The sequence below is a fragment of the Leucoraja erinacea genome, chromosome 45 (genome assembly GCF_028641065.1).
Source record: "Leucoraja erinacea ecotype New England chromosome 45, Leri_hhj_1, whole genome shotgun sequence".
In the NCBI taxonomy this organism is placed as follows: domain Eukaryota; kingdom Metazoa; phylum Chordata; class Chondrichthyes; order Rajiformes; family Rajidae; genus Leucoraja; species Leucoraja erinaceus.
In genome coordinates, this window is record NC_073421.1 from 1,066,657 (window position 1) to 1,321,564 (window position 254,908).

A 254,908-nucleotide genomic window follows, 5' to 3' on the forward strand; every position below is an offset into this window, starting at 1 on the left:
CGCTGGATTTTCAACATGTTGAACATTTTCGGCCACCTGTAGCAACTATGACGGGTGCCGACAGTCGCCGAAAAAGTTGCGTAAGTGGGACAGGCCCTTAAGGTGCAGAACAAGATTTCTACGTCTACAAGGATGAGCCATGATCGGGCACTTCCCAGCTGTAGTCAGACAAGTGAGACATCCCACCAGCTGCTAGAGAGCGGTCCTGAGCTACTATCCACATACCTCATTGAAGACGATCGACTACAGGGCCTGTCCCACTTGGGCGGCATTTGCGCGTCATTTACGTGACATAATTTACGCGTCACGATGCACAACTCGCGCATGGTCCGTGGTGACATCGACAGTGACACACGGTCGTGCGCAGCGCCCCAGGATTTTGTGATGTACAAAATCTTCACACGCCATCTGCGTGACACGCAAATGACTCCCAAGTGGGACAGGCCCTTACCTTTCATCGCACCTTACTGGAATTTACCTTGCACTAAACGTCATTTCCTTTTGTTTTGCTGCCCGTTTTAAGGCAGGTGCACTCTAATTACTGTAAATTAAAGCTTCTTTTAAAAATAAAATAAAAAGCCTTGAAATAATTTCTCCACTGCTGAAGCGACTGCTCTTTCCAGACATCCTGAAACCAAGCAGAGATTTCCCCGAGCTTCCCCCCTCCTCTCATTAAACTCTTAATGAGAGAACAGAATTGTTAATTAAAAGTCAGGCAGAAGTATTCAGTTCAAAAATAGAAAGTATAAGAGTTAATCTTACTAGGAGCAAACCTTATTGGACAGACATGCTGTACAGTTAATATGGGGGCTGTGACCCGCAGAGTAATGGTCACAATATCCTGTGATGATACTTCCACAAAAGAAGGGTGGTCACGGTGGCACAGCGGTAGAGTTGCTGCCTTACAGCCAATGCAGCGCCGGGGACCCGGGTTCGATCCCGACTACGGGTGCTGTCTGTACAGAGTTTGCACGTTCTCCCTGTGACCTGTGTGGGTTTTTCTCCGAGATCTTCGGTTTCCTCCCACACTCCAAAGACGTACAGATTTGTAGGTTAATTGGCTTGGTATAAATGTAAAAATGGGTGTAGGATAGTGTTAGTGTGCGGGGATTGCTGGCTGGTGCGGACCCGGTGGGCCGAAGGGCCTGTTTCCGTGCTGTATCTCTAAACTAAACCAGGGTTTAGCGTCTAGGGTTTAGAGCTTAGTTTAGCACAGTAACAGGCCCTTCGGCCCACCGAGTCCGTGCCGACCAGCGATCCCCGCACACTAACACTATCCTACACCCACTAGGGACAATTTACATTTACACCAAACCAATTAACCTACAAACCTGTACGTCTTTGGAGTGTGGGAGGAAACCAGAGCACCCGGAGAAAACCCACGCAGGTCACGGGAAGAACATGCAAACTCCGCACAGACAGCACCCGTGGTCAGGATCGATCCTGGGTCTCTGGTGCTGTAAGGCAGCAACTCTACTGCTGCGCCACCGTGCCGCCCTGAACTGAGACAGTGCCTTCAACACAGTTTTATGGGCATCTGTCACAATCCTGCAGGCAGTGAGGTGCAGACCAACATGTCTTAGCCTCTACAAGGACAATCAGGCACTAATTCCCATTTTAATTCCCAACTGAACCTTCCAACCAACAACTAGAGAGCAGTCCTGATCTCCCAGCTACCTCATTGAAGAACCTTGGACTATCTTTAATCAGACTTGCACTAAACATTATTCCCTTTATCCTGTACACTGTGGACGGCTCGATTGTCATCATGTGTTGTCTTCCCACTGACTGGATAGCACGCAACAAAAAGCTTTTCACCGCATCTCAGTACCTGTGTCAATAAACTAAACTATTGAGGTGAGGCAGAGGTTCACCTGCATCTCCCCAAACTCATCTATTGCATCCGCTGCTCTAGATGTCAGCTGCTCTACATCGGTGAGACCAAGCGCAGGCTCGGCGATCGTTTCGCCCAACACCTTCGCTCGGTCCGCAATAACCAACTGGATCTCCCGGTGGCTCAGCACTTCAACTCCCCCTCCCATTCCGAACCTGACCTTTCTGTCCTGGGCCTCCTCCATGGCCAGAGTGAGTCCCACCGCAAATGGTTAACATTTTCCTCTTTGTTTTAACGACCAATACCAATGTCAGAACAAGCCGAACAGAAACACAAGCGACATATAAAATCATGGGAGGAATAGTTTGGGTCGATGCACAGAGTCTCTTGCCCAGAGTCGGGCAGCAATAGACAATAGGTGCAGGAGTAGGCCATTCGGCCCTTCGAGCCAGCACCGCCATTCAATGTGATCATGGGTGATCATCCCCAATCAGTACCCCGTTCCTGCCTTCTCCCCATATCCCCTGACTCCACTATCTTTAAGAGCCCTATCTAGCTCTCTCTTGAAAGCATCCAGAGAACCTGCCTCCACCGCCCTCTGAGGCAGAGAATTCCACAGACTCACAACTTTGTGTGCGAATAAGTGTTTCCTCGTCTCCGTTCTAAATGGCTTACCCCTTATTCTTAAACTGTGGCCCCTGGTTCTGGACTCCCCCAACATCGGGAACATGTTTCCTGCCTCTAAACCCTTAATAATATTATATGTTTCAATAGGATTCCCTCTCATCCTTCTAAATTGGGCCAGAACAAGGGGTCACAGTTTAAGGATAAGGGGGAAATCTTTTAGGACCGAGATGAGGAAAACATTCTTCACACAGAGAGTGGTGAATCTGTGGAATTCTCTGCCACATAAGGTAGTTGAGGCAGTTCATTGGCTATATTTAAGAGAGCTTGTGGCTAAAGGGATCGGGGGTATGGAGAGAAGGCAGGTACAGGATACTGAGTTGGATGATCAGCCATGATCATATTGAATGGCGGTGCAGGCTCGAAGGGCCGAATGGCCTCTACTCCTGCACCTATTTTCTATGTTTCTATATGGGCCAAACGTGGGACCAGTGGGACCTGTTTTCATAACTGTTTTACTCCAGATGACTCAGTCACTTCAACCTGCCAGGGTAGTTGCCAAAGCAACAGGCAGTAGACGGCAACACTTCGAGCAGTGACTCACTCAGTACTTCCTCAAGAGGATTTAGGGCTGGGCTATCAATGATTGCCAGAGTCCCAGATCAAGTCTGCAAAAACTCCACTCTGTAAGTTGTCTGCAAGCAACAGCCACAGGGTGCAGGAATTGCCACACACTCGTTACACCTTGTCTGATCAGATTTGGAAACAGGCGACAGTTCACAGTCCACCGAGAGGAGTTTAACGACAAGGTGTAACATAGTGGCCTCGTGCTTCATGCAGTTAGGGCAGCAACTTAGTACCAGAACAAAAAGAGTTTCAGTGGTTGAAACATAGAAAATAGGTGCAGGAGTAGGCCATTCGGCCCAGCACCGCCATTCAATGTGATCAAGGCTGATCATCTAAAATCAGTACCCTTGCTTTCTCCTCATATCCCTTGATTCCGTTAGCCCCAAGAGCTATATGTAACATATATCTAATAGAGTCATAGTGATATAGTGTTGATACAGGCCCTTATACTGGCCAATGTATCCCAGCTACACTAGTCAAACCTGCCTGCGCTTGGCCCATATCCCTCCAAACCTGTCCTATCCATGTAACTGTCTCTTAAACGTTGGGATAGTCCCAGCCTCAACTACCTCTTCTGGCAGCTTGTTCCATACACCCACCACCCTTTGATGTTAAAGTTACCCCTCAGATTCCTATTCAATCTTTCCCCTTCACCTTGGAACTGTGTCCTCTGGTCCTCGATTCCCCTAGTGTGAGTGAGAGTGTGAGTGAGAGTGAGCGAGTGAGAGTGTGAATGTGAGTGTGAGAGTGTGTGTCTATGTGTGCGTGTGTGGGTCTGCGTGTGTGTGTCTGTGTGTGTCTGTCTGTCTGTGTGTGTGTGTGTCTGTGTGTGTGTGTGTGTGTGTGTGTGTCTGTGTGTATGTCTGTGTGTGTGTCTGTGTCTGTGTGTGTGTGTGTGTCTGTGTGTGTGTCTGTGTCTCTGTGTGTCTGTGTGTGTGTGTGTGTGTGTGTGTGTGTGTGTGTGTGTGTGTGTGTCTGTGTGTGTCTGTGTGTCTGTCTGTGTGTCTGTGTGTGTCTGTGTGTGTGTCTGTGTGTGTGTGTGTGTGTGTGTGTGTGTGTGTGTGTGTCTGTGTGTGTGTGTGTGTGTGTATCTGAGAGCTTCAAGTTCCCAGATGTTAATATTATCAATGACCTGTCGGGGACAAACCACATTGTGACAACCAAGAAGTCTCTACTTCTTTAGAAGGTTTAGGAGGTTGAGCATGTCCCCTTTGTCCTGAAGAGAAAATCCATACAAATGTACTTGCTTCTGCAAGTAAGAATCTCATAGCTCCATTTCAGTACATATGATAATAAAACACTGTTGATGCATCTCCACTCACTCTTAGAAACCTCCACAGATGCATCGTAGAGAGCACACTGCCACGTTGCATCGTAGCTGGGTTTGGGAACAGCTCTGCCCGAGACTGCAAGACATTGCAGAGGGTTGTGGATGCAATCTAGTCCATCACACACACCACACTCCCCACCATTGACTCCATCTACACTTCACGCTGCCTCAGACGAGCAGCCACCAACTTATTCAGACTTGTCCCACCACTGAATAAGTTGGTGGCTGCTCGTCTGAGGCAGCGTGAAGTGTAGATGGAGTCAATGGTGGGGAGTGTGGTGTGTGATGGACTGGGCTACATCTACAATGGTGGGGAGTGTGGTGTGTGTGATTCAGACTTGTCCCACCACCATGGCGGTAAATATTAAAAATATGATTCACCTGCTGGACAACTCTGCCCAGCAGGTGGACTGGATTATAATGGAGAGAGAGGACTGCGCTCCTGGTAATACAGGCGCGACTCTCCTCTCACCAACGAATTTGAATAACAAATATTATAATAAAAATCCAATGATACATAGTACAATCAGAACTTGGAAACAAATAAAACAGAACTTAAAATTAAGAAATCTATCTCTGCTAATGCCAATAGCCAATAATCCTTCGTTTAAACCCTCAATTATAGATAAATCATTTACACAATGGGAAAGAACGGGAATCAAAACGCTCGGAGACTTGTATGAATTAGGGAAATTATTACCATTTCAACAATTACAACTGAAATATAACTTGAAAAATAATCAATATTTTAAATATCTTCAAATCCGTGATTATCTGAAAAAATATACAAAAGACCATTATAATATGCCCCCAGACTTATTAGATGAAGCCATGAAGATAAAGGCTGAATCAGCAAATCTAATATCATACTTATATAATATTATATTGAATATAGAAATACCTACAACAGATAATATTAGAAGAGACTGGGAACAAGAACTAGCTATAAAAATTTCAAAAGAGAGCTGGGATAAACACTTATTATATGTGCATAAATGCTCGATCAACGTACGACATACTCTAATCCAATATAAAACATTACATAGACTATATTATTCAAAAACTAAAATAAATAAACTCTTCCCCAATGTCTCACCCATTTGTGATAAATGTCAGGTACAAGAAGCTAACATAGCGCACTCTTTTGTTTTCTGTACAAAAATTCAAAAATTCTGGAACGAAATATTTGAAATCTTTACAAAATTATTTAAAACAAAACTTCTACCTAGAGTAGAATGGATCATTTTTGGAATATCGGAAGCTAACCCAGAATTAAATATGTTTCAAAAGAACTTACTTAATTACGGGCTAATAATCGGAAAAAAGCTTATACTTAAATTTTGGAAAAATGCTCCAATACCAACAACAAAAATGTGGATTTCAAACATGTTCGAAACATTACACTTGGAAGAGATGAGACTCCTCCTAGCAGGCAAAGCAGATCACTTCCAAAAGACGTGGTCTGCATTTATGGAACTATTACAAGCTAAGGTGCAATAATGTCAAAATGTAAAGGCTACCAGGACCGGGTAATGGGGGGTATAAAATATATTTTTAATATAAACACGGTTGGTAGATCCTTTTTTGCGGAGTTTTGTGTTACAATAGAGCGACTGATTTTCCTTTTTTCCTTTTTTTTCCTTTCTTTCTAGGGTCTTAATTATTTTCTTTACTTCCTTCTCTAATTCCTTCTCTAAGGGGTTCTTTTCTTCCAACACTTTCCTGCACCTTCACGATTCTTGCTTACTTTTCTTACTTCTTTTATTTCTTTCTCTTTTAAAGCTCAAAAAATGAAGTGGTACAACATAATGTAATAAGATATATGCGATGTATTAATGTGATTTACTGTACTGCTAATAAAAATAAAATTTATAAAAAAATAAAAAAAGACTTGTCCCACCACAGTTATTCCTTCTTCTCCCCACTCCCATCTGGCAGAATTTGTGGAATTCCCTGCCACAGAGGGCAGTGGAGGCCAAATCACTGGATGGATTTAAGAGAGAGTTAGATAGAGCTCTAGAGGCTAGTGGAGTCAAGGGATATGGGGAGAAGGCAGGGACGGGGTACTGATTGGGGACGATCAGCCATGATCACAATGAATGGCGGTGCTGGCTCGAAGGGCCGAATGGCCTCCTCCTGCACCTATTGTCTATGTTTCTATGTTAGAAGGTACAGAAGCTTGAAAGCGTGCACCACCAGACTCAGGAACAGTTTCTTTCCCTCCGTTATCAGGCTTGTGAACGATCCTTCCATAAGCTAGGGTAGTGTCCGATTCACCTCCACCCCATTGTGGACATTGGACTGTGTCTGTGGAACTGATGAGCTACAATGCTGAGAACTATATTCTGCACTCTGTACCTTCCTCTTTGCTCCACCTGTTGGACTTGAGTTGGATGATTGATTTATGGCAAGAAAGTGTACTAATGCCTCTACATCCTTGTAGGCTGAGGAAGTTCATCATGTCCCCAACAACTCTCACCAACTTGTACAGATGCGTGCAGAAAGCATTTCATTGGGATCACCGCCTTGGTCATATTGAATGGCGGTGCTGGCTCGAAGGGCCAAATGGCCTCCTCCTGCACCTATTTTCTATGTTTCTACCATTTAAACCCTTCTCATTCCCAAACTGGTTCCTAAACCAAGTTCACGGCTCGGTTTGGAAACGGCTCCATCCAAGACCTCAAGAAAATGCAGCGAATTGTGGACGCAGCCCAGACCATCGCACAAACCAACCTCCCTTCCATTGACTCCATCTATACCTCACGCTGCCTCAGCAAGGCCCAGACCATCACACAACCCAACCTCCCTTCCATTGATGTGTTCAAGAAGGAACTGCAGATGCTGGAAGATCGAAGGTACACAAAAATGCTGTGAAAACTCAGCGGGTGCAGCAGCATCTATGGAGCGAAGAAAATAGGCGACGTTTCGGGCCGAAACCCTTCTTCAGACTGATTGGGGGGGGGGGGGGGGGGATGGGGGGGGGGGAGGAGGGGAGAAGAAAGAAAAAAGGGGAGGAGGAGGAGCCAGAGGGCGGGGGGGGGATGGGAGGAGACAGCTCGAGGGTTAAGGAAGGGCAAGAGACAGCAACCTCCCTTCCATCGACTCCATCTACACCTCACGCTGCCTCGACAAGGCCAGCAGCATCATCAAGGACCAGTCTCACCCCGGCCACTGCTTCTTTTCCCCCTCCCCCATCAGGCAAGAGATACAGAAGTGTGAAAACGCACACCTCCAGATTACAATCGAGCCCATCACAGTGTACAGATACAGGACAAAGGGAATAACGTTTAGTGCAAGATAAAGTCCAGTGAAGCCCGATTAAAGATAGTCCGAGGGTCTCCATTGAGGTGGACAGTAAGTTAGGATCACTCTCTAGTTGGTGATAGGATGATTCAGTTGCCTGATAACAGCCGGGAAGAAACTGCCCCTGAATCTGGAGGTGTGCGTTTTCACACTTCTGTACCTCTTGGCTGATGGGAGAGGGGAGAAGAGGGAGTGGCCGGGGTGCGACTGGTCCTTGATGATGCTGCTGGCCTTGCCGAGGCAGCGTGAGGCAAAGATCCTACAGCGAGCAAGATAGATCACTCGACGATAAAGACTTAGTACTGTCATGGGCAGATTCATGGGTCATCTTCGGCCCCATTTCCGTAACCAGCTTCCAAAGATCCCGTAGCGGAGCAAAGATACTAGTGCGGAGACGGAAGCCGGTTACGGAAACATCCTCGTAAAAATAAAAGTTATTTGGTAAAAATCTTCTCCTCATTTTCAGAATTATAATTTATTAACACAAACTGTTCCCCCGCAACGTTGATTACACTGCGGGTCGGGCCGGGTCCGGTTACTGAAATGGATGAAAAAAAGGTCCACGTTCCGCTCCGTTGTGTACTACACTTCAGCCATTGCATTTAGCAGGAGTGGTCTATCTTGCTCCGCTAGAGGATCTTTGGCGCGAGGTGTGGGTGGAATTATCATCTTCCACTCTGGTTCCAACTCATGGAGCAACTAATGGCGTATAGACACATAAAAGCTGGAGTAACTCAGCGGGACATACAGGCAGCATCTCTGCAGAGAAGGAATGGGCGACGTTTCTGGTCGAGACCCTTCTTCAGACTGAAAGTCCGGGGAAAGGGAAACTAGAGTTAGGAAGAGGTTCAAAGAACAAATGCATGAAAGGTATGCAAAAGGACAAATCAAAGCCGGCATTGATGATCAAGGAAAGGTGGAGCCCACAATGGTCCATTGTTGGTTGTGGGGAAGGTGATAATGAATGTGTACAAACAAACAGTGAAACTAAGCGGTGAAGACAGTGAAACTAGGTGACGTTTCTGGTCGAGGCCCTTCTTCAGACTGAGAGAATCAGTAGACAATAGACAATAGGTGCAGGAGTAGGCCATTCGGCCCTTCGAGCCAGCACCGCCATTCAATGTGATCATGGCTGATCATTCCCAATCAGTACCCAACTCTCTGTGAGAAAAAGTGTTTCCTCGTCTCCGTTCTAAATGGCTTATTCCTTATTCTTAAAATGGGGTGGGGGAATATTATTGTCTCAGTCTTAGATGTGGAGAGAAAACCAGGAAATTACAGACCTTAGACGCAGGAACTGTGCGGGACTGAGAAGCGGATTAAGTGGCTATTACACAGTGTGTTTGGCTCATCCAGTAATCAGTGCCTTGGAAAAATAAAAGCTCTCCAGTCAATGGCTGTGTTTTCCTGTCTGAAGTGGAGTAAGATTGTGGTGGAGTACTCTGCTGCATAGGCAGGGTCACTAATTACCACAGATGCATTAACTGATGCCCTCTTCCCTTCAATTGAATTTCTTGTTTCAGTTTAAGAGATGCAGCGTGAAAACAGTCCCTTTGTCACTCTCAGTCTGTAGAAGGGCCTCGACCCTGTAACGTCATCCATTCCTTCTCTCCAGAGATGCTGCCCGCCTGTCCCGGAGTTACTCCGGCATATTGTGTCTATCGCTTGATGTAAACCAGCATCTGCAGTTCCTACCTACGCCTTTGTTCCACTGAGTTTGCACCGGCCAGTGATCATTCACCCCATAGATTCAGGGATTCAGGGACAGTTTCTTCCCAGCTGTTATCAGGCAACTGAACCATCCTAGCACAACCAGAGAGCAGTCCTGAACTACTATCTACCTCATTGGTGACCCTCAGACTATCTTTGATCAGAGTTTACCTTGCACTAAACGTTACACCCTTAATCCTGTATCTGTAATCATGTATTGTCTCCCGCTGACTGACAACACACAACAAAAACTTCACGGCAGGTAGATAAAAGTGCTGGAGAAACCTGCACGTCTTTGGAGTGTGGGAGGAAACCGAAGCACCCGGAGAAAACGCACGCAGGTCACGGGGAGAACGTGCAAACTCCGTACAGACAGCACCGGTCGTCAGGATTGATCCCGGGTCTTTGGCGCTGTGAGGCAGCAACTCTACCGCTGCGCCAACATGCCGCCTATTATTATTTATTTAAAAAGCCAGTTCCTGCCCGACCAACTCTGAGGATGGGGTGTTAATACACAATAGGTGCAGGAGTAGGCCATTCGGCCCTTCGAGCCAGCACTGCCATTCAATGTGATCATGGCTGATCATCCCCAATCAGTACCCCGTTCCTGCCTTCTCCCCATATCCCCTGACTCCGTTATCGTTAAGAGCCCTATCTAGCTCTCTTGAAAGTATCCTGTGCCTGCCTGTTTACTTTCAGTGACTGATGAACAAGATCTCGTTGTACTTCCCCTTTTCCCAACTTGACACCATTCACATAATAATCTGCCTTGCTGTTTTTGCTACCAAAGTGGATAACCTCACATTTATCCGCATTAAACTTCATCTACCATGCATCTGCCCACTCCCCCAACCTGTCCAAGTCACCCTGCATTCTCATAGCACCCTCCTCACAGTTCACACTGCCACCCAGCTTTGTGTCATCTGCAAATTTGCTCATGTTACTTTGAATCCCTTCATCCAAATCATTGATGTACATTGCCTTGTGGTCCCAGCACCGAGCCTTGCGGTACTCCACTAGTCACTGCTGGTCCCAGCACCGAGCCTTGCGGTACCCCACTAGTCACTGCTGGTCCCAGCACCGAGCCTTGTGGTACCCCACTGGGCCACCGATATAGGTGTAAATTCAGCACGGGACAATATCAATGAGATGCCAAGCCTGGAACATCAGCAGCAGTTGCAACAGGTGTTAGCTCAGGGGATCTCATTGCTCTCAGGAAGAGGAGGACCTGCAGGAATGAGGGAAAACGGGCAGGTTTTGGGGAGCTGGAGAATGGTTGAAACCGTCTGCAACAGCAGCAGCTCAACGAGTACAGGCTGGAATAGAGATGAGGAAAGCTGGAGTAACTCAAAAAGCTGGAGTAACTCAGCGGGACGGGCAGCAACGCTGGACAGAAGGAATGGGTGATGTTTCGGGTCAAGTCCCTTCTTCCAGACAGGTCCAGGAATTTCTTTAGCCAGAGGGCAGTGAATCTGTGGAATTCATTGCCACGGAAGGCTGTGGAGGCCAAGTCAATGGGTATTTTTAAGGCGGAGATTGACAGATTCTTGAAATAGTTTGCGTGTCAGGGGTTATGGGGCAAAGGCAGGAGAATGGGGTTGAGAAGGAAAAGATGGATCAGCTATGATTGAATGGCAGAGTAGACTTGATGGGCCGAATGGCCTAATGCTGCTCCCTGAACTTACGAACATAAACTATGTATAGCCAGTGGGGAGAGAGGGAGTAGGGGGCAAAGATACTCCGTGGAGAGTGAATAGAGGGCTGATGTACCCCCAGGTTCCTATCAAACCTTTCCCCTTGAACTTATGCCCACTGGTCCTCGATTCCCCAACTCTGGGTACACGACCCTGTCCAACACTCCTGTCTATTCCATTCATGGTTTTATCCACGGAATCTATTGCTTAGGTCCTAGAACTTATGAATTTATGAGATACATAGATACATAGACAATAGGTGCAGGAGGAGGCCATTCGGCCCTTCGAGCCAGCACCCCCATTCAATGGGATCATGGCTGATCAGCACCATCTCCCCATATCCCTTGATTCCGTTAGCCCTAAGAGCTCTATCTAACTCTAATTTGAAAACATCCAGTGAATTGGCCTCCACTGCCCTCTGAGGCGGAGAATTCCACAAATTCACAACTCTGGGAGAAAATGTTTTTCCTCATCTCAATTATAGATGGCCTACCCCTTATTCTTAAACTGTGGCTCCTGGTTCTGGACTCCCCCAACATCGGGAGGGAACATGTTTCCTGCATGTCTCAATCTGCGGTGCGATTCAAAACACACACAGATCTTCATCCAATCCTCTAATCCACAGATCATCAGGGGTTATGGGGAGAAGGCAGGAGAATGGGGTTAGGAAGGAGAGATAGATCAGCCATGATTGAATGGTGGAGTAAACTTAATAGAAAATAGGCGCAGGAGGAGGCCATTCGGCCCTTTGAGCCAGCACCGCTTGATGGGCCGAACAGTAGTTATGGCACAACAGTTGATTTCCAGGGTCTGAGCTCCCCAGAGGAGCGTGGATGGGTGAAGCTCAACAGACTTGGTACTGGAGTTGGGCGTTTCAACGCCAGCGTGTGGAGATGGGGGCTCCCTCCCTCCACCAGAGCCCAGCCTGTGAATGTGGAGCAGAACAACACACAGCCAACCCTGTCATCTCTGGGTGCCCGCTCTACCACCCACCACATGGAGCTGTGTCAGGGCCTGGCAGACATTGACGCCAACACAGACAACAACCCGGCTGCTCAACACCCGCCCGGCACGAGATCCAACTATTCCTTTGGTTTATTAATGTTTCATTCACAACAAGAGGAGTGGCACCAAAGTACTTAGCCATTAATTTAATGACAAGTGTGTAAATACAGAGCAAGGGAAAATAAAACCGAAATGAAACATTATTGTTGATACATATGCAAGATTAAAATGAGTCAGAGTGATACAGTGTGGAGACAGGCCCTTCAGCCCAACTTGCCCACACCGGCCAATATGTCCCAGCGACACTAGTCCCACCTGCCCACATTTGACCCATATCCCTCCAAACCTGTCCTATCCATGTATCCATACATACGTTTCTTAAACGTTGCGATAGTCCCTGCCTCAACTACCTCCACCGGAAGCTCTTTCCATACACCCACTTCATGCCTACAATATTGTGTTGTGCTGAAGCAAAGCAAGAATGTCATTGTCCTATCTGGGACACATGGTAATAAACTCTGACGTGACTTGACTGTGGGAAAAAGTTACCCCTCAGGTTCCTATTAAATCTTTTCCTCCTCACCTTGAACCCATGTCCTCTGGTCCTCGATTCCCCTGCTCTGGGTAAAAAGACTCTGTGCATCTAACCGATCTATTCCTCTCATGATTGTGTACCTCATCCCCTCATCCTCCTGCACTGCAAGGAACAGAGTCCTAGCCTGCTCAACCCCTCCGTGTAGCTCAGGCCCTGGCAACATCCTCGTAAACCTTCTCTGTACCCTCTCCAGCTTAACAACTGTTTTCCTAAAGCAGGGTGATCAAAACCGAACATAATATGCCAAACGTGTCCTCACCAACATTGTGGACAACTGAGACATAACAGCATAGATGCTGCCTCACCCACTGAGTTCCTCCAGCATTTTGTGTCTGTCTTCCATTTTACCAGCATCTTAAACATTCTACACTCAATACCCCTGACTGATGAAGGCCAATATGCTGAAAACCTTCACAACCAACCAATCTACCAGTGATAGAAGGCTGAAGGGTCTCGACCCGAAACATCGCCCATTCCTTCTCTCCAGAGATGCTGCTGGTCCTGCTGAGTTACTCCAGTTTGTTTTGTGTTTCCTTAGACAAAACCTTTGGTTCTGCCCAAAGGAAGTGAAAACCACAGCATATACAACATTGATCATACCCTTAAAGCCCTGTCCCACGGTGCGAGTTCATTCCAAGAGCTCTCCCGAGTTTAAAAAATAAACCAAACTCGTGGTAAGCACGGAGAATGAATGTAGCGGGTATGTCGGAGCTCGGGGACGTCCCTTAGCGGCTCGTAACGCTCACGGCAGGTACTCGGGAAGAGTCGCTAACGGCATGTAAACACGGGAAGACTCGTGAAGATTTTTCAACGTTGAAAAATGTCCACGAGAGCCCCGAGTACCGACGAGTGGCCATTACCGTAAATCTCCGAGTTCGAATCAGGGCAAACTCGGGAGAACTCTTGGAATGAACTCGCACCGTGGGACAGGGGTATTAGTGGAATACGCTTCATGCGCTTGGGATCCAGACAAAACTGGTCATATCAACAAACTAGAAGGGGTACAGAGGAAAGCAGCGCATTGCATTGGGAACTACAGTAGAGGTAGCTGTGCCACCCAGATGCTGCCCCACCTGGAGTGGGAAACAAGAAGGGCAAGGAACAGACTAGCCATGTTGTACAAGATTCAACAGGGGATGGTGGGCATAACATAACATACTCAACAACAGACAATAGGTGCAGGAGGAGGCCATTCCGCCCTTCGAGCCAGCACCGCCATTCAATGTGATCATGGCTGATCATCCCCAATCAGTACCCCGTTCCTGCCTTCTCCCCATATCTCCGCTATCTTTAAGAGCCCTATCTAGCTCTCTCTTGAAAGTGTCCAGAGAACAGAAAGGAGAACAAGAAATAGTTATGATATGCAAACAGAAACCACATTCGCCAGGGCAGATATTTTTAAGATTTTAATTCTTAATGGAATGGAATAAACCAGACAACAATATAGTCGAATCACCTTCAGTAGACAGTTTTAAGGGGCCACTAACTGCACAACACATCCAAGTTGGCGATATGCAGAGTACTGCCCTGCCCTGCCCACTACAAATTCAGAAGATTCACGAGTGATATACATTGGAGTAACTCAGTGGGGCAGGCGGCATCTCTGCACAATAAGGAATAGGTGACGTTTCGGGTCGGGGGGAGACTCTTCTTCAGACTTCAGTTTAAAAAAAAAAGTTAAAAGTTAAACGTTTATCCCTGACATCCAGGGACATTTACAAGCGGTCTCCGCCCTGTATATACCCTGAAATACGACTTCCTCCTTCCTTAAACGTGCCCACACGCTGCACATAGACAACACTAAATAACAATTGTCTCAGCCGCCCATTCCTTGCAGTCGCGACCCCTCCACACAAACACAAACACAAACTCCACCACGCTGGGGGAAATACTCCTCAAACCATCGCGTCCAAAGAGGTGAAAACAGATTTAAAATGTAACAAAATCAAAACAGAATAACAAGACTTTGATACTTTGTTGTATCGATTGTTGTCGCCGCCCGCATCTCATCAACAGCAAAGTAGCAACATTGTATCCGAATTGTATCTATAAACATCTCACATTGTATCGCCTTCGGTCCCATCTGCGGGAGCTAAAAGGAAGAATAAATCTCACCTCTGGGGCACAGGGTGCTGCTCTTAAACACATGCACACACACACAGCGAGTCGGCTTCAAGCTGCAGCCTTGCACAGCCCGGGCTCGGAGACAACTGGTCGCTTTCTGCTGCTTCGTTTCACCCGCTGACACTTTTTCCCTCCTCCCCTCTCCTCCCTCCCCTCCTAATCTATGTGGGAGGAGCGACGCTCATGTCTGCCGTGTGTGTGTGTGTGTGTGTACATACAGATAACTAAAAGCAAACACGTTGGATGCAGGCTGGGAAGTGTAGTTCTCTCTTGGCGGCGAGAGATCCCTGAATGGGGTGGAGCGGTGGAGAAAGATCCGAGAGTCAAAAAAGATGTGGAAACAAAAGAACTGCAGACGCTGGTTTCTGCCAAATGTTTCTGCCAAGAGTCAAGAGTTTTATTGTCACATGTCCCGAAACGGAACAATGATATTCTTTGAGATAAGACTTTGCCTTCCATCACAGTGAGGAGGAGATTGGCTGTGATGGATGTTTGTGTACATTGTGTGTCTTGGTTCTTCTACTTGTTGTATGACTGCAGGAACCAAATTTCGTTTGAACTTCAATGAGGTTCAGATGACAACAAATAAATTGTATTGTAAACGGAACAATAATATTCTAAAAATGTTCCCAATGTTGGGCAAGTCCAGAACCAGGGGCCACAGCCTTAGAATAAAGGGGAGGTCATCTAAGACTGAGGTGAGAAAAAACGTTTTCACCCAGAGAGTTGTGAATTTGTGGAATTCCCTGCCATAGACGGCAGTGGAGGCCAAGTCACTGGATGGATTTAAGAGAGAGATAGATAGAGCTCTAGGGGCTAGTGGAGTCAAGGGATATGGGGAGAAGGCAGGCACGGGTTATTGATAGGGGACGATCAGTCATGATCATATTGAATGGCGGTGGTGGCTTGAAGGGCCGAATGGCCTCCTCCTGCACCTATTTCTATGTTTCTATGTAGGTTTCTGCCAAATGTTTATGCCAAGAGTCAAGAGTGTTTTATTGTCATATGTCCCAAAACAGAACAACGATATTCTAAAGGGTTTAAGAAGGAACTGCAGATGCTGGAAAATCGAAGGTAGACAAAAATGCTGGAGAAACTCAGCGGGTGCAGCGGCATCTATGGAGCGAAGGAAATAGGCAACGTTTCGGGCCAAAATCCTTCTTCAGACTATTCTAAAGTGGCTTGTCCCACTTTCACCACCTAATTCACGACCGCTGCCGAGTTTGCCCTTGACTCATACTCACAGCATGGACAAAATTGCTGGAGAAACTCAGTGGGTGCCTACCTTCGATTCTCCAGCATCTGCAGTTCCTTCTTGAACATACACGCAGCATGGTGTCACGAGGTCGTAGGTAGGTCGTAGCAGGCCGTGATGCTCGTCGTAGGTGCTCGTGGCATCAAGTAGGTCGGGGCGTTTTTCTAGCCTGATGAAAAATGTCCACGAGTAAAAAAGGTTGTGAATTAGGTCCTTGCAGCAGCACAACTGATATGTAAATATAGTGTCTGTAAACCCCACATTAAACAACAAAAATTCAGTTTGGCGGGCGCTCAGTTTGTTATCACGTGTACCGAGGTCCAGTGAAAAGCTGTATACAGTGATAAACTATATATATATATATATATCTGATGAAAGGTCTCAACCCAAAACGTCACCAATTTCCTTCGCTCCATAGATGCTGCCTCACCCGCTGAGTTTCTCCAGCATTTTTGTCTACCTTTGATTTTTCCAGCATCTGCAGCTCCTTCTTAAACATATATAAGTATATATCTTACACTAAATGTTAGTCCCATTATCCTGTATCTGTACAGAGTGGATGTCTCGATATAAATCAGGATAAAGGGACTAACATTTAGTGCAAGGTAAAGTCCAGTAAAGTCCGATTAATGATAGTTCGAGGGTCTCCAATGAGGCAGATAGTATCTTAGGACTGCTCTCTATTTGTTGATGATTATATATACTATATTGTGGTGGTGCAGCGGTAGAGTTTCTGCCTCACAGCGAATGCAGCACCGGAGACCCGGGTTTGGTCCCGACTACGGGTGCTGTCTGTACGGAGTTTGTACGTTCTCCCCATGACCTGTGTGGGTTTTCTACGAGATCTTCGGTTTCCTCCCACACTCCAAAGACGGACAGGTTTGTAGGTTAATTGGCTTGGTAAATGTAAAAATTGTTCCCAGTGTGTGTAGGATAGTGTTAATGTGTGGGGATCGCTGGTCAGCACGGACCCGGTGGGCCGAAGGGCCTGTTTCCGCGTTGTATCTCAAAACTAAACTAAAACTATATAAACACACACACACACAGACTATCTTTAATCAGACTTTGGACTTTATCTTGCAGTAGACATTATTCCCTTTATCCTGTATCTGTACACTGTGGACAACCCGATTGTAATCGTGTATAGTCTGGTTATCACGCAACAAAGCAGCTTTTCATTGTACCCCGTTATTGTGGCTTACATGTCAATAAACTAAACTAAAATAGTTTGGAGTTGATTAGGAGGTGGTCGTGTTTAATAGATTAATGGTTGCAGGGAAGAAACTGCTCCTCAACCTGGACGTTACAGTATTCAGGCTCCTGTCCTGAACCTTCTTCTCTCTATACGGATACATGACAATAAACTCATCTGAATCTGCATCTCTGTGTGTATATTGTTGCCAAACCCAGCTGAGCTTCTCTGCATTTAGTTTCCCACATAACTTGTTACAAGAGCAAGCACTGGCTGTGGGCAGCTGAGCCGTTCTGCCACAGTGTAGCCTGAGGGGAAGGCAGTACTGGAATTACTTAGCAGGTTACAATGTTTTTAGTTGAGTTTACAGATACAGATGGGGAAACAGGCCCTTCGGCCCACTGAGTCCCTACCGGCCCACGATCGCCACGAGTTAACACTATCCCACACACACCAGGGATCATTTTACATTTATACCATGCCAATTAATCTACAAACCCGAGATAGAAATAAAAAGCAGGAGTAACTCAGTGGGACAGGCAGCGTCTCTGGAGAGAAGGAATGGGTGACATTTCCGGTCGAGTTTGAAAAAGGGTCTCGACCCAAAATGTCACCCATTCATGTTGGGTCAAGTCAAGAGAGTTTTATTGTCGTGTGTCCCAGATAGGCCAATTAAATTCTTGCTTGAGGCAACACAACAGAGTATTATAGGCATGACTACAGAGCAGATCAGTGTGTCCATACACCATAGCATATATATACACACACATAAATAAACAGATAAAGTGCAATAGGCTGTTACATTCCCTCTCTCCAGAGACGCTGCCTGTCCCACTGAGTTACTCCAGCATTTGTGTCTACCATCGATTTAAACCAGCATCTGCAGTTCTTTCCTGTACACATTATCTGAATGGTGTCAGATTAGGATATGGGGAGATTCAACAAGACCTGGGTGTCCTTGTACATCCATCACTGAAAGTAAGCATGCAGGTACAGCAGGAGGTGAAGAAAGCGAATGGCATGTTGGCCTTCATTGCAAGAGGATTTGAGCTTTGCTACGTGTGGTGAATCTGTGGAATTATTTGCCACAGAAGGCTGTGGAGGCCAGGTCAGTGGATATTTTAAAGGCAGAGATAGATAGATTCTTGATTAGTACAGGGATCAGAGGTTCCCACTATATTGATCAGTTGGAACGAATAATGAAAGGCTTGGATGGAGTGGACGTGGAGAAGATGTTCCCACTAGCGGGAGAGTCTAGGACCAGAGGTCACACTCAGAATTAAATGGCATTCCTTAAGGAAGGAGACAAAGAGAAATGTCTTTAGTCAGAGGCTGGTGAATATGAGGAACTCTTTGCCACAGAAGGCTGTGTAGGGCAAGTCAGTGGATATTTTTAAGGCAGAGATAGATAGATTCTTGATTAGTACAGGTGTCAGAGGTTATGGGGAGAAGGCAGGAGAATGGGGTTAGGAGGGAGAGATAGATCAGCCATGATTAAATGGCGGAGTAGACTTGATGGGCCGAATGGCCTAATTCTGCCCCTATGTGACCTTATGTGGGGCGGGAGATTGCAACCTTCACGTGGTCCGCCCTGTTTCGACAAATGCAATCAACCTGGCGTGCACAATCGAACAAGATCAAATAGAACGAGTTGTCATCCAACTTTAGGCTGTGCATGCCATACACAAGAAGCAGAAGTGACCTTATGTGACAATAATAACTAAACTGCAAGAATGGAGGATGTTTCAGCTCGAGACGTCGGGGCTGCTCGGCATTTCTATTTTCATATCAGATAAAGAGCAATTTCCTCTTTTATCACTGAGTAAGAGGTCTTTGATTGTAGGGCAGCAATGAAAGGCAGCGGTGATTACAGGGGAGAGAGGACCTTTGCATATTAGAGGGAGGCAGGGAGGAGAGAGAGGGAGAGAGAGAGAGAGAGAGAGCTTGGCCCACTCAGCTTTACCCAGTATTATCAGCGATCACTCGAGGTCACGTGTGCTTGTGCTCCTGGTGGGTCCATTACGTGGGCCTTTAGACTTCAGGGAGACAGCGCTGAAACAGGCCCTTTGGCCCACCGAGTCCGCACTGACCAGTGATCCCCGCACACTGACACTAGCCTGACGACTCTGTTCAAACAGCACCCCTAGTCAGCATCAAACCCGGGTCCTGAGCATTAGGGTCTGTTTCCGTGCTGTTTGACTATGAGGCTGAGTGACTCCAGCATTATTGTGTATATCTCCGTAGGCATTCTCCGTGGATTGTCACCTTGTCGTGGTGGAGAAGCTTGTGTGGACCTGAGATCCTGAGAGCGATGCCGTCTGGAGCTGTGCTCCTGGTAGGGCCACCCATGGCGGTAAGGTCGAGGGGAAGGTCTCTGACAAAGAGCAATCCAACCAAGACCTCAACGGTGGAACAGGCGGAGGACGATGGCTGACCTTAGTGGAGCTAACGTCACAACGGCTGGGAAGGCGGATGAAGGCTGCGGCAGAAAAGGGTCTCCGGTCGTCTTGGACTCCATGCCACTGGATCCTGACCCAGATCTGTCAAGGACCGTGGGGTGGCTGTCTGTGCACCAGTCTCCCCACGTTAAACAAAGTCACGTACAGGCAGGCGTCCTCCAACCCTGGAGACACCCATGGTCAGGTCAGCCATGACCACAGGGGCCTAAGAAGAAGATGCAGTCGGGATCTTTCTTCACTTGAAGTATAAGAACCTTTGATGCTCGAAGCAGATCAAACAAAGAACCTTTTTGTACTTATTTTCTGCAATTTCGAAAGGCTTGAGTCTCTAATTTTTGGCAAGCGTTTGAAGTGGATGTCTTCATTGATTAAACGGGCTGCATTCACATGAAGGAGGAAATGTCCAGGCAATTTACACTGTCTGCATCCAGCAAATACATCTCAGCCTTTAGACACAGACCACTTGGTCATTGTGTGTTAATTACTGAAACCAAACCCTTGGAACTTGAAATCAAAAGCCACATCCTTCCCCTAATTAGAAATCTCCACATTTGGAATGGTCCGGTCCGTTTGAACGGATTGCCCTGAGGTTTTTTATAACTATAAACTGCAAGAAAATGGTAGACACAAAATGCTGGAGTAACTCAGTGGGACGGGAAGCATCTCTGGAGAGAAGGAATGGGTGACGTTTCGGGTCGAGACCCTTCTTCAGACATCTTCAGTGAAGGGTTTCAAAACCTACTGGTTGGCCACTGGTCCTTGATTCCCCTACTCTGGACAAGAGACTCTGTGCAGCTACCTGATCTATTCCTCTCATGATTTTGTACACCTCTATAAGATCTCCCCCTCATCCTCCTGTGCTCCAAGGAATACAGACCCAGCCTACTGGGTCAACCTCTCCCTGTAGCCCACACCCTTGAGACGTGAAACGCCACCTATCCACGATCTCCACGGGCGCTGAGGCCGAGCCATACTTCATCGATCCAGTGTCACCGGGGTGGTGAATCTGTGGATTTCATCACCACAAACGGCTGTGGAGGCCAGGTCAATGGATGTTGTTAGGGCAGAGAAAGGTAGATTCTCGAATGGGACAGGTGTCAATAGACACTAGACAATAGGTCCAGGAGTAGGCCATTCGGCCCTTCCAGCCAGCACCGCCATTCAATGTGATCATGGCTGATCATCCCCAATCTGTACCCCGTTCTTGCCTTCTCCCCATATCCCCTGACTCCGCTATTTTTAAGAGCCCTATCTAGCTCTCTCTCGAAAGCATCCAGAGAACCTGCCTCCACCGCCCTCTGAGGCAGAGAATTCCACAGACTCACCACTCTCTCTGTGAAAAAGTGTTTCCTCGTCTCCGTTCTAAATGGCTTACTCCTTATTCTTAAACTGTGGCCCCTGGTTCTGGACTCCCCCAACATCAGGAACATGTTTCCTGCCTCAAGCGTGTCCAAGCCCTTAACAATCCTTTTAAACTGTAGTGTACAAGCCCAGCCGCTCCATTCTCTCAGCATGTGACAGTCCCGCCATCCCGGGAATTAACCTTGTAAACCTACGCTGCACTCCCTCAATAGCAAGAATGTCCTTCCTCAAATTAGGGGACCAAAACTGCACACAATACACCAGGTGTGGACTCACTAGGGCACTGTACAACTGCAGAAGGACCTCTTTGCTCCTATATTCGATTCCCCTTATAAAGGCCAACATGCCATTCGCTTTCTTCACTGCCTGCTGTACCTGCATGCTTACTTTCATAGACTGATGTACAAGGACCCCCAGATCCCGTTGTACTTCCTCTTTTCCCAACTTGACACCATTTAGATAGTAATCTGCCTTCCTGTTTTTGCTACCAAAGTGGATAACCTCACATTTATCTGCATTAAACTTCATCTGCCATGCATCTGCCCACTCCCCCAACCTGTCCAAGTCACCTTGCATTCTCATAGCATCCTCCTCACAGTTCACACTGCCACCCAGCTTTGTGTCATCTGCAAATTTGTTACTTTGAATCCCTTCATCCAAATCATTGATGTATATTGTAAATAGCTGCGGTCCACAGCATGGAGTCTTGCGGTACCCCACTAGTCACTGCTGGTTCCAGCACCAAGCCTTGCGGTCCCCATTGGTCACTGCTGGTCCCAGCACCGAGCCTTGCGGTACCCCACTAGTCACTGCCTGCCATTCTGAAAGGGACCCGTTAATCCCTACTCTTTGTTTCCTGTCTGCCAACCACTTCTCTATCCATGTCAGCACTCTACCCCCAATACCATGTGCTTTAATTTTGCCCATTAGTCTCCTATGTGGGATCTTATCAAATGCTTTCTGAAAGTCCAGGTACACGACATCCACTGGCTCTCCCTTGTCCATTTTCCCAGTTACATCTTCAAAAAATTCCATAAGATTAGTGAAGCATGATTTCCCCTTCGTAAATCCATGCTGACTCGGACCGACCCTGTTACTGCTATCCAAATGTGCGGCTCTCATCTTCTATAATTGACTCCAGCATCTTCCCCACCACCGATGTCAGGCTAACTGGTCTACAATTCCCTGTTTTCTCTCTCCTGCCTTTCTTAAAAAGTGGGATAACATTAGCTGCCCTCCAATCCACAGGAACTGATCCTGTGTCTATAGAACATTGGAAAATTATCACCAATGCATCCACGATTTCTAGAGCCACTTCCTTAAGTACCCTGGGTTGCAGACCATCAGGCCCTGGGGATTTATCAGCCTTCAGTCCCATCAGTCTATCCAACACCATTTCCTGCCTAATGTGGATTTCCTTCAGTTCCTCTGTCACCCCAGATCCTCTGGCCACTAGTACATCAGGAAGATTGTTTGTGTCCGCCTTAGTGTCAGAGGTTATGGGGAGAAGGCAGGGGAATGGGGTTAGGAGGGAGATCAGCCAAGATTGAATGGCAGAGTAGACTTGATGGGACGAATGGCCTAATTCTGCTCCTATCACTTATGAGCTTATTAACATAGTGAGGAAATAAGAAATCACAGATCTTTAGACTTTAGATGTACAGCACAGGAACAGGCCCTTCGGCCCATCGGGCTCACACTGACCAGCCATCACCCCGTACACTAGCATCATCCTACACAATTGGGCCAATTTAAAATGTAACCATAGCCAATTAGCCTGCAAACCTGCACATCTTTGGAGTGTGGGAGGAAACCTGGAGCACCCGGAGAAAATCCACGTGGGTCACGGGGAGAACGTTCAAACTCCAGACAGTCAGCACCTGTGGTCAGGGTTTAACCCGGGTCCTTGGCGCTGTGAGGCAGCAACTTTACAGCTGCGCCACCGTGCCACCCTGGGGCCAAGACCAGACCTCATCTCACCTAATTTGAGGAAGGACATTCTTGCTATTGAGGGAGCCCAGCGTAGGTTCACCAGGTTAATTCCCAGGATGGCGGGACTGTCATATGCTGAGAAAATGGAGCGGCTGGGCTTGTATACTCTGGAGTTTAGAAGGATGAGAGGAAATCTTATTGAAACATATAAGATTATTAAGGGTTTGGACACGCTAGAGGCAGGAAACATGTTCCCGATGTTGGGGGAGTCCAGAACCAGGGGCCACAGTTTAAGAATAAGGGGTAAGCCATTTTGGAACAGAGACGAGGAAACACTTTTTCTCACAGAGAGTGGTGAGTCTGTGGAATTCTCTGCCTCAGAGGGTGGTGGAGGCCGGTTCTCTGGATACATTCAAGAGAGAGCTAGATAGGGCTCTTAAAGATAGCGGAGTCAGGGGATATGGGGAGAAGGCAGGAACGGGGTACTGATTGGGGATGATCAGCCATGATCACATTGAATGGCGGTGCTGGCTCGAAGGGCTGAATGGCCTACTCCTGCACCTATTGTCTATTGTCTATTGTCTATTGTCATTGAACTGTGAGTTGCAAGATGGCATTGTAATGTGGTGACTCTCTGCGTACTGTACCGGAACAGGACCTGTATCGACTCCGACTCCTTTCCCACTACTTTCAGTCTGGAGAAGGGTCTCAACCCTTCCTTCCCTTCAGAGATGCTGCCTGACCCGCTGAGTTACTCCAGCTTTTGGTCTCTATCTTCGGTTTAAACCAGCACCTGCAGTTCCTTTCCAGCATAAACGTAGCCGTTTTAAACGCTGTACTTACTGATCCAGCATGGCCAGTAGAGATCAACAGAAGCTGCTGCAGCAACAATGGGAGCTCGGCTACAAGGAAAACCCGGAGATAAAAATGGGGTAAACTGGGGGGGGAGAGAGGCTGGGAGCCCAAGCCTTTCGTCCCCCTCTGCCCAGCATTCTCTGGCGAACGTCCAGTCCTTGGATCCTTGTGTAGGGGGCGCTGCTCTGGCAGCGGCAATGTCAGCAGCACGCTAGTTTTTTTCAACCTTTTTTTATTTTTTAGTATGTTTTAAAGTATGTGCTTAATGTTCCTTTGTGTGTTTTGTGTGTGGGGGGGTGTGTGGTGGGTGTGTGTGTGTTTTGTGTGGGGGGGGGGGGGGTGAGGGGGAAACCGCTTTGGTCGCCTCCTCCACGGAGAGGCAACTTTTTCCAGGTCGCCTCCCCCGTGGCCTAACAGCAAGGATCGGCGTGGCCTTTCCCGGAGACGCGCCCGGGACTTCAGCGACGGGCGCAGCGTGGACTCTCGGCATGGAGCGGGTGAGCCCTCACTGGGGCTCGCTGGAGGGGAGCGCTCCGTTTCGCTGGCCCGGGGCAGCCGGCAGCCTGAAGCCGCGGTCTGCAGAGTTCCAGCTGGTGCGGCGTCTACAGCCCGGGATCCCTTGTGGGGGACCCGGGGGAAGAAGAAGCCATCACTGCCGGCCCGTGGCCAACTTCTACCGCGGGCCCGGCATGGACTTACCTTCACCCCTGGAGGGGAGCTTCGACCGCCGGCCCTGCGGTCTGCGGCGCTTCTGGCTGCGGCGGAGACTTTAAATCTCAACCGCCGGCCTGCGGCCTACAATAATCTAAAGCCGCGGTCTCCGGTGAGGAAGAGCCGATCCTGGACTGACTCTGGACTCTGGTCCTGTCCACGGGGGGGAAATGGAGGAGGACTGGCCAAATTTTGTACCTTCCACCACAGTGATGAATGTTGTGGTGGATGTTTGTGTTACAGTTTTATTGTGGTTGTGTGTTCTTTATTATTGTACTGCTGCTGACAACCCAAATACCACCGACCCTGGTTGTGTGGCAATAAATTATATCTAATTATATCTAACAAGCTGGATGACCTCAGGGCGAGGATCAGATTCCAGCGGGACATAAGGGACTGCAACATCCTCTGCCTGACCGAGACATGGCTGACCTCACTGATTCCGGATCAGGTAATCTGCCCAACCGAATCCTTCACTGTCCACCGTGCTGACAGAACAGAAGCATCTGGGAAATCCAAGGGTGGAGGAGTCTGCTTCATGACCAATAACAACTGGTGCAACCCTGGAAATATCAAGATGCTTTCCCGTTCCTGCTCGCCGGACCTGGAGCACCTGACAATCTCATGCCGCCCATTCTACCTTCCCCGGGAGTTCGGCTCAGTGATCGTCACAGCCGTCTACATTCCACCGCAGGCGGACACCGACTTGGCACTATCGGCCCTACACGATGTGCTATGTCAACATCAAAACATGTACCCGGATGCGGTATGGTGGTGGCTGGAGATTTTAATAAATCAAATCTCAAGAAGGTCATGCCAACACATCACGTGTGCCACCAGGGGGGAGAGAACATTGGATCACATGTATCCATCCAAATATATTTTAAATATTGTACAAAGCGAGGCAGCTGGAAGATCTCAGCGGGTCAGACAGCATCTGCGGAGGGTCAATAGGGAGATGATATTTCAGATCGGGACCTTTCTTACAACTAATACAAGTTTAGTTTATTGCCGCATGTACCAAGGTCCAGTGAAAAGCTTTTTGTTGCGTGCTAACCAGTCAGTGGAAATATAACCAGTCAGCTATACATGATCACAATCGAGCCGCCCACAGTGTACAAACACATGATAAAGGGAATAACGTTTAGATTGATTCCTGGGATGTCAGGACTTTCATATGAAGAAAGACTGGATAGACTCGGCTTGTACTCACTAGAATTTAGAAGATTGAGGGGGGATCTTATAGAAACTTACAAAATTCTTAAGGGGTTGGACAGGCTAGATGCAGGAAGATTGTTCCCGATGTTGGGGAAGTCCAGAACAAGGGGTCACAGTTTAAGGATAAGGGGGAAACGTCTTTTAGGACCGAGATGAGAAAAACATTTTTCACACAGAGAGTGGTGAATCTGTGGAAATTCTCTGCCACAGAAGGCAGTTGAGGCCACACAGTTCATTGGCTATATTAAAGAGGGTGTTAGATGTGGCCCTTGTGGCTAAAGGGATCAGGGGGTATGGAGAGAAGGCAGGTACAGGATACTGAGTTGGATGATCAGCCATGTTCATATTGAATGGCGGTGCAGGATCGAAGGGCCGAATGGCCTCTACTCCTGCACCTATTGTCTATGTTTCTATGTTTACACGTACAAAGCCAATCAACCTACAAACCTGCACGTCTTTGAAGTTGTGGAGGAAACCGGAGCTCCCGGAGTTAACCCAGGCAGTCACCGGGAGAATGTACAAACTCCGTACAGGCAGCACCCGTGGTCAGGATTGAACCCGGGTCTCTGGCGCTGCAAGCTCTGTAAAGGCCCTGTCCCACTTTCACGACCTTTTTTTCACGTGGATATTTTCCATCAGGCTAGAAAACGCCCCGACCTACTTGATGCCACGAGTACCTACAACTAGCATCACGACCTGCTACGACCTCGTGACGACCATGCTGCGAGAATGAGTCAAGGCAAACTCGGCAGAGGTCGTGTATTAGGTTGTGAAAGTGGGACAGGCCCCTATGGCAGCAACTCTATCGCTGCGCCACTGTGCTGCTCTCTAGTGGTGGTAGGATGATTCAGTTGCCTGATAACAGCCGGGAAGAAACTGTCCCTGAATCTGGAGGTGTGTGTGCGTTCATTTTCACACTTCTGTGCCTCTTGCCCGATGGGAGAGGGGAGAAGAGGGAGTGGCCACGGGTGAGACTGGTCCTTGATGATGCTGCTGGCCTTGCCGAGGCAGCGGGAGGTGTAGATGGAGGCGATGGAAGGGAGCATAGTCTCCACCTGCCCAGCCTCTCATTGTAACCCAGATCCTTCAGTCCCAGTAACATCCACCCAAATAGTTCAGGGGAATTTGGACAAGATCGCCCTCCACAGGTTATATCACAGGATAGGAGCAGTATTGAGCTCAACCGCACCCTCCAGTGTATGGAAGGGAGACGATAGTTAAGAGACTTATATCTATATCTATATATGTGCAGGAAAGAACTGTAGATGCCGGCTTAAACCGAAGGTAGACACAAAATGCTGGAGTAACTCAGCGGGACAGGCAGCATCTCTGGAGAGAAGGAATGGGCGACGTTTCGGGTCGAGATGCTCCTTCAGACTGATGTCAGGGGAGTGGGCGGGATAGAGATAGAATGTAGTCGGAGACAGTAGGACTGGTGGGAGAACTGGGAAGGGGAGGGGATGGAGAGGGAGAGAAAGCAAGATCTATCTGAAGTTAGAGAAGTCAATGTTCATACCGCTGGGGTGTAAACTACCCAAGTGAAATATGAGGTGCTGTTCCTCCAATTTGCACTGGGCCTCACTCTGACAATGGATATACAGTGCCCTCCATAATGTTTGGGACAAAGACCCATCATTTATTTATTTGCCTCTGTACTCCACAATTTGAGATTTGTAATAGAAAAAAAAATCACATGCGGTTAAAGTGCACATTGTCAGATTTTAATAAAGGCCATTTTTATACATTTTGATTTCACCATGTAGAAATTACAGCTGTTTATACATAGTCCCCCCCATTTCAGGGCACCATAATGTTTGGGACACATGGCTTCACAGGTGTTTGTAATTAGAAACATAGAAAATAGGTGCAGGAGTAGGCCATTCAGCCCTTCGAGCCTGCACCGCCATTCAATATGATCATGGCTGATCATCCAACTCAGTATCCCGTACCTGCCTTCTCTCCATACCCCCTGATCCTATTAGCCACAAGGGCCACATCTAACTCCCTCTTAAATATAGCCAATGAACTGGCCTCAACTACCTTCTGTGGCTGAGAATTCCACAGATTCACCACTCTCTGTGTAAAAAATGATTTTCTCATCTCGGTCCTAAAAGATTTCCCTCCTATCCTTAAACTGTGACCCCTAGTTCTGGACTTTCCCAACATCGGAAATAATTTTCCTGCATCTAGCCTGTCCAACCCCTTAAGAATTTTGTAAGTTTCTATAAGATCCCCCCTCAATCTTCTAAATTCTAGCGAGTACAAGCCGAGTCTATCCAGTCTTTCTTCATATGGAAGTCCTGACATCCCAGGAATCAGTCTGGTGAACCTTCTCTGTGCTCCCTCTATGGCAAGAATATCTTTCCTCAGATTAGGAGATCAAAACTGTACGCAATACTCCAGGTGTGGTCTCACCAAGACCCAGTACAACTGCAGTAGAACCTCCCTGCTCCTATACTCAAATCCTTTTGCTATGAATGCTAACATACCATTCGCTTTCTTCACTGCCTGCTGCACCTGCATGCCTACCTTCAATGACTTGTGTACCATGACACCCAGGTTTTGTTGCATCTCCCCTTTTCCTAATCGGCCACCATTCAGATAATAGTCTACTTTCCTGTTTTTGCCAGCAAAGTGGATAACCTCACATTTATCCACATTATACTGCATCTGCCATGCATTTGCCCACTCATCCAACCTATCCAAGTCACCTTGCAGCCTCCTAGCATCCTCCTCACAGCTAACACTGCCCCCCAGCTTCGTGCCATCTGCAAATTTGGAGATGTTGCATTCAATTCCCTCATCCAGATCATTAATATATATTGTAAATAGCTGGGGTCCCAGTACTGAGCCTTGCGGTACCCCACTAGTCACTGCCTGCCATTGTGAAAAGGACCCGTTTACTCCTACTCTTTGCTTCCTGTCTGCCAGCCAGTTCTATATCCACATCAATACTGAACCCCCAATGCCGTGTGCTTTAAGTTTGTATACTAATCTCTTATGTGGGACCTTGTCGAAAGCCTTCTGGAAGTCCAGATACACCACATCCACTGGTTCTCCCTTATCCACTCTACTAGTTACATCCTCGAAAAATTCTATAAGATTCGTCAAACATGATTTACCTTTCGTAAATCCATGCTGACTTTGTCCAATGATTTCACCACTTTGCAAATGTGCTGCTATCCCATCTTTAATAACTGACTCTAGCAATTTCCCCACTACCGATGTTAGACTAACTGGTCTGTAATTCCCCGTTTTCTCTCTCCCTCCCTTTTTAAAAAGTGGGGTTACATTAGCTACCCTCCAGTCCTCAGGAACTACCCTGGAATCTAAAGAGTTTTGAAAAATGATCACTAATGCATCCACTATTTCTGGAGCTATTTCCTTAAGTACTCTTGGATGCAGCCTATCTGGCCCTGGGGATTTATCGACCTTTAATCAATTCAATTTACCTAACACCACTTCCCGGCTAACCTGGATTTCACTCAGTTCCTCCATCTCATTTGACCCCCGATCCCCTGCTATTTCCAGCAGATTATTTATGTCTTCCTTAGTGAAGACAGAACCAAAGTAGTTATTCATTGGTCTGCCATGTCCTTGTTCCCTTTGATCAATTTGCCTGTTTCTGACTGCAAGGGACCTACATTTGTTTTAACTAATCTTTTCCTCTTCACATATCTATAAAAACTTTTGCAGTCAGTATTTATGTTCCCTGCCAGTTTTCTTTCATAATCTATTTTCCCTTTCGTAATTAAGCCTTTTGTCCTCTTCTGCTGGTCTCTAAATTTCTCCCAGTCCTCTGGCAATTGCTCAGGTGTGTTTAATTGCCTGCTTAATGCAGGTATAAGAGAGCTCTCAGCACCAAGTCTTTCCTCCAGTCTTTCCATTACCTTTGGAAACTTTTATTGCTGTTTATCAACATGAGGACAAATGTTGTGCAAATGAAAGTCAAAGAAGCCATTATGAGATTGAGAAGCAAGAATAGAACTGTTAGAGATATCAGCCAAAGAAGTACTTAAAAGAAAAACCACAGTTCTGTTAAAAGGTCTTGTGGACAGATGATTATATCAGAGTGATGGCAAGAGCAAAGTATGGAGCGGAGATGGAACTGCCCAAGATCCAAAGCATACCACCTCATCTGTGAAACACAGTGGTGGGGGTGTTATGGCCTGGGCATGTATGGCTGCTGAAGGTACTGGCTCACTTATCTTCATTGATGATACAACTGCTGATGGTAGTAGCATAATTAAATCTGAAGTGTATAGACACATCCCTTCTGCTCAAGTTCAAACAAATGCCTCAAAACTCATTGGCCAGCAGTTCATTCTACAGCAAGACAATGGTCCCAAACATACTGCTAACGCAACAAAGGATTTTTTTAAAGCTAAAAAATGCTCAATTCTTGAATGGCCAAGTCAATCACCCGATCTGAACCCAATTGAGCATGCCTTTTATATGCTGAAGAGAAAACTGAAGGGGACTAGCCCCCAAAACAAGGATAAGCTAAAGATGGCTGCAATACAGGCCTGGCAGAGCATCACCAGAGAAGACACCCAGCAACTGGTGATGTCCGTGAATCGCAGACTTGAAACAGTCATTGCATGCAAAGGACTTGCAACAAAATACTAAACATGAGTACTTTGATTTACATGACATTGGTGTGTCCCAAACATTACGGTGCCTTGAAATTGGGGGACTATGTATAAACACTGCTGTAATTTCTACATGGTGAAACCAAAATGTCTAAACATGTCCTTTAATATAATCTGACAATGTGCACTTTAACCACATGTGATATTTTTTCTATTACAAATCTCAAATTGTGGAGTAGAGGGGCAAATAAATAAATGATGGGTCTTTGTCCCAAACAGAGGGCGTAGCTATAAGGTGAGAGGGGGAAAAGTTTAATGGAGATGTGGGGGCAATTTATTTACACAGAGGGTGGTGGTTGCCTGGAACGCATTGCTGGGGGTGATGGTGGGGTAGGTATGATCAGACTTTACTTGGCTTTATCTTGCAACGTTATTCCCTTGATCATGTATCTGTACACTGTGGACGGCTCGATTGTAATCATGTATTGTCTTTCCAGCTGACTGGTTAGCACGCAACAAAAGCTTTTCGCTGTACCTCGGTACACGGGACAATAAACTAAATTCAAGGTTTCTCCCAAACATGGTGGGCTGAAGGGCCTGTTCCTGTGCTGGCCACAGAAGCAGGTCTACAAACGCTATGGGCGGCACGGTGGCGCAGCGGTAGAGTTGCATGTGACAATAAACTAAACTGTAACTGATGCTAGACACTAAATGCTGGAGTAACTCAGCGGGACATACAGGCAGCATCTGTGGAGAGAAGGAATGGGTGACGTTTCGGGTCGAGACCATTCTTCAGACTGTGTGTTCTATGTTTGAAGCAAGAATAATGAACTTGGGAGCAACTTGATAACTTGAGTGAAGGTTTCAAGGTGAAGACCTTGGTATATGCGGTTACGCTGACGAGCCATGGAGGGGCCGGGTCCCCCGCGGGTCGGAGCCCGCAGCCGCGAGATGACGAGTGTCCGGAGAGGTCACGGCGGCGTTAGAGGAGAGGTCAGCGCGGAGGTCAATGATGGCGCTGACCGACGGGCGAGTACGGACCACGTGGAAGCGAGGACGCTCCCGCCGGGGGAGGGGGGAAGGGACAACGGAGGAACCAGCGTCGGGGGGGGTGGGTCGTGTGTCCACGGGGGAGGGGGAGGGGGAGAACAAAGGGGTACCTGGCCTGGATACTGTGTATACCCTGTAACTTTACAACGCCCTTTATGTGGTGACTATGGGTACACAAGCAAAGAATTCTGCTGTGACTTGTCACAGGTGACAAAGTATTCTTGTTTAAGAAGGATCTGCAGATGCTGGATAATCGAAGGTAGACAAAAGTGCTGGAGAAACTCAGCGTGTGAGGCAGCATCTATGGAGCGAAGGAAATAGGCAACGTTTCGGGTCGAGACTCTTCTTCAAGCAGAGGCCTGTCCGAAGAAACGTAGAAACATAGAAATTAGGTGCAGGAGTAGAGGCCATTCGGCCCTTCGAGCCTGCACCGCCATTCAAAATGATCATGGCTGATCATCCAACTCAGTATCCTGTACCTGCCTTCTCTCCATACCCCCTGATCCCTTTAGCCACAAGGGTCACATCTAACTCCCTCTTAAATATAGCCAATGAACTGGCCTCAACTACCCTCTATGGCAGAGAATTCCAGAGATTCACCACTCTGTGTGTGAAAAATGTTCTTCTCATCTCGGTTTTAAAGGATTTCCCCCTTATCCTTAAGCTGTGACCCCTTGTCCTGGACTTCCCCAACATCGGGAGCAATCTTCCTGCATCTAGCCTGTCCAACCCCTTAAGAATTTTGTAATAGGTCTTCTTGTGTGGGAAGAAGGATCTTGACTCAAAACGTCACCTATTTCCTTCGCTCCATAGATGCTGCCTTACCCGCTGAGTTTCTCCAGCATTTTTGTCGACCATTCATTCATTCATGTTGACCTCCACAAGCTCTCTTGGTGAAATACTTGGTATCACCACAGGATGGAACCCTTGTTCCAGGGTTTTATAACGAGTCTCATCCACAGACTGTAGATGTTGGAATCCCAAACAAACAAAGAGACTGCTGGAGGTCTCAATGGGCAGGCGGTGTCAGTTGAGGCAAAGTCATAGTCAGCATTTAATGTTGAGGCATTGTAATTTGAGAAGGAGAAAGTTAAGTCGGAAGTGGCAGTGATGCAGTTGAACAAAGGGGACTATGAAGGCATGAGGGAGGAGCTGGCCAAGGTAGACTGGAAAGGGATCCTAGCAGGAATGACGGTGGAACAGCAATGGCAGGAATTTCTGGGCATAATCCGGAAAACGCAGGATCATTTCATTCCAAAAAGGAAGAAAGATTCTAATGGGAGGCAAACGTGGCTGACAAGAGAAGTTAAGGATCGAATAAAACTAAAAGAAAAGATGTATAACACAGCAAAGAGTAGCCAGAAGCCAGAGGATTGGGAAACTTTCATAGGACAACAGAAGGAAACAAAACGGGCAAAACGGGCTGAAAAGATGAAGTACGAGGGGAAGCTGGCCAGGAATATAAAGAAGGACAGTAAAAGCTTCTTCGGATATGTTAAGGGAAAAAGAGTAGCAAAGTCAAATGTGGGTCCCTTGAAGGCAGACACGGGTGAAATTATTATGGGGAACAAGGAAATGGCAGAAGAGTTAAACAGGTACTATTGATCTGTCTTCATTAAGGAAGACACAAACAATCTCCCAGATGTACTGGAGGACAGAGGATCTAAGGGGGTAGAGGAACTGAAAGAAATTTTCATTAGGCGAGAAATAGTATTGGGTAAGATAATGGGACTGAAGGATGATAAATCCCCTGGACCTGATGGTCTGCATCCCAGGGTCCTCAGGGAGGTGGCTCTAGAAATAGTGGATGCATTGATGATCATTTTCCAATGTTCAATAGATTCAGGATCAGTTCCTGTGGATAGGAGGATAGCTAAAGTTATCCCACTTTTCAAGAAAGGAGCGAGAGAGAAAACGGGGAATTATAGACCAGTTAGCCTGACTTCGGTGGTGGGAAAGATGCTGGAGTCAATTATTAAAGAGGTAATAATGGGGCATTTGGATAGGAGTAAAAGGATTAGTCCAAGTCACCATGGATCTATAAAAGGGAAATCATGCTTGACTAATCTTCAGGATTTTTTTGAGGATGTGACAAGTAAAATGGATGAAGGGGAGCCAGTGGATGTAGTGTATCTAAACTTTCAGTAAGCATTTGATAAGGTCCCGCACGGGAGACTGGCGACTAAAATTAGAGCTCATGGTATTTGGGGGTAGGGTGTTGACATGGATAGAAAATTGGTTGGCAGACAGGAAGCAAAGAGTAGGAGTGAACGGGTCCTTTTCAGAATGGCAGGCAGTGGCGAGTGGAGTGCCGCAAGGCTCGGTGTTGGGGCCGCAACTGTTTACCATATATATTAATGATTTGGAAGAGGGAATTAGGAGCAACACTAGCAAGTTTGCGGATGACACAAAGCTGGGTGGCAGTGTGAACTGTGAAGAGGATGTTAGGAGGTTGCAGGGTGACCTGGACAGGTTGAGTGAGTGGGCAGATGCGTGGCAGATGCAGTATAATATAGATAAATGTGAGGTTATCCACTTTGGTGGCAAAAACAAGGGGGCAGATTATTATCTCAATGGGGTTAGATTAGGTAAAGGGGAGGTGCAGCGAGACCTGGGTGTCCTTGTACACCAGTCACTGAAAGTTGGCGTGCAGGTACAGCAGGCAGTGAAGAAAGCTAATGGAATGTTGGCCTTCACAACAAGAGGATTTCAGTATAGGAGTAAAGAGGTTCTTCTGCAGTTGTATAGGGCTCTGGTGAGACCACATCTGGAGTATTGTGTACAGTTTTGGTCTCCTAATTTGAGGAAGGACATCCTTGTGATTGAAGCAGTGCAGCGTAGGTTCACGAGATTGATCCCTGGGATGGCGGGACTGTCATATGAGGAAAGATTGAAAAGACTAGGCTTGTATTCACGAGTTTAGAAGGATGAGGGGAGTTCTTATAGAAACATATAAAATTATAAAAGGACTGGACAAGCTAGATGTAGGAAAAATGTTCCCAATGTTGGGCGAGTCCAGAACCAGGGGGCCACAGTCTTAGAATAAAGGGGAGGTCATTTAAGACTGAGGTGAGAAAAAACGTTTTCACTCAGAAAGTTGTGAATTTATGGAATTCCCTGCCACAGAGGGCAGTGGAGGCCAAGTCACTGGATGGATTTAAGAGTGAGTTAGATAGAGATCTAGGGGCTAGTGGAGTCAAGGGATATGGGGAGAAGGCAGGCACGGGTTATTGATTGGGGACGTTCAGCCATGATCACAATGAATTGCGGTGCTGGCTCAAAGGGCCAAATGGCCTCCTCCTGCGCCTATTTTCTATGTTTCTTTGAGACCATTCATCGCGTTCCGTCTTCATTTGAGATTTTCATTATCAGTCGATTTTGCTTTGTGTATTTTTAAAGAGGAAAAAAGTCAGCGACGGTGGCTGAAGCGGTAGAGTTGCTGCCTCACAGCGCCAGAGACCCGTACGGGTTCCTCTCGTGGTTTTATATGTCGCTCTTGCTTCTGTTCGGTTTGTTCTGACATCGGTATTGGTCGTCAAAACTAAGAGGAAATGTTAACCATGTATAAAAATCACAAGAGGACTAGATTAGGTAGATCCACAGTCTCTTGCCCAGAGTAGGTGAATCGAGGACCAGAGGACATACAGTAAGTTCAAGGTGAAGGGGAAAATATTTAATAGGAATCTGAGGGGTAACCTTTTCACACAAAGGTGGTGGGTGTATGGAGCAAGCTGCCAGAGGAGGTAGTTGAGGCTGGGACTGTCCCATCGTTTAAGAAACAGTTAGACAGGTTAGATGGGTTTGAGAACATGCCCCACTACACTAGTCCCACTACACTAGTCCCACTACACTAGTCCCACTACACTAGTCCCACTACACTAGTCCCACTACACTAGTCCCACTACACTAGTCCCACTACACTAGTCCCACTACACTAGTCCCACTACACTAGTCCCATTACACTAGTCCCACTACACTAGTCCCACTACACTAGTCCCACTACCCAACATGTCCCACTACACTAGTCCCACTACACTAGTCCCACTACACTAGTCCCACTCTACACTAGAAGGCACTACACTAGTCCCACTACACTAGTCCCATTACACTAGTCCCACTAGTCCCACTACACTAGTCCCACTACACTAGTCCCACTACCCAACATGTCCCACTACACTAGTCCCACTGCACTAGTCCCACTACACTAGTCCCACTACACTAGTCCCACTACACTAGTCCCACTACACTAGTCCCCACTACACTAGTCCCACTACACTACACACTAGTCCCACTACACTAGTCCCACTACACTAGTCCCACTACACTAGTCCCACTACACTAGTCCCAGTCCTACACTAGTCCCATCTACACTAGTCCCCCACTACACTAGTCCCACTACACTAGCTAGTCCCACTACACTAGCCCCGTCTACACTAGTCCCACTACACTAGTCCCACTACCCAACATGCCCCACTACACTAGCCCCACTACACTACTCCCACTACACTAGTACCACTACACTAGTCCCACTACACTAGTCCCCACTACCACTACACTAGTCCCACTACACTAGTCCCACTACACTAGTCCCACTACACCAGTCCCCACTACACTACCAGTCCCACTAGCCCCACTACACTAGTCCCACTACACTAGTCCCACTACACTACACTAGTCCCACTACACTAGTCCCACTACACTAGTCCCACTACACTAGTCCCACTACACTAGTCCCACTACACTAGTCCCACTACACTAGTCCCACTACACTAGTCCCACTACACTAGTCCCACTACACTAGTCCCCACTACACTAGTCCCACTACACTAGTCCCACTACACTAGTCCCACTACACTAGTCCCACTACACTAGTCCCACTACACTAGTCCTACTACACTAGTCCCACTACACTACACTAGTCCCACTACACTAGTCCCACTACACTAGTCCCACTACACTAGTCCTACTACACTAGTCCCACTACACTAGTCCCACTACACTAGTCCTACTACACTAGTCCCACTACACTAGTCCCACTACACTAGTCCCCTACACTAGTCCCACTACACTAGTCACTACACTAGTCCCACTACACTAGTCCCACTACACTAGTCCCACTACACTAGTCCCACTACACTAGTCCCACTACCCTAGTCCCACTACACTAGTCCCACTACACTAGTCCCACTACACTAGTCCCACTACACTAGTCCCACTACACTAGTCCCACTACACTAGTCCCACTACACTAGTCCCACTACACTAGTCCTACTACACTACACTAGTCCCACTACACTAGTCCCACTACACTAGTCCCACTACACTAGTCCCACTACACTAGTCCCACTACACTAGTCCCACCTGCCTGCGGACCATCACCAGCTCTGCCCTCCCCACCATCGATGGGATCTATCGTAGGCGCTGCTTCAAAAACGCTGCCAACATCATCAGAGACCCACACCATCCTGGCCACACTCCTCTCACCCCTGCCATCGCGAAGAAGGTACAGGAGCCTGAAAACTGTAAAGTTCAGGAACAGCTGCTTCCCCACAGCCATTAGGCTATTAAACTCGACATCAAATAAACTCTGAACAATAACAGCCTATTATTATTATTGCACTATCTGTTTATTTATTGTGTATATATATGGTCTATAGACACACTGAACTTTTATCTCCTGTTCTGTATTATGTTTACATATTGTGTTGTGCTGCAGCAAGCAGGAATGTCATTGTCCTATCTGGGACACATGGCAATAACACTCTCATGACACTAGACGAGTGTGGTGGGACATACTGGCCGGCCGGTGTGGGCAAGTTGGGTGGAAGAGCCTGCTTGCCATGCTGCTTCATTCTGTGACTCTATGAGGGCCAGGCAGGAGAGTGAACAATGCCTGCAAGGTCGGCTGCAGGAGGTGTCCGTGAGACAGAGGTGGTCGGCACACGAGAGGGGAGATGTTGGGCTTACCTGGATCGGAGGCGCTCCTGGACTTTGCAGTTTGGACTGTTTCAGTTCTGTTCAGTTGAGTTTATTGTCATGTGTACCGAGCTACAGTGAGAAGCTTTTGTCGCGCGCTAACCAGTCAGCGGTAAGACAATACATGATGACAATTGAGCCGTCCACAGTGTACAGATACAGGATAAGGGGAATGTTTAAGAAAGAACTGGAGATGTTGTAAAAATCGAAGTTAGACAGAAATGCTGGAGAAACTCAGCGGGTGAGGCAGCATCTATGGAGCAAAGGAAATAGGTGACGTTTCGGGTCGAGACCCCATCAGTCTGAAGAAGGGTCTCGAACAAAAACGTCGCCTATTCCTTCGCTCCATCGATGCTTCCTCACAGCGCCAGAGACCAGAGTTCAATCCTGGCCACGGGTGCTGTCTTTATGGAGTTTGTACGTTCTCCCCTTGACCTGTGTGGGTTTGATCCGGGTGCTCCGGTTTCCTCCCACACTCCAAAGACGTGCAGATGGCAAATGGGACTAGGTTGGATGGGGTATCTTGGTCAGCATGGACATTGGGCTGAATGGCCTGTTTCTGTGCCGTTGACTCTCTGACAGAGGAGCAGATGTTAGACCCCTTGCCCTACAAGACTATCCCGCTAGTCAACATGATTGGTCTGCTCTGACCCATGTATAGACCCCTCCTTGGATAGTGTAAAGTGCTTCACCCAGAGTAGGGGAATCAAAAACCAGAGGACATGTGGTTAAAGTGAGGGGGGAAAGATTTAATAGGAACCTGAGAGGCAACGTTTTCGTACAGAGGGTGGTGGATGTATGGATTGAGATGCCACAGGAGGTAGTTGAGGCTGGTAATTCTCTTTCAAGAGAGAGTTAGATAGGGCTCTTAAAGATAGCGGAGTCAGGGGATATGGGGAGAAGGCAGGAACGGGGTACTGATTGTGTATGATCATCCATGATCATATTGAATGGCGGTGCTGGCTCGAAGGGCCGAATGGCCTACTCCTGCACCTATTGTCTACTAGATAAGGGAATAATGTTTAGTGCAAGGTAAAGCCAGCAAAGCCCGATCAAGGATAGTATGAGGGTCTCCAATGAGGTAGATAGTAGTTCAGGACTGCTCTCTGGTTGTGGTAGGATGATTCAGGTCAGGCGGAGTTCCCCCCGCCACGGGTACCATGTAATCCCGTGCTACCCGCTCCATGGTCGGATAGTCGGTGACTAAACCTGGTTTGCCAGGTGAGGAGGGGGCTGTGGACCCCCAGCAGGACCAAAAACAAGACCTGTCAAAGGGCGGATGAGCTCCTAGCGAGCCAACGGCCATCCACACTTCAGTAGAAGTTGCGATCACTGCACGGCATTGTAAGGCAGCGCGCCCTGTGGTGTTTTCAACAATGATGATGATGAATCAGTTGCCTGAAAAGAACTGGGAAGAAAATGCTCCTGAATTTCACGGTGTGCGTTTTCACGCATCTGTACCTTTCGCCCGATGGGAGAGGAGAGAAGAGGGAGTGGCCGGGGTGTGACCCGTCCTTGATTATGCTGCTGGCCTTGCCGAGTCTGTGGAATTCTCTGCCGAGGGCGGTGGAGGCCGGTTCTCTGGATACTTTCAAGAGAGAGCTAGATAGGGCTCTTAAAGATAGCAGTCAGGGGATATGGGGAGAAGGCAGGAACGGGGTACTGATTGTGGATGATCAGCCATGATCATATTGAATGGCGGTGCTGGCTCGAAGGGCTGAATGGACTCCTCCTGCACCTGTTGTCTATTGTCAGGGTGACGTATAAATGTACTCAATGGTTTGTATGATGGTCTGGGCTGTGTCCACAATTCACATGTCTGTGTTTTCTGTTTTTTTCTTTTCTTTTTTTAAAAACGGCACCAAAATGGTGTTGACTGAGCACTTGATGGTTGTGCAAAAGAACTTCACTGTGCTGTGCATACGTGGCAACAAAGATTGATTCAAGATTCTGACAACTGTGGTGAAGATGGTATACATTAGCTGCATAACATTGTGGTCATGAAGACAAAGCCGGAGGCAACTGCCACACAGATAGAAGGTAGACACAGAATGCTGGAGTAACTCAGTGGGACGGGCAGCATCTCTGGAGAGAGGAATGGGTGACGTTTCAGGTTGAGACCCCTCTTTAGGCTGCATACCGCTGGGTTGTAAGCTGCCCGAGCAAAATGTGAGGTGCTGTTCCTCCAATTTATGGTGATGAAGCTGGAGCCACATAGTTTAGAGTTTGGAAGATTGCAGTGAGTGTTCTAGTTGGGCAGAACTCTCCCTTCTTCTTCTTTGATGAATGTCACTTGGACAGGCCAGTGTTATGTTCCTGCAGTAGGACTTGTCTTGCCAAACATAGTTTACTCTCAACATTATCCCAAAATGAAATGGTAGTGAGCCCAGCGACTACTAAAATTGCCAAGGCCAAGAGTGGTCGACTTGGTCTTCACTGGAAATCTAAAGAGGGACATGGGAACAAAGTATATCGAAGGGGCAGGTTATTCCACACAGAGGGGGGTCGGTATATGGAACCAGTTGCCAAAGGAGGTAGATCAGGCTGTTCATAGATGATACAAGCAGTATGAGGCCATCAAGTCTACCCTGCCGATCAATCATGGCTGATCTATCTCTCTCTCTCCCTCCTAACCCCCGTTCTCCTGCCTTCTCCCCGTAACCTCTGACACCCGTCATCATTAGCGGTTGTGAGGAAAGACAAGTTACACCAGGAGTCCAAAGAATGGTCCTGACCTGAAATGTTGCCTTTCTATTCACTCCACAGACGCCACCTAATCCACTGAGTTACTCCAGCATTTTGTGTTTTACTCAACATTCCAGCATCTGCAGTTCCTTGTGTCTACACGACATGTTGTTGACTATGCAAGATATCTCTCCTCCTAACCCCATTCTCCTGCCTTCTCCCCATAACCCCTGACACCCGTACTAATCAAGAATCTATCTGTGTAGTAAGAAAGAACTGCAGATGCTGGTAAAATTGAAGGTAGACACAAAAAAGCTGGTGTAACTCAGCGGGTCAGGCAGCATCTCTGGAGGGAAGGAATGGGTGACGTTTCGGGACGAGACCATTCTTCAGTCTGAGGAAGGGTCTCGATCCGAAACGTCACCCATTCCTTCTCTACAAAGAATCTATCTATCTATCTCTGACTTAGAAATATCCATTGACTTGGCCTCCACAGCCTTCTGGTACTATAACAAGATTTATTTATTTATTTATTTATTTATTTTTTTGTTTATTTTATTAGAAGTTAATACAGCACAAAACAGTACAGTGGAACCTAATTTTAGGTGCCAACTATGTAATACCGTAATCCATTCTATGTACAACCTCTAGTTTTATGTTATAAGAAAGAAGTAAGCAGAACAAGAAAAAGAAAGCAATAGAAAGGGGAAAAAGTGGAAAAATAGATGGTAGAGAGTAGAAAAACGTGAAGTGTGTATATAAAAAATAAAAAAAGGAGGAGAGAAAGAGGAAAGTAGAAATAGAAGAGAAGGCCCCTTAAAAGAGAATTTTTCAAATCTGTATTCGGAGATGTAGCTCTATCCGCGTCATGAACTGAAATCAGCAATCTTTACGGCACCGCTGCATCACATGATTCCAAAAAGTCGATGAAAGGAGACCAACTCCTTAAGAATTGGTCATATTTATCTATTAGTCGGAGTCTCATTTCTTCAAGGCGTGCTATGTCCATCATATTCCTAATCCACATTTTAACAGTTGGTGTGGTTGTATTTTTCCAAAATTTAAGTATCAATTTCTTTCCAATTATTAACCCATAATTAAAAAAAACATTTTGATCTTTATTTAAATTGGTATCTCCTTCCATTCCCTATTATTCCAAATATAATATCCATTCCGTTTGGGTTTCTATTCTGACTGAAAAGCTTTGTAAATATATCAAAATATCACTCCAAAATTTATCAAAATTTATACCACCATTTATCCAAAGAGTGTGTTACAATATTAGCGTTTGAAACAAAAACCTTTATCGCATCTGGGAGAGACGTTTGGATTAAAATTATTCACCTCCGAAATTTTTTTTGTCAAAATATTCAACCTAGTTTTTGAATATATTAGTCTTGTAATTAAATGAATGCATTATGAGCCGTTATGTCTTGTATTATTCTAGTGAATATATATGTGTGTGTGTGTTAGGATTGTCAGTCTGCGGGGCATCGCTGGCGGGCTAGCACGGACCAGGTGTTTTGTTATGTGTATGTTTCATCGGCATACTGTAAATATTCCAGGCATAATCGGCTCTGACCCTCCCGCCTCATCCTATCCTTCAGATCTTTGTCATTAATGCTTCTGTTGTAGTGAGGGGTGATTCTCTATTTAATATATTATTATAAAAAGTATGATATTGTTAATTTTTGTGAATCAGCTTAATATTCATCTGCTTCTTCTAAAAGTATATATATTGATAGGACATAAATCTAAAAATATAGTTTGAAATCTATGTGTATGTTCTTCATAAAGGTCACATACCTGTATATAGTTAGAAATAGTGTGTCGTGATTATCCTTCAATTTAAATTTTAATTTATAATTGTTGAAATGATAAACAGTTTGGCACAATTTAATACCTGTATTGTAGCAGTCACAATACCCAGTCTATCCGTGACATGCTGACATGTGTTCCTACGATGTTCTCCCCAGCGGTCTTCATGGTTATATGTTTCCGCGCTTGTATCTCTAAAAAATAGTACTAGGGTATCCTAGGCAACTCTGGTCTGTTACGGAAAGAGGGAGAACAAGGAAGAGTATGGTGTAATCAATATGTGTTAACTGTTGTTCCGTTATTTATGCTCGTTACAACTTTGATGTACCAAGGATACTAATACTAATTATTAAATGAAACAGCGCTAAACAAGTACTGTAAAGAGGGGATTCAACAGACTGGGGGTCAGGATTAAACAGCGGGGTGAGTTGACATAAAAAGATTACGAGTGGGGTCGTACATAGATCAAAAGTTAGAGGGATACTTCAAATGCTGGCAGGTTGGGATTTAGAAAGGTAGACGGGGGATACACAGTTTTAAGGGATTTTGTAGCTGTAGGCCTGGGAGTTGGGCCGAACAACAGTTTTTGTGTTGGTGAACTATGGGACTAGGTTACCCGGGGATATCAGGGGGTTTTTGCGGCCTGTTCCACTGAAGTGGGGGCAATTTGTGTGTCTATCTATTGGATGTTGAAACTGTTATTGTACTTAAAATTGCAAGTTAGGAGTACTGCAAGTACATTGGGAACACAGAAATAGTACAGGGCATTAGTAAATAACTTTCTGGCCTGGTTCCAGAGGATTGGCAGGGGGAGCAGGTGGAACCCACTTTTTAAGAAGGGGAGGTTGAGAGAGGAAAAGGGGGAATTACAGAGAACTTGCCAGTTATCTCGGACCTACTTGAGTTGTGTAGTCCAGGGGGTAGTGGGATAATCTAGATGTTGAAACTGGTTACTTGTTACTTAAGAAGTCCAGTTAGTAACTAATCTTTCAAAACTCCTTAGATTCTGGAGTAGTTCCAGAGGATTGGCAGGTAGCAAACGTAACCCCACTTTTTAAGAAGGGAGGGAGAGAGGAAACGGGGAATTACAGACCAGTTAGTCTAACATCGGTAGTGGGGGAAACTGCTAGAGTCAGTTATTAAAGATGGGATAGTCAGCACATTTAGAAAGTGGGAAATCATTGGACAAAGTCAGCATGGATTTACGAAAGGTAAATCATGTCTGACGAATCTTATAGAATTTTTCGAGGATGTAACTAGTAGCGTGGATAGGGGGAGAACCAGTGGATGTGGTGTATCTGGACTTCCAGAAGGCTTTCGACAAGGTCCCACATAAGAGATTAGTATACAAACTTAAAGCACATGGCATTGGGGGTTCAGTATTGATGTGGATAGAGAACTGGCTGGCAAACAGGAAGCAAAGAGTAGGAGTAAACGGGTCCTTTTCACAATGGCAGGCAGTGACTAGTGGGGTACCGCAAGGCTCAGTACTGGGACCCCAGCTATTTACAATATATATTAATGATCTGGATGAGGGAATTGAAGCCAATATCTCCAAGTTTGCGGATGACACTAAGCTGGGGGGCAGTGTTAGGTGTGAGGAGGATGCTAGGAGACTGCAAGGTGACTTGGATAGGCTGGGTGAGTGGGCAAATGTTTGGCAGATGCAGTTTAATGTGGATAAATGTGAGGTTATCCATTTTGGTGGCAAAAACGGGAAAGCAGATTATTATCTAAACGGTAGCCGATTGGGAAACGGGGAGATGCAGCGAGACCTGGGTGTCATGGTACACCAGTCATTGAAGGTAGGCATGCAGGTGCAGCAGGCAGTAAAGAAAGCGAATGGCATGTTGGCCTTCATAGCAAGAGGATTTGAGTATAGGAGCAGGGAGGTTCTACTGCAGTTGTATAGGGTCTTGGTGAGACCACACCTGGAGTATTGCGTGCAGTTTTGGTCTCCAAATCTGAGGAAGGACATTATTGCCATAGAGGGAGTGCAGAGAAGGTTCACCAGACTGATTCCTGGGATGTCAGGACTGTCTTATGAAGAAAGACTGGATAGACTTGGTTTATACTCTCTAGAGTTTAGGAGATTGAGAGGGGATCTTATAGAAACTTACAAAATTCTTAAGGGGTTGGACAGGCTAGATGCAGGAAGATTGTTTCCGATGTTGGGGAAGTCCAGGACAAGGGGTCACAGCTTAAGGATAAGGGGGAAATCCTTTAAAACCGAGATGAGGAGAACTTTTTTCACACAGAGAGTGGTGAATCTCTGGAACTCTCTGCCCACAGAGGGTAGTTGAGGCCAGTTCATTGGCTATATTTAAGAGGGAGTTAGATGTGGCCCTTGTGGCCAAGGGGATCAGAGGGTATGGAAAGAAGGCAGGTACGGGATACTGAGTTGGATGATCAGCCATGATCATATTAAATGGCGGTGCATAGCAGGGAACTGCAGATGTAACTCAACGGGTCAGACAGCATCTCTGGAGACCATTTGGGGGGGGGGTGACACAGTGGTACAGCGGTAGAGTTTCTGCCTTACAGCGCCGGAGACCCGGGTTCCATCCTGACTACAGGCGCGGTGTGTTCGGAGTTTGTATGTTCTTCTTGTGACCGTGTTGGTTCCACACCCCAAAGACGTACAGGTTTGTAGGTTAATTGGCTTCGGTAAAATTATGAATTGGCCCTAGTGTGTGTAGGAATAGTGTTATGGGCCTGTCACACTTACGCAACTTTTTAGGCGACTGCCAGCACCTGTCGTAGGTTGTTGCAGGTCGCCGAAAATGTTCAACATGTTGAAAATCCAGCAGACCAGAAAGACGCTACGACTCTTTGGGCGACTGAGGAGACGACTCACGACCGTACAGGCGACATGTCGCGGGGTGAAGCCTGTATGGTCGTGAGTAGTCGCCCAGAGTCGTACCTTGTTCTGGTCGCCGCTGGATTTTCAACATGTTGAACATTTTCAGCGACCTGCAACGACCTACGACGGGTGCCGGCCGTCGCCGAAAAAGTTGCGTAAGTGGGACAGGCCCATTAGTGGACGGGGATCGGTGGTTAGCGCAGACTCGGTGGGCCAAAGGGCCTGTTTCTGCGCTGTATTTCTGAAGCCTAAAATTCAAAGGTCTAACATGACGAGGTGACCCTTCTTCAGACTGATCCATCCTCGTACGAATCCAAGATGCAGTTGGACTCAAATTTTTTGGATCAATCTTGGTCCATGGATTGGTGTTGAGGTTCTTCTTTAGCACTTTAGGCTTCACCATCACGTCACATTTGTTGTTGGGAAACTGACTGGGGATGTGGAGAGGAGGTTTCCACTAGTGGGAGAGTCTAGGACTAGAGGTCATAGCCTCAGAATTAAAGGATGTTCTTTTTGGAAGGAGATGAGGAGAGATTTGTTTATTCAGAGGGTGGTGAATCTGTGGAATTATTTGCCACAGAAGCTGTGGAGACCAAGTCAATAGATATTTTTGAGGCAGAGATAGATAGATTCTTGATTAGTACGGGTTATCAGAGGTTATGAGGAAAGGCAGGAGAATGGGGTGGAGAAGGAGGGAGAGATAGATCAGCCATGATTGAATAGTGGAGTAAACTTGATGAGCCGAATGGCCTAATTCTGCTCCTATCCCTTATGACCTTATGACTGACCAATACTTTATGGCCAAAGATTGAGTCAATGATTCCAATTAGTAAAACATGGATTGTGAAGCAGGATAGATGTTCTTGCCTGAAAGGAACTGCAGATGCTGGTTTACACCGAAGATAGATACAAAATGCTGGAGTAACTCAGCGGGCCAGGCAGCATCTCTGGAGAAAAGGAATGGATGACGTTTCGGGTCGAGAGCCTTCTTCAGAAAAAAAAAGACAATTGAAAAAAAAAAAACTGGTATTCTTTCATTGACTTTTAATTTTTCACAAAAGTTAGTTACAATTATTACAGCATAATTCCAAATAATCTCTGGTTCAATATCGGAAGCTGTCATTGATGGATAACACTGATGATGTTATTGGTTACCAGCATGTGTACTGTGTACTGCCTTTGCCTTCCCACAGTCATCGTTGCAATGTGTAACATTGAACAGCATTCAATGGTCACACACCTGATAAATGCGCACATGGAAATCACATTATTACACGGAAAATGTGGTCGATGTGTGAGTTGATCATGAGGTGCTCTAGTAATCTCTCCCCCCTCCCCCCCCCATATATACGACATTACACACACAGTACAGACCAGTGCAATGTAGGCACATGTTGAGAATAGACTGGTGTAGACCCAGCTGTAGAATAATCGGCTCCTCACCAATCGGTGCGGACACCATTCAGGCTACAAATGATTTAGGATAGAGATACAGTGTCATTGGGCCCACCGCATCCCCACACGCTAATCATCCCCGCCCATTAACACCACCTTACATACACACACTAGGGACAATTAACCTACAAGCCTGCACGTCTTTGGAGTGTGGGAGGAAACCGAAGATCTCGGAGAAAACGAGAAGCGCGGGTCATGGGGGTAGAGCGTGCAAAATCCGTGCGGACCAGCACCCGTGGTCAGGATTGAACCCGGGTCTCTGGCACCACAAGTGCTGTATGGCAGCAACTCTACCGCTGTGCCACCAGTAAGTCTCAGTGCAGACTGAAGGCCCTTGGAATGGTCAGATCAAACAGGAGAAAACCAATACCAAAGTGACGGGAAGGGTTCAAACCTGTGGAATCACGCAACTTGGGAGGTTTGTGGTCTTCAGCTGGGAGCAAGATCCAGCAGCAATAAGCCCTCAGGGAGTAGAAAGGAGTGTTATTTCATTCACACGATCAGAGGGTCACAATATTACCCCAGCTCCAATAACCAGACACTAATTATTCATTTGAGATCTTAACTTTTTGTTCACTCTGGCTATTTAAAAAAAGAAAGACATTGTAATCCTTCACAACCAAGAAATACGCTTAACAAAATATTCGTGAGTAGGAAGGAACTGCAGGTAGACACAAAATGCTGGAGTAACTAACAGGTGAGATAGCATCTCTTGAGAGAAGGAATGGGCAAAGTTTCCTTCACCCATTTCTTCACTTCGCTGCTTCACCCGCTGACTTACTCCAGCATTTTGTGTCTATCTGCCTTCGATTTAAACCAGCATCTGCAGTTCTTTCTTACACAGGGAACTGCAGATGTTGGTTTGCACTGAAGATGGACACAAAGCACTGTAGTAACTCATAAATATCCCAAATAATCATGCACACAATAAAACATTTGGGGACGTTGTTCCAAAAGCCAAAATAGGCTCATTGGCACTGTGGCAGTGAGAGGTTCGATGAAGGATCGGACGCTAAGGGTTCCTACGTTTAATCAAACATCCTTGCAGCATCTTTGGCTACGGAGATTGATCTTGGCTGGAATGGCGGGAGCTGGCAGGGGTGGAGGGGGTAGGGGGAGCTTACTTATTTAAGGGAGATGAGATCTGGTGTCTTGGAGTGTGGACCATCCTTGGTTACTCCGCCTGAAGACTTGGGCCCTTTGGAATCAAACAGAGGTTGGAGGGTTGGATAGAGTGGACGTGGAGAGGACATTTCCACTAGTGGGGGAGTCTGAGATCAGAGATCGTACAGTAGCTTCAGAATTAAAGGACGTTCTTTAGAACAGAGATGAGGAGGAATTTCTATAGTCAGGGGGTGGTGAATCTGTGGAATTCTTTGCCACAGAAGGCTGTGGAGGTCGTCAATTGATATTTTCAAGGCAGGAGATGGATAGATTGTTGATTAGTGTGGGTGTCAGGGGTTATGGGGAGAAGGCAAGAGAATGGGGTTAGGAGGTAAAGATAGATCTAGACAATATAAAAATCTTTCACAGACACGAAGTGCTGGAGTAACTCAGCGGGACAGGCAGCATCATAGTTCAGCCATGATTCAATGGAGGAGTTCACCTGATGGGCCAAATGGCCTAATTGTGCTCCTATAAGTCATGTACTTCTCTGGAGGAAAAGGATGGGTGACGTTTCGGGTCAGGGGCCCTACTTCAGACTGAATTGAAGTCTGAAGTTTGAGTAGTGAAGACCAAGTGTGAAGAAGGGTCCCGACCCGAAACGTCACCTATACCTTCGCTCCATGGATGCTGCTTCACCCACTGAGTTTCCCCCTTCTGATCTGTAGGAAGGTTGGTTTACACCGAAGATGGACACAAACCTCTGGAGTAACTCAGCGGGATGTGCAGCGTCTCTGGAGAAACAGAAGAGGTGACGTTTCGTGTACGGAGAAGCGTCACGACTTGAAACGTCACCCATTCCTTTTCTCCAGAGATGCTGCCTGACCTGCCGAGTTACTCCAGCCTTTTGTGTCCATCCGCAGGCCCCTCGTTCAGGATTTAAAACTACAATGAGGACTACTGAAAGCGTATGGACGTGTAGTTTAAATAAGACCCCCTTCCTCCGGTCCCTCCCTCTCTCCCACACACACACACACACTCACACTCAGTGGTTCACCAGTTTTGGTGACCAGCACAAACAGATTATACAAAAACCTGACATGTCTACACCTCTTGTCCTAGATCCTTGCTGCTGCAACAGTCAGTGACAATGTGACAGTAATGCAGAGGAGGTAGACACAAAAAGCTGGAGTAACTCAGCGCGACAGGCAGCATCTCCGGAGAGTCTTAAGGGTCTCGACCCGGAACGTCACCCATTCCTTCTCTCCAGAGATGCTGCCTGTCCCACTGAGTTACTCTAGCTTTATGTGTCTACCTTCGATTTTAACCAACATCTGCAGTTCATTCTTAAAGCCCTGTCCCACTGTACGAGTTCATTCCAAGAGCTCTCCCGAGTTTGCCCTGATTCGAACTCGGAGATTTACGGTAATGGCCGCTCGTCGGTACTCGGGGCTCTCGTGGACATTTATCAACATGTTGAAAAATCTTCACCAGTCTTCCCGTGCTTACCTGCCGTAAGCGAGTCTACCCGAGTACCTGCCGTTAGCGATACGAGCCGCTAAGAGACGTCCCCGAGCTCCGATGTACCCGCTACGTTCATTCTCCGTGCTTACCACGAGTTTGATTTTTTTAAAACTTGGGAGAGCTCTTGGAATGAACTCGTACAGTTGTCCAGGGCTTTAACACAGTAATGCAGAGGCTATCCACTCATGCTGTGTGGGCCTGGTATTTTTTTCCTTGGCACACCACTACCCCCCTCCACCATTCTCTTCCCCAACCCCCACCACACAACCCCTAATCCTTTCCAAAACTTTAGCTTAGCTTAGTTTAGTGCGACAGCGAGTCGGCGCCAACCAGCGATTCCCCGCACGCTAACGCCATCCTACACACACACACACACACATACTGGGGCCATTTTACAATTGTACCAAGCCAATTAACCTACGTCTTTAGAGTGTGTCTCATAATACAGTCGGCAATGTGCCGGAGATGAGCAGTGGCAAGAGCGGAAGGCAAGCAACGAAATGAGGGGAGGGGCGTGGGGTTTCATCCTCTGTCATTTATGTCCCCTCTGCTCCCAACACGAAGACCTGCCAACCTACCCCGATACAGCTCCGCCGCTTGTTCACTGCTCGCACTTGCATTCCCCTCTTGTGTCGAGGGTCCATGGATACAGTCTGTAGGAGATGACATTTAAAACCAGACTCAAAGTTTTTTTTTTTTTAAACAACTAGTTTCCAATATTTGTTCAATATTTTGGCCGCATATGCAAAGTCCATGAACGTTAGCTGCTCTCAAGGTTTAGTTAACTATTATCTGGGGTGCTACTAAAACAACCTAGCAATCATAACACAAGCTGCAATATCCCTTGCTTATGCATTTTACATAATAACTTCCCATTTAGATCCACCGCACCTGACAGTGCTTTACAAAAATAAAATGCAAACAAACTCGCATGATCGGAAATATCTCTCGGTTTCTTGTTGATTCATGATTCTGTTGAAGTCTTTCGCTCACAGACACCAACTCTGCAGAACCCGACACGTCGCTTCCCAGGCCCGAGGTGCACCTTATCTTCCCCAGGAGTGAGTCTGACTTTCAATTTCTTTATTGTTTCTTCATAGACGTCTCCACCCAAATTACAGGCCAGACGCCCAGTAAAAACTGCAAATTAAAGAAATGTCCGTCATTAAAACCTGTGCATTGCGAGACAGAACCGCACATGCCTGACGCTGGAGGGACTAATTGTTTGATCGATTGACACTTTATTTTCACTGCTGTTCACAAAAGATTTTCAATGTATCTCGGTACACGCGACACTAAACTAATGTAACTTACGTGACATGGCACAGTGAAATTCTTTGCTTTGCATTACATACACAAGGTATGCAAAGAGTCGCTATGTACAGGGTGCCCACAAAGTTACGAAGTATTCATTGTAATTCCCAATGGTCTCCCTTTGTTCCCAGCGGTCCCTCTCCCCATGCCGGGTCCCCCTTTGTTATGGTTGATTGGCAGAAACCTCATCCCAGACTGTGGTGGAACTGTAGCGGAACAGTGGCGCAGCAGGTACAGCTGCTGCCTCACGGCATCGGAGATTTAGACTTCACTTTAGACTTTAGAGATACAGCATGGAAACAGGCCTTTCAGCCCACCGAGTCCGTGGCGACCAGCAATCCCCGCACACTAGCACTATCCTACTCACACTAGGGACAATTTAATCAAAGTCAATTAACCCACAAACCTGTACGTCTTTGGAGTGTGGGAGGAAACCGGAGCACCCGGACAAAACCCACGCAGGTCACGGGGAGAACGTGCAAACTCCGTACAGACAGCACCCGTAGTCAGACTCTGGCTCACATAAGGCACCAACTCTACCGCTGCGCCACCGTGCCATCCCTAATTGTAACATTTTACCCAGAAGATGGCACTACTTATCATTACTTAGCGCTGACTCAGGCATGGGTTATGTCTCTGGAGTTGGACCTGAACGTGCAACCCACAAGTATGAGAGAAGGGGGGGGGGGGGGGGGGGGGGGGGGGCTGACTTTAATTGCCTCCAATTGCAAGCACGATCTCTTCTCTGCGGGAATAAAACAAAGGAATTAAGTAGGCCCAGCATCTGGTTCCTGTTTCGTTGCGAATATGCTTGACAGATGTTGAAGTTATATAAGAGATCGTGTCTATCTGCAGCTTTATAAGAGTTTGGTTAGGTCCCATTTGGAGAACTGCTATCCGATTCACCTCGACCCCACTGAGGACATTGCACTTTGTCTCTGGAACCGATTCATTGCATTGCCACACCATATTCTGTACTCTCGATCTTCCCCTTTGCTCCATTTATTGCCAGTGAGTTTGAACTACTGTATCTATCTTTAGTTTAGAGATACAGCGCGGAAACTGGTCCTTCAGCCCAGCGAGTCCGCACTGACCAGCGGTCTCCGCAGATTAACACTACACACACACACGCACGCACGCACACACACACGCACGCACGCACGCACGCACGCGCACACACGCACACACACACACACACCCACACACACACACACACACATGCACACACACACACACACACACACACACACACACGACAATTTTATATTTATACACATTTATCGCAAGCCAATTAACCTGCAAACCTACGTCTTTGGAGTGTGGGTGGAAACCGGAGCAACCGGAGAAAACCCACGTGGTCCAAGGGAGAACGTATAAACTCCGTATAGACTACATATAGACAGCAGCCATAGTCGGGATCGAACCCGCCTTATACCTATATATGGGTACTAATCTGTTTGGAGACATGTAAATTGCTGTAAATACAGTTTTGGTCTCCAAATAAGTGGTTGAGGATAAAGGACAGTTAACACATTTTGCCATTAAAGAGGGAGTACAGAGAAGGTTCACCAGACTGATTCCTGGGATACACACACCCAGGGTCTCGCGGGGGGTCGCTGCCACTCAGGACTGTCTTATGACAGAAAGACTGGATAGACTTGGTTTATTTACAATTCTACTAAACCTTTAGAAGATTGAGAGGAAACCAAAGTTCTCGGGGGAAATCGTAGTTATAGAAACTTACAAAATTCTTAAGGGGTTGGACCCAGGTCTAGCGATGCAGGAAGATTGTTCCGCCGAGGAGATTGAGATGGGGAAGTCAAAATTCTTAAGGGGTTGGACAAGGGGTCACATTGCTTAAGGATAAAGGGGAAATCCAGTTTAAGGATAAACCTTTTAAGATGAGATGAGAAGAACTTTTTTTCAGTGGTGCAGAATGAGTGAAAATCTCTGGAACAGTGCACCTCTGTTGCATTTTACTCCAAAACAGAGGGTAGTTGAGGGCGTCCAGTTCATTGGTTCTATATTTAAGAGGGAGATATTTAAAAAGTTGTGGCCTCGGTTTTGTGGCTATTGGGGATCTTATGGCCTGGGGGTAGCTGGAGAGAAGGCAGGTCATGCTGGGGATACTGAGTTAAGGATGATCAGCCATGATCATATTGAATGGCGGTGCAGGCTCGAAGGGCCGAATGGCCTACTCCTGCACCTAATTTCTATGTTTCTATGTTTCTATCGTAATCTGTTTGGACGACATGTAAATCAAAGCTGTAAATCACTGTACCTTGGAACATGCGAACAAACAACATTAAGTGGTTATTAAGATAAATGGGGGGGCGGGGACACACACCTCGTGAGTTAACACATTTAAGAACTGGTTTAAACTCCTCTATCCATTATCATTAAAAAGAATGGATAATCGTTAATGATCAACCACAAGCTCACACTTTCAATTAAACGGCTTTGTACGAACATGACCTTGCTGCGGGAAACAAAAGCAAAGCTCTGAGCTCAGGGCTTGGCTTACCTTCACTTTAGGCCTGTATTTCAAGTATAAAGTTCTTGTGTACATACTGAAAAACATAAACACGAAACCTGGATCAGAAACAACAGGACACAAGTACACGTCAAAAGACAAAATCTGCTAAATCATGGTTTAAAAGTAAATCATGTTCATTTTTTTTTAGTTTAATTTAGAGATACAGCGCCGGAAACAGGCCAGGTCCACAGCGACCAGCGATCCTCACATCCTACACACACACTAGGGTCGATTTCACATTTACCAAGCCAATTAACCTACAAACCCCTCCGTACGTCTTAGGAGGTTGGTCGTGGGAGCCCCCAAATCAACCAAAGTTCTCGGAGCAAAACCCACGTAGGTCACCGGGTTGGGATGTTCCTGATGACGTGCAAACTCCATACAGACAGCATCCACAGCAGTGAGTGGGGGTCGAACCCAGGTCTCAAAGCGCTGCATTGCTTCATAGCTCCCTCAGCAACTCTCTACCGCTGCGCCTCCATGCTGGGATAAGCGTTAATAGGTGGGAGGATTGAGGGGGGGATCTGCTTATGAGAAACGTACAAAATTCTTAAGCAAAGGGGTTGGACAGGCTAGATGCAGGAAGATTGTTCCCGATGTTAGGGAAGTCCAGGACGGGGGGGGTCACAGCTTAAGGATAAAGGTGGGATAGAATCTTTTCAAAAACTCTGTCCGGATGAGAAGAACTTTTTTCACACAGAGTTTGTGTAGATGAATCTCCGGGATTTACCAGTCAAGACACCCTCTGCCACAGAGGGTAGTTGAGGCCAGTTCATTGGCTATATTTAAGAGGGAGTTAGATGTGGCTAAGGGGATCAGAGGGTATGGAGAGAAGGCAGGTACGGGATACTGAGTTGGATGATCAACCATGATCATATTGAATGGCGGTGCAGGCTCGAAGGGCCGAATGGCCTACTCCTGCACCTAATTTCTATGTTTCTATGTTTAATATAATCGTGAAACTCACGATTATTGCTTGGCCTTACAACACATGGCTTCACTAACCCAGCTTATGGCCAGCTAAATGCTCTCGACTATGTGAGCTTGGGTTTATAGCACTGAGAACACATTTTTAATGACTAACCTCAGAATAAAAGGATGCACCCTGAGAAAGGAGATGCAGAGGAGTTTCTTTAGCCAGAAGGTGGTGAATTTGTGGAATTAATTGCCGCAGACGGCTGAGGAGGCCAAGTCATTGGGTATTTTTAAGATTAGCAAGGGTGTCCAGAGTTCTGGGTAGAAGGCAGGAGAATTAGGAAGGATAGGTCAGCCACGATTGAATGGCAGAGTAGACTCAATGGGCAAATGGCCCAATTCTGCTCCTACGACATGAACTAATGAACAATCTCCACTTTAAAATTCCTCAAAGACTTGAGCTCCACAGCCATCTCATATTCATTTGAGCCATTCGGCCCATCAAGTCTACTCCGCCATTCAATCTTTCTATCGCTCCCTCCAAACCCCATTCTCCTGCCTTCTCCCCAATAGACCTGACACTCGTACTAATCAAGAATCTATCCACAGTGCCCTCCATAATGTTTGGGACAAAGACCCATTATTTATTTATTTGCCTCTGTACTCCCCAATTTGAGATTTGTAATAGAAAAAAAAATCACATGAGGTTAAAGTGATCATTGTCAGTTTTATTAACAGGTATTTTTATACATTTTGGTTTCACCATGCAGACATTACAGCTGTTTATACATAGTCCCTCCCATTTCAGGGCACCATAATGTTTGGGACACATGGCTTCACAGGTGTTTGTAATTGCTCAGGTGTGTTTCTAATTGCCTCCTTAATGCAGGTATAAGAGAGCTCTCAGCACCTAGTCTTTCCTCAGTCTTTCCATCAACTTTGGAAACATTTATTGCTGTTTATCAACATGAGGACCAAAGTTGTGCAAATGAAAGTCAAAGAAGCCATTATGAGACTGAGAAACAAGAATAAAATTGTTAGAGACACAACCAAACATTAGGCTTACCAAAATCAACTGTTTGGAACATCATTAGGAAGAGATCACTGGTGAGCTTCCTAATCGCAAAGGGACTGGCAGGCCAAGGAAGACCTCCACAGCTGAAGAATTCTCTCTAATAAAGACAAATCCCCAAACACATGTCCGACAGATCAGAATCACTCTTCAGGAGTCAGATGTGGATTTGTCTATGACCACTGTCCGCAGAAGGCTTGATGAACAGAAATACAGAGGCTACACTTCAAGATGCAAACCACTGGTTGGTCGCAAAAATAGCATAGCCAGGTTACAGTTTGCCAAGAAGTACTTGAAAGAGCAACCACAGTTCTGGAAAAAGGTCTCGGGGACAGATGAGATGAAGATTAACTTATATCAGAGTGATGGCAAGAGCAAAGTATGGAGCGGAGATGGAACTGCCCAAGATCCAAAGCATACCACCTCATCTGTGAAACACGGTGGTGGGGGTGTTATGGCCTGGGCATGTATGGCTGCTGAAGGTCCTGGCTCACTTATCTTCATTGATGATACAACTGCTGATGGTAGTAGCATAATGAATTCTGAAGTGTATAGACATATCCTATCTGCTCAAGTTCAAACAAATGCCTCAAAACTCATTGGCCAGCAGTTCATTCTACAGCAAGACAATGGTCCCAAACAGTGTTTAAGAGGGAACTGCAGATGCTGGAGAATCGAAGGTTACACAAAAAAGCTGGAGAAACTCAGCGGGTGCAGCAGCATTTATGGAGCGAAGGAAATAGGCAACGTTTCGGGCCGAAACCCTTCTTCAGACTGAAGTCTGAAGAAGGGTTTTGGCCCGAAACGTTGCCTATTTCCTTCGCTCCATAGATGCTGCTGCACCCGCTGAGTTTCTCCAGCTTTTTTGTGTAACCAATGGTCCCAAACATACTGCTAAAGCAGCAAAGGAGTTTTTCAAAGCTAAAAAATGCTCAATTATAGTGGCCAAGTCAATCACCCGATCTGAACCCAATTGAGCATGCCTTTTATATGCTGAAGAGAAAACTGAAGGGGACTAGCCCCCAAAACAAGGATAAGCTAAAGATGTCTGCAATACAGGCCTGGCAGAGCATCACCAGAGAAGACACCCAGCAACTGGTGATGTCCATGAATCACAGACTTCAAGCAGTCATTGCATGCAAAGGACTTGCAACAAAATACTAAACATGAGTACTTTCATTTACATGACATTACTGTGTCCCAAACATTACGGTACCCTGAAATTGGGGGACTATGTATAAACACTGCTGTAATTTCTACATGGTGAAACCAAAATGTATTAAAATGGCCTTTATTAAAATCTGACAATGTGCACTTTAACCACATGTGATTTATTCTATAACATCTCAATTTACAGAGGCAAATAAATAAATGATGGGTCTTTGTCCCAAACATTATGGAGGAGGGACCCTGCATCTCTGCCTTAAATACATCCATTGATGTGGCACTGAATTCCACCTCTGACTAAAGATATTCTTCCTCATCTCCTTCATAAAGGAACATCCGTTAATTCTGAGGCTATGGAATCTGTTCCTGGACACTCCCACTAGTGGAAACATCCTCTCCACATCCACTCTACCCATGCCATTCACTATTCGAATGTTTCCACAGATTCACCACCCTCTGGTTAAAAGATTCCTACTCATCGCCACTCTAAAGGTATGTCCTTACAGAGCCTCAGCATTATACCCCAGTTTTTGTATACAAGCCCTCTTGAAATAAATGCTGGCATTGCATTTGCTTTCTTTACTACCGATTCGATTTGCAGTGTAATTTTCTGGGAATCCTGCACCACCTCCCATGTTCTTTCGCACCACCAATTTCTGGATTCTCTCCCCATTTAGAAAATAGTCTACGCCTTTATTCCTACTGCCAAAAAGCAAGTCTCCAGACTTTGCTGCACTGTATTCCATCTGCCACTTCTCTTCCCACTCTTCCAACCTGTCCAAGTCCTTCTGCAGAGTCCCTGCCTTCACTGCAATACCTGCCCCTCCATCTATTTTCGTTTAATTCGCAAACTTAGCCACAAAGTCTTCAATGTGGTGAAGATGTCGCTGTTTAGAGCATATTGCACACCACTCTACACTGCGCACCTGTGGTCAAACTATGGAAAGACAAGTTTGCAGAGACTAAAGGTGACCTAGAATGATGCCATGAGTACACTGCTAAGGAAACCTAGATGATGTAGTATCAGTAACATGTTTGTGGCTGCAGGAGTCACTACTTTAGAAGCTATCCTAAGAAATCACATGTATAAATTCATCTGCAGGACAAATGACTCTAAAAGTGTAATTATTGTGGCCTTGTCAAACATAAGGTTTAGCACTACACGCTACCAATCCCAGTTGTGGAGACACTGGTATTGTTGTATCGTTGCAGGACATTGATCATTCCTTTTTATTCTGGATTTTAATTTATGTATTGTGTTCATTTTTTAATATATAATTTAGGATGCTTTTATAAGTGATATACTAAGCTTTTATATATATTTTATGATGTTTTTTTAATATGCAATGCATTTTATGTAATGTTGTCCCTTGTCTGGACCTTGAGTCTGAAATAAACTTGATTAGTATAATCCCCTCTTCCAACTCCGCTAGTCACTGGCAGCCAAGCAGGTTCCCCCCCCCTTATTGCCACTCTTTGTCTTCTGCCATCCAGCCAACCCGCTATCCATGCTAGTACCTGCCCTTTAATACCATGGACTCACATCTTCATTAACAGCCTTATCAAAGGTGACATCTTATCGAAGTCTATAAAATAAACCAACACCAGTTGCAATACAGGAGCTGTTTGCACAAATGGAAAGAACAATAGGTTGCCTTTACAACTGTGCTGTGTGCCATCATACTTTAATGTGGTAAATCAACTGGATGACTTGGTGTGCAATGTGAAAGCGAAAATCCAGATAACAAGTAAAGGTCAACCACTCTCAGGTTAATTGCAATTTGGCTGGTTGCTTCACAGCCACTTTATGCAGCTGGGAAACATTGGTCCATCCAGCTCCCATTAAACTAGCTGTCTCGGGCCTACAGGTAGCTCCTCAATATTCCACTCTGTATCACACTCTCAGCATTGTACACTGTGTTAGTTTCATACTGCCGACAACTTGCTGGAGAAGATCTTTAATTCACAGCACATTTCTTTAAGGCGATAATACAACGATTAATTTAAACCTGATACTTGTATTTACAAATGTAATAATGTCAGTTACTCTAGTTTTTCAAACCCCTCTTCAAGATTCAAGAGACATTTATTTAGTTTCACCTGCACCAATTGGTACAGTGAAATTCGGGTCACCATACAGCAATAGAAATTAAAAAAAAACACAACACACGATAGACTTTAACAAAAACACCCCCACACAGCGGAATCAAAGTTTCCCACTGAGGGAAGGCACCAGTCAATTAATCCAACATAAATTGATATGGTCGTGAAGGACACAAAGTGCTGGCTGGAGTAACTCAGCAGGTTAGCAGGGAGCATCTCTGAAGCACATGTTTAAGAAAGAACTGCCCATGCTGGAAAAATGCTGGAGAAACTCAGCGGGTGCGGCAGCATCTATGGAGTGAAGAAATAGGTGACGTTTCGGGTCGGGACACTTCTTCAGACTGGTGTGGGGTTGGTGGGGGCGGGAAGAGGAAAGGAAGAGGCGGAGACAGTGGGCTGTGGGAGAGCTGGGGGGGCGGGGGGAAGGAGGGAGAAAGCAGGGACTACCTGAAATTGGAGAAGTCAATGTTCATACCGCTGGGGTGTAAACTACCCAAGCAAAATATGAGGTGCTGCTCCTCCAATTTGCTGTGGGACTCACTCTGGCCATGGAGGAGGCCCAGGACAGAATGGTCGGATTTGGAATGGGAGGGAGAGTTGAAGTGCTGAGCCACAGGGAGATCAGGTTGGTTATTGCGAACCGAGCGGCGTTGTTGGGCGAAGCGATCGCAAAGCCTGCGAAAGGGGAGGAGATGGGAAGATGTGGCCAGTGGTGGGATCCCATTGCAGGTGGCGAAAATGTCGGAGGATTATCTGTAGTATGTGACGGCTGGTAGGGTGGAAGGTGAGGACAAGGGGGACTCTGCCCTTGTTACGAGTGGGGGAGATGGGGAGTGAGAGCGGAGCTACGGGATATAGAAGAGACCCTGATGAGAGCCTCACCTATAGTCGAAGAGGGGAACCTTCTGGAGGACAGGGATAGGTAACGATTCAGGTCGTGTCTGAAGAAGGGACAGCTCAGTTGTGCAGTAGTAGAGTTGCTGCCTTAGAGCGCCAGAGAACCAGATTCGATCCTGACTACAGGTGCTGTGTGTACGGAGTTTGTACGTTCTCCCTGTGACCACGTGGGTTTTCCCTGGGTGCTCCGGTTTCCTCCCACACTCGAAAGACGTACAGGTTTGTAGGTGAATTGGCTTTGGTAAATTGTCGCTAGTGTGTAGGACGCTAGTTGGTGCACGGGGATCCATCGGCATGAATCCAGTGGCACGAAGGGCCCATTTCCGCGCTGTTTATCTAAACTGAACTAGAGGATGTGTAGGAAGGAACTGTAGATGCTGGTTTAAACCAAAGATAAACACAAAATGCTGGAGTAACTCAGCGGGACAGGCAGCATCTCTGGAGAAAAGGAATGGGCGACGTTTCAGGTTGAGACACTTCTTCAGACTAGAGTCAGGGGGAAACAGAAGGATGATTTGTCACTGCTGATGGAGAGTGATGGAAGATAAATCCATTTATCAAACACTTCAACTGCTAAGGCGTTGATGACTAGTGACCTAGCGATGTTAATTGGGAATATGGTAGATGGGTAATTGATGGCCATTATTGGATATGGTGGATGAAAGGATCTGCTTCTGTGCTGTATATCATTGTGACTCTGCAACCGACCTAGATGCCCCATCTGCATTAGTTCCACCTGCCCGTGTTTGGACAATATCCCTCTCACCTTTCCTGTCCATATACCTGTGTAGATGTCTTTTAACTAGAAACAAAGAACTACAGATGCTGGTTAAGGGGCACAAAGTGCTGGAGTAACTCAGCGTGTCAGGCAGTATTCCTGGAGTACATGGATAGGTGACGTTTTGGGTCGAGACCTTTGTGCAGATTGAAGACGGTCCCGATCTGAAATGCCACCTATCGGTGTTCTTCAGGGATCCTGAGCTGCTCCAGCACACTCCATATACCCACCACCCTCCGTGTGACAAGATTCCCCCTCAGATTCCTCTTAAATCTTTCCTCTCTCACCTTAAACCTATCTCGTCTGGTTCTTGATTCCCCATCTCTGGGTAAATGACATGTACGCTATCCATTCCCCTCATGATCAAATACACCCCTTTCAGATCACCCTTCACCCTCCTGCGCTCCAATAAATGAAGTCCTAGCTTGCCCAGCCTCTCCCTATAGCTCAATAGACAATAGACATTAGGTGCAAGAGTAGGCCATTTGGCCCTTCGAGCCAGCACCACCATTCAATGTGATCATGGCTGATCATCCCCAATCAGTACCCCGTTCCTGCCTTCTCCCCATATCCCCTGACTCCGCTATCTTTAAGAGCCCTATCTAGCTCTCTCTTGAAAGCATCCAAAGAACCTGCCTCCACCGCCCTCTGAGGCAGAGAATTCCACAGACTCACAACTCTCTGTGAGAAAAAGTGTTTCCTCGTCTCCGTTCTAAATGGCTTACGCCTTATTCTTAAACTGTGGCCCCTGGTTCTTGACTCCCCAGAGCTCAGACCCAAAGGTCCTGGCGACATCCTCGTAAATCTTCTCCGCACTCTGTCCAGCTTAATGGCATTTTCCTATAGCTGTGTGGCCAAAACTGAGCATAATAGTTCACATACAACATCTTTGGAAATTGGCTAGAATTTTACTCTTTGACCTTGGTTTTGTTTTCAGCTTTAAATCAAATCCAATTATAAATATTCATGGTTGAAAGCTTGAGTGATTTCAAAATAATGGAAGGTATAGAAGTCGGGGGGAGATAAAAGAGGCAGCTTGCTCAGTGAATTGAACAAAACATGAACAAAGCTCCCAGATTAGGAAATATGTTCAATCACCCTGCAATGGCCCCCACATCCCTCCAAATGACTGAAGGCAGAAGTTTGTCGTGAAGACAAACACAAAATGTCGGAGTAACTCAGCAGGTCAGGCAGCATCTCTGGAGAAAAGGAATGGGTGATGTTTCAGGTCAACACCCTTCATCAGCGGGAAACAGAGGTGGGGGTGGGGAGACAGCTACAGAGGGTCTCACAGAACTCCTGTCTGTGTGGCGAATAGAACATCTACAAAGTAGGCATACCTTGGGGAGATTTCACAGTGAAGCAGTAAAATATAGACAAGAGGAACTCGGGTCAGTTTCTGATGAAAGATCTCGACCCGAAATGTCACCCATTCCGTCTCTTTAGAGATGCTGCTTGTCCCGCTGAGTTACTCCAGCATTTTGTATCTATCTTCAGTTTAAACCAGCATCTGCAGTTCCTTCCTAGTTCCATTCCAGTTTAGTTTATTGTCACGTGTACCGAGGTACAGTGAAAAGCTTTTGTCGCTTGTCTTGTACTTGCTAGAATTTAGAAGATTGAGGGGGGATCTCATAGAAACTTACAAAATTCTTAAGTGGTTGGACAGGCTAGATGCAGGAAGATTGTTCCCAATGTTGGGGAAGTCCAGAACAAGGAGTCACAATTTAAGGATAAGGGGGAAATCTTTTAGGACCGAGATGAGGAAAACATTTTTCACACAGAGAGTGGTGAATCTCTGGAATTCTCTGCCACAGAGGGTAGTTGAGGCCAGTTCATTGGCTATATTTAAGAGGGAGTTAGATGTGGCCCTTGTGGCTAAAGGGATCAGGGGGTATGGAGAGAAGGCAGGTACAGGATACTGAGTTGGATGATCAGCCATGATCATATTGAATGGCGGTGCATGGCCTACTCCTGCACGTATTTTCTATGTTTCTAACCAGTCAGAAGAAAGACAATACATGATTACAATCGATCCATTTACAATGTAAAGATACGTGATAAGGCAATAACGTTCAGTGCAAGGTAAAGCCAGCAAAGTCCGATCATGGATAGTCTGAGGGTCATCAAAGAGGTAGATAGTAGTTCAGCACTGCTCTCTGGTTGTGGTAGGATGGTTCAGTTGCCTGATAACAGCTGGGAAGAAACTGTCCTTGAATCTGGAGGTGTGTGTTTTCACACTTCTATACCTCTTGCCTGATGGGAGAGGGGAGAAGAGGGAGAGGCCGGGGAGAAACTGGTCCTTGATGATGATGCTGCTGGCCTTGCCGAAGCAGCGTGAGGTGTAGATGGAGTCAATGGAAGGGAGGATGGTTTGTGTGATAGTCTGGGCTGCGTCCGTAATTCTATGCAATTTCTTGTGGCCTTAGATGGAGCTGTTCCCCAAACCGAGCTGTGATGCATCCTGATAAAATGCTTTCTATGGTGCATGTGTAGACGTTGGTGAGAGTTGTTGGGGACATGCCAAGCTTCCTAAACCTTCTAAGGAAGTCGAGGAAATGCTGATGTTGGTTTACAATAAAAGACATACAGTTTTTTCCCTTTGTTTTCGTATTGTTTGTTTACCGAACGATATGGACATCCCAGGGCACTACCATTTAATACCCTCCCCAATTGCCCTTAGACAATAGACAATAGGTGCGGTAGTAGGCCATTCGGCCCTTCGAGCCAGCACCGCCATTCATGGCTGATCATCCCCAATCAGTAGCCCGTTCCTGCCCTCCCCATATCCCCTGACTCCACTATTTTTAAGAGCCCTTTCTAGCTCTCTCTTGAAAGCATCCAGAGAACCTGCCTCCACATGAGGCAGAGAATTCCACAGACTCACCACTAAATAGCTTGCTCTTAAACTGTGGCCCCTGCTTCTGGACACCCCCAACATCGGGAACATGTTTCCTGCCTCTAGCGTGTCCAAATCCTTAACAATCTTATATGTTTCAATGAGATCTCCTCTCATCCTTCTAAACTCCAGAGTGTACAAGCCCAGCTGCCCAATTCTCTCAGCATATGACAGTCCCGCTATCCCGGGAATGAACCTTGTAAACCTACGCTGCACTCCCTCAATAGCAAGAATGTCCTTCCTCAAACTGTCCTTCCTTGAACAGAATATCTTGCTAAGTTACTCAAAGTCGACCACATTACTGTAGGTCAGAATTTAATCATGTGGGACGATAGTTGTCTTTCCCTGAAGGACGGTGCTGAATCAAATGTTTCGAATAACAGTTTGAAACAACATCATGGTCACTATTGCGTATGCTAGCTTTTTATTTTGTTTCGTTTGAATCATCTGAATTTAAATTCTCCATTTGCTGTGGCAGGAACCTGCAATTCCTAAGCATTCATCTGACCAATGAATTATTAGCACAGTGACATAACCAGCGCACCATCAAAGCAAAAAACAGTAACTCAGCGAATCAGGCTGCATCACTGGAGGACATGGATAGGCGACGTTTCGGGTCAGGCCCCATTAGTTTATTCTAATTTAGAGTTACAGCATGGAAACAGGCCCTTCGGCCCTCCAAGTCTGTGCTGACCAGCGATCCCCTGTACATTTGTTCCATCTTACTCGCATCGGGACAATTTTACAGAAAGCAATTAACCTACAAACTTGCACATCTTTGGAATGTGGGAGGAAACCGGAGCACCTGGAGAAAACCCACGTGGTCACAGGGGGAACGTATAAACTCCATACACACAGCATTCATAGTCAGGGCGGTGAATCTGTGGAATTCTTTGCCACAGATGGCTGTGGAGGCCTAGTCAATGGATATTTTTAAGTCAGAGATAGATATAGATTCTTGATTAGTGCGGGTGTCAGGGGTTATGGGGAGAAGGCAGGAGAATGTGGTTAGGAGGGAGAGATAGATCAGCCATGATTGAATGGTGTAGTAGACTTGATGGGCCGAATGGCCTAATTCTGCTCCTATCACATGATCCTTGATTATTGTTATGTTTACCAAGATACAGTGAAAAAGCTTGCGTGCTATCCAGTCAAATTACTGTGCGTGACTACTGCTTATCAGGCAATAAAATGTTAGCAGCAAAAATAGGTTTATTTTTTAAAGGTGTAACTCATCATTTTAAATGGCATCACAGGTGTATAAAAGGACACTGTTCTTTACCTGAACATTGAACCATTGTGAGCTTGGTTTAGTGCAATGTGGAGTTCAATGTAATCAAAATTGTATAATGGTGGGTTTTAACCCAAATTGGAGGAAAGATCAGAAGGTTGATTTAAAGATCTTACCTTGGCAGTCAAGTTCACACAATTTCTCTCCAGCACGAATATCACTTGACCAGATAATTTGCATTTTCAGTGAGGATTAAGTATTGCCTGGGGGTAGATTCTCTCCTTCTCTTCATTGGGACCTTGTTTGTTCATTTGAGGGGCTGGGTTGGTCCCAGTTAAAATATCTTATTGGAAAGACAGTGGGAGAGTCTAGGACCAGAGGGCACAGCCTCAGAGTAAAAGGACGTACCTTTAGAATGGAGATGAGGAGGAATTTTTTAGTCAGAGGGTGGTGAATCTGAGGAATGCATTGCCATAGATGGATGCGGATGCCAAGTCAATGGGTATTTGTTAAGCAGGGATTGTTCATAAATTATAGGAGGAGAATTAGATTATTATCTGAATGTTGTCAGATTAGGAAAAGGAGAGATGCAACGAGACCTGGGCGTCCTTGTATATCAGTCACTGAAAGTAAACATGCAGGTAGAGTAGGCAGTGAAGAAAGCTCATGGCATGTCGGCCTTAATCGCAAGAGGATTTCAGTTTAGGAGCAAGGAGGTCCTACAGCAGTTTGAAAGGGCCCTGGTAAGACCACACATGTGTGCAGTTTTGATCTCCTAATTTGAGGAAGGACTTTCTTGCTATTGAGGGAGTGCAGCGTAGGTTCACCAGGTTAATTCCCGGGATGTCGGGACTGACATATGATGAAAGAATGGATCGACTGGGCTTGTAAACACTGGAATTTAGAAGGATGAGAGGGGATCTTATAGAAACATATAAAGCTCTTAAGGGTTTGGACAGGCTAGATGCGCACATTAACATGATCCCACACACACAAGGGACAATTTACACTTATACCAAGCCAATTAACCTACAAACCTGTCTCCTATCACTTACGACCTTGTGAATCCTGGTCTCGGGCATTGTAAGGAAACAACATTGTAAGGCACAACTGTGCTGTCCCCATCTTCAGAACCTATCCATGTCCTCCAGAGATGCTGCCTGACCTGCTAAGTTACTCCAGCACTTTGTGTTCTACATTACCATACCAGTTAATTTTGGATTAATTGATACCGTCAAAATTAATTAGGCCGTTGTTGAAGAGAGGTATGGATTACTAGAGTAACTGGTATTATTAAATTTGTGAATACAAGTATCAGTTTTGACTCAGTAGTGGTATTCTCGCCTAAGAGCAGGGGTCAGCAACCTACGGCCCTTGACCGAATGTGGCCCGTACCCCGTAATCATCCGGCCCGCAACCTTCTATCATCTCCGGTACCTCCCGAGGTCGCGGCGATGCAAGGACGCATGCGCTGTCTGTACCGCATCCTGCGTAAAGCCACTGGCACGGCCGCGCACGCACCTTCTGTGTCTGGGCTTCACTGTCGGGATGGGGGTTGTCAATGGGCTGGGGACGAGTGAGTGTGAGTATTTGAGCCACCGCCTTCAGGGCAGAGCCAAGGCAATGGTCCGTAGGTACGCCATGTTGGTGAGCGCCCGTAACTAGGGGCGCCATGTTGGTGAGCGACCGTAACTAGGGGCGCCATGTTGGTGAGCGACCGTAACTAGGGGCGCCATGTTGGTGAGCGCCCGTAACTAGGGGGGCCATGTTGGTGAGTGACCGTAACTAGGGACGCCATGTTGGTGAGCGACCGTAACTAGGGGCGCCATGTTGGTGAGCGGCCGTAACTAGGGACGCCATGTTGGTGAGCGACCGTAACTAGGGGCGCCATGTTGGTGAGCGACCGTAACTAGGGACGCCATGTTGGTGAGCGACCGTAACTAGGGACGCCATGTTGGTGAGCGCCCGTAACTAGGGGCGCCATGTTGGTGAGCGACCGTAACTAGGGGCGCCATGTTGGTGAGCGACCGTAACTAGGGGCGCCATGTTGGTGAGCGACCGTAACTAGGGGCGCCATGTTGGTGAGCGACCGTAACTAGGGGCGCCATGTTGGTGAGTGACCGTAACTAGGGGCGCCATGTTGGTGAGCGACCGTAACTAGGGGCGCCATGTTGGTGAGTGACCGTAACTAGGGACGCCATGTTGGTGAGCGACCGTAACTAGGGGCGCCATGTTGGTGAGCGACCGTAACTAGGGGCGCCATGTTGGTGAGCGACCGTAACTAGGGGCGCCATGTTGGTGAGCGACCGTAACTAGGGACGCCATGTTGGTGAGCGACCGTAACTAGGGACGCCATGTTGGTGAGTGACCGTAACTAGGGACGCCATGTTGGTGAGCGACCGTAACTAGGGACGCCATGTTGGTGAGCGACCGTAACTAGGGGCCAGTGCTCCTGGTGGCGTCCTCGAAGGATGCCTGCCATCCGGGGCGGGATCCATGTGTACACGTGATAGATGTGACCCGCCATCCGCTCACACACATGCGTCCTGGCCCCTATGCAGAACAAGGTTGCCCACCCCTGACTTAACGAAATGTGCCGTAAATTAAAGATCTTCTCCAGCAAGTTGTCGGCAGTATCAAAACTAACACAGTGTACAGTGCTGAGGGAGTGGTGCAGAGTGGAATATTGAGGAGCTACCTGTAGGCCCGAGACAGCTAGTTTAATGGGAGCTGGATGGAGCAATGTTTCCCAGCTGCACAAAGTGGCTGTAAAGCAACCAGCCAAATTGTACCTGAGTAGTTAACCCTTACATGTTATCTGGATTCTTGCTTTCACATTGTATAACGTCATTCAGTTGATTAAATATGATGGCACACAGCACAGTTGTAAAGGCAACTTGTTCTCTTCACATGTACAAAGGTCTCCTTTATTGCTACTGTTATGGAATCAGGAGCGTGTCCTGGCCTCCGGCGCTGCATCCCTTACCCTCCCATATCTCTAGACTCCCTCTCCCCTGACTGTCAGTCTGAAGAAGGGTCTCAACCCGGAACGTCACCCATTCCCTCTCTCCACAGATGCTGCCTGTCCCGCTGAGTTACTCCAGCATATTGTGTCTATCTTCGCTGCAAGCCTGCAGCTCTACCGCTGTGCCACCCAAGGTGAAAAAATGAAGACCATTCTTCCTCAGATCCACTCCAAATATCTTCTCTTTCACTCTTAACCAATGTCATATCTTTTGTTTTGCAGACGTTTCCTCCTCTTTGGCCTGCCTATGCCACTCATTATATTGTGCATCTCTATCAAGATATCCTGACTCAGTCCTCTCTGCTTCAAGGAAAACAAACCCAGCCCATCCAGAAGAAACAATGAACTGCAGATGCTGGTGAGTTGGGAGTAACTCAGTAGGTCAGGCAGCATCTCTGGAAAACATGGGTAGGTGATGTTTTGGGTCTGAAGAAGGGTGCCAACCCAAACGTCGCTTCTACTCGTTCTCCCGAGATGCTGCCTGACCCGCCTAGTTACCCCAGCACTTTGGGTCCAGCCCATCCAATCTTTCCCCGTAAATTTACCACTACATCCCGGGGTACAATAGACAATAGGTGCAGGAGTAGCCAGCACCGCCAGTCAATGTGATCATGTACAGATACGAACTGAAACATGAAGCAACCCACCATGTGCCTGGAAGGGTAGAGGTACATTCATTGAAAGACAGGAACTATGCAAACAGACAGTGCAAATGCGTTTCATTTTAAAAGTCTGTATTCTTGAGGATATTAGTGGAATCGGTTGAATGTCTGAACCCTGGCTTTGTTTGAAATAAATGAACAAGCCAAAGACACGTCATGGGAGAAAGGAGCTTAAACACATAGCTATACGGGCCTGTCCCACTTGGTGATATTTTAGGCAACTGTCGGCAACTGTCGTAGTCGTAGCAGGTTGCCGAAATACCGGCGACAACTTACGTCATCCCGGCGACAACCTACAGCAGCACCTACATCAGGAGGAGTCAAGCTTCGCTCATTGGCGTCAAACCCACTGTCGGCAGCGACCAGGAAGACGCTACGACATTTTACGCAACTGAGGAGACGACTCCCAGCGAACATGCGGCAACAAACTAGTCGCCTGTAGTTGCCTAAAAAAATCGCCTAAGTGGGACAGGCCCATTAGGATAGTTATACACCAGCAATAAAGGGCGATATCGCTGCCATCAAACCTACCTGAAGAGAATGTGCAGGTAAGAGCCTAGGCCTGTTAGAATGTGCCACCACGCATGAAACTGTGTCATGGCACCAAGGAGATGTAATGGTAACTTTTGCCTGATGGTCCTGAGGAAAGGGAAAAAAAAACTTTGATTACGTTTCAAGTCTTATACTGCATTTTAACCATTTATCTTACAGGAGCCAAAGATAGACACAAAATGCTGGAGTAACTCAGCGGGACAGCCAGCATCTCTGGAGAGAAGGAATGGGTGGCGTTTTGGGTCGAGACCCTTCTTATGACTTCAGTCTCGACTCAAAACGTCACCCATTTCTTCTCTCCAGCCGCTGAGTTACTCCAGCATTTTGTGTCTATCTTTGGTTTAAACCAGGATCTACACCATCTATATACACATCTCACAGGAGCCGATTTGTACAGAAGTGTAGTCCACCGATGTCAATGAGACCGTCAACAAAGAACAGTTGGTCTCCCGTGAACACTGGCAACCAATTGCAAATGGAAAGTTTATCGGGTCGGAGGCAGGTGACTAGTGGGGTGCCTCAGGGATCTGTGTTGGGTCCTTTGTTGTTTGTCATGTACATCAATGATCTGGATGAAGGTGTGGTAAATTGGATTAGTAAGCATGCAGATGATACCAAGATAGGGGGTGTTGTGGATAATGAAGAGGATTTCCAAAGTCTACAGAGTGATTTAGGCCATTTGGAAAAATGGGCTGAAAGACGGCAGATGGAGTTTAATGCTGATAAATGTGAGGTACTACACCTTAGCAGGACAAATCAAAATAGGACGTACATGGTAAATGGTAGGGAATTGAAGAATACAGTTGAACAGAGGGATCTGGGTATAACCGTGCATAGTTCCTTGAAGGTAGAATCTCATATAGATAGGGTGGTAAAGAAAGCTTTTGGTATGCTAGCCTTTATAAATCAGAGCATTGAGTATAGAAGCTGGGATGTAATGTTAAAATTGTACAAGGCATTGGTTAGACCAAATCTGGAGTATGGTGTACAATTTTGGTCGCCCAATTATAGGAAGGATGTCAACAAAATAGAGAGAGTACAGAGGAGATTTACTAGAATGTTGCCTGGGTTTCAACAACTAAGTTACAGAGATAGGTTGAATAAGTTAGGTCTTTATTCTCTGGAGCGCAGAAGGTTAAGGGGGGACCTGATAGAGGTCTTTAAAATGATGAGAGGGATAGACAGAGTTGATGTGGACAAGCTTTTCCCTTTGAGAATAGGGAAGATTCAAACAAGAGGACATGACTTCAGAATTAAGGGACAGAAGTTTAGAGGTAATATGAGGGGGAACTTCTTTACTCAGAGAGTGGTAGCGGTGTGGAATGAGCTTCCAGTGGAAGTGTAGGAGGCAGGTTCATTGGTATCATTTAAAAATAAATTGGATAGGCATATGGATGAGAAGGGAATGGAGGGTTATGGTATGAGTGCAGGCTGGTGGGTCTAAGGGAAAGAAAGTTGTTCGGCATGGACGTGTAGGGCCGAGATGGCCTGTTTCCGTGCTGTAATTGTTATATGGTTATATGGTTATATGGTTATAACGCAAACATATCAGCACGGATTTTTATTAAGTTTGACATATCGCAGCAAAAGTCTACGCAAAGATTTAAAGAAAGCTTGGAAATAGAACAAAAAAATCACATTTTAGAAACATAGAAACATAGAAATTAGGTGCAGGAGTAGGCCATTCGGCCCTTCGAGCCTGCACCGCCATTCAATATGATCATGGCTGATCATCCAACTCAGTATCCCGTACCTGCCTTCTCTCCATACCCCCTGATCCCCTTAGCCACAAGGGCCACATCTAACTCCCTCTTAAATATAGCCAATGCCAACTGGCCTCAACTACCCTCTGTGGCAGAGAGAGTTCCAGAGATTCACCACTCTCTGCGTGAAAAAAAGTTCTTCTCATCTCGGTTTTAAAGGATTTCCCCTTTATCCTTAAGCTGTGACCCCTTGTCCTGGACTTCCCCAACATCGGGAACAATCTTCCTGCATCTAGCCTGTCCAACCCCTTAAGAATTTTGTAAATAAGATCCCCTCTCAATCTTCTAAATTCTAGAGAGTATAAACCAAGTCTATCCAGTCTTTCTTCATAAGACAGTCCTGACATCCCAGGAATCAGTCTGGTGAACCGTCTCTGCACTCCCTCTATGGCAATAATGTCCTTCCTCAGATTTGGAGACCAAAACTGTACGCAATACTCCAGGTGTGGTCTCACCAAGACCCTGTACAACTGCAGTAGAACCTCTCTGCTCCTATACTCAAATCCTTTTGCAATGAAAGCTAACATACCATTCGCTTTCTTTACTGCCTGCTGCACCTGCATGCCTACCTTCAATGACTGGTGTACCATGACACCCAGGTCTCGCTGCATCTCCCCCTTTCCCAATCGGCCACCATTTAGATACTAGTCTGCTTTCCTGTTTTTGCCACCAAAATGGATAACCTCACATTTATCCACATTATACTGCATCTGCCAAACATTTGCCCACTCACCCAGCCTATCCAAGTCACCCTGCAGTCTCCTAGCATCCTCCTCACAGCTAACACTGCCCCACAGCTTAGTGTCATCCGCAAACTTGGAGATATTGCCTTCAATTCCCTCATCCAGATCATTAATATTTTATCCTCCTATTTTGAGCAGTAAATACATCAGCTATATTCTGAATCCCATTATGCCCAACACAAGTTTGGAGCACAGAAGACTAAAGGGTGATTGAAGGTGTACAAAATCTTGAGACAAATAGGTAGGGTGAATGCAATCTTTCTCCCCATGAGCGTTTGACAGCACTGGACCTGTACTCGTGGAGTTTAGAAGGATGAGGGGCGACCTCATTGAAACTTATCGAATAGTGAAAGGCTTGGATAGAGTGGATGTGGAGAGGATGTTTCCACTAGTGGGAGAGTCTAGGACTAGAGGTCACAGCCTCAGAATTAAAGGACGTTCTTTTAGGAAATAGATGAGGTGAATTTTCTTTAGTCAGAGGGTGGTGAATCTGTGGATTTCTTTGCCACAGTAGGCTGTGGTTAATTTTAAGGCAGTGATAGATAGATTATTGATTAGTACAGGTGTCATGTTATGGGGAGAAGGCAGGAGAATGGGGTTAGGAGGGAGAGACAGATCAGTGATGATTGATTGGCGGAGTAGTCAATGGGCCGAATGGTCAAATTCTTATGACCTTAGTAGGGGAATCAAGAACTAGAGGTCATGGGTTTAAGGGCCTGTCCCATTTGGGCCATCACTTATGCAACAGGCTGGTAGTGACGGTCGTGCGACGGTCCCGCGAGTGATGCGCGCATCATCATGCGCCCGCACAGATGTCTGGAGCGTGTGACGTCATTTGAAGATGGACACAAAATGCAGGAGTAACTCAGCGGCACCGGCAGCATCTCTGGAGAGAAGGAATGGATGATGTTTCGGGTCGATAACCTTCTTCTGTCTGAAAGAAGGGTCTTGACCGGAAACGTCACCCATTGCTTCTCTCCAGAGATGCTGCCGGTCCCGCTGAGTTACTCCTGCATTTTGTGTCTATCTTCGATCTTCTTGGCCCCGCTCTGGGAGTAGGAGTGGGAGCGGATCCCCAGGCCGAGCTCGGCGATCGTTTGCCTGCTCCTGCTGCTGTTGCATGTGAGACGTTGCATCGCGCCAGGGTCTTGGGCCTGTCCCACTTTGGCCGTCAGTGTAGCTGGGACATGTTGGCCGGTGTGGGCAAAATGGGCTGAAGGGCCTGTTTCCACACTGTATCACTATGAAATGTTTAGAGGGATGAGGGGCAAACACAGGTACATGGGACTAGCTTGGATGGGGCATCTTGGTTGGCATTGACGGGTTGGGCTGAAGGGCCTGCTTCTGTGCTGTACGACTCTGTGACTTGGGAAACATCCATTTATGGATGACCATTCTCTGATTTCTCAGTCTAGTGACATGAACAATGATTGCTTGGATGATGTGTCTGGATTGAGTGGCAATATCAATGGAGTTGATCTATGTCAGAATTAGCACCTTATAGATGTCAAGAGAAGTAAATTGTCAAAAATGGAAAAAACCCCATAAAAGTCAGGAAAAACGGGGGGGGGGGGGGGGGGGGGGGGGGCGGTGGATGAACCATGCTGCTAAATGGGATTTGGATTTATATAACCGGTTCCTTGATGGTGGGCACAGATATAGTAGGCTGAAGGTCCCGTTTCTGGCTGCTTCATGAATGAATGAATAAGTTTATTGGCCAAGTATGTACACATACAAGAAATTTGCCACGGTGCTCCGCCCGCAAGTAACAACACATAGAAACATAGAAACATAGAAGTTAGGTGCAGGAGTAGGCCATTCGGCCCTTCGAGCCTGCACCGCCATTCAATATGATCATGGCTGATCATCCAACTCAGTATCCCGTACCTGCCTTCTCTCCATACCCCCTGATCCCTTTAGCCACAAGGGCCACATCTAACTCCCTCTTAAATATAGCCAATGAACTGGCCTATACACAACATACAGTAACAATTAAGAATGACACATAAAACATTAATAATAAAACATTACAGTTTAAACGTGAATGAAATAAAATACCAGAGCAAAATGAGGCTACAGACTTTTTTTAGTTATTCAAAAGTCTGTAGCCTCAATGGTTCTAAGTTATGTGGCATTGTGAGAAGTGTATAATCCTAGAGTGCGGGAAACACCCATTCAACTCAATCATGTTTATTCAGGTCTTTCAAAGAGGGACCCGTTTAGTCCCATTCTTGTGATCTTTCTTCTTCACCATCACACAAACCAACCGCCCTTCCATTGACTCCATTTAGACCTCACGCTGCCTCGGCAAGGCCAGCAGCATAATCAAAGATGAGTCGCACCCCGGCCACTCCCTCTTCTCCCCTCTCCCATCGGGCAAAAGGTATGGGAGTGTGAAAACGCACACCTCCAGATCCAGGGACAGTTTCTTCTCAGCTGTTATCAGGTAACTGAATCATCCTACCACAACCAGAGAGCAATGCTGAACTACTATCTACCTCATTGGTGACCCTCAGACTATCTTTGATTGGACTTTGCTGGCTTTACCTTGCACTAAACATTATTCCCTTATCATGTATCCATACACTGTAAATGGCTCGATTGTCATCACGTATTGTCTTTCCGCTGACTGGATAGAACGCAACAAAGAGCTTTTCACTGTAACACGGTACACATGACAATAAACTAAACTGAACTGCTACACAGCTTTTTATTTAAGCATCTAATCATTTCTGCCTTCCAAAAGTCATCACTGAATCAGGTTCCACCAGAGTTTAGGGATGCAATTCAGATCACTGTCATTTACTGTGTAACAAGATAAGTTTTCCCCCTATCCTCTCTGATCATTTTTGCCAATTACCCACCCTCCTGCCTGTGGAAACATCTATTACATGACTCCATCTGAAGTCTACCCAATGATTTTTGGAAGATTACTACAACTTCTTTGCGTTTGTAGTTCGTGCCTCTCTTTGCAAAGCCAAGGATTTCATCTTTGCCTCAGAGGGCGGTGGAGGAAGGTTCTCTGCATACTTTCAAGAGAGAGCTAGATAGGGCTCTTAAAGATAGCGGAGTCTGGGATGTTAGTTCGGCACGGACTAGAAGGGTCGAGATGGCCTGTTTCCTTGCTGTAATTGCTATATGGTTATATGATATGGGGAGAAGGCAGGAACGGGGTACTGATTGTGGATGATCAGCCAGGATCACATTGAATGACGGTGCTGGCTTGAAGGGCCGAATGGCCTACTCCTGCACCTGTTGTCTATTGTCTTGTTTTCAAGAGAGTTAGATTTAGCTCTGTGGGCTAAGGGAATCAAAGGATATGGGGAAAAAGTTGTAACGGGGTAGTGATTTTGGATAATCAGCCATGAGTCAAGTCAAGTCAAGTCAAGTTTATTTGTCACATACACATACGAGATGTGCAGTGAAATGAAAGTGGCAATGCTCGTGGACTTTTGTGCAAAAGACAAACAACAAAACAACCAAACAATTTATAAACACAATCATAACACACATATTCTTTTACATAATAAATAATAGAAGGAAAAACGTTCAGTAGAGTTAGTCCCTGATGTGAGTCCGAATTGCCTTGGGAAGAAACTCCTTGTCAACCTCTCCGTTCTCACTGCATGGCAACGGTCACCTACCGTAGCGGCTGGAACAGTCCGTTGCAGGGGTGGAAGAGGGTCTCTCATGATTTCTGTTTGCTCTGGAGTTTGGTTGTATAGTTCCTGCAGGGGGGTGAGTGAAGTTCCCATAGTGCGTTCGGCTGAACGCACTACTCTCTGCAGAGCCTTCTTGTCCTTGGCAGAGCAATTCCCGAACCAGATGGTAATGTTCCCGGACAAGATGCTTTCCACCGCCGCTGCGTAGAAGCACTGTAGGATCCTCGGAGACACTCTGAATTTCCTCACATGATCATATTGAATGGCGGTGCAGGCTCGAAGGGCTGATAGGCCTCCTCCTGCACCTATTGTCTATGTTTCCATGTGATTGTTAAAAAAATTGTCAGATTAACTTGAATGGTCACCTATAATATAAATGTGCCAATTTACAAGAGAGCCAATTAATCGACAAACACCCACGTTTTTGAGATGTGGGAGGAAACCGGAGCACCTGGAGGAAAGCCAGGTGGTCAAAGGGAGAACGTGCAAACTCCACACAGACAGCACCCAAGGTCAGAATCGAACCAATGTCTCGGGCGCTGTGAGGCGGCAGCTTTACCAGATGCGTCACTGCGTCACTCGCTGAACTGCGATGTCCGGGTACCATTTTTAAACAATTATCCAAATCCTTTCTCCTTTTCCCTTCTAGCTGAGGTTTATGAAAAGTGAATTGAAATTCAGTTTGAAGTTTAGTTCCACATTTCTGCTGGAAGCAATTTCACCCTGTGCCAATGCCAGGCATCATACATATCTCAGGAGAAATCTGTTAGCTATCCACTGTAATTGACCTACTTGGTGGATATTGGAATAATAATACCACATTAGATCTGCCTGCCCCAAAGTATAATAAAAATATACCTTAAATTATCACATAAGATGTTGTCCACATTCCAGAGAATAAAGCCCATCAGGAATACACCTAGAGATGTGTAGGCAAGAGGCCTCAGCCACGGGTACACCCTGAAAGAAAAAGAAAAGTCATAATCTTGGATCTTGTAGAAACATAACATTCCTAAGGAATTGGACAGGCTAGCTAGTTGGGGGAGTCCAGAACCAGGGTCACGGTTTAAGAATAAGGGGTAGGCCATTTAGGACTGAAATGAGGACAAAACCTTTTCAAACAGAGAGTTGTGAATCTGTGGGATTCTCTGCCACAGAAGGCAGTGGAGGCCAGTTCACTGGATTTTTTTTCAAGAGAGAGTTCTCTCTTCTGGCTTTAGCTCTTCTGGCTTACGGAATCAAGGGATATGGCGAAGAAGCAGGAACGGGGCACTGATTCTGGATAATCAGCCATGATCGTATTGAATGGCGGTGCAGGCTCGCAGGGCCGAATGGCCTACTCCTGAACCTATTTTCTATGTTTCTATGAAAGCGAGTGCTCTGGCATATCCTGATCCTAGAGGGTGCTTACACTCCAAGATATTTCTGATGGAATCAAGTACGGAAATCAATTTATATGAAGTACGGCCCTACAAATGCCGGAAAGGTAAATGACCGGATAGATAATGTTGGTGTTGATGCTTCCTAATGCTACATTGCTTTCATCTGAAGCAAAATTTTACAAAGTTGCCACTGAACCTTCAATGGATTCGTGAATCATGGTGGAGATTAGCACGGGGTAGTTGGTGTTGTCAATAAGATAACAATCTTATAGAGATACAGCGCGGAAACAGGCCCTTCGGCCCACCGAGTCCACACTGAGCAGCAATCCCCGCACTTTAACTCTAAAACCACACACACTGGGGACAATTTACAATTATACCAAGCCAATTAACCTACAAACCTGTACATCTTTGGAGTGTGGGAGGAAACCGGAGCACCCGGTTTTATATACTCTGGAATTTAGAAGGATGAGAGGGAATCTCATTGAAACATATAAGATTATTAAGGGTTTGGACACGCTAGATCACTGGTCGGGGCAGACTCGGTGTGCCGAAGGATCTGTTTCAGCGCTGTATCTCAAAACTAAACTTCAGAGGGAAATTACCCAGCAGGCGGATGGACTCACTCACGGAAGGACTATAAAATGGAACAAAAAGCTCTACAGACCAGCCAAGGGTCAAGCTGACCAAACTAATGCTGAAAACGAAGAAGAAAACAAGCACACACAATCACTAGGAGGAATAATATTTTGAAAACTGCGCTCAGTATCAAGTTTTATATACTTAGTGACTTCAATTATATTTATTTTCTTATTTATCTGCTCTTTTGATTAGTCTTCTTAACCTCGACGAGAATCTGAATTCAAGGACATTGCCTTTCTCAATCTAATTTCACCTTCCTGCACTGTGTTTTAGTGCCTTGATGAATGTGATATTAGATTTAAATTATACCTTCTGCCCTGTCTAAGATTACTTAAACTACACTGTACCAATAATATAATCAAAGCCAAAATGACTTAACAGAAATCCTGATTGCATGTTGAAACTTTGTGTATCGTTTGGAAACCCTTAAAGCATTCATTTATGTACAGGTTCACCACCGATTATCCGGCCCGGCACCCATGGTTCCAGAGTCTTGCTGGTTCATCTGATTTGCTGGAGCAACAGAGGTCACGGCCTCGGGGGGAGGGGGGGCGAGATACCAGGCTGCAAATGCTGCCTTGGAAGCCGGCTATGGGAACGGATCTGCCCGCTCCAGCTGGGTCGGAGTTCCAAAGCCCCGGCTGCAGGGGGCAAGCTCGATCCGGTAATCGGCTGCGGAAGTCGGATATGGCAACTGATCTGCCGGCTGTGGCCGGGTCGGAGATCCAGAGCCCCGGGCTCTGCCCTGTATCTCTATAAGATCCGCGCTGTATCTCTATAAGATTGTTGTCTTATTGACAACACCAATTCTACCCGCCGTTTGGTTGAATCGCACAAGTATCAATGAGGTCGAGATCGGCCACCTCATCCGGCCTAGGCGCCACATTTTCGGGAGGAGTTCCGGGAGGGGGATTTCAAGTGCGCTCTTATAATTTTGATTGGATTAAAGGAGGTGCCGGACTACCAGTTGCCAGAAAATTGGTAGTAGACCTGTACCACACAACTCTAATAATTAAATGTACACAAAAAAGCTGGAGAAACTCAGCGGGTGCAGCAGCATCTATGGAGCGAAGGAAATAGGCAACGTTTCGGGCCGAAACCCTTCTTCAGACTGATCGGGGGTGGGGGGGGTGCGGGGACAAGAAAGGAAAAAGGAGGAGGAGCCCGAAGGCTGGGGGATCGGAGGAGACAGCAGGGTGACTGAGGAAGGGGAGGAGACAGCAAGGACTAACAAAATTGGGAGAATTCGATGTTCATGCTCCCAGGATGCAGACTCCCCAAGCGGAATATGAGGTGCTCTTCCTCCAATTTCCGGTGCTGCTCGCTGTGGCCATGGGGAGACCCAGGACAGAGAGGTCGGAGACGGAGTGGCCGGGGGAGTTGAAGTGCTGAGCCGCCGGGAGGTCAGCTTGGTTATTGCGGACCCGAGCGGAGGTGTTCGGCGAAACGATCGCCCAACCTCCGCTTGGTCTCACTGATGTAGATCAGCTGACATCTTGTTAGTCCTTGCTGTCTCCTCCCCTTCCTCAGTCCCCCTGCTGTCTCCTCCCATCCCCCAGCCTTCGGGTTCCTCCTCATTATATTTTTTTTCCTTTCTTGTCCCCGCCCCCCCCCCCCCCCCCCCCCCGATCAGTCTGAAGAAGGGTTTCGGCTCGAAACGTTGCCTATTTCCTTCGCTCCATAGATGCTGCTGCACCCGCTGAGTTTCTCCAGCTTTTTTGTGTACCTTCGATTTTCCAGCATCTGCAGTTCCTTCTTAAACACTCTAATAATTAAATGCTGTGTTCAAGAATCCGGAAGTGGCGGCGCTGGGAACGGCTGCGGCTCGCCTGCAGTCCGTTTGTCTTTTACTTTTTTGTGTTATTTTTTTCGTTTTGTTGTAGTTCTGTTTTTATCTGATTTTTTTAGGCTGTGGTCACGGGGGAGGGGGGGGGGGGGGCGAGAAACGGGGGCTGCTGTCACTCCCTTCCGGGGAATACGACCTTTTTGTCGTATCCCCCTTCTTTGCCTCCGTCTACGCTGAGGCCTAGCGGAGCCGGCGACCTCGGGACTCGGGAGGCATATGACAGGATCGTCCTGGGCTCGCTCGGAGGCCCAGCCCCGGGATGGAACGGTGTATCTCCCATGAGAGCGGCATGGTGAGGGGCAGGAACGGTGAGGACAGCGCTCCCGCTGGAGTGGCCCAGCACGAGGGAGGAACGGCACTCCCGCTGGAGTGGCCCAGCCCGAGGGAGGAACGGCACTCCCGCTGGAGTGGCCCAGCCCGAGGGAGGATCGGCACTCCCGCTGGAGTGGCCCAGCCCAACGGCACTGCCCCGTCGGAGTGGCCCAGCCCGAGGGAGGAACGGCACTCCCACTGGAGTGGCCCAGCACAAAGGGAGGAACGGCACTCCCGCTGGAGTGGCCCAGCCCGAGGGAGGAACGACACTCCCGCTGGAGTGGCCCAGCCCGAGGGAGGAACGGCACTCCCACTGGAGTGGCCCAGCCTGAGGGAGGACAGCACTCCCGCTGGAGGTGGCCCAGCCCGAGGGAGGAACGGCACTCCCGCTGGAGATGTTGGCCCAGCCGGATATGAGGAGGGAGGAACGGTACTCACGTGAGGGCGATCCGGTCCGGGGGGCTGGGATGGTGCTGCTCCGGTGGCTGGGACGACGTTCTGGCGGCGGTGTCCAGAGTCCTGGGCTTCAGCCGCGGGTCGGCTTGGTGCGTGTGCTGGACTGGAGGTGCGGCGGCTTCGACCACCCCGGGCCGCAGTGTTTGAACCGGCCCGTTCACGGGGTTCAGTGAGCTGCGGGACTGTTTGTACCATCGCCCGGGGGGGAATCGCTTCAGCGCAGAGGGAGAAGAGGGAAGAGACTGCAGCCCTAAGATTTTTGCCTCCACCACAGTGAGGAGGTGCTTGGAGGACTCACTGTGGTGGATGTTAATTTGTGTTTATTGTTGTTTATTATTGTATCATTGTATGTATGACTGCAGGCACGAAATTTCGTTCAGACCGTAAGGTCTGAATGACAATAAAGGAAATTCAATTCAAGTTAGACTTACCATGTGACAATATATATTGATCGTAGTACTAGACAGCCAACTAGAAAACCATACATAACCTGAAAAAGGGAAATAAAGTTAGTATAAGTACACATGGACTAGATCACAGAATATCACATACAACACGGAATATCACATCTCCACACATATATGTTGGATACGATTGGTTAAAACAACTAAAGAATTCAATCAATCCAATGGAAGCATAGACATTAGGAGAGGCCCATTGAGCCATTCTGCATCATGGCTGATCCCCCACATAGCCCTGATGTCCTGTGGATCTGCCTTGATCTTAAATATAGGTGCACTAGTAGGCCATTCAGCCCTTTGAGCCAGTACCACCATTCAATGTGATCATGGCTGATCATCCCCTATCAGTACCCCGTTCCTGCCTTCTCCCCATATCCCCTGACTCCGCTATTTTTAAGAGCCCTATCTAGCTCTCTCTTGAAAGTATCCAGAGAACCTGCCTCCACCGCCCTCTGAGGCAGAGAATTCCACAGACTCACACTCTCTGTGAGAAAAAGTGTTTCCTCGTCTCCGTTCTAAATGGCGTATCCCTTATTCTTAAACTGTGCCCCTGGTTCTGGACTCCCCCAACATCGGGATCATTTTTCCTTCTAAACTTGGTCTCTACAACCTTCTCATAGTCAAGAGTCTAGTACACAGCACAGAAACATGCTCTTCAACCCACCACACCTATGCTGACCATCTAATATCTATCTATACTGCAAATGGGTTCTCAGAATGGGTTATTTGATTAGTACGGGCATCAGAGGTTATGGGAAAAAGGCAGGACAATGGGATTAAGAGGGAGAGATAGATCAGCCATGAGTAGACTTGATGGGCCGAATGGCCAAATTCAGCTCCTATCACATGCTCTTGTGAACAAAAAGTGATGGAGTAACTCACAGAATGTCAGGGAGCTTCTCTGAAGGACATGGATAGGTGATGATTTGGGTTGGGACTTTTTTTCAGTCTGAAGTAGTCTGAAGAAAGGTTTCACCCCAAAAGTCACCGATCCATGTCTTCCAGGGACGTTGCCTGAACTACTGAGTTCTCAAGCACTGTGTTCTAGGCAAGATTTAATTCCAACAAAGATACAGATTCATTACATTCCAATGCACTAATTGAGAGAATCTAATAGAATCTCTGGGTAATAAACCGTTACAAGAGTGTGGACATTTTTAATCCCCTTCATTGTTGGAACTGCTGCAAACATGGGCCCCTTCCCAAAGTTCCTCCATCACCTACACAAAGTCATCATTCTGCAACAGAGATTTAACATCATTCAGCTCTCCACAACCATTCTGAACAGAATCTAAATAAGGGGATCATAGACTCATGTCAATATAACATCAGAAGCTGAACAAACATCGAGAAATCGTGTCTTCATTATAATTGTTATTATTGTAAGATATGGGCGATGAAATTTCATTTACAATCAAAGGGAAGAAGGTTAGCTTTGTTTATGTAGATTAAGTATGGGCAGTTTATTTTGTAACTTCATTATTGAGCGCAGGGCCTATCTAGCAAGGTCAGCATTTGTTGTCCATCGCGGCAGCTTGCTGTGTCATTTGTATGGTTACAAGTTGGGCATGCTGGCGTGAGGTCACACTGGTACAAGCCAGGCTGGATAAGGATGACGCATCTCGATCTCTGAAGGGCATCAGAGATGAAGTTAGTTTTTTTTTTAACACTAAGCCATGAATAAACAGACACAAATTGCTGGAGTAACGCAGCTAGTTAGGTAGCATCTATCTAGAGGGCCAGAGGGCATAGGTTTAAGGTGGAAAAATATTTAATAGGAATCTGAGGGGTAACATTTTCACACAAAGGGCGGTGAGTGTATGGAACAGGCTGCCAGAGGAGGTTGGTGAGGCAGGGACTATCCCAACTTGACAGGTACACAGGCACGACAAGCTTGGAGAGATATGGACCAAATGCGGCAGGTGGGACTAGTGTAGCTGGGATATGTAGGCCAGTGTGGGCAAGTTGGGCTGAAGGGCCTGTTTCCACACTGTATGAATCTATCTCTGAGTTTAATTTAGTTCATTGTCATGTGTATTGAGGTCAAGTGAAAAGCTTTTGTCGTGTGCTAACCAGTCAATAGAACGACAAGATGATTACAATCAAGCCATCCACAGTGAACATATACATTATAAAGGGGATCATGTAAATAACGTTTAGTTCAAGATAAAGCCAGTGAAGTCCGAGTAAAGAGAGTCCAAGGGTCTCCAATGAGGTAGATAGCCGTTGAGGACAGCTCTCTAGTTGTTGGTAGGATGCTCAGTTGCCTGATAACAGCTGGGAAGAAACTGTCCCTGAATCTGGTTTTCACACTTGTGTACCTTTTTCCCGATGGGAGAGGGGAGAAGAGGGAGTGGCCGTGGCGTGACTCGTCCTTGATTATGCTGCTGGCCTTGCCAAGGTAGTATGATGCGTGTCTGGAGAACATGAATCCAAATGAACCTATCCATGTTCTCCAGAGACGATGTCTGACCCGCTGTCCAGCACTTTGTGTTCTATGCAAATATCTTAAATGGTCAAATTTAAAAGCACAAGATCAAAATCTATATTGCATTACACACAAAGTTTAATGCTGATAAGTGTGAGGTGCTACATCTTGGCAGGACAAATCAAAATAGGACGTACATGGTAAATGGTAGTGAATTGAGGAATGCAGTTGAACAGAGGGATCTGGGAATAACTGTGCACAGTTCCCTGAAGGTGGAATCTCATGTAGATACGGTGGTAAAGAAAGCTTTTGGTGTGCTGGCCTTTATAAATCAGAGCATTGGGTATAGAAGTTGGGATGCAATGTTAAAATTGTACAAGGCATTGGTGAGACCAATTCTGGAGTATTGTGTACAATTTTGGTCGCCTAATTATAGGAAGGATGTCAACAAAATAGAGAGAGTACAGAGGAGATTTACTAGAATGTTGCCTGGGTTTCAACAACTAAGTTACAGAGAAAGGTTGAACAAGTTAGGTCTTTATTCTTTGGAACGCAGAAGGTTAAGGGGGGACTTGATAGAGGTCTTTAAAATGATGAGAGGGATAGACAGAGTTGACGTGGATAAGCTTTTCCCATTGAGAGTAGGGAAGATTCAAACAAGAGGACATGACTTGAGAATTAAGGGACAGAAGTTTAGGGGTAACATGAGGGGGAACTTCTTTACTTTAGAGTGGTAGCTGTGTGGAATGAGCTTCCAGTGAAAGTGGTGGAGGCAGGTTCGATTTTATCATTTAAAAATAAATTGGATAGCTATATGGACAGGAAAGGAATGGAGGGTTATGGTCTGAGTGCAGATAGATGGGACTAGGGGAGAATAAGTGTTCAGCACGGACTAGAAGGGCCCAGATGGCCTGTTTCCGTGCTGTAATTGTTATATGGTTATATATAAAGTAACTGCCCAAATAGACACAAATTGCCAAGAATTGGATTGTTGCTACAGGGTGGTGAATCTGTGCAATTCTTTGCCACAGAAGGCTGTAGAGGCCAAGACAATGGATATTTTTAAGCAGAGAGTACGGGTGTCAGGGAGAAGGCAGGAGAATGGGGTTAGGAGGGAGAAATTGAACAAATATTTTTAAGTCTGTCTTCATCGAATTGGACAAAAATACATTGATGCTGGAGGTGCGGGGCGGCACAGACTCAGGTTCGATCCTGAACTCTGATGCTGTTTGCGTGGAGTTTGCACGTTCTCCCTGCGACCATGTTGATTTCCTGCGGGTGCTACATTTCCTCCCACATCCCGAAGACATGCGGGTGTTTAGGTTAAATGGCCTCTGCAAATTACCGCAAGTGTTGAGGGAGTGGATGATAAAGACGGGATAACACAGAACTAGTGTGAATGGGTGATCGATAGTCGGTGTGGACTCAGTGGGCCAAAGGGCCTGTTTCCATGCTGCATCTCTAAACTAATCTAATTAAATAAAAGAAAGTAGTATTAGTAAAATAAAGTGCTATTAAATTAAACTAATAATGAACTTAACTAGCAGAGAAGTTAATGATCCAGTAACAAATAAATCCCACGGTTATCATTATTTTACCTCACCGAGTTTTGAAAAGAGTTTGTTTTGGGGCATGGCGACCAGTTTCCAAAATCTATGAAATAGTTCCCACAAATTGGAATGTACCAAATATGATCGATCCACCATTTAAGAAAGGAGGGATAGAAGCCACCAACCAGACAGCTTAACATTAATAATTGTGAACAAGTTGGAATCCACTATAAAGGATTGGATATCATGGTGGCAGCACGGTGGTGCAGCGGGTAGAGCTGCTGCTGCACAGCACCAGAGATCTGGATTCGATCCTGACTACGGGTGCTGTCTGTACGGAGCATGCAGGTTCTCCATGTGACCGCGTGGGTTTTCTCCGGGTGCTCCGGTTTCCTCCCACACTGCAAAGACGTACAAAGTTTGTAGGCTAATTGGCTTGGTATGAATGTAAAATTGTCTCTAGTGTGTGTAGGATAGTGTTAGTGTGCGGGGATCGCTGGTCGGCACGGATTCAGTGGCCTAAGGGCCTGTTTCTACGCTTATTCTCTAAACTAAACTAAATTAATCCTAAATTTTAAGAAGCACATAGGTTTGTAGGATAATTGGCACCTGTAAATTGCCCCCCATTGTGTCCGGAGTTGATAAGTGGGTAGAACTAGTGTGATTGCGTGATCGATGGTCGACATGGACTCAGTGGGCCCAAGGGTCTGTTTCATGCTTATACCTCTACTAAACTAACTGCACGACACAGTTCATTTCATATAACCATCTCCCATAGAAACATAGACAATAGGTGCAGGAGTAGACCATTCGGCCCTTCGAGCCTGCACGGCCATTCAATATGATCATGGCTAATCATCCAACTCAGTATCCCATCCCTGCCTTCTCTCCATACCCCCTGATCCCTTTAGCCACAAGGGCCACATCTAACTTAAATATAGCCAATGAACTGGCCTCAACTACCTTCTGTGGCAGAGAATCCCACAGAATTCCACAGATTCCTCCCTCTGTGGAAACAAGTTGCCTCCTCCCGGTTTCCCTCACAGTTTATTCCCTCTCACCTTAAACCTGTGCCCTCTAGTCATTGATTTCCCTTATACTGGGAAAAAGGCGCATTCACCCTACCTAACCCCCCGCACCTTTATAAGAACATCCCTCAGCTTCCTGCTCTCCAAGAAATTGCTCTGGAAGGTTAGATCGCATGGTGTAAAGTTAGATCGCACAGGATCCATGGAGAGATAGCTGAATGGATAGCAAATTAGCTCCATGGAAGGAAGCAGAGGGTGATGGTGGAAGGTTGCTTATCGGACTGGATGCCTGTGACTAGTGGTGTGCCTCAAGGTTCGGTGCTGGGCCCGTTACCGTTTTGTCATCTACATCAATAATTGGGATGAGAACATACAGGGCAAGATTAGCAAGTTTGATACAAAAGAGAGTGGTTTTGCAGATAGTTCCAAATCATTGGAACTATCTGCAAAATGTATTTTGGGACATTAAACAAGGGTAGTGTAGTGGCCTGGTCAAGGTCAGGAAAAGACCGGACGCCAGGCGGATTCAAAAGAAGCTTTTTAATTACCACAGTTCACGAACACACACCGACACTCTTATCTCTCCCCCTGGGGAGTCGCCCGGTCATCCCCGTGGCAGACCTACGCCCCTGTCCCTCAATCGTCGAGGGGGATGATCCAAGGAGTGGCCTACCCCCCAGGGACCGCCACAGTAGGACCAACACAGTCAATGGGAGGCCTCTAGGTAATGTTGTAGAGCAGAGAGAACCAGGAGTGTAGGTGCATGGTTCCTTGAAGGTCGAGTCGCAGGTAGATAAGGTGGTCAAAAAGGCTTTTGGCATTTGGCCATCATCAGTCAGAGTATTGAGTATAGAAGTAGGGAGGTCATGTTGCAGTTGTATAAGACGTTGGTGAGACCGCATTTAGAATATTGTGTTCAGTTCTGGGCACCTTGTTATAAGAAAGATATTGTCAAGCTCGAAAGGGTTCAGAAAAGATTTATGAGGATGTTGCCAGGACTAGAGGGTGTGAACTATAGTGAGAGGTTGAGTAGGCTGGGTCTCTATTCCATGGAGCGCAGGAGGATCTTATAGAGGTGTACAAAATCATTAGAGGATTAGGTCGGGTAGATGCACAGAGTCTCTAGCCCAGAGTAGGGGAATCGAGGACCAGAAGACACAGTTCCAAGATGAAGGGGAAAAGATTTAATAGGAATCTGAGGGGTAACTTTTTCACACAAAGGGTAGTGGGTGTATGGAACAAGCTGCCAGAGGAGGTAGTTGAGGCTGGGACTATCCTATCGTTTAAGAAACAGTTAGACAGGTGCATGGATAGTTGGTTACACAGAAAAGCTGGAGAAACTCAGCGGGTGCAGCAGCATCTATGGAGCGAAGGAAATAGGCAACGTTTCGGGCCGAAACCCTTCTTCAGACGATAGGACAGGTTTGGAGAGATATGGACCAAGCACAGGCAAGTGGGACTACTGTTGCTGGGACATTGTTGGCCGGTGTGGGCAAGTTGGGCCGAAGGGCCTCTTTCCACACTGTATAACTCTATGACTCCAAATAAAGTTCTAGCCTGCCCAGACTCTCCCTATAGCTCAGGCCCTCGAGTCAAAGCAACATTCGTGTAAATCTTTCCTGCATCTTTTCCAGCTTAATGAAGTTCAGGCACTAAGGTCTATTTATTAACATGCAAAGAAATAAATTATGGCCAGTGTGCCAATAAGCAAAATAAAATGTAGTTAACAAATGCGTTGAGGGGGAAGGGAAAGCTGAAAGATTCACGCTTGATTAAAGATATCTTTATTAACAGCAGTTGATTGATTCTTATCTAGGGGTTAACTCGTAAAGCAATAATGTCAGCATATGAAAACATTATTTGAGCCCAGTTGGACCTAAGAAGAAAACAATTCTTTATTACTGCTTCTTGCCGTTCTTTAAACAAAACTGGTGCCCCAAATGTTTCTTTCCCATGAAGATAATACCACTTTAAATATCTAGTTACACACTGTGACCGGCAGATAACCTCAGCTGCCGGCAGTGTCTGGCTAGCTTAAATTGTGAGTCCCCTTAAGCCAGCAGATGTCAAATTAAATAAGATTATTGAAGTGCCTAAGTGTATTTAATTGGGAACACAGTCGAACTCTCCCACAGTTTGTCCTGTCAGGTGATTTGAGCTATTCTCAGAAACAGCAATGATAACATGCCTGGAGATTCATACATAAAATGAGACACTCTCAGATTTGGGTTGTGGATCGCAAATACCAACATGAATACTGCAGGGCAACTTGCAAGCTGCCATACCTGGAGCAGCTCATGTTTCAGCCTTTAACGGCGGAGCTATGGGCAAAACAGGATTTGAGTTACTGCCTCAGTCTGGAGTGCGTACTTGGGAAGCAGAAATGAAAGAACAAAATGGGGCGGAATAGTGGCGCTGCAGTAAAGTTGCTGCCTCACAGCGCCAGAGACCCAGGTTCGATTCCATCTACGGATGCTGTCTGAGGTGTTTGTACATTCTCCCCGTGACCCTGTGGGTTTTCTCCGGGTGACAATAGACAATAGGTGCAGGAGTAGGCCATTCGGCCCTTCGAGCCAGCACCGCCATTCAATGTGATCATGGATGATCATCCTCAATCAGTACCCTGTTCCTGCCTTCTCCCCATATCCGTGGGGCAGGTACGGGATACTGAGTTGGATGATCAGCCATGATCATATTGAATGGCGGTGCAGGCTCGAAGGGCCGAATGGCCTACTACTGCACCTAATTTCTATGTTTCTATCCCCTGACTCCGCTATCGAGAAGGGTGCTCCAGTTTCCTGCCCAACTCCAAAGACGCACAGGTTTGTCGGTTAATTGGCTTCAGTAAGTGTCGATAGCGTGTAGGATAGTGCTAGTGTACGGGGTGATCGCTGGTCGGTGCAGACTCAGTGAGCCAAAGGGCCTGTTTCCACACTGTAGGTCTAAACTAAACTGAATTAAGTATGTAGGAATTTCTTCTGCAGTTGTATAGGGCTCTGGTAAGACCACATCTGGAGTATTGTGTACAGTTTTGGTCTCCTAATTTGAGGAAGGACATCCTTGTGATTGAGGCAGTGCAGCGTAGGTTCACGAGATTGATCCCTGGGATGGCGGGACTGTCATATGAGGAAAGATTGAAAAGACTAGGCGTATTCACTGGAGTTTAGAAGGATGAGGGGTTATCTTATAGAATCATATAAAATTATATTAGATGCAGAAATGTTTTTCCCAATGTTGGGCGAGTTCAGAATCAGGGGCCACAGTCTTAGAATAAAGGGGAGGCCATTTAAGACTGAGGTGAGAAAAAACGTTTTTCACCAAGGGAGTTGTGAATTTGTGGAATTCCCTGCCACAGAGGGTAGTGGAGACCAAATCACTGGATAGATCAATAACCCGTGCCTGCCTTCTCCCCATATGCCTTGATTCCACCAGCCCGTTGAGCTCTATCAAACTCCCTTGAGTTAGATAGAGCTCTACGGGCTTGTGGAGTCAAGGGATATGGCGAGAAGGTAGGCACGGGTTACTGATTGTGGATGATCAGCCATGATCACAATGAATGGCGATGCTGGTTCGAAGGGCCGAATGGCCTCCTCCTGCACCTATTGTCTATATTTCTATGAAGGAGCTGCAGATGCTGGTTTAAAATGAAGATAATTTAGTTAATCTTAAATTAAATTAAGATAGATTAGGTTTAGGTTTAGTGATACAGGGTGAAAACAGGCCCTTTGGCCCACGGAGTCCGTGCCGACCAGTGATCACACCCTATGCTCGTTCTATCCAACACACTCGGGACAATTTACGGAAGCCAATTAACGTACAAACACGTAAGTCTTTGGAACGTGGGAGGATACCCGGAGCACATGAAGAAAACCCTGGCGGTCAAAGGGCCTGTGTAAATTTCCTCTTGTATGTAGAAAGTGGATAGAACTAGTGTGAATGGATGATCTAAGGTTGGCATGGACTCCGTGGGCCAAAGGGCCTATTTACGAATGAATTGCTAAACTACACTAGTTCAGCAAGACTTCACTCTGCCTCGGCAAGGCTAGCAGCATAATCAAGGACGAGTCTCACCCCGGCTACTCTCTCTTCGCCCCTGTCCCATCAAGCAAGAGGTAGAGAAGTGTGAAACCGCACACCTTCAGATTCAAGACTGAAGAGAGTTTATTGTCATGTGTCCCTGGTAGAACAATGACATTCTTGGATTCAGGGACAGTTTCTTCCCAGCTGTGATCAGGCAACTGAACCATCCTACCAACAACTAGAGAACAGTTCTGAGCTACCATCTACCTCATTGGAGACCCTTGGACTATCTTTACTCAGACCTTACACTAAACATTATTCCCTTTGTCATGTATCTATCTGTACACTTGTGTGGCTTGATGTAATCATGTATAGTCTTTCCGCTGACTGGATAGCACGCAACAAAAGCTTTTCACTGTACCTCAGTACATGTGACAACAAATTAAATTAAAACTATAAAACTAAATTTAAGCTTCCACGAACATCACGTTCTATGTAAATCACATTATGCCAATGCAAATTGCTGATTTTCAGGATAATGACAAAGAACTGTGGTGAATGTATGATCTAAGGTTGGCATGGACTCTGTGGGCCAAAAGGCCTGTTTCCATGCTGAATCTCTAAACTAAACTAGTTCAGCGAGACCACGAATAGTGAAAGGCCTGGCTAGAGTGGATGTGGAGAGGATGTTTCCACTAGTCTCGGACCAGAGGGCACAGCCTCAGAATAACAGGACATACCTTTAGAAAGGAGATGAGGAGGAATTTCTTTAGTCAGGGGGGTGGCGAATTGGTGAAATTCATTGTCACAGACGGCTGTGGAAACCAAGTCATTGGGGGACTTTTAAGGTGGAGGTTGATAGATTCTTGACGAGTACGGATGTTAGGGTGTATTACAGGGAGAAAGCAGGAGGGGGAAAGATAGATCAGCCATGATTGAATGGCAGGATGGACCGAATGGCCTAATTCCGCTCCTACAACTTATGAAAGAAACTGAAGCAACCTCCAGTGAGAAGGGAGAAGAAGCAGCAGTATGAGATCTGAGGCCAGGGATCCACAAACACCACTCTGACCCCTGAAACACCGGAGATTTGTTCAATTCTCATCCAGCTCATCAGTCCAACTGGCCGAGCTGATTAACAAGCATGTTGCCCCTTCAAGACATTTCCATGCTAGACGTCTTTATAATGATCTATATCCCCATGCCTTTGCAGAAAGCCAGGCCAGACTGCAGAGGCGAAGCCAAACAAAGCAGACAGCTTGCTGGAATTCCGCCACTTGTGACCTCCCTGGAGAGACTAGACATTAGAGATATAGTGTGGAAACAAGCACTTTGGGTCCACGCCGACCAGCAATACACTAGCACTATCCTGTACACGAGGGACAATATACAGAAACCAATTAACCTGACAAAGCTGTATGTCTGTGGGTTGTGAGACAACCCACACAATCACAGGGCAAACGTACAAAGTCCACACACAGTTCTCTTTTCCAGAGAGGAAAGAAACAGGGCTTGAAAATAATGCCACCAAACAATGACAAAAGTATCAATAAAGAATTCAACACTATAAAACAAATTTGCTGATGAGAGTTTGAACGATTATTCTAAACACTGCGGATGTCCCCGCAAGGAACCTAGTTTGAAGTACAGCAAATGGGCTGTTGGCATTTTGCCTACAACTTCCAATTTGCTAAGTCCCCACCCTCCATTAAAATGGAAAATTAAAGACTCGTGGGAATGATTTCCACGTACTATAGTTGCTTAGTACCACTGGCAAGGCAGCTGCCAACATGTGTAGGAAAGAACTGCAGATACTGGTTTAAACCAAAGATACACAGAAAGCTGGAGTAACTCAGCAGAACAGGTATGTCACCCATTCCTTCTCTCCAGAGATGCTGCCTGTCCCTCTGAGTTACTCCAGCTTTCTGTGTCCATCTTCAGCTGCCAATATGTTCCAGCTTGGACTAGATACATCTAACTGAGAAACTCTCTGTTAGACAATCTGTCCATGTGTGCAACATGTATGAACCACAATACATGGGATCATGAGGCTCATACCCTGACCAGTCACAAAGTCGCTGATGTCTTTTAGCAAGGGCAACACAGAAGAGTTGAGGCCTCACAGCGCCAGAGACCCTGGTTTGATTCAGACTCCGGGTGCTGTCTGTACGGAGTTTGTACGTTCTCCCCCTGACCTGCATGGGATTTTCTCCAGGAGCTCCTGTTTCCTCCCACACTCCAAAGACGTGCAGGTTAGTAGGTTAACTGGCTTTGGTGAGCTGTAGAATTCCACTGACCAAAACTGTTTGCACCCTACCTCTCTCCTAAGGTGACAGATGGTCATGCAATACCATATTAAAAAATGTCAAAAATGAAGGAAAGGTATTTGAGTTTCTAGTTTAAGTGCGCAGCATAATTCTTCACAGGTAGCTACTGCCAATTTCACAACAACCTGGTTTTGAATTGCATGCTGTCAAAGTTAATGCATGCCTACAACCAGTGATTAGTCCAAATTCAGGAAGGACAATGTGCTGCAGTGACTGATTTTCAATAAAAAAAAACCTTGCATAGAACAACAGAAGCAGTAGGTAATGAAAGTATCGGCCCCCAAGTTGAAGATCTCGGAGCTCATTCACTCAGCAAGTGGTAAAGAAAATTGAATTATATAATGGAACAATGTTACTGCAGTTCAACAAAGACAGAATTGTTCTGGATTCCAGAAACAGAGACACGGAGCCGTTTTCAGTCAAGCTGCAAATATTTAACGCCAATTCCTTATAACCAAGAAGAATCCGTTTTTGGAAATCTACAACCATGAGTTGTCATAGAGTCTAACAGCCTAAAAACAGGTACTTCGGCCCAACTTACCCACACCGACCAACATGTCCCATCTACACTAGTCCCTCCTTCCTGCATTTGGCCCATATCCCTCTAAACCTGTCCTATCCATGTACCTGTCTAAATGTTTCTTAAAACTTGCGATTGAATGGTCCTGACCCGAAAGGTCAACTCTGAAGAAGGGTCCCAACCCAAAATGTCACCTATCAGTGTTCTGCTGAGATGCTGCCTGACCTGCTGAGCTACTCCCAGCACTCTGGTTTTTTTTGGTTTGTAAACCAGCACCTGCAGTCCCTTGTTCCCCTTCAACATGGAAGAAGGATGAAGGTGCATGAATAAGTTTTGGAAGAACATTCCAATTTAGTTCATGACAAAGGGGGATAGAGACAAGGAGTGCTGCAGGAGGACACATTGAACACATCAATTGTACATTATTTTACATACCAGTCATTTCCAGAATTATTCAATCTCATTATATAAAATCCACATTTTCTCCTAATTTCCAATATTAATTCTGTTATTGGCTGCAACTATAGAACGTAATGATCGGTATTTTTAAATCACCAGACAACATCAAGTCTGGTACAAAATTCCTAACAGTAGCAGCATTTTAATCTCAGGACATACTTAAATGCTTGAGCAACCATAAAGCTAGTTCAAGTACCAATTACTTATTTCTGGTTTAATAAACAGGACCAAACTAATGGCTGTGCAGTGTAGCTTTTAAACCATCCTGTTTAATTAAACAATAAACGCTGCCTTTGACGTGGACAGATATTCAGAGGCTAAAGGGGCTGTCCCACTGTACGAGGTCATTCAAGAGCTCTCCCGAGTTAAAAAAAAAATCAAACTTGTGGTAAGCACGTAGAATGTACGTAGCGGGTACGTCGGAGCTCGGGACGTCTCTTAGCGGCTCGTAACGCTAACGGCCGGTACTAGGGAAACACGGTAGTTCCTGAAGACTCGTGAAGATTTTTCAACATGTTGAAAAATGTCCATGAGAGCCCCGAGTACTGACGAGCGGCCATTACCGTAAATCTCCGAGTTCGAATCAGGGGGAACTCAGGAGAACTCTTGAATTAGCTTGTACAATGGGACCGCCCCTTTAAAATTAGAGTAAGTGTGTCATAGTCATACAGCATGGAAACAGGCCCTTCAGCCTAACATGCCTATGCCAACCAACATGTCCCATCTACTCTCATCTTATCTGCCTGCGTTTGGCCCATATATATCTAAATCTGTCCTATCCATTTACCTGTCTAAATGTTTCTTAAATGTTGCGATAGTATCTGCCTCAACTACTTCCTCTGGCAGCTCGTTCCATACACCCACCACCCTTTGTGTTACCACTCACGTTCGTATCTTTACCCCCTCACTTTAAACCTATGTCCTCTGGTTCTCGATTCCCCTCTGGGCAAGAGACTCTGTACATTTACTCGATCTATTCTACTCATGATTTTGTACGCTTCTACAAGATCACCCCTCACCCACCTGCACTCCAAGGAACACTCTAGCCAGCTCAACCTCTCCCTGTAGCTCAGGCTCGGGCCCTTGAGTCCTGGCAACATCCTTGTAAATCTTCTCTGCACCCCTTCCAGCTTGACATTGTCTTTTCAATAACATGGTGCCCAGAACTGAACGTGATCCTCTAAATGTGGCCTCACATGTGGTTTAACTGTCATAAAAGTCTGCATGATTAAGCTTCAATAAACTTCACCAATGTCGTATATAACTGCAACATGACCTCCCAACTTCTGTACTCAGATATCGAAAGACTTCCTGGTCTCAGTTTCCATCTGAGATAGCTACTAAAGCTGCAGCTTCTCAGCTCATGACAGAGGGGGATAAAGACAGCTGCAGCTTCTCAACTCATGACAGGTCAGAAGATACAAAGCTTGGAATAAATCCCCCAACAGCTTTCTGATTTGCTGATAACTTGATCTGTGCTGCATGACTCAAATGAACATTTTATTTGTTCAAAAGGGATTAAGATTCTGAAGCAACAGTGCTCTCGCATCACAGGCATGGACAGGGCTGAGAATCTCTTCAATTTCCGCCTTCCCCTCCAAGCTAGCCAGGAGCAAGACACTCTGGCTAAAAGCCTGGCCGCAAACCACCACGAGAACACAACGGAATAGTAGGCCAACAGGCCATAGATCGGGTAGATGCACAGAGTCTCTTGCCTAGAGTAGGGGAATCGAGGACCAGAGGACATATGTTCGTGAAGGGAGAAAAATGTAATAAAAATCCGAGGGGTAACCTTTTCACGCAAAGGGTGGTGGGTGTATGGAACAAGCTGCCAGAGGAGGTAGTTGAGGCTGGGACTATTCTAATGTTTAAGAAACAGTTAGACAGGTACATGGATAGGACAGGTTTGGAGGGATATGGGCGAAGCGCAGGCAGGTGGGACTAGTGTAGCTGGGACACGTTGGTGGGTGTGGGGGCAAGTTGGGTCAAAGGGCCTGTTTCCACACTGTATCACTCACTCTATGACTCTAAGCCTGCCCCACCATTCTGTAGGGTCACGGCTGGTCTACGTAGAAACAGGGAACTGTCAACACAAAATGACACAACGTGCTGGAGTAACTCAGTGGCTCGGGCAGTATCTCTGGAGAACATGGACAGGTGATTTTTTGGGTCGGGACCCTTCTTCAGCCTGATGCTGTTTACCTGCTGAATTTCTCCAGCACTTTGTATCTGAAGAAGGGTCCCGACCTGACACATCAGCTGTCCTTTTTCTCCAGAGGTGCTGCCTGACCCGTTGAGTTTCTCAACACTTTGTGTCCTTCCATGGCTAATGTATGCTGCCCTCCCCCCCTAGAACAGTACAGCACAGGAACAGACCAAGCCCACAATGTCTGTGCCGAATATGATGCCAATGTCTCCTCTGTGCCAGTTCCCCGTAGCCCTCAATTACTCAATCTTTCACATATTTATCCGCCTCCACCTCGGATATATCTATTGACCTGGCCTCCATGGTCCTTGGGGACAGAGAATTCCGGAGATCCACCACACTCTGAGAGGAAGCCTAAAGCCCATGCAGCCCAGCTTTAAATTAATGAGCCTTTATTTTGTTTGCCCCCTTGTGAACTAGTGAACAAAGTGCTGAGGAGATAAGTAGTCACCTTGCCAAATACTACACATATCCTTCTTCCATTCTGGTTCCTTGGATGAGTAGGATGATGGAGGGGTGGGTACAAGTGATAAATAATTTATATATATGAATAAATAGTCCGATGTGTAAATGACTGCTTTGTGATTCCATCGCCCCCATCCTTTCGAACTACTTCCCCATTTAATGGATGTGTTCAATTTCTTTAGGTATCACTTGAGTTTGCCACATAACTTGGTGTAGGGACACCATCGCCACCTCCCCCACCCCCAGAGATAACTTTCACACACAGCGAGCTACCACTTGACGACATCACCAGAAAAATTACATTCCATCATTAAAATCCATTTAGAAATATAACTTGTTGACATCGCAATTGAGCACAGAAACAGGCTTTTTGGCATAATTTTGGCCCAACCAAGGTGCCCCATCTTCACTAGTCACACCTTAGTTTAGTTTAGCTTATTGTCACATGTACTGAGGTACAGTGAAAAGCTTTTATTGCGTGCTAACCAGTCAGCGGCAAGACAACACATGATTACAATCGAGCCATTAAAACATAGACAACAGAAAATAGGTGCAGGAGGCGGCCATTCGGCCCTTCCAGCCAGCACCGCCATTCATTGTGATCATGGCTGATCACCCACAATCAGTAACCTGTGCCTGCCTTCTCCCCATATCCCTTGATTCCGCAAGCCCCGAAAGCTCGATCTCACACTCTTTTAAATTCACCCAGTGGATTGGTCTCCACTGACTTCTGTGGCAGGGAATTCCACAAATTCACAACTCTCTGGATGAAAAAGTATTTTCTTTATTCAGTTTTAAATGGCCTCCCCTTTATTCTTAGACTGTGGCCCCTGGTTCTGAACTCCCCCAACACCAGGATTTTTTTTCCTGCATCTAGCTTGTCCAGTCCTTTTATAATTGTATATGTTTCTATAAGATATCCTCTCATCCTTCTAAATTCAGGTGAATACAAGCCAAGTCTTTCCAATCTTTCCTCACATGACATTCCCGCCATCCCGGTGATTAACCTGGTAAATCTGCGCTACACATTCACTGTGTATAGATACATGATCCCATATCCCACTAAACCTTCCCTATCCATGCACCTGTCTAAATGTTTCTTATATGTTGTGATAGTGCCTGCGTCAACTAACTCCTCTAACAGCATGTCCCCTACACCCACCACTCTTGTGTGGAAAAGTTGCCCCTCAAGTTCCCATTATATCTTCTCCCTCCGACTTTAAACCTATATCCTCTGGTTCTTGATTCCCTTACTCTGGGTAAAAGACTGTTCGCGTTCACCCCATCTAATCCCCTCATTTTTTATACACCTCAGTAAGATCATCCCTCAGCCTCCTACGCTCCAAGGAATAAAGTCCTAGCCATCACAACCTCTCCCTATAGCTGGGGCCTCGAGGCCTGGCAACCTGGATGGTTCTGGTGTTAGACACAGTGCTGGAGTAACACCGCGGGTCAGGCAGCATCTCTGGATACAAAGGATAGATGACATTTCAGGTCGGAATGCTTCTTCAAACTGAAGAAGAGTCCCCACCCAAAGAGTCACCTATCCTTTTTCTCCAGGGATGCTACCTGACCCGCTGAGTTACTCCAGCACTCTGTGCCTATCTCTGGTATAAATTAGCATCTGCAGTTCTTTGTTTCTACAGATTCAGAACACAAAGGGCCGCTGCTAATCTGCAATGAATTAGAAGATCTCTAATGGATGGAGTGCAAAGGCAACACAAACTGGAGCAGTAACCTTGATAGATAATGTTAAAAAAACAAACACAGTCTCATTTCCGTTCACATCGTAAGCATGTGCATGGATTCCGGAGGCAACAAGAGTGGCTCAGTTTATACTGTTCACTCAAGCCTGTAACATAAGCAATGGTTAACTTGCCGGGGGGCGCAGAGCAACCCATGGAATCATATTCCAGGAAAGAGGCAACAACTTCAGTGGAGACAAAATTGGCAGAGCAGGGGAACGAAAGGGCCTCACCAATCTGGCCATGCTGAGAAACAGAGAAAGACAAGAGGGGTGGTCAAATGATACGAGTGTGGAGGGCAGCACGGAGGCGTAGCGTTAGAGCTGCCACTTTACATTGACAGAGTTTTTAACGTTCTCCCTGAGACCACGTGTTTTAGCTCCGGTTGCCCCGGTTTCCCCCAACACCCCAAAGACGTGCAGGTCTGAGCGTTAATTCTGTAAATTGTACATAGTCCCTAGTGTGTGGAATAGAGCTAGTGTACAGGGTGATCGCTGGTTGGTTAGTGTAGGCAACGTGGGCCCAAGGGGCTGTTAACACACTGCATCCATCGCTAAAGTCTAAAGTTTAGAAACACAAAGTGCTCAGCGGGTCAGGCAGTGCCTGTGGAGGGAAAGGACAAATAACGTTTCAGCTCAGGTCCCCTCATCAGGCTCTCCTCCTTCCCCTTTACAGTTGTTGCCTGACCTGACAAAGCACCTCCAGCACTTTGTGTTTAGCTCAAGACTTTGGCATCTGCAGTTTCTTGCGCTTACAAGATAAAAGGATTCTTTTAAAAAAAAAGACCAATTTTGAACAAAATACCTTGGCACGAGGCTCAGGGAAAGAAGTGGATAAAGCTGGTAAAATGACTTGCATTTTTGACTTGAATTACTGTACACTGGCTTCATCGCTTATTCAACATGCCCCGACAAGTGTGGATAGGCTTTTCACAACAATGATTAGCAGTGGCCCTGGGCTTTGTTGCAGAAATACCCACAGTAGCTCAGTTCCCCCTTCTCCTGATGGGGTACTTGGTTTCATTTCTTTCTTGGAGGAGTGGGTGGAATTGGCTTCAATATACATGCGACATAATTGAAGACTTGTCCCACCCCAGTCATTCTGTCATCTCCCTGCTCCTGCCGAGCAGAATGTGCAGGAAGGAACTGCAGATGCTGGTTTGTGCCAATGAGAGACACGAAATGCTGGAGCAACTCAGTGGGACAGGCAGCATCATCGAGTAGAAGGAATGCGTGACATTTTGGGCCTGGACAAGAAACGTCACCCATTCCTTCTATCCACAGATGCTGCCTGTCCTGCTGAGTTTCTCCAGCATTTTGTGCCTATCTCCAATCAGGCAGAGGTTAGAGAAGCTTGAAAGCGTACACCACCAGACTCAGGATCAGCTTCTTCCCCTCTTATCTGAATGGACCTTCTATAAACGAGGGTGCTGTGCGATCATCTCTACCCCATTACAGACATTGGACTTTGTCTCTGGAACTGACGTGCTGCAATGCTGAGAACTATAGTCTGCACACTGCATCATCCCCATTGCTCTACCCATTGCACTCGAGTTTGACAATTACATTTATGTGTAGTATTATCTGATCGGATGGGAAAACAACAAAAACAAAGCTTTTCACTGTACCTCGGTACACGTGACAATAATTGGCCTACCCTAACCATGAACACAGTCAGCATTATGTGTTATCTAGCCTTCAGATACTGGACGTGTAAGTCAATAGGGTGGCTGCTGAGCACAATGAGGCAATACATGTGGAGACCTCACCAAACTCATCCTTTATAGTTTAGAGATACAGCGCGGAACCAAGCCCTTCGGCCCACCCACAGTGATCCCCACACATTAACACTATCCTACATACACTAGGTCCAATGTACATTGATACCAAGCCAATTAAAATGTTTCCCCCTCTACCCTCAAGCTCTTTGCCGAACAACTGGCACCGGTCTACTCAGACATTTTCAATCGGTTCCTGCAAACCTGCACTGCCCCTGCCTGCTTCAAAGTCTCCCACTATTGTTCCCATACCCAAAATAGCCAAGGATTACTGGCCTTTATGACTACAGGCCTGTCGTACTGATCTCTGTAATCATGAAGACCCTTGAAAGACTTGTGCTGGCCCATCTGAAAAATATTACAAACCACCTGCTAGACCCCCTGCTGTTTGCATACCAGGCCAATAGATCTGTGGATGACATAGTCAACCTGGGCCTGCACTTCATCCTCCAGCACCAAGACCGCCAGGGGACCTATGCAAGGATTTTGTTTGTTGATTTTAGCTCTGCGTTCAACACCATTGTGCCAGAGCTACTACACTCCAAACTATCCTAGTTGACTGTGCCTGAACCCCTCTGTCAGTGGATCACTAACTTCCTGACAGACAGGAAGCAGCACGTGAGGCTGGGAAAGCACATCTCGGACCCGCAAACCCTCAGCATAGGAGCACCGCAAGGCTGCGTCCTCCCCCCTCTCCTCTACTCTCTCTACACCAATGACTGCACCTCCACTGACTCTTCTGTCAAGCTTCTCAAGTTTGCAGACAACGCAACCCTGATTGGACTGATCCAGGATGGGGAGGAATCTGCCTACAGACAGAAAGTGTCACAGCTGGCGTGCTGGTGCCACAGCAACAACCTAGAGCTCAATGCTCTAAAGACAGTGGGATTGATGGTGGACTAGGAGAGCTCCACCTCCCCTCACCCCACTCACCATCAACAACACCACAGTTACATCTGTGGAGTATTTTAAGTTCCTGGGAACCATAATCTCCAAGGACCTTATGTGGGGGGCCACCATCGACTCCACAGTCAAAAAGGCCCAACAGAGGATGTACTTCCTACGGCAGCTGAGGAAGCACAATCTGCCGCAGGCAATGATTGCCCAATTCTATACGGCCATCGTAGAGTCTGTCCTCACCTTCTCCATCATGGTCTGGTTTGACTCAGCCACCAAGCACGACACCCGGAGGCTGCAGCGAATCGTCTGATCAGCAGAGAAGGTTATTGGCTGCAACCTTCCCTCCATTGATGAACTGTACACTGCAAGGGCCAGGAAGTGAGCGGGCAAGATCATCTCTGACCCCTCTCACCCTGGCCACAAACTCTTTGAATCACTTCCCTCTGGAAGGCGACTCCGGATTGTCAAAGCTGCCACAGCCAGACATAAAAACAGTTTTTTTCCATGAGTAATAGCTCTACTCAACAACCAAAAATCTGTAGCTTCCTTTTGCTCTGGTATTTTATTTCGTTCTTCACATGTTTAAATTATAATGTTTTATTTTTAATTGTCTAGTGTTGTTACTTGCGAGCAAAGCACCAAGGCAAATTCCTTGTATGTATACATACTTGGCTAATAAAATTTATTCAATTCAATTAACCTACAAAACCTGTATGTCTTTGGAGCGTGGGAGGAAACCGAAGATCTCCGAAAAAACCCACGTGGTCATGGGGAGAACGTATAACTCCGTCCACACTGCACCCGTAGACGGGATCGAACCCGGGTCTCTAGCGCTGAAAGTTCTGTAAGGCAGCAACTCTACTGCTGCGCCATGTGGCTGCTCTTCTTTTGAATGCAGGGCAATGCTGTAATCTGAACATTCTATTGCAGCAAGCAGCAATGCAACTTGACACAAATGCATCTACTTTGGGACACTATTTATTACATTGTGTTTTTGCCAGCCTTGGTCCAGCAGGTAAATATCTTGTCAGTGACTAAGTGTTCTCCTGATTATTCACATCAAGAGGTTCCAAGACTGATGTCTGAAGAAGTTCGAAGAAGGGTGCAGACCCAAAATGTTGCATGTCCCATTCCCTCCACAGATGCTGCTTGACCCGCTGAGTTCCTCCAGCACTTTTGTTTTTGCTCAATGCTGTTGTCATCAATCTCAATTTGAATAGGCAGAGAAATCCAAGAGCCTTTCCCCTCAGGGTAGAAATGTCAAAATAAGTTGTATAGCCTTAATCTTTCATAGTTGCCTCCAGTATGTGCATTTCTACCCACTCACACACTGATTTCTACACCCCATCATTACAGACTTGATCAGTACAAATAGTGTGGGCGCATACATGACTACCTTGCACAATGAATGAAAGTTTTGAGGAGGTCGGCTCATTAAAACAAAGCATCCCCGTGGAACTCAAGACATTGTGGAGCCAAGGGTGAACTTTTAGTTTAACTTAGTTTAGTTTAGAAATAGAGCGAGGAAACAGGCCCTTTGACCCACCGAGTCCGCGCCGACCACTGATCCCTGCACACTAACACTATCCTACACACACTAGGGACAATTTACAATTACCTCAAGCCAATTCACCTACATACCTGTACATATTCGGAGTGTGGGAGGAAACCGGAGCGCCCGGAGAAATCTCACGTAAGTCACGGGGAGAACAAACAAACTTCGTACGGACAGCACCCGTAGTCAGGATCAAACCCGGGTTTCTGGCGCTGTGAGGCAGCGACTCTACCGCTGCGCCACCGTGCCGCTAAATCTAACCAGAAGATTTTCAGGGAACGGAAGAGTTAAGTGCCAATGCAAGACGGCCTGCGTCATCTAACAAGGCCACATGTTCAATGTTTTAGTGAAGCCGCAGCATGACTCAAAGGAAGCAGCCCTCACACTGAACTGCCAGAGGATTTATACTGATTGGAACCAGATGGAGCATTCAGGCAGGAGGCAGGCACACAGGGAACCCAAAACGGCACTCCATTAAGTATCCAATTATGCTGACACAAGATGCTCATGGGCACCTACAGAATAGTTCATTAGTTGCACCAGTCTCAGAGAAGCGACTGGCTTGACATTGGCACACACGATAGTGGCATGGTGAAGACTCTGGATACAAACCCTCACTCTCCACCGGTAGTCGATATGCTGCTCAGGGGTTAATCGCCTGAAGAGATTTGGCATCTGTGCTCTCATATGAAAAATAGATGAGAAAGTGGGGGGCAGGGAGGAGCGGGGGGGGCGCGGCACGACTGTCACTTGGGCACTTTGCGAAAGCCCAGCAGTAACCAGGGCCTTTGGGAGCAACAAGCACGTGCCAAATAAGCATCGAAATTTATCACAGCCATTGTTGCTCGAATATCACCAGCATTGATCAAGAAACATGCACGCACTGGGTTGGGCATTCCTTTCCTCTTTGTATGTTGGACACGTACCTTGCGGGGGTCACAAAGCAAACTGTATCTAAAAGCACTGACACATGGGGGAGTTTTACTGCTTTACTCTGCTATCTTTAAGAGCCCTATCTAGCTCTCTCTTGAAAGCATCCAGAGAACCGGCCTCCACCTCCCTCTGAGGCAGAGAATTCCACAGACTCACCACTCTCTGTGAGAAAAAGTGTTTCCTCGTCTCCGTTCTAAATGGCTTACTCCTTATTCTTAAACTGTGGCCCCTGGTTCTGGACTCCCCCAACATCGGGAACATGTTTCCTGCCTCTAGTGTGTCCAAACCCTTAACAATCTTATATGTTTCAATGAGATATCCTCTCATCCTTCTAAATTCCAGAATGTACAAGTCCTGCCGATCCATTCTCTCAGCATATGACAGTCCTGCCATCCCGGGAATTTACATTGTAAACCTACGCTGGGCTCCCTCAATAGCAAGAATATGCTACTGTCTACTTCGTCATTCAATCATGCCTGATCGAAGGTCGACAAAAATGCTGGAGAAACTCAGCGGGTGAGGTGAGATGGAGCGAAGGAATAGGTGACGTTTCGGGTCGAGACTGTTCTTCAGACTGATGTGGGGGTGGGAAGTGGCGGGAAGAAGAAAGGAAGAGGCGGAGACTGTGAGCTGTGGGGGAGCTGGGAAGGGGAGGGGAAGGAGGGAGAACTACCTGAAATTGGAGAAGTCAATGTTCATACCGTATGAGGTGCTGCTCCTCCAATTTGCAGTGGGACTCACTGTGGCCATGGAGGAGGCCCAGGACAGAAAGGTCGGATATGGAATGGGAGGGGGAGGGGAAGTGCTGAGCGACTGGGAGATCAGGTTGGTTAATGCAAACTGAGCGGAGGTGTTGGGCGAAACGATCGGCAAGCCTGTGCTTGGTCTCACCGATGTAGTGCAGTTGACACCTAGAACAGCGGATGCAATAGATGAGGTTGGAGGAGGTGCAGGTGAACCTCTGTCTCACCTGGAAAGACTGCTTGGGTCCTCGAATGGAGTCAAGGGGGGAGGTAAAGCGACAAGTGTAGCATCTCCTGCGGTTGCAAGGGAAAGTACCAAGGGAGGGGGTGGTTTGGGTGGGAAGGGACGAATTGACTAGGTAGTTACAGAGGGAGCGGTCTCTGCGGAAATCATGGCTGATCTATCTTCAAAACCCCACGGAGATCTGGAGTCTCCAATAAAGAATGGCTAATTGAATAATGTACCAAGGACTTCTTTGAGGCAGGAGTTAGTAATGCAGGTGATACAGGGAAAATAATAATCCAAGAGCCACCAAGTTTCACATAATTGTATTGGATGCATATTACAATTTTGTAATCACAGAAACCATGCTTTAAAAGTGGATGCACTTGCACCAATGAGACATAACTGCCGCGTGCGTAGAAGTGGTTTCATTTCCGGACTGAATTAGTTTTCATTCAAGGCACAAGGTATTGCATAACCTTCAATGATCTTGTAATAACAACGTGGCCTTTGGCAATGCCATGAACGTTGCTTTGTTTCGTAATGTGCCGATTACATCGTGAACACTCTCTGTTTTCAATAGAGAGAAACTTTCAGTTGGTTTCATAACACAACTTTTATGACTGACGTGAGGGACAAATTGAACTCAGTCAGGGATTTGGAGATGATTGATTCCCAGTTGTAAATTTGTCCTGGTCCTAACACATTAATGTTTGCGGTCAAGAAAGTACATCAAAGTATTGTCTTTCCGCTGACTGGTTAGCACGCAACTAAAGCTTTTCACTGAACAGTCTGAAGAAGACCCCCGACCTGAAACGTTGCCTATCCAATGTCTGAAGAAGGGTCCCCGGAGTCAGGGGATATGGAGAGAAGGCAGGAACGGGGTACTGATTGGGGATGATCAGCCATGATCACATTGAATGGCGGTGCTGGCTCGAAGGGTCGAATGGCCTACTCCTGCACCTATTGTCTATTGAAACATCACTTATCCATGTTCTCCTGAGATGTGTCTGAAACAACTGCAGATGCTGGTTAAAATTGAAGGTAGACACAAAATGCTGGAGTAACTCAGCGGGACAGGCACCACCTCAGGAGAAAAGGGATGGGCAACGTTTCGGCTGTCTTTAGACTGTCAGGGTGTGGGCGGGACAAAGATATAATGTAGGTGGAGACAGTAAGACTAGTGGGAGAACTGGGAAGGGGATGGAGAGAGAAAGCAAAGGCTAACTTAAGTTAGAGAAGTCAATGTTCATACTGCTGGGGTGTAAACTGCCCAAGCAAATTATGAGGTGCTGTTCCTCCAATTTGCGCTGGACCTCACTCTGACAATGGAGGAGACCCAGGACAGAAAGACCGGATTGGGAATGGGAGGGGGAGTTGAAGTGCTGAGCCACCGGGAGATCAGGTAGTTATGACGGACAGAGCAGAGGGGTTCAGCGAAACGATCGCCAAGCCTGCGCTTGGTCTCGCCAATATAGAGAAGTTGACAACTGGAACAGCGGATACTGTAGATGAGGTAGGAGGAGGTGCAGGCGAACCTCTGCCTCACCTGGAAGGACTGTTTGGGTCCTCAGATAGAGTTGCGGTGGGAGGTAAAGGGACAAGTGTTGCCTCTCCTGCGGTTGTTGCATCTCTCAGCGTCTCCTGAGATGCTGCCTGCCTCGCTCAGCTGCTCTAGCACCCTGTGTGTCTTAACTTGCTATGGCAACTGCTTTGCCCAAAACTGCAAGAAATTGCACGGAGTTGTGAATGCAGCCCAATTTGTCGCACAAATCAGCCTCCCCACCTTCTCTCCTTCACTGCCAGATGCACTCACATATGGTGGGATCTGTACCTTCTCCCCACCCTCTCTCCTTCACTGCCAGATGCACTCACATATGGTGGGATCTGTACCTTCTCCCCCTGGGTTTTCTCCGAGTTTGGGTTAAATGGCTTGGTATAAATGTAAAAGAAATTATCCCTAGTGTTTGTAAGTTAATGTTAATGTGTAGGGATCGCTGGTCAGTACAGACTTGTTGGGCCAAATGGCCTTTTTGTGCGCTGTATCTCTAAACTAAACTTGGTATTTGTGACAACGGTAAACCAATAACAATATTCACAATTAAACAGTGCAGTGAAATTCTCCTTTGATGAACGTTCAAAGCAGTTCACATCTTTGTCCTCTGGTTAATTGGGCAATCATACCGCAGACAGTCTGTTACACCCCTACTTCAGTTTGCAAATTAATCTCTTTGTCAGAACGTTCAGAAGCCAAGCAGGCACTCGCTCTGTAGTAGCACTGAGGTGAAAATTCTGACTGGGTAAAAAGGCTCCAATCCAGTGAGGTATTAAAGTGCCAGCTCTTTGTGGTGGCTGATTGATTTACGCAGGGTGGGGATGCAATTTTGTCATTATTTACATGATAAAAATTTGATTAACTGGTCATTCGACTAAAAACCATCTTAAGGAATCTTGCTTATGGAATATGGATGGAAAGCTGGAAGGTTTGTAAAAATGCTTTGCCACTCTAGCTTTAATTACAGAGGTTTTTATTCATTTTTTAAATGCATTTTTAGTTTAGTTTAGTCTAGTTTAGAGAAAACAACCATTCGGCCCACGGTGTTCGTGCCGGTGCCGACCAGCGATCCCCATACACCAGCATTACCCTACACATTAGCGACAATTTACAGACCGTTTACAGAAGCCAATTAACTTACAGGCCTGTGGAGTGTGGGAGGAAACCGCAGCACCCGGAAAAAACCCCACGCGGTCACGGGTCGAATGTACAAACTCCGTACAGACAGCAAGCCGAGGTCAGGATGGAACCCGGGTCTCCAGCTCCGTAAGGCAGCAACTATACTGGCTCGCCACTGTGCCACTGTGCCGCCATGGGCTCCAAAATTAAAATACATTAAAATACATTTATTAGCTTCATTAAGCTGCTGAAGGTTTTCTGTGAACTAAATCTGGAAACTTAAAGCAATCAGTGTGCGACTTCTGTTTCTGCATGCGTTGTGGTTACAGGTGGGTGTGCTAACTCTGGTGGCTATATGGTTAATTCAAATCCAATTCATCACTGAGTACTTCAGAAATTAAGTATCTTTCAGCAAACGGATAAAGATCTTGCCCGCCATTATGGATTATTTTTCTTGTCACCTCAACATCCCTATTATAAACGCTCCAGAATGGTTATTAAATAGACGGAGGCCATTAGACCCATCAGTTAAGAGATACAGTTCGAAAGCAGGCCCTTGGTCCCACTGAGTCCACGCCAACCAGCGATCACCCACACACTTGCACTATCTTACACAAATTAGTGGGAGGAAGCGGAGCACCCGGATACCCACACATTCAACGATAGAAAAATACAAACTCCCTACAGATAGAAACATAGAATCATAAAAAATAGGTTCAGGAGTCGAGGCCATTCGGCCCTTCGAGCCAGCACCGCCATTCATTGTGCTCATGGCTGATCGTCCCCAATCAATAACCCGTGCCTGCCTTCTCCCCATATCCCTTGCCTCCACTAGCCCCTAGAGCTCTATCTATCTCTCTCTTAAACCTATCCAGTGATTTGGCCTCCACTGCCCTCTGTGGCAGGGAATTCCACAAATTCACAACTCTCTGGGTGAAAACATTTTTTTTCACCTCAGTCTTAAATGACCTCCCCTTCAAAGGGCTTTCTCACGGTGCGACCTGACGCAAGACTTAACAAGAGTTTAACATTGTGGGAACCTCCTGCGATAACAGTACGGCATTCGTGGACCACCGAGGACCTCCGTGGCGCTAACGGCAGACAGTCGTGTAACTTTGTAAGGTCGGGAGAAAATTCAAACATTTTTGAATTTCTCCAAGAGTGACTTGAGCACTTTTTGGTGAGCGTTGCAACATTGTATGAACGCAGATGCCAGTGCGATATCCGTAATGACTCTTGCGGGTACCGTGGGAACTCCTGCGAACGGTAAACCCGGAAGCTTGACAGAGGGGACATAAGGTGAGTAAAAAAGGTGGTCTCAATATCGCCAATGGACCATGTGTCCATCGAGGACGTCCCACCTAATTGTCATTGTTTGAGAATCTTTTTCACAGTAAGACTTGCAGAGATGCCTCTCAGAAAAGCGCAAAGAAAGGGGTCAAAGAAAGTCAGAAAGTTTTTAGCCATGCAGGTAAATGAGGAGACTCAGCAAGAGAGACAGGTGGAGAGGCAAGAGGAGATGCCAGAGATACCACTGCCTGTGGGCTCCTTGGAGCAGGGAGAGGGTGATCAAGGTGGATTTGAGATTGCCTCCCCAGTAGCTGTTGCCCCCCCAATAGCCTCAGCAGACGATAACATAAAGGGAAGATGGCAGAAGGTAAGGCCATATAACTTCCACAGGGAACAAGAGGGGGAACTGGTGGAGTGGTACCTATGTAATGAGATTCTCTATGACAAATCCAGAGAGGATTATAGAAATAGGGAGAGAAAGCGCAACCTGCTGGAGATGAAGGCTGCGGAGTATCCCGGGTGCTCATGTGAGTATCTATAACAATATATTAGTTTATGTACAGGAGAACAATTTAATGTTATCCATGATTTAAAAACATACAATGCTACAGATGTAAAAGTGCTGTTTTTGCAGTTACCTTTAATTGATCTTATAAGTCTGTCTGTTCCCTGCAGCTGCAATGTAAAAGTAGTGGCAGAGCTTTTACACCCTCTTTGTTTGAAGTAGGAATCATGTCTCTAAGAGACTTCCTCTTAATTCTCTTTTTAATTAATCTCACCCTTCTGCCTTCACGCAAACGTTTTCGATGCACATGTTGCACTAATGCATACAGCGCGTCCATGAAAATAACAACCAGCCTGTACGCGAACCAACTTTGTATAGGCATGTCTGCAAATGAGCCAATTCTACGAACGGAGGATATTTATATAGTGTGTGAAAAAAAGTGACATCATTTGTGCCACGTGATTAACTACACTACAGTCCACGATGTTCATTCACGATTAACGGGAAAGATCGGGAAACGGACAAGTCACTCGCACAAATGACACAATTGCCGAGTACCGTGGGAACTCTTTATATCGTGCGGAACTCGTGCTGGACCACGACCACTTCACTCTGGTGACATCTTGCGTCAGGTCGCACCGTGAGAACCGGCCATTATTCTAAGACTGTGTTGCTTTTGTTGCTTCAAGCCCATATAATGCCACTCAGTTGCACTTGGCACAACTCTACTGCATTGGGAGTCCATGCACCAAGTTAATTGTTTTCCAAGTGACGCCTTATACTGTTTTTAAATTGATCATGCGAAAAGTTACACAGATTTTACGCTATTTGCAGTAAATTTAAGGGGCAATTTGCGGCATATTGCCTTCATTGTAATCATCGGCAAAGTTATGCAAGACCCACAGACCCAATTAGGGGGCACGGTAGAGTTGCTGCCTTACAATGCCGGAGACCCGGGTTCGATCTTGACTACGGGTGTCTGTGCGGAGTTTGTACGTTCTCCCCGTGACCTGCGGGGGTTTTCTCCGGTTGCTCCGCTTTCCTCCCACACTCCAAAGACGTACAGGTTTGGAGATTAATTGGCTTGGTATAATTCTACAATTGTCCCCGGTGTGCGTGTAGGATACTGTTAGCATGCGGGGATCGCTGGTCGGCACGGACTCGGTGTGGGTCAAAGGGCCTGTTTCCACGCTGTATCTCTAAACTAAACTAAACGGCCCTAAAAAAGAAAAGATCATTACTGGTCAATGGAAACCCCATCGGGCTGCAGGCTTGTACCGACCGGGAGCAGGACTAAGGCAGGAGTGCCCTGCAAATGGCTCATCTGCCGACTAGCTGCAAGGTTAGGCGAGGTTTCAATAATCATTAAGATGCTCATAACCATCCAGGAATGGACAAAGATTAATCAATGACCTTGTCACTGAGCTGTACAAGTACTTCAGTGGCCATGAAACCCACTGGAGTGTCACGAGCCTGTGAAAGATGCTATAAAAACTCATATTAATCGTTTTTAAAGCAGCTGATTTTGGTAGTTAGTTTCCATAGTAAAGCTCTAAAGGCTCCTATAAAGTTTTCTGCAATTCTAGAATTAATTACAAAGATTAGGAAAGTAGGCAGGAAATGTGACCGTAATTACACTATGAAGGATTGCTTACACTGTGGCAGCTCAACTTACAGGCCATTGACCTAAAATGCCATCAAGTTATTCAAGAGCAGTAGTGGTTGTTTCATTAGATAGGTCCCAATAGAGAGCAACTCGACAAGTTCTGCACTAAATTTCATTTATAATAAAAACTAACCAAGTGTGCAAAAATTGTCAGCACAAAATATCCTTGCCATTCATGCATTTAAGAAAGAACTGCAGATGCTGGAAAAATCAAAGGTAGACAAAAATGCTGGAGAAACTCAGCGGGTGAGGCAGCATCTATGAGTGAAGGGTTTGGTGACGTTTCGGGTCTCAACCCTTTTTCAATTTGAAGAAGGGTCCTGACCCGAAACATCACCTTTTCCTTCGCTCCATAGATGCTGCCTCACCCGTTGAGTTTCTCCAGCATTTTTGTCTATCTCAGAATCAGAATCAGAATCAGAATCAATTTATTTGTCATTTGGACCCCTGGAGGTCCAAACGAAATGCTGTTTCTGCAGCCATACATAACACACAAATAGACCCCAGACACAACATAATTACATTTAACATAAACATCCATCACATAACTGTGATGGAGGCCAAATAAACTTCTCTCTCCACTGCACTCTCCCCCCCCCCGATGTCAGAGTCAAAGTCAAAGCCCCCGGCTGGCAATGGCGATTGTCCCGCGGCCATTAAAGCCACGCCGGGTGGTGTGAGGTCGCACACCGGGTCTAGATGTTGGAGCCCCCGATGTGCGCTCGCAGAGTCCGCAGCCATTCCAGCCGCTCCAGGAGCTCTTCGACCCCGCAACTCGGGCGGGAGAAGTCGCCGCCGCAGAAGCCCCGAAAAGCGGTCTCCCCCCAGGGAGCCGTGGGCTCGGCGCCGTCGTCCACAGACCTGTAGAGAGCCTCCGACTCTCCGGCAGCAGTAGCAGCAACAGCAACAGCAACAGCAGCAGCAGCAGCAGCACCAGCAGCAGCAGCGCTCCTCCACCGCTCCGGTCCCGGCCAGCTCCGCGACGGTGAGGTGAGTCGACACCCGAGTCCCCGGCTTCTTCCTGCTGGAGGCCGCTCCTCGTTACGGCCTCAACGACGACTGAGACCCGACGAGAAAAGGTCGGGTCTCAGTGCAGGGAGAGATTCAAAAAGTTTCCCCCCCCCCTCCCACCCCACACACACACCCCAACATAAAATAACAAACACTACATAAAAACACAGACAAAAAATAATAAAAACGCGGACAGGCTGCAGAGGCCGCTGCTGGCCAGAGCCGCGCCGCTATCTTCGATTTTTCCAGCATCTGCAGTTCTTTCTTAAACATACAATGGTCCATACTCTGCCCCTCAATGTTCAGCAGCAGCAGGACCCCAGATTGTGGTACTCTCCACAGAGCCTTGGCGTCAGCTGCAGTGAGCATCGGTGTGTCCCTCAGCATGTATTCCAGTGGTCTGCAATCGGCCAGTCACCACCATTCCCTGCCGGACATCTTGCTGCGCAGGGAGACCAACACGTTTCGGGCAGAAGATAAGAGTTTCTTTCACGGAGTTGATGGTCATATTGTAAGCAATTTTGTCACCAAATCTGAGGAAAGATGTGCCGGCTCTGGAGAGGGTCCAGAGGAGGTTTACAAGAATGATCCCGGGAATGAGTAGGTTAACATATGATGAGCGTTTGACGGCACTGGGCCTATACTCGCTGGAGTTTACAAGAATGAGGGGGGACCTCAGTGAAACGTGCAGAATAGTGAAAGGCCTGGATAGAGTGGATGTGGATAGGATGTTTCCACTAGTGGGAGACTTGGATTAGTGATCACAGCCTCAGAATTAAAGGATGTTCTATTAGCAAGGAGATGAGGAGGAATTTCTTTAGACAGAGGATGATGAATCTGTGGAAATCGTTGCCACAGAAGGCTGTGAAGGCCAAGCCAGTGGATATATTTAAGGCAGAGATATAGATTCTTGATTAGTATGGGTGTCAGAGGTTATGGGGAGGAGGCAGGAGAATGGGGTTAGGAGGTAGATCAGCCATGATTGAATGGTGGAGTAGACGTGATGGGCCGAATGGCCTAATTCTGCTCCCATATCGTATAATCTTATGATCTGATGAACCTATGGTCTTCCAGCAGCTCCAATGTATCCCCGGGAACAGCTTGTAAATCAAGAGCCACATGTTATTTGGCACACCCATGCACTGCACTGAGGTCAAAAAGCTTGAAACAAGATGAAATCACCCCAGTGCTTTAAATGCAACCAGTTTACATATTAATCACTGATGTTCTCCCACAGGATAATTGGCGGGAAGTGGGGATTTACTGAAGCGGAACTCCAATGAAACTAGATTAATATATATACGGATTTATTCTCAGCGGTTTCTTTTGCATTATTGTGTGTTACGTATTTATTTCACTTTCATAATCTTCAACTTATACTTCTGGTGGCGCTGGTGCCAGCAGCCTCCACCTACAGCCCGGTATCTTTTTGTTTTTTTGTTTATTTTGTTATGTTAAAAGTGTATTTTTTTGTGTTTTTTTGTGTCTTTATGTGGGGGAAGAGGGCACGGTGCGGGGAATACCCGCACCGTACCCCCCCCCCCCCCCCCACAGCGGCCTACCTACCTGGATTGGCGCGGCCTTTCCTGCCGGGATCGACCGGAGCTCCAGCAGCGGCGGGACAGCGCTGAAACATCGCGGGGCTGGTGATGCCTTACCGGGGGTCGCCGTTTGGAGCCCGGAGTGCTGGACCTGCTGCACCGACATCATGGAGCTGCGGCAGCGGGAGGCGGCTGATCGGGAGGTCCGGGCCGCTGAGGAGGAGGATGCTCACCGTCGGGGTTCGGCGTCGGCGTTCCACCAGCCCGGCGTGAGGGCCTGAACATCGGGCCACCCGGGGCGGCGACTGCGGGTGCTCGGAAGGCCCCGACTACAGATGGACATGGAGGGGAGGCTGGCTGGACTATGGTGCCTTCCTCACCTGGGTGCCATTTATGTTATGTTGTGTTGTGGACTTTTTGTGTTTGTGCTTTTGTTAAATTTTTAATTCAATTTCAATTTTATTTTTTAATATGTTTTATTATTTATTTATTATTTATTTTTTATTATTTTTCTTGTGATTTTTTTTTTTTTAACGATACTGCTGTACGGGAAATTCATTTCGTTGTCTCAAAGTGAGGCAACGACAATAACATTTGAATACAAGAATACAAGAACTTGCTCAATAACTCCCAAGTAAATTGCTTTGATTGCTCAAACCAAATTAAAAGTCGCACCATCGGAAAAAAAAGATTTGATTTTAAACATTTATTTCTACATCAAAAAAGTAATGTGCATTTTCTGCCTGATAATTGTAGACAAGGATTCCTTTATCGAATGCTATAGAAGCATTGACTCCAGTCTGTAGCCATTATCCAGCTCTCAAAACCAACGTATTTTCCAGCGTTTTGAGTTTAGTTTAGTTTTCGTTTTTTTGGTTTAGTTTTAGTTTAGAGATATCGGTGGAAAAGAGGCCCTTTGGCCCACCTTTCCGTGCTGTCCAGCAAACACCAATACACTAGTTCTATCCTACACACAAGGGACAATTTACTGAAGCCAATTAACCTACAAACCTGCATCTTTGGAGTGTGGGAAGAAACCGGAGCACCCGCAGAAAACCCACGCGGTCACAGGGAAAATATACAAAACGCCTGACAGACAGCACCCTTAGTCAGGGTCGAACCCGGGTCTCTGACGCTGGAAGGCAGCAACTTCACCGCCGCGCCACCGTGAGTTGTGGAGGATTGAACATTTCTTAAAGCAATCACCTCAATAGACATAGGTGCAGGATTATGCCATTCGACCCTTCGAGCCAGCACCACCATTCAATGTGATCGTGGCTGATCATCCACAATCAGTACCCCGTTCCTGCCTTCTCCCCATATCCCCTGACTCCGCTATCTTTAAGAGCCCTACCTAGCTCTCTCTTGAAAGTATCCATAGAACCGGCAGAGAATTCCACAGACTCACAACGCTCTGTGAGAAAAAGTGTTTCCTCGTCTGCGTTATAAATGGATTACCCCTTATTCTTAAACTGTGGCCCCTGGTTCTGGACTCCCCCAACATCGGGAACATATTTCCTGCCTCTAGCGTGTCCAAACCCTTAATAATCTTATATGTTTCAATAAGATCCCTTCTCATCCTTCTAAACTCCAGAGTATACAAGCCCAGCCGCTCCATTCTCTCAGCATATGACAGTCCCGCCATCTAGGGAATTAACCTTGTAAACCTACGCTGCACTCCCTCAATAGAAATAATGTCCTTCCTCAAATTAGGGGACCAAAACTGCACACAATACTCCAGGTGTGGTCTATACAACTGCAGAAGAACCTCTTTGCTCCTATAATCAACTCCTCTTGTTTATAAAGACCTCATGAGAAAAATATATATATAATCAGAACAGCAATTTGGAGATAAACAAGTGTTTTCTATTTTTCTAGATACTGTTCTTTTCAAATATATCAAACTGTTGTCACAAAAGAGCAGGTACATGGTCCGGAAAGTTATTTAGACACATTTTAAAGTGTGCTAAAGATTAATGAGGAAAAGTTCAAGCATTGAAAACTTTGAAAGATGCCAAAAGTTAATACAAAATATCAACCCCCAAACTAAGAGAATGGTTATATGATGGGATGAGTTGGCATAGACCAGGGGTCGGCAACCTTGTTTGCATAAGGGGCAGGACCCATGTCTGTGAGCGGATGGTCGGCCACATCTATCACCATAGTTAATAAATGGAGGTAATAATAATACATTCTAACTAAATTAGTAATTAGTAATAATACATAATAATACATAAATTAGTAATAATAAATACTAATAATACATACTAGCCAGTGCCACACTTTAGTGTTGTTTTTCGCATTAGTTTTCACGTGTTTTTCAATTAGTTTTCTGCAGTTCCCATCCCTGGTACTAGCTGCAGTTCCCAGGTAGCCTGCGAGCCCCGGGACTGGCTGTGGCGCCCAGGACTGGCTGTAGTTCCCAGGTAGCCTGCGTGCCCCCGGGACTGGCTGTAGTTCCCCGGTAGACTGGCTGCAGTTCCCGGGACTGGCTGTAGTTCCCAGGTAGCCTGCGTGCCCCGGGACTGGCTGTAGTTCCCAGGTCGCAAAAACTAATTGTGAAAAAAAGGCCTCGGGGCTGGATGATTTTGGGTTACGGGCCGCATCCGGCCCGCGGGCCATAGGATTGTCGTTCCCTGATAGACTAATGCTTTAGACTTTAGATGTTATATTTTCGAGATACATCTCGGAAACAGGCCCTTCAGCCAACTTTGTCCGTGCCGACCAGCGATCACCCCGTACACTAACACTATCCGACACACTACGGCCAATTAAAAAATTTACGGAAGGCAATTAACCTACAAACTGTACATCTTTGGAGTGTGGGAGGAAACCAGAGCACCCAAAGAAAACACATGAGGTCACAGGGAGAACGTACAAAGTCTGTACATATAGCACCCGTAGGCAGGATTGAACCTGGGTCTCTGGTGCTGTAAGGCAGCAACTCTACCGCTGCTGTGCTATCTAAATATATATCAAGAATGTAAACCAAAACCATAAATAACCATGACTAATGGATCATTGTAAAATGCTGTCAGGTTCACTGAGGTCCTGAGGGAAAGGAAATCTGCTGGTCCATCTAAGCCGGGTTAAATGCCACTCTAGATAACAGCAATGTGGTTGACACTCAATTAACCTTCTTCAATGGCTTGGAAATTCACTTAGCTCAAGGGTAACGAGGCATAGAGCTACACAGCACGAAAACAGACCCTTTAGCCCAATTTGTTCGTATCCACCAAGATGCCTCATCTAAGTTAGTCCCATTTTTCCATTAGCCCATATCCCAGTCTAAACCTTTACTATCCATATACCTGTCCAAATGTTTTTTAAACGTTGTGATACTACCTGCCTCAACTACCTCCTCCAGCAGCTTGGTGCATACAGCCACCGTCTTCTGAGTGAAAAGGTTGCCCCTCGGGTTCCTATGAAATCTTTCCCCTCTCACCTTAAACCTATGTCCTCTGGTTTATCGATTACCCTAACCTGAGTGAAAGAGCTGCAACAAGAAATCTTGTCAGAAATAATGAGGAAGGATGTGGAGAGGGTCCGGAGGAGGTTTACAGGAATGATCCCAGGAATGAGCATTTGATGGCACTGGGCCTGTACTCGCTGGAGTTTAGAAGGATGAGATGGGACTTCATTGAAACTTACCAACTAGTGAAAGGCTTGGATTGAATGGATGTGGAAATGATGTTTCCTTAAGTGGGAGAGTCTAGGACCAGAGGTCATAGTCTCGGAATTAAAGGACGTTCCTTTAGGAAGGAGATGAATAGGAATGTCTTTAGTCAGAAGGTGGTGAATATAATAATAATAATAATAATAATAATAATAATAATATATTTTATTGTCATTGCACATAAGTGCAAAGAGATTTGGTATGCAGCTTTCATCCGATGTCATAACATAAATAACTAGTAAAATTTAGATTTAGATATCCCGAGAACATGGATTGTAAAAAGAACATTACAACAGTAAAATAGTCAAAACAGTTCAAACAGACTAAAGTGCAGATATGTCTGTGCGACGTGACTTTCTTTGTGAATTCTGTGGAATTCTTTGCCACAGAAGGCTGTAGCGGCAGTCAATGGATATTTTTAAGGCAGGTAGATAGATAGGTAGATTAGTACGGGTGTTAGGGGGTTATGAGAAGAAAGCAGGAGAATGGGGTTGGGAGGTAGAGGCAGCTCCCGCCATGATTGAATGGTTGGCTAGACTTGACGGGCTGAATGACCTAATTCTGCTCCTAATACTTATGACCAAAATTCCCACTGTCTGTGAGAAAGTACAAATAAAATTAAGAAAAAGAATCATGAGAATAGTAGCGGCAATTTTTTTTTATGGGCAATTCTAATTAATGAATGCATTCTTGCAATGACAAATAAACTGGTAGTTTCCAGCGTTGGTGCAATGCTCCCCAACTGAATCAACAATCAGACTTCCGTCCAGCCACAGTATCAAAACAGCCCTTATCAGGGTTACCGTTGGCATCCTACGAAACAATCAAAAATATCCCTTCCCAACAGGACAATTGTCCTATCTGATGACCACACCAGCCTCCCTCCACCCACACAGTCGCCGACTGACCAAGACTCATAGAGAGCAGGGACATTAAATTAAATTGAAACAGTGGAGTGATTAAATTAGAGGATAACATAGAGGTCAGAGTTAACAGAGCAACAGGTACCTGAGAACATTAAAAGTCTGGATGGTGGCATGGTGGTGCAACGGTGGAGTTGCTGCCTTACAGTGTTTACAGTGCCAAAAAACAGCTTCCATCCAGACTACGGGTGCTGTCTGTACGGAGTTTGGACGTTCTCTCCGTGACCTGCATGGGTTTTCTCTGAGATCTTCGGTTTCCTCCCACACTCCAAGTCCCTATTGTGTGTAGGATAGTGTTAATGTGCGGGGATCGCTGGCTGGCACGGCCCCTGTGGGCCGGAGGGCCTGTTTCCACGCTGCATCTCTAAACTAAACTCAACTCCAAAGACGTACAGGTTAGTAGGTTAATTGGCTTGATACAAGTGTAAATTGTCCCTAGTGTGTGTCGGATAGTGATAATGTGTGGGGATCGCTGGTCTGTGCCGACTCGGTGGGCCGAAGGGAATGTTTCCGCTCTGTATCTCTAAACTAAACTAGATTGGATCAGGACGGGTAAATGGTGGAGGCAACGCTGGTTAATTTTAAAATTAGGTCTCATCTTGTAGTCTTATATCTCCAAGGTTGCCAATGATCCATTTTAATGTGAGGGGGGAAAGATTTAATAGGAACCTGAGGGGTAACTTTTCCACACAAAGGGTGGTGGGTGTATGGAATGAGCTGCCGGTGGAGGTAGCTGAGACAGGTAGTATCACATCGGTTAAGAAACATTTAGATAGGTACATGGATAGGAAAGGTTTAGAGGGATATGGCCAAACACAGGCAAGGTGGAACTAGTGTAGATGCAGCATGTTGGTCGTCATGTGCAAGTTGGGCTGAAGGGCCTGTTTCCACGCTGTATGACTGTTACTGTGACTCCAGTCTCCTACCTCCATCCTGAACCTGGGCAAAGGAATGGCAGATGGATTACAGCTCGGGGAAAGTGCAATGTGATGTATTTGGGAAGTTGAACCAAGGCAGGACTTACCCAGTAAATGACAAGGCCCGAGGAGTGTTATTGTGCAAAGACCTGGTGGTACAGGTACCTAATTGTCTGAAATGAGTCATTTGGACAGATACATGGATAGGAAACGTTTAGAGGATTATGGGCAAAATGCTAGTAGGTGGGACTGGCGTAAATGGGGCACCTTGCTTGGCATGGAGGTTGGGCCAAATGGTGTGCTTCCCTGCTGTATGACTGTGAATGAAAAGGCGTTTTGCACGTTTGCTTTCATTGGATGGAGCTTAAAGTACACATTATCAGATTGGCCTGGTTGCAGTCTCTGGCTATGAACAGTCTCAGGGTATTTTGTTTGAGGTCCATTGGTAGTAGGGTAACTTTCCAAAATACACAATTGTTCATTTGCAAGGATTAAACTCCAGCTGCCAATGATCTGAACATATTTCATGTTGATAAGTGATAGGAGCAGAATTAGGCCATCGAGTCTACTCCGCCATTCAATCACGGCTGATCCATCTCTCCCTCTCAACCCCATTCTCCTTTCACTGCACATCTCGTATGTGTATGTGACGAATAAACTTGACTTGACTTAACCCCTGACACCCGTACTAATCAAAAATCTATCTATCTCTGCCTTAAAAATATCCATGACTTGGCCTCCACAGCCGTCTGTGCCAAAGAATTCCACAGATTCACCACCCTCTGACTAAAGAAATTCCTCCTCATCTCCCTCCTAAAGGAAGGTCCTTTAATTCTGAGGTAATGACCTCTGGTCCTAGACTCTCCCATTGGTGAAAACATCATATCCACTCTATCCATGCCTTTCACTATTTGTTGCAACTGATCAATATATGGTGCGATCGTGTCAGATAACATTCCTTCCTATCTACCACACCACTAACTTTCATGTTATCTGTTATAGCACATCAGGAGGACACAAGGACTGATCCTAATCCCACCCATGTGTACACTTCCCAGAAGAAAGCTTGGTTAATTTTTCTACACAGAATGCAGGAGTAACTCAGCGGGCCAGGCAGCATCTCCGGAGAGAAGAAAGACAGATGTTTTGAATCCCGACCCTTCAGACTGGAGAAGGGTCTCGACCCAAAAGGGTCTCGACCCATTCCTTCTCTCCAGAGATGCTGCCTGTCCTGCTGAGTTACTCCAGCATTTTGTGTCTATCTTCAATGTTAAACTGGCATCTGCAGTTCCTTCCTACACACATTAACTTCTCTACACTCAGTTTCTGTAGGAATTAAAAAGTAATCCAATGTAACCATCCTTGCCATTGACCTAGTTGGGATTAACGCAAGAGATGTGTCGTGTCTGCTTCTCAGTCCAACATTAGTTCATTGACCTACTAAATTGTGTGGAGCATCTCATGAACATACTTACTGGGCACGGATTCATAAATTACTTAAACATTCAAAACAGTAATGTGCTTCTTCATGCAAATTATTCAATACAAACTCCACTCTGTTCCCTCTGCTCTAACCCCGTTTAAGAAACTGGATTATGGTTTCTCTTTGGCCACTGGCATTGACCTACTGGTAGCTGGCATGAGATTTGATTTTCCCCTTCTGCAGACCTCAAATGTTTCGATGTCACAAGCCATGCCAAAAGTCAGCCAAAGCCTGATGAAACCTCGTCAAGGTTTTTAGCCGAGTTTTTTGTTTAATTTAGTTCAGTTTCCTGTCGTGTGTACCGAGGTACAGCTAAAAGCTTTTGTTGCGTGCTATCCAGCTTCATGGATATTTCAATACAATACAGGATTACAATCGAGCCCTCTACGGTGCACAGATACATGATAAGGGTATAACGTTTAACATAGAAACATAGAAAATAGGTGCAGGAGTAGGCCATTCCGCCCTTCGAGCCTGCACCGCCATTCAATATGATCATGGCTGATCATCCAACTCAGTATCCCGTACCTGCCTTCTCTCCATACCCCCTGATCCCTTTAGCCACAAGGGCCACATCGAACTCCCTCTTAAATATAGCCAATGAACTGGCCTCAACTACATTGTGTGGCAGAGAATTCCACAGATTCATCTCTGTGTGAAAAAAAAATTATCATCTCGGTCCTAAAAGACTTCCTCCTTATCCTTAAACTGTGACCCCTTGTTCTGGACTTCCCCAACATCGGGAATAATCTTCCTGTATCTAGCCTGTCCAACCCCTTAAGAATTTTGTACGTTTCTATAAGATCCCCCCTCAATCTTCTAAATTCTAGCGAGTACAAGCCGAGTCTATCCAGTCTTTCTTCACATGAAAGTCCTGCCATCCCAGGAATCAGTCCTGGAGAACCTTCTCTGTACTCCCTCTATGGCAAGAATGTCTTTCCTCAGATTAGAAGAAGTCAAAATCTGTACGCAATACTCCAGGTGTGGAAGGTAAAGTGGGCAAAGTCTGATCAAGGATGGACCGAGGGTGACCCATGAGGGAGACTAGTAGTGCAGAGCTGCTCTCTGGTTGTGGTCTTTCACCAAGTACCAAAATTGCATGTTTTTTATGTTTAAGCAATTAATCATTCTGTGCACAGTATAATATTCAAGAGTTTCTCTGTAGAATTTAATTGGTAAACAAACTGCTAATGTCGTACTGATACACACAGTAGTGTTTTGTCTAAACCCATGGTGGAGCCAGTAGAGTATGATTAGATAAGAAGGGTCTCGACCTGAAACGTCACCTACTCCTTTTCTCCAGAGATGCTATCTGACCCGATGAGTTACTCCAGCTTTTTGTATCTACCATGATCAGATGTATCTTGAATTGTTGACTGTGGTATATTAGCAATTGGCCACTATTATATAAGATGCTAACCATTTTAGGCGGAGCTGTAGAGTTGCTGTTTTACAGCAGCAGGGTTTGATCCTGACTACGGGTGCTGCCTGTACAGACTTTGTGCGTTCTCCCCGTGACCGCATGCGTATTCTCCAATGTTTGTAGGTTAATTGGCTCCGGTGCTAGAGCTAGTGTACGGGGATCGCTGGTCGTCGCGGACTCGGTGGGCTGAAGGGCCGGTTTCCACGCTGCTGAAGAACCTTTTTTGAATGGAGCAGACTCAGTTAAAAAAAAGTCACGTTCCAAGGTGCATTAGCAAATGAGCAAGGGACCTGACAAAGTAGATCAGCATCAGTGTGAAGACCAGTGCAGTGCAGAGAAGATTGCTCCCGATGTTGGGGAAGTCCTGGACATGGGGTCACAGCTTAAGGATAAGGGGGAAATCCTTTAAAACCGAGATGAGAATAACTTTGTTCACACAGAGAGTGGTGAATCTCTGGAACTCTCTGCCACAGAGGGTAGTTGAGGCCAGTTAATTGGCTATATTTAAGAGGGAGTTAGATGTAGCCCTTGTGGCTAAAGGGATCAGAGGGTATGGAGAGAAGGCAGGTTCGGGATTACTGATTGGATGATCAGCCATGCAAATCATTTTGAATGGCGGTGCAGGCTCGAAGGGCCGAATGGCCTACTCCTGCACCAAATTTCTATGTTACTATGTGCTATGCAGGTATGCCACTGATCGCCACAAAGCTTTGTGCTCGCTGGGATGACAATTACAGCACTTCATTTCTCATGAGATTTCTTAGTCATTTGCTTGCTAATGGAGTAGGGATAGATACCTCTGTATGGCATTGTGAGGTACAGAGCAAATGCTGCCAACCTAAAAGGTGGAATGGGATATCCGCCACGTCACAAGGCCAGTATCAGGAACATGACATTATTTCAACGCACAATCCTGCCAGATCGGAGACAGCTCCAATTCAGGCATTCCAGATTTAGCATTAAGAAGCAAATGCTTTTCCACCATGCTTCCACTCCAAAAGACCACCTCCCTGTCCTGGCAATACCAGGCATCCCAAAATAATCATCTACTGTGCTATGCCTTTCCCAGATCGTCAATCCTTATTTGTGCCAATTTGGGAACAGTTTTATGCTGGGTCTCATTTTCACTCAGATTGTTGCTCATGCAGCCAGAAGGTATTTGTTTAATCCATCAATATAGTCCATATTTGAACTGAGGGCCCTGAAGTAGATGATTATTGTCTAATTGTGCAACACTTTGTCAGTCGATAGTTTGCAATAAAAAGGCTTTTCGCCTGAACCTTAGTTCATTTGACATGCAAACTAAAAAACAAACTAAACTATTCAGCCAGGAGAAATGTGACAATATAGGAGTACAAGTTTGACACTGACCAAGTTCCACCGCATGAATATTACCTCATCTAGAAGTAAGAATCTCATACTTCCATAAGCTTGGGTACTGTTCGATTCAGCTCTACTCCTTTGAGGACATTGGAGTCATACAGTGTGGAAACAGGCCCTTCGGCCCAACTTGCCCACACCGGCCAACAATGTCCCAGCTACACTAGTCATAGAGTGATACAGTGTGGAAACAGGCCCTTCGGCCCAACTCGCCCACACTGGCCAACAATGTTCCCGCTACACATAGAGTGATACAGTGTGGAAACAGGCCCTTCGGCCCAACTTGCCCACTCTGGCCAACAATGGCCCAGCTACACTAGTCCCACCTGCCAGCGCTTGGTCCATATCTCTCCAAAACTGTTTCTTAAACAATGGGATAGTCCCAGCCTATCTCCGCTGGCAGCTTGTTCCATACACCCACCACCCTTTTTAAAAAAATTACCCCTGGCACGCAGGTTACCTCTGTACACAGCGTGACATCCTCCTTAACCAACAATGCAACCCCCCCCTCCTATTTTTCCCTCACTCCAGTCTCTCCTGAAGCTCCTGTACCCCGAAACATTGAGCTGCCAGTCCTGCCCCTTTGTCTATGGAACTTGTCCACTACAATGCTGAGAACTATATTTTGCACTGTACCTTTCCCTTTGCTCTAGTGTTTGTACTCAAGTGAACCGATTGTACTTATGCATGGTTTAGTTTAGTTTAGAGATACCGCACGGAAACAGGCCGTTCGGTCCACCGAGTCCGCACCGACTAGCGATCCCCACACATTAACACTACCCTACACACATTAGGGACAATTTACATATATACCAAGCCAATTAACCTACATACCTGTACGTCTTTGGAGTGTGGGAGGAAACCGAAGATCTCTGAGAAAACCCACGCAGGTCACGGGGAGAACGTGCAAACTCCGTACAGACAGCACTGGTAATCGGGATGGAACCCGGGTCTCGGGCGCCGCATTCGCTGTAAGACAGCAACTCTACCGCAGCGCCACCGTGACCGCCCTCAACACGCCCTGGTATATCTGATCTGTTTGAGTGGCACGCAATACAGAGCTTTTCACGGTACTTCAGCACAAGTGACAATAATAAACCTAGGGCTACGTGTGCAATGACGCGATGCAATGCACAATTGTGTGTATCATGAGATAGCAGCCATGTGGAAGTGAAAGAAGCAGAACATTTGATGGGTTTACCCAAGAGGAGTCCCAACAGACTGCAGATGCTGGAATCTTGAGCAAACCACAAAGTGCTAGTGGTACTCAGCTGGTCAGTCTGTAGAGGGAATGGGCCAGTGATAGATCTTCAGACTCAAGAAGGACCCCAATCTGACACATTGCCAGTTGACACAATCCCTTCACAGATGCTGCCTGATCCACAAAGTTCCTCCAGTCACTTGCGTTTTGGGTTGACTCAAGAATTCAGCAAAAAAAATAAATGATCTTGAAAGACCTCATTTTAGCCACTAGTTTACCCAACTGGCACAACACAAAAGCAGCACAGTGGCGCAGCGGTAGAGTTGCTGCCTTATAGTGCTTGCAGCACTGGAGACCCGGATTCCATTCCGACTACGGATACAGTCAGTACAGAGTTTGTACGTTCTCCCCGTGACTGTGTGCGCTTTCTCCTACTGTAGATCTTCCCACCCTGTAATGACGTACAGGTATGTGGGTCAATTGGCTTGGCGTAAGTGTAAATTGTCCCTAGTGTGTGTCGGATAGTGTTAATGTGCGGGGATTGCTGATCGGCACGGACTCGGTGGGCCGAAGGGCCTGTTTCGGCGCTGTATCTCTCTAAACTAAACTAAACTGTTTATCATGATATAATTGTCCTTGGAGATTTAACCTGAACAATAGCTTTTCCGTCAAGTGATTTCTGGTGGCACAATTCCAAGATGCCTGCTGTGCACTGAAGGAGTTAGAATGGATGCATCCATTACATATACAAAACAATATGCGCAGAGATGCAAAGTAGGCTCGCCAACGTTCTCATTCCCAAATAAGGGACCAAAGGTCAAAATATGGGACAAATTCCCCACGGCAATTCGTTGACCGACTGGGCCGTGTCTGGGTGAATGATGAGTTGGCCCCGGGTGCTGGACTGTACACAAAGCCCAGCCGGCGGGCCAGCTGAGGAGTTTTGGCCCGGGCCACTCCTCAAGTCCGGCGCCCCGTCCAACTGATCAACCGATGATCGGCCGTGAGAAGGAGGGGTGGTTGTAGTGTCGGCGGTCAGCGAAGGTCCGAAGGTCGGACAGCTGGCCGGGCTGCCGACCGGCAGAGCCACGGGCGAGGCGCTGCTGCTGCTGCTGCTGCTGCTGCTGCACTCCATGGGCTGCACTACGTCAGGACGGGTGAGGCGGGGGCCGGACGTGGCGCTCCGACCCGACAGTCCCCTCGACCTGAGTAGTAGTGGTCAAATACGGGACAAGGGCGGTCCCGTACGGGACAAACCAATTTAGCCCAATATACGGGATGTCCCGGCTAATACAGGACAGTTGACAACGCTAATGCAGAATGATGATTGGGTGGAGAATATTACCACAGAACCAATCACCAGCAACAAACAATCTGCTGGAGGAACTCAGGGTTTCAACCCAAAACATCAACATCCCCCCCCCCCCCCCCCCACCCCACCCCCACCAGCAGATGCTGCTCGACCCTCTGAGTTCCTCCAGCAGATCAGAATCCAGCATCTGCAATCACTTGTGTCTCCAATCACCAGCAAATTCACAGAGAAACAGACAAAAATAAATTGGATAGTTATATGGACGGGAAGGGAATGGAAGGTTATGGTCTGAGCGCAGGTATATGGGACTAGGGGAGAATATGTGTTTGGCACGGACTAGAAGGGTCGAGATGGCCTGTTTCCGTGCTGTAATTGTTATATGGTTATATGGTTATTATATGGTTACTTGGAGGATGGGTTCTCTGATGCAATGAATTTGAAACATTGAAGTAGAATGTTTGCGTAAGGAGGCAAAATCACTGCTAAAGTTTACATATATTTTTGAACTTCGATCACAAATCTTGGATTCGTTTCCATGGATAATCATACTTATAAATGGGGGGGGACATAAAACTTAAACTTTTATATCTAGAAAGCGATAAATAGTTATAGCCCAGTATTTAGAGGCAGCTCCTACCACAGTGAAAGAAGGGACAAATACGTACTAGTAACTGACTTTTTCCACTGTGGTAGCTTTATAGTAAATACAAAGTAGGTCATGTGTTGATAAAATACATACAGAACCAATTTTGTGCCTGTACTGTGATGCTGCCAAATACATGGAGTTAGATTCCCCAGAAACTGGGGACGTAGCTGCAATGTGAGAATTGTTTTGCAGTAGAAAGGGTTGATATACAATGTGGAGTGTGGCAACTCGGTGAATGCCTGGTACTAAACAAAGAGCTACAACAAAGGGCGGCACGGTGGCGTTGCTGACTAACAGCACCATAGACCCGGGCTCAATGCTGACTACGGGGTGTTATCTATATGGAGTTTGCACGTTCTCCCCGTGACCGCGTGGGTTTTCTCCGGGATCTGCAGTTTCTCCCCACAATCCAAAGACCTGCAGGTTTGTAGGCTAAATGGCTTTGGTAGAATGTTAAACCATCCCCAGTGTGTGTAGGGTAGTGTTAGCGTGCGGGGATCGTTGGTCAGCGCGGACTCAATGGGCCGAAGGGCCTGTTTCCGTGCTGTGCCGCTAAACTAAACTAGCATGGTACTCGGAAGCCTGAGGATGCTGCAAAAAGGAAAATGGGAAGAGAATGCCCTGCATTCCTTGGGAAGTACAAACTGGAGAAGTCAAAAGCCCAACACCTTCAAGTGACTGGAGACACAAGATGCTGGAGTGACTCAGCGGGTCAGGCAGCATCTGAGAAGACAAAGATGTTGTTTGGAGTCAGAAGTTGAAGAAGGGTCCCGGCCTTAAACATTCCCTATCCATGTCCTCCACAGATGTTGCCTGATCCGCTGTGTGATTCCAGTACTTTGTGTTTTACCTTCAAGTGACCCACTCAGGGCATTAACAAAAGCCTCCTTTCACTACATTAATTTGCTGTTAATATATAACAATATTACTGTATCAACCTCTTATTTTGCTTGGGAAGCTTACAATCCAGCAGTATGAATTTTGATTTCTCTAACTTCAAGTAACCCTTGCATCCCCTCTCTCTCAGTCCGTCCCTCCCCTACCCTAGTTCTCCCACTAGTTTCACTGTTCTCCCACTAGTTTCACTGTCCAGATTAAATGTTATTGCTTCCATGCCTCCTTGTCACCTTCCCCTTAGCTAACAATGAAACATTCTACATTTCCTTGAACATCGTCTGCTTTGATCTGTTGTTTTCACACCTTACCCTTCCACATCTCTCGTCTCCCTCTCCTGACCGTCTGTAAAGGGTCTCAACCCAAAACGTTACCCATTCCTTCTGTCCAGAGACACCGCCTGGCTGTCCCGCTGAGTTACTCCAGCATTCTGTGTCTATCTTTACTGTATTGTATTGATTACTGTATTAATTGATCATTCTAGTTTAGTTTAATTTAGAGATACAGAGTGGATTCAGGCCCTTCGGCCCACCAGGACCGCACCGACCAGCGATCCCCGTACATTCACACAAGCCTACGCACACTAGGGACAATTTACACTTAGACCAAGTATACAAACCCAAGCCAATTAACCTACAAAACTGTACGTCTTTGGAGTGTGGGAGGAAACCGAAGCTCTCTGAGAAAACCCAAGCGATCACAGGGAGAACGTACAAACTCCGTACAGACAGCACCCGCAGTTGGGACCGAACCCGGGTCTCCGGCGCTGCAAGCGCTGTAAGGCAGCAACTCTACCGTGTGCCTATATTTGGCATCGATTATAGGGCAAAGATGTTGGGCTGCTTCACAAAATCTTTAGCGTTACTAACCTGGTGAAACACTGGCTCCTTCCACTGGAGATATACCTGTTCAAAACAAGAACAAAGTAACTGGGACAAAGGAAATAAAAAGCAGGAAGCTTTCAATAATAACCTCCGGAGCACTCAACATCCTTAATCGCTTTTCCACCAGGCAGCCGTCACGGAAGCACATAACATGGCAGCATATTAGTTTACATGGGGACAGTCAATCACCCGCAAAGCATTACTATCGCATGCCTAAGAATGAATTCTTCATTGTCTTCACAGGAATACAGTGGAAAAGCACAATTGTTTCCATTTCCCCTCTCATTCCTAAACTGAGGCCCCTTTTGACAGTGAAAGTAAATGGAATATTAAAAAAAAAATACATCCATCAACTTACAGAGCACAGGAAAGAGTTTGAAGTGTGTGCGGCAGTTTACTCATGTCCCTGCACACCGGTAGTCGTAACTTCATGAGGAGCAGAATTAGGTCATTCAGCCCATCAAGTCTCAATAGACAATAGGTGCAGGAGTAGGCCATTCGGCCCTTCGAGCCAGCACCGCCATTCAATGTGATCATGGCTGATCATCCCCAATCAGTACCCCGTTCCTGCCTTCTCCCCATATCCCCTGACTCCGCTATCTTTAAGAGCCTTATCTAGCTCTCTCTTGAAAGTATCCAGAGAACCGGCCTCCACTGCCCTCTGAGGCAGAGAATTCCACAGACCATTCTCCTCCGCCATTCGATCATGGCTAATCTATCTTTCCCTCTCACCCCCATTTTCCTGCCTTCTCCCCATACCCTTTGACACCCGTACTAATCAAGAACTTGTCAATCTCAACTTTAAAAATACCAAAAGACATAGCCATCTGCGGGAATGAATTCCACAGATTCACCACCCTCTGGCTAAAGAAATTCCTCATAGAAACATAGAAAATAGGTGCAGGAGTAGGCCATTCGGCACTTCGAGCCTGCACCGCCATTCAATATGATCATGGCTGATCATCCAACTCAGTATCCTGTACCTGCCTTCTCTCCATACCCCCTGATCCCTTTAGCCACAAGGGCCACATCTAACTCCCTCTTAAATATAGCCAATGAACTGGCCTCAACTATATTATGTGGCAGAGAATTCCACAGATTCACCACTGTGTAAAAAATGTTTTTCTCATCTCAGTCCTAAAAAATTTCCCCTTTATCCTTAATCTGTGACCCTTTGTTCTGGACTTCCCCAACATCGGGAACAATCTTCCTGCATCTAGCCTGTCCAACCCCTTAAGAATTTTGTAAGTTTCTATAAGATCCCCCCTCAATCTTCTAAATTCTAGCGAGTACAAGCTGAGTCTATCCAGTCTTTCTTCATATGAAAGTCCTGACATCCCAGGAATCAGTCTGGTGAACCTTCTCTGCACTCCCTCTATGGCAAGATTGTCTTTCTTCAGATTTGGAGACCAAAACTGTACGCAATACTCCAGGTGTGGTCTCACCAAGACCCTGTACAATTGCAGTAGAACCTCCCTGCTCCTATACTCAAATCCTTTTGCTATGAATGCTAACATACCATTCGCTTTCTTCACTGCCTGCTGCACCTGCATGCCTACACTTTCAATGACTGGTGTACCATGACACCCAGGTCTCGTTGCATCTCCCCTTTTCCTAATCGGCCACCATTCAGATAATAGTCTACTTTCCTGTTTTTGCCACCAAAGTGGATAACCTCACATTTATCTACATTATACTGCATCTGCCATGCATTTGCCCACTCACCCAGCCTATCCAAGTCACCTTGCAGCCTCCTAGCATCCTCCTCACAGCTAACACTGCCCCCCAGCTTAGTGTCATCCGCAAACTTGGAGATATTGCATTCAATTCCCTCGTCCAAATCATTAATATATATTGTAAATAGCTGGGGTCCCAGCACTGAGCCTTGCGGTACCCCACTAGTCACTGTCCACCATTGTGAAAAGGACCCGTTTACTCCTACTCTTTGCTTCCTGTCTGCCAGCCAGTTCTCTATCCACATCAATACTGAACCCCCAATACCGTGTGCATTAAGTTTGTATACTAATCTCTTATGTGGGACCTTGTCGAAAGCCTTCTGGAAGTCCAGATACAACACACCCACTGGTTCTCCCTTATCCACTCTACTAGTTTACTAGTTACATCCTCATCTCCTTTCTAAAGGTACGTCGATTTATTGTGAGGCTGTGACCTCTAGTCCTAGACTCACCCACTAGTGGAAACATCCTCTCCACATCCACTCTATCCAGGCCTTACATTATTCGGTAGTCATGGGCTCACAGTCGCCCCTGTAGTGCAGGAGGTGCTACTGCATCAGTTGCACTCACTTTCCTTGTAGATAATAGCTTAAATTCCACAAGGTTCATGTTGGAATTAGAGGAATCACTGTCCTTGCTAACTAGTTTTGGCTCACTTGGAATCATTCTTGCCTCAAATTCAGAAGCTTGTCGATTCAAATGCTACTCCATAGGTTTTAGTGCAAAACACATGCTCCTCCTCCGGACTGCTACACTACCAGAGCTGCAGCTTTCATATCAGGTTAAGTTGCGGCCTAATCTTCCCTGTCACATGGAAGATCCTAGGGCACTGTTTTGAATTCACCCTGGTGTCTTGGCTTATATTTACAGCAATAAACAGCAATGAAGGAAATTACCCAGCCAGTTATCACACATAGGTTGTGAGAGCTTGTTGCCATGGAACTGTTACTACATACCGCACTCTGTATGCTCCATTAGACTCGAGTATAACTTAATTATATACATACATGCTATGTTTGAATAGCATGCAAAACAAAGTATTTCACTAAGTTATTTGAATAGCATGCAAAACCATAGAATGTACACATGACAATAATAAAGCTCATCCAAAAAAATTCTTGTCATTGCCTTTCCTACAATAATGCTTCAGGACCTGCTGAGATCGTAAAAGACTTGACATAACTGCATGTTTTCAACCACATGGCTAGAGGGGTGCCAAAAAATGCCCTCTAATAAAAGTATCCAGTCACCAGCTTCTCTCTCTCATTGCTTTTACTGCTCGGGTTCTGGGTGAAAGCATCAACATGCTGAGGTTAGAGACAGTGTTAAAAGAAGATGAATCCATGCAAGCTCAGCCACACCACAAAACCCAATGACCCCAACCTGGAATATCTGGGACTTTCCTCCAAAATCATGCAATATCAAAATGAATGCCTGCACGGAAAGCAAATGAAAAGTAAATAAGAATATGAACTTACTATGGTCACTAGCCCACTGAATAGTGCCAGAATAAAAGCTAGAAGGTAGTTGCGTGTGTTCTTGTGTTTGAAGCATTCGTACCTGAACAAAATAACACATTGTTACATTTAAGAAACTGAAACAGCCACAAACCCAATGCTGGTGAGATGTTGCAAACAAACTGGATAAAACATTTTGCGTTCTGTGGCGCAGCGGTAGAGTTGCTGCCTCACAGCACCAGGGATCCGGGTTCAATCCTGACTGCGGTTGCTGTCTGTATGTAGTTTGTACGTGATGTATCCTTGACCATGTGGGTTCCCTCCGGGTGCTTAGGTTTCCTCCCACACTCCAAAGACGTACGGGTTTGTACGTTAATTGGCTTTGGTAAATTGTAAATTGTCTCTAGTGTGCAGGAGATCGCTGGTCGGCACGGACTCGGTGGGCCGAAGGGGCTGTTTCTGCACTGTATCTCTAAACTAAACTTCTGCAAGTATCATGTTTAGGAACAATACCTTCCCCTATGTGGCTATCTTCATTTAGCGGGCCACAGGGCAAGACACTTGCCGGGACTGGATGTACCCCAAGATCTCCCCAAGTGTTTAATTATCTGCTCCTCTGCCACAGATTATTGGAGAGATCAAGAGTAAATATGTTGACTTCTTTCCATCCCCCCCCTCCAATAGCGGAAGGATTGGCAGAGTATTCAATTGGAGGACACATCAGAATGATCCCATTTGAACACAAATAGTTTCAGCAGAACCTCCTGCCAAATTCCTCGTTGGACTTCCAAAGATCAAGTACCATACTGCAAGGTAACCCACGACAGCTGAATCAGTCCAAATTCAAGTATGAAAATTTAACCTGGTTTACCTTTAAAGCTCAACTAGCCATGGAATAAGCAAGGTGAGCATTTAAAGGAATCTCAGATGACCTATCCGAGATGGTTAGTATTTAACAAAGGAGGAGGATGACTGAACTTTATTGCCTTCCATCACAGTGAGGAATGTGGATTCCACTGTGGTGGATGTTGATGTTAAATTTTATTTTACGTGCTGTGTGTATTGTTGCTTTTTACTTAATGTAGCTGAATGGTAACTCAAATTTTACTGCACCTTAATTGGTACACGTGACAATTACATTGAATCTTGAATCTAATCATATGCATTCAATTGCAAGATGAACATGGTGGGGTGTGCAGGATGTGGTGGGCCAGCTGAAAGTACAGTGACCTTAGTTCAGTTTAGGTTAGTGAAACAGCTCAGAAACAGGCCCTTTGGCCCACCGAGTCCACGCCGACCAGCAATCCCCGTACACTAGCACTATCCTACACACTAGAGACAATTTACATTTTTTACCGAGGCCAATTAACTTACAAACCTGTACGCTTTTGGAGTGTGGGAGCACCCGGGGAAAACCCATGCGGTCACAGGGAGAACGCACAAACTCCTTACAGACAGCACGCATAGTCAGGAACGAACCCAAATCTCCGAAGCTGTAAGACAGCAAGTCTACCGCTGCACCACCGTGTCACCTGCTTCTGTTTTCTATTTCAAAAATAAACTTGATACATAATAAAGAAATGTATACAAAAGAAAACAATGCAAAGCAAATGTACATTTTTTGTGTTGGTCTATATATTCAGTGTTGCTGGTTTAATAGATAGCAATGTTAGCACATTAGTTCTATTTTCACCTCCAGTGCTATCTGCGTGGAGCTGGCATGTCATCGCAGCGATTGTGTGGGGTTGCCCCATATGTTCTAGTTACCTCCCACATGAAAGCCGTGAGGAGTGATCGGTTAATTTTCTGAACGGTCCTTTGCTAAGTTAGGATGCTATCCGATTCACCTCTACCCCATTGCGGAAAATGACTTGGTCTACAGATCCGTTTAAGAAAGAACGGCAGATGCTGGGAAAATCTAAGGTAGACGAAGATGCTGGAGAAACACAGCGGGTGAGGCAGCATCTATGGAGCGAAGGAATAGGCAACGTTTCAGGTCGAGACCCTGCAGGCTGATGTCGGGGGGGGGGGGGGGAGAAAGAAAGGAAGAGGCAGAGACAGTAGGTTGTGGGAGAGCTGGGGAGGGGAAGGGGAGGGGAAGGAGGGAGATAGCAAGGGTTACCTGAAATTGGAGAAGTCAATGTTAAACTACCCAAGCGGTGCTGCTCCTCCAATTTACAGATCTGGTGCACCACAATACTGAGAACTATTTTCTTCACTCTGTATCTTTCTCTTTGCTCCACCTCTGTACTTGAATTTGACGTGAATGTATTTATGTAATATATCTGATCTAATTGGATAACATGCAAACCAGAGCTTTTTGCTCTACCTTGATACACATGACAATAATACATCTAAATTGCCTATTGAAAAGTAGACTTGTTGGCCGGTGCCAGGTTCAGCGGTGGGGAGAAATTAATGGGCAAAAGGACATAAAGTGCAGGAGTAACTCGGTAAGTCAGGCAGCATCTCTGGCGAACGTGGGTAGGTGACGTTTCGGGTCGAGAACCCTTCTTCAGAAATCAATGTGCATGTGAGGAAGTAGACGATAGTAGAAGGATGGGGACGTGGAATTGTTCTGGGAGCTGCCATGTACGACAAAGCAATGGGTTCATTATATGTTGTAAGGAAATATGAAATATGAGGCCAGTTCATTGGCTATATTTAAAAGGGAGTTAGATGTGGCCCTTGTGGTTAAAGGGATCAGGGGGTATGGAGAGAAGGCAGGTACAGGATACTGAGTTGGATGATCAGCCATGATCATATTGAATGGCGGTGCTGGCTCGAAGGGCCGAATGGCCTCTACCCCAGCACCTATTTTCTATGTTTCTGTTTCTATGAAAACATGCCTCTCCCTTTCTTACCCTCCCCCCTGCTGTTATTTCTGACCTATTACCTCTTCCACTTCAACCACTACAGCAATGCAAATGGCTCCATTTACTTCAGACCCGTCTCCACCAGTCTCTCTCAGCTGGTGCAACCAATACTCTACTCAACTCACCTACCCTACACTATCATGGACTGCATTGTTTCCGAAGACACCAAGTGCTGGAGTAACTCAACGGCTCAGGCAGCACCTCTGTAGAAAAAGGATGTTTCAGGTCGGGACCCTTCCAAGTCTGAACAAGTCCGAGTTACTCCAGCACTGTGTTTATCTTTTGTATAAACCAACGTACCACCCTTTCCCTACAGCTGATTTCACTTCCGACTTTTCTCAGTTCTGACAAATGCTCATCAACTTGAAATGTTGACATTTTCACAAATACTACCTGCTGAACATTTCCAGCAGTTTGTGTTTTTATACCCTTGAGTCATGTTTTTATACCATCTATGTCATTAATCCGGAAAGAGTGAAGAGAAGATTTATGAGAATGGTGTGAAGGCCTGAGCTCTATGGAGAGGCTGGGAAGGCTAGGACTTTGGAGTGTCTTGGAGTGCAGGAGGGGTGATCATAGAGGTGTTAAAAATGATGATTAATTGAGGTGGAATGGTGGTAATAAGAGTCAGATTCGTACGGCACGGAAACAGGTCCTTTGCCCCAACTCATGAATGTAGACCAAGCCCATGTTAGTTAGTCATTTGGCAGCATTTGGTCCACATCCCTCTGAGCCAGCTCTTGCAAGGTTGTCTGCAGGAGGTGCCCCCGGGATGGGCGAGGAGAGGGATGTCGGTACACGGGCCAAGCCAGTCGAAGGCGACGGAGGAGGCCCAACAGCCAGGAACATGGCGGTGCTGTAATGCCGCGACCCTGGCAGTTCATCTGTCCTTTTTTTATTTTTGTCCCGTTTGCTGTGGTTTTTATACTGTTTTTAGCTGTGTATGTGTGGGGGGCGGGGGGACTTTTAAATCTCTTCCCTGCACGGGAGACCCGACCTTTTCCCTGTCGGGTCTCCTTTGTCGTTGGGGTCTAGCACTGTGGAGCGGCCTCCATCCAAAGCGACCTGGGGGCTCCAGTCGCGGAGCCTGTGAACTTGCCATCGTGGGGCTGGCCGGCCTCGGAGCGTGGAGAGCTGTGATGGTGCGCGGCTGCGACCAGACTTCGGGGCTTTGGAGGCTCCAGCTGCAGGCCTGTGGACGGTGACATCGGGAGTTTGCGGGTCCCTGGAGGGAGACCGCTTTTCCGAGCTCCCGCGGCGGCAGCTTCTCCCGCGGGAGCTCCCGATGTCACTGAGTTGCGGGGTTGAAGGCGACCAAGCGGGGCCAGACATTGCCCGGCACGGCTTTAACGGGGAGAGACAAGAATTTGCCTTTGTCTGTGTGAATTGAGTTGGTTGCGTGCCTGTATAATTGTTTCTTTTTGCTGCCAAATGGACTAAAGATGGAAATTAGCTATTGGCTATAACCTTGCATATTTACATGCAAATGATCAGCAATATGCAATGTCCCTGTATAAATTAAAAAAAATCAAAATATTCAATTCAAATTCAGCAGCAGCAGCCTGGGGCATACCTAGATCCAGTGCATAGAGCATGTGGACCAGACTTTTGACTTTTTGTAAATGGAGCTAAATGATGGCGACTCGTGCATGTGTGATCTGTGCTAAAAGAAATCCACTGTGCCGTGCACACGTCACAATAAAGATCATAAGATCATGTGATAGGAGCAGAATTTGGCCATTCGGCCCATCAAGTCTACTCCGCCGATCTATCGCGACTGATCTATCTCTTCCTCCTAACCCCATTCTCCTGCCTTCTCCTCGTAACCTCTGACACCCGTACTAATCAAGAATCTATCTATCTCTGCCTTAAATATATCCACTGACTTTGCCTCCACAGCCTTCTGTGGCAAAGAATTCCACAGATTCACCACCCTCTGACGAAAGAAATTCCTCCTTAAAGAAATTTCTGCTTCCTAAAAGAACGTCCTTCAATTCTGAGGCTATGGCCGCTAGTCCTAGACTCTCCCACTAAATCAAAATTACTAATCACAATATAAAATCTCACAATAAAGCACCATTAATTGAACCTTTCCGATCCATTTACCTGTCCAAATATCTTTTAAAATGTTGTTATTGTACTTGCCTCAACTGCGGCAACTCATTGCATAAACCACCATGACGTGTGAAAGATATCCATAAATCTCCTTCAACACAAGATTTGCTATACAAGGATATTGCATCAGCTTTTATTTGGCTTTGATGAGGATTGACTTCCCACACTCTGCCTCATGTAATACTGGAAGACACAAAGTGTTCCAAATCTAAAACAACCCACTTGGCTCGCTTCCAACCAAGAAGCCAACTCCCAATTATGACATACACAATGACACCCCTTACTAAAGGAAACACTATAAACACCCTGTAAAAGATGAATGACAAACACATTACAGTTTGCAGACTATAATATTTCAGTTACCTCATGAGTGCAGAAGATCTGACCACTGTTGCCAAGTCATGTCTTTAGACTTTAGAGATACAGTGTGGAGTCCTCACCGACCAATGATCACCCCATACACTAGTTCCATCCTACACACTCGAGCCAATTTACAGAGGCCAACAAACCTACATGCCTTTGGAGTGTGGGAGGAAACATGAGTATCCAGTGAAAACCCATGCAGTCACAGGAAGAACGTACAAACTCTGCACAGACAGCACCCATAGTCTGGATCAAACCCGGGCCTCTGGCACTGTAAGGCAGTAACTCTACCGCAGCGCCACAATGTCACACGGTCATGAACAAATGGCATCGGATGGAAATGTCAGGGATTAAATATCCCCGAGGCAGACAAAGAGTTGACCCAATTGGCAAGTGTGATATTGCACATTATTTTGTTTCGTTTATTGTTGTCACGTGTACAGAGGAACAATGAAAACCTTTTTTTGTTACATGCTATCCAGTCGATGAAAAGATTATACGCGATTACAGTTATCCAAAGTGTACAGATGCAGTATAAAGGGTATAACGTTTAGTGCAAGATAAAGTCCAGTGTAGTCCGAGGGTCTCCAATGAAGTAGATAAGAGGTCACGTGAGGGAGATCTTTGGTTCAGAGGCCAGATAAATAGAAAAATAAAAACACGTAGCAACAAGTTTTGGAAAAATTAAAGGAGGTGGCTAAATGTTTGTTCAAACATAATTTGAGTCTTAATGATCTTTTGATGAAAGGAAGGTAGACAAAATTGCTGGAGAAACTCAGTGGGTGAGGCAGCATCTATGGAACGATGGAATAGGCAGCATTTCGGGTCTAGACCCTTCTTCAGATGAAAGGAAAGATAATGAGATTCAAGATATTCCAGGCTTGAGCCTGGTGGATTTAATCATCATTGTTAAAAATATCAATGGGCAAGGTGCCTTACAATGCTATGTACGACACTGATCGCAACTTCTACCGATGTGTGGATCATTAGGAGCTCATCCGTCCTTTGACAGGTCTTGTTTTTGGTCGTCCTGGGGGTCCACAGCCACAAACCAGGTGGGGGAGAGGGTTTAGTCACCGACTATCCGACCATGGAGCAGGTAGCACGGGATTACATGGTACCTGTGGCGGGGGGGATTTAAAGATGTTGAAAATACTGCTGTCAACGTGGTACCAAGGGAGTGCATCCTCCTGATGAGGTTAACGTGAGGGGGCTTCTTCTACGGTGCTTTATAGAGTCATAATTTGGAAACAAACCCTTCAGCCCAACTTGCCCATGCTGACCAACATAGCCCATCTACATCAGTCCCACCTGCCTGGCCCATATCCCTCTAAACCTAACCATGCCAGGTGCCTGTCTAAACCTTTCTTAAACGTTGCAATAGTACATGCGTCAACTACCTCCTCAGGCAACTTGTTCCATACACTCACCATCCTTTGTGGAAAAACGCTACCCCACAGGTTCCCATTAAATCTTCTTCCCCCTCACCTTAAACCTTTGTCCTCTGGTTCTTGATTCACCTACTCTGGGCAAGTGACTGTGCATCTACCTGATCTAGTCCTCTCATGATTTTGTACACCACAATAAGATCACCTCTCATCCTCCTGTGCTCCATGGAATAAAGCCATAGTCTGCTCAACCTCTCCCAAAAGCTCAGTCCCTCTCCTTTATGGAGAATATGCCCCTCCAGTCCAACCCTTCCAAAGCAGGAGTCTATCTCAGTGTATGTGGTACATTTCAACAAGCAGATTGGCTGCTGTTTCTGATATTACAACAGCAACATCACTTTACTGATGGCACCATACTAGACAATAGACAATAGGTGCAGGAGTAGGCCATTCAGCCCTTCGAGCCAGCACTGCCATTCAATGTGATCATGGCTGATCATCCACAATCAGTACCCCGTTCCTGCCTTCTCCACATATCCCCTGACTGCTATTTTTATCTAGCTCTCTATTGAAAGCATGCAGAAAACCAAAAAGTGTTTCCTCGTCTCCATTCTAAATGGCTTACTCCTTATTCTTAAACTGCGGCCCCTGGTTCTGGACTCCCCCAACATCGGGAACATGTTTTCTGCCTCTAGCGTGTCCAAACCCGTAACAATCTTATATGTTTCAATGAGATTCCCTCTCATCCTTCTAAACTCCAGAGTGTATAAGCCCAGCTGCTCCATTCTCTCAGCATATGACAGTCCCGCCATCCCGGGAATTAACCTTGTAAACCTACGCTGCACTCCCTCAATAGCAAGAATGTCCTTCCTCAAATTAGGGGACCAAAACTGCGCACAATACTCCAGGTGTGGTCTCACTAGGGCTCTGTACAACCGCAGAAGGTTCTCTTTGCTCTTATATTCGATTCCTCTTGTTATAAAGGCCAACATGCCATTCGCTTTCTTCACTGCCTGCTGTACCTGCATGCTTACTTTCATAGACTGATGTACAAGGACCCCCAGATCCCGTTGTACTTCCCCTTTTCCCAACTTGACGCCATTTAGATAATAATCTGGAAATAAATGGACATAGATGCGACATAAATAAGATATGCAGAGGAGGACACCAGGGTTACTCTTGGCCAGGGCCGACCCTACAACGCTGCCAGTACAACGAGCCTTCATGGTCAGGATCCCTGGACATACAACAACTGGGATTTGAAAATGGCGCCAATGGCAAGATCATGAAGGACCCCTACCACCCCAGCAATGGACTGTTCCAGTTGCTACGGTCAGGCAAGCACCTCCGCTGTCACGCTGCAAAAACAGAGAGGATGAGACGGAGTTTCTTCCCACAGGCCATTAGGACTATAGATTAGATTAGATTAGATCCTTTATTGTCATTCAGAACTTTCGGTCTGAACAAAATTATGTTGCCTGCAGTCACACACAGAACCAATAAAAACAAAACATACAATAAACACAAATTAAACATCCACCACAGTGAGTTCACCAAGCACATCCTCACTGTGATGGAGGCAAAGTCTTTAGTCTCCGTCTCTTCCCTCCTTGTTCACCCTCTGCGCTGAGGCGATCGATCTTGGCCGGAGATGCCGCCCTCCAGTCCAGTGGACCTCCGTGGTGATGTCACCGCCGCCGAAAGCCGGAACGCCGTCTCCGCTCCGAGACGGCCCGCCACAGCATCAGCTCCAGGCCGCTGCCCCAGCTCCGGATCCCGCAGTCTCTGCTCCGAGCCCCGCTGCATCAGCTCCAGGCTGCCGCCGAAAGCCAGAACGCCGCACCAGCAAGTCGGGTCACCGCTGCCTTAGCCCCGAAGACGGCCAGCCTCTCGTTGGTGAGTCCTGGCTGGCTCTGCCTCCGGAGCCTCGGGGTCAGTCGCAGGCTGGAGGCCGCCAGCTCCGCCATTCGGCCTCAGCGCAGACGGAGGCAGAGAAGGGCACGAAACGAACACGAAAAAGTCGCATTCCCCCGAAGGAAGAGACAGAGAACATGTTTCACCCCCCCTCTAACACAACCCAACAAACTAAAACTTAACCAAAACAAGACAAAAAAAACAACAGAAAAAAGTAAAGACAGACGGACTGCAGGCGAGCCGCAGCTGTTAACAGCGCCGACACTTCCGGAAACTCTGATCTCACCAGGGAGTCATTTACTGTTGTGTCTTTTAAAAAAATATATGTAAATACTGCTTCTGTTCTGTTGTTTTGCACAATCACACAGGGATTGCCACTTTCGTTTCACTGTACATCTTGTATATGTATGTGACAAATAAAGTTGACTTGACTTGACAAAAACTGTCGACTCTGTATACTGTCTCAATGTACTACTGCTGTACACTTGTACTGTATCCTAGATGCTTATCTAATGTGTTTCCAAGAGCTTATGTCTAGTGATACATGTACTGAACTGTATACAAACATATATCTCACTGTACCTCGGTACATGTGACAGATAATGTACCGTACCACCCCATAGTCTGTTGTATTCTGGAGCTGACAAAACTAGAGAGCTCCTCACTGCAAAAATGCAAAGATGTTACCGGGAGGGTACAACATCTATATCAAGCTTTTATTCTGCTTTTCTACAATTCGTTGTGGAATTGGGGGCTACTTTCTCAATCAGATTCTCAGATGCTGAATATTGCCCGTGGGGGTGACAGATAAAAACCAGCAATACTATTCTTGTAAAAATGTACAATCAAAGGACAAGTCTTTAATGTGAGCTGTCGATCATGACAAACACTACGCCACGCAAAGTCAGCAAAAGTGTTTTCTGTGGTGATTTGTACTGTCCTACCCCATGGACAAAATGCACATTAAATAACGCATGACGGCTACCCAAGGACTCAAATGAAAAACGAGTCCTGTTCACGCCTAGGAGTCGAGTGGTGACTGATATATTTGATGTTTCATCAACAAACAGTGGATGAGGTGCCCTTGGTTCCATCAGTGTGGAAAGGTTATGCTTTCAGTCTTACAAGGAAGAAAAGTCCTTCACCAAATAATCGTCAAAACATCAAACAAGAACCAACAGCTTCTGTTAACACTTCAAAAGTATTACTCAATTAATTCTACACGTTGTAATTGTTTCCCTTCTTTAACGATATATATACCCAACTCTAGGGGATTCGCAAGTGTGATTTAGATTGCAATACCGGCATAAAAAGCAGTCAAAGTGGTGGAGAGCCAATAATGCTAAATATACCCCGAAGATAGGCACAAAATGTTGGAGTAACTCAACGGGACAGGCAGCATCTCTGAATAGAAGGAATAGGTGATGTTTCGGGTCGAGGCCCTTCTTCGGACAGGTTACCCCTGCTGGTTATCCCATCCTTTGTCACTAGAAATAGTTTCTCTATCTTCTCCAATTGAACCGTATGATTTTTTGTACACCCCGATTAAATTTACAAATACTATTTGAGCTCATTTTAGATGTGATACGAATGGCAATCACAGAGTAGCAATCACTAAAGGATAAAGGCTCAAGTTCCAGAAACTGATATTTTTAAGGCACAGATTCTTGATAGTACTGGTGTCAGGGCTTATGGGGAGGAAGGCAGGAGAATAGAGTTAGGAGGGGAGATAGATCAGCCATGATTGAATGGCAGAGTAGACTTGATGGGCCGAATGGCCTCATTCTTCTCCTATCACTTATGACACCAGTGCAAAGATCTTCATACAGTTAAGATTGCACAAGACATATTAAATTCAGTCAAGACGAGGGAAAAGCAAGATTAAATCCTTGACCACAGAAACAATTCATTTTTCATACACCTATCTACACAAACATTAAATTCCACATCTTCTAAACCCCCACACCTTTCTCATAGAGTGATAGTGTGGAAACAGGCCCTTCAGCTCAACTTGCCCACACCAGCCAACAGTGTGTTTTCTCTCCCATAAATTGCCCTCTTCAGCCTTTCCTCCTCCGCCGCTCCTCCACAGCCTCCCTTCCTCTTGAGCCCTGTCCCTCTCCCCTCCATCTACGTGCCTAAACAATTTGCACAGTGTCAATTCTCCAGCTGCACAAATCGCAATTCTCTAATCTTTTTTGTCTCACACCTTATGCGTGTTCATCTATGGCCTGCCATCCAGCCATCTGCCTATCACCCCCTCCCCTGCATTCATCGATGACCTGCCATGCTTTGTCCTTTTCCCTCACCTCTGCAATCAGTCTGATGAGGAGTTCCAACCCCAAACGCCACCTATCTATGTTCTCCAGGGATGCTGCCTGACCCGCTGAGTTACTCACACAGAAATGATTTAATGTCTATGGGTAAGCTACACTAAATGTCATGTGGAACCTCAAAGTGGGTGGTGGGGCTTTGGAAATGAATCTATTAATTCAATTACAGTAGAATAACTTGCAAGAAAGGATTTTCTGCACTTGCTGCGGGGCATTACAATGGTGCAGTGGTAGAGTTGCTGTCTTACAGCGCCAGAGACCCAGATTTGAAACTGACTGCGGGTACTGTCTTAATGGAGTTTGTATGTTCTCCTTGTGTCCGTGTGTGTTTTATCCGGGTGCTCTAGTTTCTCTCCAGACATGTTGGTTTTTAGGTTAATTGGCTTTGGTAAAATTGTAAATTGTCCCTAGAGTGTATAGGGTAGTGCTAGCAAATGTTTGGAGATTAATGCTGATTGGCATGGGCTTGGTGAGCCGAAGGGCCTGTTTCCACCATGTATCTCTAAATCTCTAAAGTCGCAAGTCTAAAGTCAATGGAGAGGTGACTAACAATGCCCAGCTTTTAAATTATATGAATCCATGATACTGCAGATGCTTTAAAGAAGAATGCTTCAGTCAGTACAGCGTCACCAAGAAATTAAGCTGAACCACAGCTGGCTTTCCAGCTGCAAGAGTTGGACTTTCCTACATTAAATCATCTTTGAAAAGCCAGCGACAGAACCCGTGGGTTTCTCCTTGGTCAGGAAAGCACTGCCAGCATAAACAATCTCAGACCAAGAGCAGGCTTGGCGATCGTTTCGTCTAACACCTCCGCTCGGTTCGCAATAACCAACCTGATCTCCCGGTGACTCAGCACTTCAACTCCCCCTCCCATTCCCAATCTGACCTATCTGTCCTGGGCCTCCTCCATGGCCAGAGTGAGTCCCACCGTGAATTGGAGGAGCAACACCCCATATTTCGCAGGAGGAGTTTACACCCCAGCGGTATGAACATTGACTTCTCCAATTTCAGGTAGTCCTTGCTTTCCCTCCTTCCCCTCCCCTTCCCAGCTCTCCCACTGCCCACTGTCTCCACCTCTTCCTTTCTTTCTCCCGACACCCCCCCCTCCCCACCCCGACATCAGTCTGAAGAAGGGTCTCGACCCGAACCTTCACCTATTCCTTCGCTCCATAAATGCTGCCTCACCCGCTGAGTTTCTCCAGCATTTTTGTCCACCTTCAGCTACCGAGAATGTGGACACCATTTTATGGGCTAAAACTTTAAGAAAGCTAAGAGAAGTATTTTCTGAGTAAATTAACATAGAGTGCTGTGTAATCAACTATAAACCTGGGTCTCAGACATGCCTCACCCTGCATCCAGCTTACTGTCTCCACATTTCCTTGATTATCATTGCTTTCTGCTTATCTTCCATTCATTTGTCTTAAGTACCATCTATAACGCGTTCCCCATTAACCTGACACTCATTCTAAAGAAGGATCTCGACCTGAAATGTCACCTAATCCTTTACTTCAGAGATTCTGCCTGACCCACCAAGTTACTCCATCTTTTTGTGTCTTTCACTTCTACTTTTGATCCTTTTATAGATATTGGCAGACCATTCATTGACCACCCCAGAGAGACACAAGGTGCTGGAGTAACTCAGCAGGTCAGGGCAGCATCTCTGGAGAACAATAGGTGACCTTTTGGGTCGGAATCTTCCTGTCTATATAAACCAGCATCTGTGGTTTATTTTTAAACATATGGACCGCCCTACTTGCTTCCAAACTGGGAGGCTGCTCAAGGGGCATTTTGGAATGAATTATGAGTCAACAACAATACTGCGGCTTTGGAGCCATGTTGTTGGAACGGGTGCAGAAGAGATTCACCAGATGTTGCCTGGGCTTGCAGGCTTCAGTTATAGGGCATGGTTGGATGGGCTGGGACTTTTCTTTTGGAACATAGGAGGAGTGACCTAATTAATGAAGCGTACAAGACAATGAGGTGCATGGTTGAAGTGAATGCTCATTGTCTTTTAAACCAGGGTAGAGGATTCTAAAATGAGAGGGCATTGGCTTAAGGTGAGAGGGGAGAGAATTAAGAGACACAGCTGCTGGGGTAACTCAGCGGGTCAGGCAACATCTGACTTTTTAAATCTCTCCCTGCACGGGAGACCCAACCTTTTCTCGTCGGGTTTCCGTTGGCGTTGGGGCCGCAACGAGGAGTGGCCTCCAACAGGAAGAGACCGGGGACTCTGGTGCTACGACTCACTGTCGCCGTCGCGGGGCTGGCCGAGTCCGGAGCGGGTGGAGCGGTGGAGGAGCGCTGCTGCTGCGGCCCGACCGGAGAGTCGGAGGCTCCAACGGCAGGTCTGTGGACGGCGGCACCGGGAGCCCGCGGGTCCCTGGAGGGAGACCGCTTTTCAGGGCTCTCGCAACGGCGACTTCTCCCGCCCGAGTTGCGGGGTCGAAGAGCTCCTGGAGCGGGGCCTGACATCACCGCCCCGCACGGCAGAATCACTGGAGATATCTATCCACAGCCGGGTGCTCTGTCACCGTTGGTGTTACCTCGCACCACCCGGCTTGGCTTTTGTGTCTTTCTTCACAAGAGAGCCATCGCCAGCTCTTGGGGCTTTGACTTTGAGTCTGATGGGGGGGGGGGGGGGAGAGTGGAAGTGGAGAGTAACCGATTGTGGATCCATCACAGCGATGTGATCACATTGAATGGCGGTGCTTGGCTCTATGTGGCCGTAATGGTGGCCTCCTCGGCACCTTTTGTCTATATATCTATATATTAAATATCTTGTATATCTCTGGAGAGCATGGATAGGTGACGTTTCTGGGTTGCAACCCTTTTTCAGCCGGATACTGAAGAACCACAGGGGCACCTTTTAAACTCAGTAACTGGAACGAGCTGCCAGAAGAAGCTATAGTGGTGAATTTAATTATGAATTTTATGACAGCTAACAGGATAGGAAGGTGGGCCAAATGTAGGTAAATGAAACTAGCCCAAAATGCCACTTGGTCAGCGCGGATAAGGTGGGCCGAAGGGCCTGTTTCCATGCTGTATAGCTCCATGAATCTATTAGGAGTGGACAGCAGATTTCAATATCTGATATACATTAATGCACAACTTGTTTATTAAGACCACAATCTAGTAGTTTCATGCTCATTATTGTTGATCACAGCTTTTTTAAAAGATTTATTTGATTAGCTGTATTTAACTCCTCTAAATAGTCCACTGTGGTGGGATCTGAACTCCTGTCTCCAGATCATTAGGTCTGGCCTCTGGATTAATAGTCCAGTACATTTTAATGATGCCACCAAGAGGGCAAATTAGCTGAATAAGAGGTAAAGCTTTTATACTGAAAAGATACCGGAGTGAACCCATTAATCTGCATTGGGTTAGTCAGCAATAACCTACTTTTCATTTTATTGTTCTTTTAAAACAAAATAATCGGCACACAATCTATTGCTTTGCCTCAACTGATGCAATACACACACTGGATTTTTTCCTCTATAACTGTTAAACTACAATGCTGAGAAACTACATTCTCATTCTGTACTCTGGTACTTTTCTTTTTACACTATCTGGGTCGGCACGGTGGCACAGCGGTAGAGTTGCTGCCTTATTGCGCCAGAGACCCGGTTCGATCCTGACCACAGGTGCTGTTTGTATGTTTCCCCCCCACCCCGTGATCTGCATGGGTTTTCTCCGGGTGCTCCGGTTTTCTCCCACACTCCAAAGACGTACAGGTTTGTATGTTTAATAAAGAACTGCAGATGCTGGAAAAATCGAAGGTAGACAAAAATGCTGGAGAAACTGAGCGGGTGAGGCAGCAGACTGAAGAAGGGTCTCGACCCGAAACATCGCCTATTCCGTCTCTCCATAGATGCTGCCTCACCCGCTGAGTTTCTCCAGGTTTGTAGGTTAATTGGTTTTGGTAAAATTGCAAATTATCCCCCGTATGTTTAGGGTAGTGGAGGGTGCGGAGTTCGCTGGTCGGCACAGACGCGGTGGGCCGAAGGGCCTGTTTCCACGCCGTATCTCTAAACTAAACTTTACTTGAGTTTGGCTAGAATGTATTGGTATATAGTATTTGAATGGATAGCCCGCAACAAAAGCTCTTCACTTTACGCCAGGCACGCAACAAAAGCTCTTCACTTTACGTCAGTACCCGTGACAAATCCTAAACGATCCTGGGAATCAATCAAGAACATAAAAACATATTTTCAATAATTTGCTATCAGTGCCATCTATATAAAAACACTTCCCACTCGATATGTTTGCCTTATGTCTCGCCCTCTTTTGACATGTCCTTTGTTTCCTTCACAGTCAACCTGCTTTTTAAAAAACTACACAAAGAACAATCCAGACATCTGTGAAAACAAGCTCTCAATTTTTCAACATCCCAGTTGTCTGGTAAATCCATGAAATATTCTGCAAAACACATTTGACTCTTCAGACTTATTATGAACAATAATTGCATGTCCAAAGCATTTCATTTTCCACCCAATGCAACATTTGAATCAGAGCATCTTTGTGGAAAGAATAAGCAGATATCCCCTTGAGCCCGTTACACCCTTCAATTACATCATGGTCTTTTAAACTCAAAAATCTCCTTAATTCGTTAAACTATAATATTTCTCTCGGCTCTGAAATTTTCAGCTGTCCGGGTTTTAGTTATCTTTGAGATAGTCATAGTGCCACCCAGCATGGAATCAGGCCCTTTGGCCCAACTTGCCCGCATCGACCAACATGCCGCATCTACTCAAGTCCCAGCTGCCTACATTTGGTTCTCATCTCTCTAAACCTGTTCTATCCATGTACATGTTTAAATGTTTCTTAAACATTGTGATAGTACCAGCTGTAACTACCTCCTCTGACAGCTCGTTCCATATACCAACCACCCTTTGTTTAAAAAATGTTGCTCCTCAAATTCCTATTAAATACCCCCAGATTATTAGATGAAGCCATGAAGATAAAGGCTGAATCAGCAAATCTAATATCATACTTATATAATATTATTTTGAATATAGAAATACCTACAACCGATAATATTAGAAGAGACTGGGAACAAGAACAAGCTATAAACATTTCAAAAGAGAGCTGGGATAAACACTTATTATATGTGCATAAATGCTCGATCAACATATGACATACTCTAATCCAATATAAAACATTACATAGACTATATTATTCAAAAACTAAAATAAATAATCTTTTCCCCAATGTCTCACCCATTTGTGATAAATGTCAGTCCCAAGAAGCTAACATAGCGCACTCTTTTGTTTTCTGTATAAAAATACAAAAATTCTGGAACGAAATATTTGAAATCTTCACAAAATTATTTAAAACAAAACTACTACCCAAAGCAGAATGGATCATTTTTGGAATATCGGAAGGTAACCCAGAATTAAATATGTTTCAAAAGAACTTACTTAATTATGGGCTAATAATGGAAAAAAAGATTATACTCAAATTTTGGAAAAATGCTCCAATACCAACAACAAAAATGTGGATTTCAAACATGTTCGAAACACTACACTTGGAAGAGATGAGACTCCTCCTAGCAGGCAAAGCAGACCACTTCCAAAAGACGTGGTCCGCATTTATGGAGCAATAATAAGTTAAAACATAAAGGCTACCAGGATCTGGTAATGGGGGGTATAAAATAAATTTTTAATAAAAAGACGGTTGGTATATCCTTTTTTGCCGAGTTTTGTGTTACAATAGAGCGATTGATTTTCCTTTCTTCTTTTTTTTCTTTTCTTTCTAGGGTCTTATTTCTTTTCTTTACTTCCTTCTCTAATTCCTTCCCTAAGGGGTTCTCCTCTCCCAACACTTTCCTGCACCTTCACGATTCTTGCTTACTTTCCTTACTTCTTTTATTTCTATCTTTTTTAAAGCTCAAAAAATGAAGTGGTACAACATAATGTAATAAGATATATGCGTTGTATTAATGTGATTTACTGTACTGCTAATAAAAATAAAATTAAAAATAAAAAAAATAAAAAAGATTCCTATTAAATCTTCCCCCCCTCAGCTTAAACCGATGTCCTCTAGTTCTAGATTCCCCTTCTCTGGGTAAAAGATGTGCATTTACCCCATCAATTCCTCGCATGATCTTATACATCTCCATAACATCATGCTTCATTCCTCTGCGCTCTAAGGAATAATTTCCTAACCTACTCAACCTCTCCCTATAGCTCAGTCCCTCAGGGAGTCAGGGAGCTATAAAGAGTGAAGTGAGTCACTTGGGGAGATCGCATTATTCCCGTCTATGTTGTGATTCCCTGACATCAGCCCAGAACGTCCTGTCCCTATTGTTACACCCTTTGTTCTGGACTGTCCAAACCCAGATCAAGTGATTTTCCTCTTAAATCTATCCCAGAAAATCATTTAATCATCTTAAACAGCTCAATTAGAACAACTTTTCATCTTCTGAACTCAAGGTAAAGCAAGGTTAGTTGATGGAACTCGTCCTCAATGTAAATGTTTTGGCCCACAGTTTACGGTATATCAGTACTGTTCACTGCTCAAAGCCTAGTACTTTCCAAAGTCCAGTCTTCTCAACGGGTGGCACGGTGGCACAGCGGTAAAGCTGCTGCCTTAGTGCCAGAAACCCAGGTTTGAACCTGACTAAGGGCACCGTCTGCATGTATTTTGTATGTTCTGCCCATGATCATGTGGGCTTTCTCCGGGCGCTCCGGTTTTCTCCACACATTCAGGGCCAGAGGTCAGGATGGAACCTGGGCCTCTGACACTGAGGCAGTGGCTCTAGCAGCTGTACTGCCCACTGTGCTGTTATCCCTGTTCTTCTCACAGAACTGTGTGTCATGCTGAGCACTTTTTAGAATCTCTTATTCCAAACTCTGATCGACTTCTTTCAGCTTCACCACAAAGATATTTCCATGCTCCAAGCAACTGCTTGCCAAATTAACCGTTTCTTTTGAAATAATAAAACAAAGTATAGTATAACGATGGAGTTAGAAGTTATAACATGTATCCGTCTGTTCTCACCCTCCAACCATTCTCCACTGGAGACTTGAACTTTATTCAGTGTATGCACTATGACCTTTCAGAGTAGATGAGATAACATAAAATGAATAATACGAATAAACCGGGCGGCACGGTGGCGTAGCGGTAGAGTTGCTGCCTTACAGGGCTTACAGCCCCAGAGACCAGGGTTCGATCCCGACTATGTGTGCTGTCTGTACGGAGTTTGTATGTTCTCCCCGTGATCGCGTGGGTTTTCTCCAAGATCTTCGGTTTCCTCCCACACTCCAAAGACGTGCAGGTTTGTACGTTAATCGGCTTGGTATAAATGTAAATTGTCCCTAGTGTGTGTAGATAGTGTTAGTGTGCGGGGATCGCTGGTCGGTGTGGACTCGGTGGGCCAAAGGGCCTGTTTCCGCGATGTATCTCTAAACTAAACTAAGGTTAAGGAATGCCAAAAGATTCTGACCAATGCCTTGACACACTTATTACTCAATAAATACGAAAATAATGTGATTTCCTTCACACTTCCTGAATGTTTCTTTGGAACTTGAGTAATGCGAACCAGACACACATGGGTGGGCACAGATTATCAGCTATGATGAGAATTCCATTAACAGGGAAGTACTTACAGGCAGTAGACAAATATACAGCAGCTGTAGATCATGGGAAGTTCATCTAACAACTATGACAAAGGAAAAAAAACAAATGAATTTCACAAACAAAATACATAGAAAAACTGATGTAAACCCAGGTTAAATGCCAGAGCAGACTGTACATGACATCATTTTCCCAACCCAATATACGGTAAATGAGTGACACAGTTCCCACACGTTGCCATGGATACAATGCTCTTTTTCTTAACTAGCACAACATTAAAGGGCCTGTCCCACTTACGTGATTTTTTCAGCGACTTGCTGCCACCCGACATAGTCACAGCAGGCAGGCCGAAAATCTTCAACATGTTGAAAATCCAGCGGCGACCAGAAAAAGGTACGACTCTTTGGGCGATTACTCACGACCATACAGGCGCCACGTGTCGACATGTCGCGGGGTGAAGCCTTTATGGTCGTGCATAGTCGCCCAAACAGTCGTACCTTTTTCTGGTCCCCGCTGGATTTTGCTGCGACTATGATGGGTGCCGGCAACTCGCCGAAAAACATCGCCTAAGTGGGACAGGCCCTTTACCATCTAAAAGTTTTATTTTAAAGCTTCACATCCGTTGTCATAACTCAGCAAAGATACACTACATGAGTGATTAGGACGGGAAGAATAAAGTAGGTGACTGGCAGCACCAACAATGTTAAGGTTAGTGGTGAATTACGACATGCAATTATGGACAGAAAGGTGGGCAGAGGGGATGGGGTAAAGTAATGAAATGCAGTGCTTAGTGGGGGCTGACATAGGAACAGAGGATGCAGAGTCATTGGGGATAGAGCTGAGAAATTATAAGGGTAAAAAGACTATAATGGGAGTTATTTACAGGCCCCCAAACACTAGCCAGCATACAGGGTACAAGTTACATCAGGAGATTTCAATATGCGGGTAGACTGGGAAATTCAGGTTGGTACTGGACCCCAAGAAAGAGAATTTGTAGAGAGCCTCCAAGATGTATTCTCAGAGCAGCCTGTAGTGGAGCCTATCAGGAAATAGGCAATTCTGGATTTAGTGTTATGTAATCAACCGGATTTGATAAGAGAACTCAAGGGGAAGGAACCATTAGGAGGTAGCGACCACAACAAGATAAATGTTGATCTGCAATTTGAGAGGGAGAAGGTGAAATCGGATGTGTCGGTATTGCAGATGAGCAAAGGGGACTGACTACAGAGGCAGGAGGGAGGAGGTGGCCAAAGTTGACTGGAAAAGGACCCTAACAGGGATGACGGTGGACAGCAATGGAAGGAATTTCTGGGATTAATCCGGAAGATGTAGGATCTTTTCATTCCAAAGGGGAAGAAAGATTCTAGGGGAAGAAAGAGGCGACCATGGCTGACAAGGGAAGTCAAGGACAGTATAAAACTAAAAGAGAAGGCATATAACGGAGCAAAGATTAGTGGGAAGCCAGAGGATGGGGAAGATTTTAAAGAACAACAGAAGGTAACTAAAAAGGCAATACGGGGAGAGAAGATGAATTACGAAGGTAAGCTAACCAATAATATAAAAGAGTTTCTTCAGTTACATAAAGAATAAGAAAGAGGCAAGAGTGGAAGTTGGTCCACTGGAGAATGATGCAAGAGAAGTGATATTGGGGAATAAAGAAATGGCAGATGAGTTAAATAACTTTTTTTGCATCAGTCTTCACAGTGGAAGACTCCAGCAACATGCCTGAAATTCAAGAGTCAGGGGGTGGAAGTTAGTGGACTGGTTATTACTAGGGAGGTGCTTGGGAAGCTGAAAGGGCTGAAGGTGGATACGTCACGTGGGCCGGATGGGCTGCACCCTGGGGTTCTGATAGAGGTGGCTTTAGAGATTGTGGAGACATTGGCAGTGATATTTCAAGAATCGCTAGAGACAGGAGAGGTCTGGTGAGAAAATTGTTAATATTACCCCACTGCACAGGAAGGGAGCAAGGCAGAATAGTGGGAACTATAGGCCGGTTAGTCTGACTTTGGAGGTTGGGAAGTTCATTATAAAGGATGCGGTTAGGGAGTACTTAGAAGTTCAAGACAAAATAGTCCAGTCAGCATGGCTTTGTGAAGAGGAGGTCTTGCTTGACAAATTTGCTGGAATTCTTTGAAGAAGTAAATAGCAGGACAGACAAAGGAGAGTCAGTAGATTGTTTACTTAGATTTTCAGAAAGCCTTTGATAAGGTGCCACATGAGGCAGGGACTCTGCCCACTCTCCTAACCTGTCCAAGTCCTTCTGCAAAGATGTGGCAGATGGAATATAGTGTAGCAAAGTGTGGAGTCATACATTTTGGCAGTAGGAACAACGGCATGGACTATTTTCTAAATAGGGAGAGAATCCAGAAATCGGAGATGCAAAGGGACTTGGGAACTGGTGCAGGATTCCCAAAAAGTTAATTTGCAAATCAAATTGGCAGTAAAGAAAGCAAACTCAATGCTAGCATTTATTTCAAGAAGGCTTGTATACAAAAACAGGGATGTAATGCTGAGGCTCTATAAAGGCACTGGTCAGGCCGCATTTGTAATATTGTGAGCAATTTTGGGCACCATATCTGAGGAAGGATGTTCTGGCTCTGGAGAGGGTTTAGAGGATGTTTCTAAGAAAGGTCCCAGGAATGAGTAGGTTAACCTATGATGAGCATTTGTTGGCACTGGGCCTGTACTCGCTGGAGTTTAGAAAAATGAGAGTGGGACTTCATTAAAACATACAGAATGGTGAAAGGCTTGGATAGAGTGGATGTGGAGAGGATGTTTCCACTAGTGGGAGAGTCTAGGATTAGTCATAGCCTTAGAATTAAAGAACATTCTTTTAGGAAGGGAATGAGGAGAAATGTATTCAGTCAAGAGGGTGGTGAATCTGTGGAATTCTTTGCCACAGAAGGCTGTAGAGGCCAAGTCAGTGGATATTTTTATGGCAGACATAGAAAAATTCTTGATTAGTCCAGGTGTCAGAGGTTATGGAGAGAAGGCACGCGAAATGGGTTAGAAGGGAGAGATAGATCAGCCATGAATGAATGGCAGAGTAGACTTGACGAGCCGAATGGCATAATTCTATTCCTATCAATTGTGATCTTAAGACCTTATTAGCACCCAGGGTCAGGTGAAAGTAGAACACTCTCTTCATATCATGGCCAACACCTTGCCTTCAGTCCAGCAAGATTAATGCATTTACATAGCACCTTTAATGCAGGTATTGTCAAACAAAAATTGAGGCATGGAAGGGTTTTTAGGGTAGATTATCAGAAGCTTGGTGAACATTGAATATGGTATAGAACATTGAACATAGGAACAGGTATTTCAGTCCATCATGCCAATGTAAATAAATCTCATCTGTATGCACATGGTCCTTATCCCTCTATTCCCTGCCTCTGTATGTGTCTGCCTAAATTTGAGAGGTAAATGTATCTGCTTCCACCACCTTCTCTGGCAGCATGTTCCAGGCACCCACCACCTTCTCTGGCAGCATGTTCCAGGCACCCACCACTGGTCTATATAAAGAAGAATTTGCCCAATACATTTCCGGAGATCGCCGGAGAAGAGCTCCGACCGCCGGCCTATAGCATCCTGAAGCTGCGGTCTCCAATAAGAAAGTACCGTTTGGGCACTCCAAGCCGCGGAGTGTGTTCGACCGTTCATGGCCCCGACCACGGGTGAACAAGGGAGGACGACTGGCTGAACTTTGTGCCTTCCACCACAGTGAAGAATGTTGTGGTGGATGTTTGTGTTAAATTATATTGTGTATTGTTTTTTTTTTTAAGGTTATCGCTGCTGGCAAATTCATTTCACTGCACCTTCGGGTGCATGTGACCAATAAAATTGACTTTGACTTTCCTTTAAACATTCTCACTCCTGCTTTGAACCTATGCCCTGCAGTATATGACATTTCCACCCTGGGAAAGAGAGAAAGAGACACTGACCAACTACTTTATTCATTTCATCATTTTATTTACATCCATCAGGTTGCCACTCAGCCTCCAGAACCCCTCTTTGTCGCTAATATACTTAGAACTAGGCCCCAAAATCCTTCTTATAAAACCATGTTATAGAAAAGATGTTCCTCAGGCTCCAGCCATCTACGATATATTTACCTCTTACGTTTGACCTTCACAAATGTATCTTCACTCTGACTGGAATTTTACAACTGATTTTCATTTAGCTTTTCATGACAAACCATTCAGATGTCAATCTATTAAAGAGTCTTTACCATTGGGTTCCAATCAAATTTTTATTTTATTTTAAGTGTCTCACTTAGATCTCTTGTAAAAGCGCAACATTCACATTTTAAAGTGACCTTCACTGTTACAACTAAAACATAAGGTATTGGCGTAACTCAGTGAATCAGGCAGCACTTCTGCAGGAAGAAATAGGTGACTTTTCAGGGCAGGACTTTTTCAGACCAATTGTAGTGGGGTGGTGAGGACATAAAGCGAAAAAGCTGTGCAAATGAGAGGTGGACACAGGTGATTGGGGGGGGGGGAGGGGTTGATAGGCAGATGGTTGGGTTAAGTGACAAAGCTGGCAAACTGGTCTTACAGATGAGGGGAGAAGAGGAGGAGTAAAATTTAAAACTGGAGGGAGGGATATCAATCAGAAACAAATTGTCATAATGAATATCACCACTGCTCATGAATAAAGCAGGAAAGGAGTAGACAGCAACTACAGCAGAATCTCTAGTTCAGAGTTCAAGTTCACCTCAAGTTCAGGTGAAAAGAGGAGAGAAATAGTGCACAATCAAAGAAAATAGTGCACAGTGCAATATTTACAGATTATCATTTAAACTCCTCACCACAAGGTTCAGCAACTTGGGCGCAGTGACAGAGTTGCTGCCTTTACAGTGCCAGAGACCCAGGTTCACTCCTGACTAAGGGTGCTATCTGTATGGAGATTGGACCTTCTCCCCTGCACGGGTTTCTCCCGGGATCTCCGGTTTCCTCACATACTCTATAAACCTACAGGTTTGTAGTTCAATTGGCTTGATATCATTGTAAATTGTTGCTAGTGTGTGTAGGGTAGCGTTAGTGTGCGGGGATCGATGAAACAGGCTCCGTATCGTTTAACTAAATGAAACAAAAACTAAACTATTATGATAGGTATATGGACTCACTGATATGATATGTTCTGTATTTGTGTCGACTATATTCCGTTGTGCTGATGCAAAGCAAGAATTTAATTGTCCTATCTGGGACATATGACAATAAACTCTCTTGACTTGACTTGACAAGGTAATACGCTCGACGATGCAATGGGCATCCAAGTAACAAAATGACATCCAGACCCAGTTTAAATAACTCAGGTGCCAATGAATTGTTTAGATCCTTGCAGTTGTATGGGTCCATCGTTGATTTTGATGTTGACCGGAAGTTTATTAGTCACATCTGGATGTGGACCAGGAAGACCAAAGACATAAGTTAGGTGTGAAGGGCTGTTAGGAAATGAGAGCTTAAACATATAATTGATACACTGGTAGTTGTGCAGTTGCTCACCTGCATTTCATATTTCAGTGTCATGTGGAAACACCATGACCCTATTCCCACGGCTGAAACAAGAATAAAATTCAAAAGATTAAGAAAGAGGAAAATTATGGTGTTATATGCCCAAAGTTCATATTCAAAAACTGCACAGAAGATGCTAGGTAGACAAAAGTGCTGGAGAAACTCAGCGGGTGCAGCAGCATCTATGGAGCGAAGGAAATAGGCAACGTTTCGGGCCGAAACCCTTCTTCAGACTGAAGAAGGGTTTCAGCCCGAAACAATAGGCAACGTTGCCTATTTCCTTCGTTCCATAGATGCTGCTGCACCCGCTGAGTTTCTCCAGCACTTTTGTCTACCTTCGATTTTCCAGCATTGCAGTTCCTTCTTAAACACAGAAGATGCTAAGTTGCTTAAGATAAATAGCTTCATATATGTTTAAACCGTGGTTAAAAGTCTGACTATATGATTAAACTTTAGCAGTTTGTAATTTTACAAGATCTAAATTCAATATTGAACGATTGATTGAAAGACACAGTGTGAAAACAAACCCTTCGGCCCACTCAGCCCATGCTGACTGTCGATAACCCGTTCACACCTAGTTCGATGTTATCCCACTTTCTCATCCACTCCCATTATGGGCAATACACAGGGGCCAATTAATGTACAAAGGCGCACGTCTTTGGCATGTGGGGGAGAAGCCTCAGCATCCAGAGAAAACCCATGTCGTCACAGGGAGAAGGTACAAACTTCATACAGAGAGCAGTCAAGCTCAGGATCGAACCCGGGTCTCTGTTGCTGTGAGGCAGCAGGACGACTAGCTGTGCTGTTTTCTGCCCCGTAAATATTATTTAATCCCATTCTACGAAAATTCTAAATATGAATTATACCAGTCATTCCACATAACCACATAATTCTGTGGCACATAAGCATGGGAATTTACCCTTTATGTTTGGTTACTTAATTGTTGCAAAAGACAGGGCGATGCAGAAAGGCACGTGCGAACAACTTCAAAGCACTGATCTTATCAGTATTATACTGAAAACAAAGGCTTCCTCCATTAATTGAGCTCACTCCTTGGGGCCGTTTGTCAAACATCCGCATGGTGGGGGTCTTAAAGGATTACAATTTACACTGAATTGTCAGCACAGTCTAGCAAGAGCCTTTGGCATGGCAGAACGTTACCCATTCACATTCCCCCACCCCTCCCTGTATTAATCCTGAATTTCTCCTCATAGTTATTTGGCCAAGAACACCAAGAAATAGTCATAGAGAGTGGTGAATCTGTGAAATTCATTGCGACAAATGGCTGTGATAGTCCCCCACCGCCAGCAGGACCAAAAACAAGACCTGTCAAAGGGCGGATGAGCTCCTAGCGAGCCAACGGCCATCCACACTTCAGTAGAAGTTGCGATCACTATCGTACATAGCATTGTAATGGCCGGTTCTCATGGTGCGACCTGACGCAAGATGTCACCAGAGTGAAGTGGTCGTGGTCCAGCACGAGTTCCGCACGATATAACGGGGGGTAGATAAAGAGTTCCCACGGTACTCGGCAATTGTGTCATTTGTGCGAGTGACTTGTCTGTCTCCCGATCTTTCCCGTTAATCGTGAATGACCATCGTGGACTGTAGTGTAGTTAATCACGTGGCACAAATGATGTCACTTTTTTTCACACACTATATAAATATCCTCCGTTCGTAGAATTGGCTCATTTGCAGACATGCCTATACAAAGTTGGTTCGAGTACAGGCTGGTTGTTATTTTCATGGACGCGCTGTATGCATTAGCGCAACATGTACATCGAAAACGCTTGCGTGAAGGCAGAAGGGTGAGATTAATTAAAAAGAGAATTAAGAGGAAGTCTCACTGGGTTAAGCCCATGTTTCAACGGTGACATGATTCCTACTTCAAACAAAGAGGGTGTAAAAGCTGTCTGCCACTACTTTTACATTGCAGCTGCAGGGAACAGACAGACATAAGATAAATTAAAGGTAACTGCAAAAACAGCACTTTTACATCTGTAGCATTGTATGTTTTTAAATCATGGATAACATTAAACTTCCCTATTGAAGTTATATGGCCTTACCTTCTGCCATCTTCCCTTTATGTTATCGTCTGCTGAGGCTATTGGGGAGGCAACAGCTACTGGGGAGGCAATCTCAAATCCACCTTGATCACCCTCTCCCTGCTCCAAGGAGCCCACAGGCAGTGGTATCTCTGGCATCTCCTCTTGCCTCTCCACCTGTCTCTCTTGCTGAGTCTCCTCCTCATTTACCTGCATGGCTAAAAACTTTCTGACTTTCTTTGACCCCTTTCTTTGCGCTTTTCTGAGAGGCATCTCTGCAAGTCTTACTGTGAAAAAGATTCTCAAACAATGACAATTAGGTGGGACGTCCTCGATGGACACATGGTCCATTGGCGATATTGAGACCACCTTTTTTACTCACCTTATGTCCCCTCTGTCAAGCTTCCGGGTTTACCGTTCGCAGGAGTTCCCACGGTACCCGCAAGAGTCATTACGGATATCGCACGGATATCGCACTGGCATCTGCGTTCATACAATGTTGCAACGCTCACCAAAAAGTGCTCAAGTCACTCTTGGAGAAATTCAAAAATGTTTGAATTTTCTCCCGACCTTACAAAGTTACACGACTACCTGCCGTTAGCACCACGGAGGTCCTCGGTGGTCCACGAATGCCGTACTGTTATCGCAGGAGGTTCCCACGATGTTAAACTCTTGTTAAGTCTTGCGTCAGGTCGCACCGTGAGAAAGCCCTTTAAGGAATGATGATAAAGCACACACACCAACATCCTATACTTCCAGCAGCGGAAATGTCCGCAGGAACTGGAGGACAGAGATGTGTGGTGCGTCCGTAACCGTTCCCGTCGGAAACCAGCACCACTGCGTCGCTAATGTTTTGAACGATGATGAATGAATGAATTAATTTAAAAAATACATTGACAGGTTCTTGATTAGTAAGGGTGTCAAAGATTACAGGGAGAAGACAGGAGAATTGGGTTAAGAGGGAAAGATTTAGCAGCCACAATTGAATGGTAGAGTAGACTTGCTGGGCCAAACGGCCTAATTCTGCTCCTATAACATGAACAAATCAAGAACCGATCAAGCACCCTTTAAAAAAAACTCTCCAATTATTTTTTTCACAATTCACTGCCCTCTGGCTAAATAAACCCCTCCTCGCCTCCATTCTGGAGGTGCATTCTTTTATCAAGAGGCGCGTCCTTTTATTCGGAGGCTATGCCGCGAGTCTCCCACGACTGGAAACATCCTCTGTGCCTCCACATCCTCCTCAACCCCTCGATCCTATTTATCCCCAGCACTAAACGCTGGGCTGGCACTTTCACAACTATTTCAGTAAAGCTCTCTCCTACACCATCCCCCATCCCACATATCATCAATACCAAGTACTCGGGCACACCCCATTTTTTTTGTTAAAAATCATAATAGGGCCTATTCAATTACTGCTAAATTGTCTAAATTACCATTTGCAATCTAATTGCCCATTTATGTTCTTTTGAAAAAGGGTCTGTGCAAAGTTTTGGCAGATATGCTGAAATGACACCATCCATCTCAATTAGCAAGGAGACGTTTTTCTTCTGTGCTGCTCCCAACACCATCGGCGTGAGTTTTCACTTACACTTGTTCCTCTGGAAGGTGACTCCGGACTGTCAAAGCTGCCACAGCCAGACATAAAAACAGCTTTTTTCCCACGAACAGTAGCTCTACGCAATAACCAAAAATCTGTAGCCTCCTTTTGCTCTGGTATTTTATTTAATTCACATGTTTAATCAATAATGTTTTATTGTTAATGTTTAATGTTTTATGCGTCATTGACTGTATGTCATGTTGTCCCTTGCGGGCGGAGCACCAAGGCAAATTCCTTGTATGTGAATACTTGGCCAATAAACCTATTCATTCAATCATTCTCCAACAGTGAGAACATTTTAGAGGCAGAGGATAAAGCAAAGTTGTTTTTATTTTTTCTTAAAACGCATCCAGCACACTAGCTCTAATATAAAGGATGACAAAAATGCTGGAGAAACTCAGCGGGTAAGGCAGCATCTATGGAGCGAAGGAAATATAAAGGAATTGGGAATGTGCAAGGATTGTGATAGAAAACTATAATGCCTGCTATGCTGATTTAATCAGAATGATTGGCGTTATGTCCCTCAATTCAAACCCCAACTCAGATCAATATGTGTAGGAAGGAACTGCAGATGCAGGTTAGACACAAAAAGCTGGAGTAACTCAGTGGGACAGGCAGCATCTCTGGAGAGAAGGAATGCATGGCGTTTCGGGTCGAGACCCTTCTTCAGACGTCTAAAGAAGGGTCTCGATCCGAAACGCCACCCATCCCTTCTCTCTAGAGATGCTGCCTGTCCCGCTGAGTTACTCCGGCTTTTTGTGTCGATCTTCAGATCAATATGTGGCCAAACAATTACCTTTATAAAGGGCCATTGTATGTCACAAAAATGGAAGATGAGACAGCATCACCATATAACAATTACAGCATGGAAACAGGCCATCTCGGCCCTACAAGTCCATGCCGAACACTTATTTTCCCCTAGTCCCCTAGTCCCATCTACCTGCACTCAGACCATAACCCTCCATTCCTTACCCATCCATATACCTATCCAATTTATTTTTAAATGATAAAATCGAACCTGCCTGCCTCATTCCACACAGCTACCACTCTCTGAGTAAAGGAGTTCCCCCTCATGTTACCACTAAACTTCTGTCCCTTAATTCTGAAGTCATGCCCTCTTGTTTGAATCTTCCCTACTCTCAATGGGAAAAGCTGATCCACGTCAACTCTGTCTATCCCTCTCATCATTTTAAAGACCTCTATCAATTCCCCCCTTAACCTGCGCTCCAAAGAATAAAGCCCTAACTTGTTCAACCTTTCTCTGTAACTTAGTTGTTGAAACCCAGGCAACATTCTAGTAAATCTCCTCTGTACTCTCTCTATTTTGTTGACATCCTTCCTATAATTGGGCGACCAAAATTGTACACCATACTCCAGAATTGGTCTCACCAATGCCTTGTACAATTTTAACATTGCATCCCAACTTCTATACTCAATGCTCTGATTTATAAAGGCTAGCACACCAAAAGCTTTCTTTACCACCCTATTCCACCTTCAGGGAACTATGCACAATTATTCCTAGATCCCTCTGTTCAACGGCATTCCTCAATTTGCTACCATTTACCATGTAGGTCCTATTTTGTCCTATCACGTACTGGCATTTGTAGACAGACAGCAGTAAATAGGGATAATCTCCATCAGTGGTGGGGAGCTGATCAAGTGGTCGTCGATTAATGGGAATTGTGAATATTTAGAGAAATAGATAATAGTTAAGCTGTTTTGTTTATTACCACGTGTACCAAAGTACAGCGAAAAACTTTTGTTGCGTGCTATCCATTCAGCAGAAAGATAATACATGATTGCAATCGAGCCATTGCCGTTATAGATACATGATAAGGAAATAACGTTTAATGCAAGGTTTAGCCTTGATGCCTTAAGCCTTAATGAGGGCACAGGAGTGTGCATATTTAAGACATAGACACAAGGAGCTGCAGGTCTTTTTACAAAAAGAGTCACAAAGTGCTGGAGTAACTTAGTGGAAAAGGTTAGAAAAACCTATTGAGGTATATATAATTATGACATATAGATAGGAAGGGATGAGAGATATAGGCACTTTTCACCATATCATAGTTAGGCAAAACTAGAGGACAAAGTTTAACGGTAGAGAAGAGATAAAAAGGGGATCTGAGGGGAATTATTTTTTCATACCTAAAGAGTGGCGAGTACCTGGAAAATACAGCCTCTGAGAGTGGAGGAAGCAGCAACTGTGAGAGTTGCCAACATCATTTAAGAAATGTCTACACAAGCACTTGAATTGCATACAAGCTCCAAGCCTTGCTGAAAGGTGTAGGAAGAAACTGTAGATGCTGGTTTACACTGAAGATACACAAAATGCTGGAGTAAGTCAGCGGGACAGGCAGCATCTCTGGAGAGGAATGGGTGACATTTCTGAAGATGGGTCTCGACCTGAAACATTACCCATTCCTTCTCTCCAGAGATCCTGCCTGTCCAGCTGAGTTACTGTTGGCGTGGAACGTAGTGGGCTGAATGGCCTGTTTCTGTGCTGCATGACTATATAAGTAAGCATGCCCTTTGTGATCATGGACTACAACCTCTAACTGTTGACGTTCCTCAAGCTCGTGTACCAATCATCCATAAATGGGTCACATTTAGTTTAGTTCAGTTCAGTTTAGAGATAGAGAGCGGAAACAGGCCCCACATATTAACACTGTCTTACACCCACTAGGAACAATTTTTACATTTACCAAGTCAATTAACCTACAAACCTGTACGTCTTTGGAGTGTCGGAGGAAAGCGAAGATCTCGGAGAAAACCCACGCAGGTCACGGGGAGAACGTACAAACTCCGTACAGACAGCACCCATAATTGGAATTGAACCCGGGTCTTCAGCGCAGCATTCGCTGCAAGGCAGCAATTCTACCGCTGCGGCACCGTGCTGCCTATGTTTTAAGTATAGGCATCCATAGATTTACTATTCCCAATAGAAGAATACTTACTGCTTAAGCAACATAAACTATGCATTCATCAATGCTTGAAGTATCAATCCTACATAATCATTCCACTCATTTGAAAGGAAAAGGTAGTTGCTTCTTCCCATTAAAATAACGTCAAAAAGATTTGAGTATTTTTTTTTTTTGTTAAAGGTATTAAAGGTTTTAAGAATGTTAAAGGGTAAAACTGTTCCCTTAATTGACGTAGACACAAAATGCTGGAGAAACTCAGCGGGTGAGGCAGCATCTATGAAGGAATTGGAACTCACCCGCGGAGTTTCTCCAGCATTTTGTGATTACCTTTGATTTTACCAGCATTTGCAGTTCTTTTTTAAACCCTTAATTGACGTCCTGTGGTACAGTGGTAAAGCTGGTAGATCTGCAGTCTCACAGCACCAGAGACACGGATTCAATCCTGACCTTGGCTGTCTGTGTGAGTGTTTGCACCTTCTCCCAGTGACCACGTAGGTCTCCTCTGGGGGCTCTTTTTGGAGCTCTAATTGGCTGCTTTAAATTGCCCCTAGTTTGGTTTAGTTTAGTTTAGTTTACAAATACAGCGCGGAAACAGGCCTGTCAGTCCATCGAGTATGCGCTAGGGACAATTTACAATTTACAATTTTTACCTAAGCCATTGAACCTACAAACCTGTACATTTTTGGAGTGTGGGAGGAAACCGGAGCACCCGGAGAAAACCCACGCGGTCATGGGGAGTGTACAAAGTCTGTCTAGACAGCACCCGTAATCAGGATGAACCAGAGTCTCTGGTGCTATAAGGCAGCCACTCCACTGCTGTGCCACTGTGCCATCCCTCACAGTGTGTAGGGAATGGATTAGAAAGTAACATAGAACTAGTGTGAACTAATGGTCAGCGATGACTCGGTGGGGGGGGAGTCAGCAAGGAAAGGCCTGGTTCGCTGTTGTACTGTATATTTCAGTCAAACAACAAGGGGGAACCAACTCAGTTATCAACAGAAGTATTGGGGAAGAGGGGAAACAAGTGCTTCCTTTCTCATGGTCCAATTCTATTCCTATGAACATGATCTAATGACCATATGCAAGAGTCACTAATTTGCCGCCATTACACAGTCCCAGCTGCAGTGGGCCACAAGGGTCTGTTGTAGCCGTCACCCCCATTCCGGTCGACCTGTGAACCGTTGCCCCTCTCCTTCGACCGCCCTCTTCACCCCTTGTTTGCCGGGGGGGAGTGACTCCTGCAGCCGATCTTGAGGGTGCGGAAGGCAAGATCCCACGTGTTCTTATTAGGCCCCTTGACCAGCGCCCGCCGCCATTTCTCCAACTCCTCTATCCTCCTCTCCAATTGCCGGTCTTCAGCAGCGAGCAGGGGGTCAGGCTTCCCTCTCCAGGCGGGTACCTGGTTCTGCAGCTGTCGAGTCGGGCTTGCTGTTATTCTACCCACACGGATGTGTTGAGTAAATGAAACTCTACAAACTTGTGTTCATCTCCACTGTGTTCAGGCAGCAAACCTGCCAAACATTTTTTTTTCAGACTCTATTTCCAAAGCTAAGCCAAGTTGGCTGCACAACAAGGTCCCCCTCGAGAGATTAAAATCCATCAAAGGACTGGCACGCAAACAGTAAAACACGAGCAATAACACAAATCCCTGTTGATAAGGGTATGCTGCTGCAAAAAGTTTTGAATACAGTTTTCAATTAAAATGGAAACCAGCAGAGAAAATTTGAGGAGTAAAGGGCCTGTCCCACTGTACAAGGTAATTCAAGAGCTCTCCCGAGTTTAAAAAACATCATACTTGTGGTCAGTACGTCGAATGTACGAAGCGGCTATGTTGGAGCTCGTGGGTGTCTCGTAGCGGCTCGTAATGCTAACAGCAGGTACTCCGGAAACGTGGTAACTTGTGAAGTTTTTTCAGCACTGTGAAAATGTCCGCGAGAGCCCCGAGTACCTACGAGCGGCTATTACTGTAATTCTCCGAGTTCGAATCAGGGGAAACTCGGGAGAACTCTTGAATTACCTCGTACAGTGGGACAGCCCCTTTAGGTGGTGGGACAGATGGATCTATCAGCCAGCAAGAATTCAAGGAAGACCTAACACTCCTCTGGTTAGGTCAATAACATGGACATAGCGTCCCTGGCACGGATGCAATAAATATACGAAAGATTGCAGACACTGCTTGGCACCACAATGGCAAAGACTGATCACAATCTCTACAATTAATCCTTTATTTAAAAAGAGACTTTGATATCATCACTAAACTCTTGCCAAATTTACATTACCAAATGCAACAGGCAGAAGATATTTGATCACTCAAGCCTTTTTCTTCCTTGAGAAAGATTCAACTCTAGGGGAAATCTTCCATAGAGACAGGATAACAGCTTCTAACTTTGGCCCACCGAGTCCACGCCAACCACCAATCACCCATACATTAGTTATCCCAGTCTCGCATCCCACACACTAGAGGCAACTTATAGAAGTCAATTAACCCACAAACCTAATGTGTAGGAAGCAACTGCAGATGCCAGCTTAAACCAATGGGTGATGTTTCTGATCGAGACCATTCGACCAGAAACGTCACCCATTCCTTCTCTCCAGAGGTGCTGCCTGTACCGCTGAGTTACTCCAGCATTTTGTACCAACCCCCAAACCTACATCACTTAAAAATAGCGGAGTCAGGGGATATGGGGAGAAGGCAGGAACGAGGTACTAATTGTGGATGATCAGCCATGATCACATTGAATGGTCGAAGGGACGAATGGCCTACTCCTGCACCTATTGCCTATGTCTTTAAAATGTGGGAGGAAACTGGAGCACCTGGAGAAAACCAAGTCAACAACCTATCATTCAGTGTCAACAAAGTAAAGGAGCAGGAAGTGGGGTGGAGTACATGGTGCTAAAGTAGGGATGGTCAACAGCTTCACGTTTCCATCTGTAAATATCATCACCAATTTGCCCTGGTTCAATCACATTGACTCTACGGGCTAGAAAGCACACTCATGCCTCGACTTCGTCAGAAGGCTAATGACTTTAGCAAATCTCCAATGACTCATAACAGTATATGCGTCATAGAAAGATGCCTCACAATTTGATGCCTCACAGCTTGGTACGGCAACTACTTTGCAAAATATATCAATACATTTCTGATCATTGTGATTGCAGCCCGCCCATTATACATACCAGACTCTTCCTCCTCCTCCTACACACCCCTCCCCCACCCCCTGATCAAATCCACCTATACTTCTTGCCGTCTCAAGAAAGCAAGCAAGGATGGTCCTTGGATGATTTCTTTCTTGACCCAAACACCTTTCATGATGTAAAATGCCACCTATCCACGTTCTCCAGAGTTGCTGCCTGACCTGCTAGTCCAGCACTTTATGTCCTTTTCCCATTCATGTTCCAGTCATTCTCTCTTCTCCCGTTGAGGAGAAGATTTAAAAGCCTGAACGTACGCAGCAATAGATTCAAGAATAGTTGCTTTCCCTGCTGTTATCAGAGTCGTAAATAAACATTTCATACGCTAGTGATGAAATCCTAATTTTCCAATCTACCTCACTGCGGCCCTTCTAATGTTATTATCTGCACAGATCTGCAGCTGTAACACTTATATTCTGAACTCGGTTTCCTATCTTTTTTTTGCATTACCTGATGCAGTCACGTATGACATGATTTGCCTGGATAGCACGCAAAACAAATATTTCACTGCATACGTGACAATAATACCAAACCAAACTATAAGGTTAAGGGAAGGCCAGATGCATAATTTCTAGATAAGACTATGAAGAAACAGTAACCAGTGATGAAAGGCCCAGTAACTGAGGAACGCATATACGGTGTATATAAAGGTGGCCTGCAAAAGAACATGTCACAAACCATGATAATCTGGAATGCAATACCAGAAAAAGATGGCAGAAGCTGATTTAATAGGAGCAACATTTGTACGTCTGAGTTTAAGGAACAGCAGAGGTGAAAGAACTTTGTCTGTTCAGAATAGCCGGCACTGGCATAATCACCCCTTTCTGCCCTATACAATGTTGGAAAATTCTAGCAAGAAATTATGTTGGCAAATGAGGACAAAAAATCTTTGCTGAATTCAAAAATGAGTAAAATGAATTCTTTGAATAACATGCATGCCATTCAAATTGGTATTGGTTTTATTAGTATTGTCCATTGTTCAATGGTTCTTTATCAGTGAAATTCTTTTTTTTCTGCGTACAGTTCAGTTAAATTATTGCTGTACATAAGTACAATCCCAGATTAAGTACAGAATATATAGAAACAGCCCACAGAGCCCATATGCAAGAGTTGTCATTTCCTGGTTCCATTTTAAAAGTCCCAGCAGTAGCTGGGCATCAGGACCCATTGCAGCTGTCACCTCCGTCCGGATCCTCCATCGACCCTCTCGTCTCCCCCAGCCCATCTTCAACCTTTGTGCTCCGGGGCTGGTACATCCTGCAGCTGACCGTGACAGCGTGGAAGGCAAGACCCTGGTTATTCTCACCGGCCATCTGTTCCGGCACCGCTGACTCCCTACACCTTTCTCTCCGATTCTCCTTTCCTCAGGGACGAGCAGGGGCTCTACCTAGCTCTCTCTTGAAAGCATCCAGAGAACTGGCGTCTACCACCCTCTGAGGCAGAGAAAATCTGTGAGAAAAAGTGTTTCCTCGTCTCCATTGTAAATGGCTTACTCCTTATTCCTAAACTGCGGCCCCTGGTTCTGGACTCCCCTAACATCGGGAACATGTTTCCTGTCTCTAGGGTGTCCAAGCCCTTAACAACCTTTTATGTTTCAATGAGATACCCTCTCATCCTTCTAAACTCCGAGTGTACAAGCCCAGCTGCTCCATTCTCTCAGCATATGACAGTCCCGCCATCACGGGAATTAACCCTGTAAACCTACGCTGCACTCCCTCAATAGCAAGAATGTCCTTCCTTAAATTAGGAGAGCAAAACTGCACACAATACTCCAGGTGTGGTCTCACCAGGACCTGTACGACTGCAGTAGGACCTCCTTGCGCCTAAACTCAAATCCTCTCGTAATGAAGGCCAACATGCCATTAGCATTCTTCACCTCCTGCTGTACCTGCATGCTTACTTTCAGTGATGGATGTACAAGGTAGCAATGTTACAACATTTTGAGATTTAAAAAATCAAGTCTTTAATTTATCCCATCAGATAAAGCATAAAAAGATGTTTAATTTAACACCTAATTCACTTTCATATCTTCAGTATTAAAAACGTTATGGCCATTTTCATACTCGGAAATTGGCATCTTGTTCCCTATTGCTTTTTAATTGACAACACAAAAGCTGTGATCGAGAACATTTAAAAGCCCATAACTTTCTTAAAATTTAAGAGAACTGAAAGAAATGTTCAGTTATTATAGATTGACGAATTCTGAAACAAATCTTACTTAGATGGCTTAAAATAAAAGCATATAATTAGTTAGTTACCTAATTGTAGCTAATTACAAAATTCAATTACTAGATCTAAATACCCTAAGTGTCCAAATAACATTCACACAAGAATTCAGAATATAACATAATTTTTAAATCTCATTGTCATGGGTTTAAAGGCCAAATGGAAGGAATTTAATGTTTAATACCTGTAAATTAATGGCCATTTTGTTAATGGTCCCGTTCCAGAAAATCCCACAGCTTGCGTGTGGGATTTTCTGGAACGGGACCATTTGGAACGTTCAGAATGCGGTGAATTTAGTCCCCCATATCGGCAGCAAATACATTGCCAGTTCTTCGGGGGGAAAAAAATCACCGTTTCACAACTTAAAATGTGAATTAAATGCATCTTAAGAAACACTTTTATACATAAAAATAAACTACTTTCTTTTACCTGGTCCTCCATAAAATCCGTCCCTGTTGTCGGCATTGACGGCTTCAGAAGCTGATTTTAAAATCATTCCAGCGATTAACTTGTCAGATGAATTTTTTTTTTAAAACACACAGAACGGCCGTAGGAACGATTCTTTAGCAACATCTTGCACTCCAACAAATATAATTCAGGACCAGGTCGGGAAAAAAAACCCGTTTTAATCCCCCCCCCTCCCCCTCCCCCCCTCAAACGCGCCAAAATCGCGCACACGGCCAGTGGCAGAATTGCAGCGCCGCTGAAGGTAAGGATTGTAACACACCTATACAAGGACACCCAGGTCTCGTTGAATCTCCCCATATCCTAATCTGACACCATTCAGATAATGTGTACAGGAAAGAACTGCAGATGCTGGTTTAAATCGATGGTAGACACAAAATGCTGGATTAACTCAGCGGGATAGGCAGCATCTCTAGAGAGAAGGAATGGGTGACGTTTCGGGTCGAGACCAGTCTGAAGAAGAGACTCGACCCGAAACATCACCCATTCCTTCTCACAGGTTTGTAGGTTAATTGGCTTCAGTGAAGATTGTAAATTGCCCCAAGTGCCTCATCAGCAACAACGATGAGTTGGCCTACAGGGAGGGGGTCCAGCACTTAGCAGCATGGTGCGCTGACAACAACCTGGCCCTTAACTCCAAGAAGACCAAGGAGCTCATTGTAGACTTCAGGAAATCCAGGGGCGGCACGCACATCCCCATCCACATTAACGGGACGGAGGTGGAACGTGTTTCTAGCTTCAGGTTCCTGGGTGTTAACATCTCCGATGACCTCTCTTGGACCCACAATACCTCAACTCTGATCAAGAAGGCTCACCAGTGTCTCTTCTTCCTGAGGAGACTGAAGAAGGTCCATCTGTCTTCTCAGATCCTGGTGAACTTCTACCGCTGCACCATCGAGAGCATCCTTGCCAACTGCATCACAGTATGGTATGGCAACTGCTCTGTCTCCGACCGGAAGGCCTTGCAGAGGGTGGTGAAAATTGCCCAACGCATCACCGGTTCCTCGCTCCCCTCCATTGAGTCTGTCCAAAGCAAGCGTTGTCTGCGGAGGGCGCTCAGCATCGCCAAGGACTGCTCTCACCCCAACCATGGACTGTTTACCTCCTACCATCCGGGAGGCGCTACAGGTCTCTCCGTTGCCGGACCAGCAGGTCCAGGAACAGCTTCTTCCCGGCGGCTGTCACTCTACTCAACAACGTACCTCGGTGACTGCCAATCACCCCCCCCCCCCCCCCGGACACTCCTCCCACAGGAAAAACACTATGTCTGTATATATGCTAATGTAAATATTTATTCAAATCATATGCTATGTCGCTCTTCCAGGGAGATGCTAAATGCATTTTGTTGTCTCTGTACTGTACACTGACAATGACAATTAAAGTTGAATCTGAATCTGAATCTGTATGATAGTGCTAGTGTACGGGGTGATTGCTGGTCGGCGCAGACTCGGTGGGCCAAAGGGCCTGTTTCCACTCTGTATCTCTAAACTAAACTAAGTTATGGGTTTGGGAGCTACAGTCAGAGTAGCCTAGGAGAGTATTTGTAGTGCTTCCCATAGATGAAACGCACTGCGGCAGGGGCATGATAGTGATGGACAGAGTGATTTGTAGTGTTAAATGAAGAGTCAATCAAAAAGGATGCTTTGCACCCTGGATGATGTTGAGCCTCTACGTTGGAATGCAATAGTCACACAGATATAGAGCACAGAGACAGGTCCTTCAACCCAGCTCATCCATGCTGACAAGGTTGCCCACTGAGCTAGTCCCACTTGCCTGTCCTTGGCTCATATCCCTACACAAGTAGCTTTGATAGGAAAAGTTAAATGTCTTTTAAATTGCAATTGTACCAGTGCCTCTACAACTTCCTCTGGCAGCTCGTTCCATATACTACCACTCTCTGTGTGGAAAAGGTTGCCCCTCATGATTGATCGAAAATGCTGGAGTAACTCAGCAGGTCAGGCAGCATCTTTGAAGAAAAAAAAAAAAAGTGACTTTTCAGGTGGGAACCCTTCTACAAACTCCATCCTTAGTAGAGTCCAGGTAGGTGAGGAACTGTTTATTGAATGAGTGGATCTGCCGTAGAATGTAGTAAAGTTGGGGTCCATTGCAGGTCTGGGTAAGCGAGTGAGTGAGTCTGAAGAAGGGTTCCAACCCAAAATGTCACCTATTCTATTACCCCAGAGATGCTGCCTGACCTGCTGAGTTCCTGCAGTATTTGGTGTCTATCTTCAGTATAAACCAACATCTGCAGATCCTTCCTACACTTGCCCCTCCACTTGATTCATTTTAAATCTTTCCCCTCTCACCTTAGACCTATGCCCTCTAGTTTAAAACGTCCGTACCCCAAGGGAAAGGCTGTGGCTATTAACCCTTTCAATGCCTCTCATGATGTCATACATCTCTATGTCGCCTCTCAGCCTCTTATGCTCCATGGGAAAATGACACAACCTCGCCTTATGACTCAAACCTTCTCAGAACATCCTCAAATCTTTATTTCACCCTTTCTAGTTTAATGACATCCTTCCTACAGCAGGGCAGCCAGAACAATACTGTTACTCCAAATGTGGCCTAACCAACATTTTGTACATGTCCCAACATGTATACGCAAATATTATTTAAAAGACTTTTGGATAGGCATAAGGATATTCAGGGAGTGGAGGAAGATGGATCGTAAATAAAATTATGAGAGCCAATAGACAATAGGTGCAGGGGTAGGCCATTCGGCCCTTTGAGCGAGCACCGCCATTCATGGTGATCATCCACATTTCAGTACCCCGTTCCTGCCTTCTCACCATATCCCCTGACTCCGCTATCTTTAAGAGCGCTATCGAACTCTCTCTTGAAAGCATCCATAGAATTAGCTTCCACTGCCTCCTGAGGCAAAGAATTCCACATTCACAACTCTCTGGGTAAAAAAGTTTTTCCTCATCTCCGTTCTAAATGGCCTACCCCTTATTCTTAGATGAAGCATAGATAGGGTAGATAGTCAGAACCTTTTTCCAGGCAGGAAATGTCCAACACTAGAGGGCATAGCTGTAAGGTGAAAGAAAGAAGGTTTAATGGAGATGGGTAGAACAAGCTTTTTTTAAACACATTAAATGGTAGGTGCCTGGAACACATTGCAAAGAGTAGTGGTGGAGGCAGTTACGATAGTGACGTTTAAGAGGCTTTTAGATAGGCACATGGAAGTGCAAGGATTCGAGAGATATGGATCATGTACTGGCAGATGAATCCAGTTAAACTTGGCACTTTGTTCTGCACAAACATTATGGGCCGAAGGGCCGATTCCTGTGCTGTACTGTTCTGAATTGTATGAAGCATACAAATTAACCAGAAAAAGCAGCCTACCAGAGGACTGGGAGAAATTCAGAGTCCAGCAGAGGAGGACATAGCGCTTAATTAGGAAAGGGAAAATAGATTATGAACAAAAACTGGCAGGGAACATAACAACTGACTGCAAAAGTTTTTATAGATATGTGAAGAGAAAAAGATTAGTTAAAACAAATGTAGGTCCCTTGCAGTCAGAAACACCTGAATTGATCATGGGGAACAAGGATATGGCAGACCAACTGAATAAATACTTTGGTTCTGTCTTCACTAAGGAAGACATAAATAATCTGCCGGAAATAGCAGGGGACCGGGGGTCAAATGAGATGGAGGAACTGAGTGAAATCCAGGTTAGCCAGGAACTGGGGTTAGGTAAATTGAATGGATTAAAGGTCGATAAATCCCCAGGCCAGATAGGCTGCACCCCAGAGTACTTAAGGAAGTAGCCCCAGAAATAGTGGATGCATTAGTGATAATTTTTCAAAACTCTTTAGATTCTGGAGTAGTTCCTGAGGATTGGAGGGTAGCTAATGTAACACCACTTTTTAAAAAGGGAGGGAGAGAGAAAACGGGGAATTACAGACCAGTTAGTCTAACATCGGAAGTGGGGAAACTGCTAGAGTCAGTTATTAAAGATGGGATAGCAGCACATTTGGAAAGTGGTGAAATCATTGGACAAAGTCAGCATGGATTTACGAAAGGTAAATCATGTCTGACGAATCTTATAGAATTTTTCGAGGATGTAACTAGTAGAGTGGATAAGGGAGAACCAGTGGATGTGTTATATCTCGAGTTTCAGAAGGCTTTCGACATGGACCCACATAAGAGATTAGTATGCAAACTTAAAGCACACGGTATTGGGGGTTCAGTATTGATGTGGATAGAGAACTGGCTGGCAGACAGGAAGCAAAGAGTAGGAGTAAACAAGTCCTTTTCAGAATGGCAGGCAGTGACTAGTGGGGTACCGCAAGGCTCAGTGCTGGGACCCCAGCTATTTACAATATATATTAATGATTTGGCCGAGGGAATTGAATGCAACATCTCCAAGTTTGCGGATGACACGAAGCTGGGGGGCAGTGTCAGCTGTAAGGATGATGCTAGGAGGCTGCAAGGTGACTTGGACAGGCTGGGTGAGTGGGCAAATGCATGACAGATGCAGTATAATGTGGATAAATGTGAGGTTATCCACTTTGGTGGCAAAAACAGGAAAGTAGACTATTTTCTGAATGGTGGTCGATTAGGAAAAGGGGAGATGCAACGAGGGGGGAATCTTACAAAATTCTTAAGGGGTTGGACAGGCTAGATGCAGGAAGATTGTAAGACAGCACTGTAAAATTTATCTTCAAGCCAACATGCTTATAAGAAAGTTATATATGTGCTCTGACCATGTGAAGTGTTCCCTGTTCAGAACCTACATCACACCATTATATGCTGCTCAATTGTGGTCTAAGTATAAGAAAAAGAGTATGCAGAGACTGAAGGTAGCATACAATGATGCAATGAGGTTGCTATTTCGTGTCCCTAGGTGGCATAGTGCCAGTCAATTGTTTGTGTCCACTGGAGTGCCAACCTGTGAGGCACTCTTAAGGCAGCTGATGTTTAGTTTTATGTGTCGCCTGGACAAGTCAGAGAACCACATAATTGAAACCTTAGTCAGCCCTCTGAAAAGCTGCTATAGATTCACTTCTAGGCTAAGACGGCATTGGTGCAATAGCTTATATATATTTTAGGCTAATATGCAATTTCTTAATGTGTAATTCTTTGTACTGTTTGATGTGTATATGGACCTGTGTCTGAAATAAAGCTTTAATAATAAAATAATAATAATAATAATAATAATAATAAGATTGTTCCTGATGTTGGGGAAGTCCAGAACAAGGGGTCACAGTTTAAGGATAAGGGGGAAATCTTTTAGGACCGAGATGAGAAAAACATTTTTCACACAGAGAGTGGTGAATCTCTGGAACTCTCTGCCACAGAAGGTAGTTGAGACCAGTTCATTGGCTATATTTAAGAGGGAGTTGGATGTGGCCCTTGTGGCTAAAGGGATCAGGGGGTATGGAGAGAAGGCAGGTACAGGATACTGAGTTGGATGATCAGCCATGATCATATTGAATGGCGGTGCAGGCTCGAAAGGCCGAATGGCCTACTCCTGCACCTATTTTCTATGTTTCTATGTTCTATGTGCAGGCAGATAAAAGTTGATCTTGGCATCATGATGGCCAATAAACATTTTGGGTCAAAGGGACCTGTTCTTGTGCTGTACTGATCTATGTTTCAAAAGCCTGATCAATGACGGCAAGTGTGCCAAACACCTCCTGCATTGTCCTGTCCACCAATGCCGCCACTTTCATGGAACTATGCAGCTGAACACCCTAGGTCTCGCTGTCCTGCCTTGTTGTACTTGCAAATGGTGCATACGCTTTGGGATGTCAGGAAGTGAGTCATTTACTGAAGGATACTCAACCTCTGACCTACTTTTGATGATACACAATGCATGTGGCTCCACAGTCATCCCCCGGCACATCAGTGTGGTGGAGGTGCAGCAATTTCTACAGGTGCCATTTAATCTGCCACTATATCTTTGGGATGTGGGTGGCACCTGGGAGAAACCCATACAGCCGGCCAGATGCGAGTCACACATGCACGGCAACTGAAAGCATGTTTGAACCAGATTTGTCGCTGGCACATTTCAGCAGCGTACCAATTGCTGGGCCACTGTGTCACCCACATGGTCTTACCTGGGCAATCTTCCAAATAAGTGGGTGGATGGCAGCGTTGTAATTGTACCGGAACAGCTTAGCTAAACACGCAGCCAGTTTTTGGGCGTCTTGAGTAATAACAGTCGGGAGTTGTCCGATTTCATTGCCTTTGTTACTTCCAGTGATCTAAGCCGTTTTCTTGTTAAATCACATGAAGTGAGCTAAATTGGCTGAAGACTCGCCTCGGTGAAGAAACTCAAGAGAGGGAATGATCAATCTTCTACTTGGAAATGTGATCTGCGTGTGGTCACACATGTTTCAGTGCAGTCTAGAGTACTTGTATGCCAGGCCTTATTTGCTGTTCAATTGTCCACTACCATTCACAACTAAAGGTAGACACAGAATGCTGGGGTAACTCAGCGAGACTACAGCATTTTGTGTTTATCTTTGGTTTAAACCAGCATCTGCAGTTGCTTCTGACACCATTCGCAACTAGATGTGGCAGTGTTGCACAGCATTGATCTGATATTGTGCTTGTGGAATTGCCTACCCACTGTCATACTATTCTGGCATAACACCAGATTGAGGTTCATAAATGTGATAATAAATTCCCTTTGTATCCTTTGTATAAATCCATAATTCATAGGTGCAGAGGTAGGCCATTCGGCCTATCAAGGCTACTCCACCATTCAATCACGGCTGATTTATCTTACCCTCCCATCCCCATTTCCCTGTCTTCTCCCCATGGCCCCTGACACCTGTACTGATCAAGAATCTATTCATCTCCGTCTTAAAAATACCCAATGACAGCCTCCACAGCCGTCTGTGGCAATAAATTCCACAGATTCACCACCTTCTGACTAAAGACCCATTGAAAACCCTTGGATCATCTTTAATCAGATTTCACTGGAATTTATCTTGCACTAAATGTATCTGTACTTGATGGCTTTATCATGTATCTGTACTTGATGGCTCGATTATAATCATATAGTCCACTGACTGGTTAGCATACAACAAAAAGCGTTTCACTGTACCTCTGTACACATGACAATAAACTCAATTAAAACTAAACTAAATAGATTGGCATTTCATTGTCAAGTATGACCATTGCTGCTCAGAGTACTATGTTATCCATTCATTTATATCCATCTGCTAATTGTATTGTGTTTGTATTAATCTTTGTATTAATTAAACATTCATATTATTATTAATGTTTAATGTTTTGTCTCATACCTAACTGTCACCGTATGTCATGCTGTCACTTGCGGGCGGAGCACAAAGGCAAATTCCTTGTATGTGAATCCTTGGCCAATAAACTTATTCATACATTCATTCCTTCATCTACTCCCGCTTTATATCTAAGACTATCAGCAAGACACCACAAGCCAAATTTCTATAACTGAGTTGGCACTAACATCTCCAAGTTAATGATTAGTATGAGATTGTAACACATTTCAAAATAAAAAGGACCATCTAGTTAGTTCAAGCTATTTTTAACAAAGGAAAATGCCAGATGTCTGTGCGTGCAAAGCTCAAAACTCTACCTCGTGCTCTGAGCATAAAACCTAGGCTCATATTTTAGTGGAGTGAGAGAATATTAATGGAAGGTACAGTACTCTGGATGAGACTTTCTTGGAAACATCCTCTCCACATCCACTCTATCTGAGCCTAGATTCCACAGAATCTAGAATTTAGAAAATTCTTACATGTCAATTCTTCTGCACAGTTCAAATAAACACATCTAAATAGTTCTGCTTATGCGCCACTCTGTTATTATGAAACCAGGTGTGTGACGAAGAAAATATGTCCTACATTTACATCAAGTAGATTCAAGGAGGTGAAAAGCTTTTTCGCCGAACTGAAATCCTGTTACATTAGCACAGTATTTAATAAGCAATTCACATTGTATTGCTGAAGAGAAAGGCTTCAAAATTGTCTTGCCAAGTGGTTACATGTAAAACCGCTGTCAGTCACCCAACAGAAGGTGAAATGTTGTCCATGTTTGTCTTTCACCACAGAGGATGACAAATCTATGACAGGTTAATTATTAAAGGCACCTACTCAGTGATAAACTGCTCACTGATGCACAGTGTGAGTTCCATCAGGTTCACTCAGTTCAAGACTTCTCACATCCTTTGTCTGAAGGGAAACTAAGGAACAGAATCCCCGAGGTGAGACGAAATCAACTGCCAATTTAGTACCAATTGTTTAACCAGATGTGACTGAAGGGTTACTTGCAACATTGAAGTGACAAGAGACGAGGTAAAAGCTAGTTGTAGGTAGCACAAAGGACGTGGTAACCAGAGAGCAATGATCTCAAATGATCGGACATTGCAGTGGAAGTACCCGATGAGTGTTCTAGGTACATCCATTTTTAGATGCTTCATCAGTGTCTTGTGCTTCATTCTAAGGCAAGAGAGGACTTCATGAACAAGAGTGGACAGTCGTGTTTTATGACTGTTGGCAGACCAATTTCCCTCCTGGGATGAATAAAGTTCTATCGTATCGTATCATATGAGTGGCTGGAGTCATGGGCAGAAATCCTGGGGGGGGAACAGGATGGAGCACGTCCCCCCCCAAAGCTCTGAGAGGTGGGGGACAATCCACCCCCCCCCCCACATGTTTTGTAATCCGGACTTTATCAGACGCTTTCTAAGGGTTGAATCGACACGTTCACGGGGTCTTTCATCGCCTGGTGTGGCCTAAAATCAAAATGAAAGCCCCCGCAAACGGGCCGATTCAATCCCACGATTCGGGGCGGACCAAGCTGCTGTTGCTGGAGTTCGGAGTCGGTCACTAACCAGGTCAGCTCCCGATGTTACCGTCCACAGAGTCCACGGCCGAAGCCGCATGCGCATGCACGCTCACGGCCGCCAAGAAATTGTGTCCCCTCCATGTTTTGATAGCCATTTCCGTGCCTGGCTGGAGTATTCAGTTACATCTGCAAATCTCTCGGTAATATAGCAGTTCAGGATCACAAATAGCAAGATCCTAAAACACTAGAAATATCCAGACTTGAGCTGGGAAGTGGTTGGTCCCATATGAAGAATACAAATGGCAACGATATCCAATCAGAAAGCCTAACAAACTCACCAGGACTTTTAACAATACAAATTTATTATCATTTGAGCCCCAGTGAGACTCAAACGAAATGTTGTTTCCACAGCCATACAAACAAAGACACTGTCTTACAGACATACACATAATTAAATTCACACAAACATCCATCACAGTGAAGCCACTGTGATGGAAGGCAAGTCTTTTCTCTCCCCTGTTCTCCGTGTCTCTCCCGATGTCCAAGCCCCAGGCGGGCGATGATGAGTCCCACGGCCATTTTAGGCCGCGCGGGGCGATTTACGGCCCCGCTCCCGGTCTGAAAGTCACAATGTTGGAGCCCCCGGCGGGCGCTGTGATGTCCCACGGCCATGAAGCCGCGCCGGGTGATGTTCGTCCCGGTCCGGGTTGTTCCAACCCCGTGACACCGGCTGGAGAAGTCGCGTTGCGGGAGCTCCGGGAAGCGGTCTCTCTCTCTCTCCTCCCAGACCCGCGAGCTCCCGATGTCGCGGTCCACCGGACCTGCGGCTGCGGCTGCGTTGCTGGAGCCTCCGAGCCCCAGGAGTCGAGTCGCAGCAGCGAGTCACCGCCGCTCCCCACGCTCCGAGGCCGGCCACCCCCGACGATGGTGAGTCCGCAGATCCGCAGCTCCGCAGTCTCCGGGACTGGAGCCCCCGGGTCGTTCAGGTTGGAGGCTGCTCCACGGTGCTAGGCCCCAACGACAGCCGAGACCCGACAGGGAAAAAGTCGGGTCTCCCGGACAGGGAAGAGATTTAAATAGTTTCCCCCCCTCCCCCCCCCCCCCCCCCCCCCGCCCCCCACATTTACACATTTAAAAATACTATTAAAAAACAGCAAACACTACATTTAACTAGACAAAATATAAAAAAAAGACAGACAGGCTGTAGGGGCCGCTGCAACGGGTGAGTCGCGCCGCCAACCGCCACACACACACACACTTAACGGCATTAACATCATGGGATTCTTCACAATAAACATTCTGGGAATCGCTTTTTGCCAGAAACATAGGGGACCAGCTCTGCAAATATGTTGGCTGCAAGAATAGGTCAGAATAGAGGCATTCTGTTCCGAGACTCAGTGCCCCAACTCCCTAAAGCCTTTCCACCAACTGCAACTTGAAAGAATGTTTTGGAATGGACCTGAATAAGCAGTTCCAACAATAACATGAAACGACTGTAATTACGCTCCTGGAAAACCTACTGCATTTGCTCACTCCACTGACAAACAATGCCTACAATGTACACTCTTTATAAGATGTGCACACACTAGCAAATGGCCACGAATGTACTCTGGGTCATGTCTTCAACATCTATTAGGTGGGATGGGCAAAGATTAAAGGAGATGTGCGGGGCAAGTTTTTTTTATATATAGAGGGTGGTGAGTGCCTGGAACGAACTGCCAAGTTGGTGGTTGAGGCTGATAGGCTAAGGTCATAAGGGATAAGAGTAGAATTCGGCCATTGGGTCCGTCAAGTCTACTCCACCATTCAATCATGGCTGATCTATCTCTCTGTCCTAACCCCATTCTCCTGCCTCCTTTGATTTAGATTTAATTTTGATTTGATTGTAGATCGTAAATTGATTGGGACAAAAAGAAATATATAAACCAAGCGCACAAACTCAAAGATATGTACAGATATATATCTATAAAAATATTCAAAGCATTGAAGTAGTTCTAACACACAGCCAATTTCATTGTTTTGACTAGAATTTCAGGAATTGGATGTGCAAAATTCTAGTTGGGCAAAATACCCTGCAGTCCTGCTTTTAACCAGCTAGGCGCGATTTCAAACAATAAAGTAAAGTACATTTGCACCTAAATACCTTCACAAGAATTCAATTGTCTCTGAGTATTTCACAGAACAGTAATAGTTCTATGGTTTCCCCTCAGCTACCTTCACTTGTGTATTTATTGCTTCAGGGATTTTGTTGTGATATGCCCTAGTGACTGTGCCCTAGAAACACTTCAAACATAAATCATTTGATTGCAAATTGTTTTGGGACATTGAAGATGTAAGTACTAACTGAACATATGGTTGAAAAGATAAGTTACATCGAGTCTTTCAAAGCCTGTGAAAAAGCCGGTCACAACGCAGTAAGAATGAGGGTGTTCCAGAAGGGTAGATGATAGATACAAACGGGATTGGGTGAAAGTGTTCAGGTGGCAGTTGTCCAAAGCTATTTATGACAGAAAACGTACGATACGATAGAACTTTATTTATCCATGGGGGGAAATTGGTCTGCCCAGTCGTAAAATACAAGAAGATCATGAAAGATGAAATTAAAGTGACAAGTGGAAAGGGTTGGGAATGTGCAAAGATTGGGGGGAGGGGGAGGGGGTTTACAGTTTGATAGCCACAGGGAAAAAAGGCCCTTCACCCACAATGTCCATGCCTAACAGGATATCCAATTAAACTAATCCCCTCTGCCTGCAAGTGATCCCTATCTCTGCCTGTCATACATAGCCCGGTGACTAAGTAAAATCCTCTTCACTTTAGACCTTAGAGATGCAGTGTGGATACAGGCCCTTCCACCCACCGAGTCAGCACCAACCAGAGATCACCCCGTGTAATAAGACCATCACACGCCAGGGACAATTTATAATTTACAGAAGCTAATTCACTTACAAACCTATACATCTTCGGATCTCCACCCTCAACACACAGATGGCTTGTGGCTGCAAAGCCCAGTTGTCGCTGCTTACTGTTAACTGATAAGCTGCTCAATTCCAGAACTGTTTCTGGAGACTGAGTGTCTGGCAAACTCGCTCCACTCAATCATCGGCGTGAGAAGTGATAACTTGCAATGCTTGGTCCGCTCTGGTTTAGTTTGGAGATACCGTGTGGAAACAGGCCCTTCAGCCCACCGAGTGCACGCCGGCCGACCAACCATCACCCATACACTTGTCAATGTTATCCAGGTTTTGCATCCTCCGCAAGCAAATAAAATGTACTTGTTGATAAGTAATAGGAGCAGAATTAGGCCATTTGGCCCATCATTTACTCCGCCATTCAACCATGGCTGATCTTTTCCTCCTAACCCCATTCTTCTGCCTTCTCCCCATAACCCCCGACACTTGTACAATTCAAGAATCTATCTATCTCTGCCTTAAAAATATCCATTGACTTAGCCTCCACAGCCTTATGTGGCAATGAATTCCACAGATTCATTGTGAGGGACAAGGTAACTTCTGGAGATAATTCTTTGTCCTTCAGTTTTGGGATGGGGAAGACCTCACTTCTGCTTGCATTCTAAGTAATGAAATAGCTGGAAAATGCCACCTGCCTCACACATGCCAAAATTTAGAAATATTTCAAATAAACCCCTTCACAAGCTTTATTCTTTAATCATTACCTCAAAATGCTTTCACTGAGGCTTCTCCTGCTGTCATTCTGCCCTGAGAGAATAAAAGGAAGTACCTTTAGAAAGGAGAAGAGGGAGGAATTTCTTTAGTCAGAGGGTGGTGAATCTGTGGAATTCAGAAGGCTGGGGTTGCTGTCATTGGGTATTTTTAAGGTGGTGATTGATAGATTCTTGATTAGTAAGGGAGGTACAGGTTATGGGGAGAAGGCCAAATGGGCTTGAGAGGGATAGATCAGCCATGACTGATTAGAGGGGTAGACCGATGGGCCGAATTGCCTAATTCTGCTCCCATGACTAATGATCATATCACCTCCTCCCATAATCCCCATTCCAAAGTCCCTCTCCTTCCACTGATTCACTCCCTGCACAAGGTTTCTGCTACCTTCTGTCAATTGAGTCAGTGACCCTCAGTAAGCCAGGCATTCTGAAAGATGTGAGTGGAATCTGGAATGCTTGAGGGGAAGAGCACCAATGGACATGCTGGAGGTATTGAGAAGTTCCCTTTGTTGGTGAATGGGAACTTGGCAGATCACTAATCACCATGGATGGGACTCCACTAATCCTGCTTCTTTCCAACTGCCCAAAAGGCATCTGATTGTTTTCAAAGTCAGAGGATTGTGTTGAGATTTGATTATCCTGCTGTAGGAAAGATGCCATTTAGCTGGAGAGAGTGTAGAGAACAGGGTTGGGCAATCAAGAACTCGAGTACATTCATTTAAGGTGAGAAGGGGAAAGATGTAATAGGAACCTAAGGATTCATGAGCTGTCAGAGGTAGTTGGGACGGGTGCAATAACAAATTTAAAAGACATTTGGACAGGTATATGGATAGGGAATATTTAAAGGGATATAGGCCAAATGCTAATGGGACTAGGTTTGATGAGGCATCTTATGGGCCAGTCCCACTTAGGCGATTTTTTGGGCAACATGTTGAAAAATCTTTGGCGATAGTTGCGACAATTATAATTGTCGTAGGTTGACGTATGTGTTGTCGTAGGTGAATTCCATTAAAACTAGTCCCTGGCAGTCACCTAAAGAGTCGCCTAGGTAGACAAAAGTGCTGGAGAAACTCAGCGGATGCAGCAGCATCTATGGAGCGAAGGAAATAGGCACCGTTTCGGGACGAACGGGTTTCGGCCTATTTCCTTCACTCCATCGATGCTGCTGCACCCGCTGAGTTTCTCCAGCAGCTCTTTTGTCTACCTTCAATTTTCCAGCATTTGCAGTTCCTTCTTAAACAAATAAAGACACCTAAATAGGACAGGTTCTTTAGTTAGTACGGAGGAATTCAGCAGAAGAGCCCGCTTCTTCACTCTGTGACTGTATAACCGCAGATAACCAGTGATCAATATTCAATGAGTGCAACTTAACTGGGGCCATAAAGATGGAAAGACGTGCATCTGAGAATGGAACGACTGCTGTTTTAAGAAATCATTAAACGTTTACCTGATTTCAACACTCTTCAGTTCCGATGTGTTAATGACAAGCGGTTTTATCGACCTAACAAGGAAGTTAACCAACATCCATGGTATTACAAAAGGGACTCCAACCGTCAATATTTATCACACAGATAATCATCCATTTCCATCTGCCAGGCATTGAACCATACCATGCCGCAGTTCCAAACGGACAATGTTATGTAAAATTATATTAGGAAATGCATGTGGGGCAAAAGAAAAAAAGCACATTGTAAAGTATAGAGAAAGAGGAGCAAGAGAATTACAGGACTTCCTATTAAAGCACAGTAGCACTGTTGGAGCTGCTGCCTCACGGCACCAGAGGCCCGGGTTCGATTACGGACTTTGGCTGCTGTTTGGGTGACGTTTGCATGTTTTCCTTTGTGACCACCTTGGGTTTCTTCTGGATGCTCTGCATTCCTCCCATGATCCCAAGATATGAGGATTTGTAGGTTAATTAGCCTCTGTAAATTGTCCCTCATGTACAGGGAGTAATTGCAAAAGTAGGATGACATAATACTAGTGTGAACGGGTGATCGATGGTCGGCGTGGACTCGGTGGGCCAAAGGGCCCATTTTCATGCTATATCTCTAAACTAAATGGGGAAAAAAAAGATAAACTGCTGGTATAACTCAGCAGGTCAGGTAGCATCTATGGAGGACATGGAGAAGTGATGTTTCGGGTGGTGACCCTTCTTCAGACTTACACGTAGATCCACCAAAGAATAATTCCATTGCAGGTCTGGGTGAGTGAAGCCCCGAGCTGCGAGAGTGGCAGGGTGAGGGCCTGCTGTTGCCAGTGCTTGGTGGAGAGTGTAGAACGCAAGCTATGGAAGGCAAACTGTTGTGAGAAGTAGTGTACTGAGTGTAGGTACCAGAAAGCCTGGCTAGGTCTGAACTGACACCACCTTTAGATACCACAGGAAGGGGTATTTGTCAATCAAGGACCCAAACTAAGAACTAAACCCACTCTACAAGAAGCCCCGCCTTCCTACAATTCTTCTGAAACGGCGAACCTCAAAGAACTTGAGGAAACCATCAATGCTGTCCCCACAAATCCTTCCAAATACACAGGCAGGGAAAGCAAAGTTGGGAAAAGGAGAAGTACAATGGGATCTGGGGGTCCTTGTACATCAGTCAATGAAATTAACCATGCAGGTACAGCAGGCAGTGAAGAAAGCGAATGGCATGTTGGCCTTCATAACAAGAGGAGTTGAGCAAAAGAGGTCCTTCTACAGTTATACAGGGCCCCAGTGAGACCACACCTGGAGTATTGTGTGCAGTTTTGGTCCCCTAATTTGAGGAAAGACATTCTTGCTATTGAGGGAGTGCAGTGTAGGTTAACAAGGTTAATTCCCGGGATGGCGGGACTGTCATATGCTGAGAGAATGGATCGGCTGGGCTTGTACACTCTGGAGATAACAAGGATGAGAGGGCATCTTATTGAAACATATAAGATTATTAAGGGTTTGGATTCGCTAGAGGCAGGAAACATGTTCCCGATGTTGGGGAAGTCCAGGACCAGAGGCCACAGTTTAAGAATAAGGGGTAGCCATTTAGAACGGAGATGAGGAAACACTTTTTCCACACAGAGTTATGACTCTGTAGAATTCTCTGCCTCAGCACTCTTGGAAAGAGAATTCAAAAGATTCCCCATCGTCTGGGTAAAACATTTCTCTTTTTCGGAATCCTGAGTGATTCTACCCTTATTTTGTGCCTGCGATCCACTGGTCCCAGCATTTCCAGCCAGGAGAAATCTTCATCACAAAATACAACAGAGAAACGGGCCCTTCGGCCCACCGAGTCCACACCGACCAGCGATCCCCTACACACCAGGGACAATTCACAATTTACAGAAGCCAAATGAACCTATAAATCTAAATGTACCTGGTGTGTGGGAGGAAACCGGAGCACCCAGAGAAAACTCATGTGGTCAAGGAGCGAATGGCCCAACTCGGTACAGGCAGCATCCGCAGACATGATCGACGCCGGGTGCATTAAGGCACCACTTCTACCGCTGCAACATCTATGCCTGGTGCAGATGCTCTGCCACAGAAGGCAATGGAGGCCAATTCAATTGATGTTTTCAAGAGGGAGGTAGATTTTGCTCTTGGGGCTAAAGGAATCAAGGGATATGGGGAGAAAGCAGGAAAGGGGTACTGATTTTAGATGATCAGCCATGATCATATTGAATGGCGGTGCTGGCTCGAAGGGCCGAATGGCCTACTCCTGCACCTATTTTTCTATGTTTCTACACAGCAAAATATTTCAAAAAATGTTAAATTGTTATATGTTTAAATGAGATCACCTATCATTTATATGATTTACTATTTCAGGATTATTTAACCCAGTGTCTGAATTCCAATCAATGCTCACTTGTTCACGATTTTCAATAAAATATTTGAAACTTTTATTGGTCTGCCACTGTGACTCCCCTCGGGCTCCTTCCTGCAGCTGCAAACATTGTTCTTTGCCCGAGCACACTTTCACGTGACTTGACGGATTCCCTATTGAATTGCTGATAACGTTTTTAATTTGTCTTGTTCATTTGGATACCGAAAATCAGCAATAGGACATGCAGCTCCTTCCTTTTCAAGCACTCAGTAAAACCACTAAACCCGAACTAAAGCCAAGAACAAACAGAAATACTCTCCAAACTTAAAAATAATGCAGAGAAATAGCTCCCCTTCTTCTGCTGTGTGCCGGGGTTTATACATTGCCCTCCAGAATGTTTGGGACAAAGACCCATCATTTATTTATTTGCCTCTGTACTCCACAATTTGAGATTTATAATCCACAATTTGAGATTTATTATCTCAAATAGAAAAAAAAAATCCCATGTGGTTAAAGTGCACATTGTCAGATTTTAAGAAAGGCCATTTTTATACATTTTGGTGTCACGATGTAGAGATTACAGCTGTGTTTCAGGGCACCATAATGTTTGGGACACGTGGCTTCACAGGTGTTTGTAATTACTCAGGTGTGTTTAATTGCCTCCTTAATGCAGGTATAAGAGAGCTCTCAGCACCAAGTCTTTCCTCTAGTCTTTCCATCACCTTTGGAAACTTTTAATGCGATTCATCAACATGAGGACCAAAGTTGTGCCAATGAAAGTCAAAGAAGCCATTATGAGACTGAGAAACAAGAATAAAACTGCTAGAGACATCAACCAAACATTAGGCTTACCAAAATCAACTGTTTGGAACATCATTAAGAAGAAAGAGATCACTGGTGAGCTTCCTAATCGCAAAGGGACTGGCAGGCCATGGAAGACCTCCACAGTTGACGACAGAGGAATTATCTCTCTAATAAAGACAAATCCCCAAACACCTGTCCGACAGATCAGAATCACTCTTCAGGAGTCAGATGTGGATTTGTCAATGACCACTGTCCGCAGAAGGCTTGATGAACAGAAATACAGAGGCTACACTTCAAGATGCAAACCATTGGTTGGCCGCAAAAATAGCATGGCCACGTTACAGTTTGCCAAGAAGTACTTGAAAGAGCAACCACAGTTCTGAAAAAAGGTCTCGGGGACAGATGAGATGAAGATTAACTTATATTAGAGTGATGGCAAGAGCAAAGTATGGAGCGGAGATGGAACTGCCCAAGATCCAAAGCATGCCACCTCATCTGTGAAACACGGTGGTGGGGGTGTTATGGCCTGGGTATGTATGGTTGCTGAAGGTACTGGCTCACTTATCTTCATTGATGAAACATCTGCTGATGGTAGTAGCATCATGAAATCTGATGTGTATAGACACATCCTATCTGCTCACGTTTAAACAAATGCCTCAAAACTCATTGGCCAGCAGTTCATTCTACAGCAAGACAATGACCCCAAACATACTGCTCAAGCAAAGAAGTTTTTCAAAGCTAAAAAATGCTCAATTGGCCAAGTCAATCACCCGATCTGAACCCAATTGAGCATGCCTTTTATATGCTGAAGAGAAAACTGGGGACTAGCCCCCAAAACAAGCATAAGCTAAAGATGGCTGCAATACAGGCCTGGCAGAGCATCACCAGAGAAGACAACCAGCAACTAGTGATGTCCGTGAATCGCAGACTTCAACCAGTCATTGCATGCAAAGGATATATAACAAAATACTAAACATGAGTACTTTCATTTACATGACATTGCTGTGTCCCAAACAATACGGTGCCCTGAAATTGGGGGACAATGTATAAACACTGCTGTAATTTCTACATGGTGAAACCAAAATGTATAAAAATGTATTAAAATATGACATTGTCCTATCTTGGACACATGACAATAAACTCTCTTGACTTGACATTGTGCACTTAAACCACATGTGATTTGTTTCTATTACAAATCTCATATTGTGGAGTAGAGGGGCAAATAAATAAATGATGTGTCTTTGTCCCAAACATTATGGAGGGCACTGTACATAAAACAACATTAGAAATAGGAGTATTAAGCCATGCTGCCCTTGGACTCTACTTCACCACTCATTTATCATGGCCAATCTTCCACCTCAGCATCATTTTCCAGCATTATCCCCACAACATTTCATACTATTCCCTTAACATGTAGAAATCTATCAATGGATTTTGAAAGGAGGCCTCTCATTGACTAAACTACTACTCTTTGTTTTTCTGAACCTTTGAAGGAGTTAAGAATCTCATGGTTCAGCAAGTTAAGTGCAGCTCCAAAGGATTACGGTCAGTTATAGTAAACTCATGACATATTAAGTAGAAACAAAAAAACCGCTGAGACACAAGATGTTGGAGTAACACAGCGGGTCAGCAGCATCCATGGACATGATGGATAGGTGATGTTTCGGGTTGAGATCCACTTCATACATGTGTAGGAAGGAAGGAAATGCAGATGCTAGTGTAAGTCACCCATTCCTTCTCTCCAGAGATGCTGCTGCTGCCTGTCCCACTGATTTACTCCAACTTTCACTTCATACATTGCAGGGATGGGGGACAAAGAAAGTTAGAAGACTCATCATTCATTCCTTCTTCTCCTTAATTCCATCTGGCAGAAGGTATAGAAGCTTGAAAATGCTTAACCAGGCCCGTACGAAGCTTTTCAAAAAGGGGGGTGGCATGACAGGATTACAAAAAATTTAATGTGAAATAATGTGCGTGAAGCGTGAAGTCCCTCGATGCCGGGGTTTTTAGATGCTCTCTGATGCATTCTGAGCCTTATTTTGGAGCATTTTTGCACCAAATGTATGACCAATATTTCAGAAATTAACAGGAACCTGAGAGGTAGCTTTTTCACACAAAGGGTGCTGGGTGTATGTAACGAGCTGCCAGAGGAGGTAGTTAAGGCTGGGACTATCCTAATGTTTAAGAGACATTTGGACACGTACATGGATAGGACAGATTTAGATGGATATGGGCCAAACGCGTGTGAGTGGGACTAGTTTAGATGGGACATGTCGGTCGGTGTGGGCAAGTTGGGCTGAAGGGCCTGTTTCCACACTGCATCATTCTATGACTAAAAAGTGAAGAAGAAAAATGCATGTAGATAAGTAGAGCAGATTTGAAAGAGGAGTGAAATGTAAAGGCAGAGAGAGGTTTATGGGTGGAAAGGAACATAGGAAAGGAGGCGGGAGAGTGGGCTTGGGCAGATGGGTGAAGGGAAAATAGTCACAGTGCTGGAGTAACTCAGTGGGTCAGGCAGCATCTGCGGAGAACATGAATAGGCGATGTTTCACAGAGTGCTGGAGTAACTCAGCGAGTCAGGCAGCATCTGTGGAGAACATGGATAGGTGACATGTCACAGAGTGCTGGGGTAACTCAGTGGGTCAGGCAGCATCTCTGGAGAAATGGTATAGATTATATTTCGGGTCAAGACCGTTCTTCAGAAATATTGATGGTGACATGCATCGATATTCCTGAATGTTACCCAAACCATCGTGAGCTACTTTGTTACGGTGCTTACCCTCTCCTATAACATCGCTGCTGCCTTGGGTGATGCAGGACAGGACACAAGCTTTGGGACACAGTGTGAAGCTGTTGCCGTCTGTCCCAGCATGGTAAAAACCTGGATGGAGTGGATTTGGAGAGGATGGTTCCACTAGTGGGAGAGTCTAGGACCAGTGGCCACAGCCTCAGAATTAAAAGACATTCCTTTAGGAAGGAGATGAGCAGGAATTTCTTAAGTCAGAGGGTGGTGAACTGTGGAATTCATTGCCACAAACAGCTGTGGAGGTCAAGTCAATGGACATTTTTCAGGAGATTGATAGATTCTTGATTGATACGGGTGTCAGAGGTAATGGGGAGAAGGCAGGAGAATGGGTTTGAGAGGGAAAGATAGTCATAGTGATACAGTGTGGAAACAGGCCCTTCGGCCCAGCATGCCCCATCTGCACTAGTCCCACCTGCCCACGTTTGATCCATATCCCTCCGAACCTGTCCTATCCATGTACCTGTCTAACTGTTTCTTAAATGTTGTGATAGTCCCTGCCTCAACTACCTCTTCTGGCAGCTTGTTCCATACACCTACCACCCTTTGTGTGAAAAACCCCACAGATTCCTATCTTTTGTCCTCCACCTTAAACTTATGTCCTCCTCTCCTCGATTCACTTACTCTGGGCAAAAGACTCAACCATATCTATTCAAATCATGATTTTATACACCTCTATTAGATCATCCCTCATCCTCCTGTGCTCCATGAAATAGTCCCAGACTACTCAACCTCTCCCTATATCACTGTACCCTTTCCAGTTTGATGACATCTTTCCTATAACATGGTGCCCAGAACCATATAACCATATAACAATTACAGCACGGAAACAGGCCATCTCGACACTTCTAGTTCGTGCCGAACACATAATCTCCCCTAGTCCCATATACCTGCGCTCAGACCATAACCCTCCATTCCCTTCCCATCCATATAACTATCCAATTTATTTTTAAATGATAAAAACGAACCTGCCTCCACCACCTTCACTGGAAGCTCATTCCACACAGCTACCACTCGCTGAGTAAAGAAGTTCCCCCTCATGTTACCCCTAAACTTCAGTCCCTTAATTCTCATGTCATGTCCCCTTGTTTGAATCTTCCCTACTCTCAGTGGGAAAAGCTTTTCCACGTCAACTCTGTCTATCCCTCTCATCATTTTAAAAACCTCTATCAAGTCCCCCCTTAACCTTCTGCGCTCCAAAGAATAAAGCCCTAACTTGTTCAACCTTTCTCTGTAACTTATGTTGCACTTAGTTGCTGAAACCCAGGCAACATTCTAGTAAATCTCCTCTGTACTCTCTCTATTTTGTTGACATCCTTCCTATAATTAGGCGACCAAAATTGTACACCATACTCCAGAATTGGCCTCACCAATGCCTTGTACAATTTTAACATTACATCCCAACTTCTATACTCAATGCGCTGATTTATAAAGGCCAGCACACCTAAAGCTTTCTTTACCACCCTATCTACATGAGATTCCACTTTCAGGGAACTGTGCACAGTTATTCCCAGATCCCTCTGTTCACCTACATTCTTCAATTCCCTACCATTTACCATGTACGTCCTATTTTGATTTGTCCTGCCAAGATGTAGCACCTCACACTTATCAGCATTAAACTCCATCTGCCATCTTTCAGCCCACTCTTCCAACTGGCATAAATCTCTCTGTAGACTTTGAAACTCTACTTCATTACCCGCAACCCCACCTATCTTAGTATCATCTGCATACTTACTAATCCAATTTACCACACCATCATCCAGATCATTGATGTACATGACAAACAACAGTGGACCCAACACAGATCCCTGTGGCACCCCACTGTGGCCTCCAACCTGACAAACAACCATCCACCATTACTCTCTGGCATCTCCCATTCAGCCACTGTTGAATCCATCTTGCTACTCCACCATTAATACCCAACCATTGAACCTTCTTAACCAACCTTCCATGAGGAACCTTGTCAAAGGCCTTACTGAAGTCCATATACACAACATCCACTGCTTTACCCTCATCAATTTCCCGAGTAACATCTTCAAAAAATTCAAGAAGATTAGTTATACATGACCTTCCAGGCACAAATCCATGTTGACTGTTCCTAATCAGACCCTGTTTATCCAGATGCTTATATATATTATCTCTAAGTAGCCTTTCCATTAATTTGCCCACCACTGACGTCAAACTAACAGGTCTATAATTGCTAGGTTTACTCTTAGACCCCTTTTTAAACAATGGAACAACATGCGCAGTACGCCAATCCTCCGGCACTATTCCCGTTTCTAATGACATTTGAAATATTTTTGCCATAGCCCCTGCTATTTCTACACTAACTTCCCTCAATGTCCTAGGGAATATCCTGTCCGGACCTGGAGACTTATCCACTTTTATATTTCTCAAAAACAGAACTGAACACAATACTCTGAATGCGGCCTCACCAACTTTTTATGCAACTGCAACATGACCTCCCAACTTCTATACTCAGCCTGGCCCGCTGAGTTACCCCAGCACTCTGTGAAATGTCACAGAACAGGGCAAGATTAACAAGTTTGCTGATGATACAGAAGTGAGCGGTTTTGCAGATAGTGAAGATGGTTGTGAAAGATTGCAGCAGGATCTGGATCAATTAGCCAGGTGGGCAGAGGAATGGTTGGTGGTTGCATGGTTCCTTGAAGGTCGTGTTGCAGGTGTATATCAGGTGGCCAAAAAGTATTTTGCCACTTTGGCCTTCATCAGTCAGAGTATTGAGTATAGAAGTTGTGAGGTCATGTTGCATTTGTATAAGACTTTGGTGAGACCGCGTTTAAAATATTGTGTTCAGTTCTGGGCACCATGTTATAGGAAAGATGTCAAACTGAAAAGAGTACAGAGATCCCCATCCTGGATCAGTTCAATCAGGGTTGTGTCATCCGCAAACTTGAGAAGCTTGACAGAGGTGCAGTCATTGGTGTGACGAGAGGAGGGGGAGAGTACTCGTCTTGCGATGCTCCTATGCTGAGTGTTTGCGAGTCCGAGATATGCATTCCCACCTCACATGCTGCTTCCTGTCCGTCAGAAAGCTGTTGATCCACCGACAGAGGGGTTCAGGCACAGGCAACTCGGAAGGTTTGGAGCATAGTAGCTCTGGCACAATGGTGTTGAATGCAGAGCTAAAATCAATAAAACAAAATCCTCGCATAGGTTCCCTGGCGGTCTAGGTGCTGGAGGATGAAGTGCAGGCCCAGATTGACTGCATCATCCACAAATCTATTGGTCTAATATGCAAAATGCAAAGGGTCCAGCAGAGGGATTGTGATATTTTTCAGCTTGGCCAGCACAAGCCTTTCAACGGTCTTCATGACTACAGAAGTCAGTGCGACAGGCCTGTAGTCCTTTGGACCAGTAATCCTTACCTTTTTGGGTACAAGGACAATAGTGGAGACTTTGAAGCAAGCAGGGACTGGTTAAAAATGAGTAATTGGGTGTGAAGTGGTGATTGGAGTGGGAAAAGGTCCACTCTTTTCATACTGGAGTCTTGCCTTAAGTAGGTGTGAAGTGGTGAATGGGAAGGAGAGGGTGCAGGGTCCATTCTTTGCAGACTGGGGTCTGGCTGTGTTTGTTGGGATGGGGATTTCAGGGTTACGTTTCTGATTTTCAAACCTCATTTTAAAACTCATTCAGGTTGTTCGTCAGCTGGCGATTGTCCAAAGAGCGGGGGGCTTTCCTTTTATAGCTGGTGATTTCTTGCATGCCCTTCCAAACTGAAGAAGAGTCACTAGCTGAGAACTTGTTCCTCAACTTCTCAGAGTACCTTTCCTTGGCAGCTCTGATTCCTCTTCTCAGCTCTTTATCGATTAGGCTATCGGCTTGACGCATATTTGCCCCCAACACCCCCCCTCCCCCCGATCTCGAAATTGAAATGTTGCATCTGTATATAATGATCCCATTAAAATGTGTATTTATGTCACAAACTATGGAATTCATATTTTACAGTATTGTTATCAAGGAAAAGAAAGCAGTTCCAATTGTTTGATATTGTTTCATATTATTCATATGGAGGAGAAAATATAATAGCTCTAAAACCTACCTTAATTTTGCAATCTCACTAAAGATAATCCCCCTTTCACTCTCCCCTCCCTTCCTCTCTCCCTCCCCCCTCTCACATCCCCCTTCTTTCTTGCGGAGGGGGCTAAGATGAAGGTGGCGCAGGCCCCGTGGGCAGGGAGGGATGAAGGTGGCGTGTGCCCAGCGGGAGTGTGGCGGGGGCACAGCGGGGGTGGCGTGGGTCCAGCGAGGGTGGCGTGGACCCAGCAAGGGTCAGCGGGGGTGGCGTGGGTCCAGCGAGGGTGGCGTGGACCCAGCAAGGGTCAGCGGGGGTGGCGTGGGACCAGCGGGGGTGGCGTGGCGTGGGCCCAGCGGGGGTGGCGCGTGGGCGGCGTGGGCCCAGGGGGGGGTAGGTGGCGTGGGCCAGCGCGGGGGTGGTGTTGGGGAAGATGGCTTGGGCCCCGGCGGTGGGGAGAGGTGAGAGCCGCAGCGGCATCTAGTGTTGCGGTTGAAACCGTTGGGTGATTTTTTGTCTGGGGGGGGGAAAAAGGGGGGTGCTGTTGCACATTTTAATGGGATCATTATATACAGATGTAACATTTCAATTTCGATATTGTTTAATATTCATATGGAGGAGAAAATATAATAGCTCTAAAACCTTAATTTTGCAATCTCACTAAAGATAATCCCCCTTTCCCTCTTTCCCAGCGGGGTGGCGTGGGCCCAGCGGGGTGGCGTGGGTTCGGATTCAGCCACTCTTGCTTGGCGACGGGAGAACAGAGAACTGGCCGTTTCCAGAGTGAAAACGTTGATTTTTTTTTGATATTTTTTTTGGGTGATTTTTTCCTGGGGGGGGGGGGTGGGAAAGGGGGGTGCGGTCGCACCCAACGCACCCCCTCCCTTCGGACAGCCATGTTACCACCAGACTCAGGAACAGCTTCCTTGTCTGTTAGCAGGCTTCTTAAAGGTCCTTTCATAAGTTAGGGTACAGTCGCAATTCACCACTTCAGACATTGGACAATCTAAAGAACCGGTGAAATGCTGAAAGCTATATTCTACATTCTGTATCTTCCCCTTTGCTCTACCCATTGTACAGAAGTTTGACTTGATTGCGTTTATGTATAGTTCAGTGCATTCAGAAAGTATTCAGACCCCTTCATTGTTTCCACATTTTGTTACGTTACAGCCTTATTCTAAAATGGAATAATTCTTTTTTTTTTTAATCTTCAATCTACACACAATACCCCATAATAAAAGTGAAAACAGGTGTTTAGAAATTTTTGCAGAGTAATTAAAAATAAATAACTGCAATATTATATTTACAGAAGTATTCAGACCCTTTACTCAGTATTTTGTTGAGGCACATTTGGCAGCAATTACAGCCTCAGATCTTCTTAGGTATGACGCTACAAGCTTGGCACACCTGTATTTGGGTCATTTCTTCTCCTCAGATCCTCTCAAGCTCTGTCGGGTTGGATGGGGAGCGTCGATGCACAGCTATTTGCAGGTCCCTCCAGAGATGTTCGATCGGGTTCAAGTCCGGGTTCTGGCCGGGCCACTCAAGGACATTTACAGACTTGTCACGAAACCACTCTTGCGTTGTCTTGGCAGTGTGCTTAGGGTTGTTGTCCTGTTGGAAGGTGAACCTCCACCCCAGTCTGAGGTCCAGAACGCTCTGGAGCAGGTTTTAATCAAGGATCTCTCTATACATTGCTCCATTCATCTTTCCCTCGATTGTGACTAGTCTCCCAGTTCCTCCCACTGAAAAACATCCCCACAGCATGATGCTGCCACCACCATGCTTCACCGTAGGTATGGTATTGGCCAGTTGATGAGCAGTGCCTGGTTTCCTCCAGACATGACGCTTGGCATTCAGGCCAAAGAGTTCAATCTTGGTTTCGTCAGACCAGTGAATCTTGTTTCTCAAAGGTTTCAAAGGTTTCTTTATTAGTCACATACACCTAGGTGTAGTGAAATGCTCGTTGCATTTGTGAAGAAGTGAAGGGGTCAGAATACTTTCTGAATGCACTGGATATCTGATCTGTTTGGATAGCATGCAAAATAAAGCTCTTCACTGTACTTGGGTACATGTGACAATAATAAACTGAAAGCTGGGAAGTGAAAATGAACAGATGATCAGAAATGCATGGATGAGGTTTCAACAGCAGACAACCTGAGGCGCATTCAGGTGTGCCTTCATGGGGAAGGGTATTGAATTCATGCTAGAACTTTAATTTCATGCTTCATGTATTTTGTGTTTTTGTGTATTTTATGACTGTTGGAAGATCAATTTCCCTCCTGGGATAATATTCTATCGCATCGTATTGTATCGTAGAGCTGCACAAGATGTTGTCGAGTACACATTCAGTTCAGTTTAGTTTAGCACATGTACCAAGGTACAATGAAAAACATTTGTTGCGTCCTAACCAATCAGCAGAAAGACAATACATGATTACAATCAATCCATTTACATACAGATACACAATAAGGGAATAACGTTTAATGCAAGGTAAAGACAGCAAAGTCCAGTCAAGGATAGTCCAAGGATCAACAAAGAAACATAGAAAATAGCTGCAGGAGTAGGCCATTCGGCCCTTCGTGCCTGCACCGCCATTCAATATGATCATGGCTGATCATCCAACTCAGTATCCCGTACCTGCTTTCTCTCCATACCCTCTGATCCCCTTAGCCACAAGGGCCACATCTAACTCCCTCTTAAATATAGCCAATGAACTGGCCTCGACTACCCTCTGTGGCAGAGAGTTCCAGAGATTCACCACTCTCTGTGTGAAAAAAGTTTTTCTCATCTCGGTTTTAAAGGATTTCCCCCTTATCCTTAAGCTGTGACCCCTTGTCCTGGACTTCCCCAACATTGGGAACAATCTTCCTGCATCTAGCCTGTCCAACCCCTTAAGAATTTTGTAAGTTTCTATAAGATCCCCTCTCAATCTCCTAAATTCTAGAGAGTATAAACTAAGTCTATCCAGTCTTTCTTCATAAGACAGTCCCGACATCACAGGAATCAGTCTGGTGAACCTTCTCTGCACTCCCTCTATGGCAATAATGTCCTTCCTCAGATTTGGAGACCAAAACTGTACACAATACTCCAGGTGTGGTCTCACCAAGAGCTAGATAGTAGCTCAGGACTGCTCTCTGGTTGGGGTAGGATGGTTCTGTTGCCTGATAATAGCTGGGAAGAAACTGTCCCCGGATCTAGAGGTGTGCGTTTTCACACTTCTGTACCTCTTGCCCAATGGGAGAGGGGGGAGAAGAGGGAGAGGCCAGGGTGCGACTCGTCCTTGATGATGCTGCTGGCCTTGCCGAGGCAGCGTGAGGTGAAAATGGAGTCAATAGAAGGGAGGTTGGTTGTGTGTGATGGTCTGGGCTGCGTCCACAATTAGCTGCAATTGCTTGCGGTCTTGTATGGAGCTGTTCCCAAACCAAACTGTGATGCATCCTGAAAAAATGCTTTCTATAATCTTCTATGCATCTGTAGAAGTTGGTGAGAGTTCTAGGGGACATGCTAAACATGCTAAAGGGCGTGTCCCACCAGCATGCGACTGCATGCGGCGAGCACGACCTAACGTGGTCGCTTGAGCCGTACGGCCTCGCGGAGCCGGTCCCACTTCGATCGCCGGAGCCGGATGGAATTGTGCGGGGCTGGTCCCGACATCGCGCGGAGCTCCGAAAAACTGACACTGTCCAAAAATTCTGCGCGGCAACGGCCTGTAGCCGCATTAAGGCCATTCGCAGCGCCTCGACGGGCTTACGCAGCGTCTCGATGCCGTATGCAGCGTCTTGACGGTGTACACATAGCGCGTGGCGTAGCGCGATGACGTCTCCGCCCGGCGTGCCGTTGCGTGGTGAAGTAACCTACCGACGTCGTGCGACGTCCAAATTTAGTCGGCCCGACTCCTGCCCAGCTGATTGGTGAGTATGATGTCAGGCCTAGCCCCACACAACTCCAGATGGCTCCGCGGTTGGAAGTGGGACCGGCCCCGCGAGGCTGTACGCCTCAAGCCACCACGTTTGGTCGCGCTAGCCACATGCAGTCGCATGATGGTGGGACAGGCCCTTAAGCCTTCTAAGGAAGTAGAGGCATTGGTGTGGACTTGGAATATTTTATACTGTACTACTCACCATGCAGTATGTCATTAAGCTGGAAAGGGTGCAGGAAAGAATCACCAGGATGATTAGTTTAGTTTTAAAGTGTGGAAGTAGGTCCTTCAGCCCACCGAGTCCACCAATCACCCGTATACTAATTCTATATTATCTCACTTTTGCATCCTACACACCAGGGGCAATTTGCAGAAGCCAATTAAACTACAAACCGGCATGTCTTTAGAATGTGGGAGGAAACCAGAACATCCGGAGAAAACATATGTGGTCACAGGGAGAACATACAAACTCCACACTGACAACACCATAGTCAGGATTCAACCCGGGTCTCTGGCACTGCACAGCCCACTGTGCAGCTCAGCCACATATGTTACCACGGCTTGAGGGCTTGAATTATAAGGAGAAGCTGGATAGACTGGGAATTATTTCCCTGGAGCATAGAAGACCTTATAGACGTTTATAAAATCATGGTCAAGATAGATAAGATAAATAATCAGTCTTTTTCTCAGAGAGGGGAGCCCTGAACTAGAGGGCACGGTTTAAAGTGAGAGTATAAACATGTAGCAGAGATCTGAGGGGCACACAGAGGGTGGTGGTGCATAGATGCGACATTCTGCCAGAAGCAGTTTTTGAAATAGTTACAACTGTGACGTTTAAAATATGCTAACATGTATATAGATACAAAATGTTTAGTGATTTGGGCCAAACATAGGAAATGGGATCAGTTCAGTTATAATACCATGGACAAGTTGGACCGAAGGGCCTGTTTCCATACTGCATGACATTATAACACAAGATATAAACAAGGGATCTTAGTGATGACAAAAGGAAACAGACACAAGGGTCTGGAGTAACTCAGTGGGTCAGGCAGCATCTCTGGAGAACGTGGATAGATGACGTTTCGGGTCGGGACCCTTCTTTCAACTCATTGTGGTGGGGGGGGGGAGCTGGAAGAGGGGTGTGAGGTAAGGATAGAAGTGCAAATTGTGAAGCCTGAGGAGGGAGAGAGCTACGTGTGTAAATCCTGGTGGGGCACAGAGAAGAGAGAGGGAGGTTGTTTGTAGGTTAGTTACTGAAGATTGGAGAATTCAAATATTACTTTAAATTCTCTTTTTTTGTAAACCAGCATCTGCAGTTCGTAGGGCCGCCAATCCTAGTGACGAAATGGATCTCTGGACAAAAGTCCATCTCAATTATGACATCTCGTTCAGTTGCACACAGTTTCCAGGGAGAGGGGGGAATCAGTAGATAGGGACCAGTACTTGGACACCAGTCCAGTGTTTAGATGTGGAAATGTGTGCCCATCTAGTTCTGGATGACAGCGAGACACTGAAATCAGTGGAAGGTGGTGGAGGTAACATGCCAAATAACAAGACGGCACACAAAATAGATCCACGGGGCTCCCAGGAAAACAGAACATAAAGAGGACCATTATAGGTGATTCTCTTGCCATGACTGACGGATAATACTGGAGCCAGTGAACACTGGCCTCATCTACTGGGCTAAATAGTACCCACCAGCAGAGGAGGCTGTGGCCAAATGGACTAGAGATATTTTTGAAAGAACAATTGGTGCATTCTATTTACCCTCATCGTAAAGTACTAAATGGAGGGAAAAAAAAATTAAAATCTGTAAACAAAAGTAACATTTTTTTAAATCGAGGATTACAAATGGAGAAGAGAGTTTAAAAAAAAATAAACATACCTGCAAGTCCCAAAAATGCAGCCAAATAACGTGTTTCAAGGCCATCTTTTACAGTCTGGATCGCGCCATAGATAGGAGGTAGGATCATAATCAGGTTACTTACAGTATTCCCTGCAGAAGAAAAAGAACAAGAAAGTGAAGATTGGTGCCAGGCAGCCAACACATACTACAGTGTTTTGTCTGTACACAGAATTCAGAGTATAACTGCTTTGGGATCCAAGTGTATATCTTGGCCTAATCATTTCTCAGAATTATTGTAAGTAGAGAAAAAAAGCCCCTTCAGTGACTCAGTTACTTTAGTCAGTGATTAATTAAGCCACAGAAGTGCATAATAATCACTGGGAAACGGGGTGGTAGCAGCTGAATCAGATAGATATACTACATTGATCATTGAGATAAACTTTAGGCTTGGAGAATGCTCAACCATCGCAATTCAAATGTTTAAAGTCTATTTGAGAGAGTTTACTTTAGAATCCTACAACACAGCCACAATAGTAAGAGAAAGTGTAGGATAGTGCAACGCACACTCAGAGACCAGGGATGTCAGCCTGAAAGAACATCACCCACTCCTTCTATCCAGAGGTCCTGCCTGTCATGCTGAGTTACTCCAGTATATTGTGTCTATCTTCATGTCCAAAAGCCCTGGCGGGTTATTTTCAGGTCAGAGCAGGACGTCACAGACAAAATCAATAGCCTTTTCCAACCTGATTTATTGCACTCAGTGCTCACAATGTGACCTCTTCTATATCGTTGTAACCTAGTGTAGTCTGGATAACTGTTTCAGAGTGTTTGCACTCTGCCCTCGGTAGCCATGTTGAGCTTCTGGTTGCACATCATTTCAACTCCCCCCCCCCCACCCACCCGCCCCTTCCCATTTCCACAGTGAACTGCCTGCCTTCTGCCTTTTCCACGGCAAGGCCAAATGCAAACTAGAAGAACACCTCCCATAGTCTTTAAGAAGGAACTGCAGATGCAGTCTGAAGAAGGGTTTCGGCCCGAAACGTTGCCTATTTCCTTTGCTCCATAGATGCTGCTGCATCCGCTGAGTTTCTCCAGCATTGTTGTGTACCTCCCATAGTCTGCTTGGATAGCCTGCAGCCTAATGGCGTGAACATTGAATGTTCCAATTGCAGGTGAATCTCAGTTTTTGTTCCATTCCAATTCTGACTCTTCCATTCAGCTTTCTTTCATTGTTCACCTTTTCCAACTCTCCACACTCCTTATCTGGATTGGTTAACCTCCTCCACCTGTTCAGTTTAGTTTATTGTCACGTGTACCGAGGTACAGTGAACAGCTTTTCTTGCATGTTATCCAGTCAGCGGAAGAACAATACATGATTAGACAATACATTACCTGGCTCCCCGATTTACGACGTTTACGACAAAAACAGCGAGCCGCAGCTCACTTCCGGTCACGTGATCAAATTGTATTAAATGTGTTTTCGACTTACGATATTTTCAATTTACGATGGGTTTATTGGAACGTAATCCCATTTTAGGTCGAGGAGCAGCTGTAGTCTCTTGTGCCTCCCTGATCAGATTTCACTTGAGAGGTTTTAAAGTTGCCTTACAGCTGATAAAGCTTTCTCCCCTGCAACTGGAAACGTTAAATAGACTGGTAATTGGCAAGGAACACATTGTTATTCTAAGTCCCACTGACTCCTGGTTAAGGGCCTGTCCCACTTGGACGACCTAATCCACGAGTTTAGAAGACCCTAGACGAGGTGAAAAAAATGTCAAGGTCGTGTTGACACGCCAAAATAAAAGACCTCCTATGATTATGTCTACGACTATGTCTACAATCTCCTACGACCCCCCTCGACCTCAGTCTTCCACAGCTAAGACCAACTACCACTAGCTATGAGTGGAAAATGATCACATGGTAAAATTATGTCATGTTTGCATTTTTTTTCCTCGGGCCAGTTACCGACCTACGACTACTATCACGACCTACCTGGGACCTACCTACGAGCGAAAAGTATCAATTTTTTCCATGCCAACCTTTTTTTTCCACTCATGGACATTTTTTATCAGGCTGGAAAAAACGCCGTGACCTACTTGAGGCCACGAGTACGCGGAGATCACTCATGAGCATGAGGAAGAGTTACAAAGACCTCATGCTGTGAGTCCGAGTCAAGGGCAAACTCGGCAGAGGTCGCTAATTTGGTCGTGAAAGTGGGACAGGGACTTCACGAAATGACAGAAACAAACTCAAGCAATGCAGTAGGAAGGAACTACTTTGGTGGCAAAAATAGGAAAGTAGCTTATTATCTGAATGGTGGCCGATTAGGAAAGGGGGAGATGCAACGAGACCTGGGTGTCATGGTACACCAGTCATTAAAAGTAGGCATGCAGGTGCAGCAGGCAGTGAAGAAGGCGAATGGTATGTTAGCATTCATAGCAAAAGGATTTGAGTGTAGGAGCAGGGAGGTTCTACTGCAGTTGTACAGGGTCTTGGTGAGACCACACCTGGAGTATTGCGTACAGTTTTGGTCTCCAAATCTGAGGAAAGACATTCTTGCCATAGAGGGAGTACAGAGAAGGTTCACCAGACTGATTCCTGGGATGTCAGGACTTTCATATGAAGAAAGACTGGATAGACTCGGGCTTGTACTCGCTAGAATTTAGAAGATTGAGGGGGGATCTTATAGAAACTTACAAAATTCTTAAGGGGGTTGGACAGGCTTGATGCAGGAAGATTGTTCCCGATGTTGGGGAAGTCCAGGACAAAGGGGTCACAGTTTAAGGATAAGGGGGAAATCTTTTAGGACCGAGATATGGAAAACATTTTTCACACAGAGAGTGGTGAATCTCTGGAATTCTCTGCCGCAGAAGGTAGTTGAGGTCAGTTCATTGGCTATATTTAAGAGGGAGTTAGATGTGGCCCTTGTGGCTAAAGGGATCAGGGGGTATGGAGAGAAGGCAGGAACAGGATACTGAGTTGGATGATCAGCCATGATCATATTGAATGGCAGTGCAGGCTCAAAGGGCTGAATGGCCTACTCCTGCACCTATTTTCTATGTTTCTATGAACTGCAGGTGTTAGTTTACACCAAAGATAGACATAAAATGCAGAAGCAACTCAGTAGGTCAGGCATCACCTTTGCAGAAAAATAGGTAACGTTTCAAGACAAGACCCCTCTTCAGACTGAAGGTCTTGACCCGAAACCTATTCCTTTTCTCCAAAGATAATATCTGACCCAATGAGTTAATTGAATACATTTTATTAGCCAAGTATGCATACATACTAGGAATTTGCCTTGGTGCTTTGCTCGCAAAGATACCAACACAATATACAGTCAACAATTAAAAATAAAACATTATAATTGAAACGTGAAGAATAAAATAAAATACCAGAGCAAAGGGAGGCTACAAACCTTTGGCTGTTGAGCAGAGCTACTGCTCGTGGAAAAAAAGCTATTTTTATGTCTGGCTGTGGCGGCTTTGACAGTCCGGAGTCACCTCCCAGAGGGAAGTGCTTCAAAGAGTTTGTGGCCAGGGTGAGAGGGGTCAGAGATGATCTTCCTCGCTCGCTTCCTGGCCCTTGCAGTGCACATGTTTAAGAAGGAACTGCAGATGCTGGAAAAATTGAAAGTAGACATAAAATACTGGAGAAACTCAGTGGGTGATGCAGCATCTATGGAGAGAAGGAATTGACGACATTTCGGGTCGATGGGGACCATGATGGAGAAAGTGAGGACAGAATCTATTATGGCAGTATAAAACTGGACCATCATTGCCTGTGGCAGATGTGTTTTCTCAGCTGTCGCCGGACTGTGGAGTAGTTGGTGGCCTCCCATTTAAGGTCCCCGAGATGATGGTTCCAAGGAAATTAAATTACTCCACAGATGTGACTGTGGTGTTGTTGATGGTGAGTGGGGGGGGGGGGGGGGGGGGGGGGGGGGGGGGGGGGGGGGGGGGGGGGGGGGGGAGCTCCCTGTGCAAACATTCTGTGTCTATCTTCAAACAATAATAATAATAATAATAATATATTTTATTGTCATTGCACATAAGCGTACCGAGATTTGGTATGCAGCTTCCAACCGATGTTATAACATAAATAACTAATAAAAATAACTTAAAAATGCAGGATCCCTAAAAGAACACTGGCCTTAGCTTCCACTCCTGGGTCTAGCACTCTATCACTGGAATGCATAAAACAACCAGTGAGTCATCTGATCCTTTGTTCAAAATATTTGTGACAAAAATCTCAGACTTGAACTCTTGCGTAACTTTGACGGGGATCAGCATTTCCAGCTAGTCTCAGGCATGTTTCCTTTGAGAGCACCAAGCTATGGGTTTGGGGCAAAATTTGGCCGACAGACAATAGTCTGGACATTCTTGCAGTCAGCTGTAACCACAGATAACAAGTTCAAACCTACCAAAAGGAGCATTAACTCGCAAGCCTCTGACAATAAGATAAGAAAGCTATCGCATTAAAATTCACTGCGTCTGGCACATTTCACACATAGGATGCTGTGACACAAATAAATTGCCCTAGCTGGAACACACTGAAATCAACTGTGCCTTTATTATTATGCAAACAGAGTTAATGAAGTTAATGAAGATTAGCACTAAATTAGCACCAAATCTGAAGAAGGGTTTCGGCCTAAAACTTTGCCTATTTCCTTCGCTCCATAGATGCTGCCTGAGTTTCTCCAGCATTGTCTACATTAGCACTAAAAAAGGTGTATTTCCCCATTTTCTTGCTGTTGTGTGAAATTCTACATATGTAAAAATAAAAAAAATCACTGTTTGACATAAAATGTTGCCCACAAGAGAAGATCTGATGAAATATGATTCACCTAAAACTTGTTTCCCCTGCTCCTCTGTGCTACCTACCATTGTATGTGTATTCCTCACCATTTCAGGCTATAAGTTCTAACTGGCCCTTGGTTGAAGCAAGGTACTTTTGCCATTGATAAAAAATACCAGGAGTAAGTAACATCTGAGTTCAATGCCACAGTCTATATATATATTATCCAATACAGCAGTTGCAATTTGCATACTAATAGTTGCGAATTCCCCAAATGACTAACTGCATTTATGGTTGGCATAATAGCCGCACACATTTTTGCAATGTGTTCATGTTTGAGTTTAGTTTATTGTCACGTGTACCAAGGTACAGTGAAAAGCTTTTTTTGCATGCTAACCAGTTAGTGGAAAGACAATACATGATTACAACTGAGCCATCCACAGTCTACAGATAACTGATAAAGGGGATATCGTGAATAACGTTTGGTGCAAGATAAAGCCAGTAAAGTCCGATTCAAGATAGTTCGAGGGTCTCCAATGAGTTCAGGACTGCTCTCTAGTTGTTTGTAGGATGGTTTAGATGCATGATAACAGCTGGGAAGAAACTGTCCCTGAATCTGGAGGTGCAAGTTTTTTCCCCAGCTGTTAAAGAGGTAACTGAACCATCCTACCAACAACTAAACAGCCCTGAATTATATCTAAGAAGAAGCAGAGAAGCAACCTATACCCAGCCACTGACACTCTCCTCCGCCTAGTGGAGCTGGTCCTTACCCTCAATAACTTCACGTTCGACTCCTCCCATTTCCTCCAAATACAAGGCGTAGCTATGGGCACACGCATGGGCCCCAGCTATGCCTGCCTATTTGTAGGTTACGTCGAGCAATCCTTGTTCAATACATACCAGGGCCCCATCCCCGACCTCTACCTCCGCTACATCGACGACTGCTTTGGTGCCACCTCCTGCACCCGCAAACAACTGACTGACTTCATCCACTTCACCACTAACTTCCATCCGGCACTCAAATACAGCTGGACCATTTCCGACACTTCCCTACCATTCCTTGACCTCACTATCTCCATTGCAGGTGATAGACTTCTGACCGACATACACTATAAACCCACTGACTCCCATGGCTATCTGGACTACACTTCTTCCCACCCTGCTTCCTGTAAGGACTCCATCCCCTACTCCCAATTCCTCCGTCTACGCCGCATCTGCTCCACGGATGAGGCGTTCCACACCAGGACATCTGAAATGTCCTCATTATTCAGGGAACGGGGGTTCCCCTCCTCCACCATAAATGAGGCTCGCACCAGGGTCTCTTCCATACCCCGCAACACTGCTCTCTCTCCCCATCCCCCCACTCGCAACAAGGGCCGAGTCCCCCTAGTCCTCACCTTTCACCCCACCAGCCGTCACATACAAAAAGTAATCCTCCGTCAGTTTCGCCACCTCCAACGTGACCCCACCACTCGCCACATCTTCCCATCTCCCCCCATATCTGCCTTCCGCAAAGACCGCTCCCTCCGTAACTCCCTTGTCAATTCTTCCCTTCCCTCTCGTACCACCCCCTCCCCGGGCACTTTCCCTTGCAACCGCAAGAGATGCAACACTTGTCCCTTTACCTCCCCCCTCGACTCCGTTCAAGGACCCAAGCAATCGTTCCAGGTGCGACAGAGGTCTCCTCCAACCACATCTATTGCGTCCGCTGCTCTAGATGTCAGCAGATCTATATCGGTGAGACCAAGCGGAGGTTGGGCGATCGTTTCGCCGAACACCTCCGCTCGGTCCGCAATAACCAAGCTGACCTCCCGGTGGCTCAGCACTTCAACTCCCCCTCCCACTCCGTCTCCGACCTCTCTGTCCTGGGTCTCCTCCATGGCCACAGCGAGCAGCACCGGAAATTGGAGGAACAGCACCTCATATTCCGTTTGGGGAGTCTGCATCCCGGGGGCATGAACATCGAATTCTCCCAATTTTGTTAGTCCTTGCTGTCTCCTCCCCTTCCTCAGCCCCCCTGCTGTCTCCTCCCATCCCCCAGCCTTCGGGCTCCTCCTCCTTTTCCCTTTCTTGTCCCCGCCCACCCCCGCCCCCGATCAGTCTGAAGAAGGGTTTCGGCCCGAAACATTGCCTATTTCCTTCGCTCCATAGATGCTGCTGCACCCGCTGAGTTTCCCCAGCTTTTTTGTGTAACCTTCGATTCTCCAGCATCTGCAGTTCCCTCTTAAACACTGAATTATATCTATCTCATTGGAGATACATTCTATCTTATGGAACCTGGATGTACATACGTATATTTGAGTTGGGCAGAAGGGCCTTTTTCCATGATATATTTTTTGTATGCCATCTGTATTGTCAATTTTTTGCTCGAGTTTTCAAATCAAATTTGATGATGAAACATTGAACAGTACAGCACAGGAACAGGCTCTATGGCCTACAATGCAAAATAAGATACGTCTCATACTTCCAAGATCAACATAATATCATCCCCTTCTTCTCAATCTATCTCGTACAACAAATCTCACATCCATGCAATCTGTTTATTAAATCTATTTAAATGTAGGATGGTTCCATGCATCTCCAGCTACGAGGATCTGCACTGCAAGAACTAAGATGGGGCCGACCACGATGGGGCTGCCACGGTGTACTGCTCCTTGTTGTTTTGTCTGTGTTTGTTCATTTGTGTCGTCTATGGAAATCCCACAAAGATTACTTTCATGAGAGAGGAACTCATTAACATCAGACATTCGGTTCCTCCAAACATCGTTCCGGATTTCTCTCACTCGCTGGATTATTTGGATATACTTGTCGGCGGGGCTGTGGTGGTGTCCAAGGCCGTGAGACGTAGGAGGACCTGGGGGAAGCGCTCTAGAGCACTTGTCCGACTCCGGCGACAAGGATTATGCACACCGCTCCCAAGAATATTCCTTGCAAATCTACGTTCTCTCAACAACAATGTGGACGAACTGCAACTCCTGTGCCAAACAAACAAGGACTTTTCTCGATCCGCTGCCCTGTGCTTCACCGAGAACTGGATGTGTGAGTGGCCCTCGAATAATGCGCTGCAACTGGCTAGCTTTCAACTAGGCAGAGCAGACAGCAAAGCGGAGGGAGCGGGGAAATCAAGAGGTGGTGGAATATGCACCGTCAAATTCCTTGTATGTATACATACTTGGCTAATAAATTTATTCTGATTCTGATGACAAGTTTAGTTTAGTTTGGAGATAGAGCATGGAAACTGGCCCTTCAGCCCACGGATTTTATGGTGACCATCTCTCAAAAGTTCACACTAGTTCTATGTTATCCCACTTTCGCATCCACTCTCGACACACTAGGGGCAATATATAGAATCCAATTAACGTAAAATCCCGCACGTCTTTGCGATGTGGGTGGAAGCCGGAGCATCCGGAGAAAACCCACGCTGTCACAAGGATAACATGCATACTCCACACAGACAGCACACGAGGTCAGGATCAAACCCAGTCGCTGGCACAGTTGAGCCACTATGCCACCACATAGTCAGGGCTCAAAATTAATGGTTGCCCGGGTGCCAATGGCGACCTAAAGGCTCGGCAAGCACCCAGGACACCTATCGTTCAACTCTGGGCAGGCCCCCCTCTCTGTCTCTCTCTCTCTGTCACTCTCCGTCTCCGCCTGCCATCTGTATCCATGTCCGGGCCGCCGGTTCTCCGCTCTCCGCCCACTCCTCAACCACCAGCACGGCCGGCCGCCTTGCACATGCACACTGCCACGGCCTGCACATCCTCCCCCTGCACACACGCACAACCACGGCCTGCACATCATCGACCGTGGTTGTGTGCATGTGCTGCCCTACACATGCGCACTGGAACAGCAACTGGTCGGCGCCAGGCACTTTCTCCCTCCCTTTGCATTGTGGGACATCCGGTCGCCGCCTCGCCGCGACCACTGAAAGCCAACGCAGAATCACTCCCTGGAGCTGGAGTAACTCCCTGGAGTATCTCTTGCTTCTTGGTTTCCTGGTACTCCAAAAATATTCCAAATGGAATTTAAACTGGAGATATAGATATATGGTCTATGGTACAGGTGCACAACCTTTTATCCGGAGTTCCAGAAACCGAAAAGCTCCGAAAACCGGCCATTTTTTCCAGATGTCGTCTGCGCACCAAAGCTCGCGTTTGGCGCCAAACTTGACCCAAAACGACCCACGGTCAACCCAGGTCTGTACTACTGTAGCGGCTGCCTCCTCCCTGGAGACCGGGAGACGCTTAAACATCTGTAAATCATTGCTTAAATGTTAGTCAGTTAGTTTGGAGGGCTTTTATGTGAAGGGGGGTGAAGGGGTAAACTTTAATTCTTAGTCCCCTACCTGGTCGGAGAGGCGGGGAGCGGTCAATGCCTTACCGGGTCGCTGTGCAGTAAGCTCCGCAGCGCTGTGGCCGGTGGGGCCGCGGGCGGCGCCAGTTGTAGCTCCGACCCCGGCAACTCTACCCCTGGCTGCGAGGCGCTCCAAATCCAGTGCGGCCCGCCACCGGACGCCCCAGCTCCGCGAATGTCGGGAGTCGGCGGCGTCGCAGCGCTGGGATACCAGCGGGGAGCGGGCAATGCCTTACCGGGTCGCCGTGCGGCAAGCTCCGGAGCGCTGTGGCCGCCGACACACAACATCGCGGAGCGTCGCTGGATTTGGAGCCGCGCAGCCAGGGGTAGAGTTGCCGGGGTCGGAGCTCCAACCGGCGCCGCCCGCGGCCGGACGGAGCCCCCAGCTCCGCGGCTCCAAATCCAGCGACGCTCCGCGAATGTTGGAAGAAGGCGGCCACAGCGCTCCGGAGCTTGCCGCACGGCGACCCGGTAAGGCATTGCCCGTTCCCCGCTGGTATCCCAGCGCTGCGACGCCGCCGACTCCCGACGTTCTCGGAGATGGGACGTCCGGCCACGGGCCGCGCTGGATTTGGAGCGCCTCGCAGCCAGGGGTAGAGTTGCCAGGGTCGGAGCTACAACCGGCGCCGCCCGCGGCCGGACGGAGCCCCCAGCTCCGCGAGGTTGGGAGTCGCCGACCAGGTAGGTAGGGGACTAAGAATTAAAGTTTCCCCCTTCACCCCTACACCACCACCACCACCACATAAAATCCCTCCAAACTAACTGACTAACATTTATGCAATGATTCTCCGGCGAGGAGGCAGCTGCTCCAGACTTTTCAAGCCGCCCGCGCTATCTACCTAATCTACGCTAAAAATCTTCCATTCTGAAATCCGAAAATGTCCGAAATCCGACAAGTGTCTGGTCCCAAGGCTTTCGGATAAAAGGTTGTGCACCTGTATATAGACCCACTGAACTTTTATCTCCAGTTCTGTATTAGAAACATAGGAAATAGGTGCAGGAGGAGGCCACTCAGCCCTTCGAGCCAGCACCGCCATTCATTGTGATCCTGGCTGATTGCCCACTATCAATAACCCGTGCCTGCCTTCTCCCAATATCCCTCGACTCCAGTAGCCCCTAGAGCCCTATCTAACATTCTCTTAAATCCATTTACATATCCTGTTGTCCTGCAGCAAGCAAGAATTTCATTGTCCGATCTGGGACACATAACAATAAAACTCTTGACTTGGACTTAAGCAAAAAGTTAAGTTCTTGGGAAAAAAGAGCTACCTTAAATTTAGTAGCATATGGTTGGGTAATTACGGTAAGGTGAAGACTATTCCATGCTTTAAATGTGCGGCAGAACTCCATGGAGCAGCCAGCATCTCTGGATAGAATAAATTGGGTGACATTTCGGGTAGAGACCCTTCTTTAGATTTCTTCTGGTTTTGGTGTTTTTAGTTTAATTTAAAGATACAGCGTGGAAACCGGCCCTTCGGCCCACCTAGTCCACACCGACCACCGATCACCCGTACACTAGTTCTATCCCACACATTAGCGATGTAGTGGAGCATAATGTGTAGGGAGTGGGTGAGGAAAGTGGGATAACAGAACTTGTCTGAATGGGTAAACAAAAATGCTGGAGAAACTCAGTGGGTGAGGCAGCATCTATGGAGCGAAGGAAATAGGCGACGTTTCGGGTCGAGACCCTTCTACAGACTGATGTGAGGGTGGGGGGAGGCGGGAAGAATAAAAGGAAGAGGCGGAGGCAGTGGGCTGAGGGGGAGCTGGGAAGAGGAAGAGAAAGTAGGGACTACCTGAAATTAGAGAAGTCAATGTTCATGCCACTGGGGCGTAAAGTGCCCAAGCGAAATATGAGGTGCTGCTCCTCCAATATTACGGTGGGCCTCACTCTGGCCATGGAGGAGGCCGAGGACAGAAAGGTCGGATTCAGGGAGTTGAAGTGCTGAGCCACTGGGAGATTAGGTTGGTTATTGTGAACCGAGCGGAGGTCCCACATAAGAGATTAGTATACAAACATAAAGCACACGGTATTGGGTGGATTGATGTGGATAGAGAACTGGCTGGCAAACAGGAAGCAAAGAGTAGGAGTAAACAGGTCCTTTTCAGAATGGCAGACTAGTGGGGTACCGCAAGGCTCAGTGCTGGGATCCCAGCTATTTACAATATATATTAATGATTTGGACGAGGGAATTGAATGCAACATCTCCAAGTTTGCGGATGACACGAAGCTGGGGGCAGTGTTAGCTGTGAGGAGGATGCTAGGAGGCTGCAAGGTGACTTGGATAGGCTGGGTGAGTGGGCAAATGCATGGCAGATGCAGTATAATGTGGATAAATGTGAGGTTATCCACTTTGGTGGCAAAAACGGGAAAGTAGACTATTATCTGAATGGTGGCCGATTAGGAAAAGGGGAGATGCAACGAGACCTGGGTGTCATGGTACACCAGTCATTGAAAGTAGGCATGCAGGTGCAGCAGGCAGTGAAGAAAGCGAATGGTATGTTAGCATTCATAGCAAAAGGATTTGAGTCTAGGAGCAGGGAGGTTCTACTGCAGTTGTACGGGGTCTTGGTGAGACCACACCTGGAGTATTGTGTACAGTTTTGGTCTCCAAGTCTGAGGAAAGACATTCTTGCCATAGAGGGAGTACAGAGAAGGTTCACCAGACTGATTCCTGGGATGTCAGGACTTTCATATGAAGAAAGACTGGATAGACTCGGCTTATACTCGCTAGAATTTAGAAGATTGAGGGGGGATCTTATAGAAACTTACAAAATTCTTAAGGGGTTGGACAGGCTAGATGCAGGAAGATTGTTCCCGATGTTGGGGAAGTCCAGGACAAGCGGTCACAGTTTAAGGATGAAGGAGAAATCCTTTAGGACCGAGATGAGAAAAACATTTTTCACACAGAGAGTGGTAAATCTCTGGCATTCTCTGCCACAGAAGGTAGTTGAGGCCAGTAGTTGAGGCCAGTTCATTGGCTATATTGAAGAGGGAGTTAGATGTGGCCCTTGTGGCTAAAGGGATCAGGGGGTATGGAGAGAAGGCAGGTACAGGATACTGAGTTGGATGATCAGCCATCATCATATTGAATGCCGGTGCAGGCTCGAAAGGCCGAATGGCCTACTCCTGCACTTATTTTCTATGTTTCTATGTCATTGTGGTATATATCATGTCTCGATTGGTGAATATGTTTAGTTTGTGACTTTATTTGAAGCAGAAATAACATGCGAATGCTTCATTGAGCATAATTCCGACCGGTAACTATGCACTTCGTCCGAGCACGTTATCGCACACGACATGCAAACCGTAAAAAATGACCACCTAAACTGTCATTTGGCAACCTAAAAAGCTGCCGAGGTTGCCCAGCTGGCAACAGCAAAAAAAAGTTAAGTGAGTGCCCTGATAGTACATCCTTTCTTTGGTAAAAAGACTGAAAATGTACACAACACTCCAGGTGCTGTCTCCAGGTACTCTCCAGATGCTGTCTCACCACAGCCCAAATGGATCGACTGGGCTTAAATTCACTGGAATTTAGAAGGATGATAGGGAATCTTATAGAAACATAAAATTTTAAAGGGATTAAACAGGCTAGATGCAGAAAAAATGTTCCCGGTGTTGGGGGAAGTCCAGAACCAGGGGTCACAGTTTAAGAATAAGGGGTAGGCCATTAAGACTGAGATGAGGAAAAACATTTTCACCCAGAGAATTGTGAATCTGTGGAATTCTCAGCTACAGAAGGCAGTGGAGGCCAAATCACTGGATGTATTCAAAAGAGAGTTGGATATAGCTCTTAAGGCTGACAGAATCAAGGGATATGGGGGAAAGCAGGAACAGGGTACTGATTCTGGGTGATCTGCCATAATAATAATAATAATAACAATAATAATAATAATAATATCTTTTATTGTCATTGCACGTCAGTGCAACGAGATTTAGTATGCAGCTCCAACCGATGAAAAAGAAAAGTAAAATAAATAAATAAGCTGTGTGTCGTGACCATCCGAGGGAGACCCCATGGGGGGTGGGGGGGCACTCAGCAGGGCCGGTTCAGAGCCGCTATAGCTCTTGGAATAAAGCTGTTTCCGAGTCTGGAGGTTCGGCCGTAGAAGGCCTTGTAACGTCTGCCGGAGGGAAGTTCCTTTCATATTGAATGGCGATGCTGGCTCAATGGAGCCGAATAGCCCACTCCTGCACATATTTTCTATGTTTCTATGTATCGTGGTGGGCTAATTTTGGCTAGGGAAGGTCAGTCCAATCTGGCCTGACTTAGAACAAAGAAAAGCACAGCAAAGAAACAGCTCTTCGGCCCACAATGCCCGTGCAAAATTGCTTGCTCATACCAACAAAATTGTCAGACGATTTGAAAAGTCAAAATCTGAAGTAGCATAGACATCATGATGTTCTCTTCATGAAGTTATGATGGCTCTACTAGTTCAGTTTATGGATTTTCAATTTATATATTCAGGCGAAAACTCTCTTGCTCTGTCCCATCATTGCACAAATCTGCATTTGAAGGCGACATGATGGCACAGCGGTAGCATTGCCACCTTACAGTGCCAGAGACCCGGGTTTGATCCCGACTACCGGTGTTGGCTGTATGGAGTTTGTATGCTCTCCCCTTGGGTTTCCTCCAAGACCTTCGGTTTCCTCCCATACTCTAAAGACATACAGGTTTGTAGATTAATTGGCTTGGTATAAGTATAAATTGTCCCTAGTGTGTGTAGGATAGTGTTAATGTGCGGGAAGGAATCGCCGGTCGGTGTGGACTCGGCGGGCCAAAGGGCCTGTTTCCGCGCTGTATCTCTAAACTAAACAAAAGACTAAAGTTCCAAATAATGAGTTTCTAGTTATGAAGGGGAAGGACAAGGAGATAAAGGGATGAATATATTCAGAATACGTCAGCTTAGGATAGACAAAATGCAACTGTATTAGAGCCAGAAGCAGACTGAAACACTTCTGTCTCAGTTACACAGAACTAATGTGGTAACTCTCGAAGCTTTGGACTCAACTCAACTATCGCACAACCCTACACACTGCTTCCTTTATCGCACACTATTCTGCAGGAACTGTGTGGTGCAACAACTAAGCACACTAATCCTTTCTCTTCAGACTTACCAAATCTATCTCACACTGATTCCTTCCTTTGCCGGCTGTAAAAATTCTACAAATACTTAGTATGTATGAAAAGGGAGAATTATACTATAATATTTTGAAACGTGAAAAACAAATACATCATAACACAGTTTTTACTTGGGGCCAAACCATAGCTTGACTAAAGGGACGACTGTGCATAGCCTAGTCTAGATGTTGTCATATCATACTATTGCTATGTTATGATAGAATACAGAACAGGCAGCACAGATGGGCAGCTGGTAGAGTTGTTGCCTCACACACCCGAGATTCGACCCCGACCTCAGGTGTTCTCTGTGTGGAGTTTGCACATTCTCCCAATAACTGTGTGATTTTCCTCCGGGTGCTCCGGTTTTCCTCCCACATCCCAAAGACATGAAGGTTTGGAGGTTAATTGGCCTTTGTAAATGGCCCCTCGTGGATGCAAAAGTGGGATAACACAGAACCAGTCTGAGCGAGTGATTGATGACCGGCTTGGACTCGGTGGGCAAAAGGGCCCATTTTCAGGCTGTATCTTTCAAATCAACCAAATGTAGGTCATTCAACACATCAAGTCTGTAAATCCATCTGCCTCCTGTAACCTCTGTAACCTTTTTCCCCTCCCATTCCCATCAATATCCTGTTTCTCCCATCATCCACATACACGAGGAATAATTTGTGGTAGCCAATTAACTTACTAACCAATATAACCATATAACAACATATAACAATTACAGCACGGAAACAGGAAATCTCGGCCCTACAAGTCCATGCCGAACAACTTTTTTTCCCTTAGTCCCACCTGCCTGCACTCATACGATAACCCTCCATTCCCTTCTCATCCATATGCCTATCCAATTTATTTTTAAATGATACCAACGAACCTGCCTCCACCATTTCCACTGGAAGCTCATTCCACACCGCTACCACTCTCTGAGTAAAGAAGTTCCCCCTCATGTTACCCCTAAACTTCTGTCCCTTAATTCTGAAGTCATGTCCTCTTGTTTGAATCTTCCCTATCCTCAAAGGGAAAAGCTTGTCCACATCAACTCTGCCCTGGATACATCCTGGATTTGCACAAGGAAACTGGAGCATACAGGAAAAACTCATATGGACACGGGAGAAATGTTTAAACACTGTACGATCGGAAACTTGAGATTAAGGTCAAACCAGGTTATGGGAACATTTCGATAGCAATTACTATGGCCGAAGACTAGACCTCATTATTGCATTCAGGGTTTTGTCTTTTTTCACCCAGAAAACATAAAATATAAGTAACAACATAAGTCCTGGTAGTCCGAATTAAAAATATAAAAATCATACTAACAACAAACAGTGCAATAAGGGCTTTCAATTAAACTTTCTACAATCTGTGATCACTAACACCAGAATAATTCCAGAAAAAAGACATTTAAACAAAGCATGGATATTCGAATCATACCCTGTTATGAAAGTATTCAATTTTTGCAGATGTCAATTTTGTCTCTGATCGGAAAGTTCACAAAATCACTCCGTATAGCAACCATGTTTAAGAAGGAACTGCAGATGCTGGAAAATTGAAAGTAGACAAAAATACTGGTGAAACTCAGCGGGTGAGGCAGCATCTATGGAGCGAAGGAAATAGGCGACCTTTCGAGTCGAGAACCTGCGTCTGAAGAAACGTTGCCTATTTCCTTCTCTCCATAGATGCTGCCTCACCCGCTGAGTTTCTCCAGCATTTTTGTCTACCATACAGCAACCATATCGCCACAGTATTGTAATGAATGGTATTGATGAGGGCCAATTAACATGAACATTTATATATTATCTACCTCTGACTATTTATAAGTACAGAATCAGAATGGCCCTGGCTCGATGGCTGGCTTTGATGGACTTGAAGTATCAAATTGTTTAGTGGAGTATCATTGCACGTCTCAATAGAAGATCATCAATTTCCAAAGTAACTTTCTTAAAGTGGCTCCCGTGGTGATCCTGGCAGCCTGTGTTCTTCAGAGACAATACTGTCTGGTTACTGGAAGGAGGTTACATGTAAAAAGGTTTTTGCCCCCAAGACTGGTTCGCATTTAAAGTAATAAAATGTTAATAATATTTATAGAAGCACGTTCATATGTACGGAGGCCCTGTACTGGAGAAGCTGTAATTGTTTTCTGTGGAACAGGAATGATTAAGAGGGAACCTAGCAGAACATCCAAGGTCATTAAAATGTTTAAAAGGTAGAGCCAAAACTGAACAATACAAAACTGTGCTCCTTGGCAGAAGGAATAGACCAAGAACAAGAGAATATGAAACAAAAGATAGACACAAAAAGCTGGAGTAAGTCAGCAGGACAGGCAGCATCGTTGGAGAAAAGGAATCTGACATGGACAACACACACCGACCGCTGCACTGGTGAGAAAGGCAAGGTCGTGCCTTTATCGCCTCAGGCAGCTGAGGAAATTCAGAGTCTCTCTGAGGATCCTTCAATACTTCTACTCTGGTGCTGTAGAAAGCATCCTGTCCGGAAACATCTCGATCTATAGTTTGTAAACACCTCGCCCAGGACAGGAAGGCTCTGCAGAGAGTAGTGCGTTCGGTCAAACGCACCATGGGAACTACACTCGCCCCCCTGCAGGACCTATACACCAGGAGGTGCAGATCCAGAGCCAGCCCTACCACCCCAGCAACGGTTGTTCCATTTGCTACATAGAAACATAGAAATTAGCAGTAGTAGGCCATTCGGCCCTTCGAGCCTGCACCGCCATTCAATATGATCATGGCTGATCATCCAACTCAGTATCCCGTACCTGCCTTCTCTCCATACCCCCTGATCCCCTTAGCCACAAGGGCCACATCTAACTCCCTCTTAAATATAGCCAATGAACTGGCCTCAACTACCCTCTGTGGCAGAGAGTTCCAGAGATTCACCACTCTCTGTGTGAAAAAAGTTCTTCTCATCTCGGTTTTAAAGGATTTCCCCCTTATCCTTAAGCTGTGACCCCTTGTCCTGGACTTCCCTAACATCGGGAACAATCTTCCTGCATCTAGCCTGTCCAACCCCTTAAGAATTTTGTAAGTTTATATAAGATCCCCTCTCAATCTCCTAAATTCTAGAGAGTATAAACCAAGTCTATCCAGTCTTTCTTCATAAGACAGTCCTGACATCCCAGGAATCAGTCTGGTAAACCGTCTCTGCACTCCCTCTATGGCAATAATGTCCTTCCTCAGATTTGGAGACCAAAACTGTACGCAATACTCCAGGTGTGGTTTCACCAAGACCCTGTACAACTGCAGTAGAACCTCCCTGTTCCTATACTCAAATCCTTTTGCAATGAAAGCTAACGGTCAGGCAAACGCCTCCACTGTAACACTGCAAAAACAGAGAGGATGAGACGAAGTTTCTTCCTCTCAGGCCATCAGGACTGTAAACTCTGATCTCATCAGGGATTAATTACTATTGTGTCTTTTTTTCTAAATGTAAATACTGGTTCTGTTCTGTTGTTCTGTTGTTTTGTACAATCCTGCAGACATTGCCACATTCATTTCACTGTACATCTAGTGTGTGTATGTGACAAATAATATTGACTTGACTTGAAAGGGTGACGTTTCTGGTCGAGATTCTTCTTCAGAGATGCTGCCTGTTCCGCTGAGTTACTCCAGCTTTTTGTGTCTATCTTCGGTTTAAACCAGCATCTGCAGTTCCTTCTTACAGAATATGAAACAAAGATCGTGAAAACAAAGTATGTGGCTCAGATTTGAAATACATTGCTGGTTTGGTTTGAAAAGTATGTTGATCCATTGCTGTACAAAAGGAAACTTGATAGCAACCTGAAAGGAAAATATTAGCAGGACTATGGGAAAAGTGCAGAAGGGTGGGAATAGGTCTGCTCTTGGAGTCATGGAGCCATAGCATTATACAGTACGTAAACCAGTCCTTCGGCCCAATATGTTCATGCCGACCAAGATGTGCAATATGTGTATTGCAATATTAGTTTTAATGTGGCAACGCTGCACCTTCAATTGCTTTACAATAGATAGCATAGATATTGGGCAAGAATCTAATTGCATCCAAGGCTGACTGATGCAGACAAGAAACACCCAGATGTGTTCACTCCCTTTCACATTCTCTACCAGAGATCACACATATCCATTGAGGAACTATTTCATGTCCAAGGCCATTTACAATCAGGACGCAGAGCATACAATAGTGCAGCACAGAAACAGGCTCTTCTGCCCACAATGTGTGTGCCGAACATGATACCAAGACTAACCCTTATCTGCCTGCACATAATTCATGTTTACTACATATCTGTGTGCTTACCCAAAAGTCTCTTAAATACCACTATTATATCTGCCTCCAGCAACCCTAGGAGCATGGTCCAAGCACTCATCACTCACCGCTTAAAGAAAAACATGCCCCATACACCTGCAAACTGGCTCCCTCACCTTGCTGTATTTACCTTCTGGTAAACTCTAGATATCAATAGCCCTTCGTGCCAGCACCGCCATTCAATGCGATCATGGCTGATCATCCCCAATCAGTACCCGTTCCTGCTTTCCCCCCATATACCCTGACTCCGCTATCTTTAAGAGCCCTATCTAGCTCTCTTGAAAGTATCTAGAGAACCGGCCTCCATCGCCCTCTGAGGCAGAGAATTCCACACACTCACAACTCTCTGTGTGAAAAAGTGTTTCCTCGTCTCCGTTCTAAATGGCTTGCTCCTTATTCTTAAACTGTGGCCCCTGGTTCTGGACTCCCTCAACATCGGGAACTCTAGCGTGTCCAATCCCTTAATAATCTTGTTTTTCAATAAGATCCCGTCTCATCCTTCTAAACTCCAAAGTATACAAGCCAGTAAAGGGAATTTATCTTGTTCCCCCATCGCCATCTGCAATACCCAAATCGGAATCAGCTGAGTTCAGCTATTCCACCACAAAGCACCACCAATAACAACAAAAAAAATCGCTTCAATATAACAAATCAGCAGTCACGGGGATTCAGTCATGCTCTTTTCAATAGATTACTCTGCAAAATGGTAAAATGGCACTTTTGTTCAACAGAGAAAATGTTAGTTTGAAAATTCTGATGCCCACACAAAGCCAAATAATCGTAGATGCAGCAACCAAAACTCAGCACCTTCTACAACAAGCCACCACTGCTTCTAAATAAAAGCAAAGATGTTGGTCATAAGTAGAAAGAAAAACAGAATGAAGGGTCTCGACCCGAACCGTCACTCATTCTTTCTCTCTGGTGATGCTGCCAGTCCCGCTGAGTTACATGAGCATTGTGTGTCAATCTTCGATGTAACCAGCATCTGCAGCTCCTTCCTACACTACAAGACCACCTCTCTTGTGTATTACACCATTATAATTTTAATATCATTTATGTCTGTGTGTTATGCGTGTCTATGTGCCTGTGATGAAGCTACATGCAAGATTTTCATTATACCTGCACCTTTCTGTACGTCCATAAGACAATAAACTATTAACCCCGTCTGAAATTACCTACTCTAACATCACCCCCTCGGAACATACAGCCCTCAGCTCACTCTGCTGCTACCTCGCCAACAAGGGAGGTGCCGTGGTAGTCCGGCACGCTGACCTCTACCGGGTTGAGGCCAGGCGACACCTACTCCTACTTATCCTTGGACCATGATCCCACAGATGAGCACCAGGACTTAATCTCAAACACCATTACTGATTTCATCACTTCCGGCTGTCTGCCTTCCACATCCTCCAACCTTATCGTTTCCCAGCCCTGCACAGCCCCAAAATCCACAAACATAACTTCCCTGGCAGACCCATTGTTTCTGCCTGCTCCTGTCCCAAGAAAATAATTTTCACATACCTCGACTCCATCCTTATCCCCTATACCTCCATCAACTTCACCCCCAATTTTCATCCTGCACTCAAATTTTCTTGGACCATCTGCGACACCTCCTTCCCCTTTCTTGATCACAGTCTTCATTACAGGTAAGATACTATTGACTGACGTCTATTACAAACCCACTGACTCCCACATCTATCTCGACTATACTTCTTCCCACCCTGCTTCCTGCAAAGACTATCCCCAACTCCCAATTCCTCAGTCTAAGCTGCATCTGCTCCCAAGATAAGGTGTTCCATACTAGAACATTCGAGCTGTCCTCATTCTTTAGGGAACAAGAGTTCCCCTCTCCCATCATAGATGAGGCCCTCGCTCTGCCCTGCTCCCGCTCCCCCCTAATCGCAACAGAGACAGAGTCCCCCTAGTCCTCATCTTCCACCCCATCAGCCGTCGCATACAACACATAATCCTCCAAAATGTCCGCCACCTCTAACGGGATCCCACCACTAGCCACATTTTCCCATCTCCACCCCTTTCCGCCTTCCGCAGAAACCGTTCCCTCCGCGACTCCCCGGTTAACTCATCCCTTCCCACCCAAACCACCCCCTCCCCAGATATCTTTCCCTGCAACTGCAAACGATGCAACCTCCTCCCTCGACTCTGTCCAGGGACCCCGACAGTCCTTTCCAGTTAGGCAGAGGTTCACTTGCACCTCCTCCAACCTCATCTACCGTATCCATTGTTCAAGATGTGGGCTCTTATACATCAGCGAGACTCAACGAGACCAAATGCAGACAGGGCGATCGTTTCGCAGAACACCTTCGTTCAGCCCGCCTGAATCAACCTGATCTCCCGGATGCTGGACATTTTAATTCTCCTTCCTATTCCAACAGAGACCTTTCTGTCCTCAGTCTCCTCCATTGTCAGAGTGAGGCTAAACGCAAATTGGAGGACCGGCATCTCATATTTCGCTTGGGCAGCTTACAGCCCAGTGGTATGAATATTGACCTCTCACTTCTCTCTCTATCCCTCCCCCACCCAATTAGCACTAGCTTCTAATTTTCACTCTACAAACAGCTTACAATGGCCTGTTTTCTTTATCACTAACTTTTTTGCATTTCTTTCATTCATCGTTCTTTATCTCCCCAATTCACTGTCTTTTTCTCTCGTTTTCCTTATCCCTAACCAGTCTGAAGAAGGGTCTCGACACGAAACGTCACCCATTCCTTCTCTCCAAAGATGCTGCCTGCCCTGCTGAGTTACTTCAGCTTTTTGTGTCTACCTTTGACTATTGATCAGTTGAATTTCCTCAGGGATTCTGGCTATGGCATTTCCTCAAATCAATGTAATTGCAATAATATTAATCATTGTATGACAGTACATCATCTGGCAAGGATGCCTAGAGGCCAGGGAAGGTATAGTGCATGCAAATCCTTAGTGTCTTTCATGTTCTTCACAAATCCCACAGTAAAAAAATCAATATGCATGTCATAGAGTCATACAGCATGGAAATAGGCCCTTTGGCTCAACTTGCCAATACCGACCAAGATACTAGTGCCTGAATTTGGCCCATATCGATCTAAACCTTTCCTATCCATGCATCTATCCAAATGTCTTTTAAATGTTGTGATAGTACCTGCCTCAACTGCCTCCTCTGGCAGCTCATTCCATGAACCACCATCCTTTGTGTGAAAAAGTTCAAAGTTTCACGGTCAGTTTATTGTCATGTACCAATTAATGTACAGTGAAATTCGAAGGTATTCGAGGGTGAAAAAAAGCAACAAGACACACAACTACATTAAAGTTAACATAAGCATCCATCACAGTGGATTCCCCACGTTCCTCATTGTGGGCAATAAAGTCCAATCTTCTTCCTCCTTTATTCTCCCACAGTCGGAGTAGTCGAACCATCCGCAGTCGGGTGATCGAAGCCCCCGCGTCTTGGCGATCGTAGCTCCAGCAGCTTGGAGTTCCCGAAGTCGGCCTCTGACCGGAGACCACGAGCTCCGTGATGTTAAAGTCCCACAGGCACCCGCGATGGAGCTCTCGAAATCGGTCTCCAGCAAAGGTCGCCAACTCCTTGATGTTAGGCCGCAGTACAGATGGAGATACGATACGGAAAAAAATTCCATCGAGGTGAGATTAGAAAAAGTTTCCGCCAATTCCCCCGACCCCCCCCCCCACATAAAACAAGCTAAAGAACAGTGAAAACATAGATTTCACTCTCAGGTTCCTATTAAATAATTCCCTTCACACCTTAAACTGATGTTTTCTGGTAGTTGATTCTCCTACTCTGTGTACAATGCTCTGTGCATTTACCCTATCTATTCCACAGCAGTAAATTCATTTCCACAGCAATGTAACAATAACCAAATAATTTACTTAAAAAATTAGGACTGAGTGATAAATGCTAGGCTGAACATTAAGGAGAATCTGCAGACTTCTCTGTGGAATTAGTCAAAGGGGTTCAATAGTCACGTGTACCGGTAATGGAACAATTAAATTCTTACTTGCTGCAGCTTTACAGATCCATGAACACTAAAAGAAAAATTATGTCCAGTTGAAAAGGCAAACAAGTGATTTCAAAGTACAAGTTCAAAGTACCGATTGTGGATGATCAGCCATGATCACAGTGAATGGCAGTGCTGGCTTGAAGGGCCGAATGGCCAACTCCTGCGCCTATTGTCTAATATTTCTATTGCATGACAAATCTTTTCAACAAAATTTCCTATTAATGCTTTCAGAATTGGTCCACAGCCCACCATTCTCCGATTACAGTATCAGCTAAGAGAACTACCAGCAGAGCAGCAGTTGGTTTACACAGAGGTGGAAACATTTCCTGGAGCCACAGTAGCATTGACAGCACTGACCACATCCAGCATCTGGGGAGGAAGAAGCAAGCAAAGTGCACCAATCTTAATCACAAGCAAAACACAGTGCTGGAGGAACTCAGCGGGCCAGGCAGTGCCTGAGGAGGTAACGGACAGGCAACGGTTTGGGTTGGAGATGCAGTCTGACCCAAAGATCTTTGGTCTGACCCACTTCCTGCAGCATTTCGCTCAAGATTCCAGCATCTGCAGTATCTGAAGCAGCTTGCTTATGAATAGGCACAATTCAAAGATACAATAAAGTATTATTGAATTGTGCCTCCTATTCAGTAGCAAGTAGCTAACTGATTTATTAAAATCATATAAACATCAAAAAGGAGAAGAATAGGCTATGAGGAAAACAAAAGGTCATTCTATTTAAATGCAAGCTGGCTGAAATTTAAAAATGCAAGGGCTGGAAATGTCAAACAAAGACAAATTTTGATCACAACCCAATGAGGCTGCCATGGACATTTAAGAGTCATAATTTTGCAGTTTGTTAAATGTATTTAATCGTAAGGGCATTCACATTAACACCTTTACCCACCCAGTATGTTAAATAATGCAAGGTGACCTTGCATTGATAGAATAGATTGTATAGCTTTACTGTTCCAGAATAGCTACAGCACTGGCATCTATCTGGTAATATGGATAAATGCCCAGATATGTTCACTCCGTAGAACATACGACCCAGTTGCTCAGCACTTTAACTCCCCCTCTCATTCCCAATCTGATCTGTCTGTCCTGGGCCTCCTCCATTGTCAGTGAGACCCAACGCAAATTGGAGGAACAGCACCTCATATTTTACTTGGATAGCTTACACCCCAGCAGTATAAACATTGACCTCTAACTTCAAATAGCCCTTACTCTCTCTTTATCCCCTCCCTTCCCAGTTCTCCCACCAGTCTTACGGTCTCCGACTTCATTCTATCTCTATCCCGCCCACTCCCGACATCAGTCTGAAGAAAGGTCTCGACCCGAAACGTCACCCATTTTTCCTGTCCCGCTGAGTTACTCCAACATTTTGTGTCTACCTTTGAGTTTGTTAAATGTATTTAATCGTAAGGGCATCCACATTAACACCTTTACCCAAGACTGCTAAACAGCTTCCTGCCACAGGCTGTGAGGCTGCTAAACAGTCCCTCTGTACACAGTCACCTGATGCTGCGGCTTGGAACGGACACTTTAATAACTGGCACTGGCCACTCAAATCAGCTGCCCTGGACATTTTTATGATTGGTTTTACTGTATTTTAACATTGTTGTTTTACCTGCTTTTAACTATTTATACTGTTTCATCAGGGACTGGATTGTTTTTAGTGTTATTATGTGTGAAACGTTTTAAATTTCATGTGCGATGCTCCAGTATTCCCTGGGAAACATCTTTTCATTTTGCACTGTACAACTGTTGCTTGCAAGATGACAATAAAGGTTGATTGATTGATTGATTTAAACCAGCATCTGCAGTTCTTTCCTACACACAAGTCCAATGCAACATGGCTAAGTCATGTCAGAGCAACTTACTTCCAACCAGCAGAGAAATAATGCAAGGCATTTGAATAAAACTACTCAAAGGGGAGGAAGTATTGCCAATGTCTGAAGTTACGCCTAGCACCAAGGAAGAAAGATTCAATTGCTGAGGATCTTATTCCCAATCCTTTCTCCATCATTAATGTTAGAGAGGATGTGGAGAGGATGTTTCCACCAGTGGGAGAGTCTAGGACCAGAGGTCACAGCCTAAGAATAAAAGAACGTTCCTTTATGGAGGAATTTCTTTAGTCAGAGGGTGGTGAATCTGTGGAACTCATTGCTACAGAACGCTGTGAAGGCCAAGTCAATGGATATTTTTAAGGCAAAGATAGAAAGATTCTTGATTAGTATGGGTGCCAGGGGTTATGGGGAGAAGACAGGAGAATGGGGATGAGGGGAAGAGAACAGCCAAGATTGAATGGTGGAGTAGCCTTGATGGGCCTAATTCTGCTCCTCTCATTTATGAACGTATGTTGTAAATAGGGCTGATCAATAATGATTTGGTAGTATCCAGCTCAATGTAGAATTCCAACAGTGTTTCAGATAATAGTAAGATTAAACAAGAACTTACCAGTTCGAAGTTTGATCGTTATTTTATGAGGAGTACGTTGAGGGAATACGTGAAGAACCCCGCCAGGACGCATGCATGTCATTCTTCAAAGCAGCGGTGTGAAATCACAGATAACGGTAATGACTGAACATAGTAAGATTAGATAACAAAATACCAGTTGAGTATATGATCAAGGGTGGGAGCGGAGGGCACGTATTCCCTCAACGTACTCCTCATAAAATAACGATCAAACTTCGAACTGGTAAGTTCTCATTTAATCTTACTATTTTACTTCGGAGTCACGTGAGTGACTACGTGAAGATTTCAAAGCTCTGTGATTTCATGCCGTGGAAACGAGTCCATTAACATCTGCCTTAATTGACTGTGGGAAGAATTGTGCTAACATGTTTAGACATGAATCCAACATTGAAATCTATGATAAATTGTTAACAACAAATTATAGCCCCTATTTATGGGGTGAAATTATATTACAGAACTTAAAATTGGCTCTGCAAAGTTCCAGTTTAACTACTGGTTTGTGGTAGAATAGTCGGAACATTTTCCCCTGATCCATCCTGCTGTCTCGAGGATTTGGTTCATTGGTACATCCAACTCCATAGCTGCCGATGTAGTTGCAGCCCTGGTGGAATAAGATTTGAATATGTTAGTATCCACCCCAGCTGTTGTTAAAACCTGTTTCAGCCATCTGAAAATAGTTTGAACCAACACTTTTTTGTGGGTTTGTTTGTGACTGATTAATAGTGCTATCTCATAGCCCAAGATGTTTTTGGTGTTCTCCATATAGAACAATAACTGTCTTATTATACAGAGACGATATCTGTAGGGTAATCCCTAAATTCTATTTTGAGGCCTGATGATCTCGGTCTGTTCTGTTTGACTAATTCGTTATATGAAACGTTATATACCTGCTGAAGAAGTCATATAGTCCAGCCTTAACTTATGTACGACTGTACCCTTAGTGCCGTGACCAAAGCCGTCAGCATGACTGTTTTGTGCGTCAGTCTATGCAGGGACAGAGCTGTTGCTGGAGACCAATTCCTTAGCAACGTTAGAGCAATACTCATATCCCATTTAGAGAGTACCAGGTTCTTGGGGGATAGATATTAAAAATTCCCCTCATAGGTTTGGTTACCAGGGGTGAGTCCCAACAGAATGATGCTCTGATCCTCGCCATAGATATGTTGATAGGGCACTTCTGGCGCAGTTAATGGCACTGTAACTGAGCCCCTCATCATAATGGAGGCCTGTCAGGAATTCGAGAACAGACGTTATGTGTAGGTGATGTTGTTTCTGTGACAATATATCTCCCATTTCCTGATGTATACCAGATATAGTTTTTGGTGGACTATCTGTGGCCCGCTGAGACAATGTTCAATCCGCCAGTCCCAGTTGCAGTAGAGGTTTCTTTAGACTCTACAAATTGATAGGTTTGTTGTTTTCGACATGGATTGGTTCCCCTGTTACAGGATGAACCAATAATCTGGTTGTTTCAGGATGGTAATGCATGGTTAAACCCCATGTTGAGTATCACAGGGAACCATGGTTAAGTAGGCCAATCGGCACTACCAATTAACAGACGCTGAGTCTTATTGTATTTTTCGTAATACCCGACTGATGATGCAGAAAAGGAGAGAATGCATAGATAAACAATTTCCCCCTCAATGCAGTGAAAAGCATCTGTCCCTGCTGTCCCAGGGTCTGGTTCCAAGAAAAACACAGTTTGGTAACTGGTGATTAAGTCTTATTTTATTGAATTTGCGCGACCTGATGTCTGTCACTGAATTTTGGGTTACCTGGTAGGTAAGTAGCTGATATTCCAATATTTCTCTGGATACACCATTACCAAGTTGTATTAGTCAGATTATCACTCTGTAGTCTAAAACGCTGGTGATTTATCCCAGAGCAGTATGACTTTAGGCCATAGAACGCACCCCACATTTCCAGGTAGTTTATGCCCAGTGTCTGTGATAATGATGCGTCCTGTGCCTTTCATCTACCTCCACAGATGGAGATGGAAATTAGTAGTACCCCAACCAAGCGCACTGGCATCAGTTTGTAGCACCACTAAGGGTTTGCTGATAACGATAGGGTTGGAACAATGCCGAATGTTATCCCTCACCATTTTAATTCCATAAGCTTTGATTGGTGGCTTATTGGTCTGTCGAAATGACCAGTATTGAGTGTTTATATTTTGCCCTTCGTAGATTTTTGGTAATACAAAGGTCCAAATTGTGTGGCTGTGAAAGGCAGACACTATATGCCAATTATACTTGCTACCAATCTGATAGACGGTTCACTGATGTCAGTAGGGTTGTTGCAGGCCTCAGTTAAGACTGTAGCCTTATCCTTTGTTAAAGTCACCGACATGCGAGCTGTCAATAGTGAACCCCAAATAATCCATTATGTTGGTAGGCGTTAGTTTAGATTTAACTGGATGGATGATAACCCCAGTTTTCACCCAATTGTATGGTGGCTGTTACAGCTAGTTAGGCCAACTCCAAAGTTATGCCCACAATTAGTATGATCATATGATTATGTATTTGGTATAGCTCTATACTGCCAGAGCTGCCCCATCCAGTTGAATTTTAAAAAAATAACGTTTGTGATCAGTCCGTGTAGGCACTGAATAGTAAGCATCTTTTAGGTTGATGCTAGCCATGGAGTAGCCTTTAGAAATCAGTCCTTTAGCAGTTACCAGTTCCCATTTTGTACTGAATATATAGTACAATGTATTCCAGCCAATCTATTGGGTTTACCCATTACCCCTTTTGCACAATTCAATGGTCTTGAACGTGTCCAAGAAATCCTGAAATGGGAGGGAGAGGAGCCTGAGGTTGTGGTACATATAGGTACCAACGACATAGGTAAAAAAAGAGAAGAGGTCCTGAAAGAAGAATTTAGGGAGTTAGGTAGAGAGTTAAGGAGAAGCACTGCAAAGGTAACAATCTCAGGATTACTGCCTGTGCCACGCGACAGTGAGAGTAGGAATGGAGCGAGGTGGAGGATAAATGAGTGGACGAGGAACTGGTGCAGTGGGTGTGGATTCAAGTTTCTGGATCATTGGGACCTCTTTTGGGGAAGGTGCGACCTGTACAGAAAGGACGGGTTGCACTTGAACTCGAGGGGGACCAATATCCTGGCGGGGAGATTTGCAAAGGCTACTGGGGAGACTTTAAACTAGTATGGTTGGGGGGAGGGACTCAAATTGGGAAAGCTAGCAGTCAGTGTGTGAGGCAGGAGGCAGAGAATGGTAGCACTTTGACCCAAAATGTAGGGGAGAGAGAAGAAAAAGACAAAAAACAGAGAATATGAGAGGGTGGGTTTCTTAAATGTGTATATTTTAATGCTAGGAGCACTGTAAGAAATGTGGATGAACTTAGAGCCTGGATTGACACCTGGAAGTATGATGTTGTGGCGATCAGTGAACCATGGTTGCAGGAGGGCTGTGATTGGAAACTAAATATTCCCGGATTTCGTTGCTTCAGGTGTGATAGAATTGGAGGGGCAAGAGGTGGAGGTGTTGCATTGCTTATCAGGGAAGATATTACAGCAGTGCTTTGGCAGGATAGATTAGAGGGCTCGTCTAGGGAGGCTATTTGGGTGGAACTGAGAAATGGGAAAGGGGTAGCAACACTTCTAGGGGTGTATTATAGACCGCCAAATGGGGAGTGAGAATTGGAAGAGCAAATATGCAAGGAGATTGCAGATATTAGTAGTAAGCACAAGGTAGTGATTGTGGGAGATTTCAATTTTCCACACATAGACTGGGAAACACATTCTGTAAATGGGCTGGATGGGTTGGAGTTTGTAAAATGTGTGCAGGATAGTTTTTTGCAGCAATACATACAAGTACCTACTAGAGAAGGGGCGGTGCTGGACCTCCTGTTAGGAAATGAGACGGGTCAGGTGGCAGAGTTATGCGTTGGGGAACAGTTCGGGACCAGTGATCACAATACCATTAGTTTCAATATAATTATGGAGAGGGTCAGAACTGGACCTAGGGTTGAGATTTTTGATTGGAGAAAGGCTAACTTTGAGGAGATGAGAAAGGATTTAAAAGGAGTAAATTGGGACTTTGTTTTATGGGAAAGATGTGGAAGAGAAATGGAGTACATTTAAAGGTGACATTTTAAGAGAACAGAATCTTTATGTCCCTGTTCGGTTGAAAGGAAATAGTAAAAATTTGAAAGAGCCCTGGTTTTCAAGGGAAATTGGACACTTGGTTCGGAAAAAGAGGGAGATCTACAATAATTGTAGGCAGCATGGAGTAAATGAGGTGCTTGAGGAGTATAAAGAATGTAAAAAGAATCTTAAGAAAGAAATTAGAAAAGCTAAAAGATGTGAGGTTGCTTTGGCAAGTAAGGTGAAAGTAAATCTAAAGGGTTTCTACAGCTATATTAATAGCAAAAGGATAACGAGGGATAAAATTGGTCCATTAGAGAGTCAGAGTGGACAGCTATCTGCAGAGCCAAAAGAGATGGGGAGATATTGAACAATTTCTTTTCTTCGGTATTCACCAAGGAGAAGGATATTGAATTATGTGAGGTAAGGGAAACAACTAGAGTAGCTATGGAAACTATGAGATTCAAAGAAGAGGAAGTACTGACACTTTTGAGAAATATAAAAGTGGATAAGTCTCCAGGTCCGGACAGGATATTCCCTAGGACATTGAGGGAAGTTAGTGTAGAAATAGCAGGGGCTATGGCAGAAATATTTCAAATGTCATTAGAAACAGGAATAGTACCGGAGGATTGGCGTACTGCACATGTTGTTCCATTGTTTAAAAAGGCGTCTAAGAGTAAACCTAGCAATTATAGACCTGTTAGTTTGACGTCAGTGGTGGGCAAATTAATGGAAAGGCTACTTAGAGATAATATATATATAAGCATCTGGATAAACAGGGTCTGATTAGGAACAGTCAACATGGATTTGTGCCTGGAAGTTCATGTTTGACTAATCTTCTTGAATTTTTTGAAGAGGTTACTCGGGAAATTGATGAGGGTAAAGCAGTGGATGTTGTGTATATGGACTTCAGTAAGGCCTTTGACAAGGTTCCTCATGGAAGGTTGGTTAAGAAGGTTCAATGGTTGGGTATTAATGGTGGAGTAGCAAGATGGATTCAACAGTGGCTGAATGGGAGATGCCAGAGATTAATGGTGGATGGATGTTTGTCAGGTTGGAGGCCAGTGACTAGTGGGGTGACAGGGATCTGTGTTGGGTCCTTTGTTGTTTGTCATGTACATCAATGATCTGGATGATGGTGTGGTAAATTGGATTAGTAAGTATGCAGATACTAAGATAGGTGGGGTTGTGGATAATGAAGTAGATTTTCAAAGTCTACAGAGAGATTTATGCCAGTTGGAAGAGTGGGCTGAAAGATGGCAGAGTTTAATGCTGATAAGTGTGAGGTGCTACATCTTGGCAGGACAAATCAAAATAGGACATACATGGTAAATGGCAGGGAATTGAAGAATGCAGGTGAACAGAGAGATCTGGGAATAACTGTGCACAGTTCCCTGAAAGTGGAATCTCATGTAGATAGGGTGGTAAAGAAAGCTTTTGGTGTGCTGGCCTTTATAAATCAGAGCATTGAGTATAGAAGTTGGGATGTAATGTTAAAATTGTACAAGGCACTGGTGAGGCCAATTCTGGAGTATGGACAATTTTGGTCGCCTAATTATAGGAAAGATGTGAACAAAATAGAGAGAGTACAGAGGAGATTTACTAGAATGTTGCCTGGGTTTCAGCAACTAAGTTACAGAGAAAGGTTGAACAAGTTAGGGCTTTATTCTTTGGAGCACAGAAGGTTAAGGGGGGGACTTGATAGAGGTCTTTAAAATGATGAGAGGGATAGACAGAGTTGACGTGGATAAGCTTTTCCCACTGAGAGTAGGGAAGATTCAAACAAGGGGACATGACATGAGAATTAAGGGACTGAAGTTTAGGGGTAACACGAGGGGGAACTTCTTTACTCAGAGAGTGGTGGCTGTGTGGAATGAGCTTCCAGTGAAGGTGGTGGAGGCAGGTTCGTTTTTATCATGTAAAAATAAATTGGATAGTTATATGGACGGGAAAGGAATGGAGGGTTATGGTCTGAGCGCAGGTATATGGGACCAGGGGAGAATTCGTGTTCGGCACGGACTAGAAGGGTCGAGATGGCCTGTTTCCGTGCTGTAATTGTTATATGGTTATATATCCCTGGATACTGCTTAGGATATAAGTGTCTGTAGTTAATATACACCATATCCAAAAGAGTGTAATTTCCCACCAATGTGTGCATTATCCACTCTTCCTATAATTTGTAAGGGACCAGACCCACCTACCTCCATTGTTACCAGTGGAAGTTTGCTTCCTCTGTGTGGTCTTCGTGGAGGTTGAGGCACCGGTATCTGGATTTGTTTTTGGGTTGGGGGGTTTGCGCATCTTCCAGAAAGGCCGGTCTGGGCTATGGTCTAAAAGACCGCTGACCTGTATGCCCGGTCTTTGAGCTTTCACCAGCTTCTCTTGTTCTGCTGGTGGGTGCATAAGGGTGCTGTCTTTGGCTGTAGGAGATCCTTAATGTTGTCGCCTTTACGAGCCCCAGGGCTTTCCTAAGTCCTGCTCCGACATGTTTCCAGATGCTATTTCCACGACTGGAACATTCAGGGATGCGCATTTTCCTGGTCCCAAGTATTTTTGCAGCGGTGTCCATCGTGGTCTGGTTGTATGTATTTGGACACCACGACCAGTAGATTTTACCTTCCTGCATACTTGTAGTTTTGTTCGTCAAAACCCCTCTTCAGGGTCAGCCCAGAATTGACCCCCCTGTACTCCCCTCTGACGAGGGAGATGCACTGTGCAGCCCTACAAGAGGTGCTGCTGTGGGTTTTACATAGTGCCCACAGTGACTAGACTCCATCTCCCGGAGCCTGTCATGTTGGAGCTCGGCTCCATAAGCCTCTCCAACCGGCACCAGAGCTCACGGTCGCTGGCCGCCCAAAGTCGGACTCATCAGTCAGCGACTCTTTTGGTTTTCTTCTTGCCTTCCCGCCCAGACGCAGTGTTTAATCTGGCCGGTGCGGGGGTGAAGTCGGGCACAGCTGTTCCCTTACGGGCGATTCCTGTGCCGCCGGGCCGCTGCTGGCGTCCGCAACTCCGCGTTCTTCCCCCGCCAGCTTTGTCGCAGCTCTGGTCGACTTCTTTGTCTTGTGCATGTTTCCCCCACCTATAGAACAGTATGGGAACAATAAAGACCGCAGTATCACTTACCTGCAGGTCCACGCTTAAAACATGTCATTAAGGGGGAACGTCTTCCACCCCTCCTCCTGCCGTTTTGACTTGTCAAAGCCAACGGCTCCGTTCTGTATAGTCTCCCGCCCAGCCATGGCGTTTAATCTGTCCGGTGCGGGAGCGAAATCGGTCACAGCTGTTCCCTTACGGGTGATTCCTGTGCCGCCTGCCATTGTTTGCACAGCTCTCCATGTTTCCCCACCTGTGAAAGTATGGGGAGAATAAAGACCGCAGTTTCACTTACCTGCAGGTCCAGGTTTGAACTGTCGCTACGGGGGAACGTCGTTCCACCCCGCCTCCTGCCGTTTCGATTTGTCAAAGTCGACGGCCCCATTCTGGATAGTCTCCCGCCCGGCCGTGGTGTTCTGGCCGGCGCAGGACAAAAAGTCGGCACAGCTGATCCCACTTACGGGGCTTGTGCCTTCAGCTGCTGCTGGCTGCCGCAACTTCGCGGTCCTCCCCAGCCAGCTTCACTCGCAGCACTTGTGGACACTATTTGAGTAAATCACTTACCTGCAGGTCGCGGTTTCAAACTTACCGCTGCGGGGGAACGCTCCACCCCGCCTGTCGTTTCGCAAGCGTGAAAGCGATACGACATGCATGCGTCCTGGCGGGGTTCTTCACGTAGTCACTCACGTGACTCCGAAGTAAAATTAATCAGTCTGTGCCCACAAACACCAAACCTGGACAAAATCCAGACTTCAACTAACAAGTAGTCATTAATCTGTGTCCTATATAGACAAAAAATGCTGGATTAACTCAGTGGGCCAGTCAGCATGGAGAAAAATAATAGGTGACGTTTTGGGTCGGCTGTGTTTGTAGATTGTCAACAGAGCAGTTTGGCCACAATTCCTTGGGAATTACCCTGGGAATTATATCAGAAACTGGTTCCCTTCAGCAAGTGACTTTGTTCAACATCCCAAGGTGTCTCTTCCACCCACATTGCACAATTCAGTAATATATTTCAATATTCTCTGCTTGTCTGGACAGGTGTATGTGTAATGTAAGACAAAATCCACCTCATCATGGCTGCAGCATGCAAAGGCATAAATTGATATTACACGCCAAAAGCAGCAATCACTACCATCTGTGAGTGTAAAGGAGAGCAAGTGCAGGGAAACACCATTATACTTCTGATGAAAGATTAGCTTTGAATCCCCCTTATGGGAAGAAGGCAGGAGAATGGGGTTGAGAGGGAAAGATACACAAGCCATGATTGAATGGCGGAGGAGACGATGCACTGAATGGCCTAATTCTGCTCCTATAACTTATGAACGCTTTCCCTAGTCCTTCGTATTGACAGCATTTTCTGGTTTACTTCAGATTTCCCATGTCAGCAGTATTTTGTTTTGGAAATTCTGTGAGCTTCAGGTCCCCGGAATTACTTGCTATTCTTTCACCAATGATGGATCAACATCCGGTAGGCGGCGCGACTCTGGTCAGCAGCGGCCTCTGCAGCCTGTCCGCGTTTTTATTATTTTTTGTCTGTGTTTTTATGTAGTTTTTGTTATTTTATGTTGGGGTGTGTGTGTGGGGGGGCGGGGGTGGGGGGGAACTTTTGAATCTCTCCCTGCCCTGGAGACCCGACCTTTTCTCGTCGGGTCTCAGTTGTCGTTGGGGCCGCAACGAGGAGCGGCCTCCAACAGGAAGAAGCCGGGGACTCTGGTGCTACGACTCACCGTCGCCGTCGCGGAGCTGGCCGAGACCGGAGCGGGTGGAGCGGTGGAGGAGCGCTGCTACTGCTGCCGCTGCTGCCGCCGCTGCTGCTGCTGATGCGGAGGCTGCAACTGCGGGTCTGCGGACGGCGGCACCGGGAGCCCGCGGATCCCTGGAGGGAGACCGCTTTTCGGGCCTCCTGCAACGGCGACTTCTCCCGCCCGAGTTGCGGGGTCGAAGAGCTCCTGGAGCGGGGCCTAACAGCACTGCCCCGCGCGGCTTGGAATGGCCGCGGGACTCTGCGAGCGCACACCGGGGTCTTTAACACCAAGACCCGGTGTGCGACCTCGCACCACCCGGCGTGGCTTTAATGGCCGCGGGACAATCGCCATCGCCAGCCGGGGGCTTTGACTTTGACTCTGACATCGGGGGGGGGAGAGTGCAGTGGAGAGATAAGTTCTTTTTGGCCTCCATCACAGCTATGTGATGGATGTTTATGTAAAATGTAATTATGTTGTGTCTGGGGTCTATTTGTGTGTAATGTATGGCTGCAGAAACGGCATTTCATTTGGACCTCCAGGGGTCCAAATGACAATTAAATAGACTATTGATTGACTATTGACATCCTGGAACTCCTAGCCCAGTGGCATTTTGGAACTAGGGATGGCAGTGTTCCTTGCTGAAGAAACTGGAATAACGGGTTAGTTTCAGAGTAAAGGGCATGCGATTTTCAACTGAGAGGCAGAGAAATGTATTCGTTCAGAAAGTGATATATTTTTGGTATTCTCTACGCCAGAAAGTTGTAGAGGCTCAGCCACAGATTGATCAAAAATTATATTAATAGCTGAAAAGCTGCTATAGATTCACTTCTAGGCTAAGATGGCATTGGTGCAATAGCTTATATATATTTTAGGCTAATATGCAATTTCTTAATGTATCTTTGTAATTCTTTGTACTGTTTGATGTGTATATGGACCTGTGTCTGAAATAAAGCTTTAATAATATTAGGTAGACAAAAATGCTGGAGAAACTCAGCAGGTGAGGCAGCATCCATGGAGTGAAGGAATAGGCAGCGTTTCAGGTTGAGACCCTTCTTCAGACTGAAACGTCACCTATTCCTTCGCTCCATAGATGCTGCTGCATCCGCTAAAGTTTCTCCAGCATTTTTGTCTACCTTTGATTTACAGCATCTGCAGTTCTTTCTTAAACATTAATAGAGGAACAACCCCGACAATTAAAATGTGGATCACGGAAATGTCTGAGACCTTACACTTGGAAAAAATGAGACGTCTTAATTGACAAATCAGAACTATTTGCTAGAATATGGTCTCCATTTATTGATTTTCTAAAGGGGTAAACTGGTTCAACACAGAAGCTGGACAAACTTGAATCCAGGACTGGATGAACAATTAGTCTATAATCTACAGACCTATCTCCAAAATTATGTTATTGGTAATCCTGTGTTTTTTTTCTCCCTCCCCTCTCTATTAGCTTATAGTTTCCTTTTTCTCTTCCATTATTTCTTCTCTCTATAGCTCTATCTTTCAAAAAAAAATTATAACAAATTAGAAGCTGTGTTTATATGTAACTGGTAAGCAAATCGTGTATTGGTTAAGATATGTATATGCTTCTAATAAAAATATTTAAAAAAAAACAAAAAACATTCATACTGAGGTACAGTGAAAAGCTTTGTTTTGCATCCCATCCAATTAGATCAGATAATACTATATATACACACAGTTGTTAAAATCAAGTGCAATAGGTAGAGAGCAAAGGGAATGATAGAGTGTGCAGAATATAGTGTCAGCATTGCAGCGCATCAGTTCCATAAACTAAGTCTAATGTCCACGATGGGGTAGAGGTGAATCAGACTAAAGCCTAGCTAATGGGAGGACTGTTCAGGAACTGGGTAACAGAGGAGAAGAATCCGTTCCAGAGTCTGGCGGTCTGCGCTTTCAAGCTTCTGTACCTTCAGCCTGACAGGAGCTGGGAGAAGGAGGAATGACCGGGGTGGGATGTCTGATTATATTGGCTGCTTTTTAAGGCAGCGTGAAATGTAAATGGAGTCGGTGGTTGCCAGTCGGGTCTGTGCGATGGACTCTCTGCAATTTCTTGTGGTCTTGGGCAGAGCTTTTCCACAAAGCAAGCTGTGATGCAGTATTTTTTCAAAGGTGCATCTGTAGCAATTTGTAAATTATCGGACCCATGCTGAATTTCCTCAGACTCTTGAAGAAGTAGTGACATTGGTTGTCACATTAATGCAGCTGGTACACACAGATCATTAGTTGTATTAATGCCAAGGAATATGAAGCTCTCAACTATTTCCACTTCAGCACAATTGATGCCAATTGGGGCCTGTTTGATTTTATTGAATAGCAGAACAGGTTCAAAGGGCCCACTTCTCCTATTTCTTATGTTCAAATAAAAGATCACATCCTTTTTGTCAAGGAAAAGTAAACCCTTACATATGTTGAATGACTGAATGCTTCATCATCACCAACTTGGCGCAAGTCAATATCCGACCTGACATTTCTTTACAAACACATAATTTTCTCCCACAATCAATCTCAATGAAAGTGTTTCTAATCTGATCCAAAAATATAAGCTGAGAAACTGTGGGGATTCAGAAGAGGGGGGTGGGAAAGAGCTTTTAGGAACATTGTTTTGGAATATGAACCCAAACCTGCAGGAGAATGTATTAATTAAGGCAAACCAGCACAGATTTATTGAGGGCAAATCATTTTTAACCAATTAGGCAGAATATTTTGATGAAGCCATTATTGTTGCGAGAGTTTGCAAGACAACTGCAGAATTAGAGAAGGCTTTTGATAAGGTGTCACATAACAGGCTTCTCAGCAAAAGTTGGATCATGTGGCATAAAAGTGGCATTGATGACATTAATACAAAAATATTGCCTAACAGACATCATAACACTGGCCAGGCCTCACCCAAAATATCCTGTTCAATTTAAATGGTCTTCTTCTTGCGCATGAAACATGATCCAAAGGAATAGTTAGATCTCAAGCCGGGTGTTGAGCAGCCAGGTTGTTGTCTCTGCGTCAATGTCTGTCAAGCCCCGAGCTCCATTTGGTGGGTGGTAGAGCGGGCACCCAGAGATGACATGGTTGGCTGGCTGTTGTTCTGCTCCGCATTTACAGGCTGGGCTCTGGCGGAGTCCCCATCTCCACATGCTGGCATTCTAGATGGTGGGAAGGCTGGGGTCATTTAAGACCCTGAAACTATTTGAGATAATGCTCAATAGAGGGCCCAGTTGCACCTCCTCCAACCTCATCTACTGTATCCAGGTGTCAACATCTCTACATCGGTGAGACCAAGCGCAGACTCGGCGATCGTTTCACTGAACACCTCCGCTCAGTCCGTCTTAACCTACCCGATTTCCTGGTGGCTCAGCACTTCAACTCTCCCTCCCATTCCCAATCTGACCTTCCTCAATTGTCAGAGTGAGGCCCAGCGCAAATTGGATGAACAGCACCTCATATTACACTTGAATAGTTTGCACCCCAGTGGTATGAAGATTGACTTCTTTAACTTCAGATAGCCCTCCCCTTCTCAGTTCTCCCACTAGTCTTATGCCCCTGTCCCACTTAGGAAACCTGAACGGAAACCTCTGGGGACTTTGCTCCCCACCCAAGGTTTCCATGCGGTTCCCGGAGGTTGCAGGTGGTTGCCGGAGGTTGCAGGTAGTGGAAGCAGGTAGGGAGACTGACAAAAACCTCCGGGAAACGCACGGAAACCTTGGGTGGGTGCAAAGTCTGCAGAGGTTTCCATTCAGGTTTACTAAGTGGGACAAGGGCATTACTGTCTCCGACTTCATTCTATCTTTGTCCCGCCTCCTCCCCTGACATCAGTCTGAAGAAGCATCTCGACCTGAAATGGAGTCAATTCCTTCTCTCCAGAGATGCTGCCTCACCTGCTGAGTTACTCCAGTATTTTGTGTCTACGCCAGTTAACAAAGATGGATTAGAGAAGCTGAGACCCTTTTCTTTCAAGAGAAGATTGAAGGCAGATTTAAGGAAAGTAGGTAAAATGTCAAGGAGTCTTTACAGAATCAATAATGGGAGGCTACAGGGTGGTCAAGGAGTAGACGTCATAATATGAAAAAAACAGGAAGAGAATTAAGAGTCACGGGAAATTTTTTTTTAAAAACTTTGCACACACTGCATGCGTTTGGAAATTGGAATGCATAGCCTGCAAATGTCTAAAGAAAGGTCCAGACCCGAAATATTGCCTGTCCATGTTCTCCAGAGATGCTGACTGACTCGCTACTCCAGCATTTTGTGTCTTTTTTGCCTACATATGTGGTGGAGAAAGGTTCAATTGTGGCATTCAAAAGGGACCAGTTAAATGTATGGGTAGGGAAAGTTTGCAAGGCAATGGAGACAGGGATGTGCCCTTAAACCAATGAGTCACTCTGGTGGAGAGATGACACAGATACAATGAGCCAAATGATCTAATTCTGCGCTGTAATAATTCTATGATTGTACACAGCTGACGCATATATAACCGGCCACTGAGTTAGCTTCGCCGGATTGCACAAGAAGCCTCCTCAGTCCTCTCTCACTTCACTTTTCCCATGAATCACACCTGAAAGATAAATTGGGTTAGCTACCATTTGTATTGATCTACTTAAAGCAAAAAGTTTAAATGCTAGAAATCCAAACTTAAAACAAAAATGTTGGGGGTACTCAATTGATCAGGAAAGATCAAAGAAGAGAGGGGCAGAGATAACATTTCAGGTCAATGATACATTTCATCAGACCTCTGAAAGGACACATTACGTTTTCATAAATCTTCTATTTTGGTTGAATCCACGACCACCAATAGTACTGCAACAATTTTACAGTTCCATGGCTTTCATTAAAGAAAATTAAAGAAATGTGCCTCCGTGAGCTTAAACATGCAAAACCATCCTGACATGACGAGTCAAAAATCTGATACCCCTGCCCATGGGTGGCACAGAGGCAGAGCTGGTAGAGATGCTGCCTCACAGTGCAAGAGACCTGCGTTCTGTCCTGACCTCAGGTGCTGTGTGGGGTCTGCACATTCTCCCTGTGACCACTTGGGTTTCCTCCATGTGCCCCGGTTTTTTTCCCACATCCAAAAGACAAGTGGGTTTGTAGGTTAATTGGTATCTATATAATTGTCCCAAATGTGTAGGTAATGGGATAACATAGAGCTAGTGTGATAGACTGTGGACTGGGCCAAAGGTCCTTTTTCCATGTTGTATCACCAGCAGCTTGTCCTGGACCAGACATATCAAAGCAATGGCCTTAGAATGTTTAAGTTCGGCATGTCCCCAATAACTCTCTGCGACTTCTACAGATGCACTGTAAAAATCATTTTCCAAGATCCATTAAAGCATGTTTTGGGAACAGCTCCGTGCAGACCGCAAGAAATTGTAGAACATTGTGGACGTAGCCCAGACCATCATGCAAACCATCCTCCCTTCCATTAACTCCAAGTATATTTCATGCCACCTCGGCAAAGTCACCAGCATAATCAAGGAAGAATCTCACGCTAGTCACTGTACCTCTTCCCTCTCCCATCAGGCAAGATGTACAGAAGTGTGAAAATTCAGGATTCAGGGTCAGTTTCCTCCCAGGTTTAACAAGACCACTCTCCAGTCAGTGTTAGGATGGGTCAACCATCCTGGGATGAACCATCCTAACACTGACTGCAGAGTGGTCCTGGCCTACCATCAATCTCATTGGAGACCCTCAAATTACCTTTAATCAGATATTACCTTGCACTAAACATTACTTCCTTTATCCTGTATCTTTAGGATGCGGATGGCTTATTGGTAATCACGTATAGTCTTTTAGCTGACTGGAAAGCAGGCAACAAAAATGCCTTTCACTGTACCTCGGTACACATGACAAAAATATACTAAACTTAACATTCTAACAGGTTGACAGCCCAGTTGACTTTTAACTGTCAAGGCAAGACTTTTAAAGGTTCAAGGACATTAAATACTAACATTGCTTGCAACGACACATATAGTGCCCTCCATAATGTTTAGGACAAAGGCGCATCATTTATTTATTAGCCTCTGTACTCCACAATTTGAGATTTATGATAGAAAAAAAAAATCACATGCAGTTAAAGTGCACATTGCCAAATTTTATTAATGGGTATTTTTATACATCTTGGTTTCACCACGTAGAAATTACAGCTGTGTTTATACATAGTCCCCCAATTTGAGGGCACCATAATGTTTGGGACACATGGCTTCACAGGTGTTTGTAATTACTCGGGTGTTTCTAATTGCCTCCTTAATGCAGGTATAAGAGAGCTCTCAGCACCGAGTCTTTCCTCCAGTCTTCCCATCACCTTTGGGAGCGTTTATTACTGTTTATCAACATGAGGACAAAAGTTGTGACAATAAAAGTCAAATAAGCCATTATGATACAAGAATAAAACTGTTAAGAGACATCAGCCTTAGGCTTAACAAAATCAACTTTTTGGAACATCATTAGGAAGAAAGACAGCACTAGTGAGCTTAATCGCAAAGGAACTAGCAGGTCAAGGAAGACCTCCACAGCTGATGAAGAGGAATTATCTCTATAACAAAGATCAATCCTCGAATACCTGTCCGACAGATCAGAAATAAACAGGCCACACTGCAAGCTGTCGGGGAGGATTTAAACGAATGTGGCAGGGGGATGGGTACAAGAGCAGAGAGACGGGGATGTAAAATGAGGGTAGAAGCAATAGGTAGCAAGGTGAAAAGTAAAAGTGGCAGGCAGACAAAACCAGGGCAAAAATCAAAAAGGGCCACTTTTCAACATAATTGTACCATGGGGTAAGAGTGTTGTAAAAACAAGCCTGAAGGCGTTGTGTCTCAATGCAAGGAGTATTTGTAATAAGGTGGATGAGTTGAACGTGCAGATAGCCATTAATGATTATGATATAGTTGGGATCACGGAGACATGGCTCCAGGGTGACCAAGGCTGGGAGCTGAACATACAGGGATATTCAATATTCAGGAGGGATAGAGAGAAAGGAAAAGGAGGTGGGGTAGCGTTGCTGGTTAGAGAGGAGATTAACGCAATGGAAAGGAAGGGCATTAGTTTGGAGGATGTGTGGGAATCGGTATGGGTAGAGCTGCGAAACACTAAGGGGCAGAAAACGTTGGTGGGTGTTGTGTACAGGCCACCTAACAGTAGTAGTGAAGTTGGAGATGGTATCAAACAGGAAATTAGAAATGCGTGCGACAAAGGCAAAACAGTTATAATGGGTGTCTTCAATCTACATATAGATTGGGTGAATCAAATTGGCAGGGGTGCTGAGGAAGAGGATTTCTTGGAATGTATGCGGGATAGTTATCTAAATCAACATGTAGAGGAACCAACGAGAGAGCAGGCTATTTTAGACTGGGTATTGAGTAATGAGGAAAGGTTAGTTAGCAGGCTGCATCCCAGAGTACTTAAGGAAGTAGCTCCAGAAATAGTGGATGCATTAGTAATAATCTTTCAAAACTCTTTAGATTCTGGAGTAGTTCCTGAGGATTGGCGGGTAGCAAACGTAACCCCACTTTTTAAGAAGGGAGGGAGAGAGAAAACGGGGAATTACAGACCAGTTAGTCTAATATCGGTAGTGGGGAAACTGCTAGAGTCAGTTATTAAAGATGGGATAGCAGCACATTTGGAAAGTGGTGAAATCATTGGACAAAGTCAGCATGGAATTACGAAAGGTAAATCATGTCTGACGAATCTTATAAAATTTTTCGAGGGTGTAACTAGTAGCGTGGATAGGGGAGAACCAGTGGATGTGGTGTATTTAGAGTTCCAGAAGGCTTTCGACAAGGTCCCACATAAGAGATTGTAGACAAACTTAAAGCACATGGCATTGGGGGTTCAGTATTGATGTGGATAGAGAACTGGCTGGCAGACAGGAAGCAAAGAGTAGGAGTAAACGGGTCCTTTGCACAATGGCGGGCAGTGACTAGTGGGGTACTGCAAGGCTCAGTGCTGGGACCCCAGCTAATTACAATATATATTAATGATCTGGATGAGGGAATTGAAGGCAGTATCTCCAAGTTTGCAGTTTGCTGGGGGGCAGCGATAGCTGTGAGGAGGATGCTAGGAGGCTGCAAGGTGACTTGGATAGGCTGGGTGAGTGGGCAATGTTTGGCAGATGCAGTATAATGTGAATAAATGTGAGGTTATCCATTTTGGTTGCAAGAACAGGAAAGCTGACTATTATCTAAATGGTGGCCGATTTGGAAAAGGGGAGTTGCAGCGAGACCTGGGTGTCATCGTACACCAGTCATTGAAAGTAGGCATGCCGGTGCAGCAGGCAGTGAAGAAAGCGAATGGTATGTTAGCTTTCATAGCAAAAGGATTTGAGTATAGGAGCAGGGAGGTTCTACTGCAGTTGTACAGGGTCTTGGTGAGACCACACCTGGGGTATTGCGTACAGTTATGGTCTCCAAATCTGAGGAAGGACATTATTGCCATAGAGGGAGTGCAGAGAAGGTTCACCAGACTAATCCCTGGGATGTCAAGACTGTCTTATGAAGAAAGACTGGGTAGACTTGGTTTATACTCTCTAGAATTTAGGAGATTGAGAGGGGATCTTATATACAAACTTACAAAATTCTTAAGGGGTTGGACAGGCTAGATGCAGGAAGATTGTTCCCGATGTTGGGGAAGTCCAGGACAAGGGGTCACAGCTTAAGGATAAGGGGGAAATCCTTTAAAACCGAGATGAGAAAAACTTTTTTCACACAGTGGTGAATCTCTGGAACTCTCTGCCACAGAGGGTAGTTGAGGCCAGTTCATTGGCTATATTTAAGAGGGAGTTAGATGTGGCCCTTGTGGCTAAGGGGATCAGAGGGTATGGAGAGAAGGCAGGTACGGGATACTGAGTTGGATGATCAGCCATGATCATATTGAATGGCGGGGTGCAGGCTCGAAGGGCCGAATGGCCTACTCCTGCACCTAATTTCTATGTTTAAGATGCAAACCGCTAGTTGGCCGCAAAAATAGGATGGCCAGGTTACAGTTTGCCAAGAAGTACTTAAACGAGAAACCACAGTTTTGTTAAAAGGTCTTGTGGACAGATGTGACGAAGATTAACATATCAGAGTTATGGCAAGAGCAAAGTATAGAGGAGAGTAGGAACTGCCGAAGATCCAAAGCATACCACCTCCTATGTCAAACACGGTGGTCGGGGTGTTACGGCCTGGGCATGTACGGCTGCTGAAGGTACTGGCTCACTACCTTCATTGATGATACAACTGCTGATGGTAGTAGCATAATGAATTCTGAAGTGTATAGACACATCCTATCTACTCAAGTTCAAACAAATGCCTCAAAACTCATTGGCCAGCAGTTCATTCTACAGCAAGACCATGATCCCAAACATACTGTTAAAGCAACAAATGAGTTTTTCAAAGCTAAAAAATGCTCAAGATTGACAAGATTGACAAGTGGCCAAGTCAATCACCTGTCTTTATCCCAAACATTATGGAGGGCACTGTACAATGACAGCCCATCGCATACCATCCTTGGGCAACAAATGTCACCTGGTTCCAGGTCCCAAACACAGATGTTAATTAGTAAACAGAAAATAGAAATGTGCCTAGAATTGTGTTTTAAAGAGACAAAACATAATTTTATGCAACACTATTTTGTTTATTACCAATTATCTGTGTATATGTGTTTACTAGTCTGTTCTGCTGCAAGTAAGAATTTATTTGTTCCATTGTCGGTACAAATGACAATCAAACACCCTTGACTTGACTCTTGAACGAGCAAACACTCACACTTTCCAGACGATATTTATATCACATACAATGTAGCTGTACTGAAGTCATTTAAAGGACACATGAAATGCAACGAGCAGCCAAGGGCAAACAGACCTTCCTCGCACGATTCACCGACAGAAATTCATGCAGAAAATTACATCCCCAACATGCTGTTGATGTTTTTTTAAAGCGTAAACGTTGAGCAAAGATGTAGAAGCATCAATTCCCAACTTGCAAAGGCTGGGGAGACTTGTGAGGCTGCAACAAGCGCAATTACAGTCGCCAGAACCCCGCACATTTAAAACAAAATGTGTGCATTGTTGTCTGGAAAATGATTTTGCAAAACAAACAGCGCCCAGAGGGACGCAAGTTTGCATTTATTTCTGGTGCTGAGCTAGTGCGGCGGGAGACAGATAGGCCAAGACACGCAGGGTCCGGCGGCGCCCAGCAACGCTTCCTGTCACTGTGAACCCACCCGCTAATAACTCATTCATATATATATTTCTAAATTAAAAAATAAATATATAAACTTACAGAACTCGGCCACGTAAAAGGACACGGCGTAATTCTCCTCGCACCAGTCGAGTGTTGAGGTGGGCTCTCCCCAGTAGCCGGGCCTGTCATACACGGGTGCCATGTTGGAGGTGTGCGGCGGGAGGCAGAGACGGGGGAGGTAGGCCCGGTCACCATGGCGACGCCGCAGGCCAGGCCTCGCCTCCCCTCCCCAAGCCGCCCGCTGTCGATCACAGGCCGAGGACACGCCCTCTCCGCCGCCTGCTCCACTCACAGCGCCGGACACGCCCCCTATTCATGAGCAGAGGTCGGGGCCACGCCCAGATATTCATTAGATCGAAGGTAGCGAAGCTATAAAGAAAGCGAATAGATTCTTTATTGCATTGTAACAGGGCATGGAGAAATTTAAAATGTCGGGTGCAGCATTCAATCTTTCTAAAGCTAGCGAAACATCCACGGATAAAGGGGACATAAATTTGTGCACGCATACACACCCAAATCCTTCTGTCGATTTCACCGTTACCACAGTCCCTTAGTCTGTATCGCCCCTGCGTTCCTTGGCGGCTACATTTAGTGCTTTTATAGCAGTGGGGTAAAAACTGTTTTTAAGTCTATTTGTCCTTGGCCTTGTGGATCTGTACCGTCTGCCTGACGGCAACAGTTCAAACAGGGAGTGTCCGGGGTGGGAGATGTCCTTTATTATATTCTGGGTTTTTTTGAAAGCGGGAACTGTGTAAAAAAGGTTGAGATGGAACAATCCTCTGGGCGTTGTCAATGGCCCTCTGGAGCGCTTTCCTCTCAGAAAAGGTGCAGCTGGTGATGCATACACAATTTTGTATGCTCTCAATGGAGCACCGATAAAAGGACAGCAGCAGCCTCTGAGTGATGTTGTTCTTCCTGAGCACCCTCAGGAAGTGCAGTCTCTGCTGGACCTTTTTCAGCAGCGCAGTGGTGTTCACGCTCCACGTCAGGTCCTCCTCAATGTGGATTCCCAGGAAGCTTTGCATAAAAGTGCTGGAGAAACTCAGCGGGTGCAGCAGCATCTATGGAGCGAAGGAAATAGGCAACGTTTCAGGCCGAAACCCTTCTTCAGATTCAGATTCAATTTTAATTGTCATTGTCAGTGTACAGTACAGAGACAACGAAATGCATTGACTGATGCACAGACTGATGGGAGGTGGGGAGAAGAAAGGAGGAGGAGGAGCCCGAGGGCGGGGGGATGGGAGGAGACAGCTCGAGGGTTAAGGAAGGGGAGGAGACAGCAAGGGCTAGCAAAACTGGGAGAATTCAACGTTCATGCCATCAGGACGCAAGCAACCCAGGCGGAATATGAGGTGCTGTTCCTCCAATTTCCGGTGTTGCTCACTCTGACAATGGAGGAGACCCAGGACAGAGAGGTCGGATTGGGAATGGGAAGGGGAGTTGAAGTGCTGAGCCACCGGGAGATCAGGTTGGTTATTGCGGACTGAGCGGAGGTGTTCGGCGAAACGATCGCCCAACCTCCGCTTGGTCTCCCCGATGTGAATCAGCTGACACCTAGAGCAGAGGATGCAGTAGATGAGGTTGGAGGAGATACAGGTGAACCTTTGTCGCACCTGGAACAATTGCTTGGGTCCTTGAATGGAGTCGAGGGGGGAGGTGAAGGGACAGGTGTTGCATTTCTTGCGGTTGCAACGGAAAGTGCCCGGGGAGGGGGTGGTACGGGAGGGAAGGGAAGAATTGACAAGGGAGTTACGGAGGGAGCGGTCTTTGCGGAAGGCAGACATGGGGGGAGATGGGAAGATGTGGCGAGTGGTGGGGTCACGTTGGAGGTGGCGGAAATGGCGGAGGATTATGTGTTGTATTTGCTGGCTGGTGGGGTGAAAGGTGAGGACCAGAGGGACTCTGCCCTTGTTGCGAGTGCGGGGATGGGGAGAGAGAGCAGTGTTACGGGGTATGGATGAGACCCTGGTGTGAGCTTCATCTATTCATTAGACCGCCCTGGCCACGCCCAGATGTTCATGAGCAGCCCCAGCCACGCCCCCCTCTTCATGACGCTTCCTTCTCAGGCCACGCCCTCCATTCACTGCAGTCCCTTCCTACACATATACAAGATGCCACTTGATTAAAATATCCTTCCCTCAATGTGATAGTTACCCCTTAAGAATATCAGGTCATTTAGGACTGGGATGAATTATAGAGTCATAGAGGGATACAGTGTGAAAACAGGCCCTTCGGCCCAACTTGCCCACACCGGCCAACATGTCCCAGCTACACTAGTCCCACCTGCCTGCGCTTGGCCCATATCCTTCCAAACCTGTCCTATCCATGTACCTGTCCAACTGTTTCTTAAACGATGGGATAGTCCCTGCCTCAACTACCTCCTTCTGGCAGTTTGTTCCATACACGCACCACCCTTTGTGTGAAAAAGTTATCCCTCGGATTCCTATTTTCCCCTTCACCTTGAACCTATGTCCTCTGGTCCTCGATTCCCCTACTCTGGGAAAAGACTCTGTGCATCTACCCGATCTATTCCTCTCATGATTTTGTATACCTCTATAAGATCTCCACTCATCCTCCTGTGCTCCATGGAATAGAGACCCAGCCTACTCAACCTCTCCCTGTAGCTCACACCCTCTAGTCCTGGCAACATCCTCGTAAATCTTTTCTGAACCCTTTCGAGCTTGACAATACCTTTCCTCTCACATGGTACCCAGAACTGAACACAATATTCTAAATGCGGTCTTACCAATATCTTATACAACTGCAACATGACCTCCCAACTTATATACTCAATACTCTGACTGATAAAAGCCAAAGTGCCAAAAGCCTTTTTGACCACCTTATCTACCTGCGACTTGACCTTCATGGAACCATGCACATGTACTCCTAGATCCCTCTGCTCTACAACACTACCCAGAGGCCTACCATTTACTGTGTAGGTCCTGCCCTTGTTCGACGTCCCAAAATACAACACCTCACACTTCTCTGTATTAAATTCCATCAACCATTCCTCCGCACACCTGGCCAATTTATCCAGGTCCTGCTGCAATCGTTCACAGCCATTTTCACTATCTTCAAAACCACTCACTTTTGTATCATCAATAAACTTGCTATTAGAAACCTAGAAACATAGAAATTAGGTGCAGGAGTAGGCCATTCGGCCCTTCGAGCCTGCACCGCCATTCAATATGATCATGGCTGATCATCCAACTCAGGATCCCGTACCTGCCTTCTCTCCATACCCTCTGATCCCCTTAACCACAAGGGCCACATCTAACTCCCTCTTAAATATAGCCAATTAACTGGCCTCGACTATCCTCTGCGGCAGAGAGTTCCAGAGATTCACCACTCTCTGTGTGAAAAAAGTTCTTCTCATCTCGGTTTTAAAGGATTTCCCCCTTATCCTTAAGCTGTGACCCCTTGTCCTGGACTTCCCCAACATCGGGAGCAATCTTCCTGCATCTAGCCTGTCCAACCCCTTAAGAATTTTGTAAGTTTCTATAAGATTTCCTCTCAATCTCCTAAATTCCAGAGAGTATAAACCAAGTCTATCAAGTCTTTCTTCATAAGACAGTCCTGACATCCAGGAATCAGTCTGGTGAACCTTCTCTGTACTCCCTCTATGGCAATAATGTCCTTCCTCAGATTTGGAGACCAAAACTGCACACAATACTCCAGGTGTGGTCTCACCAAGACCCTGTACAACTGCAGTAGAACCTCTCTGCTCCTAGACTCAAATCCTTTTGCTATGAAAGCTAACATACCATTCGCTTTCTTCACTGCCTGCTGCACCTGCATGCCTACTTTCAATGACTGGTGTACCATGACACCCAGGTCTCGCTGCATCTCCCCCTTTCCTAATCGGCAACCATTTAGATAATAGTCTACTTTCCTGTTTTTGCCACCAAAATGGATAACCTCACATTTATCCACATTATACTGCATCTGCCAAACATTTGCCCACTCACCCAGCCTATCCACGTCACCTTGCAGTCTCCTAGCATCCTCCTCACAGCTAACACTGCACCCCAGCTTAGTGTCATCCGTAAACTTAGAGATATTGCCTTCAATTCCCTCATCCAGATCATTAATATATATTATAAATAGCTGGGGTCCCAGCACTGAGCCTTGCAGTACCCCACTAGTCACTGCCTGCCATTGTGAAAAGGACCCGTTTACTCCTACTCTTTGCTTCCTGTTTGCCAGCCAGTTCTCTATCCACATCAAAACTGAACCCCCAATGCCATGTATTTTAAGTTTGTATACTAATCTCTTATGTGGGACCTTGTCGAAAGCCTTCTGGAAGTCCAGATATAACACATCCACTGGTTCTCCCCTATCCACGCTACTAGTTACATCCTCGAAAAATTCTATAAGATTCGTCAGACATGATTTACCTTTCGTAATTCCATGCTGACTTTGTCCAATGATTTCACCACTTTCCAAATGTGCTGCTATCCCATCTTTAATAACTGACTCTAGCAGTTTCCCCACTACCGATGTTAGACTAACTGGTCTGTAATTCCCCGTTTTCTCTCTCCCTCCCTTCTTAAAAAGTGGGGTTACGTTTGCTACCCACCAACCCTATTCTTGCCCTGTGTGTTCTCATCCAAATCATTGATGTAGATAACAAACAGTAACGTGCTCAGCACCAAACCCTGTGGCACACCACTAGTCACAGGCCTCCAGTCTGAGAAGCAACCTTCCACCATCACCCTCTGCTTCCTTCCATGGAGCCAATGTGCTATCCATTCAGCTATCTCTGCTTGGATCCCATGCGATCTAACCTTCCAGAGCAGCCTACCATGCGGAACCTTGTCGAACGCCTTACTGAAGTCCATGTACACAACATCTTCAGCTCTGCCCTCATCAACCTTTTTGGTCACGTCTTCAAAAAATCAATCAGATTTGTGAGACACGACCTCCCATGTACTAAACCATGCTGCCTATCCCTAATCAGCCCTTGCCCATCCAAATGCCTGTATAATTTATCCCTCAGAAAACTCTTTAATCTATCCCTCAGAAAACTACAGATGTTAAGCTCACCAGCCTATAGTTCCCAGCATTTTCCCTGCAGCCCTTCTTGAAAAGAGGCACAACAAGTCTTCCAGCACCTCTCCTGCATTTAAGGACGACTCGTAAATTTCAAGCAGGGCTCCCGCAATTTGCTCTCTAGTTTCCCACAATGTCCTCGGATAGATCAGATCAGGCCCTGGAGATTTGTCTACCTTCAAACATGACCACTTCAGTACTTCTTCGACAGTAACCCTGACTGCTCTCAAGACACTTCCCAGTGTCTGCACCAATTTCCTCCGTCCTACTGTCTTTCTCCTCGGTAAATACAGAGGAGAAATACTCATTGAGGACCTTGCCCATCTCCTGTGGCTCCACACAGAGGTAACCGCTTTGATTCCTGAGAGGTCCCACTCTCTCTCTAACTACCCTTTTCCTCCTTGGGTCTATATAAAATCTGGGATTGACCTTAATGCTACCCGCCAGAGCTATCTCCTGACCCTTTTTTTGCCCTTCTGATTTCCTTTTTTAGTTTACTCCTTAGTTCCTGAAAAATCAGGGATGTTGATCCTTAATGCTGCACCCGCCATGTAGCTATCTCCTGGCGGCGCTTTTTTTGCTCTTCTGATTTCCTGTTTTAGTTTACTCCTCAGTTCCTGAAACTCCTCCAGGGATGTACTTGATCCAAGCTTCCTTACTTTGCCCTTCACTCTAACGGGGGACGTACACATCCTGAACTTTCTTCAGTACACTTTTAAAAACATCCCACTTGGCCGATGTTCCTTTCCCCTCAAATAAACCTACTCTAGTTCACTTGTTCCAGACCTTCTCATCATAAATTCCACCAGCCTGGCTGTGGGGTCATTAAAAGAATCAAGAATCAAGAACTTTGTTCAGTACACTTTTAAAAACATCCCACTTGGCCGATGTTCCTTTCCCCTCAAATAACCTACTCTAGTCAACTTGTTCCAGACCTTCTCTCATACCCTCAAAGTTGGCCTTATCCCAGTTGAGCATTTTAACATGTGGACCCTCTCCGTCCCGATCCATAACTATCTTAAACCTAATCGAACTGTGGTCACTGGTCCCAAAAGGCTCCTCCACACACACTTCATTAACTTGCCCTTCCCAATTTCCCAATACTAGATCCAGTGTTGCCCTCTCACGTGTGGGGGCCTCCACATACTGTTTAAGAAAACTCTCCTGAACACGTGAGGAATTGCACCCCATCTGATCCCTTCACGCTATGATTTCTCCAGTCTATATTGGGAAAGTTAAAATCCCTTACTACAACATCCTTTATTTATCAGCCTGAAGAAGGGTTTCGACCCGAAACATTGCCTATTTCCTTCGCTCCTTAGATGCTGGCTCTCCAGCATTTTTGTCTACCTTCGATTTTCCAGCATCTGCAGTTCCTTCCTAAACCTTATTTGACCTGCAGCTGTGTGCAATCTCCCGGCACATTTGTTCTTCTAATTCCCATTGACTATTTGAGGGGTCTGTAGTACGCCCTCAACAAGGTTATCATTCCTTTCTTGTTCCTCAGCTCCACCCATATAGCCTCACTAGACGAACCGTCCGTAATGTCACTACTGAACACTGCCGTGACATCCTCCTTAACCAACAATGTAACCCCACCTCCTCTTTTTCGCTCACCCCTGTCTCTCCTGAAGCTCCTGTACCCCAGGACATTAGATTTTAGATTAGATTAGATTAGATTTGTTTATTGTCATTCAGACCTTTCGGTCTGGACGAAATTTAGTTTCCCTGCAATCATACATATAATAAAAAATGACAAAAACACACAATCAACACAAATTTAACATCCACCACAGTGAGTTCACCAAACACCTCCTCACTGTGGTGGAAGGCAAAATCTTAAAGTCTCTGTCTCTTCCCTCTTTGTTCTCCCTCTGCGGCGAGGCGATCCAGGCTCCAGATGTTGTGACCCCACCGGGTGATGGTAAATCCCGCGGCTCAACCGTGCTCCGCGAACGGGCCGGTTCAAACTCCGCGGGTGGTCGCTGCCGCCATGGTTCCGGGGCCGAGTCAGGTCCCCGCTGCCACCGCCACGGTTCCGGGGCCGAGTCGGGTGTCCGTTGTCGCTGCCACTGAGCTGCCAGTCCTGCCTGTCCTTTAACCAGGTTTTCATGATGGCTACAATGTCCCAGTCGCTTGTACCTATCCACGCCCTAAGCTCATCTGCCTTACCCGTCAGGCCTCTTGTATTAAAATACGTGCAGTTTAAATCAACCCTCCTTCCTCGCTCTCCGCCTTTCACCCGCCTATTCTGTTCACTAACCTTTCCCACACCACCCTCCATACTAACTTCTAGCCCCTCACGTGCCTCTGTTCTGCACGAGATCCCACCCCCTTTCCAATCTAGTTTTAACCCTCCTGTGTAGCATGAAGGGAAACTGTTTCACCAAGAGAGTTGTGCATCCGTGGAATTCTCTGTCACGGAAAGCAATGAAGGCCAATTCACTGGATGTTTTCAACAGAGAGTTCGATTTAGCTCTTAGGGCTAACGGATTCAAGGGATATGGGGACAAATCAGGAACGGGGTACTGATTTTAGATGATTAGCCATGATCATATTGAATGGCGGAGCTGGCTCGAAGGGCCGAATGACCTACTCCTGCTCCTATGTTTCTATGTATCAGGCTGTGAACTAACTTGAGAAACATTCTGCTGTTATTCATATAAATGAGCTTTGTCCCTGTGACTGGATAACATGCATCAGAATTCTGCATCATGAAAGGATCTCGATCCGTAACATGGCCTGTTACATTTTGCCAGAGATGCTGTCTGACCCGCTGAGTTACTCCAGCTTTTTGTGTGTCTATTGTTGGTTTGGGAACAGCTCCATCCAAGACTGCGATAGACTCGGCTTGTACGCGCTAGAATTTAGAAGATTGAGGGGGGATCTTAGGGATGGCTGTCTGTGCACCAGTCTCCCCACGTTAAACAAAGTCACGCACAGGCGTCCTCCATGAGAGGACAGTCATACACATTTTGAGTGACCGCCACTGATAGTTCATTGTCACGTGTACCAAGGTACAGTGAAAGCTTTTGTTGCATGCTGAACGGTCGGTGGAAAGATAATATATGGTTACATGGTTACTATCGAGCCATCCACAGTGTACAGATACACGATAAAGGGCATAACATCAATAACATTTAGTGCAAGAAAAGTCCACGAAAGACTGATCAAAGATACTTGTGGGTCTCCAATGAGATAGATAGTAGTTCAGGACTACCCCTTAGGTTACACTTTTTAAACACATTTATACTGCTCATGTTTTCAATTTAGCTATTAGGTTCGATTTAGCTCTTAGGGCTAAAGGAATCAAGGGATACGGGGAAAAAGCCGGAACGGGGCGCTGATTTTAGATAATCAGCCATGATCATATTAAACGGCGGGTGCTGGCTTGAAGGGCCGAATGGCCTACTCCTGCACCTATTTTTCTATGTTTCTATGATTATCATCTGGTATATTAAAATACTATTTCCTAGTATAACAGGATTGTTGCTGAACTGTTTGCAAAAAAAGAATGTCACTATACCTAGTGAAGTATAGTATCTCCACATGCTATTGAGGGAGTGCAGAGTTGGTTCTCAAGGTTAATTCCCGGGATGGCGGGACTGTCATGTGTTGTAAGAATAGAGCGGCTGGGCTTGTACACACTGGAATTTAGAAGGATGAGAGGAGATCTTATTGAAACATGTAAGATTATTAAGGGATCGGGCACGCTAAAGGCATGTTCCCGATGTTGGGGGAGTCCAGAACCAGGGGCCACAGTTTAAGATAAAGGGGTGGGCCATTTAGAACGGAGATGAGGAAAAATATTTTCATCCAGAGAGTTGTAAATCTGTAGAATTCTCTGCCTCAGAAGGCAGTTGAGGCCAATTCTCTGGATGCTTGTCACATCCACAAAAAATTCCAGAAGGTTAGTCAAGCATGATTTTCCTTTCATAAATCCATGCTGACTTGGACTAATCTTTTTACTCCTATCCAAATGCCCCATTATTACCTCTTTAATAATTGACTCCAGCATCTTTCCCACCACCAAAGTCAGGCTAACTGGTCTGTAATCCTCGTGTTCTCTCTCGCTCCTTTCTTTAAAAGTGGGATAACATTAGCTATCCTCCAATCCACAGGAACTGATCCTGAATCTATTGAACATTGGAAAATGATCATCAATGCGTCCACTATTTCCAGAGCCGCCTCCCTGAGGACCCTGGGATGCAGACCATCAGGCCCAGGGGTGTTCAAGAAGGAACTGCAGATGCTGGAAAATCGAAGGTACACAAAAATGCTGGAGAAACTCAGCGGGTGCAGCAGCATCTATGGAGTGAAGGAAATAGGCAACGTTTCGGGCCAAAACCCTTCATCAGACTCAGGGGAGTCCAGGGGATTTATCATCCTTCAGTCCCATTACCTTACCCAATACTATTTCTCGCCTAATGAAAATTTATTTCAGTTCCTCGACCCCCCTTAGATCCTCTGTCCTCCAGTACATCTGGGAGATTGTTTGTGTCTTCCTTAGTGAAGACAGATCAGAAGTACCTGTTTAACTCTTCTGCCATTTCCTTGTTGCCCAGAATAATTTCACCCCTGATAATTTCACCCATGTCTGCCTTCAAGGGACCCACATTTGACTTTGCTACTCTTTTTCCCTTAACATATCCGAAGAAGCTTTTACTGTCCTTCTTTATATTCCTGGCCAGCTTCCCCTCGTACTTCATCTTTTTCGCCTGAATTGCCCGTTTTGTTTCCTTCTGTTGTCCTATGAAAGTTTCCCAATCCCCTGGCTTCCAGCTACTCTTTGCTGTGTTATACATCTTTTCTTTTAGTTTTATTCTATTCCTAACTTCTCTTGTCAGCCACGGTTGCCCCTACTCCCCTTAGAATCTTTCTTCCTTTTTGGAATCCTGCGTTTTCCGGATTATGCTCAGAAATTCCTGCCATTGCTGTTCCACCGTCATTCCTGCCAGGATCCCTTTCCATTCTACCTTGGGCAGCTTCTCCCTCATGCCTTCATAGTCTCCTTTGTTCAACTGCATCACTGACACTTCCGATTTAACCTTCTCCTTCTCAAATTGCAACTTAAAACTAATCATATTATGATCACTACCTCCAAGCGGTTCCTTTACCTCGAGTTCTCATATCATATCTGGTTCTTTGGACAACACTAAATCCAGAATTGCCTTTTCTCTGGTCGGCTCCATTACCAGCTGCTCTAAGAATCCATCTCGGAGGCATTCTACAAACTCCCTTTCTTGGGGTCCTGAACCAACCTGATTTTCCCAGTCTACCTGCATATTGAAATCTCCCATCACCACAGTGGCATTACCTTTGTTACATGCCAGTTTTAACTCCTGCTGCAACTTACACCCTACATCCAGGCTACTATTTGGGGGTCTGTAAATAACACCAATTAGTGTCTTCTTGCCTGTACAATTCCTCAACTCAATCCACAGTGACTCTACCTCGTCAGTCCCTATGTCTTCTCTTGCAAGGGGCTGAATTCCATCCCTCACCAGCAGAGCTACCCCCCCTCCTCTGCCCACCTGCCTGTCCTTTCTACAGGATGTATAACTCTGAATATTAAGTTCCCAGGCCCGATCCTCCTGCAGCCACGTCTCAGTAATCTCCACAATGTCATATCTACCAACCTCTAACTGAGCCTCAAGCTCATCTACTTTACTTCTTATACTTCGCGCATCCAAATACAATACTTTGAATTCCTTACGCATCGCACCTTTCACATCGATCCCTATTACACTTGGCCATACTCGCCTATCCCTTTGTGGGCTTCCTTTCCCGTTAATTCTGGGGTCATTAACTATCCCTTTGCTCTCTTTCCCTATAACTCCATCCTCGACTATCTCATTTGACACCCCACCCCCCTTATTCAGTTTAAAGCCACCTGTGTAGCAGTGGCAAACCTGCCTGCCAGAATGCTGGTCCCCCACCTGTTAAGATGCAATCCGCCCATTTTGTACAGTTCCCCCATACTCCAAAACAGATCCCAGTGATCTAAGAATCTAAATCCCTGTCCCCTGTTCCTCAGCCACACATTCAGGTCCCGTATCTCCCTGTTCCTGCTCTCGCCAGCACGGGGAAATGGAAGCAAACCGGTGATAACAACCCTGGAGGTCCTGCTTTTCAGCATTTTTCCGAGCTCTCTAAAGTCACGCTGCAGAATATTCATCCCCTTTTTTCCGACATCGTTTGTGCCGACATGCACTACCACTTCCGGATGTTCACCTTCGCCCTTGAGGATTTTCTGCACTCTGCCCGTGACATCCTGGATCCTGGCACCGGGAAGGCAGCACACCATCCTCGAATCCCATCTGTTGCCGCAGAAACCCCCGTCCGTACCTCTCACGATGGAGTCTCCAACCACCTGTCGTTAGCCTCCTTGGTTTTTGGCTCAACAGCACTTTTTGCTTCGCAAGCCAGTCCGCCGCTCAGTGTAATAAATTCTTCTGACCCGACAGCTTCTAAGCGGGTGAATCTGTTCACAAGAGGTACAACACCCGGGGACGTTGGCATTCCATGCTTCCCTCCCTTTCTCACTGTCTCCCACCTTCTCTCTTCCAGTACCTTAGGTGTAACAATCTTACTGTAGGACTTGTCGAGGAACGACTCCGTTTCTCAGACGAACCTCAGGTCATCCACTTGCTTCTCCAGTTCCCCAACACGGCCCTTCAGGAGCTCTACATGGATGCACTTCTCACATTTGTAGCAGCCAGAGGCACCAGCGGTGTCCTTGACCTCCCACATACTGCAAGCATCACACAGAGAACTGCTACAGACTTGGAAAATATGTTCACAACATGAGGATGCACTCTGTTCAGTTGAGGATGTGCCACTTTTTTCTCCCAACCGGTGATGCCAAGGGAGAAGGCAGGAACAGGGCACTGAGTTTGGTTGATTACATTGAATGGCGGTGCTGGCTCGAAGGGCTGAATGGCCTACTCCTGCACCTATTGTCTATGGAATAACATTTCTTCTTTGGCAGTTCCTTGAGATTGAAGGAATTTTGGTTTCATTTTGTAGGTTCTGAAGTGGCCAATGAGGTGACCACTTTCTACAGGGGCACCATAGAGAGCATTTTGACCAGCTGAATCTCTGTCTAGTTTGGGGACTAAAGCCTCCGACTGGAAGTCTGTGCAGAGAGTGGTGAGGACGGCTGAAAAAATCATCGGGACTTATCTTCCTTCAATCGGGATATTGTGTGCAAACGTTGCCTGTCCACGTCCAACAGCATTATAAAGGACCCCACACATCTCCATCATGGACTGTTCACTCTGCTGCCCTCGGGCAACAGATATCGTAGCATAAGGAGCATAAGGAGCAGAACGGCCATTTTATCTTTTTTTATCCATTTTGCAACAGCTTCTGCACCCCCGACCCATGTAATGTGCCGAACCATATTGCACACGCCTTCAATTTTATTTTATCTTGAAATTCTTGCTTTCCATTTGAGAGGGGATCTTTTTTGGACACGCTAGAGGCAGGAAACATGTTCCCTATGTTTTATCCTTTTAAGAATTATTTTTTACTTTTTCACACGGTGAGCCATTTTCTGCACCGAAATTTTGTTGAAGAGAGACTGGATAGGGCTCTTAAAGATTGGTGTATTTCTGAATGACAATGTCTAGAATGGAGTGGAGTACTGGGCAGTACTCTAACCAATGGAAGGACCGTCAGAAGCCTGAATACAGAGGGATGAGGATGTAGTGAAAACAAGCCGAGTCTATCCAGTCTTTCTTCATATGAAATTCCTGACGTCCCAGGAATCAGCCTGGTGAACCTTCTCTGTACTCCCTCTATGGCACCCTCTTCCCCTCTCATGATATTGTATACCTCTATAAGATCACCCCTCATCCTCATCTGTGCTCCTGCCCTGAATATTAAATCCTAGTTTTTTTAATTCGAGAACAAGCCGAGTCTATCCAGTCTTTCTTCATATGAAATTCCTGACGTCCCAGGAATCAGCCTGGTGAACCTTCTCTGTACTCCCTCTATGGCACCCTCTTCCCCTCTCATGATATTGTATACCTCTATAAGATCACCCCTCATCCTCCTGTGCTCCTGCCCTGAATATTAAATCCTATTATTTTAATTCAATCTTTTCCCTTCACCTCTGAAGGTCCTCTGGTCCTCGATGCACCTACTCTGGGCAAGAGACTCTTTGCATCTACCCGATCTATTCCCCTCATGATTTTATACACTAAACCAGTATCTTGTCATGTCTTGGGAACTTTCTCCCGGTGGCTTTCAAAGAAAAAGCAGGTGATGCTTTGTTTACAAGGGGAAACCAGCTTGCTACAGTCCCGATGGACAATATCCTCAAAAATAATGTCATGGGTCTTTGATTGGGAAGCGTGGAGTCCAGTGGGAGTGATGGAATCCAGCGGATGAGCCAATAATGTAGATGCCTTGTTTAAGAAGGAACTGCAGATGCTGGAAGATCAAAGGTAGACAAAAGTGCTGGAGAAACTCAGCGGGTGAGGCAGCATCTATGGAGCGAAGGAAATAGGCAACATTTCGGGCCAAAACCCTTCTTCAGACTGATGTGAGGGTGGGGGGGGGAGGGAAGAAGAAAGGAAGAGGTGGAGCCAGAGGGCTGTGGGAGAGCTGAGAAGGGGAGGAGAAAGTAGGGACTGCCTGAACATAGAGAAGTCAATGTTCATACCGCTGGCCAAGCGTAGGCTTGGCGATCGCTTCGCCCAACACCTCCATTCAATTCACAATAACCAACCTGATCTCCCTGTGGCTCAGCACTTCAACTCCCCCTCCCATTCCCAATCCGACCTTTCTGTCCTGGGCCTCCTCCATGGTCAGAGTGAGTCCCACCGTAAATTGGAGGAGCAGCACCTCATATTTCACTTGGGGAATTTACACCCCAGCGGTATGAACATTGACTTCTCTAATTTCAGGTAGTCCTTACTGTCTCCTCCCCTTCTCAGCTCTCCCTCAGCCCTGTGGCTCCACCTCCCCCCCCCCCCCCCCCCCCCCCCCCCCCCCCCCCCCCACCCCCCACCACCATCAGTTTGAAGAAGGGTTTCAGCCCGAAACGTTGCCTATTACCTTCGCAACTTAGATGCCTTTATTGTCACTGGAATCCCTTCCACCACCAATGCCACTGCGACAAGGTGCCTCACAGTGCCAGTGACCCAGGTTCGATCCTGACTACGGGTGCAATGTGTACGGAGTTTGTACGTTCTCCCCGTGACCTGTGTGCGTTTTCTCCGGGAGCTCCGATTTCCTCCCATTCTCCAAGGACGCACTGTATAGGTTTATAGGTTAATTGGCCAGTATAATTGTAAAATGTCCCGGCCCCCAGTGTGATGTACGATAGTGTAAATGCACGGGGATCGCTGGTCGGAACGGACATGGCGGGACGAAGAGCCTGTTTCTGCGTTGTATCTCTAAATGAAACACAGAGTGTCAGGCAGCATCTCTGGAGGACATGGATTAGTGACGTTTCATCTTGGGACTCTTCACCAGTACCAACCTATTTCCTGCCAGGCTATGTTATGCCCCTTCTCTCTTCCAGTTTTCTTTCCCCCCACCCCCCTACATTCAGACTGTACATGTGTCCCAACCTGAAACGTCACCTATGCATGTTCCCCAGAGATGCTGCCTGGCCCATTGAGTTACACTAGTGCTTATTGCATTTTCTTCCCAACTGTTATGAGGCAACTGAACGTAGACAAAAATGCTGGAGAAACTCAGCGGGTGAGGCAGCATCTATGGAGCGAAGGAATGGGTGACGTTTCGGGTCGAGACCCTTTTTCAGACTGCTGCAACTGAATCAATTAAAAAAACATGAATGAGGCAACTGAACCATCCTCTCATCACCTAGAGAGCGGTCCCGACCTCCCGTCTACTTCTTTGAAGACCCTTGGACTATCTTTAATTGGACTTTAGTGAACTTTTATCTTGCACCAAAAGTTATTTATTCCCTTTATCCTCTAGCTGTACAATGTGGGCAGTTTGATTTTATAGTCTTTCATGTATAATCTTTCCACAGTACCACAGTACATGATGTGACAAGAAACTCAACTCAGCTCAAACCTTTTTTTGTAAGCCAGCATCTGCAGTTCCTTGTTTCTACCACCATTGACAATAGACAATGGACAATAGGCCATTCGGCCCTTCGAGCCAGCACCGCCATTCAATGTGATCATTGCTGGCTGTGTCATTGAACAAGCAAGTTCTCTCCATTAGAATGAACATGCAGGTTCGATTCAGTTCAGATTATTGTCAAGTGTGCCAAGGCAGTGAAAAGTGTTTGTTGCCCAATATCCAATCAGCGGATTCTCCTACTGAGATAGAGTGTCTTGGACAAACAGGGTCCCAAGAGGGAACTCTGGCCTGATGTGTGGGAAGGAACTGCAGACGCTGGTTTAAACCGAAGATCGACACAAAATGCTGGAATAACTCCCCGATTCTGAAGTCTAAAGAAGTTGTCTTGACTGGTTTTCACCCATTCCTTCTCTCCAGAGATGCTGCCTGCCTGCCTGGCTGGCCCGTTCAGTTACTCCAGCAGTTTGTGTCTATCTCTGGCCTGATGTGGTGACATTTGGACAGGTGTGTGGATAGGAAGCTTCAGTGTGGGATATGGGCCAAATGCAGGCAA

General features: G+C 45.7%; 2 protein-coding genes across 3 annotated transcripts in view; both read right to left on the bottom strand.

Annotated features, from left to right (window-relative positions):
• The window catches only part of capn5a (calpain 5a), a 76,029-nt gene extending 61,058 nt beyond the window's left edge, over window positions 1-14,971 (bottom strand). Inside the window, 1 exon segment of the mRNA XM_055664798.1 lies at window positions 14,838-14,971. The gene's annotated coding sequence lies outside the window, so the exon portion shown is untranslated.
• Window positions 14,972-45,843: 30,872 nt separating this feature from the next.
• On the bottom strand, window positions 45,844-239,437 carry acer3 (alkaline ceramidase 3). Of its 2 annotated transcripts, none has more exons than XM_055664822.1 (11): window positions 239,275-239,437; window positions 195,050-195,160; window positions 152,885-152,937; window positions 147,407-147,459; window positions 128,832-128,913; window positions 125,603-125,638; window positions 79,283-79,341; window positions 75,072-75,173; window positions 68,025-68,132; window positions 52,736-52,781; window positions 45,844-50,037 (listed from the first exon to the last, which is right to left on the bottom strand). In XM_055664822.1, the coding sequence occupies exons 1-11, from the start codon at window positions 239,375-239,377 to the stop codon at window positions 49,981-49,983; spliced, it is 810 nt and encodes a 269-aa protein (XP_055520797.1). In that variant the 5' UTR covers window positions 239,378-239,437; the 3' UTR covers window positions 45,844-49,980. The 2 variants fall into 2 exon arrangements, with proteins under 2 accessions (XP_055520797.1, XP_055520798.1); XM_055664823.1 differs by lacking the exon at window positions 239,275-239,437 and adding an exon at window positions 198,426-198,602.
• Between the last annotated feature and the right edge of the window lie 15,471 nt (window positions 239,438-254,908).

Coding starts and splice junctions, on each gene's coding strand:
- acer3 (XM_055664822.1), bottom strand. CDS start 239,377: ATGGCACCCGTGTATGACAGGCCCGGCTACTGGGGAGAGCCCACCTCA. Junction 128,914..147,406: donor TGTATATTTGTCTACTGCCT/GTAAGTACTTCC, acceptor TATTTTGTTCAG/GTACGAATGCTTCAAACACA. Junction 50,038..52,735: donor AATACAGGCCTAAAGTGAAG/GTAAGCCAAGCC, acceptor TTTAATTTGCAG/TTTTTACTGGGCGTCTGGCC.